The sequence below is a fragment of the Dama dama genome, chromosome X, assembly GCF_033118175.1.
Source record: "Dama dama isolate Ldn47 chromosome X, ASM3311817v1, whole genome shotgun sequence".
Taxonomy (NCBI): domain Eukaryota; kingdom Metazoa; phylum Chordata; class Mammalia; order Artiodactyla; family Cervidae; genus Dama; species Dama dama.
This window is the reverse complement of record NC_083714.1, coordinates 109,363,230-109,651,587: the sequence shown is the minus strand read 5'-3', so window position 1 is coordinate 109,651,587 and position 288,358 is coordinate 109,363,230. Positions and strand designations below refer to the sequence as shown.

Here is a 288,358-nt window from a genome sequence, read left to right as displayed (position 1 = left end):
AGGGAACAACTCCCAAAATACACATACACACACAACTTTAAAGCCATGGAAATCAATATTCTATGAGCCCTTCTAAGAAACCCACTCCTATTTACTCAGGATTTAAAACACTGCCATAGATGGTGTTGCAAAGAGATTTATGGCTTTTAATCTTCTCATATGGCACAACTGCTAAATACAGCACAATATATGTGACAGGAATTAGTCCAGAATTTATTTAAGACTTTATCCCCTCAGTTCATATGTCAAAAGATTGCCATTTCCAATTATTTATTAGGAATGTGATGTTTTTCAAGGTGGAGGCATTACTGTTGTTATCTGCTTTCAATTAGCTGAGAATTTACTATGCTCAGCCAAATGTCCATTCATCAGCAAATTCCAGATTCCTGGCAGTCTGATTAACTTCCCAGGGATCCTCCTTTAGAGTTAAAATAAATGAGACTGTCTATATCCCATACTTTCTTGCTTATGGAAGGAAACAGTAGAATTTGGAACTGAGGAAGGAGGAGGAGAAGAAGAGGAGGAGGAGGAAAGGAGGGGAAAGAAAGGCTTCAGGCAATCAAGAAATATTATAAATAGAGATAAATGCTTACCTTAGACCAAAAGCTACTCTATACTAGAGTTTTTTTCAGCCCTATCAAAGCTAGCAATTCAGTAATACAATGCCTTTAGTCAAGGGTTGAAGGACTTGAACTTGGCACATTATTGCTGGGAGGCAATGAACTCTGGAACCAATGGGGCTTGGCTCTTAAAACTGGAGCACCTGAGCAAAGTTTTCTAAACTCCATTTTAAACACACTTAGCTTCCTTTTCTGGAAAATCATGGCAATAATGACATATTCTTGTTTAGTCTCTAAGTCATGTCTGACTCTTTTGCAACCCCATGGACTGTAGCCCACCAGGCTCCTCTGTCCATAGGATTTCCCAGGCAAGAATACCAGAGTGAATTGCCATTTCCTCCTCCAGGGGATCTTCCTGACCCAGGGATTGAACCCACATCTCCTATGGCTCTGCATTGGTAGGCCGATTCTTTACCACTTAGCCACTAGGGAAGCCTGGCAATAATGACTAACTTGCAGTTTTATCATGAATGTAACAATTATGTCAGCTAAGGTAACCCTGCCCTTGAGTTTCAAACAACAGCCAGCGTGTGCCGAGGATCCCCAATCTCTCCCGGTCTCTCTGGGGACTTGAGGAGGGATTGAGGATAAAGGAGTGGGGATTGTGAATGTGTCCCAACCACGGATGATCACAGGCTCTTCTACCTCCCAAATTAGTCCTTTCCAGATTCCTCACCATATGGTCTACACAGGCCACCCCTGCAACTGCCCAGTGTGTTAGCAACCATCCCCCAATCAAGCCACTCATGCAAGGTCGTGTATGTGTAGCAGATTTTATTAGTGATGGCCTGGGGATAAAGAGGAGGTTTCCCTTGCAGCAATCCCATACTTAATATCAAATATCTGCCACTTTGTATTTACCAACCTCCATCACCATTTTTGTTAACTCCAGTTAACTCCAGTTGTCAAACACCTGTCTTAGACCTCTTCTGGCCTTCTCTCTGTCTCACAGTTGAGCACAAGATCTTCAATTTTTCAGCCTCTCTGGAGTTCTCTGCTGTAGAGCTGGACACGACTGTAGAGCATAATGTGCTCTACAACAAACTTTAGATCACATAAAGATAACCAGAAAGTCTTGCTAAAATACACATTGCTAGATCTCACTTCTGGAATTCTGATTCACCTGAGGAACTGACACAGCCCTGAGATATTTTCCTCCACCAGTCAAATCCATTGGAAAGTGGCTGATGGGTATGCCACAAGACTATAAAAACAAAAACAGAAAAGCATCCTCTCTTCCACCATCAACAGCAAATAAATGTCCGGGGTTAAAGTGTCCTTCCTCTTGGTTAACAAACTTCCCTTTTAAACTATGACCATTCATGGAATGCACCTCATTGAAGAGTGACATCTACGACTCCTTCTTTTGAGTTTGGACAGGCTGATGGCTGTTTGGACCAACGGACTAGGTGAATATAAGACTGGGTAATTTCCCACTGTGGGTCAAAAAGGTGAAGCAGCTTGTGTTTAGTTCTCCTGAACATTCACTCTTTGATGGTCCTCTGGGGACACTCCCTCTTGAAACTGAGCTGCCCTGATCTAATGAGCTTGAGCCACATGGAGAGACCACATGTAGGGGCCTCAGTTAACAAACCCTGCTGAGCCCAGCCTTCAAGGCCTCCAAGCCCAGCCTCCCACTGGGTGAGTCACCTCCAGGTAACTGCAGCCCTAGCCTTCAAGTCATCCCAGGTGAAGCCCCAGATATCAGGGAGCAGAGACAAGCCATTCCCACCATGTCTTGTCCAAACCTCCAGTCTTCCTGTCCAGGGAAGACTCTTTGCTTCACACCTGCTCAGAGCAGCATGAACGGGAGCTGCAGGTTCACATGGACACACATGGTGATGAGTCTTTCTCCTTAAGGACTGTGAGGTCAGAGACACACTGCTTTGTTCATTTCTTAAAACAGCACTTGGCATATGTAGAAGCTCAACTATTTCACCTTCTTTATTTATAAATGGAGCACTCTAAGCAAAGCCTCTCAATCACTGTCTTAATAGGTCCAAATTCTGCTCTTCACTTGGCTCAGAAGAACGAGTATTGTCTGGTGCAAGGTTCAGTGGTCACACAGCTGGACTTTGACATTAGTCTGCTTGAATGTGAAGCCCCAGATCTGCTTCTTTCTGGCTGTGTGACCTTAGCTGAGCTAAATGCCTTTCTGAACCCCATTTTTCTCTGTAAAATGGAGACAATAATTGTACCTACCTTTTAGAGGCATTGGAAAGATTAGATACGTGTATATGTAATATGCTTAGTAAGCCATTTAACATTTAGTAGATATTCAATGGCTGCTAGCTGTTTTTTTTTTAATTAATAGACTTTATGTGCATGAGGAAGCAGTTTTAGGTTTATAAAACTAGTGTGAAAAATAGAGTTCCAATATGTCTCCTCACCCACTCTAACTCTGAATTTCTTCTGTTATTAATATCTTGCTGTAAAGTGGTACATTTGCTAAAGTTGGTAAAGTAATATTGATTCATCAAGTGGGTATTAGTTACTCGGTCGTGTCCAGCTCTTTGCAACCCCATGGACTGTAGCCCACCAGGCTCCTCTGTCCATAGAATACTGGAGTGGGTAGACATTCCCTTCTCCAGGGGATTTTCCCAACCTAGGGACTGAACCAGAGTCTCCTGCATTGCAGGCAGATTTTTTACCATCTGAGCCACCAGGGAAGTCCATTATTTTTAATTCAAGTCTGTAATTTACATTAGGGTTCACTCTTTGTGTTGTATATTACATGAGTTTTGAGAAATGTATAATGATTGCATCCATTCATTGGTTACAGTGAATGTAACCATTTCAGTATCACTCAGAATAATAGTTTTAATTTCCCAACCCTAAAAATCCTCTGTGCTCCTCCTTATTCATCCCAGCCTTCCTCTCCTCCAACCCCTGCTTTCTTTACTGTCTCTGTAGCTTTTGCCTTTCCCAGAATGTCATATAGTTGGAATCATACAGTATATAATTATATTTGCTTCTTTTGCTTAGCCATATGCACTTAAGGTTCCTCCATGTCTTTTTGTGGCTTGATAGCTCTTTTTTTTTTCTTTAAATCTCTAAATAATGTTCCATTGTATGGATGTACCATATTTTATATATCTGCTCACCTACTGTGGGATTTATTGGTTGCTTCCAAGTTTTGGCAATTATAAATAAAGCTGCTATCGAACATTTGTGCTCAGGGCTTTTTGTGTACGTTAAGTTTTCAATTCATTTCAGTAAATACCAAGGAATGTGATTGCTAGGTTATATGTCGAAACTATGTTTAATTTTGTAATTACCAAACTGTATTCCAAAGTGGCGCTACCATTTTGCATTCCCACCCACAATGAATGAGAGTTCCTGCTGCTCCACACTCTTGCTAGGCAGCCAGTTATTTGAACATTATTGTTGTTAGTAGTATTACAAGGCAATTCTTCTAGGAATCAAACTGCAAATTCCCCCTTCTCATAAAAGCAGCTCCAAAAGGATGCTCCTGGCTCAGAACCAGCTGTTGCCAGTGCCCATGGCAATTCTCTCCACTGGGCTGTTTTTATGTGTTGGCCTTAGTTCTAAGGGGTCTTATTGAGTTTGCTACTCAGCATGCATCTGCACATATCATGTGTGGCATTGGGGGCTTGTAAAATCTGTTGCTTTTTACACAGTGACTCTTGGGTGTGCAAGAATCACCATGGAAGCTTGCTAAAAATGAAGATTCTAAGGCTCTGTTTTAGCCAGTCTGGAGTAGGGCCCAGAAACATGCTCTTTTAATAAACTTCCACAGGTAGCTCCAACGCAGGGGTCCCTGGAAGCTGTTTCAGCAGATGGTCTCCTTAAGACAAACATCACTGAAACCTTGACATCACCACTGAAGATTCCTCAAATAACTGGATTGGAGCTTTTCTAATTTTTTAACACAGAGTATACCCAAAATGAAGAACTTACAAGATAAATGTATATTTAAACAATATGTTAGTTTCTATTTCAAATATATGCTTTGTACATTTTTTGCAAACTTCAGAAATCTTCTAAGGTGAAACACCCCTAAATTTAAAGCAATAGGTCCAATAGTTAATCTGAAAAAAGTTATATATAACATATTAAATATATGGACCATAAAGAAGGCTGAGAGCTTTCAAACTGTGGTATTGAAGAAAACTCTTGAGAGTCCCTTGGACTGCACAGGGATCAAACCAGTCCATCCTAAAGGGAATCAACCCTGAATATTCACTGGAAGGACTGAGGCTGAAGCTGAAGCTCCAATACTTTGGCCACCTGATTCAAAGAGCCAACTCATAGGAAAAGATCCTGATGCTGGGAAAGATTGAAGGCAGGACAAGAAGGGAATGACAGGGGATGAGATGGTTGGATGGCATTACCGATTCAATGGACATGAGTTTGAGCAAACTCCAGGAGATAATGAAGGACAGGGAAGTCTGGCGAGCTGCAGTCCATGGGTTTGCAAAGAATCAGACAAGACTGAGCAAGTGAACAACAACAAGAACATTACAGAAAGCCTAAAATATCTGGAAACACAGAGAAAAGAGTGTATTTATAAATATAGATTTATTAGCTAATAAATAAATACACTCTAGAATGTCCAGAAAGTCTAGAAACATTTGCAAATGTAGCTAACATACAGCTTGATAATAAATGTCTCCTGTGTTTCCTGGATGTTCAGACACCTTGTAGAATGTTAAAACATCATTATAGTTACATGATTCTGACATATCAAGCCTCCCTCCCTCCCTTTCCTCCTCTCTTCCCTCTCTTCCTTTCCTCCTCCTTTCCCTCCCTCTTTCTCTCCTTTCCTTCCTTTCTGCCTCCTTTCCTCCATGTCTTTCTCTTTCCTTCTACAATCATTTCCTGAGCTCCTAAAATGCACATAGCACTCTGTTAGACTTGGGTGTAATGAATGTATGGCGGAGTGGGGAAATGCTATCCAAAAAATAAATGGCAGAATCGCTACTCTTAAGGAACATTCTCCTTGGGGTTAAAATGTAAACATATGACACATTTAAATGTTATTATAAGCCAGCATCTCAATTAGGTGAGTTATGCAGAGAGTATGTGCTATAAAATTCTGGGGCAGAAATGTCAGACTGTCCGGGACAATCCAGATCACTTTCAAGGCATTTCATTATGCTGTGGGTAGACTTTCTTAATTATCTCTCCATCTTGGAAACAATCACATAAAAGTCCAACAGCAGGTCATAAATGAGCTCTATGATACAGTGAAAATGTTTTTCTAATTTTATATGGAAGGAGGTTTTGATTCAAGGGAATTATGCTTAATTTTCCACACTGTGGGAGACTTGATCCCAATTCAAGGTTGAGGACAACAGCATGTCCTCCAGTTTCTATTCCAAGGGTCTGATACAGATTTGATGTTGACATAGGTAGCAAAGTAAAATTTTTTTTATTGAAGTAATATCTATTTGCTTTTAATATTGTTTATGCATAATACTGGGGCTTCCCAGGTGGCGCTAGTGGTAAACAACCTTCCTACAAATGCTAGGGACATAGATGTAGGTTTGATCCCTGGGTCGGGAAGATCCCCTGGAGGAGGGCATGGCAACCCACTCCAGAATTATTGCCTGGAGAATCCCATGGACAGACGAGCCTGGTGGGCTACAGTCCATGGGGTCGCAAAGAGTCAGACATGACTGAAGCAACTTAGCATTCATGCATGCATAATATTCATCATATTTACATAATATTACTGTTTTAGGAGGTTGATTTATATTCAGTTTTTAGTATTTTTTTTTCAGGCTATGGAAGCTTTTTAAAAATCTACTTATTTTTAATTTGAGGATACTTACTGTACAATTTGTGCTGGTTTCTGCCATACATCAGCATGAATCAGTCATAGTTGGTTTACAAATATCATGTTAGTTTCAAGGAAGTAAATTTTCACATCGCATTTCTTCTGATTCCTTTCATGCAGGTTACTGCTTTGGGGAGGTGAAGAGGTGAAGGAGATTTCATCTTCAGTCTCCAGAAGGCAGGAGAGAGGAGAATTTCCCTGCTCAAAATTATCATTCATCATTCAGTTATCCTGATTAAGAGAGTCTGCTGAGACAAAGCCTCTGACTTTTTACAGAGATGGTGCAGGATTCCACTCTCCATGAGAATTTGCCCAGAGCAGGATTTCTCAATTTAGGCATGATTATCATTTGGGGCTGGATAAATCTTTGTTGCAGGGGGCTGTTCTGTGTACTGAAGGATGTTTAGCAGCATTCCTGCTTTCTACCCACTAAATATCAGTAGTACCCACCCCCAGTTGTGACAACCCCAAAATGTCTCCAGATATTGAAAAATGTTTTCTGAGGGTCAACAGTTACTCTGGGGAACAAAGTCATATCTGGGCTGCATAATGGAGCCACCTGGGGGGCTTTAGAAAGTACTGGTGCCTGGGACTCTCCCCAAGAATGTCTGATTTGATTTGTCTGAGGGTGGCCTGCACTGCAGAGTTTTTAACACAAGGAATTTGGTGTGGACCAGGGTTAATCTCAGATTCATCTACAAATTCTGACTCTGACAGGGACCTCCTCCCAGATTGGATGTCCAGTGCCATGTTAACCTGGTGGTTACCCAAGCTTGCATCCTCCTGCCTTATTGGCACAATGTTGGCTTTGGTCGGGTTAGAACATTGCCTTTTCCACAACTGTTTGTCATTCAATTATCATGTCTTACTAAGGAAATTCAGAATCAACATCAGACCAATGGGGGGCCATTTGGGGGGGCAAGAGGTCTTTGTGACAGTCCTACAAAACACCCTGAGAAGAAGGCTTCTCTTTCTAACCCATCTTGTGATAGCAAAGGCCACATGCACATGCCTGGGTATGTGCACAGGAGAAAGCACAAGAAGTGAAGCAAAGTGGGAAAGATCACAATTTCTCCTCTTGGATTTTTCTGGACTGGCCCTGGTATGGCAACACACCAAAATAATGAGCATCTGTGCTTCCACATTTTTAACCAAATGTCTCCTGAATGATTTAGAACAGCTATTAAATACAACTTACTGTCCCATATCTTCTGATCTAGGAACTCTACTCCTAGTTCTCCATCCAACAGAAATGTGTACTTATATTGCCAAAAGATAAATGTTAGAATGTTCATAGCAGCACTCTCCATAATAGTCATAACTAGGAATTACCCAGATGTCTATCAATAGCGGGATGGAAAAGTAAATTGTGGTATAGCCACACAAAGGAATACTACACAGCCATGAGAACAAATGAGCAATAACTTCATAGAGTACATTGATGAATTTCACAGGTAAAATGTTGAGCCATAGAAACTAGACCCTAAAGGTGGGATATATAGCTGACTTTATATAAGATCCCTCCCTCAAAGAGACAAAACTTATTGATACTGTTAGATATCAGGATAGGGGTCTCCCTCAGGGTTAGGGATAGTGAGTGAAGAGCATGAGGGGGCTTTTGTGATGTTTCAAGTCACAGTTCCTTTCTGGACCCGGGTATTGGCTAGGTGAGTGTGTTCAGTTTGAGATAATGCATCAATGTGTACATTTATAATTCATGCGCTTTTCTGTTTGTCTTTACCTCAATAAAGTATTTAGAAAAATTACCTTTTCTTTCTCAGCTGCTGCTTCCTCACTCCCAAATGGGGAGATTGGGGTCTCTGACATGACACTGATGAGTCAGGGACTGGGCAAGTCCCAGAAAGCCCAATTTGTCCTTGTCATTGTCCCACCCCCACACTGTGGTCCTCCACTCAGGTGTCATGCATGGGCTGGAAGCAGATAGCATAGAAGTGAGGAGACTCGGTGTCCCATGGCCTGACTGCTGGAACCAAAACAATTCTACTGATGATCAACTCCCAAGACCACAAACAGTGTCCAGCTCCAAATTGGACAGAGAGCTATGCAATTTTTTTTCTTTTAATCTAGATTGTTTATCCCTAAATCAACAATCTTGCAACAATGACAGAGTCAGGCTGTAGCTCCAGGGTGGGATCCACTGGTGTGGCCTTTTGGCATGCACCACCCCAGCACGTCACACTCCAGACTGCACATCAGTTCTGTCCAAGGCCTCTGCCCATCATGGCAGCTAACGTATTTTTCCCACAGATGATACCATTGTATTTGTCCCAACATCTGGGTAATATTCTGGATGGCATGCATAAGTGAATCGGGCATTTATTTTACTAGTGAAGTACACCTGCATCATAAATAGTGTATGCTGACATCCTAAATAGTGATGACTCTGCATTGAGACCTGGGTGAGGACCTGGGTGTAAGCCCAGGAGGTTCCTCCTTAGCAAGAAGGATTCAAGACTTTCCAATTCAATAAATCTGGATGCTATTCAGAGAAGAGAGACATCATTACAGACAGATAATGGTCCAAAATCCCAGCCAGTGATGATTGGGGAAGCAGATGTAAGCCAGGGTGATTTTTATATGTTCTGATAGCCCCTGCCAGGTGGGAGATAAGGTACACAAAAAGTCTGATTGGTAACTACATTTGGGCCACTGAGCAATTTCAGAGGTAGAAGCAATCATATTGCCTATGCTTGTCTGAGGAAAAGGATGGGGTTGACCTGCTAAAGGCAATTGATTTGTCATATAACTTTATGTACTCAGACATTCTCAAACACAGTTATATAATTCACCTAAGATGCTGCCCATTTGGGACAGTTACTGTCCCCCGCCTCAATGTATTCAGTCATTCAGCCAGTCCTGACATTTGAAAAAAATTTTTTTAAGAATATTTATGCATAAAGTGAAGTGTTGGGAATATAATAATGAAAAATGTGACCCCCCTCCCCTCAAGTCATTCATCATCAGGTTGCCTTGGTTATTGCCTGCTACATAAGAAGCCACCCCAAAACTTAGGGCTTCAATATAAGTACAACCAGGGTGACTGTTTTAGTTAGTCCAGGCTGTCCTAACAAATAACATACACTGGGAGGCTTAAACAGCAATTTCTTTCCCACAGTTCTAGAAGCTGAAAGTTCAAGATCAAAGTGCCAGTAGATTTGGTTCCTGATGAGGACCTGCTGGGCTTCCCAGGTGGCGCTATTAGTAAAGGACCAGCCTGCCAATGTAGGAGACTTAAGAGACGTGGGTTCAATCCCTGGATTAAGAAAGATCTCCTGGAGCAGAGCACGACAACCCACTCCAATATTCTTGCCTGGAGAATTCCATGGACAGAGGAGCCTGGTGGGCTAGAGTCCATGGGGTCACAAAGAGTTGGACATGATTGAGCAACTTTCACTTTCTTTGCCATAAAATGATGGGACCAGATGCAGTTATCTTAGTTTTTTGAATGTTGAGTTTTAAGCTCACCCTCATCAAGAGGTTCTTTAGTTCCTCTTCATTTTCTTCCATAAGAATGGTATCATCTGCATACCTGAGGTTGTTGATATTTCTCCCAGAAATCTTGACTCCAGTTTGTGATTCATCCAGCCCAGCATTTCGCATGATGTACTCTGCATGCAAGTTAAATAAGCAGGGTGACAAGATATAGCCTTGTCATACTCCTTCCCCAGTTTTGAACCAGTCAGCTGTTCCATGTAAGGTTCTAACTGTAGCTTCTTGACCTGCATACAGGTTTCTCAGAACACAGGTAGGATGGTCTGATATTCCCATCTCTTTAAGAATTTTTCAGGGTTTATTGTGATCCACACAGTCAAAGGCTTTCACGTAGTCAATGATATAGAAGCAGATATTTTTCTGGAATTCCCTTGCTTTCTCTATGATCCAAGGAATGTTGACAGTTTGATCTCTGGTTCAGTAGATAGACTCGTGGTATATCTTGGAGGCAGAGCTGATAAGAACAGCTACTTAATTGGATGTGGCACAGGAGAGAAATCAAGGCTGATTCCTAGGTTGAGGGCTTGGGCAACTAGCCAATGATGGTGCCTTTTACTAAGAAGGAGAACACGAAATGAGCAGGTTTGGAATACTAAATTTGCTCACCAAATGTTTTGGGAGCATATACTATGTGCCAGTGAAGGAGTTCAGAATATGTCACCATGACATAAGGATTATTTTGAACTGAAGATATTTGAGATTCAACAGCTGCAGGAAGACTTTTTCTAGCCTCCCCCTTATCTTTCTAAAAGCAAAGTCTCCTCAATTAATTCAACTCTCATAAATCTCCTTCCAGGAGTTTCACAACCAGGGACAATTGACTCTTATCACTGAAGAGGAAAAGTAAACACAGGTCAGCATCTGGATAAAAAGTCACTTAAACAGATACTGTCACAAAACTATCATATCTCCCATCTATTCTCTTAAGTGCCCATTTGTTTTTACTAAAAGTCATTTGTTCTCCCAGAAGTGCTCCTCTGCCCTCCTCCCATCCCATAAAGGTGATAATGTAAAAATTCTAACCACATCCTCAAGTCACATTTGTTTGTGAACTCCTGAGCATAGGTATTTAATGAAATCTGTTTTTCCCCTCTTGCTAATCTGTCTTTTGTCAGTTTAATTTGCAGACCTCCAATTACTGAACCCAAGATGATAGAGGAAAAGTTTTTCCTTCTCAACAGCAGGCAATGTATTAGGTACTTTGGACATAAGTCTGAGAGACTCAATCTTTTCTACAAGGGGCTGAGCATTGACAATATTGTGGAGCCATGAAAGTATCGAGAGACATCAAATGTCATCTCTAGGGAGGAGAGAAGGAGTCAAAGAGGGAATGTTGAAAAAACTTAGAAGGAATTCTAAACAGTGAAAGAGTTAGCTAGAAAAAGGAGTAGGGAAAAGTTGATTAAGGTAGCAAGTGCAAACATGCAGCATTGTGGGAAGGCTTAGCCCATAGAGTTAAGAATGTTTAAGGAGAAGGTAAAAGAAGGGAAAGAATGAAAGGAAAACTTCAGAAGTGGAGAGATCAGCCAAGTGAAAGGTATTGTAGGCATGCTGCCACTTTTGTCCTTTAGCATAACAGCTAAGGGAGTCACTGAAGGGATTCCCCAAGCTGTAGAAAAATTTGACTATATTGTACTTTTGTACCTGGGATTTCCTCAGCCTGGAACATTCTCCCTCACCCCCACCTCCTGACAAATCCTACTCATCTTTTAAAGTCTCGTGTGTGTGTGTGTGTGTGTGTGTGTGTGTACATGCTCAGTTGCTCTATTGTGTCTGACTCTTCATGACTCCATAGACTGTAGCCTGCCAGGCTCCTCTGTCCATGAGATTCTCTAGGCAGGAATACTGGAGTGGGTTGCCATTTCCTTCTCCAGGGGATCTTTAAGGTCTTAGTCTTTGGCTATCCCTTCTCTGCTGGATCCCTCTTGAAACCTAGCAGGACCTGTGGGGCTCCTGGGTACAGGAGACTTTTGGTTCAGTCTCCGTGACCTTCCCTGAGTTCCAATGGGACAGGTTCAATTAGGGAAGAGAGGGGATGTGGAGACAAGGGAGGAGCAGTCAAGAAAAAATAGAGCAGCCTTAGGGCATGCTCCTGGTTATGCCTCAAGTGATACACATAACAACATCTTTTTTTTTTTTAGCAAAAATTAATTTAAATGAGGTAAGACATAAAACACTGTCACATAGTAAGCATTCAGTAAGAAATATTATCATTATCATCACACTGTCAATCTTTTGAACAGGAATCTAGTACTCCAGGCTGGCTGAGCAATAAGGTATTTAACTGCTTTCTGTCATTGGATATACCAATTGTCTCCATTTATTTTCTTTTTAAAAAATTTTATCTATTTATTATTTTTATTTTTGGTTGTGTTGGGTCTTCATTACAGAACAGGCTTTCTCCAGTTGCAGTGAGTGGAGGCTACACTTGGTCACAGTGCACAGGCTTCTCATCGCAGTGACTTCTCTCATCGTGGGCACAGGCTCTAGGGTATGCAGGCTCAGTAGCTGTGGTGCGCAGGTTCAGCTGCCACATGGCATGTGGAATTTTCCTGAACCAGGGATCGAGCCTGTGTTCCTTGCATTGTCAGTTCAGATTCTTAACTCCTGGACCACCAGGGAAGTCCTCCATTTATTTTTCTATTACAAATGATGCAACATTGAACATCTTATACACATAATTTTGCTCACAAGTGTAAATACCTAGAAAATAAACTTTTAGAAGTGCAACTGTTGGGTTAAAAGATATGCACCTTTTAAACCTTGACTGAAACTACCAAACTTCCCTCCAAAAAGTTCCAGCAATTGTACTCTCACAAATTGAGTACAGACACTTATTTTTCCATACCCTTAGCTACATTGGATATTATTGATTTTTAAAAATTTGTCATCTGTGTCTCCATTCCTTCCCTGCAAATTGGTCCATCATTACCATTTTTCTAGATTCCACATATATGCATTAGCATATGATATTTGTTTTTCTCTTTCTGACTTACTTCACTCTGTATAACAGGCTCTAGATCCATCCACTTCATTAGAACTGACCCAAATTCGTTCTTTTTTACGGCTGAGTTAAATTCCATTGTACATAGATGCACCACATCTTCTTCATCCATTCATCTGTAGATGGACATCTAGGTGGCTTCCATGTCCTGGCTGTTGTAAATAGTGTTGCAATGAACATTAGGGTACCTGTGTCTTTTAGAATTGTGGCTTTCTCGGGGCCCAGTAGTGTGAAAAATAGATAGCTGGTGAGAAGTTGCTGTATAACACTTCTGTTATACAGAAGCCCAGCCTGCTGCTCTGTGTTGATCTAGCAGGGTGGGATCGGGGAGGGGAGGGAGGCTTACCAGGGAGGGGATATAGGTATAATTATGGCTGATTCATGTTGTTGTACAACAGAAACCAACACAACACTGTAAAGAAATTTTCCTCCAATTAAAAAACAAAAATAACAAAACATGTAACTCCAGGGCTGATTCATGTCAATGTATGACAAAACCCACTACAATATTGTAAAGTAATTAGCCTCCAACTAATAAAAATAAATGAAAAAAAAAGAAATACAAACTAAAGCAAAATATTGGTTTTTTGTTCATGAGGTTGGCAAATAACATCTTTAAGCATTTCTGCAGAACTGAAACACCCAACAAATGGAAGATGTTAACTACTTGATGAAGTATTCTTCATTCCATTCTACTGATCAGTAGATTACCCTAAGACCTGATTAAAGGACTAGGAGCCCTGAATACACCCTGCTCCTTATCAGCAACTCTGCCCTTGAACCATTGCTATAAAATTCCCCACCAAATGCCCCCAGGAAAGAACACACATGTTTAGAGAAAGTCACAAGTGTAGCTTGCCAGATCTTAGTTCCCAGACCAGGGATCAAACCCAGGCCTCCTGCAGTGGAAGTGCGGAGTTCTAAACACTGGACCACCAGGGAAGTCCCAGGGACACACAGTTTTTGAAGAGCATGAGCCTACTGTGGCCCCCTTTGCCAGGCAAAGCAATAGAGTTACTCTATTCTACTTTACTCAAAACTCTGTCTCTGATACTCGATTTGGTACCGGTGTGCAAAGGCCAAGTTTTCAGCATCATTCTCTGCCCTGCAAGCCATAGTTCACTGCATTTCACTGCTGCCCAGCTCCAGGATGCCAAGAGCTGGGCATGGTCTTGGCCTCCTTGCTTCCTGCCAGGCTTTGAGCTCCTTGGCTTGGACTCTTAATTTCAGATTAGAGCCCAAACAAGGGTCCAGAGAATGTAAAATCTACTCAGTAATTGACTGAACTGATTGCCTTTGAAATGTGAGAGATGCCTGAAGCCATAGAGAAGACACATCACCCACATCCCTGGGAAGAAGACCCAGCTATACAGCCAGAAGAAAGGAGGCAGTGAAAAGCCATCAAAGACTAAGAGTGCTTCACATCAGCCTCGACCCAGGAACATGGGAGCCACTTTCCACTGAGTCCAACTACTCTTCAATTTCTGTGCCCTTGAGTCAGCTCTGTTGGGCTCTGGCCAGTGATATAGGCAGTTACCCACATAGACCCACCATACCAAGACCACCAACCTTTTTTTACACATCACAAGACACGGCGTTCATTGAAAGGCTGATATGTTTTGCCAATGCAGACCTGGGCTGGCCCTGAACCAATGGCTGGAGGGAGAAGTTGAAAGTTTCCATGTCTCCTTTTCTGCTGTTATTCCCTCTTACACACATGGGATTTATTTTTTTACAGGTTTAAATCTTACATTGAAAATAAACTTGTGACCAAAATGTTTTACTGAACAATCCATAACGAAGATAAAAGCCGCCTGCATTGGGGGAGGCACCAACAGCCAACTCTAATTGCTCTAGTGTTTGGAATTTCCTGAATGAAAATATTAAGTGCTTTCTGAACAATTTAAAGAACTCATCTGTCCAGGGTTGATTAGAACTGTCCCAAATCAGGCTCATCGTACCTCAATCAAACAAAAAACGGAGGAAAATAAAACTCCCCTGGAAAGACAGAAACAAAAGGAAATAAAATACAACAAAGTCACAACTGTCCCCAGTGGATTTGAATAACATGCAGTTTTCTTGTTCTTGTACAGAATCTAGCATATTCTGTATGCTATACAATCTAGCATGTATGTATATACATATAGAGAGTACATATAAATGTGTGTATATGTATGTATACACACACACGCATATATACATACAGACACATGTATATACACTTATACACAGACACTCATATAATTTCCCTTTTATTCCACTATGGAATCTCAGTCTAAGATCATGACCCTTCCAAAAAAATAGTAACGTAATGAAGAGACCTTTATGGTCATCTCTACTTTTATGGTCATCTTTATGATTGACCTCATAAAGTAATGTGAGTTATATACATACATGTACACATAGGCCAGATTCTCAACTGATGTAATTCTATGGGAATTCACAGAGTTATATTGGTTGAGAATTTGGCTTCAGCTTCACTTATTGTAGTAATTCCCATCAACTAGCCTGAGATGAGGCTCCATGCACATGGCCACAAAGCTTCATAGGCTGAGAATCTGGCTGACGGAGCACAGAATAATGTCCATCTAAACATCGGCTTGAATTTTATCTGGCCTTGATTTCCAGAGCAGCTTGCATGATGGAATGAGCAAATGCCTTTGGCCTCTGGAGCTTTACGAATCAGTGTGACCCAGTATGGAAAGCCCTAGGTTGTCTGTCCATCCTGGAGGGACAGAGTCATTCCCACCTCAGTCTCTCCCTACCTGGGAATTGAATACAACAATTACTTGCTTCTCCCCTCTTCCTCTGAGCATTCTCTGCTATTTATGAAAATATACTTTGTAAATAGGACTCCCAGAAAATAAGCATTAAGAGCTGGAGTCTGGCATTGGTTGCCAGGGAAAATGCATTTATTTGCTAAGTTAGCAAGTGCCAACACCACTAATTGAATCTGTGCCAAAACATGCATTTTTGAAAATGTTGTTCTGTTCCATTCATTATTTATAGAACATCACCTAAGGGCAGTGCATGCTACAAGCCAAAAATCTCATCCTGCATTTTATCAGAAACCCATTGCAGGGAAGGGGAGAAGGGAGACGGTGGGAAACAATAAAATGAGATTTCTGGAAAAAGCTAAAGGAACTTGTCTGGCGTGTTTTGTCTGGACAAGCAATGCCCACAGGGCAACTTGATAATAATCTCCAAATGCAAGGGGACTGGAAAGACCGGCTGCTTTCTCTTGTGACTCAGGGCTGAAGAAGAAATGAACCTCCACTGCAGCATGAAAGAGTTAGATTAGATAGAAAGGAAATGTCTTTAACAGGGAATGCTACCAAGAGAAACTGAGAGCAGAGAAGACCTTCAGATGTGGGAAGTACCCCATGTGTCCCAGATACTCTAAGGGTAAGAAGTCAATTCAATATTTCCTCAACCCTGAGACAATAGATGTCCCTGGAGGTCATTGCCACACTAGGAAATTGTCCTGGTCCTGATGATTTGTCATCACATTAGAGGCAGAGGGTTTGATATGAGAAACCTGCTTTGAAACACCATACTGGAGCAAAATTACTTGACCTCTCTCTGCCTGCATTAAGTATTTGTAAAATAGGGATAATTATTCATTCAACACTATTACTGCACCAAGCATTGTTCTAGGGTAGGGGTCCCCATCCCAAGGGCCATGAACTGGTACCAGTCCATGGCCTGTCAGGAACCAGGCCGCATAGCAGGAGGTGAGTGGCAGGTGAGCAAGCAAGTCTTCATCTGTATTTATAGCTGCTCCTCATCACTCTCATTACTGCCTGAGCTCCACCTCCTGTCAGATCAGTGGTGGCATTAGATTCTCATAGGAGTGAACCCTACTGCAAACTACACATGTGACGGACCTAGGTTGTGCGCTCCTTATGAGAATCATCCCCAAAACTTCCCTGCCCCTGACCATGGGAAAATTGTCTTCCACAATTTTGGTGGAAGTCTTTAGTGTCAAAAAAAAAAAAAAAAAGGCTGGGGACCTCTGTTCTAGGGGATGAGGATACAGCAGTAAATACAATAGATTAAAAAAAAACCTGCCAATTCTAATGGGAGAGTCAGCTTTATTATAATAATAAAGAATAAAAAAGTAAAATATATAGCACACCAGATGGTGATAAATGCTATGGAGTTAAATTAAGGAGGGAAGTGGATAGAGGTAGGAAAGTTTCCACTTTAACTAGGATGGAGGAGGATTGCACCCTGAGATGGCACCTTTCAATGAAATATTTGAAGAAAGTGAAGGAGTAAGCTAAGAAGCTGTGGTGGGTTGAATGGTGGTCCCCAAAAGGTCATGTCCATGTTGTGATCCAAGAACCCATGAATGTGGCTTTGTTTGGAAAAATGGTCTTTGCAGATGTGATTAAGTTAAAGTTCTTGAGATGAGATCATCCTGGATTATCTGGGTGGGCCCTAATGGCAAGCATCCTTATAAGAGAGAAGAGGAGAAGAAAGACACAGAGAAGCCATGCGAAAATGGAGGCAGAGAGTGATGTGGTCACAAGTTAAGAAACACCTGGCACCACCAGAAGCTGGAAGAGTCAAGGAAGGATTCTCTCCTAGAGCCTTCAGAGGGACTATGGCCTCCAGAACTGTGAGAGAATAAATTTCTTTCATTTTAAGCCATCAAACTTGTGTTTTTCATGGCACCCTTTGTTGTTGTTCAGTCACTAAGTCAGGTTCAACTCTTTGCGACCCTATGCACTATAGCACACCAGGCTCCTCTGTCCTTCATTACCTCCCAGAGTTGGCTCAGATTCAAGTCCAGTGAGTCAGTGATGCTATCTAACTCTTGTATCCTCTGCTGCCCCTTTCTCCTTAGGAGCACCCTTAGGAGATTAATAAAGAGGATATCTAAGAAGTGGTTAAGCAAGAGAACAGCAGATGCAAAGGCTATGAGACAGATCTTTTGCTTGTCTGCTTGGGAAAGAGCAAGGAGGTTTGTGTCTTGACTCTGCAGCTGAAGTGGACTCTGAAGGAGTTAACAGCTGAAGGTTCTCTGCCAATACCTTTCCCCACAAAGGGACAGCAAGTCTCTTCTGGAAAAGGCAACTCTGTGTTCAACACAAACAGTGTGTCTGGTGATAATGTCACTGCAAAACCATATGGCTTGGACAAGGTTGATAGGAGTGGAAGAAATAAAATCCTGAATATATTTTTGAGGCATAGAGACAAGTAGATTTATGGTAGATTGAATATGGGATATAAGATAAAGAGTGGGGTCAAGAATGGCTCCGAGCATTTTGGCCTGAGCAACTAGAAGAATGGAATTGCCATCAGCTAAGTCAGGGAAGGCTGTAGATGGAAAAGGTTTTGGGGAAAAGATCAAGAGTTTGCTTTAGGGTACGTTAGATTTAAGATGTTTGTTAAACATCCAAGTGCAGATATCAGATAGATATATGACTGAAGGGGACATTTCTGATCTGGAGATATACATATGGAAGAATTTTTAACTTACAGAAAAATTCCTTCTTCCTGTTTGTACAGTTTTATGAGCTTTGAAAACTGCATAGTCATATAACTACCACCACAGTTAAAATACAGAACTGTTCCATCATCCTAAAAAAATCCCCCAAGTAACCCCTTTGCTCTCAAACTCAACCTTCATCCTCAGCCCTTGGTGACCACTGCTCCATCCCTAAGTGTTACATTTTCCAGAATGTTATATAAATGAAATCAAAAGGTATGTAGCATTTTGAATCTGATTTATTTTGTTCAGCACAATTTATTTGAGATTTATCCATGTCCGGTTTATCAACAGTCCTTTGCTTTTTATTGCTGAGTAGTATTCCACTATATGGATGTACCATTGTTTGCTCACCCATTGACAGCAGGACATCTGGGTTGTCTCCACTTACTAGCAATTATGATAAAGCTAGTATAAATATTCATGGCATTTTTATAAACAAAAGTTTTCAGATTTCTAGAATATACAATGAGGAGTAGGATTTTTGGGTCATCCAGTGAGTATGTGTTTTCTAAAACAGCCTACTGTTTTCCAAAGTGGTTGTACCATTTTATGTTTCCTGAAGGAATATCAGATTTTAAATTATTTTTTAATGTACTTCTTAACAACTCTAATAGATGTATAATAGTATCCCATTGTGGCTTTCATTTGCCTTTCCCTAATGAATAATGAAGTTGAGTGTTTTTTCATGTGCTTATTTTCCATACAAATTTCTTCTTTGGTAAGGTGTCCATTAAAATCTGTGCCCATTTTTTGATTGGGTTATTTGTTTATTTACTGTTTAGTATGGACAGTTCTTTATATAGTCTGTTTACATATTTTTTTGTCATATGTGTGATTTGTAAATATATTTTCCACATCTGTAGTTTGTCTTTTTATTCTTTTAAAAGTGTTTTTGGCATAGCAAAAGTTTTAAATTTTGATGAAGCCCAGTTTATCATTTTTTTCTTTTACAGATCATGATTTTGGTTTCATACTCAAAAACTCATTCCCTAAATCACAGTCACAAGGATATTCTCCTTTATCTTCTTTTAAAAGTCTTACAGATTTATGTTTTTTATTTAGGTCTATGAAACATTTTTATTTTTGTAAGTCTTGAGATATAGTCAAGGCACTTTTTTTTTTTGTATATTGGGTGTCCAATTGTTACAGTACCATTTGTTGAATCTCTACTTTCCTTATTAATTTTAATCTTCTTTAACATCTCCAGATAGGATCATTTCTAATTACCTATTTTTAAGTTCATGTACTTTTTCCTCTATCATCTCCATTCTGTTATTGAAATTATCCAGCAATTTTTTAAAAATATTTAAGATGCCATATTTTTCAACCCTAACATATTTTCAATCCTAACATTTCAATTTGTTTTTTTTTTCTTAATAGTTTCTATTTTCATCTTGAGAGTTTGTATCTTTCCATTCATTTCAAGAATGTTCACCCTTACTTCACGGAACATGTTATGATAGCTGCTTGAAAGTCTTTGCTAATTCAAACATCTGTACCATCATGTTGGCCTCTGTTTATTGTTCTTTCTCTTGAGAATTGGTTAGATTTTTCTGGTTCTTTGTATGTTAAATAATTTTATATCTCTTCCTGGACATGTTTTGAGACTGGGTCCTGTTAAAATCCTCTTGAGAATGGAATGTCAGTAGATTTTATTGCTGTTTTCGAAGGGAATAAACACAGGTTAAGACCGTAAGTTTTGTCCTACTTTCTGTGGGCAGTGGTTCAAATATCATTTTTTATTGCCCCTATATAGGTGACACTTGTGGCTTCCCAGGTGGTGCTAGTGGTAAAGAATCTGCCTGCCAATGCAGGAGACATACAAGACTCGGGGTTCAGTCCCTGGGTAGGGAAGATCCCCTGGAGAAGGGCATGGCAACTCACTCCAGTATTCTTCCCTGGAAAAGCCCTTGGACAGAGGAGCCTGGTGGTCTACAGCCCATGGGGTTGCACAGAGTCGGACATGACTGAAGCGACTTAACATGCATGCAGGTGACACTCAGGACTATGTTTGGGACTTAGGAGTGGTTTGTATCATAGCTCAGTTCTCAGAGATTTTACTCTGCTTCTTTTGAGTCTGTCCTGCTCATGCACAGCTTGGGGGTAAGCTCAGGACTTGTGTTAGTTCATACACAGTATTAGAGGGAGTCCCTTTTCCAATTCTTTGCTCTCTGGGATTTTCTCCACATTCTCTGACTCCCGAGATCCCCTTTTCCAATTCTTTTGGTCAGAAAAATGGACTTTTTGCAGACTTTTAGCCCTCGCTCCCCCTACTACACTGTCCTACAGTTCTGGGTCATTGGAGCCACCTTGAGGGTGAAACAGCAAGAAAAAAATATAATAATGGGGCTTCCTCCAACACTCTTCACACGCAGTGATTCCTTTTTCCAGTTTCACTAGTTAGAGAGACAAAGTTCAAGTGTCTGCACTACCACCAACATCGTCCTCATAGCAGTGCAGATCTGCAACGGGAGCTGCCTCAAAGACAAAGCCAAGAGAGACAAAAAGAAAAAAATTAGGATCCTCTCCCCACCCACCTGTACTCTTGGCTCTCATCCTCTGGCCAGAAAGAGTGGGAATTTTATTGGAGCTTTGGGTGTCCATCCCTGATTTAAAATTCTGTGACTCAGATCTCCAGGCCACCCTCATATCAAGCCTAGAGAAACAAGAGGGGAAAAAAAGGAATCTCAAGCTTACCCTATTTTGGTTGGCCCTAGAAGTTCTGGGAATTTTATGCATGTGTACATGCATGATATTTATGATATTTCAACCATTTAGATTGGATAGCTATGATATGGAAACAGTTATTCAGATTAAATGAGATCACCAAAGCAGTGGGTTTAGATACAAAAGAGAGAAAGGGTGCAAGAACTGAGGCCTGGGGCATTACAACAGTTAGAAGTCAGGTAAATGAGGAAGAAGGAGAAGACCAGAGATAAAAGGTGAACTCAGAGAAGCAAGTGTCCTGGATGCTAATAACAGTGTTTCAAGGAGGAGAAGGTGATCCATTGGGTCAGTTACTGCCAATAAGTAATAGAAAGACTGAGAATTTGCCTTTGGATAATTCCAGTAGTTGTGGGTGGAATTAAGTGAGATGCTAGGTACAACAAAATCAGCACAATCCTTTTCAAAACACGAAGGCCATTTTTCATATAAGTAGAGGAAATAATTTTAAAATTTATATGGAAACACAAAAGACCCCAGATAACTAAAACAATCTTGAGAAAGAAGAATGGAACTGGAGGAGTTATGCAAATCAGTTATATGTTTTGTTTCTATCCTCCATCAGCCTCATCTCTAGATTGGAACCAAGCTTGGGTACGTTGGCCACTACTATGATTTATCACTAGCTGATTACCTGCTCAATTGTTCCCTTAGTGAAATAAAGTGAGAAAAATCAAATTGACCTTCCATTCAGTGGAAGGTATTCCAAACGACAGTTCCCTTCACATGCAGGAGACTTCAGGCAGCTCAGCTGATCACCTGGTATGATCAGCACAGCTGCCTAGCTGGTACAACAGCATTATCCAAGGACACATCCACCTACAATCATTTAGTGCTTCTCTTTGGCCATGTACACACACACATTACTTGGGAGCCCAAGGCAGCCACAATAAATCAAAATCCCTAACATCAGGCGCATGTTTATCCTTCTGTGTTAAGTTATTGTGAGATACTATGATTGTTGGTTACATAAAGGGAGGTTACATTTATTTTCCTGGGTACAGAAAGGCAGGAATGGACATTTAAATCTCATTAACAAAAGTACTAAAAAAGAGTGAAGCCACACTGGTGGTGGAGATGGGAGTGGGGATGGAGGCTTTGAAGTCAGCATCTTATCCAAATATGGCTTGCCCAGAGACTGACTCAGTTCGTAGGAAAACAGTACGAATGTTCAGTCCTCAGACACGGGGAGGTTTACATTTCTGAGTCCATAAAGCCATTTTAAGTCTAAGATTTGGCCTTGGTGTTTCAATTTCAAAGTGACTACACTTATGACTTGAAATCTGTAGGGGCATAAGGTGTGTCTTTTATCTCAATTGCTAAGAAACCTTTATGCAGGTCAGGAAACAAAAGTTAGAACTGGACATGGAACAATAGACTGGTTCCAAATAGGAAAAGGAGTACGTCAAGGCTGTATATTGTCACCCTGCTTATTTAATTTATATGCAGAGTACATCACGAGAAAAGCTGGGCTGGATGAAGTACAAGCTGGAATCAAGATTGCCAGGAGAAATATCAATAATCTCAGATAAGCAGATGACACCACCCTTATGGCAGAAAGCTAAGAACTAAAGAGCCTCTTGATGAAACTGAAAGAGGAGAGTGAAAAAGTTGGCTTAAAACTCAACATTCAGAAAACTAAGATCATGGCATCTGGTCCCATCACTTCATGGCAAATAGATGGGGAAACAGTGGCAGACTTTATTTTGGGGGGCTCCAAAATCACTGCAGGTGGTGACCGCAGCCATGAAATTAAAAGACGCTTACTCCTTGGAAGAAAAGTTATGACCAAACTAGACAGCATATTAAAAAGCAGAGACATTACTTTGCCAACAAATGTCCATCTAGTCAAAGCTATGGTTTTTCCAGTAGTCATGTATGGATGTGAGATTTGGACTATAAAGAAAACTGAGCACCGAAGAACTGGTGCTTTTGAACTGTGGTGTTGGAGAAGACTGTTGAGAGTCCCTTGAACTGCAAGGAGATCCAACCAGTCCATCCTAGAGGAATTCAGTATTGGAAGGACTGATGCTGAAGCTGAAACTCCAATACTTTGGCCACCTGATGAGGAGAGCTGACTCATTGGAAAAGACCCTGATTCTGGGAAAGATTGAAGGCAGGAGGAGAAGGGGATGACAGAGGATGAGATGGTTGGATGGCATCACCAACTCGATGTACATGAGTTTGAGTGAACTCCAGGAGTTGGTGATGGACAGGGAGGCCTGGCGTGCTGCAATCTATGGGGTCACAAAGAGTTGGACACGACTGAGCAACTGAACTGAACTGAATCTGATGCTCCCTCAAGCCTCTCTCAGCAATCTTGTATGACTGTAGGAAGAGGAAAAGAACTGATAATATTGTTTCAACTAATCCTTATTTCCCAGAAAGCTCCCTGGATTTTACTTTGCAGCACTGAGAATTAGAAGGACTCTGAGGCCTTCTTTTATTTCTAAAAGGGAAACTTTGCGGTATGCTCATCATGGGTAACCAGCCTGCAAATATGTTAGCTTTCCTTCTCATCAGCACATAATCTCAGCTGGGAATTCAGACTTTCCAAGAGGGAGGAGCCAAATGTCAGCACAGAGCATTCACCCAGGTTGGCTAAAGATGGGCCTATATAGTTCCTTGATACCTATATCAAAACTCCTCTGGATAAAGCAACATGGGAACACGCTTATAGAGGAAAGCAAATTTTTTAAGTGGCTGGGTTTATTTATTAGAAATTAATATGCCTCTATGGGGACTAGCTTTGTGACAAGTTGTGTCATTTGTAGGACAGGTTGGGGGTCCATGTACCACAGCTATTCATTTTCTCAGGTGTTGTATATTCCCCATGAGATAGTCTTTATCCACCATTAGTCTCATCCCTAATGGCCTATATTAATTTATAACTGAGGGGTATTGCAAAAATGCACCATGTTTCAAAGAAGCAAGGCAAGCCCTTGCAACTCTTAAAGTCATAGTAAATTAAGTTGCAAAGAATGCCAATATTTATCTTCCATCATTTTTATAGTTACTGCTACAATTTTTCTTATGCTACCTTAATTAATATATGTCTTTGGGGGTTTAACTTCTGTTGGGAAAAAAAGCAGATTAAAAAAAAATAGCTTTGTTTTATTTCTGTGAATAAATAATAGGGGCTTTGGGTTGACCAGATGGTAGAAAGAGGTAGGGCACTCTGGCTTGGAAGTTTCATTCTGTTTCTATGTTATACTAGCCAGGTGATTTGGGTGTTACTTCCCCACCTCTGGGCCTTGATTCTGGAAAAAAAGAAGTTGGATTGGTGGTTCTTTGACCAGCCCGTCCTGTTGATAACTAAGCAGTCAAGCCAATGGAGGCCATGTCCATCATGAAACTCACTCAAATAGTTAAAATATGAGTTCATTTTTAATGACTGAATTGAGTAAGCCACTCAGTATCCAGATAGATCGGTCCACAGCTGGTTGTTATGACAACCAGAAACAATGCCACAAAAGCCAAGGACTCAGTGGAGATAAATGGTCATGACCAGTGGCCCCTCTGCTATGGGAGCTTTAAAAGGGCCAAGTTGGCCCTGTGGATTTGTTCTTTCCAGCCCAGGGCCAACACTGGGCCCATTAGTCTTTCTATCTGATATGAGATTTTGTATTTATTCATTCTACAACAGCTTTGTATTTAATCTACAAAGCAACCCTGAAAAATCCCTTGGTGGAGTGAACCATAGCCTGCTCTTTGAGCTAATTATTTTTCATTGTTTATGAAAAATATGCATATGCCTAGTAAATTCTTGTCTATGTACATCTTTTTCTTCATTAATTTTATGCAACATAGCTCAAGCAATAACTCAATCTGTCTGGTTACAAAGGACGTACAATGCCCTTTTAAGGTTTTATAATCACAAAAGATTTCCCCCTGTTTAGTCCCTCTTGAAAAGGCATACTTTTTTCCAGGTCAAGGAGAAATAACACAGCAATCCTTCCAGCCAGGCTCTCCTTCAACAGGCCACACTCCACCAAGCAGGACGTTGGCCGTCACCACTTACAGTAAATCACTAGACAGTGGAGCCATCTTTGCCAGTCAGAAATATTTCCCCACACACTGATTCTGTTTGATTGGTCTTGGGTTTATGCAGTTCCTGGCACAGGGAGGGCCTTTTCCTCCTCTGCCAGGTTTCTTTCAGCCTTGCTACAGCCTTGTTTCAACTCTGGCTTAGAATCCAACCCACAAAACTACCTTTCCAATTGCTCCTTTTGGCCCAAAGAATGTCATCCAGTTTCCAGTGAAGGCTTCAGTCAAAGGCCTTGTTGTTCTGGAAGCTGGTACCCCAGCAGGATGGGCTGTTGCCAACCACGTCTCCCTCACCCACCCCAGCCCTGGGGACTATTGGGGGACTTTGAGTTCCCACAGCTTCATAAGCAGGCACTGAAGGTCTAGGATGCCATCAGACAAGGTTGCAGGGCATAATTATGGGGTTTTGAAACTCATGACTTATAAAGACCCTGGTCAAGCTGACTCGGAAAATAAAAAAGAAAATGTTTTCAAGCAATAACAGATAATAATAATAATATGGATTGTGACTCAAATGAACACAAACTAATTGGGAATTTCAGGGCCACTTATTCAGGAAACCTCCCATTCATCTTCCCAGACTCTATCCCTCCCCGTTGTCCACACACAATGTTCCCTTTTTCAGGAAGTAATTTCTGTTAAAAAGCTTTTATTGCCCAGTTTATGGGAATCTCTTACTTGGATTTACAATACTTCTCAGATTCCATACACAGAAGTCATGGGATCTTGATTTTTGAGGAGGGAGTAGCTGCTGGAACCGAGAAAGACATAATGCTGGAAATGCCATGTGGTCAGTGGTGGCTCAACCTCATATGAATTACATCACCTCTCTCCATCCCTGCCCCTCTCATTGCCATTCCCACTTATTTGATAATGGGATTGGAGACATCAGGCCAAATTATTTATTAAGCACATTTTGAATGCAGAACAAAGTCCAAGGCAAAAAGAATGGGGAGAAGGGAATCAAAACTTATAGTTCAGGCCTTCAGCCTAATAAATGATCTTCATGCTGCTAGTTTCTCCTGCATTCTCTAATCCAGTGGTTCTCAAATTTTAGGGGCATCAGATTTACCTGGGGGGAGATGATTATTAAAGCACAGGTTTTGGGTCCTCACACTCAGATTGTCTGATTCAGCAGGTCTGAGGTGGAGGCAAGAATTTGCATTATTAAAAGTTTCCAGGTGATTCTTATATTCATGGTCCAAGGATTATACTTTGAGGAGCAGTGCTCTAATCCATTCTTCTCCCTGTTTCCAGAATGATCCTCTAGCATAGGAGTCTAATCAAGTACTCACCATTCAGTCACCATGGAGTAAAGTCTCACCTCAACACGACATTGAGGACCTCCCCAACATGGTCCTGGGTTTCCCTGGTGGCTCAGACAGTAAAGAATCTGCCTGTAGTGTGGGAGATTCAGGTTTGATTCCTGGGTTGGGAAGATTCCCCTGGAGAAATGAATGGCAACCCACTCCAGTATTCTTGCCTGGAGAATTCCATGGGTGGAGGAACCTGGCAGGCCTCAGTCCATGGGGTTGCAAAGAGTTGGACACAAATGAGCGACTAACACTCTCACTTTCAACATGGTCTCAGCTGATATGTGCAGTCACAACCTCACACATACCATGTTTTAGCTTTTAGCTTGGGTTCAGAAGCAAACCTAGAGATAAGGATTTGAAGGGTAATGCCAGGAATCAATAGTATAGGAGACATTAATTAAGATGAGAAAAAATGAAACTAATACAGAGTTAGTTAAAAAGAAGATTACTGCTATAGATAACTGGTGCCCAGTCTCACTGGGAGCCTCTGGAGGACAGCATAGAGAACACCTCAGAGTTATCCTGCCCAAGAGCTGAAGAACCTGGGGAATTATCCACCAATTTCTGCCAGTCTTTGGTTAAGAGCTACCTCTAGACCCATTAATTGCCCGTCACTTCCAGTGTGCCCACATTAACTAACCATCACTTCTGGTGTGCCCCTGTACAAGTCTAGCTCGCTGTGGAGGCCAGAGAAAGAACTCAGGCAGAGCCCTAGGCACTTGAAGTAGGAAGCCATCAGGTCAAAGTACATACAAATGTTGAGTTCTGAGGGGTCTTTGATGAGCCACTATCAGCATCTACTCTACAAGTTCTCTTCATATCCAGCTCTTTCACACCTCTCCTGTGCGGAAACATCCACGCCTGCCTTCTCCTGCTCTGGCTCTCTGATAGACAGAGTTTTGGATGGGGCTGAACTGATTTTTTAGGGCTTCGGTGGGAAGCTGGCTACGTGATCCTCGGCTCAGTGCACTCAAGTCTGTGTGACCAGATGACGTTAAAGAGCCCAGGGAAAGTGATGAACAGAAACAGGAGAATCAAGAGGGCCACAAATACTAGGGAAAGTCTCTGCAGGGTGGGGTGGTGGCGTGGGGTGCTGACAAAGCAGCTGAGAATGTGTTTGCAGGCAGTCTTTATTGTTTTTAACTGGAGGAATATTGGTTTACAGTGCTGTGTTGGTTTCTGTCCTACAACAACACAAATCAGCCATAATTATACCTCTATCACCTACTTCTTGAGCCTCCCTCCCCTCCCCCCAAACCCACCCCTCTAGGTCATCACAGAGCACCAGGCTGGGCTCCCTACACAGGCAGTCTTTTGAAGTCATCCTTTGTGACAAATTTTGAGCCCTTTGACTTTAGGTCAGTGGTGGTCACCTGCTGTGCAGTGATTGTGAAATACTATGAAATGCAAGAGGAAGTACTAGAATTACATTATCCTATTGCCCAAATGGTAAGTCTTAGAGAAGAGCTTGCACAGCACTCATGGATGTGATTACTCTGACCTCGTACCCTGGCACTTAGGTGACATGCTGCCCCCACTCAAGTGCTATTAGAACCCCCTCCTTCTCAATCAGTCTTTGCCTCAGGCACTGAGCCTCAGAAATTGTTAATTTCGTGAGAGCTCAACAAGTCGAGAATATTCTCTCCCTTGATTTTCAGACAGACTTCTTGATCTGCTGTCAGGGTTCTAGGAGTGCAGAGTTATGATGGCTTAAAGTGATTTGGGGCCACAAGGGTGTGTAACATTGATATGTGGGGTGGGCAAGAAAGACAAGGATAATAAACAGTCAAAAATTCCCATTTAATATTACTTAGATATTTAATATTTACTATATTTAAAAAAATCTCCTCTAAAAAGAAAAATAAAAAACATAGAAATTTTTTTCCTAAGGAAATCTTCTGACCAAAACAGTCTCAAGCTCATGAAATGTTAGTGAGTAACTGGTTCATATCCTATTTTTTAATCCCTTTATCCTTTTTAATCACAGTTGAAGTGATATATGCATGAACTTTGCAAGGCATAAGAAAACATAATTTACTTGACATGATTTGGGGAGAGAAAAACTGACATATATTAAATATCATTTAACCACATTGTTTAGAAAGAAGAAAATCAGAGACACTAATTGCCCATGATGGCTATTTATACAGTGCACCACTGGAGTGAAGGGATCCTGGCTGCTCTAGAAATAGGCAGTTTAAATATGATCCAGAAGACAAACAGTGGAGCCAATAAAGACACATTATCTGGGAGGTGACATGTTTTCTCTGTTAAAGTTCAGCTATTGAAAGGGTAAAGAAATAAGAACAGGCCACAGTCAAGTCTCAAGTGAGACCACAGAGTGGAAAAACTTTGCCCCCTTTCCTATCTCATCCTTTTACCTGATGTCCTTCTTTCAGATATCCTGAAGATAACCCTGAAGTGTTCCAAACTCAACTGGGTGATGACTTCTGCTTTAGAACAATCCTCTTTCCTCCACATCCACCAAAATGCACCTGTTCTATGTCTTAATCCTCAAAAATTTGCTTTGTGCTTAATTAGCTATCATCTATAATCTAATACACAAAGTTCCCATAAAGAGTCTAGGACTAATGGTGGCATGAGGAGACTCCATCAATTTCTCATGTCAATTTGGGGATCCCATAGGGAGGTCTTCTTTTTCTTAATGCATCCTGTTACTATGAAAACTAAAATTGAAGTGAATAAATACACCCAAATAAAAATGCCTCAGTTTTTTAAGGATTCTCATTCTTCCCGAAGAAGTTGTGGGGATGAATAGGTTCAGTTGTCAAATTATTTTGTTCATGGTGTTGACATTTGAAGATCCCTATTAGAGAAAGGAGAAAGGTCTACATTCACATTCTTCCAACTATATAGGCTTGCTTGAATTTCTTTACATATAAGTCTAAGGAAGTTATCTTAGAATTTTTCAGTTCTAGTAAATTGGAAATAAATTTTTATCTTTCTCTGGTGAAATTTAAGTTCCAGTTTCCAATTTCTCAAATCATTCTTTTAGGCAGTATACCTGGAATGGCACCAATCTCTCTAAGCCTTGAGGTATCTTTCTTTTGACCCACTGACAGGCAATGTGAATGTCATCAGAAAAATAAATGGCCGAAATAGCCACACAAAGGACACTAACTGATTTTTGCCAATGGTATGAAGGCTCACCCCTTAGGTTCTTCAAAAAGGGCCTATGCCCACTCCCAGGTGCCCTTCACACCCAAAACACTATTCCTGCACTTCCAAAGATGTTGCAATTAAGATTACTTTGGAGAAGGGAATGGAAACTATGTCACACTAGTAGTATTAATACCTACAGTATACCAGGCAGTGTACTAAGGTGTGTTCATAGACTATTATTTCGTCTACTAGTCCCAAACACTTGTAAAATTGTCATTATAATTCTCTAGTCCTCGAAGAGAAACCTCAAAAAGAAAAAGTGACTTGCCAAATTAAGTAGCAGAACCAAAACTGGCTCCAAGACCCATGCTATTTTCTCCAAATTCAGTTCAGTTCAGTTCAGTCACTCAATCATGTCCGACCCTTTGCGACCCCATGGACTGCAGAACGCCAGGCTTCCCTGTCCATCACCAACTCCCGGAGCTTGCTCAAACTCATGTACATTGAGCCGGTGATGCCATCCAACCATCTCATCCTCTGTCGTCCTGTTCTTCTCCTGCCTTCAATCTTTCCCAGCATCAGGGTCTTTTCCAGTGAGTCAGTTCTTCACATCAGGTGGCCAGAGTATTGGAGTTTCAGCTTCAGCATCAGTCCTTCCAATGAATATTCAGGACTCATTTCCTGTAGGATTGACTGGTTTGATCTCCTTGCAGTCCAAGGCACTCTCAAGAGTCTTCTCCAACACCACAGTTCAATTAGTCATTCTCAAATGTGTGATTCCCTGGACCAGCAGCACATTCTCAGGCCTTGCTCCAGCTCCACTGGATGAGAACTTAATGTCAAAAGCTCAGCAATTTGTGTCTAAACAAGCCCTCCAAGTGAGGCTGATACTCCTCAACAGTGGCAAAACCCTGTCCTAAAGCGCAAATTCACATGTCTATATCCAGAGATGAGCACAGCATGGCCCCTACTAGGGGCATTTCATTGTGACAAGCCCAGTAAGAAGCTGACTTTTCTGTAACCTCCCTGTTCTTAGATGATCTCTTCTTAGTCTCAATAGCCATCATTGTCCATATAATCTTATCATCCATTTATCACTTAGGTTTCATGACAACTCTTCCACTGGGGCCTGAAATTCTCAGACCTCTGTGGTGATTTCATTTTTCACATCCGTCTTCCACTTAACAGTGCTTGACAACAGTGGCTTGCATATAGCTACAAGTTCCATAAATACTGGTTTCCATGATGAATGGATATATCAGAAGAATGGATACATGTGTATGTATGGCTGAGTCCCTTTGCTGTTCATCTGAAACTACCGCAACATTGTTCATTGACTATACAAAATGTTTTTGGTGTTAAAAAATAATAATTAAAAAAGAACAGAATATGAAATTAGATGTGTTGTATTCTCTCAACCATGATTAATACTATGCATATAAAATCCTGGAAATAAATGCATTAAAGTTTTAATAGTTACTATCCTTGGGGGAAAAAAAGAAGCACTAATAACCACCTTGTATACCTCAATAATATTGGAATATTCTTCGGTCTGGAGAGTACCTACTAAATGAAATGCTGAGAAATGAGAATGTGTCTTCCCTGAGGCCAGTGCTTCTTAAAGTCTAATGTCTCCATAAACCACCTGAGGATCTTGTTAAGATGCAGATTTCATTCAGGAGTCTAACTTCCTACATGCTCCCAAGTGATGTCCATACTGTTGGCCCACAGACCCTGCTTAGAGTAGTGTGGTTACAGTGTCCATGATCATGAAGGGTCTGAAAACTGAGATACAGGAAAAATAGTTGTGGTGGAGACCTCTGTAGTTGGATTTGGATATTTGGGGGTGAAGAGAAGTACACTTACCCTTAGCTGGCCCAAGGGCAGTGAGGGGACACTATACATTTAGAAGATTCCAATTTTAGCTCAATAGAGAGGAACTTCCAAACAATCAGAATTGTCTATGCAGTAAGTGGGTTGCCTGAAAATATCACTGCCTGCCCCACCATCCCCAGCCCTAGAAGTGTTGCATGGCAGATGAAGGAGCACTGGGCAGGGGCATCACAGAAGGAAATCCTGAGTGGGACAAGTTGGACAAGATGGCCCCAGGGCCGCCGGTCCAGCAAGGTTTAAGTATAGTCTTTCCTTCCACAATTGAGAGAAAAGACCACATCTCGTTCTCATTAATAAGGTTGTCAATGTTTCTAATATAGGTCAAACATATATTCTGAAGAAAATATCAATTTATACAAATGCAAAGGAAAAGTGAAAAATAAATTCTTACTACCCAGAAATAACTGCTGTGAACATTATAGACTATTTCCTTCAAACTCTTCTAAGCATATATTTTTATTTTATTTTTTTAATTTTTCATTTATTTCTATTAGTTGGAGGCTAATTACTTTACAATATTGTAGTGGTTTTTGCCATACACTGACATGAATCAGCCATGGATTTACATGTGTTCCCCCCTCCCACCTCCCTCCCCATCCCATCCCTTTGGGTCTTCCCAGTGCATCAGCCCTGAGCACTTGTCTCATGCATCCAACCTGGGCTAGCCATCTGTTTCACACTTGATAATATACATGTTTCAATGCTATTTTCTCAGCTCATCCCACCCTCGCCTACTCCCACAGAGTCCCAAAGTCTGTTCTATACATCTGTGTCTCTTTTTCTGTCCTGCATATAGGGTTATTGTTACCATCTTTTTAAATTCCATTTATATGTGTTAGTATACTGTATTGGTGTTTATCTTTCTGGCTTACTTCACTCTGTATAATGGGCTCCAGTTTCATCCATCTCATTAGAACTGATTCAAATGAATTCTTTTTAATGGCTGAGTAATATTCCATTGTATATATGTACCATAGCTTTCTTATCCATTCATCTGCTGATGGGCATCTAGGTTGCAACAAAGGAAACTATAAGCAAGGTGGAAAGACAGCCTTCAGATTGGGAGAAAATAATAGCAAATGAAGAAACAGACAAAGGATTAATCTCAAAAATATACAAGCAACTCCTGAAGCTCAATTCCAGAAAAATAAATGACCCAATCAAAAAATGGGCCAAAGAACTAAACAGACATTTCTCCAGAGAAGAAATACAGATGGCTAACAAACACATGAAAAGATGCTCAACATCACTCATTATCAGAGAAATGCAAATCAAAACCACAATGAGGTACCATTACACTCCAGTCAGAATGGCTGCTATCCAAAAGTCTACAAGCAATAAATGCTGGAGAGGGTGTGGAGAAAAGGGAACCCTCTTACACTGTTGGTGGGAATGCAAACTAGTACAGCCACTATGGAGAACAGTGTGGAGATTCCTTAAAAAACTAGAAATAGAACTGTCATATGACCCAGCAATCCCACTCCTGGGCGTACACACCAAGGAAACCAGATCTGAAAGAGACACGTGCACCCCAATGTTCATTGCAGCACTGTTTATAATAGCCAGGACATGGAAGCATATATTTTTAAATGGTTGAAAAATTTTTATACAAATTTTGAACTCTGTTTTTTCTCTTAGTACTTTTTTCTCTTAGTATTTATATCTTAAGTAATCTCATGTTATTAAAAATGTTTCATAATGCTTTTTAATGGCTGCATCATATTGTTTTCTTGTATGTACTGAAATGGATTTAATCAACCCCTAATCACAGGCTATTTCTGCTATTTCCATATCCTCACTATTTTACATAATATTACAAAGATTAACTTAGTGCAAAAATCTTGGTCTGCATATCTGATTATTCCCTTAGGATGCCTTACTAGAGCATGAATATTTTAAGGCTCTAAATATTAATACTCTCCAACTGCTTTTTAGAAAAATTGTACCACCAGAAATGAGAGTAAGTATGGATTCCCCATTGTCCTCAGCAACAGGGAAATTGCCACTTTAAAAATTGTATAACATTTGGTTTCATAGAAATATTAATAGAATCTTATTATAGTAGTTCATTTATATTTCTTTGATTCCACTCAAGGTGAAATACAATTTTACTTTTATTAACCATTTTTATTTCTTTTTTGTGACTGAGTTCTCTGCTTATTTTTCATTAGTCCTAGAATATTCCTTACCAAATGTGTATAATATTCTTTTTACAGGAGGTAAATCTGATAAGCCATAATTTCTTGTATCTGTTAAAAAGATTTATTATCTAATGTTACATTTTCGATGTTCCAAAGTTTTAACTGCATTATCAAATCTATTAATCATTTTCTTCTGCCTTCAATTTCTCTTACACTTGGAAAGTCTTCTCCATTCAGAGTATACTTAGTAAATGTTCAACTTTTATGGTTTGAATTTTCACAGTGAACTTTGATCCACTTATAATTAATGTTCAGGTAGGCTTCCCTTGTGGCTCAGCAATACAGAATCAGCCTGCCAATACAAGAGATGCAGGTTCGATCCCTGGGTTGGGAAGATCCCCTGGAGAAGTGAACGGCAACCCACTTCAGTATTCTTGCCTGGGGAATCCCAGGGACAAAGAAGCCTGGTGGGCTATAGTCCATGGGGTCTCAAAGAGTCAGACATGACTGAGCACAGCACAGGAGGGCTAAATAGGTTTCTTTTCCCAAGAGCTATTTTTCTAATCAATGTATTAAATAACGCATGTGTTCACCCACTGAATTTTTTTACATTGAAAACTTCTGCTTGTTAAAGGTACAAAAACACTGTTTTGTCAGTTTATTAATATTTCTAGCTAGAGCATATGACTAAGTATGCAACATTTTTAAAAAATCTTGATTTAAAATTTGCAATCTTAAAGTCTTAAAACACATTTACTTCTCAACTTCTCATTTTGAAAAATGTCAAAATTAAAGATAAATTAAAATAATAATACAATGAACACCCATATACTCTTCATATATATTCACTACTTATATTTTTACCAATTGTTAATATTTCCTTTAACTCTATATGTTCTCTCTCCCCTCCCATCCCCTCCTCCCTCTCTTTTGTTTTGTTTTCCTGAACCACTTGATAGATGCTATCATTTTGACACTTGAACTTCATCCCCAAATCTTCACTATGTATCTCTAAAAACAAGAGCATATTATTACATAAACAAAACACTTAGGAAATAACATTCACACACTACTATTATCGAATAAATTGTCCATATTTAAATTTCCCTATTTCCCCAATTACATTCTTTATAGTTTTATTTTTCCTAATATAGAATTCAATCAAGGATTATGCATTGTATTTAGTTATTGTGGTCCTTTCACCTCATTTTCTTGTCTCTCATGATACTGACAGTTTTTCAAGATTTCAGGCCAGTTGTCTTACAGAATGTCTCACAATCTGGCTGGCCTGAGAGTTTATTCATAAGTAGATCCTAGTTAAATATTTTTGTTAGAAAAACTTCATAGGTGGTATTGTGTCCTTCTCAGAGCATCACATCATGAGACTCTTACTGATTTTTTAAAATCAGCTTAATCAACATATAATATACTGCACTAAAATTAGCTAATTGTAACGATACAATTGAATGGATATTGACAAACATATAGTCATGTAACCACCACTTCAATCATGATTTACAGCACCTGCAACATCCCAAAAGACTCCCCTGTTGCTCTTTGCGATCGGTCTCCTGCCCACACTCCTGGCATCCACTGATCTGCTCTCTGTTACTATAGTTTTGACTTTTCTACAATGTCATGTGAATATATCATACAGAATTCTCTTGTCTGTCTTCTTTCCCTTAACATAATGTTTTGGGATTCATCTATGCTGCTGCATGTATCAATAGTTTGTACCTTTCCACTGGTGAGTAGTACTCAGTTGTATGGGTGGAACATAGTTTGTTTATTCATTTACCAGTTGACTGACATTTGGAGTCTTTTTCCTTTTCCTGTTTTTCTTTCATTCTTTATTTGGATGCACTGCACGGCTTGTGCGGAGAAGGCAATGGCACCCCACTCCAGTGTTCTTGCCTGGAGAATCCCAGGGACGGGGGAGCCTGGTGGGCTGCCGTCTATGGGATCACACGGAGTTGGACACTACTGAAGTGACTTAGCAGCAGCAGCAGCACGGTTTGTGGGATCTTAGTTTCCTGATCAGGGATCGAACCTGTGCCCCTTACAATGGAAGCACAGAATCCTAACAACTGGACCTTCCTGGAGTCTTTTCAGTTTGGGGCTATTATTCATAGCATACAAAACTGCTATGAATATTTGAATACAAGCCTTTGTGTGGACATATATTTTCATTTTTCTGGGGCATATACATAGGCATGGGATCAATGGTTCATGTGGTAAGTACGTTTAACTTTATAAGAGACTCAGCAACTATTTTGCAAAGTGATTAGACCATTTTGCATTTTCACCAACTGCTTTACACCCTAGCCAGCAGTTGGTACTATTAATATTCTTTTTTAAAATATTAGCTATTCTAATGGGTGTGTAATGGTGACACACTGTGGCTTTAATTTGCATTTCCTTAACAGCAAATAATGTTGAACATCTTTTTGTGTGTTTATTTGCCATTTGAATACTTTCTTTGGTGAAGTGTCTCTTCAAGTCTTTGGCCCATTTTCTTAAATTGGGTTGTTTGTTTTCCTAATCTTGAGTTTTGAAAGTTCTTTATATACCTGGATACAAGTCTTTTGCTGGATATGCAATTTACAAATATTTCTTCCTTGTCTGTGGCTTTCCTTTTAATTTTCTTAACTATAGCTTTTGAAGAACAGAAGTTTTACAGTTTGATCAAATTAAATTAATCACTTGTCCTCTGTGTTTCAAATTCACTAATCTTTTTCTTCTGCAGTGTCTGACTTGCTTTTAATCCCATCCAGTTTGTTTTTCACCTCTAGAAATCCCATGCTAGCCTTTGTAATATCTTTCTATCTCCCCATCATGTTCATGTTTTCCTGTCTTCTTGAATATAATAGATATATTTATACTAGCTATCTTAATAATCTTCTTTCCTAGTTCCATCATCACTATTATATCTGGCTTCATTTCTATTGGTTAAATTTCCCCTAGTTATGGATCATATTTTCTTGCCTCCTTGCATGCCTAAGTTTTAATTGGATACTAGACATTTTGAATTTTACTTTGTCAAGTGTTATGCTTTTTAAAATTCCTTTAAGTAGTATTGAACTTTGTTCCGGTGTACCATTAAGTTACTTGGAGTCAGCTGTTATCATTTGGTGTCTTACTTTTAGAGTTCATTAGGACAGATCTAGAACAGTCTTTGGTTCAGAATCAGTCTAGAGTTAATTTAGCCTTACTAATACAGCAATATCTCTGAGGACTCTAACCAAGTCCTCCACCTATAACAAGATCTTTCTACTCTGGACAGAGGAAACACAAATTATTTCTAGCCTTTGAGGATCTTCGGGAATTCTTTGGCCTACTGCTGTCCAGTGATTCTTTCCCCAGACTTGGGTAACTTTTTCTTATCCATTAGAAGATCAGTACTCAGTCAAAGTCAAAGACTAGAGTTGATCCCTCTACAGATGAACAGCTCTCTCTTGCAGCTCCCTCATCTCTAGTACTCTCCTCACACACTCTAGACTCCTTGGTTTTCCTGAGCTTTCAACCCTTGTCTTCTCAACTTAATGGGACCACCAGGCACTCTTTGGATTCCTCCTCCCTCTACTGTGGTACGAAAACTGCCTCAAGATAGTAATGAGGGACAATCATAGTTCTCACCTCTCTCAATTCCTTAGCCTTAGGAATCACAGTCCTGCCCTCTTTATTGACCGATATCTGAAAATCATTGCTTCATCATTGGGTTTTCTAGATTTTTAATTGTTTAAGGTAAAAGGGTAAATTTAGACTTTTAGTCCATCGTCACCAGGGAAACGGTCTTTTTCCTAATGATTAATGTTTCCTTCATAGACACACACACACACACACACACACATGCACACATATGTCTGTTATTAATATTTCATAGATCTGCAATTTATTATGTTACTACCATACTACTTCAATTATTATAACTTTAAAATTTAGGAAGAGCTTCTGCTCATTAACTTTTCCAATGTCTTGAAACTATTTTTATATTCCAAATACATCATAACCATTTTATTAAGTTCTCTCCTTAAACCCCATTGGGACTTTTTATGTTAAGCCTACATCTGACATCTTAACCATATTCAAATTTCCTTTTTCTCCATATGTCCTCATTTTTTTTATTGCTAACTTTCAGTGTGTTTCAAATGGTTACTACATGTTTCAAATTAAGGTTATTCTTCCTGGGTCTTTTAGAGGATTTTATCATTATTATAAAAGTGATTTTTTTCATTGTGTTTTCTAAGTGAGTATTGCTTGTTTACCAGAAAGCTGTTGACTGCTATATATTTACCCTATATCCAATACTTTTATGAATTGTCTCATTAATTCTAAGATGATCTTTAAAGTATTCTCTTGGATTTTCTAGGTAGACTATCTTACCATCTGAAAATAAGAATTATTTTATCATAGGTATTGAAGAAATCTCCTTCTACTCTTACTTTGGTGGGAGTTTTATATCAAGACTAGATGTTGGGTCTTCTCAAATTCTTTTCCTAAATCTATTTAAATGATCATATGATTTTTCCTTTTTAATCTTTTATATTAATGGCATTGATAAACCAACTTTATAATTCTGAGGAAAGAGGAGAGTGAAAAAGTTGGCTTAAAGCTCAACATTCAGAAAACTAAGATCATGGCATCCGGTCCCATCACTTCATGGCAAATAGATGGGGAAACAATGGAAACAGTGGCTGACTTTATTTTTCTGGGCTCCAAAATCACTGCAGATGGTGATTGCAGCCATGAAATTAAAAGACGCTTACTCCTTGGAAGGAAAGATGTGACCAACCTAGACAGCATATTAAAAAGCAGAGACATTACTTTGTCAACAAAGGTCCGTGTAGTCAAGGCTATTGTTTTTCCAGTAGTCATGTATGGATGTGAGAGTTGGACTATAAAGAAAGCTGAGTGCCGAAGAATTGATGCTTTTGAACTGTGGTGTTGGAGAAGACTCTTGAGAGTCCCTTGGACTGCAAGGAGATCCAACCAGTCCATCCTAAAGGAGATCAGTCCTGGGTGTTCATTGGAAGGACTGATGCTGAAGCTGAAACTCCAATACTTTGGCCACCTCATGTGAAGAGTTGACTCATTGGAAAAGACCCTGATGCTGGGAAAGATTGAGGGCAGGAGGAGAAGGGGCTGACAGAGGATAAGATGGTTGGATGGCATCATCGACTCCATGGACATGGGTTTGGGTGGACTTCGGGAGTTGGTGATGGACAGGGAGGCCTGGAGTGCTGAGGTTCATGGGGTCACAAAGAGTCAGACACAACTGAGCTACTGAACTGAACTGAAAACTCTACTTGGTCATGACGTATTGTCATTTTTATAATTACTGGATTTATTTTTCTAAAATTTTGTTAAGAAACTTTGCATTGATATTCATGAAGGATATTGATTTGCAGTTTCTCTTCCTTTGAGTCTCTTTTTCTTTCTTTCTTTTTTTAAATCTGGAGTAATGCTCAACTCTTAGAATGAGTTGGGAAGTATTTCTTTCTCTTCAACTTTCTGGAATAGTTTATGTAGAACCAGTATTATTTCTTCATTAAATATTTGGTACAACTCCCCAGTGATGCCATTTTCCTTTTGCCAGAAGGACTACCTTTGCATTTCATATGAATTGGAGAATCAGTTTGTCAGTTTCTACAAAAATGTTTGCTCTCATTGTGATTAGGATTGCACGGAAACTATACATCAATTTGAAGAGAACTGCTTGTGATGAACACTGTCATCTTTCTTTATATCTGACCAAGTATTTTGTCTCCCTTTACAAAAGTTTTCAATTAAACCTTTTATTTTTATAGTAGTAGATCCAAATGTAATTGGAAGGAACAACACAGAGAAATCCCACATATCTTATACCCAGTTCCACTAATAGTAACATCTTGAAAAACAATAGTGCTGTATCAAAACCAGGATATTGACATTAATAAAATCAAGATACAAAACATTTTCTTCATCACAAGGATTTCTCATGTTGCCTTTTCATAGCCACAATGCATTTCTCTTCCTCTCACCCTCCACACTACCCCTCTAAACACTGAGGACCATTGACCTGTTCTTCATTTCTATTGACACAATTTTTCATTTCAAAAGCATTATGTAAATGGAATAATACACTATGTAACCTTTTGGGGTTGGTTTTTTCAGGCAACATAATTCTCTGTAGACTTATGCAACTTGTTGCATTGAATTGATAGTTCATTTCAATTTTTATTGCTGAGTGGTATTCTACAGCACTGAGACTGTTCAGTTCAGTTCAGTCCCTCAGTCGTGTCTGACTCTTTGCGACCCCGTGAATTGCAACTCGCCAAGCCTCCCTGTCCATCACCAACTCCCAGAGCTTACTCAAACTCATGTCCATCGAGTTGGTGATGCCATCCAGCCATCTCATCCTCTGTCGTCCCCTTCTCCTCCTGCCCCCAATCCCTCCCAGCATCAGGGTCTTTTCCAATGAGTCAGCTCTTCAAATGAGGTGACCAAAGTATTGGAGTTTCAGCTTCAGCATCATTCCTTCCAATGAATACCCAGGACTGATCTCCTTTAGGATGGACTGGTTGGATCTCCTTACAGTCCAAGGGACTCTCAAGAGTCTTCTCCAACACCACAGTTCAAAAGAATCAGTTTTTCAGTGTTCAGCTTTCTTCACAGTCCAACTCTCACATCCATACATGACCACTGGAAAAACAATAGCCTTGACTAGACGGACCTTTGTTGGCAAAGTAATGTCTCTGCTTTTTAATATGCTGTCTAGGTTGGTCATAACTTTCCTTCCAAGGAGTAAGTGTCTTTTAATTTCACAGTTACAAGCAAATCATTGCTAACGATTAACCCATTGAAGTTTAGCTGGGTTGTTTCCACTTTGGGACTATTATGAATAAAGATGCTATAAATATCCATATGGACTTCCCTGGTAGCACAGCTGGTAAAGAATTCACCTGCAATGTGGGAGACCCCAGTTCAATTCCTGAGTCAGGAAAATCCCATGGAGAAGGGACAGGCTACCCACTCCAGTATTCTTGGGCTTCCCTGGTGGCTCAGACAGTAAAGAATCTGCCTGCAAAGTGGGAGACCTGGATTTGATCCCTGGGTCAGGAAGATCCCCTGGAGGGCGGAATGGCAACCCACTCCACTATTCTTGCCTGGAGAATCCCCATGAATAGAGGAGCCTGGTGGGCTACAGTCCATGGGGTCACAAAGAGACTGCCACGACTGAGCAACTAAGCATAGCACAGCACAAACATCCATATATAGGTTTTTGTAGGAACATATGTTTCCATTTCTCTGGATTAAATGCCCATGGGTTAAGTTGCTGGGTCATTTGAAAGATACAGTTTTTAAGAAACTGCCAAGTTGTTTTACAGAGTGGCTGTACCATTTCATATCCCCATCAGCAAAGTGCAAGAGATTCAGCTTCAACACATCCAGTAATTGTTACTATCACTATTTTTTTAGGGACTCTGAGAGATGTGTATTAATATTGCACTGTGACTGGTTTGCCTTTCCTTAATGGATAAATCATATTGAGCATCTTTCTGTGTGCTTAGTTTTCATCTGTATGTTCTTTTTGGTGAAATCTCTGTTCATGTCTTTTGTTTCTTTTGTAATTGAGTGTTTGAGATTTCTTTACATATATCTTTTGTTGGATACATGTTTTGCAAAGATTTTCTTCTTGGTCTGTACCTCATCTTCTCATCCTCTTAACAGGGTCTTTTTCAAAGCAAAAAAAAAGTTTTTCTAAGAACTCATCACTTGTCCCTTATCCTGAATATTTTCTCCTGAGTACTTTTTTTCTGGAACTTTTATGGCTTAACATGTTAGATTTAAGTCCATGATCTATCTTGAGGTGATATTTGTATAAAGTGTGAAGTTTAATTCAAAGTTTTGATTCTCTCTTTTTTTTTTTTGGCTTACAGCTGTTCAGTTATTTCAGCATTATTTGTTGAAAGGCTGTCCTTCCTCTACTGACTTAGTCTTGTTCATTTGTCAGAGATCAGTTTGGTACCATTTGTTTGGGTCTATTATTGGGTTCTGTCCTCCCTTTCATTGATTGATATGTCTATCATTCCACCAATGACAGTCCAGATGACTATAGATATATGATAAATCTTTAAATCAGATAGATTGATTCTTCCTACTTTGTCCTTTTTCAAAATTGCTATAGCTATTCTAGTTCTTTTCTTTTTCCATATAAATTTCAGAATAATATTGCCTATAGCTCCAAAAATTCATGCTGAAAGTTTGATAGAAATTGCATTAAATCTGTATACCAATTTGGGAGAATTCACACCTTTAGTATTTTGAGTCCATTTTAGTATTTTCCAGTCCATGCTCAACTGATATATTTTTATTGAGGTGAAATTCACAGAACACTATTTAAAAGTGTAATTTCAGTGGCATTCAGTACATTCACAATTTTATACAACCATCACCTCTCTCTAGTTCCAAAACATTTCCATTGACCCAAAATGAAACTCTATCCATTAAGCAATTGCTCCCCAATCCTCTTTCCTTCAAGTGCACTCTGCATTCTGTCTCTATAGATCTACCTATTCTGGATATTTCATACAAATGAAATCATATGTGAATTTTTCTATCTTCCTTCTTTCATGTAGCATAATGGTTTTGAGGTTCATCAATGGTGTAGCATACATCAGTACCTCATTTCTTTTAATGGCTAAATATTAATAATACTCCACTGCATGTTAATACCACAATTTGTTTATCCATTCATCTGTTGATAAACATTTGAGTTGTTTTCATTTTTTAGCTATTGTGAATAATGCTACTATGAATAGTGTGTATAAATATTTGTTTGAGTACCTGTTCTGCCTTCATTTTTGAAAGACATATTCAGTTGGCATAGAATTCTACATTATCAGTTTACTATTTCAGTACTTTAAAGATGCTGGTCCACTATGTTCTTCCTTACATTTTTCCTGGTGAAAAAATCTGCTGAAATCCTTATTTTTGTCCCTCCGTGCATAACAGATCATTTTTCTGTGGGTGGTTTTAAGATTTTCACTCTATATCTAGCTGCTGTTTATGATGTTGTTTGGTGTAGTTTTCTTTATATTTCTTGTACTTGGGTTATCTGAGATCTTTACATCTATATGTTACTTATTTTCAAAAAATTCAAAAAATTTTAGGCCATTATTTTCCTTTCTTCTCGCTCCACATTATAATTGCATATTAGAGTGCTTTAAGTTGTCCTGCAACTCACCAATGAACTGTTCATTTTTCCCCCAATCTTTTTACTCTTTGTGTTTCATTTTGGATAATTTCTATTAGTATGTCTTCAAGTTCATGAATCTTTTTTTTTTCTGCAAAGTCTAATCCATCTTTAACCCATTCATTATATTTTTCATCTTACCTCATCCATTGTACCTTTTATCAATAGAAGTTTGAGTTGGGTCTTTTTTAATCTTCCGTGTCTCTCCTTAACTTTTTAATTACATGGAAACAGCTTAATAGTTGTTTGATTCTCCATTTCTGCTAACTATAACATCTGTGTCAATCTGGATCAGTTTCTATTGATTTCTTTTTTTCCTCATTGTGAATTGAACTTTCCTTTTCTGGTATGCCTGGTAATCTTTTATTGGAGGCAAGACCTTGTGAATTTTACCTTTCTTGGGAGCTATTTATATATTTCTATCAACACTCTTACCCTGGAGTAGGAAATGGCACCTCATTCCAGTATTCTTGCCTGGAAAAATCCATGGACAGAGGAGCCTAGTAGGCTATACAGTCCATGGGGCTTCAAAGAGTCAGCTAAGTGACTAAGTACACACATCAATAATCAAGCTTTGTTTTCTGAGACATAGTTAAATTACTTGGAAATTGTTTGACCCTTTTAGGTATTGCTTTTAAAATGTGTTCATTTTAATCTAAAGTTCATTATTCCTCATTACTGGGGAAAGAACCTCCTGAGTACAATTCTCTATGAATGTTGAGACTTTACAGTCAGGTTTTTGAGAAGAGGCACTATTATCAGCTTGTGTGAACACTAAGTACCATTCTCTGCTCCCCAGTCTTGGGTAGTTTCCTCAGACACATGTGTTGCTCAGTACTCAGCTGAGTACTCAAGGAACCATCTGAAGATCTCTGAAGTTCTGTTTCTCTGCAGTCTCTTCTCTCAAGTAATATTCCTTCTGAACTCTAGCAAACTTGGTATTTCTAGACTCTTGGTTCCATCTCTTCTAGTCAGAGAAGATACCACATTCTATTTGGTTTCCCTCTTCTTGTGCCATAGGCCAGAAACTTTTTCAAGGCAATCTGAGGCTATAAAGCCTGCCATTTTGTAACAATATGGATGAACCTTGAAGGCACTATGCTAAATGAAATAAGTCAGAGAAAGCAAATACTGTATAATTTCATTTATATGTGGAATCTAAAAAGGTCAAACCCAGAAAAACAGATAGTGGAGAAATGGTTACCAGGGGCTGGGATGGGGAAATGGTGAGATGTTGGTGAAAGGGTACAAACTTCTAGTTATCAGATGAATAAGTTCTAAGGAATCTAATGTACAGCATGGTAATTACAGTTAAAAACATTGAATTATATATACTTAAAAGCTTCTAAGAGTAGATTTTAAATGTTTTCTCTGCAACCAAGGAATGGTAATTATGTGATATGATGGAGGTGTTACCTAACACTACAATGGTAATCATTCTGCAATATATAAATGTATCAAGTTAATATGCTGTACACATTAAATTGAGCAAAGAACAAAACTGGAGAACTAAAACTATTAATTTCAAGACTTATTATAAGGCTACAGTAATCAACACAGTGTGATATTAATATAAAGATAGACATGTAAATTAATGGAACAGAATAGAAGTCCAGACATAGATCTTCACATGTATCAAAAACCAACTTTCAGCAAAGGAACAAAGGCAATTCAATGGAGAAATGATAATCTTTTCGACAAATGGTACTGTAACAACTGGATATCCATACGCCAAAAAACAAAAACAAAAACAAACTTGGAGCCATATCTCACATCATAACAAAAAATAACTAGAAATGGATTACAAAACTAAGTGAAAAACCTAAAACTATAAAATTTCTAGAAGAAACATATAAGAAAACCCTTGGGACCTTGGTCTAGCAAAGATTCATTAGGTATAACACCAATAGCACAACCCATAAAAAATAAATTGATAAAATAGATTTAATCAGAATTTAAAACTTTTGCCCTCCTAAACACCCTGTCAAGAGAATGAAAAGACCACCACAGTTTGGGAGAAAATATTTAGAAATCACATATCCAATGAAGGACTTGTATCTAGAACATATAAAGTACTCTCAAAATTCAATAGTAAGAAAATAGGCACTCATAACAAGCTACTACTACATATCTACTAGAATGGTTAAAATTAAAAGGATTGGCCATACCAAGTATTTGCAGAAACATGGAGGAACTAGGACTTCCTACAGTGCTGGAAAGGAAAGCAAAATTGTACGATCACTTTGGAAAATAGTTTGTCAGTTACTGAAAAAAGCTAAACATTGTTAAAAAGGAGAAAGCAGGAACAAAATAATGTGCTAAACCCTATGTCAGAAAAACCAAGACTTAATACCTAATTGCAGTCTTGACCCCCCCCCCCCCGCCCCCGGGAATGTTAACATTTAGCCAGTCAACCTGGAATTATCTAGTCAGCCCTGGTGAGGTAATCTCTCCTCACCCCTGGAATAGGCCCCTTCTGTTCTCCTTAGGAGGGTGACCTTCCCTGAAACAATGGACTCTTTGCTAATAATTTATTTTCTCTGCCCCCTTTCCACCTTTAAAAACCTTACCTTTTCTATAGCTCAGCAGAGCTCCTATGTGCTAGATGAGATGCTGCCCCATTCACGAGTCATTTTAATAAAGTCAATTGGGTCTTTAAATATACTCATTTTTGTCAAATTTTTGTTATTTAACAATATATATCAACCACTGGATCCAGCCATTCTACTCTTGGGCTTCCTTAGTGACTCGGTTGGTAAAGAATCCGCCTGCAAGGCGGGAGACCTGGGTTTGATCCTTGCGTTGGGAAGATCTCCTGGAGGAGGGTATGGCAACCCACTCCACTTTTCTTGCCTGGAGAAGCCCCATGGACAGAGGAGCCTGATGGGCTACAGTCCATGGGGTCACAAAGAGTCAGACATGACTCAGCAACTAAGCACACATTCTACTCTTAGGTATTTATGTAAGTGAAATGAAAGCATATATTCACACATAAACCTGTACACCAAGGTTCACAGCAGTTTTATTTGTAATAGGTAGTTAACTGAAATAACCCAAATTTCCATCGACATGTGAATGAACTAAACTTTGGCATATCTGTACAATGGACTCAGCAATAAAATGAAATGAAATACTGGTATATGCAAAAATGTGGATGAATCTCAAAATAATTATGCTGAGTGAAAGAAACCAGACCCCCAAAAAGTACATACTGTATAATCCCATCTATATAAAATTCTAGAGAATGCTAACTTTTCTATAGTGACAAAAAGCAGCTAAATGGTATGGAGGAGGGTGAAGACTAACAGAATATATCACCCCTAAATATTCCTCTTTGGCATAAGAATTATTTTGAGCTGACTATTTTGAGAAATAATCACAGCAGACACAGAAGTTCTAAAAAACAAGCTATCCTTCTGTAGAGACATTTATATCTATAATGGAAATCTCCATTTGTAAGGATGTCTTCCTCTCTGTACCAGTAAGTGAGGATGGCTCAAAATCACAAGAAACTCCTAAAAATGAAGAAGGCATTGATTTCTATCTGCAAAACAAATTTTACCCTTGTTTACCTTGCTTTTCCTGGTAATCTTCCATAAGGGCTCTACTCCCCACAACACACACCTTTATTGTATCTTTAGCTGAAGGTGGTATTTAAAGTAGCAGCTTAGGTCACTGTGTGTGTGTGTGTGTGTGTGTGTGTGTGTGTGTGTGTGTTTGTGTGTGTGTGTGTGTGTGTGTGTGTACGCTTAGGTCACTGTGTGTGTGTGTGTGTGTGTGTGTGTGTGTGTGTGTACGCTTAGGTCACTGTGTGTGTGTGTGTGTGTGTGTGTGTTCTCAGTCGTGTTTGACCTTTTGGGTCCCCATTGCCAGGCTCCTATGTCAACTGGATTTCCCAGGCAAGAATACTGGAGTGGGTTGCCATTTCCTCCTCCAAGGGATCTTCCCGGCTTAGGGATCAAACTATGTCTCTTGTATTGGCAGGTGCATTCTTTACCACTAGCACCACCTGGGATGCACCTAGACCCCTCTATAGAGTTACTAATATTTTCTGGATATTTTCCATGTCTACTTTCTGGGGGTTTTCCTCTGGTTAACCACCCTGTAGAGTTACTAATATTTTCTGGATATCTCCCATGTCTACTTTCTGGGGGTTTTCCTCTGGTTAATCTGTTTTTTATTATATTGGGTCTCATCCAAGAGCTCAGAATGGTGGAGGGAAAATTATTTTTCCTCCCCTACAAGAGGAGGGATTTCAAAGGAGTGTGAGGAAATTTGGAGGGAAGAAGTTCATTTATCTTGATTGGGATGACGTTTCACTGGTATACAGATGTGTGAGTTTATCAAATTGTACACTTTAATATGTACAGTTCATTGTATGACAATAAAAGCTCTTTTTACAAAATCAGTAATACACTAGACACTGTGATTCTCAAGCAATAAGTACCCCTCTAGCCAATCTTACCTGTGCTCACAATGACCCTCAAACATGCCAACTCCAGCCCTGGTCATTCTGCAGCCCTGTTCATCCAGTTACCTTATCAACATCTCCACTTCTCTATTCCACAGGCACTCTTATTTCCTATGCTCAAGGCAGAATTTTTGACTCCCCCTCAAACCTTATTTTTCCCTGGTATATCCCAGCACAATGATTGGCAACTCCACCTACCCAGCTGCCAAAATGACTCAACCCTAATTTTGATTTCAGCTTCTCCCTCATCTTCAAATTCCTGAATATGTCCGGAATCTATTCACTTCTTAACAACCTCAAACCAGCCATCACTGCTCTGGCAACAGCCTCCTAGTCAGCCTTCTCACTGCCAAACTCACTCTCGTAGTTCACACACAGAGAGCAGCCAGAGATTTTTAAATACAGACGTGATCTTTTCATTCTCCAGATTTCAAATCTTTTCAGTAACTTCGTGCTCTTAGGATGAAGTTCCAACTCTTTAATGTGAGTTATACACACATGGTGGTCCCTATTCTCATTTGGCTCCTCTCTGCAATGGTCATATGTCTCGACATTTCCCTTCTTTCTCTCTATTCTGGTCATGGTTGAAACTGGGGCTATCTGCAGCAGTCTGAAATGGCTTGTCAGCTCCGGTTCTGTATTCAGTGAGTGGCTCCACAGCAAGGGAGAAAAAAGGCAGGCAAAAGTAATTTAATCAAGTTCCTATTTCAGTCAGCTGTTCTTGGACAGGCAAAGTAGGAAAAAGGAAACACAAAGATGACTTTGGTGGAACTCTTTCTAAAGGAGAATGTATTTTCTGTTTTTCACCAAGCCATCAGCCCCTCTGGATTTTAATATTATAGTGGGGTCATAACAAGCATTTCCTCTATTGTTGGGTTTACACAGAAGCAAAGCGGTGCTCAGGAAGCTGGGAGATTGATGAATAGCTGGTTTGATGTGTTTGAACCATTCACCACTTTGAGTTAAATGTGCATATTCTGTTCAAAATAGACAATGGGGAGTGGCGGTCCCCTTTTCCCTCTATAACTTGCATAACATCAGGCCTCACTGCTTAAACTAATGAGTATTTAGAAGTAAAGGCTCCTACTGATTCTAGCCAGTCATTAATTCTCCGCTTGCAGAGCCACTGTGGAGTTTTTCATCAGCCACATTTTTCAGCCGTTTCCAGTTGCTTCTGAGCAGCAGTGCTGACCCTTGGCTTCCTGTGCCATGCACCAGACACACAATGGGCTCGAAAGTTCCCTTGGAAGGAATTTTACTGGGGGCCAGGAACAAACGCAAAGAAGATGTACATCCTTGCATTAGACCTCTTAGTTTGGGGGAACTTAATTGAACTTTAAATGAAGATGTTTATTTAAACCAGTATATAACCTGGTAGAAGAATGTGAGTGGGCGTGAATTACAATCTCCTTTAAACTAGTTGCACAGTCAGCGCTACCCTTTGTAATGTTTGCTCCATTATCACTCCAGGTTTATTTGTTAAATAGCTTCATTGATCTTGCCTCAGTAGGTTTTCCATTTTTATACATCACATTCTCTTGGGAATTAAAAAGCACTGTGTTTCCAGATGTTGTCAACTTGAAGAGACTTATTTTTGAAAAAGTCTTAACCTGCTTTCAACTGGAAGCAACACAAATGTGGCCCACACAAATATCAGAGCAGAGACTTATCACTTGAGTACATGTTTAACACCATCATTTGGAAGCTGTTTGTCCAAAAGATCATTTACAGACCAATTCTGCAGGGTATTCAAAATTCAGGAATCTATATTCTTAACCAGAAGCAATATATAGATAATTGGGAACATGACTATTCATTACTCCATGGATTCTGCACTATTCAGCATCATAAATATTTTGTGGAAAAACCTACTATTTCATTAAGCTACTAGTGAAGATGCCAACTGCCAAACTTAGAGCAAAATCATAATATATGGAAGAAGGGGTGGAAAAAATGAGGAACAAGTGGAAAAGGCTATGATGAAGCAATCCTCACTCAAATTAAGATAAATAAACTGAAGTTGGAAAGGCAAGGTTTTTTTTTTTTTTTTAATCTGGATATCATCTTGTTTAATAATTCCCTACTATTTGAAAGAAGGAAGGGCAATGTAAATATCCGAAACTCATGACTGAGGTATCCTTAAAGCCTGGAAGCAATATAACCTCCCCCAAAACCAACTTCAAAATAAGACCAAGAATGGTGTGTTTGACATTACTTGGATCAGAGGCAATGCACACACTAAAGTAGGCAAAATGTTTAAACTACTGTAATACTTAAAAGTTACAGTGCTCTTCATCTTCTTCTGTTGTTTAAAATTTTAATTATTTTAGTAAGCATCAGTCAACCAATAGATGCAGCCACTATGGAAAATAACATGGAGATTCCTCAAAAAACTAAAAATAGAGTTGCCATATGATCCAGCAATCCCACTCCTAGGCATATATCAGGACAAAACTGTAATTCAAAAAGGCCCCATGTTCATAGCAGTGCTATTTACAATAGCCAAGACATGGAAACAACTTAAATGTCCACCAACAGATGAGCGGATAAAGAATATGTGATATATTCAATATATACACAATGGAATACAACTCAGCCATAAAATAGAATAACATAATGTCATTTGCAGCAACATGGATGGACCTACAGCTTACTATACTAAGTGAAATAAGTCAGAAAGAGAAAGACAAATACCATATAAGATCACATATATGTGGAATCTAAAATATGACACAAATGAACTTATCTACAAAGCAGTAATAGAATCACAGACATAGAGAATAGATTTGTGGTTGCCAAGGGGGAGGCATGGTAGGGGAGGGATGGACTGGGAGTTTGGAAGTTAGCAGATGCAAACCATTATATGCAGAATGGATAAACAAGGTCCTACTGTATAGCACAGGAAACTATATTCAATATCCTGTGGTAAACCATAATGGAAAATAATATTAAAAAGAATATATATGTGTATAACTGAATCACTGTGCTATACACCAGAAACTAACACAACATTGTAAATCAACTATACTTCAATAAATAAATCAATTAACCAATAGATATAGCCACAAGGCTCCTCAGTTGGGTCCAAATGGTTTAGATAGGTTAAAAAGGGGGGAAAAGGCAAATAAACACTGAAAATTAGTCATTTGCTGACAACATCCATACTTTACAACAATGACTCAGCAAACCATTTAAACTGCAACAGCTTTTAATCAGTTTCTTATGAAAAGACATGATTCAATTTGGGCTTTCAAATGACTTTATCAATCATTCCCACAGTTCCAGGAATACTAAAAAAAATTAGTTCTTAGTACAAAAGGTTTGCCTATATTAACCTTCAACTCACCCGGACATCAAGAGGCAGCACCAGCTTCTCCATCAAAATGAGAAATATTAGCAGCTAAAAATATAAGTATATGCAAAGGTAGCGAAACTTCATTAAAATATTATTACCCATGAGCAATGACAATAGTTGTGATTTCTCTTCTTCAGAGGAAAGAAAAGAGGCAGCTAATAATCTAAGTGTGAGCAAAGACGGTGAAACTTTTAAAATGTATTACTCTGGAATATTGATGCTATCGAATTGTGGTGCTCGAGAAGACTTTTGTGAGTCCCTTGGACAGCAAGGAGATCAAACCAGTCAATCCTAAAGGAAATCAACCCTGAATATTCATTGGAAGGACTGATGCTGAAGCTCAAATACTTTGGCCACCTGATGCAAAGAGCTGACTCACCAGAAAAGACCATGGGATGCTGGGAAAGATTGAAGGCAAATGGAGAAGAGGGTGGCAAAGGATGAGATGGTTAGATAGCATCACTGACTCAGTGTACATGAAATGAGCAAACTCTGGGAGATAGTGAAGGACAGGGAAGCCTGGTGTACTACAGTCCACGGGGTCGCAGAGTCAGACATGACTTAGTGATGAACACACATACTCTGGAATAATGGCAATAGTTGGGATTTCCCTTTTTCAGAGGGTAAAGACCAAAATTACGGCCATCTTTCCCACACCTCCCAAAGATTTGAGTCACAGAGTTTATTTGTGTTGAAAACCATAGTTATCAACAGCTTGAAACCTAAGCAGACTGCGTCAGCATTTCAGGACCACCTGGGACCAAGGAGGTGGGGACTGGGAGATTTCCAGATGGATTGTAAGACAATTCACTGATATTTACATAACGAGAATAAATGTTTTTCCTAAGATAGCATTTCCCTTCAGTGTCTTGAGACCACCAGCAAAAGAGGGAGGTACAAAAACTCTATTAATAATCTTTGTTTTTATGGCTTTGGCATTTATTAACTAATGGGGGCTGTTTATTGGGTCATAAACTTTACTAATGGGCATATTATCTCTAAATTATAAATCTCCTTCAGTATATGGCTGTTATAAAAAGAATAATTATTTAAAGTGTCTGTATGACTACAATGTAACATGTTTATCCACATGATTCCTATAACGGCCATTTAATTGCTAATTGTGGACTTGTTCTGTGAATAACCAGGGCAGTGACACACACATGTATGTATCAGAACAAGCAGCTGTCATCCTACAAACTCAGGAGCATATCACTGGCTTGCTTCCTTCCCTTTTCTCCTCCCACTTCTCAAATGAACTTTATTACAAGCCTGTACCAGGGCTAAATTATCTACATATTTAAAATCTTGAGGGAAAGACAACTGACTGAAGAGTTGAATAGGTAAGTGACGGATGTGTCAGCCCGAAAAGTTCCAGGAAAGTGTCATCCTTCTAAAAGCTTGCTCTCTGGGGAATGGAAAATCGCAAAGTGACAAAATAGCTTGGCACTGTCAGCTGTCTATTAAAAAAAAAAAAAAAAAAAAAAAACAACCTGGGACAAAAATCAAGAAGTCAAAATTAGACTTTATGGGTAAATGGTTCTAGTATATAAATTGAGTATTCTAGTTTATTGGAAAATCCTATGGGATCTATTTTAACAATGGCACATGGAGAACTATTCCAGGTTTATATATAGAAATGGTTTACTGATGAACTTCAAATTTTAATTATGAAGCAGTCATTGTTGTCAAGCAAAGTGGTATATCTGAGTGTCAAGAAGCCAGCTCATTTCTAGGCAAAACACTGCAAACGTAGAGTGAAAGAATAAGAAGATAGAAGGGGCCCTTGAGATGCTGTCAGTTCCTCTTCCTAGTCTCAGAGCAGTCCCTGGGTCAGTGTCAAAGACCCTTCTCCACAGGCTTCCATCGCCTAAAAATACCAGGCAACTGGGTTTATGATACTCAGCAACCAACACTGAAGAACGGGGTAGATTGAGACAAACTTCTCACAGTGAATTCCCAGAGGTCCGTGATTATGAGGTGTAATCAAATGTACACTACATGACAAAAGCTCTGCTGAGACTCATAATGTACAGTCCTAGAAGAAAAAGAGAACTAGAGAAAAGCAAAAGGGAAACATGTTACAGTCTTAGAATATTAAAACCTCTGGGTGGTTATGTATGTGTACATAATGAACCCAAAAAAAAACCTCTCAGGACCCTCAACATTCACATCCTTAAATATTTCAGACATAATACAGTTTTGGTCATACTATAATTATATACACATGCATCAACCCACTCCAGTATTCTTGCCTGGGAAATCCCATGGACAGAAGAGCCTGGTGGGCTATAGTCTGTGGGGTCGCTAAAGAGTCAGACACAACTTAGTGACTAAACAACAACAACAACAACAACAATATATTCCTAAATTGTGTAAGTTTAAAAAAATAACTGCATATATTTTACTTTGTCAAATTTTTTTTGTGTGTGTGTCTGTATGTTGTAGGGGAGGGGTCTTTTTTCTTCTTGTAGCTTTGTTAATTTCAGAAAAAATTAATACCTTCAGTCTACAGAGGTTTAAGGATTATTTTGAAAAGCTGAGTTGCTAAAAAGTTTAATTATGTAAGTAATAAGTATCTGTCAAAAAGATTTCAAAAAATGTTTAATAGAATCACAACTTATTGTTCTGATATAACTTGATTTTATATTGTCTTATATAGCTGTCAAAAGTCATTTTCTTTTTGTGCTATAATGAATCAAATTACATTGGATAGAAAATTACTGCAAGATTCTTGGTATCAATAAATCACACATATAATAAAAATGCTCACTGTTTCTTTAAATGGCATTTTTAATAGTGCAGGTACATCAGCAATATGAGGTTCTGAAAACCTGAGATGACAAAAGGAGATTAATTTTGGAATATGGATTTTAATTCAACATGAACCTTGTCTCTCTTGTTTTTAATGGAATTATATCTACTGAAATAAACTTGGCAAAAATTAAAGCAGGAAATCAGGAAATCAAAGGAAGTTAACCAAAACTGCAAGGTTACTCCTCCTCTAAGCCAAACACATCCTTTAAAAGGTTTAAATAGTAAATGCCTTTCACAGGAATAGGTGATGGCATCCCAAGCCACTCATCTTCACATCTCTGGGAAAAAAACACAAAGAAGGATATAATTAGAACTACATTTGAAAGTGCAGTTTTATAAATGCAACATCAAATTGTTTGTTCCTTGTCATTTATATAAGCTCTTGGCTAAATTTTCCAAGCAGATATTTCATTGACTTTCAGATCATCAGGACTCTGCAGTAGATTGGATTCTTATACTCGATCCTTTGTCCTTCCCTGTATTAGAATTATATATACTGTGCTCTTTGCCATGTGAATTTGCAGAACCTCCTATGGAATCCTGTTTCCTAAGGAGTCCTTTTTCCCTTTGACATGAATTTGGTCACATGGCTGGCTTTGGCCTATGTCATCCTAGCAGATATACCAGACAGAGGCCCTAATGTGCTAGAATGGTTTGGCTTGGCCTTTGTACCTCTGCCATCACCATGAGAAGAACATGGCCCAAGATGCTGCTGGTCCCAGAACGACACAGGTGGAGAAAGCCCCCACACATGCACGATATATCATGGGCTTCCCAGGTGGCTCAGTGGTAAAGAATCCATTTGCCAATGCAGAAGACCTGGCTTCCATCTGTGGGTGGGGAAGATCCCCTGGAGAAGGAAATGGCAACCAACTCCAGTATTCTTGACAGGAAAATTCCAAGGACAGAAGAGCCTACTGGGCTACAGTGCATGGACTCGCAAAGAGTTGGATATGACTGAGTGTGTGCATGCATGCGCGCACACACACACACATATTATGTAATACATATATGTGTATATATATTTGCTAAACACCTTCACTCTAAAGAGGTTTAAGAATTATTTGGCTAAGATGGCTTGTAACAAAATGCAATTATGTAATAATAAACGTGTCAAGGAGATTTCAAAAATCTTGTATATATAAATCTATATACACATAGGCATACATAAACTTTTATTTATCCTGCAATGGCTAATATTATTATCAATGGCGGGGGGTGGTGAGCCCATAACTATGGCTACCTATATTTCTGTTGTCAAGGTTAATCGCTGTATATGAGAGCTGTTAAATCTTTCCTAGTGCCAAATTAGTATCTGGAGTCACAAGATACCACAGAAATACAGCTAAGGGCTCCATAATTCTATGTGATGTGGAAGCAACCTGAGAAAGTGATATTTCACTTGGGCTTTATGGGATGAAGAATAGTTTGTTGATGTGTTATTTAACTACTAAGTCGTGTCCAGCTCTTTGTGACCCCATGGACTGTAGCCCTTCAGGCTCCTCTGTCCATGGGACTTCCCAGGCAAGAATACTGGAGTGGGTTGCCATTTACATCTCCAGGGGATCTTCCCAACCCAAGGACTGAACTGGCATCTCCTGCATTGCAGGCGGATTCTTTACCATTGAGCCACCAGGGAAGTCTTGAGCAGCAAGCAGTTCAGCAGGGGATTAAAGTGATGAAGGCTGTTCCAGGCATAGAGAATAGTATAAGCAAAGGCCTGGAGATCTAAAAAATCTATTTTCAATAAAGGGTGAGTATCCTGGTTGGTCTGGGGTACACAGTACAAAGCGAGAAGAGAGGCAGTTGGAAGGAAAAGGCGGGGCCAAACTTGAGCCCTTCTGTGCTAGTTTATGCTATGGCTAGGGAAAGTCAACAGTGGATCTCAGTGAAACTGGATTAGAAGTTTATTAGGTAACTCATTGGATGTATGAAGAATGAAAGGAAGGAGGACAATCACTTTGGAGGTTACTGCAATAATCCTAGGGAGAAATGACTATGCCATAACCAGTGCAGCTGAGCCTGGGGTGAATAACTAAATCTGAAAGACTCTTGCCACAGTAGAACATACAATACCTGGAAGCTGATTGATGTGAAGTGGTGATAAAAGAAAGAGGTCAAGTTATAGGTTGAATTGTGTCCCCTCAAAAAAGACATGTTGGAGTCCTAACCCTCTGATATCTCAGAATGTGACCTTATTTGGAAATAAAGTCATCGCAGATGTAATTAGCTCGATGTGGTCATCCTGGAGTAGGTTAGGCCCCCTAATTCAATATGCTCAGTGACCTTATAAACTAATACAGATAAGGATGGTTCTAAGACTTCTAAATTTGGTAACAGCTGACGATGTCTGTATTAGTTTCCTAGGGCTCCCATAACAAATTACCACAAACTGAGAGGCTTAAAGCCACAAAACGCATTCTGTCACTGTGAAGAGACTAGATGTCCAAAATCCAGGTGCTGGCAGGGCTGGTTCTTCCTGGACACTCTAAGGGAGACTGTCCCATGCCCCTCTCCCAGCTTCTGGGAGTTGATGGCTATCCTTTGAGTTCCTTGGCTTGTAGATACATCACTCCATTCTCTGCCTCTATCTTATTCTCCATGTGTCTGTGTGTGTGTCTGTCATCACATAGCCTTCTTATGACAACAATTACTGGATTTAGGGGCCACTCTAATCCAGTATGAGCTCATTTTAACTTTTAGTAGGTGTTTTAATTGTATCTGCAAAGATTCCATTTCCAAATAAGTTCACATTCTGAGGTTCTGGGTAGACATGAATTGAGTGATGTGTGGGGGGGGGGTGGGCAACATTATAAAGAAAATAAAAAAGCACAAAGAAGAGAAGTTTTAAACATTTTTAACTGGGAAATAATGATCATAGGGAGAAATGAAGCTCAGTTTGGGGCATTTTAATTTAAGGTACCCCTAAGACAGTGAGGTAAAGATTCTGGTAAATATCTGGAAACAGGGTTCTGTATAGCACAGACCTAAACTCCAGAAATAACCAAAGAGGTGGAAGTCACTGAAACAAGGGTTATACATAAAACTGTGATAATTAACAATGATGATGCAGAATCAGAATCTGAAGAGCACCAAGAACTGGCATCTCTAACTGAAGCATAAAGTCTTAGTTTAAGAGATGATTGATGATGACGATGATTATAAATTTACTGGTTATTCACTATATGACAGGTATTCTTTTAAGTGTTATACTGAGCTATTTAATTGCTTCAGTTTAAAAAATCAATAAACAGAAACTTCAGTTAAATAGAGTCAGGAGACCAGAAGGGGAAGCCTTCATGCCCTTCATTATAAGCAGAACACAAGAGAAGAGCAACTCCTCTTCTTCCCTGGCAAGGACACAGCCAATGAAAAGACATAGACCCTATGTTTGCTACCACTTTTCCAATTTCCTTTTCCTCTCAAGTGTTCTCCTTCTTTTGCCATGAAGGAACTTGCACATGGCTTACCATAGCGGCAGACCCCCAAATGCACTTCTCTTGCTGTTGTTGTTTAATTGCTAAGTCGTATCTGACTCTTTGGGACCCCATGGCAATTCTCTGCTGATTGCAAATAAACTCATCTTCACTGCAGAAGTAACTGGCAATCTATTTGATTTTAAGTCAACACCTGGATTTAGAAAAGGCACCAGAGATGAAATTGCCAACATCCGATGGATCATCGAAAAAGCAAAAGAGTTCCAGAAAAACATCTACTTCTGCTTTATTGACTACACCAAAGCCTTTGACTGTGTGGATCACAACAAACAGTGGGAAATTCTTAAAGAGATGAGAACACCAGACCACATCACCTGCCTCCTGAGATATCTGTATGCAGGTCAAGAAGCAACAGTTAGAACTGGACATGGAACAACAGATTGGTTCCAAATCGGGAAAGGAGTACGTCAAGGCTGTATCTCGTCACCCTGCTTATTTAACTTATATGCAGAGTACATCATGAGAAATGCTGGTCTGGATGAAGCACAAGCTGGAATCGAGATTGCTGGGAGAAATATCAATAACCTCAGATATGCAGATGACACCACCCTTATGGCAGAAAGCGAAGAAGAACTAAAGAGCCTCTTAATGAAAGTGAGAGGAGAGTGAAAGAGTTGGCTTAAAGCTCAACATTCAGAAAACTAAGATCATGGCATCCAGTCCCATCACTTCATGGCAAATAGATGGGGAAACAGTGGAAACAGTGACAGACTTTATTTTGGGGGGCTTCAAAATCACTGCAGATGGTGACTGCAGCCATGAAATAAAAAGACACTTACTCCTTGGAAGGAAAGTTATGACCAACCTAGACAGCATATTAAAAAGCGGAGACATTACTTTGCCAACAAAAGTCTGTCTAGTCAAAGCTATTGTTTTTTCCAGTAGTCATGTATGGATGTGAGAGTTGGACTATAAAGAAAGCTGAGCGCTGAAGAATTGATGCTTTTGAACTGTGTTGGAAAAGACTCTTGAGAGTCCCTTGGACTGCAAGGAGATCCAACCAGTCTATCCTAAAGGAAATCAGTCCTGAATATCCATTGGAAGGACCGATGCTGAAGCTGAAATGCCAATACTTTGGCCACTTGATGTGAAGAACTGATTCATTTAAAAAGACACTGATGCTGGGAGTGATTGAAGGCGGGAGGAGAAGGGGACGGCAGGATGAGATGGTTGGATGGCATCACTGACTCAATGGACATGAGTCTGAGTAAACTCTGGGAGTTTGTGACGGACAGGGAAGCTTGGCATGCTGCAGTCCATGGTGTTGCAAAGAGTTGGACACAACTGAGTGACTGAACTGAACTGAACTGAACTGAAGAACAGCAGAAAATCCTAAGAGGTAGGTATTATTATGATACTCATCTACAGAAAAGGAAACTGAGGCAAGAGAAGGGTTAAGTAGCTTGTCTAAAGTCAAACTGCCAGTAAGTGAAGGAGTCTGGACCATAACCCCAGTCTGAGGGCTCCAGAGCTCTGCTTATCTGCTGGGCTACCCTCCAAATCCCAGGGAAGGAGCGGGCCTATTCAGAAGCAGCTGGCTCTCATCCTACATGGCTACATTTAGTCCCATCATTTCCAACAAGAATAGTTAAGTAGAAAAAACTGTGATTCTTGAAGGACACTATACTTCTCTTTCACGAATGCCTCCTATGGGATGCTGGAGGTTGAGCCCAGACTACCCAACCAGCTGTGTAAAGAAGGAAATGACTATTCAGATGGATGATGGCTAAACCAACTCTTAGGGTGTATTCTCTGTAATTCATACTACATGGAACTTTAAGAAATGTCTTTCTTATGCCCTAAAGTTGTAAATCACTGTGTGTCTGAATGTGCATATACAAAATGTGTGTGTATTTTATATGTGTGTACGTGTGTGTGTGTGTGTCAGTTCAGTCGCTCAGTCGTGTCTGACTCTTTGTGACCCCATGAACCGCAGCACGCCAGACCTCCCTGTCCATCACCAACTCCCAGAGTCCACCCAAACCCATGTCTATCGAGTTGGTGATGCCATCCAACCATCTCATCCTCTATCGTCCCCTTCTCCTCCTGCCCTCAATCTTTCCCAGCATCAGGGTCTTTTCAAATGAGTCAGCTCTTCCCATCAGGTGGCCAAAGTATTGGAGTTTCAGCTTCAACATCAGTCCCTCCAATAGACACCCAGGGCTGATCTCCTTTAGGATGGACTGGTTGGATCTCCTTGCAGTCCAAGGGACTCTCAAGAGTCTTCTCCAACACCACAGTTCAAAAGCATCAATTCTTCGGCGCTCAGCCTTCTTTATAGTCCAACTCTCACATCCATACATGACTACTGGAAAAACCATAGCCTTGACTAGATGGACCTTTGTTGGCAAAGTAATGTCTCTGCTTTTTAATATGCTGTCTAGGTTGGTCATAATTTTCCTTCCATGTATATACATATATATATATATGTATATATATATATATATATACACACACATGTCTTTTTAATCAGTGAAGGCTAAGATCAAGTCATTCAATTCAACTATTCAACATGTCCTCAAAAATTTCATTATAAGACTTTAAGCAATTTTCACTCTTAAGTAATAGAATAGTTCCTCAGTATCTTGGTTCTAGGATCTCCTGCAGATACTAAAATCTAAGGATGCTCAAGTCCCTTACATAAAATGGTGGAGCATTCACATATAATCTATGCATATTCTCCTGTATATTTTAAATCATCTCTAGGTTACTTAAAATACCTAATACTATGTAAATGTCATGTAAATAGCTGTAAATACAATGTAAACACAATGCAAATAGTTGGTGTGTGGCAGATTCAAGCTTTGCTATTTGGAATTCTCCAGATCTTTTTTTTCCAAATACTGTTGATCCATGGTTGGGCGAATCTGTGGATATGCAGGGCTGACTGTATTTCTTAATTTTACCATGTTATAGAAGAACATTGTACAAATATGTACATTCAAAATCACTATTTCCTGATAGACTTATTTTAAACAAAAGTTTTCAATACAAAAAAGAAATGCATTATGCAACATATAACATTACAATGAAATTATCTTCTCTCATGAAAAGGTCAGTATTAGAAGATCTTCATTCTTTATTCAGCAGCAAAATTTTTGAATTGTTTGGTTTTTGTTTGATTTTTGAGCAAGAAATCATGATTTAAATCCTAACAACAAGAGAAAAAGAAAGAGAAGAACTTATATTGGAATAATGACAACTGAAGAGTTTGGAGATGAGAAATTTAGCAACAAGCCAAACCTGGGTAAATGAAACTCAAGGAAAATGCCCTGAGATTCAAAGTTAAGGACAATTTAAGATGAAAAAATAATGTATGGGAGCAAAATCTGCCACCCCAAAATGTGCCTCTCTGGCATGAGGATTATTTTTAATTGATTAGTTTTAAGAAACAAAAGACTCAGGAAGACCTTTTACCTCCCCCTTAACTGCCTAAAAGAATTTAGATAAAGGGTTTGTTCCAAGAGAGCAGATGTAAGGTAAGGTAGACAGGGAGGAACTGAGCAAAGTCTGCTTGTTCAAATTTCTTTCTGTGTTCCATTGTTTCTGCATGGCCCAGCAAAGATTTCTTCACCAAACATTTGCTCTTTTCATCTTCCTGGGAATTGCTTTCCTTCCCTTTCCTTTTGGAGTCCCAGACCCCTAACCCCTTCTCCTCAGTCCTTCAGTCAAGAATGATATCTATACCTCATTTTACCTGTCCTTGGAATCTCTCACGTTTATATGGATTCCCCATATATAAGCATTTGGCTTTTTTGCTCCTGTTAATCCAACTTAACCTCATTTTAACTATTCAACCAGCCAAAAGAACCTAGAAGTGTGGGAAGAAATGGTTTTCCACCCCCAACAACAATAGTCCATTTCTTTTAATTCTGACCACTTTAAATCCTGTGGCTTACACAATGCTTTCCTGACGGCTCCAGCTCCGCTATGCCCTTTCTCTAAACCAATACCACTTCCCTCAAGTTTATTTCTCCTTGTCACTTTTCACCAGGTTCTAGATGGAAATGACATTTTCTGCCTAAATATCTGAGTTTGTACTGCCTGAGGAACCTAATATTTATACATTGGCAATATGATCTGGTGATTTATAGTAAGAAATGTATATTTGGTTTCATCCCCATTTCTGGCACAGAGCTCTTAAAACTCTTCAGTTCAGTTCATTTCAGTCGCTCAGTCATGTCCAACTCTTTGTGACCCCATGGATTACAGCATGCCGGGCCTCCCTGTCTATCACCAACTCCCGGAGCTTATTCAAACTCATGTCCACCAAGTCAGTGATGCCATCCAACCATCTCATCCTGCCGTCCCCTTCTCCTCCTGCCTTCAATCATTCCCAGCATCAGTGTCTTTTTAAATGAGTCAGTTCTTCACATCAAGTGGCCAAAGTATTGGCATTTCAGCTTCAGCATTGGTCCTTCCAATGAATATTCAGGACTGATTTCCTTTAGGATGGACTGGTTGGATCTCCTTGCAGTCCAAGGGACTCTCAACAGTCTTCTCCAACACAGTTCAAAAGCATCAATTCTTCAGCACTCAGTTTTCTGTATAGTCCAACTCTCACATCCATACATGACTACTGGAAAAACCATAGCTTTGACTAGATGGACTTTTGTTGGCAAAGTAATGTCTCTGCTTTTTTTTTTTTTTTTTAATGTCTCTGCTTTTTAATATGCTGTCTAGGTTGGTCATAACTTTCCTTCCAAGGAGTAAGTGTCTTTTTATTTCATGGCTGCAGTCACCATCTGCAGTGATTTTGAAGCCCCCAAAAATAAAGTCTGTCACTGTTTCCACTGTTTCCCCATCTATTTGCCATGACATGATGGGACTGGATGGCATGATCTTAGTTTTCTGAATGTTGAGTTTTAAGCCAACTTTTGCACTCTCCTCTTTCACCTTCATCAAGAGGGTCTTTAGTTCTTAGCTTTCTGCCATAAGGGTGGTGTCATCTGCATATCTGAGGTTATTGATATTTCTCCCTGCAATCTTGATTGCAGCTTGTGCTTCCTCCAGCCCAGCATTTCTCATTATGTACTCTGCATATAAGTTAAATAAGCAGGGTGACAGTATATAGCCTTGATGTACTCCTTTGCCAATTTGGAACCAGTCTGTTGTTCCATGTTCAGTTCTAACTGTTGCTTCTTGACCTGCATACAGATTTCTCAGGAGGCAGGTGATGTGGTCCAGTATTCCCATCTCTTAAAGAATTTCCCACTGTTGTTATGATCCATACAATTAACGGCTTTGGTGTAGTCAATAAAGCAGAAGTAGATGTTTTTCTGGAACTCTTTTGCTTTCTGATGATCCAACGGATGTTGGCAATTTGATCTCTGGTTCCTCTGTCTTTTCTAAATCCAGCTTGAACATCTGGAAGTTCACGGTTCATGTACTATTGAAGCCTGGCTTGGAGGATTTTGAGCATTACTTTACAAGTGTGTGAGATGACTGCAACTGTGCGGTAGTTTGAACATTCTTTGGCATTGCCTTTCTTTGGGCCTATAATGAAAACTGACCTTTTCCAGTCCTGCAGCCACTGCTGAATTTTCCAAATTTGCTGGTATATTGAGCACAGCACTTTAACAGCATCATCTTTTAGGATTTGAAATAGCTCAACTGGAATTCCATCACCTCCACTAGCTTAAAACTCTTAGAATGTCCTAAGTGATGACAGTGATAGGGTCTCTTTTCTTATGTTAATGTGACATTTTGGAAAAGCACCTTAATGATGGGGGCTGGTTGCCAAAGGAGCCAACCACATGATTGGAGGGTTGGAACTTTCAGTGCCCCACCTCCACTCCCCACCCTATACCTCCAGGGCAGGGGCAAGGGGCTGAAGAGTGACTTCATTCACCAATAGCCAACAATTTAGTCAATCATGCCTTTTTAACGAAACTTCCATAAAACCCCAAAGTTACAGGGTTTGGAGAGTTTCCACGCTGGTGAACATGTGGAGCTGTGGGGAGAGTAGTTGAGCCCAGAGTGGGAATGGAAACTCTGCGCCCTTGCCTTACGCTGTGCTTCACACCTTTCTCCTCCATCTGCCTGTTCCTGACTTATGATGTTTAGTTACTTCAGTCGTGTCCAACTGTTTGAGACCCTGTGGACTGTAGCCCACCAGGCTCCTCTGTCCACGGGATTTCCCAGGCAAGAACACTGGAGGGTGTTGCCATTTACTTCTCCAGGGGATCTTCCCAACCCAGGGATTGAACCCGAGTCTCCTGCATGGCAGGCATATTCTTTACCACTGAGCTACCCGGGAAGCCATTCCTGACTTATATCCTTTCATAATAAACAGGTTATCTAGTAAGTAAGTTTTTTCTGAGTTATGTGAATGGCTCAAGCAAATTACTCAAACCCAAGGAAGAGGACAACAACTCAAGTATGGCTCAGAATGCAGGAGGCCGGGGTTCGATCCCTGGGTTGGGAAGATCCCCTGGAGAAAGAAATGGCAACCCACTCCAGTATTCTTGCCTGGGAAATCCCATGGACAGAGAAGCGTGGTAGGCTATATCCATGGAATCGCAGAGTCAGACACAACTGAGTAACTTCACTTAAGGAGGAGGACATGGGAACCTCCAATCCATAGCCCTTTGGTTAGAAGCACAGGTGACAACTTGGACTTGTGAATGACATCGGAAGGAGAAGAGTTAGTCCTGTGGGACTGAGCCCTTAGCCTGTGGGATCTGATACTATCTCCAGGTAGACAGTATTAGAATTGAGCTGACCTGTAGGACACTCACCTGGTGCTGAGAACTGCTTGGTATGGGGGAAAACACACATTGGAATTGGTACCAGAATTGCAACTAACCCCCAATTTCAGACAGACGTTCACAGTACTAGTTTAAATGGACTAACAGTAATCAAGTTGGGATCCAAAGGATGAAGGAAGCAGGACATAACATTTAAGAAACTCAGGGGAATGGGGCATTAATAAAGTAGAGGGCAAAGGTATCTTCCTCATAATTTTGTCTGTAATTGGGTCCACCTAAAGAAATCACTCTGCATATAAGTTAAATAAGCAGGGTGACAAGATACAGCCTTGATGTACTCCTTTCCCGATTTGGAACCAGTCTGTTGTTCCATGTCTAGTTCTAACTGCTGCTTCTTGACCTGCATATGCAGAGTGCATCATTCGAAGTGCCATGCTAAATGAAGCAGAAGCTGGAATCAAGATTGCCTGGAGAAATATCAGTAACCTCAGATATGCAGATGACATCATCCTATGGCAGAAAAGGAAGAAGAACTAAAGAAGCTCTTGATGAAAGTGAAAGAGGAGAGTGCAAAAGTTGGCTTAAAGCTCAACATTCAGAAAACTAGGATCATGGCATCCAGTCCTATCACTTCACGGCAAATAGATGGGGAAACAGTGGAAACAGTGACAGACTTTATTTTGGGGGGCTCCAAAATCCCTGCAGATGGTGACTGCAGCCACGAAATTAAAAGACGCTTGCTCCTTGGAAGAAAAGCTATGACCAACCTAGACCAGTATATTAAAAAGCAAAAACATTACTTTGCCAACAAAAGTCTGTCTAGTCAAAGCTATGGTTTTTCCAGTAGTCATGTATGGATGTGAGAGCTGGACTATAAAGAAAGCTGAGCACTGAAGAATTGATGCTTTTGAACTGTGGTGTTGGAGAAGACTTTTGAGAGTCCCTTGGACAGCAAGGAGATCCAACCAGTCAGTTGTAAAGGAAATCAGTCTTGAATATTCATTGAAAGGACTAATGCTCAAGCTAAAGCTCCAATACTTTGGCCACATGATGGGAAGAACTGACTCATTGGAAAAGACCCTGATGCTGGGAAAGACTGAAGGCAGGAGGAGATGGTGATGACAGAGGATGAGATGGTTGGATGGCGTCATCAACTCTAGGGACATGAGTTTGAGTAAGCTCTGGGAGTTCGTGATGGACAGGCAAGCCTGGCATACTGCAGTCCATGGGGTCACAAAGAGTTGGACACTACTGAGCAACTGAACTGAACTGAAAGGAATCATGTGGCCAATCTCTTTTAAAGAGGTCTTTGGTAACATGGTAACCCACTCCAGTACTCTTGCTTGGAAAATTCCATGGACGGAGGAGCCTGGTAGGTTATACAGTCCATGGGGTTGCAAAGAGTCAGACATGACTGAGCGACTTCATTTTCTTTCACTTGGTAACATGAGAAATCCCCTCACTACCATTGCCTAATTGTTCTAATAAATCTGCAAATGTTCCAATCGTTACATAATATTTATGACTGGGCAGTGAGTTAAAAATATTCTTTGTCCTCCCTGACCTTCTATTCATCCCACGCTACAAAATTTGAAGAAAACTTCAGATTATATTGTTTCCCAGCACCACACATAAGTTTTAAGTGGAAATAATTGCATGGTGATTTTACAACAGGACAGTTCATCCGCAGCAGTCAATCCCTCCTATTCTGGATGAGGATAAGCCTGCTTGTGTTTCTGTAAACAGCCTGCCTAAAGGTGCAGGATCAGAATCTTAAATACCTGTATGTATCAGATGTTCTGCCATTACCCCTCCTGATCCTCTCCCCCTTTCCACTCTGGTGCACACCAACCTAACCTCCAACCATCAGCGCCTGTGTTCCTCTGCCCGAGAGCTCCCCTTTGGCCTCTGGGGCCCGCTTTGGCTGTCCCTGTGACATGCCACAGGGGCTTCCCAGGTGGCGCTAGTAGTAAAGAACCCTCTTGTCAGCGCAGGAGACACAAGAGATGCGGGTTTGATCCCTGGGTTGGGAAGATCCCCTGGAGGGAGTGTACAGCAACCCACTCCAGTATTCTTGCCTAAAGAATCCCACGGACAGAGGAGCCTGGAGGGCTACAGTCCATGGGGTCACAAAGAGTTGGACAAGATTGCAGTGACTTTGCACGCACACGTGATGTGCCACAAGTGCCTGCAAATTCATTATTTCCCCCCACTTCAGCAGCAGCTGTCAAACGATGACTGAGAGGAGTTGATGGAGGGCATAACTCTGATGTACATATCAGGTTACTGGATCCCTGTGTTTCCCATAGACATTAAGTCCCAGTCATTCCCATTTTTACTGGTTTGATAATATGCCTTATATTTCTGCTCTTCCATTTCTCACTTTCCTGCTCCCTTGCTAGCATTCCCTTCACTTTGTCCAAAAAACTATTTGCACGCAAATCTGTTGTCTCTGAGTCAGCTTCCAGAGGAAGTCAAACAAAGATAGTATGCAATTTTGCATTTATCAAAATTAATAGAATGTATATGAAAGTCCCGGTACAGCTTGGAGCAAAGCAACTTCTTGACAAACTGTGGATGGATCCAGAGTCTCCAGTGTGACTGCCAGATAACTCTAGAGACAGTACCCAAATCTCAAAGCAAAATTCAGTGTAATCTGGAGCATAAACAGTATGTGCCACATAGCATTTTCTGGAAGAAGGAAGAACTACGAGATGCAGAGTGAAATTCAACAGTAATACAAAATCACGACTCTAAAATGGCTGGAAATCATTGTCTGCAAGAGGGCCCCATGACATCTTTCAATCTGGCTGTCACTGGAGCTACTTAAGATGTCAGAGAAGTTGGCAATAAATTACTTGCTCATCAATGGTGAAAAAAAAAGGTAGCTGCCAATCTGTAAAACCACATATCCTTGAAATGGGAAGCAAAGATGGCACTGGATAGAAACCCAGTAAACAGCAGCTGCCCAGTGAGAACAGCAAAGCTGTGTGTGAGCTCATAGGCCCTGGATTTATTTGCTTTGACATTTTTAAAAGGAAATTTAATTGGATTATGTCTCCTTCTAGCTTAAAATTTTCTACTGTAGTACTGGCCACCAGATGCATGCGGGAAAAAGATCAAGAGCCAATTAAATTCCACGCTTCACTGAAACAAGGTTATTTTTATTCGTCCCAAATGTAAGGCTGCTAGAGTCATGTTAGTGATTTCACTCTATTACTCCCCCTTCACTCAATCAAAAAAAGGATTTTTTTTATCTATGAATTTGTAGAAAAATCCAGTGCTGTATGGAACTGAAATTGCTGCTTTCTTGGATTTTCTTTCTTCTACTAGGTTGTCATGACCTCGGAAATAATCAAATTAAGTTGACAGAAATCATAAAAACAATTAAATTTCAGTAAATTAAATTGAAATTAATTTGAGGAAAAAATTTTGCAAATACTTGCTAAGATAATCGAGAGCATTCTAATGACATAAGGAAAATCTCATATATAAAACCAGGAGACCTGTTTATGTTTCTATCCATTTCTGTCTCTACTATAATGCCAATATTTCACAACTGCATTTCTTTGCCCTACACCAAGCTCCAGTAGAGTTGTCAACTGTGTGAGTGTAGCTAAAAGTTGTTACTTTTAAACAAGAAAACCTTTCCTTGAAATTGCATTACAGGGCAAGTAAAATTTTCAAGGAGACATGAATTTTTTTAGTTTTACTGATAAGCTTATTTATACAATTCAAGTAGACATCACCAAACCTTTTAAATGACAGTGGATTCTGGCAGTATTGTTCCCTACTAGGTCATTGCTTTGTGTTACATAATCAGTATGTGTTTACCAGTTATTTCTTAAATCTAATGAGAATGACTGAAAGTGTTAGCTGCTCAATCATGTCCGACTCTTTGTGACCCCATGGACTGTACCCACCAGGCTCTTCTCTTCTGTCCATGGGGAATCTCTCGGCAAGAATACTGGAGTGGGTATCTGTTCCCTTCTCCAGGGGATCTTCTTGACCCAGGGATTGAACCTGGGTCTCCTGCATTGCAGGCGGATTCTTTACCAACTGCAACACCAGGGAAGATCAATGAAAATGGTTAATAATCTTTTATTTCAACTGTAAATTCAACTGGAAATATTAGACATAACTTTGCTAAAAGAGTTGGCACTATCCCTTGACTATATAATCTAGACCTTTAGGAATGCCTTTGAGTCTTAGCTTCCTATCTACAAATTGGTAATGATACTTATTGCCACAATATGGTTGGGAAAATAAAATGCCACAGGGTATTCCACCCTCTAAATACCAAAAGATCTTTAAGAAGTGGGGTGTCCAAAGATAGATACCAAGGTGTACCCTTACTGTTCCCTATTCTACAATACCAAGGCTATATATCATCCTGTCATGACAAGAGAAAACTTCAGAGCCAGTTGCTAATGTTTCTGCAGTGCCAGTGCTCATAAAAAGAAGCCACATCCAATTTTTCTCAGAAATGTCCAAAGGTAAGATGCCAGTCACACAGTGTGAATTATAAAGTTTATATGAGATCCAATTTAGCGTTATTTTTTTTAAATGTGACTTCTGAGATTAACCAGGCAGGCTCTAAACAGTGGGACCTCTTTTGCCAGTTTTACAGCTACCATCTGTGAGCAAGCACAATAGAATGGAATTGGGGTCTCTAGGCCGTGACAGCTCCAGGCAACATGCTGAGACCATAGATAGTCACACAATAGAGTGAGAATTAAATTACCTCCAAAGGCTGAGGTGGGGGCCAGGCAGGGGCCGGCCAAGGCAGCTCCTGAGAATCCAGGCTACAGGCCACAGTCAGCAGCCCTGGTGGGTGACAGTAAGTTTCCACCCATCCACACAGGGAAAGTTCTCACCAAATCAAAGCTGAGTTAGCTACAACCACGGTCCTCTCTGAGAATTCTGCTTTTTTGTAGTTGGTCCCCAATTCTATCAGCTGATGCTATGTGAGGCTCACATATGGATGAGTCCTATTGGAGTCAGAGGGACCAGTCCTGACATCCAGCAGACCAAGCTTCAGGAGCTGTTAGTGTGGACTTGGCCTTAAACATTGGCTGTGACGCTTGCTCACCAGAGCATAAGTCTTTACTCTGGTAACAGACTGTGCTGGCTCTTTCTCCATTTGTCCCCCAAGGCCATTTTCTGCCCTTCACACCAAGCTCTCTGCCCTGGGAGGCTGACCTTTGTAGATTGCACCACTTCTTGAGCGTCCTCGTTTTCTACCTTTCGGGTGGGTCCAGCCAATGAGAAGCAGCGAGAGACAGGGGTATGGATTCCACTTCCTCTCTCTCTGCTCTCCCTACCTGCTGCCACTGCTCCAGCACTTCTACTGGGCTCCAATAAGACCAGTCCCTCCTGCTTCTCCAGACCTAGGGAGGGTAAAGGCTTCCCACTCCAGCTAGGCCCTGAGCACTTCACTGCCCGAATTGGTTCCCTTGACCCTACACACTCCTCTGTCAATAGCTCCTGTATTAAATCCATACCCCGACTCCTTTATGAGAGCTGTGAGTCTCAAGCTAGAATCTCAATGGTATAGGGACTCAGTCTGCTCTTTCCTCTGGCCAGGGCTGAAGGTTTTAGTTCAAGCCTGCTGACGGGCCCCCTCTGGTTGTTCAACAGTCCTAACCCCAGGATTCCCCAGCACTGTGCTCCCTGTTCTGGGGAGCCTCCCCGCTAGAGCTCCCTGATGTGCTGCCCTTCCAATCCCTAGTCTTGTGTAGCAGGCCACTCCCCTAATTAGCTTCTGGTTGGCTAAAGCTCATGGTCCTGTTCCTCTTTTTCTGGTCCCTCGCTGCTCCCATTCACTGCAGTTAATCAAGCTTGGGAAGGTATCCCAAATCCCCACCCCTACCATCCACCCTATCCATTCATGCTGATGCAAACAGAACTGGTGCTGAATCTAGTACTGGGACCTGCTTAGCTTTCATCAGCTTCACAGTCTCTTTTCATTTTCCAGTAAGATCCCCACTCAGGGAAGACACCCTGTTAAGTGGACAATGATCAGCCCAAGAGCATAGTAACCCACCCAGGTTCTGAACGGTGGCTGGTGCCAGTAACTTCTAGAGAGGTGTTTATGATACCTCTGGAACTTCAGCCAGAGCTGACTTGTCCAGCTCATACACTGGGGGAAGCATGCAGCTGCCGCACTGCTGGCCTCCACCAGGGCCACGCTTCCACACAGGAGCTCAGCCTGCCATTCCGTGTTCTCAACAGAACTTTAATCTGTCGCGTCACAATCAAGGCTGGGTCACTTTTACAACCTGGGGGAGCTTGTCCTAAAGTCCTAAAGTCCCACATTAAGTGTTTTGGCTACAGCAGACTCTCTAAGTATTGGCAATCCCCAAAGCTCTGTGTGAGAGGTTTTCTTTGCCTGAGTGGTCCAACTCCTCGAGCATAACTACTTCCTCTTCCATAACCATGGCATCTTCTAGCATGTCAGTTCCCTGCCACGGGTGAAAGCTCAGAGAGTAACAGAGGAGCAGGTGCATAGAGAAGGCTATGCCACAGGCCAGGCCCCCAGTTCATACCAAGAACAATCAAGAGTGGTTGGCTGCCAAGACATGATCCATCTAGAATGCTCTTGAGTAAGGACTTGGTGGTCCAGCCTCTAGAAGACCCTTCAGGGATTGCTTCAGCTACAGAGCTGTCTTAACTGCAAAGAGCCACGCTACCCTTTCTAACTCATTTCTAACTCAATTTCTGACTCATTGGAAAATACCCTGATGCTGGGAAAGATTGAAGGCAGGAGGAGAAGGGGATGACAGAGCATGAGATGGTTGGATGGCATCACTGACTCGATGGACATGAGTTTGAGCAAGCTCTGGGAGTTGGTGATGGACAGGGAAGCCTGGTGTGCTGCAGTCCATGGGGTTGCAAAGAGTCGGACACGACTGAGTGACTGAACTTCACTTACCCTTTCTAAACCAATACACAGGGATAAAGTCCAGGTCATTTTGGCCTAACTAACTCAGGATGGCTCTGAGAAGCCATTCTAGCTCCAGAGTTCCCTATGAACCAGCAAAGGCTGCCTTTGGATCTGCATCAAAGCTCAATTCTCCCTCTGTCCACTCCTATGTCCCCCTCTCCCTCCCACAGGTATTGATACCAAGGACATTTCCAAATAAACATCCTTCACATTAAACTCCATCTGCTTCCTGGAGAAGACAACCTGTGACATAGCTCTGACCCATTGTGTCTCAGGGCATTATTAGATATTAACACTTATGTACACTTGTATGGTTCAGGAGATACTACACTTTTTATGGTTCATTCTGCTGTCTGAACTATGCAATATTATGGTCAACCCAGTCACAGGACATCTTTTCATATAGATTACAGACTCACTGGTAACATTCCCAGGTTATCTAATATCCTCTTTAATGAAATGATAACAAGCTTAGGAGTACCAGAGTGCTTCAGACTCTGCAGTTTTGTTAAATTCTCACTAAAGGTTAAATCGGTCAGGTGCCATTTTATATCTATGTTCTTCCTTTTATTTCTACACTGGCTGAAAAAGAATGGCCCCTTCCAAATGTTTCCTGAAGACTGAACTGTTTCCAGGCTTGGTCCTAGGGGATGATAAGAGACCCTAAGAGTAAAGTTCTTCTCACCATAAATGAGTTAACAACTGGAAGAGTCTACTTACTGCTGAAGCACAGGCCCTTTCTGATGCTACATGCCTGTTCTGTAGCTGTTCTAACTCTTACCTTTAAGGATAGAATCACTGATCTTAGCTTTAGAACTTGACAGCTCAGGGCCCAGCCCCCTGACTTCAGGACCTAAGACATCGCCATTTTACAAACAATAGTAACAGCCACCATGTAAGCCGTTACTGTGGGGTAGGTATTGTGCTAACTGTCTCATGTATACTGACATAAGCACTACTTTTACCTCCATTTTTGAGATGGGAAAACTTGAAAGGCTGACTCACTTAAATGAAGTGACCCAGTTAGTCAATCATAGAGCTAAGGATTTGAGACCAGCTTCCTATGATTCCAGACCTTCTGTTCCACATGATCTCTCTAAAGAACCTGAGGCCCACTGCTCAATAACTATCCCAGCAGACAGAGTAGGTAAAAGATGAAATGGGGGAGGGGTGGCTAAAGAGAAAGGAGATTTTTGGCTTTTCCACACTGTGACTCTCCTTCCAATGTAGGTGGTAATCCTTTTGCAGGTCCTTCAATCAATTTAATGGGTAATGGACTATATTCAAAAGAAAGAAAGAAGGTGGGGAGAAAGAAAGGAAATAGGGAGGAAAGAAGAGAAAGATCATACATTATTGCATGTAGTTAGAATAATATTGTTTCATGAAACGTTTGTTCTATTGTATATGTGCATGCTGGGTTGCTATGGAAAAATGTCTTTCTTACTGTAGGTTGTAGTACCAAAAGGTAATTAAATTTCATTCAAACTCAACAGTCATCAGGAAAATAAAAATTAAAGCATAAGATACCACATACTTTCAGAGGCAAAAATGTAAAAATAATGTGAATGCCTAGTGATAGAGAAATGGATGAATAAATTATTCCATACTCATACTATAGTATTAAAGAATAGCTTAGGTCTACACATATTAAACTAGAGAAATGTCCCATGGTGTACAATTAAGAAAAACACACAGCAGATAAAATGTATGTGGTACAATTATACTTCTGTGCATTAAAATGATGAAACCCCAATGCATAGGCAAACATCTGGGTGATGGATTGGGTGGAATAGAAAAGGAGAGAAGGAGAAAGTGAGGAGAAAAACAAACAAACAAAGGTAGTTGTTAACTAGCAAAAATAAGCATGTGTATCACTCAGGATCACAAAAGAAATAGAGGATATATGCAGACTGTGCAAACTTAGAAAAGCTTAATAAAATGACTATTTACAAAGTTGTGGGAAGTGTTCAGGAAAACCAACAAGGGATCCTCCAGACCCTCAAGGAGCCGTTACCACGACCTGAGGCTCAAGGGGCACGTTAGGGTGGTTGCAGCTACATGGAGAGAAACTCCAGACAGGTGCTGTGGACCTTGGAGGAGGAGGCAGTCAGGGAGGGAGATGACTTTTTTAACTCCTCCCACCCTCCACTCTCCTGCTGGTGCATCCCAATAGCTCCCCCAACTGGAGGCCAGAGGGCTAGGGGACCCACTGATGAAGCTCACAAAGATCAGAGGCCTAGGACTCAGAGTAGGGTAGACGGGGCTGGAGCAAAGTTCCAATTGGACAAATGGATGCTATCCAACACAGAATACTGTAACATTAAATGAAAAGGTAGAACATAAACTCTATCCATCATTGTTCTTTTCACATGTAAAAATTACATATTTGTGTGGCTAAGAAATTAAAAGAGACTTCCCTGGTGGCTCAGATGATAAACAATCTGCCTGCAATGCAGGAAACACGGGTTCGATCCCTGGGTCAGGAAGATCCCCTGGAGGAGGAAATGGCAACCCACTCCAGTTTTCTTGTCTGGAAAATTCTATGGACAGAGGAGCCTGGCAGGCTATAGTCCATGAGGTCACAAAGAATCAGACACAATTGAGCAGTTAGCACTTAAAAGGTTACCAAATGACAGTATTAACCTGTTTTTGTGACAGTATCTTGAACTTTAGTGAATTAAATCCAGTATCTTCAATAATAATTATATTTAAATGATTTTTTCCTTTTTCATTCTTTGTGGTCAAACAGATCTGAGTTAAAATTCTCACTCTACCATACACTGGCTGTTCTTCTAACTTCCTCAACTCTAAAATGGGAATGATATAAGTATCTACCCTCAGAAAGTTGCTCTGAGGATTAAATGAGCAAACAGATTTTGAGGTCTTAGAAGAGAGCTTGACACACAGTAAATGCTTTAAGTGTGTGCTGTTGCTATGGTGATGATGGATCATCAAAGAGTCTCTTAAGGAGTCTGCTTGTCTCCTTGTCCTCTCTCCAATCAGAGCAAGGGCCCTTTAAAGGGTATACCTAATCACGTCACTCTCTTCCTGGACATTTGTTCATGGTCTCCAGACTTTGCAGAATGATATGCAAACCTCACCCATGAGGTTATCTCCAGCCTCATCCCTCTCCTCTCCTCCCCCTTTGTGGCTTTATCCCAGCCACACCAATTCTTCCTGGTTCTGACCAAGACTCATGCTGCCCCTTGCCCTAGAGCCTCTGTTTGGAAGACCACTGGGTATACCATGCCACTCTTCCTATCTAACTCTTGCTATTCATCATCGAAATTTCCAGTATCACCTCCTCTAAGACTTCCTGTCCCCCAACCCTCCTCAAGGTAGCAAAAATGACTGTCTCTAGATCTCAGGACACAGCACCAAAACCGCTGAGAGTGGATACTTAAATGTGATTTGCCTGAGAATTAAATTCATACATTAATGAGTTAAGTAACTATCCCCGAAGTCACTGAGCTAATCAAACGGCAGGGCCAGAATTCAAGCCCAGCTCTGTTTAACTCCAAAGTTCACCAGTGTTTCCCCAGCATCTGGAGGTTCTAAGGCTGCCTGACACTCCAGAAGAGCTGCATGCCTGAGGGAACTCCCCAAGGGCACTAGACCAGTTCAGGCCAGAATGAGCTGGTCAGCAGAGACAGGGAGGAATAAATGCCTCCTTTCTGAGAGTATCGACCACATGACATTTGCTTTATCAAGGGACTTTCCCAAGAAAATCAATTTCTGGAGCATGTTAAAACATAAACAAACCGCCACCCACCCACCCACTCCTTAAAGACAATTGGTCCAAAGAGATCTTAGAGAATTCAGACAATTCCACAATGTTGAGAGCATCATCTGATCACAAGAACTTTGTTTTCCCTAACCAAGCATTTTTCTACTGAATTTCTATTTCGAATTTGGCCCCACTAGGAAATATGCATTTCCATACAACATTGCTTCACCCAAGGCAAACCTGTGTGCACCACCTCAGACACACTCGGGATTCTTGACATATGCACCATTTGAGGTTTGCTCTTGTGGTTTATGATGATATTACCAGAATCCCCTGATAACAGTGTTTATATCTATTTATAACTGTAACCTATTATCCTATTTTCCATATAATTGGGTGTGACTTAGGTTAAAAAACATTCAGCTGCATAAGAAAAATCACGCTCTTATACAGCAGATGTTCGCTTAGCATGGAAAGTGAATTAGCCTTTAACACAAATACTCAGAAATACACAGTGCTCTTTCCAAAAGCACTGATGTTAATATTCTACATTGAAAAATAATTTTAAGATAAAGGACGTTAAAAACGCAAGGGAGGTAGCTATGGCTGGTTTCTAAAACAGGTATTATTGCTAATTTTACCTCTTTAATGTATGATACCACTTCCAATTCAGGCACTGGATTCACTCTCCAGTTCAGGGCATAGAAAAATGACTCGTAATTTATTTGCTTTTCACTGTCTTCAAACCTAAAAATATAATTATATGATTTGAGTCAATCTGTAGAATTCAGGACCAAAATGTCAGCTTAAATCCACCAGGAAAACATAAAGTGCTTCAATACTGATATTTTTCTTATTTCTTATTACTTTATATTTTGGTTCTAACCCTCCAGGGTGTAAACTCTTTGAGAGCAGAGACCTCACACATCTAATTCACCAAAGTATCCCCAGGACCTATGACCAACCTAGATAGCATATTAAAAAGCAGAGACATTACATTGCCAACAAAGGTCCGTCAAGTCAAAGCTATGGTTTTTCCAGTAGTCATGTATGGATGTGAGAGTTGGACCATAAGGAAGGCTGAGTGCTGAACTGATGCTTTCAAATCATGGTGTTGGAGAAGACTCTTGAGAGTCCCTTGGACTGAAAGGAGCTCAAACCAGTTACTCCTAAAGGAAATCAACCCTGAATATTCATTGGAAGGACTGATGCAGAAACTCCAATACTTTGGCCACCTGATGGGAAGGGCTGACTCACTGGAAAAGACCCTGATGCTGGGAAAGATTGAAGGCATGAGAAAAAGGGGGCAACAGAGGATGAGATGGTTGGATGGCATCACCGACTCAATGGACATAAGTTTGAGCAAACTCCGGGAGACGATGAAGGACAGGAAAGCTTGGCATGCTGCAGTCCATTGGGTTGCAAAGAGTCAGACATGACTGAGCAACTTAACAACAACAATAGATCCATATATGTTATCATGAAAATATGTTAATAATATATTGTTGAGTGGAAAGGAGGTTATAAAATAGAATGCAGAGTTATGATTTCACTTTAGGTTTATATTTGTACAAAACAGCATTTAAAAAGTCCAGTAACAATACACAGAAGTATTAAGAATAGCTATCTTTGGCAGAGAGGTTATAATTGTTGCTTTTTCTTTAGACTTTTCTGTATCATTTGAATTCTTTTAAATTTATAATCAGGAAAACTTAAGTCCATTTTCATTTTGAAAACAAAAAACACAAATGATTAACCTGCATCATAAAGCTATAGGTCAAAAATAACTAATCTAGTTGACTACTATTTCCTAATTATAGACATTGTCATAAGTTTATTCTTAACCATAATAGAGTTTTGGCCATTAAGACCTCAAATTTTCAAGGCAATTGCTACAATGTCCCCAACACAAAGTACTTCTTATTGTAATACCTCAATGCTACCTATTCTGAATTTGACCACGTTCTGCCAATTTCTAAGGCTAACTATATACTGGTTATGTAACATGATTTTTGGAAGAAGAACAAAACAAAGATGGTCACTAAGGCATTGTTCCAAGCACCCTGCTCCAGGTTCCTGCCCTTCTCTCAGCATCTCTAACTCAACATGCTCCCCCCTGCCCCCAACCAGCAAGTGAGGTATGCAAGTTACTATTGCAAGGATGAGCAGAGGATAATTAACTATAAGAAAACTCAGTGATGACAGAAGCAGGAAAAAAATAACTCATAATCGGTCAAAAGGCTTTTTTTCCAAGCATTAAGAATAGCTCACATTTATAAACTAATAAAAATTAGCAGCAATAAATGAAATGTTACATGATGAAGTTACATAGACTCATCAACCTAAACAAAGTAGAATAAACTGAGAGATCAGAACAGGGGAAAGGGAATTCAGTCATTTTTTTGTGTACATTTTCTTTGGCCAAGGATTCTGGGAGACAGCTCCAACATGCTGCCCCCTACCACTGTTTAGCCTGTGAATTCTGGCTCACTTGTCATTTGAACTCATTGAAAGGACATGATCTGTTTATGGAATAGTTTATAGCCAAAATGCAGGACCATTATGTCTTTTATTTGCCTGTTTTTGGGGAGATGAATTAAAACTCAATCAATAAAAGATGTTTTGTAAGAAGCTTTCCTTCAGCATGGTACCTCGAAGAAAAGTATTCCCTAATACTCTTGAGTAGGAGCTGAGATCAGAGAATGAGATCATGGAGGGCCTTTGACTTTCATACTAAGGACAGCTAAGAGCCATTGGAGTACATTGTGCAGAACAGTTATGAGATCTCTGCTATATTTTCTGAAGATCACACTAGTTGATATATTGCAGGTACAATGTAGGGGCAAGGCCACAGTGGCAAGCGTGCTTAGCAGTCTTCTGCAGTAATCTGGGCAAGAGCTAATGGCAGCTTTGATGACAGTGGTGGCAGTGGAGAGCAGTGAGGAATGGTAAAGTCTGAATATATTTTGAGCGTAGGATTCCTGAAAGATTTTATAGTGTATAGGAGAGGTGAGGGGGAGAATGGATAGGAATGGATTTAGGAAAACTCCCAGGGTTTTGCTTGAACAACTGGAGTTTGGTTTTGGATGTGTTACATTTTGATGGGAAGTGAGCAGTTGGGTATATGAGTCTGAAGTTCAGGGAATAGGTTTGAGTTAGAGACTGAAATGTGGCAGTCATTAGCATACAGAATGTATTTAAAGCCATCAGCCTGGAAGATTGAATGAGATCACCAATGAAAGAAGTTTATCTGTCTGTTCCTACAATAGAGAATCTAATTGTTGCTAAATTCCCATCACATCATGACAGGAGGCACGTATTGAATCCTAGAGGTTTCAGAAGTATAATATCCCAGTGATTTGGAAACCAGTCAAAAGACTATGAAAGAAATTTAGAATCAGGTCTGACTTCACACCTTATATACAGTCCACTAACCAGTTCTGTAGGCTCTAACACCTAAGCATACCACAAGTCTATTTTTCTCCATCTTTTCTATTCTAATAGGCCACCATCATCTCTGACCTGGGTTACAGGAACAGCATTTGTATCATGGTCTTTCTGTATCTATTCTTACATCCTCCACCAGAATGGTCTTTCTAAAACACAGATTGGATCAGAGAACTTCCTCGCTGACAACTCTCCAGTGACTTTCCAATCCACTTAGAACACAAGCTGAACTCCTTAATAGAGTTTATAAAACCACATATAATCTGGTCCCCCACTGACTTTTCTGATCTCATCTGAAACCTCTCTCCCTCTTCACCATCTTCCAGGTACACTTACTTTCTTCATGCTCTCTGATCATACTAAGACTGTTCCCAGCAATGCAAGGCATTTGCATGTCCTGGACCCTTTGTCTGGAAAGTCTCCATTCAAATGTTACTTCCTCATAAAGGCCTTCCTGCTTCCACTTATTTAACCTAGTCTCCATGCCTAAGTAAGTCTATGTTTGCTCCATATGATGGCACTGGATGGTACAGGAAAACTTCTGGAAGTCACCACTTAAGTCCTATTATCAGACTTCCTTACCAATCTGTCTGATATTTGCTTATGATCACCTGTCAACCCTGGGCCTCTAGCACTTTTCCCTGCCCAACTCATGATAATGTCTGACTCAACACAATCTAACCTTTCATCCATCTCAAAAGATATTTGGGAAGCTATTCTTGACTCAAATATTATTCGGGAAGGATCAAATGGTTTAAAAGAGTACATACACAGCTTAATAATGATGTCTAAAACCTTTTTGAGGAAAAATGTTTGAAAGATTTAATCTTTCTGAAGTCCCAAAGCCAGGCCTCAGGAAAGAGCTGAGCTAACGTGATAAAATGGGCTTCCCTGATAGCTCAGTTGGTAAAGAATCTCCCTGCAGTGCAGGAAACCCCAGTTTGATTCCTGGGTAGGGAAGATCCGCTGGAGAAGGGATAGGCTACCCACTCCAGTATTCTTGTGCTTCCCTGGTGGCTCAGCTGGTAAAGAATCCTCCTGCAATGCAGGAGACCTGGGTTCCATCCCTGGGTTGGGAAGGATGCCCTGGAGAAGGGAACGGTGGCCCAATCCAGTAATCTGGCCTGGAGAATTCCGTAGACTATATAGTCCATGGGGTCTCAAAGAATCGGACTTGACTGAGTGACTTTCCCTTCACTTCACTTCAACATGATAAAACAGCTCAGCTGGTAAAGAGTCTGCCTGCAATGTAGGAGACTCCGGTTTGATTCCTGGGTCAGGAAGATCCCCTGAAGAAGGGATAGGCTACCCACTCTAGTATTCTTGGGATTCCCTGGCAGCCCAGATGGTAAAGAATCCGCCTGCAATGTGGGAGACCTGGATTCGATCTCTGGGTTGGGAAGATCCCCTGAAGGAGGGCATGGCAACCCACTTCAGTATTCTTGCCTGGAGAATCCTCATGGACAGAGGAGCCTGGTGGGCTATAGTCAGACACAACTGAGCGACTAAGCACAATGTGGTAAAATACTCCAAGTTTCTCTTTTCGGTTTTGTCTGTGAGGATTTCATTGGAGGTGGGAATCCCCCAAAAAGAAGCAAGAGAGTAAAAAGAACAAAAAATCTTTCAATGAAAAGGGATAAAATTACACAATGCTTCCTGGGAGAATCCTTTGCTCTTGGGAAGTGGGTAGGATGGCAGTAAATCACAATGGGTCACTCACAAATACTTATCTCCTTTTCCCACCAAAATCTCACCCAATGACAACAGAGAAATAAAAGTAGGTAGTATCCTGCAATGACAAAGATAGCTGATGGAAAAAAGGCAATAGTGGGTAAGAAATTTCAAAATCTTTTGCAAGATGGAAATCGGACTGGGATAACTGACTTGGCACAGCTGAGGAAGGGAAGCTGAACTCCAAATGTCTGTGGCAGAGACAGGGAGGGCACTTAAGAGATTAGGCAATGTGGCCTACAAAACTGCTGAGAGGCTGAGCGATTGTAGACTCCAGGAGCAAATAAAGGCAGGGATAAGGTGCTGTGCTTAGTTGCTCAGTTGTGTCCAACTCCTTGCAACCCCATGGACTGCAGCCCGCCAGGCTCCTCTGTCCATGAGGATTCTCCAGTCAAGAATACTGGAGTGGGTTGCCATGCCGTCCTCCAGGGGATCATTCCAACCCAGGGATCAAACCCAGGTCTCCCGCATTGCAGGTAGATTCTTCACTGACTGAACCACCAGGGAAGCCCAGGGATAAGGTGGTGGTGGTTTAGTCACTAAGCTGTGCCTGACTCTTGTGACCCCATGGAATGTAGCCTGCCAGGCTCCTCTGTCCATGGGATTCTTCAGGCAAGAATACTGGAGTGGGTTGCCATTTCCTTCTCCAGGGGATCTTCCTGACCCAGGAATCAAACCCAGGTCTCCTGCATTGCAGGCAGACTCTTTACTGATTGAGCTATGAGGGAAGCCCCAGGGATAAGGTGGGGTACTGAACACAAGGGCTGTTTGAAAGCCTGAAAACAGCAAGAGCAGCTGAACCCTCAAGAATCTGTCCTTGTACACTGGACTCTTCACTGTAGGGGACTGGGGCTTCTTCTCCAGAGAAATTCAACTAAAGAAGCTCTAGTCTTGGGTAGATGAAGCACAATGGAGGGTGGAGAAGAACATTACCCACTGAACTTGGGTCTCTCAGACCCCTTCCTTCCCCTTTCCTGTTTTCAGAACATCAGTGGCTGTGCTTAATTTCTCCTCCTTTTCCCTAACTCACTTCCCTCCTAACCCTGCAGGAGAAGATAGGATTCTTCTCTCGATGCTCTGAGTGGCCCTGAGAGATCTCTAGATTGTGGCTTCTGGGGATTCCCTAATGAAAATGCAGGCGAGGAGATGACTCATGCAGTGAAACCCACTAATCAAGAAGACCCACCCCCAAAAGCTTCCAACATTAAGGACAGAAGTCAAAGCAGCAACAGGGGAAGAAAGCTATCAGGGGACAAGGAAAATTCAGGTAGCAGAGGAAAAGATGTGACATAAGAGGATATATTACACCCATGAAAAAAGAACAGAAGACTACAAAAAAGGAACCAAAAGTGTGCTCTTGGAATAAAAAATATGATAGTAGTAAAAAGATGCAGTAGAAAGGGTGGAATGTAAAGCTGAGGAAACCCCTTGGTAAGGACATCCTAATGACAAAGAAAAACTTAATCCAGATTCAAGAGAGCCAAAATCTTAATGATAGGAGTTCTCACAAGACAAAAATGAAAAAGGATGGGAGGACATAATTTAAAAATTATTGGAAAATTTCTCTGAGCCAAAGGACAGAGTCTCCAGACTGGAAGGGCCCATAAACTGTTAAGCACAATCTATATATAGGCGTGTGTGTGCACGTGCATGTGCATGCACACACACACACCCAACAAGGCCCCATCATGAATTTCCAGAACATCAGCAATAAAGACACGATTCTAAGAGCATTCAGAAAGAACACCAGTAATGGGAATCAATATTACACTAAATTCTCAAGCATCATAACAGGAAATTAGTACTAGTATCTAAAAATGAGAAATCCAGAAATAGCAGAATGTACATGCTATTTTAAGTTCTGTAGAAACAACTAGAAAGACTGAAATGCTGTTTCTTGAGAATGGGTCTGGGAGGTGGGGAGAGATGTGGCTGGAAACTGCTCTTGTCAGAGTAAGTTTTTTTAGAATGATTTATTTTCTTTACTATAAGCATGTATCTGTTTGGCATAAATGAAAATGTAAGAAGTGTGAAAAGCAGATGAGAGACAGTGCAGAGTGCTTTCCCAGGTGGTCAATTCATGCATCAGACTTGGAAAGGCAGGAGCACCCTCGTTTGGAGCACACTGATAAGGGAGTCACCTCCTGGTCTTTCTCCCAGCTCCAAAACTCAGCACATTCCTTGCCTGCACCACTGAGAGCGTGAGATTTTTCACGCCTCCATTTGCTACTATACCCTATATCTATTATCTGCACTGTCAGATGAGGTTTTCAGAGAGACAAGAATAGGATACAAAGGAGCACTTCAGGTTGGAGGAGAAGGAGACGAGGAGGAGCAGTTTAGAGATGGAAACAGGATCAAATCTTAGGGGAGTGAGGACAAGTAGGTCCATTTCCCCTGAATATTGTCTCTCCAGCAGTCCTCCCTGTCTCCTGACCACTGCAGGTGGCCGAATCCTATCCATCCTTTCAAAATATTTTGGGAAAGCCTATGAGTCATATAGAAGATGGATCTCTCTTACTTCAGGGTCACGCTGTGCTTCTGATAAAAAATGTGAGCATCCTCTTTCTCCACCTGAATCCACTACTTCTCTCCTCACCAAACGACATTTGACTCTTGCTAAGACTCTGATTCACAGTCAAAGGATGAAGATTTGCCACTCTGGAGGAAATTCCTTTGAAAAGGCTGTGAAGGCAACTCCAAAGAAGAGCTTTGTATGGTGACATTGTTGGAATGAGTGCACAGCCTTCCAGGGTGACTGCCCTAAAGGGCAACGCTAATTCTGGCTTTTAAGTGTGCCTAAGCTTGTTAAAAAGTCAGACTGCTTACTTTAAAGTCCTAGCTCACAGTGCTGAAGTGTTTTCCTAAAGCCTCCATAAATTCTTCTTTCCCTTTGATACTCAGGCAAGCCACCATTTCCTTCCCTACACAAACTAAAGGACATGTTTGTGGAAGAAGAGGGAGGGAAAGCCATTTCTCTGGTTCCCCTCTCGATCATAATGTCCTCCAAGTAGGCTTCCTGATGCCTCGCTAGGTGGGAGTTCTCAGAAGTGAGTCTCATGTGTCATTTGACGGGTGCTCTTGTTCCCCACTCCCAAAAATGATGAATGGCTTGCAAACTGCAGCAGCCATCCATCTCCTTGCCATGGGGAATAATACTGATATGCTTTATTTCCCTCATCTGTGGAGGTAATAGGCACAGCAGCAGCTGTATTCTGCGCCAGAGTAACTTGGGTTCCCCTCTGCCGCAAAGACCATCTCATAACTTAGGGGAGCGGGCTGGCGGCATGACCAGGGCTGAAAGGGAGCGAAGGTAGTGAAGTCACATGTTTGACTCACTTGCTTGGGTTTGGTTTCAGTTCATTACCTGACAAACCCCAGCCAGGGTGCACAATGAAACACCTGGTGGGAGTCTTAAAGACCAGACACTTGAGGGAAAAAAAAAAAAAAAAAGTGGAGCTCTGGGCCGCTGTTGCCAGTTGGTCACAATGTAGGAGCTGCCAAGATGGCACTGCCCAGGATGCCAATGAGTTAAGTTCCGTGATCTCAAATCACCAGGCTTCTAAATTCCAATTGTGATCCCAGCACAGATCTCCTTAGGGACCAAATCGCCTTATATTTGAAAAAGTAGAAACCATCTGTGTGTATAGTCAGGGTAGGGGGTGAGAGAGAAGAGAGGGAGAAGAGATGAACTGGGAGAGAAGGGGGTTTCTCTCTCAAAACTTCCCAGGGCACCAAACACTTTGCAACGTGAGCAAGCACATGGTTCCACCCCTGCCCCTCAGCTTCATGGCCAGGTACTGTTGGTGAAATTACTTAAGCCCCAACCATGCCTCTGTGAAGGGAACAGGGGGAGAGGCTGGATATAGCATAATGAGATGATTTGAAAGCCCTGTTAACTTTTTCCATTTTAACTAATACTTCTGGATGAGGCACCAGCTCTCCTGGGAGGCCAGTCCTAAGGCATTCTGTGAAACCCAAAGCCAACTGTAAAAGATTAGCTTGGGGCAGAGCTGCTAGGAAAACAGTCACACTTGACTTCCAAGTCCCACTTCGGAAGGCCACAGTCAGGGGAGGAGGGTGCCTCTTCACTCCCCAGGCCCACCAGGAACAGAGAACGGAATGACCTCAGAATTCTCCCCACCTCTTATGGTTTGAGAACCAGAATTTCTTGCTTATTAGTTCTGAGGGAACCTTAACACCCAAATGAAGGCTCAGTGGGGTTTAGTCCATTTACAAGTATCACTTGGGCAGAAGGCAGTAGGGTTGGACTTCAGAGGAAACTCTGATAGGTATAAAGCCCACATCCCTGCCCAGTGTAATAACATGGGACACATCTCTGGAACTGCAGGGTTGAATGAGATATTGTCCCTACCCCTAGGGCCTGAGATAGAAACAAAGGTTGAGGATATCTTCCGTTCAGTTCAGTTCAGTTCAGTTCAGTTCAGTAGCTCAGTCGTGTCCGACTCTTTGCGACCCCATGAATCGCAGCATGCCAGGCCTCCCCGTCCATCACAAAGTCCCGGAGTTTACTCAAACTCATGTCCATCAAGTCGGTGATGCCATCCAGCCATCTCATCCTCTGTCATCCCCTTCTCCTCCTGACCCCAACCCCTCCCAGCATCAGGGTCTTTTCCAATGAGTCAACTCTTCGCATGAGGTGGCCAAAGTATTGGAGTTTCAGCTTCAGCATCAGTTCTTCCAATGGACACCCAGGACTTATCTCCTTCAGGATGGACTGGCTGGATCTCCTTGCAGTCCAAGTGACTCTCAAGAGTCTTCTCCAACACCACAGTTCAAAAGCATCAATTTTCCGGCGCTCAGCTTTCTTTACAGTCCAGCTCTCACATCCATACATGACCGCTGGAAAAACCATAGCCTTGACTAGATGGACCTTTGTTGGCAAAATAATGTCTCTGCTTTTTAATGTGCTATCTAGGTTGGTCATCACTTCCCTTCCAAGGAGTAAGCATCTTTTAATTTCATGGCTGCAGTCACCATCTGCAGTGATTTTGGAGCCCAAAAAATAAAGTCTGACACTGTTTCCACTGTCTCCCCATCTATTTGCCATGAAGTGATGGGACCAGATGCCATGATCTTAGTTTTCTGAATGTTGAGCTTTAAGCCAACTTTTTCACTCTCCTCTTTCACTTTCATCAAGAGGCTTTTTAGTTCCTCTTCACTTTCTGCCATAAGGATGGTGTCATCTGCATATCTGAGGTTATTGATATTTCTCCCGGCAATCTTGATTCCAGCTTGTGCTTCTTCCAGCCCAGAGTTTCTCATGATGTACTCTGCATATAAGTTAAATAAGCAGGGTGACAATATACAGCCTTGACGTACTCCTTTTCCTATTTGGAACCAGTCTGTTGTCCCATGTCCAGTTCTAACTGTTGCTTCCTGACCTGCATACAGGTTTCTCAAGAGGCAGGTCAGGTGGTCTGGTATTCCCATCTCTTTCAGAATTTTCCACAGTTTATTGTGATCCACACAGTCAAAGGCTTTGGTGTAGTCAATAAAGCAGAAATAGATGTTTTTCTGGAACTCTCTTGCTTTTTCAATGATCCAGCGGATATTGGGAATTTGATCTCTGGTTCTTCTGCCTTTTCTAAAACCAGCTTGAACATCTGAAAGTTCTCGGTTCACGTATTGCTGAAGCCTGGCTCGGAGAATTTTGAGCCTTACTTTACTAGCGTGTGAGATGAGTGCAATTGTGCGGTAGTTTGAGCATTCTTTGGGATTGCCTTTCTTAGGGATTGGAATGAAAACGGACCTTTTCCAGTCCTGTGGCCACTGCTCAGTTTTCCAAGTTTGCTGGCATATTGAATGCGGCACTTTCACAGCATCATCTTTCAGGATGTGAAATAGCTCAACTGGAATTCCATCACATCCACTAGCTTTGTTTGTAGTGATGCTTTCTATGGCCCACTTGACTTCACATTCCAGGATGTCTGGCTCTAGGTGAGTGATCACACCATTGTGATTATCATATCTTAGGGGGTTGTTATTCTAATTCCATCTGGGGCTGAAGTACATTTATTCAGTGAGACAGCCTCCTCAAGAAAAGAGGTATCATGCCTACCATCAACAAAAATGTACCTCTTAATGTGCTCAAGGATTTACAAAATATTCCAGGGCCCTAGGCACTGTTTCAATACAGAGTGTCACTCCTATTATGGGTAATAGCTATCACTACATCAAACATTTACATCTGATGCTCTGTGCATTAGTGAAATGATTGTTTGGTAAGGAAGGTAACCTCATACCGGCTGTATATATGTGTTAGTTGCTCAGGTGCATCAGACTCTTCGCAACCCCATGGACTATAGCCTGCCAGGCTCCTCTGTCCATGGAATTCTCCCTGCAAGAATACTGGAGTGGGTTGCCATTCCCTTCTCCAGGGGATCTTCCTGACCCAGGGATCGAACCTAGGTCTCCTGCATTGCAGGTGGACTCTTGACCATCATACCAGTTTCCACAGCACAAACTGATGGGGGCTGGGGTAAGCAGATGTGAAAAGATTTTGAAGTCCTGATTCCAGCATGAGTTGTGCTAATAAGGAAAAGACCTAACTGAATCAGAAGAAAAATAGAAATGGAGTAGAAGGGAAATTTTAGTACCCAAATGCAGGGTCAGGAGAAATATACAAGTAACAATCCCCGGGTGAAAGAAATCATCTGAATCTTTAGCCATAAAGTTTTTCATCTTCTGAATTCATACAGCGGTGAGGCTCTACACCTGCTCACCAGCTGCCCAGCTCCATCCCAAGGCAGGTAAAACTGCCCCTGGGCAGAGTGTGTGCCGAACCAAGTCAACAAACTCTGGGCCTGTCTCCCATGGGAGACTGTAGACGTCAGAGGGGCTCTGGTTTAGCGTGCCACAGGAGGGCTGTGCAGAAAGAGAGTCTGGTCAAGGCTCTGGAAAGCCCTGTGGAGTCTGTGGGGAACAATAAGAATGCAGAATATAAATGTAAGCTGCAGGCTGATGGGCCCGTTAGGAATTAGGGCCGTCTTTGAAAGGAATCTGCGGAGATGATGCAAAACATCAAGCATGTGACCCAAATCGTGGCAGGGCATATTAGAGGGAGAGGGGAATGGGAATGAGACATTTTCTAATCTGATTAGTCTGAAGTTTCCCCTGAGTGTGGAGAAGGGTCAGTGCACAATTAGAGGCAAAGTTAGACTGAACATGGTCTGCTCAGTGGCTCAGAGGGATGACCTCCTTGGAGCTAAGCTGGGGCTCGGAGGCGGATGTGATCTGAGACTGAGCCGGCTTCACGGCAAGTTGGGGAATCATCTTTCTGCCTTTCATGTCAAATCGTCAAGGCAAAGACAAAACAGTCTGCTGAGAGGATGAGAGGATGATGACTTGGTGGCCTCAGTGCTGGATAAGAAACATCTAGGTCCCCCAGAGGCCAGGCTCCCACATTACTGGACTTTCCAGGACAACTCATCCCGAGGCCATCAAGAGATAATTTAATAAACATCCGCAGCTTCCTGACTAGAAGACAGCTTAATGTGTGAAAGGCATTCAGATCCAACTGTTTAAAAACAAGGCTTCCTCTATGTAGAAGGACACAGGTCTCTTCCAGTTCATTTCTAAGTCAGAGCGTGTGGTCAATGGTGTCTGATGAACACTTCTCTCCTAGTCTCCAATCAGGACTTAGTACCAGGTGCTATGGCACTGGAGAATTTATGTATGTTATCTCAATTCACCCCAAGAACCACGAGGAAGCAGGTATTGTTATCTCATTCTAGAGGTATGGAATCTGAGGTTCAGGCAGGTCAAAAAACTTGCACAAGATTACACAGCTAGCAAGTAGATTCAAAGAATACAGGAGACAAGGTAAGGGGTAAAACTGTCAAGCTGTAACAACCCGCTGTTTATTTTTAGGCAGTGAATCAAATAGGTTAGAAGTAGGTCTCAGTATCTAAGTGGATCAGATGTCTACTCACAAATCTTCATTACAAGGTAAGAGACAAAAAAAAAGAAAAGAAACATAAATAGTGCTCTGAGAATCCTTAGCAGGAGATAACCACACCAGCCAACCAAATCCAAGAGGGCTTCATGGATACAGTGTTATGCAAAACAGGTCTCAAATGAACAAGCTTTCAGCAGGTGAAGAAAACTCAAAGCTAGTTCCTACTGAAGAAACAGCAAGAGAAAAGGCAAAAAAGTGGGAAGGTAGGAGGTATACAAGTGAAAAGCTAAATGGGCCATTTGGCTGGACTACTGGGAATGGGAAGAGGAGCTTTGAGAATGTGGTAACTGTGGAGAAACCAGACTCCTGAGCCTGCACTTCATCTCAGGTCCTTTACACTGGGAGAGCCTATTTATCCCTCATACTGCTGCTAGAAAATAAAAGCAAATAAAGCTGAAAGTCTAGAAGACAACCCCAGGTTATCCAATCCACACACACACAGCCACCTGGATTGGCCTCTTCTTGATTCTGCCCCTGATACTAGGAGCAGAAGGACCCTAGCTCTCCCATGTGGGATTTAGTTTTTGTCTGCTTCCTTTTTTTTTTTTTTTCTGTCTCAGATGACGACTGCCCACTCCAGTCCCTGCTTGAGAATAATGCTCTAATGACAACCCTAAGCCCCATAGTGGAGAAGGCAGAAGAGGAGCTCAAAGCTGAGGAAGTTGGTCATTCTTTAGAGAACAAAGAAATGGTACAGAAGGCTTGTGAGTAGAAGAGTGACACTAGGATATTCTTGCCCTTAGAAGGTACTTAGCTGCTAGATGTAAAGATGGATTTAAAAATTTAGAGGCCGGTGGAAGAAAGGCCAATGTGGGGGCCCTGCAACAGTCAAGAAGAAAAGTAGGTCAGAATAAGAGTGGAGGTAGTGGGAATAGAGGGGAGAGAGAAGATGCAAGCAGTAGAAGTAGGAGGCAGAACAGGCAGCACACTCTAATCTACTGGTTATTTGTAGACAATAATTCAAAACAGTTTGAAGCAGAAGATGTGCATTTTAAAGGTTCAGAGGTTAAGTCACAGCTCTTCTTCTAGACTATGTGACTTTGGGCAAAATCTTATCTCTCTAGACCTCAGCATCCTCATGTAAGATAGAGGATAATAGCTCTGACTTCACCAAGCTGTTCTCACAAAGTCAATGAGGTAATGTATTCAAAGCAATGATAACAATGCCTAGAACACAGCCCCAGATGTCAGCATTGTCAGATAAGTCAGTTAGAGGAGGGGCTGGCGTCATGCCATGGGAAGCATAAAAGATGACCAGAGTCTGGATGGCTAGGAGGGTGGTGCCAGGCAGTCAAAAAGTCAGGTTTGGTACAAGAAGAGAGGTGTTTTAGAAAGCAGTTCACTGTGCTTTCCTTTGGCAACATCCTAACCTCTGCACTTGACATCTAGCACTCTTGCTCTGTGCTAATTACACGAGGTCCTCTAATTGCATGTCTTTAGCCATTAGAAACTACTGCTCTGAAAAACCTGCCCTAAATTTTAGATCTAAGACTCTCACAACCAAAGAGGCGGTTCATTTTCATTTTGTCCCATGAATCTGTGTGCACTTAAGTGCATCTTCATGTTAAAAAGATCAAACGATAATTCATCAGAGGCTCTCTGACATTCATAATCATGACTAACTTTTCCTTCTGTAACAATTAAATGGAGATGTGTCATCAGTGAAACAATACTGAGGTAAAGGATAAATCAAGGGCAGTTAAAGGCAGATGTAAAACCAGGAACTGTCTCCAAAACAAAAATATGCAGGACATGGTCCATGAGGGTGGAGCTCTCACCTACCTGGACAGTAAGGATCCTAGAAGATCTTCATTCAAAGGTAATCTGGAGGACTTGCACAGCCTTTTGATGTCTTTGCTGGGTAACACTTTTTTCCTGCATTAAAACACAGTCAATGAGCTTTTCTGTACTTCATGTCTCTTGAGTAATAATTACATGCTATAGGAAAGAAAACATAGATGTGTCCTAAAAGCATGCACATGGAAATAAATATGAAAGCTGGTACTGGAATCGCGGTAAGGAAAAACAGTCATATTACATTTCACCAGCTTGTTTCCATTTCAGGAGTCACTAGATTCTGTCCTTACAAAGCCTGTTCCATCAAGATTCATATTCTTGGTTGGTGATAGTACAGCCTGTTAAGGCTGCAGCCACGAGTGTTGCTCTAAGTAATCGATCTGCATTCTTGACCGCTAGTCAAAAATGGTTCTGATATTTGAAAACATCTCTTAATTTGACAGGCATCTAGAGCCTCCATCACAAGTATTATATGACCAGAGGGTGTTTTTCTAGTCTTTTCCTTGGACCCAAATCATATAACCTAGAAGCCCCAACTGGGACCTTAACATTCACCTATTTTTTTTTTTTCTCCAGAGCAGCCCAACAGTCATTTTCTCCAGCCTGCTGGGGCACAGAAATGCTTATCTAATGTTCTCACCCCACCAGTGTTCTTCCAGGCATCAGGCAAAATTAGAACTAACAGGAAAGAAAGTGGGCTTCTTTCTTAGCAATAGGTTCTAAAATGGTAAGAGAATGTTTATGTCTAGAACTGGAACTTGTTGGATCTGGAAGAACCTCAGAGTTCTCTCAACACCTAGCCCCTTTCTTCCCAACAGGTAATCCTTTAATGAAAGAGGGTCACACTTCTCACCCTGGAGAGGGGTACCATCAGGCTGGAAGGTAAGGCCAGAGTCACACAAAGCTCAGGTAACACGTCTTCCACGAGGCTCAGAGAAACTTAAAGATTCAAGGAAGAATACCATTTTTATGATAACTCAACAAGGGTGTATTATGGATTAGGAAAAAAAAAATGTTCCCCAGTAAGATAAACTGGGGGCATCCCTGGTAGCACTAGTGGTAAAGAACTCGCCTGTGAATGCAGGAGATGCAGGTTGGATCCCGGAGTTGGGAAGATCCCCTGCAGAAGGAAATAGCAACCCAACTCCAGTATTCTTGCTGGGAGACTCTCACAGACAGAGGAGCCTGGCGGGCTACAGTCCATGGGGGTGGCAAAGAGCTGGACATGACTTAGTGACTATAACAACAACAAATTAAGAAAAACCATGGGTCCTTCTAAGATATTTAGGGTACAGACTTTAGGTTTGGGGATGAAGGAAGTAGTCATGGGGTAAAGAGATGACAGTGGTCTGAAGTAACAAAACCAGTGGGATGAGTCAGACCTAAGATTTTCCAACTCCAGAAAAATATGCTCTCCCACCACTATATCAGATCTGTGGGTAAGATGAACAGCAAAATATACTAAGATGGGGCCCCAGTTGTTTGTAAAAATGACTGATTAAAGTTCAAAGGCAAACATGATAAATGTATTAGAAATACATTATTCGGAGCTTCATTATTTTTGAGAAGAAATAATTTCAAAGAGATTTTATAGAAAGTTTACTTGCAAATCCCCTGTCCAGTATATTATAAAACTCATATTTATAAATCCCACTTATTAATAAAATAGTGTAAAGAGATGCCAACTCAGAATTAAATCTTCTAACACTGATTTACTGTTTCAATTGAAAGCTTCTAGAAACCAATTAGAAAATGCAAAGGGGCAACCCTATTCTTTTGAAGACACAGAACTTACCCCATTCCATCAACAAGCAAAGCTCACCATCCATCACTATGAAATATGTGTACTCAGATAATCTCCAAATATGATTTAAGGTGGCTTTGCTACCTAGTGGAGTATGAGGAGACATGCCAATTTTCTTTTTGCTCTTTTTGATACAATACAAATTCCTTCATTACTCAGCTTTACAGAAACATAAATGATTTCTTAGAATCAATAAAATAAAAGCTTACTTTTCCCGATCTTGGTATACACATGTAGCAATGAGTCTTTCAAAATTCTCAAAAGCATTTTTCTTGAGTTGTTGATGGGCCTGTGCAAGTAGGACATTCCTATCTGGACACGGGTCCTCAGGCACCCGGTAATGACGTGCAATGGTTATAACTTCTTGGTCTGTGAGTTTCCCGACAGTTAGATTCATCATTATTTCTCTGTTTAAAAAAAAAAATGGGGAAACACTCAAGAAATTATATTTAAGATTATTTTACCTTTCTATTAAAAACACACCCAAATTCCATTTTACAAAACTTTACCAATGGCCTAGAGACAGGTTACTATTTTTTTTAATCTAATTTCTCTACTATGAGCAACCAGGAAGGTACTTGTGCTAGAATGGAAAACCATACGAACAGCAGCTTATAAATAAAATGGCACTTTGCCCAGAATCAAACGTCTATCAGATAATAGCCCACAACCAGGAAGTAAATTCTTAAAGTCCTTGAATGGTCAAAAATCCTGGGACTAAATACATGAGTTCATTCAATGCCTATTAATCTTACTTTACACAAAACAGTAACAGACTTGGGGTTCTGATTTCCCAGGGTATGAAACTTATAAATCAGTAAGTTAGAAAGATGGTTTAGAGATGGGGAAAGTGATTAAGCATATTTCTATGGTAAAAAGTAAAAACTGACACATCCTACCCATGAGTGGAGAAAGAAATGGCAACGCACTCCAGTATTCTTGCCTGGGAACTCCCATGGACAGAGGAGCATAGCGGGCTACAGTCCAGGGGGTCACAAGAGTCAGACCTGACTGAGTGACTAAACCACCAAACATCACCTCCTACCCATGAGAGAAAAAAGTAAAAACAGCTGTGTAAAGGTACAGTTGTCTGAGACTTTAGAAGGCAAATGGCATTGATATCATTTGGCAGAGCAGTTCAGTTCAGCTTAGTTCAGTTGCTCAGTATTGTTCGACTCTTTGCAACCCCATGAATTGCAGCAAGCCAGGCCTCCCTGTCCATCACCAACTCCCGGAGTTCACTCAAACTCATGTTCATTGAGTTGGTGATGCCATCCAACCATCTCATCCTGTCATCCCCTTCTCCTCCCTGCCTTCAATCTTTCCCAGCATCAGAGTCTTTTCAAATGAGTCAGTACTTGGTATCAGGTGGCCAAAGTATTGGAGTTTCAGCCTCAACATCAGTCCTTCCAATGAATATTCAGGACTGATTTCCTTTAGGATGGACTGGTTGGATCTCCTTACAGTCCATGGGACTCTCAGGAGTCTTCTCCAACACCACAGTTCAAAAGCATCAATTCTTTGGCACTCAGCTTTCCTTATAGTCCACCTTTCACATCCATACATGACTACTGGAAAAACCATGGCTTTGACTAGATGGACTATTGTTGGCAAAGTAATGTCTCTGCTTTTTAATATGCTGCCTAGGTTGGTCATAACTTTTCTTCCAAGGAGCAAGCGTCTTTTAATTTCATAGCTGCAGTCACCATCTGCAATGACTTTGGAGCCCCAAAAAATAAAGTCTGTCACTGTTTCCACTGTTTCTGCATCTATTTCCCATGAAGTAATGGGACCAGAGAATAGCAAGGAGAGATAAGAAAGCCTTCCCCAGCGACCAATGCAAAGAAATAGAGGAATACAGCAGAATGGGAAAGACTAGAGATCTCTTCAAGAAAATTGGAGATACCAAGAGAACATTTTATGCAAAGATGGGCTCAATAAAGGACAGAAATGGCAGGGACCTAACAGAAGCAGAAGATATTAAGAAGAGGTGGCAAGAATACACAGAAGAACTGTACAAAAAAGATTTCACAACCCAGATAATCACGATGGTGTGATCACTCACCTAGAGCCAGACATCCTGGAATGTGAAGTCAAGTGGGCCTTAGAAATCATCACTATGAACAAAGCTAGTGGGTGTGATGGAATTCCAGTTGAGCTATTTCAAATCCTAAAAGATGATGCTGTGAAAGTGCTGCACTCAATATGCCAGCAAATTTGGGAAACTCAGCAGTGGCCACAGGACTGGAAAAGGTCCGTTTTCATTCTAATCCCTAATTCTTTGGCAATCCCAAAGAATGCTCAAACTACCGCACAATTGCACTCATCTCACACACTAGTAAACTAATGCTTAAAATTCTCCAAGCCAGGCTTCAGCAATCCGTGATCCATGAACCTCCAGATGTTCAAGCTGGATTTAGAAAAGGCAAAGGAACCAGAGATCAAATTGCTAACATCCGCTGGATCATTGAAAAAGCAAAAGAGTTCCAGAAAAACATCTATCTCTGTTTTATTGACTATGCCAAAGACTTTGACTGTGTGGATCACAATAAACTGTGGAGAATTCTTCAAGATATGGGAACACCAGACCCCCTGACCTGCCTCTTGAGAAATCTGTATGCAGGTGAGGAAGCAACAGATAGAACTGGACATGAAACAACAGACTGGTTCCAAAAAGGAAAAGGAATATACATCAAGGCTATATATTGTCACCCTGCTTATTTAACTTATATGCAGAGTACATCATGAGAAATGCTGGGCTGGATGAAGCACAAGCTGGAATCAAGATGGCCGGGAGAAATATCAATAACCTCAGAGATGCAGATGACACCACCCTTATGGCAGAAAGCAAAGAAAAACTAAAGAGCCTCTTGATGAAAGTGAAAGAGGAGAGTGAAAAAGTTGGCTTAAAGCTCAACATTCAGAAAGATCATGGCATCTGGTCCCATCACTTCATGGCAAATAGATGGGGAAACAGTGGAAACAGAGGCTGACTTTATTTTTCTGGGTTCCAAAATCACTGCAGATGGTGATTGCAGCCATGAAATTAAAAGACGCTTACTCCTTGGAAGGAAAGTTTTGACCAACATAGACAGCATATTAAAAAGCAGAGACATTACTTTGCCAACAAAGGTCTGTCTCATCAAGGCTATGGTTTTTCCAGTGGTCATGTATGGATGTGAGAGTTGGACTATAAAGAAAGCTGAGTGCCGAAGAATTGATGCTTTTGAACTGTGGTATTGGAGAAGACTCTTGAGAGTCCCTTGGACTGCAAGGAGATCCAACCAGTCCATCCTAAAAGAGATCAGTCCTGGGTGTTCATTGAAGGACTGATGTTGAAGCTGAAACTCCAAGACTTTGGCCACCTGATGCAAAGAGCTGATTCACTGGAAAAGACCCTGATGCTGGGAAAGATTGAAGGTGGGAGGAGAAGGGGATGACAGAAGATGAGATGGTTGGATGGCATCACCGACTCAATGGACATGGGTTTGAGTGGACTCCGGGAGTTGGTGATGAACAGGGAGTCCTGGCGTGCTGCGGTTCATAGGGTCGCAAAGTGTCAGACACGACTGAGCGACTGAACTAAACTGATGCGACCAGATGCCATGATCTTAGTTTTCTGAATGTTGAGCTTTAAGCCAACTTTTTCACTCTTCTTTTTCACTTTCATCAAGAGCCTCTTTAGTTCTTCTTCGCTTTCTGCCATAAGGGTGGTGTCATCTGCATATCTGAGGTTATTGGTATTTCTCCCAGCAATCTTGATTCCAGCTTGTGCTTCATCCAGCCCTGCATTTCTCATGATGTACTCTGCATGTAAGTTAAATAAGCAGAGTGACAATATACAGCCTTGTCGTACTCCTTTCCCAATTTGGAACCAGTCTGCTGTTCCATGTCCAGTTCTAATTGTGACTTCCTGACCTGCATACAGGTTTCTCAAGAGGGAGGTTGGGGGTCTGGTATTCCCATCTCTTTAAGAATTTCTCACAGTTTGTGGTGATCCACACAGTTAAAGACTTTGGCATAGTCAATAGAACAGAAATATATGTTTTGGTAGAGGAAAAACAAAGCAAATCACAACATATTCATATGAGACCTCAAAGCCTAACAAATTGGCTGACATATTTTCATTACATTCTCTATGGGAGAGTCATAACCATGTACCAGGCATTAGAAGGAATTTCATTGAAATGGTTAAAATGCAGACTGTTATGTCACTTAACCAAATAAGCTTCCACCATCTGGAAAAGCCACTTACTGGAAATATTGGATTGGCCAAAAAGTTCGTTTGGGTTTTCAATAACATCTTCTTGGAAAGCCTGAAAACACTTTTTGGCCAACCCAATAACTCAGTTTCCATGAAGTCCAAATCAATGAGGGAATACAAGATTTTATTTATTCTGCTATAGACTGGTCTCTTGTAATAATGGGTTTTAGTTCTTTTATATATTTCTTGTCATTTTCACTATCATTTAACAAATCTACAGGTTCTTCTGGTCAAGAATTTCCTAAGGTAGACTATAGGAAATCCCACAGCTATGATGTTAACCTACCTAAAGGAACTATATTTCACCTACATCCACTTATTAGGATCTCTGGGTTTTTTTTATTTCGCTTTGCTTGTGTCTTTTTAATGGGAAATGAAGACCAAATTCAACCAAGAGGACCCCACCATTGTAGCAAGTCAGTTTGGGTTAGACCTTCAATCAGTAACATTGGCCAGAGGCTCAGCAATCAGGAATAACACTATAGATGTTTTGGCATGTATCCTTCCAGTCATTTTTCTGTCAATATATATGTACTGGTATCCTTAGTTTCATTGGGATCATACAACATTTATCAACATAGCATGGACATCTTTCATACCCATAAATGCCAATCAACAGCCTACTTTTCACAGTTGCATGGTGTTCCATTTCATTCAGTTGTGACAACTGGTCATTCCATGGCCAGTGTTGTAAATGAGTGAGGGGCTTTCCTTGGAGTGGCTCCACCTCAGTATCTCTTAACAGAATGGGAAAGACTAGGGATCTCTTCAAGAAAATTGGAGAAAGCAAGGGAACATTTCATATAAAGATGGGTACAAAAACGGATAGAAATTGTAAGGCCCTAACAGAAGCAGAAGAAATTAAGCAGAGATGGTAAGAATACATGGAAGAACTGTACAAAAAAGGTCTTAATGACCTGGATAACCATGATGGCATGATCACTCACCTAGAGCCAGACATCCCAGAGTGTGAAGTCAAGTGGGCTTTAGGAAGCATCACTACCGACCAAGCTAGTGGAGGTTATGGAATTGCAGCTGAGCTATTTCAAATCCTAAAAGATGATGCTGTTAAAATGCTACAATCAATATGCCAGGAAATTTGGAAAACTCAGCAGTGGCCACAGGACTGGAAAAGGTCAGATTTTATTCCAATTCCAAAGAATGGCAATGCCAAAGAATGTTCAAACTATCATACAATTGCCCTCACATCACATGCTAGTAAGTCTAGGCTCAAAATCCTTCAAGCTAGGCTTTAGCAGTATGTGAACTAAGAACTTCCAGATGTACAAGCTGGGTTTAGAAAAGACAGATGAACCAGAGATCAAATTGCCAACATTTGCTGGATCACAGAGAAAGCAAGGGAATTCTAGAAAAACATCTACTTCTGCTTCATTGACTACGTTAAAGTCTTTGTGTGGATCACAACAACCTGTGGAAAATTCTTAAAGAGATGGGAATACCGACCACCTTACCTACCTCCTGAGAAACCCGTATGCAGGTCAGGAAGCAACAGTTAGAACTGGACATAGAACAACAGACTGGTTCCAAATAGGGAAGGAATACATCAAGGCTGTATAGTGTCACCCTGCTTATTTAACTTATACAGAGTACATCATGCGAAATGCCTGGCTGGATGACTCACAAACTGGAATCAAGATCTCTGGGAGAAATATCAACAACCTCATATATGCAGATGATACCAGCCTTATGGCAAAAAGCCAAAAGGAACTAAAGAGCCTCTTGATGAGGGTCAAAGAGGACAGTGAAAACGCTGGCTTAAAACTCAACATTCAAAAAAACTAAGATCATGGCATCTGCTCCCACAACTTCATGGTAAATAGAAGGGGAAAAAAAAGGAAGCAGTGACAGATTTTATTTCCTTGGGCTCCAAAATCACTGTGGACAGTGACTGCAGCCATGAAATTAAAAGACACATGCCCCCTTGGAAGGAAAGCTATGGCCAACCTAGACAGCACACTAAAAAGCAGAGACATCACTTTGCTAACACAGGTCCATATAGTCAAAGCTATGGTTTTTCCAGTAGTCATGTACGGATGTGAGAGTTGGACCATAAAGAAGGCTGAGTGCTGAAGAACTGATGCTTTCGAACTGTGATACTGAAGACTCTTGAGAGTCCCTTGGACTGCAAAATTAAGCCAGTCAATCCTAAGGGAAATCAACCCTGAATATTCATTGGAGGGACTGATGCTGAAGCTGAAGCTCCAACAGTTTGGCCATCCAATGAAAAGAGCCGACTCATTTGAAAAGATCCTGATGCTGGGGAAGATTGAGGGCAGGGAGAGAAGGGGTTAACAGGGGATGAGATGGCTGGATGGAACCACTGCCTCAATGCAGATGAGTTTGAGTAAACTCAGGGAGATAGGGAAGGAAAGGCATGTACAGGACTGTAACCTGGTGTGCTACAGTCCATGGGGTCACAAACAGTCAGACACAACTTAGCTACTGAACAACAACAAATACCTATACATAAAATGTCTCCTTTTTGAATTTTTATAATAATCAAATATGACTTTCATTGTAAAAAAAAAAAAACCTATTTGAAATCTTTTTCCTTTCGTGGGTAGAAAATGACACAAAGAAGTGGCATGCTCCCAAGAACGAGGGAAAAGAGCATGTGCAGCAATAACTAGAAACTTTCCACACACCTTTAACTAAAACTAGTCTAGCCTGACCAGGTCATAAAAGTTTATTTTTTGCTTTTCATTGGATAAACTGAAATTACCCTGGCCTCACTGCAGTGAAACTTTATATTTGCTAGGCTTCTGTCTGCCTGGGTTATAAACAGCTTGGTACTCCATTGCTTTTCTTGTCTCCATGTGAGGATTCCAAACAAGCTGCCCTTGACTTAAAACTGTCTTCAGTCATGCAGGACACCAGGGTCCCCTGAGCAGCTGCCCCAGTGGCCCACCTGAGCCAGGTCCTGGCATCAGGGATGCCAACCAGGCAGTGCAAGCCTTGTCATGCTAAGGTTTTGCCCCATTTATCACATGTCCCTCTTTAGAACCCACCCCACCCTGTCAAACATTAATGGATTTCACCAAGAATGAGGAATCGTTTCAAAACTTACACATTCCATTTCTTTTTACTATGGTGAAATACACATAACACAAAATTTACCATCCGTGGCATTGACTACATTCATAATGTCGTGCAACCACCATGTCTATTTCTTTCAAAATATTTTCATCACCACAAAGAGCAACCACTCCAGTTTCTTCCTCCCCTCAACCCCAGTCTCTCTCTGCCTGATCATCACTAATCTGCTTTCTTTCTTTGCAGACTACCAATCTGGATACTTCATATAAATGGAGTCATGCAGTATGGTTTCTTGTGTCTGCTTTTGCTCATTTATCATAGTGTTTTCATGTTCATACATGTTGCAGCAGGTATCAGTACTTTTTATGGCTGAACACTAGTAACGCTGAAGAAGCTGAATGGTTCTATGAAGACCTACAAGACCTTTTAGAACTAACACCCAAAAAAGATGTCCTTCTCATTATAGGAGACTGGAATGCAAAAGTAGAAAGTCAAGAAACACCTGGAGTAAGAGACAAATTTGGCCTTGGAGTATGGAATGAAGCAGGGCAAAGGCTAATAGAGTTTTGCTAAGAGAACGGACTGGTCATAGCAAACACCCTCTTCCAACAACACAAGAGAAGATTCTACACATGGACATCACCAGATAGTTGACACCGAAATCAGATTGATTATATTCTTTGCAGCCAAAGATGGAGAAGCCCTATACAGTCAGCAAAAACAAGACCGGGAGCTGACTGTGGCTCAGATCATGAACTCCTTATTGCCAAATTCAGACTTAAACTGAAGAAAGTAGGGAAAATCACTAGACCATTCAGGTATGACCTAAATCAAATCCCTTATGACTATACAGTGGAAGTGAGAAATAGATTTAAGGGAATAGATCTGATAGAGAGACTGATGAACTATGGACGGAGGTTCATGACATTGTACAGGAGACAGGGATCAAGACCATCCCCATGGAAAAGAAATGCAAATTGGCAAAATGGTTGTCTGAGAGGGCCTTACAAATAACTGTGAAAAGAAGAGAAGCAAAAAGCAAAGGAGAAAAGGAAAGATATTCCCATTTGAATGCAGAGTTCCAAAGAATAGCAAGGAAAGATTAGAAAGCCTTCCTCAGCGATTAGTGCAAAGAAATAGAGGAAAACAACAGAATGGGAAAGACTAGAGATCTCTTCAAGAAAATTAGAGATACCAAGGGAACATTTCATGCAAAGATGGGTTCAATAAAGGACAGAAATGTTACGGACCTAACAGAAGCAGAAGACATTAAGAAGAGGTGGCAAGAATACACAGAACTGTACAAAAAAGATCTTCACGACCCAGATAATCACAATGGTGTGATCACTCACCTAGAGCCAGACATCCTGGAATGTGAAGTCTGGTGGGCCTTAGAAAGCATCACTACAAACAGAGCTAGTGGATGTGATGGAATTCCAGTTGAGCTATTTCACATCCTGAAAGATGATGCTGTGAAAGTGCTGCACTCAATAGGCCAGCAAATTTGGAAAACTCAGCAGTGGCCACAGGACTGGAAAAGGTCCATTTTCATTCTAATTCCTAAGAAAGGCAACCCCAAAGAATGCTCAAACTACCGCACAATTGCACTCATCTCACACACTAATAAAGTAATGCTCAAAATTCTCCAAGTCAGGCTTCAGCAATACGTGAACCATGAACTTCCAGATGTTCAAGCTTGTTTTAGAAAAGGCAGAGGAACCAGAGATCAAATTGCTAACATCCACTGGATCATTGAAAAAGCAAAAGCCTTCAACTGTGTAGATCACAATAAACCGTGGAAAATTCTGAAAGAGATGGGGATACCAGACCACCTGACCTGCCTCTTGAGAAACCTGTATGCAGGTCAGGAAGCAACAGTTAGAACTGGACATGGGACAACAGACTGGTTCCAAATAGGAAAAGGAATACATTAAGGCTGTATATTGTCACCCTGCTTATTTAACTCATATGCAGAGTACATCATGAGAAACTCTGGGCTGGAAGAAGCACAAGCTGGAATCAAGATTGCCGGGAGAAATATCAATAACCTCAGATATGCAGATGACACCACCCTCATGGCAGAAAGTGAAGAGGAACTAAAAAGCCTCTTGATGAAAGTGAAAGAGGAGAGTGAAAAAGTTGGCTTAAAGCTCAACATTCAAAAAACTAAGATCATGGCATCTGGTCCCATCACTTCATGGCAAATAGATGGGGAGACAGTGGAAACAGAGGCTGACTTTATTTTTCTGGGCTCCAAAATCACTGCAGATGGTGACTGCAGCCATGAAATTAAAAGATGCTTACTCCTTGGAAGGGAAGTGATGACCAACCTAGATAGCATATTAAAAAGCAGAGACATTATTTTGCCAACAAAGGTCCATCTAGTCAAGGTTATGGTTTTTCCAGTAGTCATGTATGGATGTGAGAGTTGGACTGTGAATAAAGCTGAGCGCCGAAAAATTGATGCTTTTGAACTGTGGTGCTGGAGAAGACTCTTGAGAGTCCCTTGGACTGCAAGGAGATCCAACAAATCCATCCTAAAAGAGATCAGTCCTGGGTGTTCATTGGAAGGACTGATGCTGAAGCTGAAACTCCAATACTTTGGCCACCTCATGAGAAGAGTTGACTCATTGGAAAAGTCCCTGATGCTGGGAGGGATTGGGGGCAGGAGGAGAAGGGAACGACAGAGGATGAGATGGCTGGATGGCATCACCGACTCGATGGACATGAGTTTGAGTAAACTCTGGGAGTTGGTGATGGACAGGGAGGCCTGGCGTGCTGCGATTCATGGGGTCGCAAAGAGTCGGACACGACTGAGCGACTGAACTGAACTGAACTAGTCCATTGTACGAATGTACCATATTTTGCCTATCTATTCATGTGTCAGTGGATATCTGGGTTGTTTCTCCCTTTTGGTTATTGTAAATAGCACTCCTACAAGTTTTTGTTTGAACATCTGTTTTCAATTCTTTAGGTATTTTTACCTATGAGTAGAATCACGGGGTCATACAGTAATTTTATGTTTAAATTATTGAGGACCCATCAAACTGCTTTCTGCATGCTCCACTTTTGCGCGCCACAGTCATGAAAATGAAGGTCCAACTTCCATCAGATATACCCCTTATTCACTTAAACCTTCAAGTTGTACTAGTCGCTCAATCATGTCTGACTCTTTGTGACCCTATGGACTGCAGCCCACCAGGCTCCTCTGTCCATGGGATTTCCCAGGCAAGAATATTGGAGTGGGTTGCCATTTCCTTCTCTAAAACCTTCAAAGTGAACCTCAAATATCATCTGAGAGCAAAGCCTCATCTTGGTACTTCCTGGCCCATCATTTAAGAAAAATAAAAATGCACTTTAAAAATAAGCTGTAATTGTATTGATCTGGTATTCTGTGATTATTGTTGTTCATCTTAGAGACTCAAGTGGCAATCACCTTTGCCTTTACTCAACATTGCCCTATGCTCCTGGCACTAATATTTTATACAGATTATCACAGTATTTAGTTAATCTTATAAGGGATGCTGCCATGATTTTCTCCCCATTTTTGTAATTAAAGCCATAAGACTAAAAAAAAAAAAAAAAAAGCCAAACTGCTCTAGGGTATTGATGTAACTAGGCAGAATTCTGAAACATGAAATGCTAAACAGTTTTACAAGACATAATTCTATTAAAGTCATCCAGTCATAATGGTGAATCAAAACTTCATTTTAAAACTCTGAATCTAAGGGTATTTTGTTACATATTGAATTGTTAAAGTCTAAGCAATGTCTTTCAAACAAAAAAAATTCAGTGTCAATGTAAACAAGGGCTTAAGAGATGAAATTTTGTCCTAAGGCTTACAAGAAAATCTAGTTGAGTCTAAATTAAACCAAGAAGCAATTTTAATGACAATTATTTAGCACCCTTTATCATCTCCTTCAATTTGATATTCAACAAATAAAATGTGTTTCAGTTTCTCTAATCAGAAGCCTGGCACAGCTGCTCACATCCTACACTGCTTCAGGTATTCTGTTACTTATGGGCCTAAGCTGCCTATACTGAGCAGAAAACCCTGCCTTCCCATGACTTATGTTCCAGCCAGGCACATGATTGGACTAGTGTGCTGCCAGACAGCACAGAGTAATAGAGACTCTACATAGGTAGACATATGTGTCAGTGGAAGAAGAAATGGAAAGATAGATCAAATGGGACCAGTACAAATGTCTGACGAGATTTTGCTACCAGCCTAACTTTAGTTCAAAAGCATTTACAGAGCTCTTCAGTCTCAAGGGGGAACAAAGCCATTACATTTGGCCATGTTGGCTGGGTACTGCCCACCTCCAGGGAGAACCTTTATACACTTATGGTATAAATGGTGTCCCCTGGAGCTGTATGACATGGTGGCCTCACCAGAGAAGCCAAAGAACTCCAGACAAAAGGGTGGGGATGGGAAGGTCACCACAAGTGGGAGGTAGTGTGGTTCAGAGGGAAAAATGTGAGCTTTCAAATTAGACAGACCTGGATTAAAATTTCAGCCCTGTGAATTCGCTAGAAAATGGAAACTCTGGTAAATTGTTAACTTTTCTGAGGCTCTGTTCCTTATCCATGAAACTGGACAAGACCGCTTGTTCCACAGAATTTTATTTTACCACAGGAGCCAGGATGATCCTGTGAAAATATAAGCCAGATCACATTATGCCTCTGTTCAAAACCCTCTGAGGGCTTGCCCTCTCTCCTGAAGTCGAAGCTAAAAGCCTCATGATGGCCTAGCAGGCCTGACATGATATGTCCCCTCCACTGCTCTCTCTCAGACCTCGTCCCCTCTCTGTCTCTGCACCACCAGACCACACTCCTTGTTCTTCCTCAAACAAGGCAGGCACATTCCAACTTCAGGGCCTTTGCACCTGCCATTCCCCCTACTTGGAATGCTCTTCCCCAAGACAGTTCGGTCCTTCACTTCCTGAAGAGCATCTTCAGTTGCTCGGGTGTCATCTTCTCCATAAGGCCTTCTCTGACCATCCTTTTCAAAAGTGTGACCCCTCACCCTAGAAGCCTGGCATTCCCAAAGCCCTTCTCTGCTTTCTTATCCTCAGTAGCATTCATCATATGCCAACCTAGTATATAATTTATTTTCTTATTCTCTATATCATCTTTATCCCCCATCTATAACATAAGTTCCACAAAGGGTCGGGCTATTTGTCTATATTTTGCTCATTGCTGAATCCTCAACACCTTCAACAGCCCCTGGCACCTAGTAAGCACTTTATATTAAATAGTTCTCTGAACAAATGAAAAATGAGGGTTAAGTTAGCAAAGTATGAAAAGTATTTAGCTTTCTATAGCACTATGTTGTTTTAGTTGCTAAGTCATGTCCGACTCTTTTGCAATCTCATGGCTTGTAGCTCTCCAGGCTCCTCTGTCCATGGGATTTTCCAGGCAAGGATACTGAAGTGGGTTGCCATTTCCTTCTCTACTATAGAACTATATGAATGCTCAATAAATGATAGCAATTTTTATTATTCTCATCATCTCACCATGGAGACAGTTTCATGTTGCATTAAATTGGAAGAGTTACTTCCTTTAAGCAAGTTCATCTTGGAAAAATGTGAAATGTCTTTGATGGGTGAAATCTTAGAATTTATTGCAGAATATAATAGGAAGATGGTACACTTGTTTTAAATAGTCAAATTCAGGATTTAAGTCTGAAGTGATAAAGCAATAAGCTCCAGGTATGCCTCCCTTCATATAATTGAATATATTTGAGAAGCTGCACAAATGCTTAATTCTTAGAATTCAAATTACACGTCCCCTTCCACTCTCCGTTACATTTAAAGATGCTCTATCTTCATCTTGGTTATTTTTAATTGACAATGGCACCAAACACCTTAGCTTCAAATTCCTTTAATTTCTGTCAAGTTGTTAACGACAAGCAAGCACACTGAACTCTGAAATAAGTTCTTTGGAAACTAAAGAACCTTTTGACAGTATAATAATTACTGCCAAATTTCTCTGCTTTGTAAACTGATTTTTTGATATATTTTCCTCAAAGAGAAGTACATCTGCATTGAAAATCATTGGCCTTGTTTTCTCATTCCAAATAAATGTAAGCAGCTTTTAGCTTTCCCTCTATTACTGCTCTAATCTTTATTTCACATCAAATTCTATGGCTTTTCCTGTTTTGACATGCAATGGAATGTACATGATAATTTTGATTTATTTAGTTTGAAATCCAGTATGTCTTGGTGCACTCGACTTTGGGGCTATTTAAGTGTAGCCAAACAAAACGAAATCTTCTCACGCAGTTAACAGTAATTGCTATATATTATTAAAAATATTCTTCAAGGAGGTACAATTTTAGAAAAGCTCATCTAGAATTCTGCTACAATTTGGTACAATATGCACTTAAGCAAATGCTTAATTGCATTTCAGGATTTGGGCCTGAAGTGATAAAACTTCTAACTACTGTTAAAAGACACAGTGGGTTTTTTTGTTTTTTAAATCAGGTCAAGATTTTTTGGTAGCAGCAAATGGATGATGGCGGTTCACTTGAGATTTGGGTAGATAAGAATGAATATGCATTTCATTTACAAAACAAAGTGATTTGTTTTCTACCACTTACTTTTCATTAGCACCCATCCTGTGTTCAGGGATTATTTGTCTCCAAGCAAACCTCACTTGAAGCTTCCCTGGTGGCTCAGTCAGTAAAGAATCCGCCCGCAGTGGAGGAGACCTGGGTTTGCTCCCCTGGAGAAGGAAATGGCAACCCACTCCAGTATTCCTGCCTGGGAAACCCCGTGGACAGAGGAGCCTGAAGGGCTACAGTCCACGGGGTCATGAGAGTTGAACACGACTTAGTGACTAAACCACCATCACCACCAAACCTTGTTTGGCCTTTTTTTTTTAAACTCTTTCTCATTGGTTGCCAGATGAGATGCTTTAGAGGCCATGCTAATCCCTGTGACAATTAGGGGGTCTTAATGGAGGGCAGCCTCATATAAGCCCACAGCTATTTACTGGTTACATGATCAGCTGAACACAAGACCAGATCTGTGCCCTCCAGTACTTCACTTCCCAATTCAAGACTTACTCATGTTAAAACATAGCAAACAAAATATAATCAGATTCTTAATTCTTTCTGGGCATGCACTTTAAAATATAAAATTTCTTGGCTTTACTCCATTATAAAAGGAACACATTTCTAAATATAAAGAATTTGAATAACATATAAAAGGAAGAAAGAAAAATCATATATACTCACACCATACGAATATAACCAACTAATCATTCTGGTATATTTCCTCTTTTCTATGCATGGGTATCTGTCTTTTTTTCTTAACAGTTGTGAACATATTTTATAGTCTGCTTTTTTTCCCTTTAACTAATACACTTATTATCACATATTTTTCTGAAACCAAAATGCTAATCCATTCTTCTATTATTGGGTATTTCATGGGCTTTTCTCAAAATTTTACATAAATTGTCATAATGTACATATTTATGCAGAAACATTTGTCTGTATTTAAAATTATTTGTTAGTATCCCAGAAGTAAAATTAGGTGGACAAAAGAAAAACACATTTAAAGGATCTTGATACATGGTGTTAAATTACTTTTACCATTCCACCAGCCACAAGAGAGGGGCCATAGCAATAGATATTACCCTTTTTAAAGGTGTTTCCTAATTCATCAGGTAAAAATGAAGTCTTATTTTAATCAACAATGATTTAAATACTAATAAACTTGAATATGTCTTATTTGCTTATGAATTATATTTCTTCTCTAGCATTCTGTCAGTACACGTCCCTTACCTATGTATTCATTCATTCATGCAACACACACTCCGTAAGTCCTTACTCCATGTCAGGCCACATCAACAGATAGAAAATAAGAGAAGAATGGACTAGATTTGACTCCCAACCCTCAAGGCCTGCACCCTAGAGTAAATCACAGACCAAAAGCAAAGCCAAATCAACAAGTAGAAAAGGGGCTCTAATAAAGATATGTCCAGTTCAGAAAAAGTACCCCTCATCCAGTCTGGCATGTATATACCTCAAGGGGGAAATCTAGGAAGGCTCCATAGCAGAGGTGGCAACAGAGCCACCTTTCTACAGATGAAAGACAATTTGCTAGTCAGAAAAGTAGGGTGGGGAGGGTAATGAGGTTGGGAGGAATGGGAGAAAAAATATCCTCAAGATATTGGGTTGGCCAAAAAGTTAGTTTGGATTTTTCCATACAATTTTATAGAAGAATCTGAATGAAATTTTTGGCCAACCCAATTCAAGGACAGTAAGAGGATGATACATTTTAGGAGCTGTACAAAGTACTAAGAATAGGAGCTATCATTTATCACACGTTTAGTGTACGCCAGACATTGATCTAACTGCTTCACAGGTGTGAACTCACTTAACTCCATAACAGCCCTTTAAGTAGGAACATTGGTTATCCCCATTTGACAGATGAAGAACTAAAGTCCAGAGAGCTGGAGCAAACTGCTGAAGGGCACATAGCTAGTATGTGGTAGAGCCAAGATTTGAACCCAGGATTTGAACCCAGGGTGGTCAGGATTCTTAGGATGACTGGAACACTGGGAAATGGAACAAGAGATAAATGAGAGAAATGGCAGGTGGGGCCCAATCATGAAAGGTACACATGGGATGTCTGGGTTTCCTTCCACAGGTGAAGGGAATCTCTTGAAGCGTTTGTAAGCAAAAGAACACTATGAATAGAGTTGCATGTCAGAGCACTCAGGAAGCGAGGGCCGCTGGCCAGAGGAAACAGGGCAAGCGGATGAGCTGAGAAGCATCAACTAGGATTGGGTGTGCTTGGCTGAGGATGGGGCCTAGATCTCTCTTTTTGTTCAACGTCTGAGAAACAGGGACATCCTATCCCCTTGGACAGCAGATGGGACACCTTTGCTACTAAGGTGAGAAAGGAGGAATGCAGAGTTCTAGATGCAATGATGTGGGGAAGGTTTGTATCTCAGGACCTCTACACTCTCTGTAAACCTGGAGATGAAGTTTTCTTTGGTGAGTGGGAGGGAAACAGTGAGGTTAGGAACTTAAGAGTGAGAAAGTTTGAACCATCCACTGTGGAGAATGGAAAAAGGCATAACTATGCCTTGATCCATCCTTTACTGCTTCTTCATCTGTAATTGCCCAATGATTCATCAACTGTCCAGTTTGTCATCTGTGCCTTGATTTCTTGGTCCCAATTGATCCTTTCTCTTTGGCTTATAGATATGTTCACATCTCCTGCATCTTTAAAACAAACGGCAAAACCTAGTCATTAATCTTCTAGCCAGCTAAGCCATCCCAGTGGCACCCACCAGTCAGGCAGAACCAGGCTCCCACAGTAGCCTCAGAACAGCAAGGAGCCACAGCAGTGGTGTTGGGTAGTGATCTGACCACCCTCTCTGGACAAGTCACCCTCCTGGGGTTCCTGGACAACTAAAGGGGAAGTGAAAGGGAAGAGGCCTCAAAAAGACTATATTGATCATCCCTGATAATATGTCCCATGGGAGTTCAAGGAATTAAATGGGAAAATAAAAGAGAGGTGATCATATGCCAATCTCAAGAAGATGGAACGTGTCTTAATGGCTCCAGGGGCAATCAGGGAGTTCACATTTATGGTCGAGACTTCTCCCAGGACTCCCCACCACCGTACACATCTTCTTGTTTTATATTTTCAGTTTTTTATGTATTATTGCCATTACCTTTTATTGCTACTTGTCTTTTGCCATAAAGACTATACTAGGTTTGCTCTTAGGTTCTGCAATTTTTTTCCTAAAAAGGAACACTATGTCCTATGCTTGACTTTGTTTCTTAGTGATAGATTTTAAAATAAAATGATATATCAAATTCAAAAAATATAAAAAGTTATATAATCAATCTCCTCACCACCTCAAGCTCCAATCCCACTCCTCAGAATTCTTTCTTCACTCAGCTTTATTTGACATATAAATGAGAAAATTATATATATTTAAAGTGTACAATGTGATGATTTGATATACATAAGTACACTGTGAGATTATTATTAGATTCTGCAAGTCTATTCGGAATTTAATCTTGGTTAAGTTGAAGTTGCCTTAAAATATTTTAAATTTATAACTACCTGATTTTCAAAGATAAGCTTGAAATATGATTTTACTCTCAAGATGAAATATGAGGAATTTAGCCCTCAGTTTTTTTCCCAGCTCTATTTGGCTATTTTTATCTGTGGTATAAACCATGTCATCTTCCATTTTAATTTTTCTAACAATATTCACTTCTTGAAATAATGCTTTATCCTTGAATTTAGCTGAGTAACCGTGTGTGTGTGTGTGTGTGTGTGTGTGTGTGTGTGTATGAAACCTGTTTAGTGTTCAATGCTGTTCCAATCTTTCAAGATAAGATGTCCTCCTTGAGTTCTTAATTCTTATTTTCTGTTCATGTTTTGGAGCTGTTTATTAAAGTAATATAGTACTTTGAGTAAAGTATTAAAGAAACTATATTATAGTCTGTTTTCTTGAAGATTTGAAAACATTTCTATTGTCTCTATGTACAAAAAACAACTTATCTCCAATTTGTTTACTCTCAAAGCACTGAAGACTTGATCCATTTTCTCCTTGTGTTACCTAAAGCCATTTAGGTCATTGGTTCTGCTGCTGCTGGGTGGTATTTTCAAGCTTTATTTTGTGTATGTTTTGCTTTGATACTCCTTATAAGATTGTTTCTTCATATATGACCTTTAACTTTTTACCAAGGTATCCCTTTGTCATATATTTTGTGATCCCTTTTTCATATATTTTGTTTGGAACAGAGTGAAATCTCTCCATTTCCAGACATATTTTTTTCACTTAGAAAAGGATTTTCCTTTAAAAACTGTCATTGATTATTACTGTACTTCCAGTTGTTCAGTTCCCTTTCTACTTCTGTTACTGCTCTCTTTCACCATTTAATCTTCCTGTTTTGCTCTGTTGGAGGGTTGTTTCTAAAGATAGTTCTCTGAGTCTTCTGCAGCGTCCAGTCTCCTTTTAGTGCCTCCTGTTTAATGTTTAATTCAGAAAATATGTGTTTTGTCCATTTTAATACAACTCTTTCCCTATTTTGGTCTGTGTGCTTCTCAAAATGGTCTGCTCTTGCTAAGACCATCAAACATCTGGTTGTGACCATAACTAGGTTCTAGAACCAAATAAACAGAAACCAGTTTCTTATATAATAAATCACTTTTAGAATCTGCATGGATTCTCCTATACTGCACCATTTAGATTCTCTGTGTACAACCTTACAAAAAGGTTTCTAGAGCAGTTTGGTGGGGGGCTGTCTTTAACCAAATTCCACAGGCTCTGTCACAGATGGGGCATATGTGTCTCTGTGATGGGGGGAGGAATTCAGGAAAGGAGGGATCTAGTCATGTCCATCCTCAACAAATGTGCCTAAGTCAACATGAAAGAGGGAGGAAGACAAGCTTTTGATTTGGAGACCAAGAAGCCAAAGTTAGGGTGGGGAACTGGTAAAGAAAGAAAGACTAAGTAGCAGAGAAAAGGCTAGGAGCTTGTCTCAATATCCCAGCGGCTGATAGAGGTGTTTCCAGAGCTGTGCAGTTCACCATATGTACAACCCTTACAGTGGCCCTTCCCTAGGACAACCTAATGACATTGAAGCCCCAGGAAAGACTCTTTGGCTTATGCTCAACTGACAGATTGTCATTAAGGCAACTGGGTCTCCTATACCAGGAAAGAGATCAGAAGAGGAAGAAATATCTAAGTCCATTGATGAATACAGTGATTTACTTTCTTATCAGAATCTGAAGTAGGAAAATTTCTTACATCTCATTGTTGGGGCCTATTTCTTTAAAATTTGTTCTGTCTTCTATGACGAGTTCTGAGCTTGGGAGAGTGCAGCATTGAAATGAGAATTAAATCCCTGATCTGAATCAGAAGTCATAGACACAACCTAGGCAGTCGACTGGACTATTTTGACAGTGGATGGAACTATTAAACTTTGCAGTATCAGAAAGAAATCATTTTCCGCCCAGATAATATTAATGAGAACTTGTTTCTGGTTCCTTGTTTTAAACACCCTGTGCTCAAATTATGTAATGAATCTTAACGTGTAACCACAGAACATCAGGTCTAAAAATACCAGTTTTAAAAGTAATATAAGAAATCCATACATCTCACTCTCTCCTCCCCTCTTTCCATGTCCACAAGTCTATTCTCTATGTCTGTTTCTCCACTGCTGCCCTGTAAGAAATCCTTATGCTGACAGCCTCATCTATAAAGCATAAAGGACTCTAAATAAAAAACAAGTATGTTCGTCTATTAAGAGTTTGACATTTTTATAAAAAAATAAAGAAAAATGAGCAGGAATCATTTAAGATAAAACAAAATAGGGAAGCTAGTTGTCAGTCATAAACCTAACTTCCCTGCCACTTCCGAAGCCACGTTCTCCACTATGGGCAGGAGGAAGCGTCTCCAGCAGGTGCCAGAACATAGTCCCTGTGAATACACACAGTGGTCCCTCCCAGGGTCAAGTTCCCCCAGAGATAATGTGCAGCAACACTGACAAGCCAGGGTCACAGTGACTTCACGCTAAGTGTCCTGCAGGCCAAAGTAACCCACATGGTGGCAGCAGGTACAACCAGAACACGGAAGGGCCTCGCAGCCACAGAAAACTCTAAATCGAAGAGGTACACACACCCTAATGTTCATAGCAGCACTATTTACAATACACAAGACATGTTGTTTGCTGTTCAGTCACTAAGTCATGTGCAACTCTTTGCGATCCCATGGAATGCAGCATGCCAGGCCTCCCTATCGCTCACCATTTTCCAAGTTTGCCCAAGTGAATTTGGATATGGAAGCAATCTAAATGCCCATTGACAGATGAATGGATAAAGAACATGTGGTCTGTGTGTGTGTGCATACATATATATGTGCGCGCGCACACACACACACACACACACACACACACACACACCAGAATATTACTCAGTCATAAAAAAGAATGAAACACGGCAACTTGCAGCAACATGGATGGACCTAGACATTATCATACTAAGTGAAGTAAGCCAGACAGAGAAAGACAAATATTATATGATATCATTTATATGTGGAATCTAAGAAAAAACAAATGAACTTATTTACAAAACAGAAAAAGACGCACAGACATTGAAAACAAAGTATGCTTACCAAAGGGGAAAGGGGAGAGGAGGCATAAATTAAGGAGCTTGGGATTAAAATTAACACACTAGCATATAAAAATAGATAACAAACAAGGACCTACTATATATATAGCACAGGGAATTATACTCAATATTTTGTAATAACCTATACACATAAATTTAAATACATATGCACACACATATATATTAATATATATGTATACACACACACACACACACACACACACACACACACACACACATATATATGTATACATAGGGTTTCCCTGGGTCAGGAAGATTATCTGGAGAAGGAAATGGCATGACTGAGCACATAGCACATTGGCACATATAAATATATATAAATCACTGAATCACTGTGATATACACCTGAAATTAACACAAGACTGTAAGCCAACTATACCTCAACTTAAAAAAAGAATAGGGAAGGGCCCCCATGCCTCAAAGGGGTAATGAGCTGTTCCCACAGTCATTTCAAACTCCTCTGTGGGATACTGTTATCACTACCCTCAATTCTCGATTTCTCCCTGTACCTGTACCCCTTCCCATGTGCCTCTGTTATTCCACCTTCCAAAAGGGAACAATTTCTTTCCTGCTCCTTGACGACCCCAGGATGTGCTCTGGCCAGTACGATAATGTGGAAGTCGAGGTGTGCCAGTTCTGAGTAGAAGCCTGAAGAGGTCTTCCATGTTTCTTATTTCCTGATGGTACTTCTGCCATCACCCTAAAAATTACATGCTCAAGTGTGCCCACTGCTTCCTGGAGGGGAATGAGAAACATGGAACAGAGCTGCCCCAGACAGGCCCATGGTGTATGATACTTTTTATATATTGCTGAATTCCATTGCTAATATTTTGTTGAGGATTTTTCCATCTATATTCATTAGAAATGTTGGCATGTAACTTTTTTGGTAGTGTCTTTGTCTGGTTTTGGTATCAGGGTAATAGTGGCCTCATAAAATGAACTTAGGAGTGTTCCATCTTCTTTAGTTTTTTGTAATAGTTTGAAAAGGATAGGTATCAGCTCTTGAAGAAAGTAGGGAAAACCACTAGGTCATTCAGGTGTGATCTAAATCAAATACCTTATGATTATACAGTGGAAGTGACAAATAGATTCAAGGGATTAGATCTGATAGACAGAGTACCTGAAGAACTATGGATGGAGGTTCGTAACATTGTACAGGAGGCAGTGATCAAAACCAACCCCAAGAAAAAGAAATGCAAAAAGGCAAAATGGTTATCTGAGGAGGCCTTACAAATAGCTGAGAAAAGAAGAGAAGCTAGAAGAAATGGACAAATTTTCTAGAAACATACAACATTCATTCCAAGACTGAATCAGGAACAAATGGATAATCTGAACAGGCCAAACACTAGTAGTGAAATTGAATTTTTAATAATAAAAACTTCCAGGAAATAAAAGTTCAGGACCTGAGAGCTTCACAAGGGAACTGTACCAAACATATTTGTTGTTGTTTAGTCTCTCAGTTGTGTCCAACTCTTTGCGACCCCATGGACTGCAGCATGCCAGACTTCCCTGTCTGACACCATCTCCTGGAGCTTGCTCAAACTTATGTCCGTTGAGTCAGTGATGCCATCCAACCATTTCATCCTCTGTCATCCCCTTCTCCTTTTGCCTTCAATCTTTCCAGCATCAGGGTCTTTTCTAGTGAGTCAGCTCTTCACATCAGGTGGCCAAAGTATTGGAGCTTCAGCTTCAGCATCAGTCTTTCCAATGAATATTCAGGGTTGATTTCCTTTAGGATGGACTGGTTGGATCTCCTTGCAGTCCAAGGGACTCTCAAGAGTCTTTTCCAACACCACAGTTCAAAAGCATCAATTCTTCAGTGCTCAGCCTTCTTTATGGTCCAACTCTCACATCAATGCGCTTTCTGGTTTTTTTCTGGTTGTTTTTGTAGTTCTTCCCTATTCTATTCTTTCTTTTCTTCCTTTATGACTTGATTATTTTCTTTAGTGGTATGCTTATATTCCTTTCTTCCTTGTTTTTGTATATCTACTGTAGGTTTTAGATTTGTGGTTACCATGGGGTTCATATACGCTAATGTATATATCTATTTGTGTGTGTGTATAAATATATATACACCACATCTTCTTTATCTACTTACCTCTTGATGGACACTTAGGTTGTTTCCATATCTTGGCAATTGTAAATAATGCTGCTATGAATACTGGGGTGCATGTGACTTGTAAAATTAGTGTTTTGCTTTGTTTTTCAGATATATATCAGGAGTGGAACTGCTGGGTCATATGGTAGTCCTATTTTTAGTTTTTTGAGGAACATCCGTACTGTTCTCCACAGCAGCTACACCAATTTCCATTCCCCCCAGCAATGTATGAGGGTTCCCTTTTCCCCCACACCCTCAGCAACATTTGTTATTTGTGTTCTTTTTGACTATACTTTCTACTTCCTAGTTAAAATTCCCATTGTGTTCATCTATTTTTCCGCTAACCCATTTAGCAGTCTTATTACTAATTCTCTGAATTTTTTATCTGGTAAATTATTTATTTCTGTTTCAGGAGTTGTTTTTGTTTTTTTTTTTTCAGAGGTTTTCTCTTGTTTCCAATTGAGACAAATTCCTGTCTTCTCATTTAGCTTCTCTTTCTCTGTCTCAATGAAATTAGGTGAAACAGTTACCTATGGTGGTCTTGAAGAGGCATCTTTATGTAGGAGCATCCTTATACAGTCTCTATGTGTCCAGTGGCTTTGGTGAGAGAGCTGGATTTGACATGAACACAGTTCGTGTCTTTCTTCAGGGTGTGCTGACAGGTATCACCTTAGTAGGATATAGGACTGGAGAAGGAGGGGCTAGAACCGAGGAAGGTGTGAGGGGGTATTCCCCTCTGCTCAGTGGCCATCAGTGGTAGAGTCAGGTCCCTAATTATTGGAGCAGAAGCCCTGAGGGTCAGGGCTCAGTTCCCTTTCAGTATGTGCTGTTCCGCCTCCCAGCACCACCACCCTTACCCAAGAGGGGAGCAGTGCTGGAGCAAGAATGGCTGGGCTAGGTATTTGGTTAGGGTCAGGGCATAGGCTGTGGCAGTCTGGCTACTGCCAGAGATCCAGACTACCTAACCCTAACCACCTGTGTGGTCACCAGAAGTGGCTATTCCCTCCTTGCTCAGACTCTGCTTAGGATTTGAGCCACCTCAGCATCTCTTAGCCAGACTTTTTCCTCAGTCATAGCAGCTTTCACTCCAGCATGGAGCTGCAATGCAAGGCAAGCCATGCTGAAATGTTCTCTCAGATCAGGCTGGGGGGGTATGCCGAGGCAGTCACAGGAAAGCAATCAGCCACTTGTGTGGTTTCAATCACCCATTCTACCCTGTGCTTCAGGAGCCAGCAAGCATTAATGCACTCCTCATGGGTAGAATCCATGCCTCCCACAGCCTTCCTATTAGCCCCACTGGCCCTCTACCTAGCCAAGAGGGCTTATCTTCTCTTCATCAGGCGCCAGGGCTGAGGCGCCCAATATGTGGCTCAAATTGCTCCTTTCCTAAGGAAGGTTTCCACCCATGTAATCTCCCTTTTCCTCTGAGTCCCTTTCCAGGAACTCAGGCCCCAACCTGATTGTTTCTGTTCCCTTCCTACTCAATTCTGTGCAGATCTTTCTTAAAGCCATGATTGTACAGGAGTCTTTCTGATAGTTTTCAGTTTTCAGGAAGAACTGTTCCACATGTACACGTATTTTTTGTTTGTGCAGGGAAGTGAGTTCCACATCCTCCTACTCTGCCATCTTGGTTCAGTCTCCAAACTTAAGTATTAACTATTATTAAAATGATTAGTAGGTGGTAGAATGAACTGTCCTTCAAGAAACGTCAAAATCAGTTAAGAATTCCCTTTCTATAGAATCCTAACTACTATGTGAATGAAAGTTGAATCCAAACAAAGAAATCCAAACAAAAAAAAAACCCCTTTGTTCATGCATGTATTCATTCACTTATTCTTCAACACACATGCATGAGGGAATAAAAAGATGTGCTGAGAGTGACACCAGCCATAAATACAATGAGATCAAAAAGGCAGGGATCACTGTGAGCTGGGGTGGTCAGGAACATCTTAAGAAATGTAAACTGGAATATCTTCACAAATAAGAGAAAGCTCAACAGTAAAGGAGAGATCCCTTCCAAAATGGTATGAAAAAAGAATGACATAAATTGGGTGGCCCAGAAACAGCAATGCCTAGTCCTATGGTAGCTGATCAAGGTTAAGAGATGAGGATGGCATCTTCCAAGGGCAGCTTATTCATCTCTGAACCTTTGTCACCCACCATGGGACCTGACACAGAGTAGGTACCTAGCATATATTTATTGAATGAATGATAAATGAACATGGTTAAATACCACACTGAGAGGCACACCCGCCATATCCAGTACTTTGGGTTGCAAAATTTACTCGAATGAAAAACAGCCAGGTAGGGCTTGCCCTAGAGTAGCTCAAGTGTCATTGCCCTCCTGCTCTGTAGTATTCTCTCATTTTATAGCATAATTCTCCCTCTTAGGAACTAAAAATTAGCATATAGCTACTGTTCTCATTTTTTCAAACAAAATTGGGACTCTAATTAAAGAAGACAGCCTGGGTGGCACTAACTTGGTCATTTGTTAGCAACTAATGGCCACACAGTTGCCTTGCTTTTATTCATAGAAACTTCATTTAGAATAGAAACCATAAGAACATTGTATTTTGGATGAAATAGTAGTTTCACTGTTAATGACTTACCCACTCCCACAAGAATATAATCATGGAAAAAGAAATAAAAGAAACACAGTATAAATATATACGTATATATAAAACCTCAGAAAAAGAGTTGGTCCTTTTTCCACTCTTTAGAAACATAAGAAATAGTCTATCTGCTTTGGCACAGCATTATATGGTTTATTTATTCTAAAATGCCAAGAATTTTTTCTAGCATCCCATAAAACTCAAGGCTATAAGAATGGACATGCTTCAAAAATAGAAAGAGAAAAGCCTGAGAGTTATTAAGATTTTTAAATAGTGGAGCTGATTTTAAGTAGGTCTACATGAGTGAAGCAAAACCCACTTCAGCTTAGGTATTAATAATGATGTCATATCCCCAATAATGTTTCTAGTCTGTATTTTCTCCAGTGTAATTTTAGAGAGTCCATATAGCATGGTAAAGAGATTATGTGTGGCAAAATGGTAGACGAGATAGCAATTAAAACTCAAACTTCTGACTGAGCTTGTGAAAAAAAGGAGAGGAAATGTCCTAGGTACCAAAGCAAAGAGGTATCTGGCACAGCCAGAGAGGAAGGTGTGCAAGTTAAGAGGGTGGCACCTGGGGAAAGTGGGAATCAAACACTATTAACAAGTAAGAGCATGGATTTTAATGCTCACTCAGGCACAAGAAACAAGGTCTCTCTGGCTAAAGGGAGTAGCAATTTGAAACTCCTACATATGAAACCTATGCATAAAGCTAGAACTGTAAAAGGCTGCAATTGAAGTGAAAGGAGGATTGACAAACTCTAACCATTGTCTTAGACAGCAATGGACCTTTCCTCTGAGTCTCTGCATGCAAAGGGGGAGGACAAAGGAACATAGATAGATAGATTGATTACATGATAGAACTTAAAGCCAATATTCTGCCTAATAAAAATCTGTAGTACAGATTTATTTTACCCACTAACTATAGAAAGTTTCAAGTCAATAAATTACATCAAAATTAAGATTGAGTTCAGTTTATAAGCCAGCCTGGAGAGGTAAAATCAATACTCTGAAAGTTCTACTTCTGGATGATAAAATTAGTGGTGAAAGCTTGAGGAAAAGCAAGATTTGCATAGTCTCAAAGTATCTCTCTCAAGATATTTATTCACTTCAAAAGGAAGGATAGTAACTTTACAATGGAGAAATCTGACAAACACCATCTTAATAGAGAATAAGGTCAATATCACTATAATGACATATTGATATCAAGAGTGCCTTGATGTGATGCACTAAGAACGTTGATTTATTTTTGTAGAATTCTTACCCAAAATGCATAAATTTAGTCCAACCATGAGAAAGGATCAGAAAAATACAATTTGAGGGACATTCTACAAAATAAGGGATTCAAAAAATGTACTCAAAAATAAAGACTGAAGAACTGTTATAGATCACAGAAGACTAAGAAGAAACAACAACTAATTTCATGTAAGATAGATCCTGGGGAAAAAAAGACATGTTTGTTGTATTGTCCCAATGTTAGTTCCCCAGTTTTGATAATAGCACTATGACAAGATGCTAACACTCGGAGAAACTGGGTGAGGTGTTTCACCCTCATCTGGGTGAGGTGAGAGACAGGACAGCTCTTCATACTATTTTGGAACTGGTCTAGAAGTCTACAATTAGTTCAAAATAAAAGGGTTTGAAACAGGGAGGAGCCAAGATGGCGGAGGAATAGGACAGGGAGACCACTTTCTCCCCTACAAATTCATCGAAAGAACAACTGAACGCAGAGCAAACTTCACAAAACAACTTCTGATCACTAGCTGAGGACATCAGGCACCCAGAAAAGCAGCCCATTGTCTTCGAAAGGAGTGCTGTATAGTTGGAGAAGTCTTGAGACTACTGGAAGAATAAAACTGAAATCCAGAGGCAGGAGACTTAAGCCCAAAACCTGAGAACACCAGAAAACTCCTGACTACACGGAACATTAAGTAATAAGAGACCATCCAAAAGCCTCCATACCTACACTGAAACCAACCACCACCCAAGAGCCAGTAAGTTTCAGAGCAAGACATACCACGCAAATTCTCCAGCAACGCAGGAACATAGCCCTGAGCATCAACATACAGGCTGCCCAAAGTCACACCTAACACATAGACCCATCTCAAAACTCATTACTGGGCACTCCATTGCACTCCAGAGAGAAGAAATCCAGTTCCACGCACCAGAACACCAACGCAAGCTTCCCTAACCAGGAAACCTTGACAAGCCAATCGTCCAACCCCACCCACTGCGTGAAACCTCCACAATAAAAAGGAACCACAGACCTCCAGAATATAGAAAGCCCACTCCAGACACAGCGATCTAAACAAGATGAAAAGGCAGAGAAATACCCAACAGGTAAAGGAACATGAAAAAGGCCCACCAAGTCAAACAAAAGAGGAGGAGATAGGGAATCTACCTGAAAAAGAATTTAGAATAATGATGATAAAAATGATCCAAAATCTTGAAAAGGGTTTGAAACAAAACAGAACAAAAACTACTCTGAAAGGCCAAGTTAATTACCAAAGGAACACTGTGGTAAGGGAGGAAAGTTCAGCTTAAGATGAGCAAAAGGAAACAATCTACCATGAGTGAGAGTCAGCAGATGCAAAAGAAAGACTAGTACTCCCATAAATTTGGAATAACAGAACAAAAATCAGCAATGGACTATGAAATCACTGTGTTAAAAGTACAAAACAGATTAAAAAATAGAGAAACCATAAGAAAGGAACAAGATACCATGGGAAAGAATAGAAATATTTAAAACACACATGAGTACATGCACACATACACAGACATATACACAACTAAACAGCACTTAAGAACTGAAAGGTAAAGTCACTGAATCAATGAACATGATGATAGATGGAAGGAAAATTTCAAGAATGCAGCACAGAATAAAAAAATCAACAAAAAGGGTGAATAAGAGGCTAAAATACATGGAAAAGAGAAAGAAGTTTGATAAGTAGTTAAGAGGAAAACAGAAAACAGCTTGAGAGTTTGAGGGGAAAAAAGCAGAGAATGGACAAGAGATGACACTTGAAGAGAATAATGGCTGAGAATAATTCTTAAATTGAAGAATTACAAATAGTCCCAAGATACAGTGTAATGAAACCAGAGAACACCAAAAACAAAGAGAAAGGCAATCAGAGAGGGAAAAGGCATATGACTACAAAGGAACAATTACATTAATAGGAGACTTACCAACAACCACAATGGAGGGCAGAAGACAACAGAATAATATCTTCAAAAGGTCAAAGGGAAATAACTATAAAACTAGAATTATTTACCTAGTTAAACTTCAAAAGTAAGAGAAAAAATAGATACATTTCAGAAACTAAGTTTATTCGTCCCTAGAGTTACTAAGCAAGTCTCAATAAATATCAAAGAATTGGTATCATGCAAACCATATTCTCCAAGTAAATGTAACAAAAAGAGCAAAATGAACTATAAAGCTAACATCACACACATTTGGAAATTTAAAAGCAAACAAATAATTTGCTGATATTAGGAAATATTTGCCCATGAAGGACAATAAACACTAAACTAAAAACACTAAAGCCAAAGTAGTACTTATGAGGCAAGTACATAGCCTCAAGTGCATTTCTCAGAAAACAAAGACTATCAGTGAAATAAATGTCCAAAGTGAAGCAAATGTCCAATTCAAGAAATTAGAAAATAAAAAAAAAAAAACTAGAAAGGAGGACATAATAAAAATAAGAGTAGGAATTTATAAAATAGAAGCTAAAAGTAAAAAAAGAAGATTAACAAATTGAAATCTGGTTCTTTTTCAAATTAATCAAATAACTAGTAAAATTGATTAAAAAAAACAGAAAACCATTATACAGAGTGAAGTAAGCCAGAAAGATAAAGAACATTACAGCATACTAACACATATATATGGAATTTAGAAAGATGGTAACGATAACCCTATATGCAAAACAGAAAAAGAGACACAGAAATACAGAACAGACTTTTGAAGTCTGTGGGAGAAGGTGAGGGTGGGATGTTTCAAAAGAACAGCATGTATACTATCTATGGTGAAACAGATCACCAGCCCAGGTGGGATGCATGAGACAAGTGCTCGGGCCTGGTGCACTGGGAAGACCCAGAGGAATCGGGTGGAGAGGGAGGTGGGAGGGGGGATCGGGATGGGGAATACGTGTAACTTTATGGCTGATTCATATCAATGTATGACAAAACCCACTGAAATGTTGTGAAGTAATTAGCCTCCAACTAATAAAAAAATTTTAAAAAAACAAAAACAACAACAACAAAAAAAAACAGAAAAGGCACAAACTAATAGGGTTTAAAGGTTTCAAAATAATAGGTTTTAAAAAAAATAGGTTTAAAAATATAAAAAATTAGACAAAATGGAAAACTTTCTAGAAAATATATATATTTTTCAAAATCAACTCAAGAAAAAACAGAAATCTAGAATAACATGTACTCCTTAGATGAAGTAAATCATTAGTTTAAAATCCACTCACAGGAAAAAAATGGAATGGCTACATGGTTTTACATGCAACTTCTACAAAACCTTTAGAGAACTAATAATGTCTAACTTTTACAGAGAATGAATGCTCTGAAACTTATTTTATGAGACTATTATAAAATACTGATGTCTCAACAGGACAAAGACAGTATGAGAAAGAAAAAGCATAGGCCTATTTCCTGTGAACAAAGATGTGAAAATTGTAAATAAAATTTCTGCATCTACCAAAAGCCTATGACCTTAATGGTGAAATATTAGAAATATTTCTTTCAAAATCAGGAAAATATAAGGATATGTGCTTTTACTACTCACACATAGTACATTGCAGCTCTTAGCCAACATAAAGAAATAGAAAGAAATCATATAGATTAGAAGGGAAGAAGCAAGGATGTCATAATTAACAGATATGATGTGGTCCAAAATAAAATCCAAAAGACTCTACATACTCTGAGAACTCAAAAAAGAAAATGAGATCTGCATACAAAAAGTAAAATACTAAAATCAACAGCATTCACATACACCAGTAATAACCAACTAGAAAATGTAGTTTTAAAATTAAAAGGCAGTATTTGCAATGACAACAAATATTATAAAACAAGATATATCATATTCACAGATGGGAGATTTCCATTTCATAGTGACAGCAATTCTACCACTAATTAATCTATAAATTCAATACAATTTCAATCAAAATCCAGTCAGGCTTTTTAAAGAACTAGAAAGTGGCCATAAAATTGATAAGGAAAATTAAAGCCTAAGAATAGTCAGAAGAAGTAAAAGTAGAACCTTGCTGTATATATCACAACTTATCATGATTATATAATAACAAATTTAAACAGACAAGTCAACAAATTTAACAAAAGAGAGAGCTTAGAAACAGATTTATATGGATATTGGACCATGAAATATGTCAGATGTTTCAATACAAACCTCTGGGGGAAAAAAGGATAGACTTAATGCATGGTGCTGGAACAATTGGGAATTCATGTGGTAGTCATAATTTCTTAAAGAGGATGTAAAATTCACAAACCATAAAGGAAAAAAGTCCATAAACTCATCTATAATTAAAATTTTAAACTTCCACATGTCAAAAGACACAATACAGGAAGTGAAAAGAGAAGCCAGACACAGAATACATCTGCGATCCACATAACCAACAGAGGACTCGCATACAAAATGTAGCAAGAATAAAAACTTTAAGAAAGACTTAAATTTCAACAGAAAAAGGAGCAGTATGCAAAAGACGAAAATATAAATTGATGGCTCCACTTTCTAAGAAAAATTTAACAATCTTTAGTGAAGTTGAAGATACAGCCTATAGCCTAGCAATTCTACTTCTAGGTTCCTATTCTAGAGAAATTAGCACGTATCAATAGACATGTATAAGGATGTTCTCTTGCAGCTGTTAGTAACAACAAAATAGCTATTCACAAGTACAGGAGACTGAAGAATGATCCCCAAAGATATCAGGTTCTAGTCTCTGGTACCTGTGGAGGTGGCTTTATTTGGAAAAAGCGTCTTTGCCAGTGTGATTAATTTAAGATCTTGAAATAGATTAACAGATTATCCTGGATTATCCAGATGGGCCCAAACTACCATCACATGTATCCTCACAAGAGACAGCAAGAGATCACAATCTCTATCTCTCTCTCTCTCGCACACACACATACACACACACACACACACACACACATGAGGAGAAAGCAATATGAAATTAAAGGCAGAGACTGGAGTAATACCACAAGCCTAGGACTGCCAGCACAGAAACTGAAGAAGCAATAATAAGATTTTCCCAGAGGAAGCATCATCCTGCCAGCTCCTTGATTTCCCAGAGATACTCTGGGACTTCTGGCCCCTAGAACTGTGAGAGAATAAATTTCTGATGTTTTAAGTCACCTAGTTTGTTTTTTATTACAAAAACAATAAGTTTTGTTTTTTTGTTTTTTATTTCTGTAGCCACAGAAAACTAACATAATAAGAAAGTGGTAAACTGCAATTTATTCATAAAATGACATATTATAAGACAATGGGGATAGTTCACATGGTAAAGAATCTACCTGCAGTGCAGGAGACCCAGGTTCGATCCCTGGGTTGGGAAGATCCCCTGGAGAAGGAAATGGCAACCCACTCCAGTATTCTTGCCTGGAGAATCCCATGGACAGAGGAGCCTGGTGAGCTACAGCCCATGGAGTCGCAAAGAGTCAGACACAACTGAGTGACTCACATACACATAAAACAATGAGAATAAATGAACTAGGGCTACATGTTTCAACATGGAAATGTCCAACATGGAAACAACTCATGTTAAATAACCCATGTCCAACATGGAAATAACTCAAAATCATATGTGGACTGAAAACGGCAAGTCACAAAAGGATATAAAGAGTGTTTACCACTATGTACATTTTTAAATGTACAAACAATATTATAAATTGTTTATGGATACATATATATGTGGAAAATATTTAGCATGGGGATTACATACCCACCTTGAAACTGGTAAGGGAAAGAGATGTTGAGGGAGCAGGCATTAGTTCTACAATCACGTCTTAATTTTTAAAAAGACATAAAAAGAAAATGTAGAAAAATGTTCTTTTGTTAGTTCTGGGTAGTAGGTATATAGTGCCTTTCAGCACATTTTGGTATATTTAAAATTTTAATAATGACACTTCCATTTTAGTTTTGAAATAGAACATTTGGAATCAAACAGACTTTGGTCTGAACCCCAGTTCTGCCCTGTGATCTTGAGCTGATAATGACTCTGCCTTGCAGGGTTATTTTAAGAATGAGATGAGTTTTATATAATTGTCTAACACAATCTCAAAGACTAAGAACAAAGTGTCCCAGGTGGGAAAAGACTGAGGCCTATGAGAAAGCCTAGTTCTGATGCCCAAAAGAATTATGTACAGCATTGTTTCCAAAACTGCTTAGTCAAGAACACCACTTCATTAAAAAATTTTTGAGTAGTCACCCTCAATATATTTACCACATAGTAATAATATGCTTAAGCTATTGTACTTTTATATATAATAAAACATATGCAAAATAATTTAAGGGATTAAATGAAGATAAATGTAAATCATGGGAAAATAAATATGAATAATAGAAAAGACCATTACAATGGAAAATAATAGATAGACCATCAATCCAGCCTCTTCCTTTTACAAGTAAGGAAATGAAATCCCAACAGGTAAAGTGACCAGGTCACCATTACAGGCAGACAACTCATTCTATGAGGCTTCATGAAAATAGAGGCAAAAACTCAAAACAAAATTTTAACAGATTAAATTACATGTGGAGTACATCATGTGAAATGCTGGGCTAGATAAAGAACAAGCTGGAATCTAGATTGGTGGGATAAATATCATAACCTGAGATATTCAGATAACACCACTCTAAGGGCAGAAAGCAAAGAGGAACTAAAGAGCCTCTTAATGAGGGTGAAAGAGGAGAGTGAAAAAGCTGGCTTCAAACTCAACATTCAAAAACTAAGGTCATGGACATCCAGTTCAAGATGGAGGAGTAAGATTCTCCTTCTCATCTGCTCATCTCTTCCTGTGAAAGCACCAAAATCACAGCCAGTTGTTGAACAACCATCAACAGGAGGACGCTGGAACCTACCAAAAATAGGTACCCCATGTCCAAAGACAAAGAAGAACCTGCAGCGAGATGGTAGGACGGTACAATCATGAAAAAATCAAATCCCATATCTGTGGGGTGGGTTACCCACAAACTGAAGAATAATACCAAAGAACTTCTCCCACTGTTGTGAAGGTTCAGAACCCCACATCAGACTTCCCAGCCTGGGGACCCGACAAAAGGACTGGGAATCCCTAGAGAATCTGACCTTGAAGGACAGTGGAGTTTGATTACAAGACTTCCACAAGATTGGGGGAAAGGGAGACTCCAGTCTTGGAGGGCACAAACAAAACCTTGTGCATACCAAGACTCAGAGGAAAGGAGCAGTGACTCTATAGGAAACTGAACCAAAACTACCTGCTAGTGTTAGAGGGTCTCCTGTGGAGGTGAGTCAGCAGAGACTCACCCCAGGGGTGGGGGGACTGGCAGCAGCTGTCTTGGACAGTCCCTTTTGGTGTTAACTCTCTTGGAGGTCGCTATTAACCCAACCATAGAGCCCGCAGACCTGAGGGCTGGGTCTCCTCAGACCAAAAAACTACCATGAAGGGAGCACACCCCCATCCATCATCAGATAATTGAATTAAAGCTTTACTGAGCAAGGCCCTGCCCACCAGAGCAAAAGCCAGATTTTCCCACCACCAGTCCCTCCCTATCCATCGGGTCACAAAGAGTGGGGCATGACCGAAGACTAATATTGTAATCTAGTCCTTCCCATCAGGAAGCTGACACAAGCCTCTTAGCCTCCTTCATCAGAAGGCGGACAGAAGAAGCAAGAAAAACCACAATCACACAGGGACTAAAACAAAACCACATTAGAGAAAGTTAATCAGCATGAAAAAGCAGACAGTTACATCCCAGATGAAGGGACAAGATAAAATCCCAGAAAAACAACTAAATGAATTGGAGACAGGAAATCTTCCAGAAAAAGAAATCAGAATAATGATAGCGAATATGACTCAGGATCTCAGAAAAAGTGTGTAGGCAAAGATTGAGAAGATGTAAGAAATGTTTACCAAAGACCTACAAGAACTAAAGAACAAACAAACAGAGAAGAATAATATGCTACAAGGAATCCACAGTAGAATAACTGAGGCAGAAGCATGGATAAATAACCTGGAGGACAGAATGGTGGAAATTACAGCTGCAGAACAGAATATGGAAAAAAGAATGAAAAGAAATGAAGACAGCCTAAGAGATCTCTGGGATAACATTAAACGCACCAACATTCGCATTATAGGGATCCCAGAAAGAGAAGAGAGCGAGAAAGGACTTGAGAAAATATTTGAAAAGATAATAGCTGAAAACTTCCCTAACATGGGAAAGGAAATAAGCAACCAAGTCCAGGAAGTACAGAGAGTCCCAGGCAGGATAAACTCAAGGAGGAACACACAGAGACACACAGTAATCAAACTGACAAAAATTAAAGACAGAGATAAGATATTAAAAGCAACAAGGAAAAAATGACAAATAACATACAAGGGAACTCCCATCAGGCTATCAGCTGATTTCTCAACAGAAACTCTACAAGCCAGAAGGGAATGGCATGATGTATTTAAAGTGATAGAAGGAAATAACCTACAACCAAGAATACTCTACCCAGCAAGACTCTCCTTCAGATTTGATGGAGAAATCAAAAGCTTTCCAGACAAGCAAAAGTTAAGAGAATTCAGCGCCACCAAACCAGCTTTACAACAAATGCTAAAGGAACTTCTCTAGGCAGGAAACAAGTGAAGGAAAAGACCTACAGAAAACAAACCCAAAACAATGAAGAAAATGGTAATAGGATCATAAGGGCTTCCCTCATAGCTCAGTTGGTAAAGAATCCACAAGACCCCAGTTCGATTCCTGGGTCGGGAAGATCCACTGAAGAAAGAATAGGCTACCCACTCCAGTGTTCTTGGGCTTCCCTTGTGGCTCAGCTGGTAAAGAATCCTCCTGTAATATGAGAGACGTGGGTTCAATCCCTGGGTTGGGAAGATCCCCTGGAGAAGGGAAAGGCTACCCACTCAGTATTCTGGCCTGGATAATTCCATGGCCTGGAGAAGTCTACGGGGTCACAAAGAGTCGGACACAACTGAGTGACTTTCACTTTCTAATAAGATCACACACATCAATAACTACCTTAAATGCAAATGGATTAAATGCACCAACCAAAAGACATAGACTGGCTAAGCAGATGAAAACATGTGTATGTACACACTTCTACTTACCACTTCACTCTGCTTGACACCCCAAATTGTATGCAATTATTTTATATTGTTAGGTTAATTATTTTCCCATTATGGCTTGCAATAGTAATTATCTTTTACTTTTTGTCTGGCTATTGATTGTGAAAACAAACATCTTTTACTATTGTGATTATATAACTATTACTCAGTAAATACCACTGTATCATGATTGGTCAACAGAAAAATTATAGAATTCTATATCACAAAAACAACTATTTAATAGAAGAACCTGTAATCACTTTTAAAAATTCATATGCATGTCAGAATTATCTTGGAATTTTTTGAAAAATACAAATGCCCAGGAATGCTTTTTTCTGTCAGAGTTCCAGATATGTTTCTAACGAGCGGTCATGTTTAAAAACAATTGGACTACAGAGGATGTTTTATCTAGATTGTTTCACTTTTTCTATTTCATATTCAGTGCTCCCATTTCATTTAGTTTATGCTTTCCAATTTCTCCATCTCTTTTTTTTATGCTCTTTCTCAAGCCTTTATCAAAAGCATAGTAGAAAAGCTTTTGTATACACACATATATATATATGTTTAATATACATATGTTAGAAAAAGTATGAATTTTTTCCTAGCTAAAAAATTTATGACACTTTGATTGTACTTGTTTGACTTAGTATGAATAGAATGCTAGACTACTAATTTTAAAAAATAGATATGCAACAACAACAAAGATTTACTCTATAGCACAGGAAACTACAGTCAATATACTGCAATAATCTATAATGGAAAATAATTTCAAAAATAATATATGTGTATATCTAAAACTGAATCACACACATGCAAAAGAATTTTACTTTTTGAAATTTAGTAATTTTTTTGCCAGTTTTTCTAAAGGTCCTATGGACATCTAATAACAACATACATGATACAAAGTTTTAAATATAGGATATGTGTAGGATGTTAATCATATATGTGTAGGATATGATTAATATAAATTAAATATAAATCTATTATATCTAAATTATTAATGGCATCATTCAAGATGCTCCTGTTCTTATTTTTCTGCACTCCATAAAACATTCTGAGAAATGTTAATATATCTCACTATGATTGCATATTTATATTTCTTCTGATTTTTGCTTTATGTACCTTTGTTTCTTTGTTGTTAAGGTGTCTAATGGTTTACAGTATCTATCTTCTTTGTGAATTGTACCTTTTATCATTAAAAACATTCATCTTTGTTTCATTTAAAATAAATTAATTAAAAAAAACTAAAATCATGGCATTTGGTCCCATCACTTCATGGCAAATAGATGGAGAAACAATGGAAACAGAGATAGACTTTATTTTCCTGGGTTCCAAAATCACTGTGGACAGAGACTGCAACCATGAAATTAAAAGGCGCTTGTTCCTTGGAAGAAAAACTATGGCAAACCTACACAGCATATTAAAAAGCAGAGACACCACCTTGCCAACAAAGGTCTGTATAGTCAAAGCTATGGTTTTCCCAGTAGTCATGTATGGATGTGAGAGCTGGACCATAAAGAAGGCTGAGCGCCAAAGAACTGATGCTTTCAAACTGTGGTGTTGGAGAAGACTTGAGAGTCCCTTGGACAGTAAGGAGATCAAGCCAGTCAATCCTAAAGGAAATTAATCCTGAACATCCATTGGAAGGTATGATGCTGAAGCTCCAATACTTCAGCCACCTGATGCAAAGAGCTGATTCCCTGGAAAAGACCCTCATGCTGGGAAAGACTGAGTGCAGGAAGAGAAGGGGGCAACAGAGGATAAGATGGTTGGATGGCATCATCGACTCAATGGACGTGAGCTTGAGCAAACTCTGGGAGATAGTGAAGGACAGGGAAGACTTGCACGCTGCAGTCCATGCAGTCACAAAGAGTCAGACATGACTGAGCGAGTCAACAACAAAAGAAAAGGGAAAACAACGTCGTGGCCAAATAAAGTTTATCCCAGAATACAAGTCTTCACATTTGAAAATCAATCAACGTAAGTCATTATATTAACAAAATCTGATTATTTCAATAAATGACTTGACAAAATCTAACACCCAACAACAAAGGAACAACAAAGGAACTTTCACAAGCTGATTTACCAAAAACTCTTAAGTGACATTACAGTTAATGTTAAAAGAGTAAATGCCTACCCCTTAATTTTAGGAACAAGAGAATGATGTTCTTTTTCATCTCTTCTATTCAATACATTGATAGTACTAGAACTTCTAGCCAGTGCAAAAAAACAAAAAAAAAAGAAAGAAATCAAATGAATGCAACATGGAAATAAAGAAGTAAAACTGCCTTTATTTACAGATGACATGACTGCCAAAAAACCCAACAGAATAAAAAAGAAAGCTACTAGGACAAATAGGTGAGTTCAGCAATGTATCAGGATATAAGATCAATACACAAAATAACAATATTTATATATACTAGCAATATACAATTGGAAATTAAAATGAAAAACAATACAATTTCCAAATATGAAATATTCATGGATAAATCTGACAAGAGATGTGGAAGAAGACCTGTACACTGAACACTATTATAAAGTATGTCTGAAATAAATTAAATCACAAATAAATGAAGCAATACACTATGTTCATGAGTCAGAAGACTCAATGTCGTCCACAAATTTATCTAAAGATTTAATGCAACTGCAGTCAAAATCCCAACAGGGTTTGTTGTATAAATTGACAGGCTACAAATTCAATGCATGAACCAGGGCACCGAAAGCTGGTGCTCTGGGACAATCCAGAGGGATAGGGATGCACAGGGGAGGGAGGTGGGAGGGGGGTTCAGGATGGTGGGACACATGTACACCCATGGCTGATTCATGTTAAGGTATGGCAAAAAACACAATATTGTAAAGTAATTAGCCTCCAATTAAAATTAATTAATTAATTAAGAAATAAAAAATAAAATTAAAAAATTGACAGGCTGATTAAAGTTCCAAAGGAAATACAATGACCTAATAGAGCCAAAATAACTTTGAAAGAGAACACTGGAGAATGAACACTTGGAGAATGAACACTACCTGACTTCAACATTTATTATAAAGATACAGTAATCAAGAAAGTGTGGTATCAGTGACAAGGTAGACAGATTGGCAGAACATAATAGGAAAAGGCCCATCATATATGGACACTGATTTACAAAAATAATTCAAAGGCAATCTGGTGGAGAAATGATAGTTTTTTTCTCAACAAATGGTGCTGAAAAAATGCATATCTACATATAAACAACATGTACACCCATGGCTAATTCATGTCAATGCATGACAAAACCACCACAATATTGTAAAGTAATTAGCCTCCAATTAAAATAAATTAATTTTAAAAATAAAATAAAATCTAAACCTTAGATCTAGAAAAAAAAAGAAAAACAAATAAAACTTCAATCCTTATTTCATACCACAAACAAAAAATTAACTTAAAGTGCATCACAGATCTCATTTAAAACTGTAATGCATCTAGAAGAAAACATAGAAAATGTTTGTGATTTGGGATTAATCAAAAATTTCTTAGATGTAATACCAGAATCATGATCCACAAAAGCAAAAACTGATAAATAGGACTTAATCAGAATTTAAAACTTTTTCTCTTCAAAAAACAGTTTTTTAAAGAAATAAATCACAAGCCACAGACAAACATATTTGGAAATCATATATCTGATAAAGGACTTGTATCCAGAATAAATAAAGAACTCACAAAATAGGAACAAGAAAACAAGAAACTCAAAAAATGTTTGGGAAAAAGACCTGAAATCTCCTCTGGCTTCACCAAAAAAGATTTATGGGTGGCAAAGAAGTTCACGAAAACATGTTTAACATCATTAATCATTAGGAAAATTCAAGTAAAAACTACAAAGAAATACTACTACTCCTCTGTTAGGATGGCTAAAATTAAACATACAGACCATACCACGTGTGGGAAGCATGTAGAAGAACTGGAACTCTCAAAGACTCTTGGTAAAAATAAAAATGATACAATCACTTTAAAAAACAACTTGAGAAATAAAAAAGCTGAAGGAACTGAAAAATCAACAACTGTTCTTAGATCCATTTGAGAAGGGAGGTCACTGGGCAAACCACTGTCCCTCAAATTGAAAAGACAAATAGACACACAGATACGGAGTATCATGACTTAGCAGAAACCCACAAGCAGAAACCAGCAGAAACCTCTGTGGGAACCAGTAGCAGGATAGGAAAATCTGGACTTGGATGAATTTGATGTAAGTGATGAATTTCTGGAGACTCTATGTGGACAAATCTAAGAGATAAAAATTCCAGGGGAAGCCAGTCATCAAGGGAGCCCTACATTTCTGTGAGTTTTATCTACAAGAGCTTAATCAGGTTCTCATAGTGAATATCAAAGAAAAGTCCTCTCTGACTTCTGTTCTTAACAAGGGAAACTATTTTACCAGAGTCTAACCTACTGGGATTTATCAGAGACTAACCAACCTGGGGGAAGGGAAATACTCAACTCCAGCCCCATGGAGCTTTCTACATAAGGGCAGGTAAATATCCATATCTAGCCCCCCTGCCCCTCCCCACCTCCCCAGCCATCCTATCACACCTAGAAGAGTGGGAGAGGAAATTAAAATGTACTTAAGAAATTCACAGCTGAGGGACACGGGCACACTAAAAAGACTGAGGCCTAATCATAGCAACGGAGAACACTTCTCCCTCCACACCTTACCATCACATCACCAAAGGCTTACTTACCAGAGTTTCTTTTATCTAGTATATCACAGTCTGGCTTTCAGCAAAAAATTAAAAGGCATACTAAAAGGCAAAAAACAGACGTTGGAGAGACAGAGCAAACATCAGAACTAGATTCAGATATGGCAGGATATTGTAATTATCAGCCTGTGAATTTAAAATGAGTAACATGGTAAAGTCTCTAATTCAAAAATTAGACAACATGTAAGAATAGATGGGTAACAGAGAGATGGAAATTCTAAGAAATAATCAAGAAGAAATGGTAGAGCTCAAAAACACTAACAGAAATTAGTGCAATAAAAGACGTAAAAAACAACAACAAAAAGTTTTGTAGTTTCTCAGAAAGTTAAACATATGCCTTCCATATGATCCAGACATTTCCTTTCTAGGCATTTACTCAAGAGAAAGCATTTTCTCTAATTTGTGGGGGGGAGGTGGTGGTGAGGAGGCAGCTGTGGTAGGATTGATCTATATCTTTATTGTGATGATTGTGGTGGCACAACTCTCGGAATTTATCACCATCATAGAACCCTGGGCACCAAAAAAGAGTGAATCTCAGTGTATGCAAATTTAAAAATAAATTAGTGTTTAAAAATTAAATGTGTTCCTGGAAAATGAGACCACATCTTCTTCTTTGGATGGAAAACATACCTAACTTCACAAAACCACCCACCCCCACCTCACCTTGCTCAGTTCAGGTAGAAGGAAATTTTACTACTATTCTTCCAGATGGAAGGTACACATACAAAGGATAATTCTGATACTTTTTTTCCCCTACCCAGCATATTTTGCATTCTAACTGATGTGGAGATCTTTTCACAAGAGTAACTTCTAAGACATGGCACAGGATTTCTCCACTTCTGCAATTAAAGGACTGGGAAGTCATGACTCTGAGGCACTAAAAGATATCAGACTGTCTCTCAAAAAAATCAAACATCAAATACTTAATTTGAGGGCCGCATATTATCAAAATGTGTTGCTGCATGCTGCTTCAGTCAATATGGCTGTTTAACAAATTGCCCTAAAAATCAACAGCTTAAAACAACTATTTTGTTATGCTCATGGATTCTGTGGATCAGGAATTCAGACAGGGCACAAAAGAATGTCTGGAGTTTCAAGTTGGAAGATTCTGTAACTGAGGGCTTGAATTATGTGAAGGTCTGTCTGTTTAGTTGCTAAGTCATGTCTGACTCTTTTGCAACCCCATGGACTATAGCCCACCAGGCTCTTCTGTCCATGGGATTTCCCAGGCAAGAATACTGGTGTGGGTTTCCATTTCCTTCTCCAGGGGATCTTCTTGATCCAGGGATTGAACCTGTGTCTCCTGCACTGCAGTCATAATCTTGACACCACTGAGCCACCAGGGAAGCCCTGTGTGAAGGTATCTATGCTCATAAATCAAGTGCATAGCAAGAGCCATCAGCTGAGATTTCAGTTTGGGCTGTCACGTGAATTACCATCTACACATGGTTTCCCCATGTAGCTTGGACTACATAGCATGGCAGCTTCAAGGTGGTAGAATTCCTTACATGGTAATACAGGGCTGCAAAAGCAAGTGTCAGACAATTTAGACAATTGCATTGTCTAAATCAGACAATTTAGAAGTTGCATCATTTTTTCTGACCTGGCCTCAGACGTTACACAGCATCACTTCTGTTGCATTCTATTGGTTAGAAGTGAATCACTAAGCCACTCAACATTCAAGGGGAAATGACACGGAGCCCATCTATCAATGAAAGAACTTTCAAGTTCACATTGTAGATGAACATTTTGGATGGGACACTGTTGTAGCCATCTTTGGAAAATACAATTTGTCACACGTGTAATAGGTTCCTTCGGTTAACAAGACCAATGGTACCTGGCATTCCTCAGTTAATTGGGATATTAATGTAGCAAGGATACATCAATCCTCAAGAAGTGGAAATGTACTATGTAAGGAAATTATCAGAAGTATAAAAGATTAGCACTTCAGTTTCTTTTTCAAAGGAGAATTTGTCATTTTAATAGTCAAAACTAAGTCACGCACAGTGGGCGAAGGTGAGTGTGGGACGAATTGATAAAGTAGCATTAATATATATACACTATCAGATTAAAACAGATAGCTAGTGGGAAGTTGCTATATAACACAGGATGCTCAATCTGGCACTCTGTGATGACCTAGAAGGGTGGGATGCAGGGGGTGGGGGGTGGTCGGAGGAAATTCAAAAGGGAGGAGATATATGCATATAAATAAGACTGATCCACATTGTTGTAGGCAAAAACCAATATAACATTGTAAAGCAATTTTCCACCAACAAAAAATTTTTTTAAAAACTAAGTCACAGAAGAAGAAGAAAATGAAAGGGTAAGATAGTCACCAATTTAATAAGAATTTGAAAACATTTTAAACATTTCAAAATTATATTTTAAAGCTCTGGAATTTTTTACTTTAACATAAGATAATCCTGGTATATAATAGAAAATTTTCAAATAAGCATTTTAAGAATTTAAGTATAATAAACCTTCATGCTTATCCAACAGCATATATAAAATATAATTTGAAATGACTCACAGACTCAAAAGTAAAAGTAAAAGCTATTAGAGAAATATAATAGCACAGCACACCTCAATAATAATAGAACAAGCGATCAATAAAATTTGGCAAAGGATCTGAAAAGAGACTTCACAAAATATACAAAGAGTCAGTGTTGTTCAGATGCCAAGTCGTGTCCAACTCTGTGACCCCATGGACTGCAGCACAGCCAGGCCTCCCTGTCCCTCACCATCTCTCACAGTCTGTACCTCTCAAAGAGCCAATAAACACATGAAAAAAAGTGTTCAACATCAAGGGTTATCAGAAAAATGCAAATTAAACTACAATGGGACACTACTACATATCTACCAGATGGTTTACATTAAAAAGCCTAATAATACCAAATTGTTAAGGCTGTGAAGCAATTAGACCCTCTGTACATTGTTAGGGGAAATGTAAACTGGTATAACCTCTTTGGTAATAAGTCTGGCAGCTTCTTTAAAAACTAAACACATACCTATGTCCCAGCAATTTCATTCATAGTTACATAACCAAGAGAAAAAAAAAATTATGTTCACAAAAATATTTGCCTAAGAATGTCGAGAGCAGGTTTATTCATATTAGCCCAATATTGGAAATAGCCCAGATGTTCATCAGCAGGGGAGAGAATAAACAAATTGTAGTATTCACTACTGAGCAGTACAAATCAGGAATGAATTACCGATACACTCAACAATATGGATAAATCTCAAAATCATACTTAAGAGAATCCACAAAAGAATACATGCTGTGTAATTCCATTTATATGAAATTCTAGAACAGAAAAAATATATTTACTGTGAAAAAAATCAGAAAAGTGATTGCTCCTTGGATGGAGGTGTGGGCAGGGATTGACTAGGATCAGGATGGTAATGTTGTATGTTTTAACAGGGATTTGGGTTGCACAGGTGTATTTGTCGAAATTAAGCAAATGTATACTTTAGGTTTATCCATTTTATTAACAATAAATTTTACATCAAAAGGGAAAAAATGTAAAGAAATGGTAAACATGCTGATATATTTAGTAGGAAATAACTGATGTCTGTGAAATTTTCTTTGAAATGCATCAAAGTTAAGATGGATTAATGGATGCATAGAGAGGTGTGTGAATGAAGAGATGCAAGATAAAGCAAATACAGTAAAATATTAGTGATACAGTGTAAGTGGGGAAAATAAAGGGGTAAGACTTTGTTGTTAATTTGATAAGAATTTGAAAGTTATAAAAACTATTCCATCCCAAATTTACTTTCAAAGCTCTGGGATTTTAAAGCATAAATAAAAAATATTATAGCCCATAATGCAAGAATTTTAAGTAAACACATTAAAATTAAATCAATAATCAGAGTAGAGCATCAAGTGGAACAACTCATATCCTGCTTTATGATTCTGAGACTCTTGACTTTTGCTCAAAACATTCTGCCAGCATTTGCCATTAGCTCTTTCTGAAAACTGAAGCAAGAAACAGAAAATGCTCATTGTTCTTTGCCCAGGCTTTTTGGTTCTATTTGCTTGAGCTTTATTTGTTTTTATCTTTTTAATTTTTTTTTTACAATTGCTCATTGTTTAAGAAATATATCAAAGAATGAGGCAGGCTGGTGTGCAGCCTGCTAAGATTTCTTCAAAGGATACACAATCCTTGAAATATTTATATAAATATACATGTACATGTAACCTTTAGATTTTTGGCATAAATAGGATCATATTATACAGACTTCTGAATTTTGCTTTATCTACAAAACAGCATGACATATATATGGTAGCCATTAGTGCTGTTTATCTAGCATCTGGTTTCCCTCTTTCTTCTGAATATATGGGTGGAGCCATGTGACTCAAACTAGCCAATGGACTGAGAGTGTAAATGATGTTTTTCTTCCCAGCTGAGATTTATTGGTCTTGACCCTCCAAAGTTCTCTTCTCTCTCTGGTACATTCCAGGTAGTGGCTGTTCTGTCAACTTCAGTCCTGAGTGACTATTATGAACAAAGCTCCGTCTGACAACAATGGATACACACAGAGTGACCCTTATTGATTTAATTCCTTGAGATCTGGGGGTTAGTTACTGCAGCATTACTTAACCAATCCTGACTAACGCACTGAAGATTTTTTCAAGTACACATATTTGGCATATCTCATCCTTTCTAAAGGCTAAATAGTGTTAGTCACTTAGTCGTGTCTGATTCTTTGTGACCCCATGGGCTGTAGCCCGCCAGGCTTCTCTGTCCATGGAATTCTCCAGGCAAGAATACTGGAGTGGGTTGCCATTTCCTTCTCCAGGGGATCTTCCCCACTCAGACACTGAACCCAGTTCTCTCGCCTTACAGGCAGAATCTTTACTGACTGAGCCACTAGGTAAGACCTAATGGCTAAATAGTACAGTCTTAAACCAAAGCAAAAGAATTTATCCAACTATTCCCCTACAGTTGGACATTTGATTTTTTCCAAATTTTTGCTATTACAAATTTTGCTGCAATAAATATTGTTTGAGTGCACACACAAATATCTATAACAACCTACTTGTCAAAATTTTTCTGAGTAAAAAGTTTCTAAAAATGCAACTACTAGGTAACAGAGTCTCAGCATTAGATATTGCCGATTACCCTCCAAAATGCTGAACCTATTTAAGCTCCTATCAATAGAAAATGAAAGTACCTGTTATCCCACATGCTTATCTGGAGCCAGTTATATTATTCTTTTTTAATGTCACTAATACAATATGTGGAAACTCTATTTCATTATTGTTTCAGCTTGCGCGATTATTTGGTTTCTTTTCATAGGTTTAAAGGCTATTTGTATTGCTTCTGAGAACTGTTTATTCCTGTCCTTAAGCCATTTTTGTCTGCTGATTTTACAGGCGTTTTCATAAATCCTTAATGTCAATCCCCTGGTTCTTACATTGGTTGTAACTATTTTCTCTCAGTCTATCTCTTATCTTTTCAGTTTGTTGACAGCACTTTTTTGCTATAGAGAAATAGAAAATTTTCCTGTAGTGAATACAGTCAATTTTTCCTTTTATGTTTTTTGGCAACTGTGCCCTACCTACCACAAAATTAAAATGTATTAAATGTTTCCTAATCAACTGTCACTAGAACCTTTACTATTAATCTATTCTTTGTCCACTGATTTGAGAATTTCTCTGTACCTTACAATAAAATCCACAATAATGAATCTTCTATGGGCTTTATACTCTATTTCACTGATAGTTTAATCCACTAACAGTTAAGTGTTTTCAAATATCTATCAATTATATAAATTCTAGTATCTGGACTTTAACATTCTTCCTTTTCAATATTTTTTTCAATCCCTGATTTTTCTTGAGGAACCTCAAAAATCAATGAGCCAATTTCTCTCCCTCAACCCTGCAAAACAAAACCAAATCTAAGAACAGAACTGTAATTCTGATTAGAATCGATTCAAATCTAGATTAATTTGGACAGATTAGAATTTTTTCAACCAGGCAGAAGTTTTATTTCCTCCTGATCCCATCATTCGAGGCTTAACTCATCCCAGGAGTGATAAAAAGCCCCCACCACAAGCAATAATCAGGAGCACCCATGTGAAGGGGTCCTGACATACAACCCTAGCTTTCTGCTCAGGCCAGGAGGAAAATGTCACCACACACAAAGGTTGCTTCCCACTTTTGCTGAAGGCAGCTTTTTGGCTTGCCAGGCACTTTGCAAATGAAACTCACTTGTCAGTCCTCCCTCAATTTCAGGTATATTTCCAGCTCTCAACCCCCCAGCCTCACAACTGGAAGGGTTATCATTTCTCCTCCCTAAGACTGGGCAAAGAGTACCTAGGGTTTCTCTCATCAACCCTCCATCCAGGACTCAACTGAGTTCACTACGAAATGTCAGTGGCTCTCCTGAGGGAGAGGCTGGGAGAGGGACTGGAGGGTCCAACCACTTCAGCCAGGTGCCTTATATTTAGGGACAGAAGCACAGGAAGAGAAGGGGACCTTTGGAGAGCCAAACCCGCCTTCCTCATTAGCATCTCTACAATAAATGGACACGGTTTGGTCTGTCTTCTACCAGCGGGAACAATACATAGAAGAGCACTCTTTTTGTGAAGGAAAGAAGATCCTGGGGCTCAGAGTGGGGTCAGAGGCCAGAAGACACCACACAGCTGACAGATCCATGTCTCTCTGGATCTTCTCACTAGTTTAAAGGATGAAGGTGGGTTGCCTCTCTTTGGAGTCAGGCCAAGGCCTGCACACCCCACTATCCAGTCCCTGTGCCCAGGTGGGCCCCTACCTCCTTGAGCAGGAATTGATTCTGGGTGTTGGTGCGCAGGGCGATGGTCAGATGGAGGACAGACAGGAGCACCCCGCTGAGTATCACAGCCCGCATGCGCACGGGCAGGAGTGTATAGATGGTAGTGAAGGACGCAGTCCACCAGATGCCCTTGCAGGCGATGCGTGGCTGGAGCAGCAGCAGGCCCACCACCGGGACGGCCAGCGTGATGGCGATGAGCGCTTAGAAGGCCAGGCCCATGTGGTCCTGATGGGAGGCAGCGCGGTTGCAGAGCATGGTCAAGACGAGGATCACACCCATGGTGGCCACTAGGATAGCTAGGTAGGGCAGCTGCAGCGGAAGCCGCGCCGCGCACAAGAGCACCAACACAGCCATGAGCATCATGAAGCTGTTCCGGTTCAGACGGAAGAAGTAGCGCCGGTCCAGCCGCTCCAGCTTGTCCCAGGGGAACTTCTGTGAGCGGAATATCTGCAGCAGTGCCAGGCGGCAGGCGGCCACTGAGCACCGCACCAGGCCCTGCGCCCAAGCCTGCGGTGCTGCCGCCATCCCCGGACCCCTAGTCTTCCTTGCCACGCTGCTCCTCCGGGCCTAGCTCCACCGAGCCCGGGCGCACTTCTGTTCCGCCCGTGGCTGCGGCCGCCGCTGCCTGCAGGGGGCGCCCGGGTGCTGCCGCTGCTGGCCAATCTGGAACAGAAGCCGAAGCCCCCAGTCAAACAGACCCCCGCCCCCCACTCCTGTCTCGGTGGAGCTGCGAGCCGAACCCCAAGGGTAGAATTTTTAAATTAGTGTCTTCCAATTCAGAGAGATAATAAAGTTTTCAAACTGTATTCATTTTGAAAGTGAAGTTGCTCAGTCGTGTTCGACTCTTTGCGGCCCCATGGACTGTTGCCTACCAGGTTCCACCGTCCATGGGATTTTCCAGGCAAGAATACTGGAGTGGGTTGCCATTTCCTTCTCCAGGAGATCTTCCCGACCCAGGGACTGAACCCAGTTCTCCCGCATTGTAGGCAGACGCTTTACTGTCTGAGCCACCAGGGAAATCAAACGAATTTTAATTATTTTTGGCATAATTATTTTTGGCACAATGACATATACATATTAAGTAGAGAATAAGTATTAATGTATGTGAAGTGAGTGAAAGTCACTCAGTTGTGTCCGAGTCTGCAACCCCATGGCCTATACAGTCCATGGAATTCTCCAGGCCAGAATATGGAGTGGGTAGCGTTTCCCTTCTCCAGTGGGTCTTCCTGACCCAGGAATCGAACCAGGATCTCCTGCATTACAGGTGGATTCTTTACCAACTGAGCTATCAGGAAATGTATACAACTGTATTCATTTTAGTCTTACACATTTCTCGTCCAATTTTATTGCACCCAGGTATTTCATAATATTTGTTGGTATAGCAAATAGTATCCCCCATTGCATAAAATCTCGTTTATTATTAGTATAAAGTAAAATTATTGCTTTCTATGTAGTTTTCCTGTATTGAGCTACTTTTCCTGAATATTATGAATAGTTCTAACCATTTTTAAATTGAGTCTTTTAGACCTTTAGATATATAATCACATTTGGGTTCTTATTTAAAAATCAGTCTTCAGTTCCACTTTGAGCTATTTACACAATCATCCCTAATTACCTATTTCCACTATACCTAGGGCACAAAGGGACCTTAAAATTATCCAGTCCAAGGATTACCTAGTTAAGTACCTTCTGGGATATGAAAATAAGATAAATGGGAGAAGGCATAAGACAACAGGGCTTCCCAGGTGGTGCGGTGGTAAAGAGTCTGCCTGTCAATTCAGGAGATGGTCGGTTTAATCCCTGGGTTGGGAGGATCCCGGGGAGGAGGAAACGGCAACCCAGTCTAGTATTCTTGCCTGGGAAATCCCATGGGCAGAGGAGCCTGGTGGGCTACCCACCCTTGGTGGGTCCATGGGGTCGCAAAGAGTTGGACACGACTGAGCACACACATCACACACATTAGACAAGAAGGAATTATAGGGATTGAGGGGAAAATGCAAAGAACAGGCAGAGTCTGAGAGGGACAGCTGCCATTTACCCTACTGATTATTGACATGAGGAAATGTAGGCCCACTTTCTATTTTTCAAGAGGAGACAGAAATATAGGTTTTTATCTTTAAGCTCTTAATTAAAAAAAAAAAACACAAGCCAAAAAAAAATACAACTGCCAGCTATCAAAATCTATGAACTTGAAAGTAATCCAATGCCTTCAAGGCAATTTAAACTCAGAAAGGTGTGTCAGAGATTGCAAAAATAGTGGGATATAGGGAAGAAGTTTCTATTTTGTTTAGCTACTTGGGTGGATCAGAATGGTATTTGCAAAGTGCTAAAACCAGGCAAGTGTTTTGTTTGTTCATAAACAAGGAGCTCATTCCTAATTACTGACATTTTATGCCCCATGTTTGGCTCATCTTGGCTTGAGTTTGCCATCATGGTAAATGAAAAGGGTACCTTTTAAATCCCCCATTTCTATTTGGGGAAATTACCACATTCTATTCTCCGTCAATCCAACATGGAAGTCAGAGGTTAATTTCCCAGCCTTCCTTGCAATTAGAAACATGCCAATGACCCAGGATCTGCCAATCAGGGAAGCTTACATGAATGAGACTTTGACTTGGAAGAGTAACAGCTAAGTATGGGCCACATTTGGAGTCACAGGGGTCCAACTTTCAGGGGTAGCATCGGACACAAGGTTGCCAAAAGTACTGGTAGTGATGGCTGTGATAAAATTGAGTTGAGTTGATAAAATTGGCAGCAGTGCAAATGTAGCAATGAGTGTGGGTGGTGCAGTAGGAACAGGGGCCATTTTCCCATCAGACAAGTTCTACAACCCACTTCTGGGCACTGTTCCTAGAACTGAGCCTCGAGCTTATTTCTCCAGCCCTTCCAAAGATACTGTGAACCACCCAGGATCCTTTTAGTTAATTCCTTTCCTGCTTAACTAGCCAGGGAGGATTCTGCTTTTTTAAAAACTAAGCCTGCCTTCACCAATACAAACAATATCATCAGGCAGTGAAAGAAACAAAATAAAGATCTCAGTCTTTTTGAATCCCAGGCCAGCGTTTTTTCCTATGACATCACATCGTTTATGTTTAATGCTTTTAGGAAGGTTCAAAATGTTGTTTTCAAAATGTATGCTGAGGCTGGCATCTCAAATATATGGTATGGGTGCTGTCAAAGAGTCTATTTGGTTCAACATAAGAGTACAGGTTTCAAAACTTGTGGAATTTGCCTTTTCCTTCTGTTCATATAGATTCATAGACCAGTGGCTTCCTTAAAAGATGTTAGACTTACAATAAAAACACCAATAACAATGTACACAGTGCTGTTAAAAAAAGGATCAAAACCACATAAAAGGAGAGATAATTGTATGAGATAAATCAGGATGAGATCATCACAATGCTCTAAGCACTAAATTTACAATCTTCTTCCTTGAAGTTAAAGGACAGTAATGGAGTGGATTAATGTTTCCCAACCTTGGTCCACCAACAATCTTTATTTTCCACCTTCATGGTCTCCAAGTTTTTTAAGGGCTTCTTCCAACCTCATTTATTAAACAATGTTTTCAATGACTCTATCAAGAGTAAATAAACAACTTACGGAAATACTGCAAATAGGACATAGATTGCTACTATTTTCAGTGACTATTTTGAACTATCCCAACTCTTGAGATAAAGAGTTTTCATTTTCTAGTGTTCGCTACAATGCACTTTCTAGTGCACTACAGTGTGCTACAGTAAGAATTTTACATACGTTATCAGCTTTATTCATCACAACAGCTCTGTGTAGTAGGTATTATAACTATCCCCATTTTGTAGGTGAAAATGTTCTTCAACAACTTACACAAGGACATCAGGATGAAAAATGGCAGAGCTGAGATTTGAATGCATGTGTCTGACTCTTGAGACCCCATGGACTGTAGCCTGCCAGCCTCCTCCATCCATGGGATTTTCCAGGAAAGAATACTGGAGTGGGTTTCCATTACCTTCTCCAGGGGATCTTTCCAACCCAGGGATTGAACCCTGGTCTTCTGCTTGGCAGGCTGATGATTCTTTACCACTGAGCCAGTAGGGTGAAGAAGCTGCCTGCCAAGCAGGAGACGTGAGTTCGATTCCTGGGTTAGGAAGATCCCCTGGAGAAGATAATGGCAACCCATTCAAGTATTATTTTCTGGGAAATACCATGGACAGAGGAGTCTGGCGGGCTACAGTCTATGGGGTTGCAAAAGAATCAGACACGATTTAGCCACTAAACAAGTCAAAAATTGGATCTATTTACTACATTATATCACCTCTTTCAGGAAGAATTTTACATTTACAAGAACAAAAATTTCCTTGAGGCTCTAAATCTTAGAAGGAATTTATCACATGGAAACTCACAGGAAATCTCTTGATCCTGCAATTGACAACAGGAGTCTGAGAAAGAATGGTTTAATAATTCATTACATTCACTGCGGCCTGAGACACTGGGTGCTGGAAGTATTTGGGAAAGACACCAGGGTGAACTGGCCATGTGTCCTGCCCTCTAAGGCTGGAGCCCAGGTGGGGAAAAGAAGTGAGCACTGAGCTCGCAGAAATCCAAAATACATGCAGGCTACATGGGGCAGGTGTCATCTCCGAAGGGGAGATCAAGGCTCGGGGAGGTGGTTGGAGGGAGGGACTGGCCACGTCTTCCCTGGCACAGGGCCCTCCTTGCTGCTGTTGCCTGGGGTTCAGAGTCCAGGGCCCACATCAAGAAGCCTCACTCTGCCCATATTTCCAATTGCACAAAACACTAGCCCTGCTAAGCCTCGTCCCTGTCTGGCTCGCTGCTAAAATCTGCCCATCAGGAATCAAGGCTCTGAGAACAGCTCTCTGCACTCCTTCAATAACAACTGACAGTGCTCACAGGCCCATCTGGCAGACCATGAAAAAAGGGTCCCAGAGAAATAGTTCCAGCCTAGAGGCAGAGGAGAAAAGAAATGCTCCCTCCCCAAACTGCCTTCTGTTTCCACCTGTCCCTGCATTCTTCAGGTCCATTTTGAGACAAATATCTCAGGAAGGCCCGGTTAATCCACTAACAGGTTAATCCACTAATCCATTATTAACCATGGCACCTTATGCAGAGATAGGATGGTTTCCTTGAGAATAAAGGAAATGCCCGAGGCTTGGACCATTGTCCAGAGCATCAAGTCTGGGCTCTGAGGCCCAAGTACATACTGAGAGGGCCAGGTATGTAAGCCGGGGAGAGAAGCAGGGCCACAGACATGAAGCCCAGAGGCCTACACTGCAATCCTGCCTCTGCCAGTTCAACACAGATATGAAAAGGGAACATTTTACAAGTGTATTTATAAACCTACATTTTCCACATCCTCCCCAACATTTATTCTTTATATAGAGTTTTTGATGAGGGCCATTTGGATTGGTGTCAGGTGATACCTCATTGTAGTTTTGATTTGCATTTCTCTAATAATCAGCAATGTTGGCCATCTTTTCACGTGTTTACTGGCCATCTGTATGTTTTCTTTGGAGAAATATCTGTTAAGGTCTTCCACCCACTTTTTGATTGGGTTATTTGTTTTTCTGATATTGAGCTTTATGAGCTGCTCATATATTTTAGAGATTAATCCTTTGTCAAGTTGCTTCATTTATAATTATCTTCTCCCATTCTGAGGGCTGTCTTTTCATCTTGTTTATAGTCTCCTTGAGGATGTGGAGAAAAGGGAACCCTATCGCACTGTTGGTGGGAATGTAAATTGATACAGCCACTATGGAGAACAGTATGTAGATTTCTTTAAAAACTAGGAATAAAACTACCATATGACCTAGCAATGCCACAACTTGGCATATACCCAGAGAAAACCACAATTCAAAAAGACACACATTTCTCAGTGTTCACTGCAGCACTATTTACAATAGCCAGGACATGGAAGCAACCTAGATGTCCATCAACAGATGAAGGATAAAGAAGCTGTGGTACATATATACAGTGGAATATTATTTAGCCATAAAAAGGAATGAATTTGAGTCAGTTGTAATGAGGTGGATGAACCTGGAGCCTGTTATACAGAGTAAAGTAAGTCAGAAAGAGAAAGACAAATATCATGTATTAACGCATACATATGGAATCTAGAAAAGCAGTACTGATGAACCTATTTACAGGGAAGAAATGGAGACACAGAAGTAGAGAACAAATTTGTGGGCACAGCAGGAAAAGGAGAGGAATTGAGAGAGGAGTACTGACATATATACACTACCATGTGTAAAAGAGATAGCTAGTGGGAAGTTGCTCTGTGACACAGGGAGCCCAGCCTGGTGCTCTGTGATGACCTAGAGGGGTGGGATGGGACCAGGGAGGGAGGCGCAAGAGGGAGGGGATACATATATAATAATGACTGATTCAAACTGTTGCATAGCAGAAACCAATACAACATTGTAAAGCAATTCTCTTCCAATTAAAAATTTAAAAAAATAAAACCTACATTTGAAGAGTTTCAGAATGTCACCATCTGAAAGAGACCTTAGAGATCATTATATGGACAAAAGAGTGAGATGCAAGTAGGTGAAGCAAGTTGACTAAGTCACTTGAATTGTGAGGGTTGGGACTAGCTCTCCCTGACACCCCTACAGTCAGAGACAGAGTTCCCTTTCCCAGCGCAAGGTAATCAATTATTTACTTGTTTGCTGCAAGCTTTAGACAGAATGTTCCTTGAGAAATAGGACCTTTCATTAAATTATTCAACAAACATCTATTGTACTTGGCAGGAACCAATTGTGGAGGCAGGGAAGTAAACAACTCAAGAGGGGCTACCAGTGGATGATACAGGAAAAGCATTTAACATGATAAGTACTCGATAAGTGGTGACTTCTACAAAAGAATAATTCTTCCAGTGAGATAAGGGAAGAGATGTTGGCAAGGGTCAGCTCATGACCAAACTCATAGGAAACACTAACAGGTTGAGGATTTGCCCTAGAGCCAAGGAACGATATGATAAGACTTTAGGGAGGTCATTCTGGCAAAACTTTGGAGGGTGAGCATTAAGAAAAGATCAGTTTTGCAGTTTTCAAGAGATTAGTGAAAAGATGAAAAGCCAAACTGCAACAGTGAAGCTGGGGATGGAGAGAGGGTGTTTAAAAAATATGATTTCAAGAGGGTGGGAGAGGTCAAGGTAGGGGAGAGGGCAAAGACAAGGCAGACCCTGGCTCAGGTCCTGGGGACAAGTCTGGTGGCCTTTACCAAGATAGGGTCCCCAACTGCAACTGTATGGGGGAAGAAAATGAGGTCAGTTTAGGGAAAGTTATTTTGGAAGGCCTAATGGGGATCCAAAGGGGAGATGTCCTGAAAGCCTTCATATGGAAATATGAAGATCTATAATTCAGGAAAAAGGTCTGAGCCTGAGGAGCTAAATGGAGAACTCAACCTTCAGCTAACAGGCAAAGCAGGGCAGACTGGATAAAATAGAGCTACTCAACAAGGCATGGTGCAAAGTGATGAGCCTAAAGCAAAAAACAAGAAAGAGAAGTTCCTTGCCCTCAAAGAGGTTATGTTCTGGTGAGAAGAGCCAGAGTATATCCATATACATACACATGGAAATAAAAGAAAAATATTTGCTAGTTAAAGCTCCAAGCACAGAATTAAATTAGGAGGTGGTGTGATAGCAACTATGTAGTGTCTTTTCCTTTGCCCAGAAAGAGCGTGAGGAGCAACGAAGAGGGCTGACTTCCAAACTAGAACACTCCTCCCCCAAAATAATACTAGACTCTCACTCTTCCATTCAGGAACTATGATATGTAGTTAGCCCAGTGCAAGGTGCTGGTTTTAGGACAGTGAACAGGGGTGTCGAGGACCCTGCCCCTCAAGAAAGCTCATATTCTAGGAGGAGAAGACACACTTCAGGACACACACACCAATAACAGTTATCTAAATAAAGTAACTACGAGGTGTGCCAGGGGTAGTGAAAAATATTGGGCTGGCCAACAAACTTTTTGGTCAACCCAATATAAACATGGGGCTAAGAAAAAAATCCACTTTAGGTAGAATAGTCAAAAAGAAAGCCCCTCTGAGGAAGCAGCATTTATAATGAGTCCCAGGGTTTGCCATGAAAAGGATGGCGTATGGACATTCCCAGCCCCAGCAGAGAGAACTGCATGTGCAGAGGCATGGAGAACAGAAAGAGCTTAATGTGTTTGAGAAAGTGAGTGACAGTCAGCAGGGCCAAAGGACAGGGTGGGAAGAAAATAAGTGACAACACTGGAAATACAGAGTGGCATCGCTCAAGGCCCTGCTGGCTGCAATAAAACATTTGGATCTTATTGTAAGGACAAGCACAAGCCACTGAAGGGTTTTTCAAGCCAGGTACAGCCTGATCTGATTTCCATCTTAAGGAATTTTTTGGCCAGGAGACGCCCTAAATATTCGCAGTTGTTCTTTCCAAGCATCCGGTGCCTTGAGGTCACCCTCCAATCACACGGCATGGCTGTCCTTTATTCCACCCACAATTAGGGTCAGGCCTCCATCCACGGAACAACTTACCCTCCCTGGATCTCCTGCCTGGCCTACATGCTTCTCCCAAAGCCCCATAAACTCACTAAAGTGTTTCCAAGAGACACTGCTAGAGTAAGAGGAGAATGGATGCTTTTGTAAAGAACACAAAATACTAAAACGAAACCACTCCCTCATTTCTGATGGAAATTTGTTTTCCCCTCCACTGCTATCCATTAATCCTCGGCCTGAGCAATTGTCTGTGCTCTTCACCCCATCCTTCATTTATTTGCCAAAAGGCCAGGAACATGTGTACCGCCATGAACAATAACAAAGAACTATAAATTCTTATTGATCCCAGAAGCTTGGGAATTCTAAACAATAAAAATATGTCCTCTGATTGCTGCACTCAAAAGAACATTTTGGAGATACAAAAGAGCTTTGTTGAAAGAACAAATGAGCTCCAGGGATACTGTGGGCCTCATGGAGGGCTTGGGTCACCAGGTATTGATACAACAGGCAACTTCAGACACAGAGTCAGAAAGACCTCCCTGCCACGCTCCCCCGGGCTCACATCTTCATTTCTTAGCCGCATCTTGACTGCATCAAGCCGAGTTTCCTATATAGCTTTTAGCCACTATTGTTTTTAGGAGCCAGAATTCTCCGCCTAAAGAGAAAGTCCCCTTTGTCCTCCATCCATGATTTAATTTACATTCTCCTAAACGCTCCATTCACTTTGTTTTCAGGCTAAGAAATCTCACAATTGTACCAGGCCCTGAATTTGAATTTCCTTGTGTTTCTGCTGTTTGGAAATTTGCCTAGGTCAGTCACTGGACAGTCCTAGAAATTCAGCTTAACCTTAGAGAAAAATCTCTATTGTTCATGATTTCGTACAGTACTTCTAACTTCTGTCCTATATTTGCCCTTCAATTTCTACATTTTCATGTCTTTCTAAGTACTTAACGTGTATGTGAGCATACATACACACAGATGAATACACAGCTCCTTTTCTCTGATAATCAGTGAAGTCTCCACCATCGTTTCCAACTGGATCATTCTTCTTCATTCCTCACACTTTGCAGGGTGGGGGTGCTCTTAGCTGCACTGCTTTCAGTCTTTCTCATTCAGATGCAGCCTTCCTGACACTCCCCTGATCCTTCAATGCCCTGCATGATTCACAAGACACTGTGTCCAACTGACTTAAACTGCTTTTGTCTCTCTGTTCTCCCCTAGGAATTTCTTTTATATGCAAATACATAAAATTTACCAGAAATGGGCAAAACTTGATCACGAAGTAATACGAACGTAAAGAAATACCAATTCTTAATTTTTAAAAACAGTACCTAGTAAATTAATGAAGAAACGCTAGGGAGGAAAACATCCTTTTTGTTCTTTGGACAATGAGATGACTGCTAGCAGCCTGTGGCTTACCTGAATGTATTAAAATCCACCATCGTTGTGTGCATACAATCAGCAGCTATAAACACCTGCTTGAGCTCTCTGGATTTGGGTTCTTCTTCTTTTAACTTTTGTAGGGCAAGTTCAATGTTGCTCAGGGGAAACTAGGAGGAGGAAAAGACAGATATTTAAGATAGGGAGCCTAATCGTTCTGGTGGCCAGCAAAGAGACTTCATGCTATGAACCTGGACTTAGCTGGCTATGTCTTTCCACAGAAACCAACACAAAGAAGACATGACCAGATTTGTATTTCTTCAGCTAAGGCTCTGGGACAATAAGTGACATTAGCACAGGCCCAGATTTGAGAGAAATGAGCTTACAGGACAGCAGGTCACAGGATTCAGAAAAGCACCACTACTTCCACCTCAGCCTCCCCGCTTTGACCCTTGGATTCTGGCCCACCATGTTGGGAGAGCCTAATGGAGAGAATGGGGATTCAAAGTTGCATAAGTGCATCCCATTTTCTCCAGATCTTTAGAGTGGGACTCTTGGAACCATTAGCCACCAGACAATACGCTGGGCAGAGAGAGGATGGGTGCCAAAGGTCTACAGGCACTGCGGTCCCCTACATTCACCCTCCAGGAGACCCCCAGTTCCTGTCTCCTATACTGTGATTTGGTTTTTGACTCTGTAAGAATACTTCTTATTTGACTGAGTAAAGTACAAGGCTATAAGTAATTATATTGACATTATAAGTAATTATATTATAGCAAAGAGCTAGAAAAGGAGAAGACTCATTATGGAAATAAAAACATTGATGGTAACTTAACATAAAGTTCCCCCTCTGCCACCAGGGGGTTTTGGGGGTGGGGTGGGGGAGTGGGTCAGTGGCATTCCCTCCCTTTTTTGCATTTCCTTTCATCTATTTCCATGATAGGATCTGTTAGCTCTTACAAAAAGACCCCTCAAACTGATACTAATCTTTCTCTGCTTAGAATGTCCTTATTAAAGGTAGCTTTAAGAAAATGCAGTTTTTACTTGGGATGCTGATACCAGATAATGTCCTACCTTGCTTTTCTCTTTTGGAAAGGAGAAAAGCCCTTAATGTCTCATATATATATATATATATATATATATATATGTATATATATATATATATACACATATATATATACACACACATACATACATATTCATGCTATATATATTTTATATTAAAGTACAGGCTTGCACTGTGTTTGAAAATGGAGCCCTAACTACGATAGCTATTGTAAACTGTGCACTGACTGCATCTCCTATGGGCCACATAGAGATAAGCACTTAAAACAGATTACCGCATCTAATCTTCACAGCAATTCTCTGAAATAGGCACCATTGGTACTCCCATTTTAAAGATGAGGAAAGGGAAGACACATGTCTAAGGCCCCTCGCTTTTAAGGAGTCAAGTTTCCTTGCCAAGCCTGCTGGTCTCCAGAAATTTAACTGCCCTATTACTGAGCCCCTCACCTGAATTCAGTACTTTTGAAGAGCTACCCATCCCTGGTGTTGTGCTAGCTCAAGTTCCTCACGCTGCAAATGGAGAGGTGGTGTGGCAGCCCCGGAAGGTGCTACCCTGGCCTGCCCTCAAGAGAGACCATGCAGAGAGGAGTTCTGTTAGCGGACAGCCCCCTGCTGCTGCACCTTCAGGTCACTGGAGCGCTGCAGCTTTCAGAGATTCCCCCAGAGGCCACAGTCTCCCCAGACTCTTCCCATCCAGTGACTGAGCAGGAAGGAGGCACCAGAGCTGGGCCATTCCTGCCTGACATGGGATTTCTCTGATGCGCAGTATGTGCTCTGGGGCTCCCCGTGAGCCTGGCCGACTTTCTCAGAGCTGCAATGTGTCTGAGGTTCTTCTCACCCCCATCCTCCTCCCTTCCCTCTCCTTTCTCAGAGGTCAGACCTACATCTCAGTCTCCCCACCTACTCCTGCTCCCTCCTTTATCCTTCATACACATTTCCCCCAATACATCTCTTGCACATATCATTCCGTCTTGGGATCTGCTTCTCAGAGGACCCAAACTGATCCAGGTAACGTGTTGTACACAGAGGCTGACCTTAGCAACATCTCCCTGAGCATTTGACATGAAATGAAATGGAGTTGGCACTGTATCTATGTAATTGGCACAGAAGTATTATTATTTACAGGCAGACTTTGAAAATAGTTTCCAGATAGATTCCTCAATCTATCTAGTTTAGATAGATTGGTTCTGAAATATACATGCTGGCACATAGAACTCATCCACACTTAAAATCAAGGTTTTGTCAACATGTTTTCAGTGAACAGCACTGTCATAATAGTACTTTCAGTAATAGTACCCATGTGCCATGTCATTTCAAATGGAAAACCTTGTGGAGCTCACTGTTGCCAATTTGTCCTTGGAGTCTCATTGAGGCCTCAGGTGGCTCCTGTTATGGGAAGTTGCAACCCCAGCAACTGTCGGGTTCCCTTGGGGTTTCTGTTTGTTCTGGTCTTGGCCTTCTCTGCAGGCCTGTGCCAATTAACTGAGACAGCACACAGTGTGTGGCACCAGGTTTTCTTCCATTCGGATCGTTGCTGAATTTCTTTCTGAAAACATTTTCAGCATCAGCAGAAAACCCAGGAAACTTGATTCAACCCTGGGCCTGCCTCCTGCCTGTGCCTGGCATCCGTGATGCTGGGCAGCAGCAAACCCAGCACATAAACAGAGGAGACCGGGCCCTGGCCTCTGTGATGGGACCTGCGGCCAAATCATGCAGATCCATTATTCATGCCCACATGTGTGAATGCACAATGTAAAATTGGTTGCAAGACGAAGAAGAAAAGGCCTGGAGTAAGGAAAACACAGACTGCAGAGTGCTGAGAGGTGAAGTCAAGAATTATACCAAATGAGTTCACCTTATCTGAATTCCTTTCCATGTAATTCAAGGTATACTCATCAGCATTGACCAAAAGAAAGAGGTAGCCATTCACATTCACTTTGGCTCCAACATACAGCTCCTCAGCCTTGATATAGTCCGAGAATTCACTTTTAAAGACTTCTTGTCCAGGCTTCTTAACACGAACTCTTCTTAAGAACATCCCTCCAGTATACCCTGTAGAAAAAAGAGAAAAAAGTTAACGAGTAGGTTTTTGTTCCTCAAAGAATCAGATAATCTGCCTTTAGAGATACTTCATGCTCAAACATGTGAACTTGTGAACTCATTCTACGTATAGTCAGTCTTTAAGGGAAGAAGAATGAAGCAGTGGGTGAAGAAATGAGACTTCTAGGTGAGTGTGTAAAGAAGAAAAATGGCATGGCATTCCAGCCTTTTCTTTCCTCCATCCTCTCCCTTCCCAATCCAAACACTTAAATAAACACTGGGCGAGGACTTGGTCTATGTCCAGAAGCATCCTGGAAACTGAGATAACAGGAACATCTTCTGAGCCTGCCTGAACTGTATCAGGTAGAAAATTTCTCACCTGAGTTTATTTCCACCTATTTGTCCCAGATGATGTCTTATACATATCTTCTGACATACAGATGAAATGTAAAGATGCCCCGTTTCTGGAAAGGTGTTATTTAATTGAAGATAACTATAGGAGTTCCCTTAACTCTTTGTTTCTACAGGCAAAATATTTAAATGATGCGCCATTCTTTTTTTTTTTTTTTTTACTTCTCAGAATTCTCATCGTTTCCTCTGCTCTCTTCTGGGCATTGTTTGGGTTTTGGCAAGCAGTGAGCAGAGTTAAACGTGGGACTCCACTATCTCCTAACTGATACTGAACTGAAATCTCCAACCCTGTGGATACATCCTGGAACCAGGTGAGCTCTGGAGAGCAGCTTCCTCATGCTTTTACCATATTCAGAAACCAGAGGTGGCAGAAAGACATAGGCTTTGTAGTCAAAGAGAGCTGGAGTCCATCCTGGCTCTGTCGCTTGCTTGCTGGATGATCTTTAGGAGTCCTTTAATCTCTCTGAGCCCCTCCAAATTCTCGCTGGTAAATGGGAATAATATTTGTGGGGGGCTATGAAAATGTACTTCTCAGATTGCTGGCTATGGGGAACATAGTTGACAGAAGGCTCCAACTGCTATGTTCTGAAATCTATCCCCAGATTTGTGCCGAGGTCATGCTTCCCACAGGCTGCTGCCAATGCATGACTGAGCAAGGTAGGCAGACTAAGGCAGGCAAGATGGGAGCTCCTCGCACTGGTGACTCTGGCTTCAGAACGCCCAGTCAGACTGGCCAAAATTTTCTTAAGACTTTCACTGTGGTCTAAGACCTTCCCCTTTTCCTCTTTCCTCTGTCCTTCACAGGAGTCACACACACATACTGCAGTCTGACAGCGCTCCTGGCCTCTTCTGCCGCCTGCCATGCTTTTCCTCACCCGCCATCCCCCTAATAAATCTCTTGTACATTTAACCTCATCTTGGGCTTTGCCTCTTGGAGGACCTAGATTAACACAAAACTTAACTTCATAAAGGTCTTGTAAGGACAACAGGAGGTACTCAGCCAGGGCTGCTGTTATTACCAGCAAGCTTCTAGTTGACTGCTATCACCCTGTTTTATGAATGCTGCAATTTGTTTAGCCATATCATCCCTATTCTAGGTGTACAGAAGTGATTTTTTGACCTTCAGGAGCATGACTTTATAATCATCCCTATTTGACTTCATATTTTAAGATCTGGTCCATTATTCAAATCTGTCTAAGTGGAGCCTGACTTACTTATACAAATTATTCATGATTCATTGGTGTACTGAGCAGCTCCTACCAGCTCATAAGGACTAATCGTTTAATGTCCAAGGATTTGGAAAGCCAGTTGTTAAACTGTTGGTTGCTTGAAATTGGCCATGGTTTGGGTACTTACATCATGCAAATTGACAAACGGTAGAAAATAGAGCTTTTAAAATTTTTTCAGAGAGCCGGTTAACCAGTACACCACTGACTATTCTTCCCAAACGTGTATCTTCAGCACTGATAAAAATTTTAAACATGCTGGGACAAAGTACAGAACCCTACAGTTCCATAATTTGGTAAGTCAAAATCAATAGCTTTCCTCAGCAATGGCCACCCTATCAGTGCACTGCAGCAAGGCCATCCCATGGGCCTTGGTGCTGGAACCTTGGCACCAGCCTCAACAGCCAGAGGGAAATAGACTCTGAAGATTAAATTTGTTAATCAGGGATTCTTGTCTTATTTTGTAAGTGATATTATCACAAATACAGATTTTATTCTTGTCTTGCTAGCTGTACACAGAATTGGTGGCAGCCAGACCATGATTTTGAAGCCACTGGATTCCACAGAGGTACCTCAGAGACCACAGAGGAAGTGGGGACAGTGTCAAAAAGGAGGTGTCCTGGGTCCCCCAGTCCTGAGCCAACCAAAACTATTCCTCTTTTACCATTTTATATGTCTGGGTTCCCATTTAAGAGGTCTTTGTAAAATGAACTTTTAGTGGTTAAAAAAAAAAAAAAGAGAGCCACTCTTTTAGATCATCTAGGCTATAAAAATGAGATTATATTCCATAACTTTCAACATGAAGAGACAGTTCACTGTTCTGAGGAAATCGCTGTGGGTAGTATGTCTCTTACCTGAATTCCTCTCTATGGGTTCAAACACTGAAATTGTGTCATCACTGAGAAAATATGAAATAACAAACATCCTTTCCACATCAGCACATTTGTGTGTGATTAGTTTTGCAAAAAACCGGAGTGTATTGCTTATGTTGCCATAGCTAAATGGAAGAAAAATGAAGGTTATAGCATTATATAAGTAATCTTTTGCATATTACATATATAAAAAATCCTGCAAAATATATGCCATTTTTAAAAATATATGCCATTTTTATTGACATACAATATTAATTTCAGGTGTATGACACAACGATCTGATATTTGTATATATTGCAAGATGACTAACACATTTAAGTCTGGTTAACATTCATCACCACACTTAGCTACAAAAATTTTTTTCTTGTGATGATAGCTTTTAAGATCTATTCTCTCAACAACTTTGAAATATGTACTATAGTATTATTAACTACAGTCACCATGCTATATATCACATCCCTATGACTTATTTATTTTATAACTGGAAGTGTGTACTCTTGACTCCTTTCACCCACCTCCCATCCAAGTGCACTATGGTTTTAAGACAGTGGCATAAACTCTCAGAGGTTGAAAAAGTTCAACCATTTTCTTGTTAGGGCTCTAAATCTATATGCAGAGACATGTTCCCAGCTTATTAAAATATCTCTTACTCGGACAAGTTCTCTTTCAAAGAGTTCTAAACATTCTTTTTATCACAATACACCCAGCACTCAGAAAAAAATTAGCATTTTCTCTGCTTCTGATCATACCACCTAGACTGTTCAATCTGGCTTTCTGGGCCATTAATAGTCTGGGTTCAAACACACACACACACACACACACACACCTATTTGTCCAGGTTAACACACTGGGAAAACATCCAGGGTAACACACTGGGAAAACGTACCCAAAACAAATGTCATAAACACATTGCTCAAACCATCTGCATTAAATGGCTGCTCTCTACTCATAAGATTGGACAATAATCACAGCAACCATGTTAGCTAGAAGCACTGCGCCTGGGCCTTGCTGTCCCAGGAGGCAAGAGGCTGTGCTTTGCCAGTACCTGAAGCAACCTCCCCATTTCACTGCCCACTTTCTCAAGCCCATTCCTTATTTTTCTTCCAACCCCACATCATCTCCTTGCTAAGTCACTCTCCCAGTTCCCCAGCAGCTCCCTAACTCCCTTCAAGGGAAAATTTCCCTTTTCCCTTGCAAATGCTATATTAAATATGACAGACCTTTCATAACACTTATCACCCATATCATAAGTTGTCATTACAAGTCTGTTTTCTGAGGGCAAGGACTGCATCTTATTAATTGTTGTCTAATACAGCATTTTTTTTTTGCATTCTAAGTACTTAATAAATGTTTGCAGAAAGTTGTTGTAAGATCCATGTAGATTGGAATTTTCACTTAGCATGCATAGAATAGTCTTGAAGACTGATGATGAGATCAAATTATAGAACCTAAAGTTCCCCAAATTGACTGCCTGGTTATGGAATAGATTAATTTATGGTCTGTCAGCAGAAGTATGTCTGTGGATATTAGCTAGTGAAAGGTGGTGCTGTGCTATGCTTAGTTATTCAGTTGTCTCCAACTCTTCGCAACCCCACGGACTGTAGCCCTCCAGCTTCCTCTGTCCATGGAATTTTTCAGACAAGAATACTGGAGTGGGTTGCCATTTTCTCCTCCAGGGGATCTTCCCAACCCAGGGATCAAACTCGTATCTCCTGTATCTCCTGCATTGCAGGCAGATTCTTTACCTGCTGAGCCATTGGGGAAGCCTAAAGGTGAACTTCATGACAAACACTAAACTCTTTGGGAAGGCTCTGATAATCTAAATCAATACCCCAAGGAGGAACAGAGTAAAATAAACCATGTACTTCACCCCTTCCCTGTCACAAGAGAGGTCCTCACTTTCAGTCTCCAATGCCGAAAGTCACTCTTTCCTTGCAGTCACAGTGATTTATAAAGAAACACACCCCACCCACCCCCCTCAAAAAAACCTATTTCTGATTTGCAGAGGCAGAAGGTGTTTTTCTCTGTCCAAGGAGGCAGGGTTGAAAAAGCATGGCTCCATGATTCCCAGCTTGAGGCCTCAAGTGAGATGGAAAGTAGCAATTTGGAGGCTAGCCCCAGGCAAAACAGCCAGATCTCCATAGCTGTTTTCTTAGGCCCTAGTTTCCCAGGCTTCAGATAGACCTCTTAGAGCACAGGGAAGGGACAGCTATACCTTCTCAACCACCTTCTTTGGTACATAATTGGATTTAAAAGTAACAAATAGATTTGGTAACCCCCCTCTCATGAAAGACCCATACTTTTACAGATGCCTGAAATACCCTTGAAACAACTGAATGAGGTCTAAAGTCAGGCCAAATGAACACAATTGCAAATTTACCTTCTTAGAACTTACATAAATTTACAAGTGTGGATGTTAAGTATGGATTTTTCATGTTTAATATGCCTTTTTAAATGTAATTCTAGTGTTTTAGATAGCTTATCAACCAGGAATACAACCTACTCAAGCAAAATCTTTATCTACAAAATCTTATTTAACCCTAACTCTAACCCTAACCCTAACCCTAACCCTACAATCTGTAGGCGTGCTGCAGTCCATGGGGTCGCAAAGAGTCAGATATGACTGAGTGACTGAACTGAACTGAACTGAACACTACAGTCTACTCAAGTAAGACCATTCACAAATGTTGTCATGTGTGAAAGTCACACGGGGAGCTTGTTAAACATACAGAATCCAGAGTCCCACTCCTAGAGATATGGATTCAGTAGTTCACTTGCAGCTCCAGTAAACCTACTGGTTTTTGTAGCTCCAAAAACCTACATTTTTAATAAGCTCCCCAAGAGATTCTGATGAAATCGTCCCCAGAGCATGCTTTGAAAAACACTTGCAGGTTATCTTCAGATATTTCTTTGACTAATAAGCTACTTATCAAAGTTCTCTACTCTTTTTGTCACAATACACCCATCACTCAGAAAAAATTTAACATTTTCCCTGCTTCTGATCATACCACCTAGACTGCTCAATCTGGCTTTCTGGGCCATTAATGGTCTGGTTCAGATACACACACACACACACACACACACACACACACACACACCTATTCGTCATGACTGCCTATAACACACTCTCTACTCAAATCACAGTCACTTTACTTAGTACCCCACACTGAGCTTGTTTCTACGTCCAGCCCTTCACTTTGTGTCATCCCCTCCCCCAGGGTACACTCTCATCCCTTTTTATGCCTGTCCAGAATCCTGCCCATCCATTTGGGCCTCGATCAGTAGAGGTCTCCGTGACCATGGCTGCCTACCCAGGTGATTACCTACTCATGCCTCCTGTACCAAATATTATCTGTGACACCCAATTTAGCATTGTATAGACTTGTATCTTTGACTGTTTTTTTTTTTTAAATGTGTTGGTTCCCACTGTCTCAAAACATGATAAATTCCTAAGTCCAGCAGCCATGTCTTAACCTTTTCTCCACCCAGCCCAGAGTTACCTATAATCATTGTCTTGAATTCTTCTCCCATTCTCTTAAATCCACTTCCATTAGGTTTGTTCTACCTAAACAACCCTTGTCAAACTCAACAGTGATCTCCACAATGCCAATTCTAATGGTCCATTTTTGTGTCTAACTTGACCAATCAGCAGCAGTTGGTATAAATGATCCTTCCTTCTTCCATGACACTCTTGCTTCACTTGGCTTCCAGGATCATATATTCTCTTGCTTTTGCTCCTACCTCCTTGCTTGCTTCTTTTCAGTATCCTTCAATAGTTCCTCTTCTTTTCCTCAATCTCTTAATTTGGGTGTCCCAAGGATAACAAGGAATAACTTAGTCATCCACTTCTCTGTGTATATTCACTCCTTCAGTGATCCCTTCTAGTCTCATGTTTTAAATACTATCTACATGCTGATGATTTCCAAAGTTCTGTCTCTAGCTCAGACCTCTCTCCCAAACCCCAGACTCATATATCCAACTGCCACTTCAACATCTCTACTTGATATCTGACACCTCAAACTTAACTTGTTCCAAACTGAACTTCTGCTCTTGACACAAACCTACTCTAACTACGGTCTTTCTCATCTCAGCAGATAGCAACTCCATCTTTCCAGTTGGAGAAATCTGGGGAGTCATTTTTTATCTCCTGTTGTATCCAATCTGCCAGGAAATCCTACTGGTTCAACCTTCAAAAATATTTCCAGAATCTGCTATTTCTCATCATTTTCACGGCACTCACTCTGATGGAGCCATCATAACTTATCTCTGGGGACTACTACAGTCATGTTTTAACTGGTCTTTACTTCCACCATTGCCCTTCTACTGTCTATGCTCAACACTGCGTCTGGAGTCATTCTTTTTTTTTTCCATTTATTTTTATTAGTCGGAGGTTAATTACTTTACAGTATTGTAGTGGTTTTTGCCATACATTGACATGAATCAGCCATGGATTTACATGTGTTCCCTATCCCGATCCCCCCTCCCGTCTCCCTCTCCATCACATCCCTCTGGGTCTTCCCAGTGCACCAGCCCTGAGCACCTGTCTCATGCATCCAACCTGGGCTGGTGGTCTGTTTCACCCTTGATAGCATACTTGTTTCAATGCTATTCTCTCAGAACATCCCACCCCCACTTTCTCCCACAGAGTCCAAAAGTATGTTCTGTACATCTGTGTCTCTTTTTCTGTTTTGCATATAGGGTTATCGTTACCATCTTTTAAAATTCCATATATATGCATTAGTATACTGTATTGGTCTTTATCTTTCTGGCTTACTTCACTCTGTATAATGGGCTCCAGTTTCATCTATCTCATTAGAACTGATTCAAATGAATTCTTAATAGCTGAGTAATATTCCATGGTGTATATGTACCACAGCTTCCTTATCCATTCGTCTGCTGATGGGCATCTAGGTTGCTTCCATGTCCTGGCTGTTATAAACAGTGCTGCGATGAACATTGGGGTGCACGTGTCTCTTTTAGATCTGGTTTCCTCGGTGTATATGCCCAGGAGTGGGATTGCTGGGTCATATGGCAGTTCTATTTCCAGTTTTTTAAGGAATCTCCACACTGTTCTCCATAGTGGCTGTACTAGTTTGCAATCCCACCAACAGTGTAAGAGGGTTCCCTTTTCTTCACACCCTCTCCAGCATTTATTGCTTGTAGACTTTTGGATAGCAGCCATCCTGACTGGCGTGTAATGGTACCTCATTGTAGTTTTGATTTGCATTTCTCTGATAATGAGTGATGTTGAGCATCTTTTCATATGTTTGTTAGCCATCTGTATGTCTTCATTGGAGAAATGTCTGTTTAGTTCTTTGGCCCATTTTTTGATTGGGTCATTTATTTTTCTGGAATTGAGCTTCAGGAGCTGCTTGTATATTTTTTAGATTAATCCTTTATCTGTTGCTTTGTTTGCTATTATTTTCTCCCATTCTGAAGGCTGTCTTTTCACCTTGTGTATAGTTTCCTTTGTTGTGCAATGGAGTCATTCTTTTAATACATAAATCAGATCAAGTCACTTCTCTGCTCAAATCTCCCAATGAGTCCCCTTATTACCTGAAGTCAAAGGAATCCTTACAACAGTCTGCAAGGCCCTATGTGATCTGATCACCCATTACTTCTCTTAATCTGTCTACCCTGCCTGTTCCTCATCTTTTCTATCCTTGTCAGCCTCCTGCCTATTCTTTGCACATTCCAAGCCTGCTCCTTGCTCAGCATCTTTACACTGACTGTTCCTTCTGCTTAGTACATGTTTTGTCTCCTCAGTAAGGTCTATCCAAACCACACTGTTTAAAATTGAAACCAGCATTTACTGTTTGTAGATTTTTAATGGCCATCCTGACTGGGGTGAGGTGATATCTCACTTTAATTTTCATTTGCATTTCTCTAATAATGAGTGATGTTGAGCATCTTTTCATGTGTTTGTTGGCCATCTGTACATCTTCTTTGGAGAAATGTCTGCTTAAGTCTTCCTCCCACTTTTTGATTGGGTTGTTTGTTTTTCTGGTAGATGTCCACTGGCAGATGAATGGGTTAAGAAGTTGTGGTACATATATATTAATACAATGGAATATTACTCATCCATAAAAAGGAACACATTTGAATCCGTTCTCATGAGGTGAATAAACCTAGAGCCTGTTATACAGAGTAAAGTCAGAAAGAGAAAAATTTTGTATATTAATGCATATATACAGAATCTAGAAAAATGGTACTGATGAACCTATTTTCAGAGCAGGAATAGACACACAGACACAGAGAACAGACTTTGGACATAGCGGAAGGAGAGGGTGGGACAAATTCAGAGAGTAGCACTTACATATATACACACTACTGTGTGTAAAACAGATAGCCAGTGGGAAGCTTCTGTATAACACAGGTTGTCACAAAACACCTGGTGCTTTGTGACAACCTGGAGGGGTTGGGGGGGGCGTTCTGGAGGAAGAGGACATGTGTACTTGGGGCTGATTCACTTTGTTGTATGGCAAAAGCCAACACAATATCGTAAAGCAATTAACCTCCAATTTAAACTATTTTAAAAATTGAAACCTGGGGTGCTCCTCAGCCCCACATTCCAAGTTCCCATTTATTCTCTTCATAGCTACCTTCTTAATTTTTTTGTGGCACTTTAATACCTTCCATACACTAGAGAATGTCCTTATGTATTATCTTTATTGTTTATTATCTATGTCCCCTAGCTAAAATGTAAATTCTATGAGGGTAGGGTTCTGTGTCTCTTTTGATCCCAAGCCCCAATATCAGCGTCGGGAACACTGAGGGTAAATGACTGGCTCACCCAGGGCTACATACACAATAAGAAGCCTCCAACTAATAAAAATAAATGAAAAAAAAAATAAAGTGCATGTATATATAAATTTTAAAAAAAACCTTAAAGATAGCTATAGCTATAGTCTTATGGTTAGAAGAGACATGAAGGCTTATTATTACTGACGGGAAAAACTTTTTTAAAGAAGAAAATAAATGACTGACAGAGACAACAGATGGACAATATCTGAAACAAGTCAGAGATTAAGATTAAATTGTGAATCTTTAGATGCTACATGATTATGAATAGCAAAAGTCTGGGATAGCAGCCTTTCTGGTAGGAAGCCATCCATCTCTTCTACCCATCCCTAAGAACTAAAAGGGTGAATGCTCATTCTATTTACCCACTTATTTATCATTCCTCTTCTCTTACGGACAAAATATTTATTGAATCCCAAGTACACAGCCAGCACTGTTCTAACTCTAAGAGAAGCAATAAAGCCAGTCCCTGCCCTCAAGGAGTTCTGGGTCTATATATAAACAAATAACTGCCACACACCATGATATGTACAGATTATGGGGCAAGAAAGGTGAACTCCAGGAGTTGATTTCCCTGGGTTCAAATCCTACCTCAACTAAAAATCAGCTGTGTGAGATTGGGTAAATTGAATAGACTCTCTGAGCCTCAGTTTCTTCATGTGAAGAATGGGTACAATATTATTATCTACTTTAATCAGGTTGTTTCAAGAATTAAATGAGATCAAGTATTGTAGTTAGCACATCATAACCACAAACTACTTTTTACTAGTAATATTATTATTATTAGAAGTATGATCAGCAGAGTATTGTGAGCACACAGAGGACAAAATAACTAATTCAGCCAGGTGCAATGAGAGAGAGATTTTTCTGGTTCTCCCAAGTCAGACTGGACAATCTACCGAGCAGGCACCACAGTGATTTTTTACCCAGACAATAAAGGTCTTCATTTCCATCAAAAAAAAACCTCATATGCTTTGATCTGAAGCTCTCTCTCTCCAGTGACTCACCGTAGATGACCATTAACCTCATACAACAATGAACACAAGTACAATTTTAATAGCAATATATATCGTCAATATGTCATGTCTGTTGCACGTCTCAATTCACAGTTTATTTATTTGCATTAAGAAACTTTTCTTTGTATGCTTTGTGAGATCATCTTCCTCAGGTTCTCACGGTTTGAAAACCTTGGGTTATTCAAACTCATGTGTAAGTCTCCAGCTGAATGTGCCAGTTTCTATGGAAACAAGGTCACTGTGTGGGAGGAGCTTGAGAGAAGAAGCGTATTCCTGGCACAGAATGAGCAATGGACAGAAAGAAAAGAAATTAGAGCTATTCATGCCTAGACCACCGTTCTCCAGTCACAACAGCATGACAAGAACATTGAATGCTATCTATAGTCAGTGCTCTGTGGGCAAGTTGATGCAGTGCTGACAGAAAGGGAGACTAAGGCAACTACCCACAAGGAACACTGTTCCCACTGGATTCCAGAAGCAACACCCTGGATCGTGTTTCATCCTGTTTACTTAAAAGAAAAATTCTCTCTCCTTTTACAATAGGGACATTCTTCCTGCCCACCTCCTTCGGGTGGTTGCCCTTAAAAACAGCAGTTAGTGAAAAGTATGCATCACAGCTATGGTTTTTCCAGTAGTCATACCATATGGTACATATGGGACCATAAAGAAGGCTGAGCAATGAAGAACTGATGCTTTCAAATTGTGGTGCTGGAGAAGACTCTTGAGAGTCCCTTGGACTTCAAGGAGATCAAACCAGTCAATCTTAAAGGAAATCAAACCTGAACATTCATTGGAAAGACTAATGCTGAAGCTGAAACTCCAACACTTTGGTCACCTGATGCAAAGAGCTGACTCATTGGAAAAGACCCTGATGCTGGGAAAGATTGAGGGCAAGAGAAGGGGACAACAGAGGATGAGATGGTTAGACAGCATCACCAACTCAATGGACATGAATCTGAACAAACTCCAGGAGACAGTGAAAAGCAGGGGAGCCTGGCATGCTGCAGTCCATGGGATCACAAAGAGTCAGACATGACTTAGCAAGTGAACAACAACAATCCATCAAAAGTCCTGCCCTGGAACTTCACCATAAACACTGCTATCTATAAGGGAGGATGGAGTATGAGTAGGTGTCCCTCTTATGTGATCCGAAATTAGTGGTTCTCAAACCCTGGTGCCCATCACCAGAAACCCCTGGATGTCTTGTTAAAACACAGAGCCAGGCCCCAACCCCAGAGACTGGGCCTCAGTAGGTCTGGGGTGAGACACAGACCACCAAAGTGTGGGGACCACACTTTGAGCAGTATCAACTCTGAAACTTAAAAACAAAACTCCCAAGTCCTTACAAATAAAAGATTACTTCTTAAAAGACAAAGGACATCATGTCAAGGCAAAGGCAGCCTTTCAGACATTCTACACAATTCTTAACACATTAATATCATGTTTACCATGATACCAAAACTGTTCTCTCCACCTCAAAATATTCTACAATGGCATCTCATGCCATTGAATTTGATCAAATTCAGGGTGATGTCTTGTTGTTTTCCTTCTCCTGCTCTTACTCCATGTTCTCTTTATCTTTTTCTCCATAGGTCCTCCTGATCCATTATTCCGCTCACGTAGGACTTCAGTGTTTAGTCTGCTTCCTATTCAAGCCTCTGCAACATTTTCCCTCCCTTCGTCCTCTCCCTACCACTTCTTTCTCCAGGGCTCCATTTCCTACAGAAGCAAAAAATAGCCATGAGCAGTACCACATCTATACACATGACTCAGGGGCAGATTTTTCCTCACATATATTAGGAACACTTCTGAAAGTCCTTCTTTTGAAATCCTATTCTACCACATGAGCAATCTGTGGTTACTGAACTCAACCAAGCCTCTTAAATTAAAATCAATTAACATTCTACAAAACAGTTATAAATCACAGAAGCCACTACAGCCTATGGGCCAAATACAGCCAGTCACCTGTTTCTATATGGCCTGTGAGCCATTTTACGTTTTTAAATCGTTGAAAACACTCAAAAGAATAATACTTCGTGATATGTAAAAACTATATGATATTCAAATGTCAGTGTCCATAAACAGTTTTATTGGAATGTAGTCACACATTTGTTTATGGATTGTCTATGGCTGTTTTCATGCTACAATGACAGAGCTAAGCAGTTGTGACAGAGGCTGTATGGTCTGCAAAGCAGAAAATATTTGTATCTGACCTTTTAAGAAAAAGTCTGATGACCCCTACTCTACACCATTTCCTAGGGATCATCTTGAGGAGATACATACATATGGAAAAGCATATATATATACACACACACACACATATACATGGAAAGGCAATATAGATTGGGGATAATATGGCTTTAGGGGCTTCCAGATGACACATTAAAATAACCACTCAATGTGAAGATGTAGGGAACAGAGAACCCTTGTGCACTGTTGATGGGAATGTAAATTGGTGCAGCCACTGTGGAAAACAGCAGCATGGAGGCACCTCAAAAAATTAAAAACAGAACTACCATATGACCCAGCAATTCTACTTTTGGATATATATACAAAGGAAACAAAATCCCTGTCCCCAAAAGATATCTGTACCCCCATGTTCAATGCAGTATTATTTGCAATAGCTAACACAGGGAAACAATACAAGTGTCCACTAACAGGTGTATGGATAAAGTATAAAATAAACACACACACACACATATATATCACACATACATGGGGCTTCCCAGGGGCACAGTGGCAAAGAATCTGCCTGCCAATACAGGAGATATAAGAGATGCGAGTTCGATCCCTGGGTCGGGAAAATCCCCTGGAGTTGGAAATGGCAACCCACTCGAGTTGTTGCCTGGGAAATCCCATGGACAGAGGAGATTGGAGTGCTACAGTGCATGGGGTCGCAAAGAGTCAGGCACAACTGAGGACACAGTGCATCTGTGTGCGCGCACATGCGCACACACACACACATTATTGGAATATTATGGAATAATATGGAATATTATTCAATCATCAAAAAGAAGGAAATCCTGCCATTTGCAATAGCATGGATGGACCTTGAGGGCATTATGTTAAGTAAAATAAGTCCAGAGAAAGACAAATACTACATGATCTCACTTATATGTAGAATCTAAAAAAAAAAAAAACTCATAGAAACAGGGATCAGACTGGTGACTGCCAGAGGCAGGGGGGTGGGAGTGGATGGGATAATTGGGTGAAGGTGATCAAAAGGAACTAACTTTCTGCTATAAGATAAATAAGTTCTGGGGACATAACATACAGCAGGATGACAACAGTAAACAATAACGTATATTTGAAAGTTTCTAAAAGAGTAGAGCTTAAAAATTCTCATCACAAGAAAAAAAATTCGAACTGTGAGGTGATGGGTGTGAACTAATCTTATTGTGGTGATCATTTTTCAATACATACATATATCCAATCATTATGTTGCATATCTTAAACTTACACAATGTTTTATGTCAATTATTTCTCAAAAAACCTGGGGAAAAAAGTAAATAAAATAGCCACTGATGTAAGAATCTGTTAATACTTACATATTAATCATCTTCATTAAAGTTATAACAACATGTCCCTGGACTTGAAATCAGATAAATTAAGTGTCATCTGTTTTGTCATGAGGACAATATTACAAACCCCAAATACATTTGGGAAAGATCAGATTAAAATAACAGTTCCCTCAAGCACCTGTCAAATTCCATGAACTTCTTGAAGTTCCTCTGATGAGGTGTGGGCATAAGGCCTATGCAGGAGCGAAGAGAATCCTCTTCAGAACCAAAGCCGGTGTAAGGTGGAAATTTCCTTTCTATTGTTGGAGGAGGTGGGGCCTTGCACGGAATCGAGGTAAAGTTCTCTATAACAAAACAAAGGCAGATGAAACATCAATATTTTTTTTTGCCCTGATTATGGCTGTTTTGAAAGGTTTGTTATGTTTTCAAGATGAACATGGAGATCTTTGTAGACTATTTTAAACTCTTTCAAACAAAACACAGCAAAATCCTGGGAGGGTAGGTTTCAATCATGTTTACAAAAACCACAGAACTCACTCAATAATCGCCATTGGTTCAAAAGAAAGAAAAAAAAGAGAGAGAGGCTGAGTGTGTCGAATAAGTAAACATTTATCTTTTGTCATCACATCCCCATTTCAGAATATTTTTTGTTCTTCCTTGATTTTTCCAATGATATGAAAATTCAAGCTTGAAACTTTATGCCACCCGTTCCATATTTTAACCTGTAATGTAGCCCACTCCTATCTTTAGTCAACACTCACTAATTAAATTCCTTTCCAAACAGGACTGACTCCTGGCTGTTTTGCCTTTACCTTCCCCATCTGATGTCTTCTCCTCCTGAGCCCACATTTTAAGCCCTCTCCCTTTCCTCTAACTCAGCTCCAGGCCATGATACTTCACTACCTAGACCAAAAACAAAAACAACGTTTCTTCTCACCAACAATCCCTCCAGGTTGCCTCTATTACTGCCCAAGAAAAGACTGCAATCATACTGACACGTGATACTGCAAAAATAAATAAATAAAACCCAAATCAAACTAACACAACTTTTAAAACCACCACTGCCAAAGGGAGTGGTAAGTGGTAAATACGGTTGACCTTCTTAATTCATTTATCATCTGTGAGGAAGGAGAGATGGAGAGACAGGTGGAGACATATTTGTAATAGCCTGGGAGCTGTTAGGTACTCATTTGTGAGGCTGTTCCACCTCTGAGAAGCAAGTGTGCCCTCTGAAGTAGATGACACATTGACTCAGCAGATCCCAGTCACCAGTGTTTGTCACACCACAAATGGCAAAGATGATGTCTGGATCTTTCTTAAAGCAAAAGACAGCAAAGCAACCAAACAACCAATGGAATCTCATTTCTACTTCTTCCCCAAAGCTGACCATCCCATAGGTATTTCCATTAGAGCCTGAAAGGAATCTCGCATAAGCAAAGATTTCCTTTTCCACTGCCAAAGTTCTAACAAAAGGAAGAGAACAGATTTAGTACATACCTCTCTAATTGAAAATGCGCACCAATGTGTCATCCAAGGCAGCCTACCTCTTAACATGGAGGGATAGTTTTTTTTTTTTTTTTTGTACTGATTGATCAAAAGGCCAAGGGGCTGTTTCTAACTCTGATTTGAAAACATTTTCAACTTTCACATTTCCTTAGACTTCCTAACAGCCTTTGTGTGAAACCTCCTCAAGCATAATCCCCAAAAGAGTATTGTTCCACCCTGACAGAAACTGCTCACAGAAGACATACTAGCAAAGAGAATGCCATCAGATATTTCTCACTGACTTAGTGAAAGGAGGCGGCCAGACTGTGGGTATGGAAGTGACTGGTGAACCTCTCCTATTGCTATTTTTGTGGCAATTAAAGAGAAGCCTTGGTAATAAAGAGGCAAGTTTAAATATTGGAATTCGTCAGAATTACAGCAGACCCTATCATTCCTAATTGTAACATGAAACACACCACTAACTGGTACCTTCATTTTTAGGAAAAGGACCATAGGGGATGGCAGGAAGAACTGTACGTGATTATTAGAAAATTCAGGCATGATTGGTTTCTTCCAACAGGGGACATATGCCTCCAACTCTATATAATAATCTAAACAGCCTAACCAAAAGAGGACACACATTGAATCTCAAATTAAGAATGCATTCTACACCTCCCCCCCAAATTACAGGTTTTATAACACAATGTTGTTTTCTCAACTACATAATTTTTGCAACAGATTTAAGTAACAAAAGAATCAATTTAGAGCTTTCCTCTGCACCCACAGTGCCATCTAGTGTATAAATGCCGAGAACTGTTCCACTCCACCATGTCTGACTTTTTCAACAATACAGTCTTTCTGGATACTGTGACTCAAGATTCCATTTTTTATGGGTTAATTGTGTATATTCACAAAGGTTTGGAATTGTGCCTGGATAAGTTTCTGTCTTTGGTTTTCCATTGTTCCACCATCCTGCATGTTTCAGGTGTTAAAAAATATTTAATGAAAAAGTATACATTATTTTACAAAGCATCTTCCCAAATATCTTTTTAAAAAATTTTTATATTGGAAAATAATTGCTTTACAATATTGTGCAGGTTTCTGCCATACATCAGCATGAATCAGCCACAGGTCCCAAATATCTTCTTAAACTGACATTCTAATAGATCCTAAAACATAACTGCCTTTCAAATAGTCCGATGCTTCTAATTCCAAGAGACTTGTAAAAATATATGTATTGACTGTCCATTCACAACTGACTAGATTCCAACAAATTTAAACAGAGGGGACAGACTCTTTTTTAAACAATGTATCTTAATGCTCCTTCACAGTGGTTTACTATTCATCATCTCATTTGGAAATGATTCTGAGAAAAGCCTTCAATTACCTCGACATTCATCTCTGATTTGCTAGTAACCCACATTTGGACCCAGGTTTTGGGAGGCCTGAAGTTTATTATTTGGGAGAACCTCTTCTCTGTAAGATGAAAAATGTCAAATAATTAAGATAAAATTAGGCCCAGGGCCTTAGAATGGGGCCCCTGCAAACAAAAGAACCCTAAAGTTTAAGGTTCATTATTTTGGAGGTTGAATCCACCTCTGCTTGAACCCCATATGCAGGTCAAATGATTTCAGTGGGATGGTCACTTTGGGGTCAAATAATCACATAATTTTCTAGCTCTAGCTAGAAAACCCTTAGAAATCATCTAATTCTCAACCCTCTTCACTGCATAGAAGAGGTTTAAAAAATAAAAAAGCAAAATTGTTAGGTCCATCAAAGTCACGTGGTGAGATTAGAAGCAAATTCTACCTCTGCTGCTGCATCTTGGGATGGCTCGTTTGTTCAAATGATCATTAGACTCTCATCTTAGATGCTCTGCTGTTTCTAACACCAAGAGTTCAGAGATGGCTATAAAGGACTCCACAAAATTAAATATGCTTTAAGTTTTTTTGCTTATCCTTAATGGCTTCCCTGGTGGCTTAGATGATAAAGAATCTGCCTGCAATGCAGGAGACCCAAGTTTGATCCCTGGGTCAGGAAGATCCCATGGAAAAGGGAATGGCTACCCACTCCAGTGTTCCTGCCTGGAGAATCCCATGGACAGAGGAGTCTGGCAGGCTACAGTCTATGGGGTTGCAAGAGTCAGACACGACTGAGCAACTAAGCATGCGTGCAAACACACACACACACACACACACACACACACACACACACACACACACTAGTTTGGTTGTCCCAACCACTAAGAATCGATTGTAACAAAGTCCTCTTATGGAGAAAAAAATAATAACCCAAGGCAGGAATTCTAGGTTAGAACAGTTTACATTCAAATCCATGTCCCTTCAGTGAAAGAAACACCTGCTAGAGCCCCTGGAGCCTCTTCCAACCTTCATGCTACAGGAAAGTCCGACAGGCCTCCATCTGCCAGTCCGTGTTCATGCACATGAAGTAAGGAGGGAGTGACATGCTCCTGCCCGGCAGGCTAGCCAGGGCCAGCAGGATGGCCAAGCTGCCTAGTGGGGGAGTCACACTGGACTGTTTCGTGGAGGAAGTTGCCTTCTCTTTAGAATCCTGAAACGCACAAAAGAATCTCATCTTTTTAGGAGTCCAGATGGGGTTTAACACAGGGGTTTTACATATATATTTCTTGGGATTCTGTCAAGCCCTCTGTTTCTACATAATAGAAAAGCTTTCTCATGTGCCTTTCTTGGGACTGTGGCCAACTTCACCTCTTAGTCCAACTGCCATCTTTTCTCCCCCCAAATATGTTGGGGGTGGCAATAGGTGAGGCACCCAGGCTGTATACTGCATTAGAAATCTCCCCCAGGCTTCCTCTTAGGGAGGTCCCTAGCTGTGTCATTGGCAGTTGTCAGCTTTTTCCTGTGGCGCTGCAGAGTGGTGACACCAGGTTTCTACTGACCATAATTATTGGCAAGGAAGGAAATGTGACCACAATTATTGCCAGGACTCTGTCCTAGTTTGGGCTTCAAGAATACCAAAATATAATGTATAAAATGTGGTTAGTCTTATGAATTTTTAGAGCCAGATGAGTTATTAAAAAAATTTAAATGTCCAAAGAAACTGCATCTAAGTAACATTAAGTCTATTAATCTAATGTTAGAAAAAGTCAGGAAAAGCAAATGCAAAGATCATCAGAGAATACTAATTCACTCCCCTCCTCCCTGAATCATGGATATAATTTCTAGTCATTAGTTACATTAAGTATACTTTTGTTACTCAAGAAATGTTGTGTAATAATGGTGTCTATTAAATGGGATATTTTAACATATCTTATGAGAAATATAAAAAGTCAGCATGACTATAAAATGCATCATAACTTTGCATTTGCATAATTTTCTCTTTAAAGACATAATGCTCATGTTATATGAGCTTTAAAGGTACAAATGACTTTTTTAAATATAATACAGTAAATCTCTAGAGAGAGCAAAAGAAGTGAGCAGGAAGAAATTAGGCACTAGGGCTCAACTGAGACTGACCACAAGGCATTTGAAGTCGATGCATCTGCTGAGGATGGCTAGATCCGGAGCACAATGGTAGATTTCCTCTGCCTCTGAAAGTTCCCTGTAAATCCATCAAGAGACTAACAATGTACTGGGTCTCTCCAGCACTGTGTTCATTTCCCCAAATACAAACTTTATATTCTCAAAATCAAGCTAACAAACATCAACTGAATGTTGGACTTAATATTTAAGGAATCATATGACCTCACCACATCCTTTGTATTAAGGTAACCTTTCAGTGGGCTTCCCAGGTGGAACAGAGGTAAAAAATCCACCTGCCATGCAGGAGACACAAGAGACACGGGTTTGATCCCTGGGTCAGGAAGATCCCCTGGAATGGAAATGGCAACCCCCTCTGGTATTCTCGCCTTGGAAATCCCATGGACAGAGGAGCCTGGCAGGCTACAGTCCATGGATTCCAATTCTACAAAGAATCGGACATGACTGAGCAGGCACGCATACAATCTTTCAGTAGGACACAGGTAAATGTCTTTAGTGACTCACTCTTTTTTATCAATTTTTCAACTCTACACTGAAGACTTGTCAACTCTGAAAGGTACTTACATTTATTAAAAATCAAATTATCCTTCCCAACTATCTAAGGCTCACTAGCAGCTTCTCTATGGCAGCCACTACCTGCACATTCCTGGCTCCTTCTTGTCCTCAGTAGCCAAAACAAATATGCCCAACTGTGTTCACCAACAGGACTAATTTTAGAAAATAATGTAAGAAGAGGCCACCAATTTGGCCCCATTTTGACTAATCTGGCATGCAGATGCAGTGGAACAAATTCCCTTAGTGAACCAAAGAGAGAAATTGAAAGTCTTTTATATTCCAACCCCTTTGTGTGCTGTGTATCTTCTTACATAATATAATGATTCCCATGAGGCCAGGAATACTACACAGAGGGGATATCAAGACACGTAAGGTGGGCCTCGTGTCATCCTAGAGATAAAGCACCCTGTCTTTTAGAAAAAGCTGTGGTTGTTTCTGGCTTCCATCTCATGGCTCAGGGAAGTGAGCTCATATGAATACTGCAAGGTTCAGAGAGGAGTAAGCAACCCCCAACCGAGCTCCAACCCCAATCTGGGAGGTTGGCAACTCCTATCACCCCCAGTTAGCCAAGCACCAGCAGGTACCTGAACCCTGGGGTAGAGGGCCCAGGAAGGGGGCAGGGCTGGCCTGCAGGTTTAACAAACGGAGGGGCTTGTTTTTCAGGTTTCATCTCAGATCCTCCCCCTGTGACAGTTATAACACCATGTGACATGCGGTAGATCTCTGTTCCCCTTCCAGCCTAGAAACTCCTTACACATCTCTGCAGCTCCTGTGTCCACTGCAATGACCTACATCTAGTAGGTGCTTAATAAGTCACTGGCTTCCATTATGGACTGAACTACCCTGATCTGAATGGAATGGAGAGCTAAGAAGAGAGAAGCTGGCAGCCTGGCTGCACCTCACCAGGAAAGGTAGAGCAGATGGGCACAATTTGCTAGAGAACTAAAATCAGTATAGCCTCTGTGGTAAGCAAGGATTCAGCGGAAAGAAAAGTCTTTGCATTTCCATTTCAACTGCTTGATCATAGCAGTGAGGCAAAGGGCTACATGGGAAAACAGCAGCCTTTGGCATCAGGCAGACGAGTTTAAGTTTTTGGCTCACTCTTTACTTGCTGCATGCCTGACCTTTGTCCAGGAAACCCCTTGTAAGCCACAGTCTCTTCACCTCTAGAATGAGGATGATGTTAGGGGAATAAATAAGACAACAAATGCCTGGTAGTTAGCAAATGCTTGATAAATGGTAGCAGCTATTAGAAGCTTAGAATTTGAAACTTAAAAGTCAGCTCAATCTTAACTTGGGAACAAAGACTCCAAGTTTAAATATTATTTTCTAATTGACAGATGTATCACTTACCAATTCCATATTTAGTCCTATAATAAGTTTTCGTGAAATCATCACAGTCACAAAGGAGCACTTTCCTTCCCCACACGTTGATGGTGGTTCCTATGGACAGGTCAGTATCTTTGTAAAACTCTTGGTCTAATTTTCCTAGCTAATAAAAACAAAGGAACATGACGCTGGCACCACAGACCCACCAAAGACATTGGCATCCCCCCTCTCAAAGGAAAAAGGAAATTTTAAAAAATCCACTACATCACTTATAACCAAATTTTTAAGATCAAATCAAAAGACAACCACTCAAAATCAACATTTGAAAACACTCTTTTAGCAAGGTAGTGCTACCAAATGGCAATGCAATGTATATATTTATATATACACTTACGCATGTTTGTTACTGACAAATGCAACAGTGCAACACATACATTTATATAGTCATGAGTGTCATTCACAACTAGTCTCTCAGAAGAATACGCAACTCAGCCCGCATTCCAGGTTTCAGAGAAGCCATACTGGCAACAGTAATAAAATATGACTTACGTTGTATTTATCCAACAGGTAGCCATACACTCGGTTCTCTGAGTAGCCACCGTACACATTGAGAACTGTCTGGTCTGTTAAGTGGCCTGGTTGAAAGACTCCAGGGGGGCCATACTAGAAGATATAAATCAAATCAAGATGTGGTGGGTGGACTCTCAAGGCAAACATGCTCCTGGTTAGGGGCTCAAGTGGCAAGTGATAACATCTGGTTCTCCTCTATCATCCCGAGGAAGACAGGACACAGACTCCAGCCACCTTTCCCCCATGCTTCCCCACCCCTTTCAGGTTGGTCTACACTCCCCTCATCCTTCAAGGACCTGATGAAGCCCCATCTTTTCCTTCTGACCTCTTCCATCCTGCTGGCCAATCCCCAATCCAAACTTCTATAGCACCTAACACAGGGTTAAACCACTTGTCTCTGTTCTCTAACTGCTTTATCAACAGTCGTCTTTTCACCAAACAAGATGCCCTGATGGAGAAACCCTGCCTTGCTTTCTTGACAGGCTCAGCACCCTGCCTGACGCTGAGCAAGGAGGCATTTTTCTGGCTGAGAGAGGCAGTGTGGTGAGGTAGTATGAACGGTGAAGTGTGGTCAGCCTCTCACAGAAACTGTGGCCAGGAGCAAGCCAGGGAGGACACTCTTCAGTTTCACCCGTGCTGGAGGTGGTCAGGCAGGAAATAGCTGAACTTATGGAAATTGATACTAATTGGTTTATCTCAGCTGAGAAATCAGAATCATCCCTGATACATGTAACATAAACTGTAAGTTAAAACGTGCAAATTTATGAGGTGTGGGGTGTAAGTAAGGCACGTTACAGAGGGAAAAACAACACATTTTTGGATGCAACTCTCTCATTGCCACTTCTTAGCTATAGGACATGAGGCCAGACATTTATCTTCTCAGAACTTCAGTAGCAACAGTATCTACCCCTTGCTTTCTCAAAGGATGTGGCATCAAGGGAATACCCACTGCTCTTGGATCTCTCCCCCACAAGAATGGAAGCACCATGCAGCAGGAATTAACCATTTTCTATCTCATGGTAACCCCAGAGCCGGCACACAGCTGACACTTACTAAAGATTTGTTGAATGAATAAATAAATGAAACAATTGATGTCAAGGAACACTGCAAATGTCAGGTATGTCATTATTATTTTATATTTAGCCTATTTTTCAAGGCCATTCTAAAGACAGGCTTCCCTGGCTCCTCCCGGCCACCTGCTATGCATATGCCTGGAGTTTGCTCTGGGACAAACCCAGTCCCAGCTCCAAGAAGCTACATAGCAGGACTTCTGGTGGGAGACTCTTGAGAATCTGGAAGAGTGTCTTGTGATAAGCAAATAACCAGTGGTTGTATGCATCAGAAATGAGTGTTACAGTGATCTTTTCAGTAGCACTAAGGAGTAAGTTTAAAAATACATTATCCAAATAAATAAAGAAGTAAAACATAACATAGAGCTGTGAATAAGCCGTGTTGCTTTCATGTGCCTTATAGGCGTTCATAGGTCTTTACGCGCATCTGTGCTGAGTTGCTTCAGTCGTGTCCGACTCTTTGCGACCCTATGGACTCTAGCCCCCCAGGCTCTTCTGTCCATGGGGATTCTCCAGGCAAGAATACTGGAGTGGGTTGCCATGTCCTCCTCCAGGGGATCTTCACGACCCAGGGATCGAACCCAGGTCTCCTATCATCTCTGGTATTGGCAGGCGGGTTCTTTACCATTAGTACCACCTGAGAAGCTCTTATAGATCCTTAGATAGTGATTTTTACTATATTATCTCATTCAGTCTTTACAGTTACCTCAGGAGGGAAGCCTAGTTAAAAGCATTTTAGAGATAGGGAAATATGCTCAGAGAGGTTAATGACTGGCCTAAGGTCACACAGCCATTAAGTGGCAGATCTACAATTCTAACCCAGGTCTTCTGTCTATGTGCTGTTTCCACTGCACCCAGGTTACATTAGCTCTCAAATGGCCATGAATATGTGTAGAAATCATTTGGACAACTCTCTTTTAACAGTAAAAATGCTAAAGCTATTACTGTTGCTAGCCAGTGGCTAGTTGGTGACTAATTCTGCAAGTGGCTACTCGCAGAAGAGTCACTCCTCTGTGTGTGTGTGTGTGTGTGTGTGTGTGTGTGTGTGTCCACAGCCCAGACCAATACAATGAGATCTACCCAGTAGGCTACAGAGGCCAGAGGCTATTGCTCTTCCCAAGGCCATGAGCAATTCTTTTACTTGAGAGTCATTTACCTTCATAAGACTCATGGAAAACTCAATGACAGGTAGTTCTCTTGCATTTTACTTTTTCCCTTTATGTGCCTTAAGCCCTGAATCTTCCAATTCCAATTTGTCATATCCTCTGTATTACTTTCATAGATGTATATTAATAGAGGGCACAAAGTGCAAGTTTTCTAAACACCAGCACTAATACAAAGTGCTTTGTCACCAACAGTCATAACACGCGACATTCCAGACAGTGACTAGAGTCTTCAGCCCAAAAGCAAACTCGGAAAGCAGTCCCGTGTCCACTGCTCACCTTAGGTAGCTTTCTCCTCTGGAGAAACAGTGACATAGCATCTCTTCCTGAGTTACGTGGCAAGACTTCTTTGATCTCGACAGTATCATCAGACAGAAAGTAATGCAGGATGAGTTCTCTACGATCCCCAAACAATGAGCATGAGTCGTCCCACACGCAGAAGAAACGCAAGACCTTCCTATCATACTCGAGGAACTGTTTCAGAGTGTCGAAGGACTGATAGGGACGTAAGGGCCCCATGTAGTCTAGCTTCTGTCAGGGGAGAAAAGGTTAATGATAGTGGAAGTCTTTCCATAATCACTTCTGGGATGCAAGCAGTCAAAGAACACAGAGGTATCTTTTCCATAGACTATTCTGTGATATTTTTTAAAAATTTCAACTAACAACATATATGATATGCATATATAACTAGTTTCAACTTTGGAAATACAATCAAGTATTAGGAAGCTTTTCATTAAACATTATTTTAACACACTAAAGTATATTTCTATAATGTTTTTGAAAACTGACTCTTCTCAGAGACTTAAAATTCTTGTTTAATAGCAGACAAAACTAATATATGGTGACAGAAATCAGAATAGTTATTGCCTCTGGGTAGATGACTGATTGGAAAGGGGGGCAAGGGAACTCTCTGGGGTTATGGACATATTCTCTATCTTGATTTTTGTACTGGTTATTAAACTGTATATACATTTTTCAAAATTGTCAACAGGTATGCTTAAGATTTGCACACCAAGTCTATGTTAATTATTTCTCAGCCAAAAAGTTATTTTCACTGAAAATTCATATCTGTTTATGCTTCTTACTCATCCACAGATTTTTGTGAAAGTAAAAAGAGAAGAAATATCTTCACGGTTTTATTTTGCTCAAAAGGTTTAGGTAGCAAAGATCTGAAAGGTCACGGAAATAGGAACAGAGCAAAGGGAGAACTTCTCAATCTGCACAGGACTACTGTGCAGGCTCTGGCTCCCAACCCAGGAAGCACTAGCTGGGCAGTCTTCTTGGCCCAATTCTTCTCTATCTGCACAGTCTCAGTCCTATCGTGGAGCAAAACCACCCCCACCTCCCATTCTATCTAATGGAGCCTAATAGGGTGGTTATATAAGGAAGGGCTCACTAGCAAGTGAGATGTAGTCCCACTCTGGGTCATGTAATCTTATTTGTAAATTCTCAAAATTTTGTGTCTGTCTAGGGCAGTCTAGGGGCAGACTCATTCCAAGACACAGGAGACACGATGGCCCTCCAGAAGCTCTTCGGTCTTATCCTTGATATTTAAATGAAATTATGAGATCTCTACTTTCATTATCTTTAATATTTAAATGAAATTGTAAGATCTCTATTTTAACTGATAGAGAAAACTTTCTTTGGCATGATAAGGCCTCTAAGAAATCCATTATTGATTACATACCATGGGAGATCTTTTCAGTTCAAGTTAAATTGTTTAATTTTAACTTTACATTTCAAGGCAGCAAACACTGGAGAAGTAAATGCATTAAAGTCAATATAAAAGCCTCTTAAAAAACTCCTAATTTTCCACAGACTTCTATATTTACTGAAGAGCTTTCTCCCTGAGGGAATAAATCTTAAAATGATTCTCTCAATCTGAAAGGAAATTATTTAAACATTTCTTGGCTGTTCTTGGTATTTATTCTTGATTCCTGGAACAGAAGATTTTTTTCCCTTATAAACCCCTATGAAATCATACTATGTTCCTATGTATTTCATATTATGCATCATCACTCACAATCACTATCATATCCCAGCTGTTAGTGAATGAGTGTGGCCAGATGCAAAGGGTGATAAATCATATAGATCCATTTCTTTTGGTTTCTCTCTGCTGGTTCTAAAGACTTTTGTATTTATCCAGACTCTTACTTCCAGGGCATTTGGAAAAAAAACAGAAACGAATCCAAACCATAAATCTCCTTGCATGCCAATACACACAAGAATATTGCCACAAGGATTTCACCTTAGATATTCCAGGATCAACAATCTATATTTCTCAGGAGGGGTATATGTCTACAATATTAAAGGATAATTCTGGTGGGGCTAGGAGGCAGGAATAGATGAATGATCCTACATGCAGCTTTTAACAAGAGACCAAAGCAGAATCAAAGGAGATTTTTATTCTAAATTTTATGTTATCTTTCTGCAAAGAAATTAATTATAAGTTTTAGAAACAATAAAAATGAGACCAAACTAATCTATAGGAATAGAAATGAGAATACTGCTTATCCCTGGGTGGGGGGAAGGACAGATTGGAAAAAGGCATGCAGGAACTTTCTAGGAGGATGGAAATGTTCTAGACTGTAATTTTGGGTGTGGATTACATGGGTGTATGTGTTTGTTAAGACCCATCAAACTGTATATTTAATTTCTGTGTATTTTACTGTGCATGATCATATGTCAATAAAAAGAGAAACAAATGAGAATAATTAAAATCAGGATAAGAAGCAAGAGATTTGAGTTCAAGTCCTAGCAAGAAGACTGGTGAGGTAGGTGACCTTCCACATAACACCTGCCCTTTTGGGTATTCAGATTTTTCTATAAAACATAAAATCTGGGTCAAGGGCTCATTAAAAAATAAAAAAACTCTGGAAAGACTACAATAATACTACTAACACTGATTCTTTCCTCCCTACACTGGCTGGGATCAGGCTTTGCCAATAAGCATCCTGTTATCATGGGAGCACATCAAAATCATGGCCCTCCTCATTCCTGAACCTCTCTGCATCTGACGTCACCTTAAAGGAAGCTGGGAGTCTCAAGAAAGAAAAAGGTGTACCCAAAGCTTGGTTCAGTGTTTCAGGAGCAAAGATTTTCCCCAGAGTTAGGCAACTAAAATGGGAAAAGAAAAGCCAGGTAAGAGTGGGCCCAACTGTTTCAGTGTCAATGACTACAAAGCCAATCCTAGGCTCTTAGAAACCATCCCATATGGGCAGCTCATGAAGACTCCCCCTGCCTGGAAGGGCCACTCTCTGTAAAGAGAAGTGGGGCTGAGGGCAGAGAGTGAGTCTTTCCTGCACTGAAGCCAACCCCCAGCCTCTGTCCAGCCCAAAGGAAAAGAGGACAACTCCAGTGACCATGGCCCCCCAAGTCCTTTCACCTATCAGAAGTACTGATACCATTCACTGATTCTGAACCGATTCTCATGTTGAAGACTAGAGCTCATGGATAAGTCAACTTACCTCTCTCCGTGTTTTCATGTAAGGATCTTCTGGACATTGTCTTGGGGGATTTAATTTGACTCCTATTTTCTTCAAGAAGCTTCTTGTGAATGCATCACAGTCATAAATCTTGAATGTTCGACCATAAAAGACAATGTCGGTGTTGACATTAAAATGATACACAGTATAAAACCGATCGTCATCAGGAGGTGGGAGAGAAATCCGATGACGTCGGATAAAAAGTCCTACAGTGTGAAATAAAACACAATTGTTTCATCATGTGGCTCACCAGCAAGAGATCAGAGCACATCTTTATAACAACCCTGAATGTTTTCTCACCATGGTGAAGTGGGCAAAGGACTGGCTCTTGGAGAAGTAGCATCAGAATGTTCAAACTCTAGGGGTTCCAGAGGGAGCTGGGGCTCCTGAGATTCAGAGTAATTTGACCAGCCTTGTATGTTGTTAGAGTTGCCTAAGTGGTACTAGGGCTTATTCTATTATAAAGTAATCCCAGGTGGCACTAGTAATAAAGAACCTGCCTGCCAATGCAGGAAGCTTAAGAGACGCAGGTTTGATCCCTGAGTCGGGACGATCCCCTGGAGGAGGGCATGGCAATCCACTCCAATATTCTTGCCTGGGGAATCCCATGGACAGAGAACCTGGCCACATACAGTTCATAGGGTTGCACAGACTCGGACACAACTGAAGCAACTTAGTGTGTGCACACAAAGACTACGGCAGGAGGGAAGGAGAAGGGAGTATAAACAGGGTGACCCAATGTGCCAGACACCGCCATCATGTTTTTCCCCAAAACAAGCATGCTCACTTTTTCACTCACAAGCACTCAATGTGAGCTAAACAAGGAACTAAGACCCCGAAGCAGCGTACTCACAAAAATGCACTCTTGACTGAAAAAAGAAAACTACTAAGCTTCACTGTGGTAGATGCCAACACCTTGATTTACAGCTTCCATAAGCACGGATGACTTTTTGTGCTTTGAAGCTTCTTGGAATCTTGTTCCTTCTACCAACCTCTTCTCCCTCCTCCTTTCTCTACAGCCTCTATCCACCTCCACCCAACCACTCCCACAAAGTGAGAGTTAGCACAGGCTTCATAGTACCTCCTACTTTCAACCCTATGATGCCCATTCACTTTTTTTCTTGAGAGTATGGACCCAGGGTCCCCGAGTATACCCAAATGGTAACTAGCCACTGGAGGTAAAAAAAAAAGGCTCCCTAACTAGATGAATGTATCAACTATACCACACCATAACCAGCCAACTTACCCTAACACTGCTGAAACCTGTTGGCAAGAATTATTTAGGGATTGAGATTTTATCCTGCTTGCTAGCTGACAAGTTAGCCTGCCACAGTTTCAAGGATGTTGGTAGATAACATGAGATGCTTTGGTGACAGACAAAGGGCAGTTTATTACTCACAATAATAACAGTACCCAGAACATCAATATTTTGGTACCAGTTTTCTGAGCCCAGGTTCCCAAAGAGTGACACAACAAGGGCCAGGTAACTTCTGCACACACAGTGTGTTACACTATAGGACAGGAACCCTGAGCTCAGGGAAACTGAATCTTTTGTAATGGACAATAAGCATCCCTGCCTTTTGTCTCAGAGGGAGGGATTATCTTTATTAATGCATGCATGCTCAATGACTCAGTCATGTTCAATTCTTTGTGACTGCATGGACTGTAGAATAATGGAACAGAGAACCCACCAGGTTTCTCTGTCCATGGGATTCTCCAGGCAAGAATACTGGAATAGGCTGCCATTTCCTTCTCTAGGGGATTCTACCACCCCAAGGAGCAAACCCGGGTCCCCTGTGTCTCCTGCATTGCAGGCAGATTCTTTACCATCTGAGCTACTGGAGAAGCCCCCTACCTTTACTAGACTGTACAGTAAACATGTCTGCCCTTTGTTCTGGAGGGAGACATCATCTCTGTTTTCCAAGGCCGTGAGTAAACTTGCCTTTTGCTCCAGAAGGAGAGACTACCTTTGTCTTCCAAAGCTGTGTGCTATATCAACATCCTTGAAAAGATAATCCAGAACAAAGAGCAGTCAGGGTCTCTGCTTGCAAGATTCACAGAAATGCAAGATAACCATGGAGAAATGTCTCTCAACATCTGTAAGCTGACTTAAGCCTGGGAATCTACTCTAGGAGCAAAGACAAAAGAAGAAAAGGCAAGCACAGCAAGCTGAGGGTCTAACGGTTCGAGAAAAATTGGCTTGTGTAACCTGCACCATAATGGAGGCATTTTATTATAAAGATGTCAAGCAATCTTCTTCATATTTTCTGTAGCACTGAGAATAGTGCCTTTTCCCAAAGTCTAGAAATACTTAGAAATTATTCATTCCTTATTCATTAAAGAACATTTAATGAATGTCTTTATGTGCCAGGAACTGTGTTGAGCTCTGTTCCATTATTCTACTAATCATCTTTTCATTCTGTTGAGGGGAAATTAACTAAAATCATTTTCATCTTCTTTTCTTTGTAGCAATTTTTAATTACTTGCTACATTAAATTAAAATAATAAAACTGTAAAATTAGAACTGGCCTGGAATATTTTTAAATGTACTACATAAAAGATGATATAATTTTACTGCAAAAAATTACACTTCAATTAGTCCTTAATTCATGTGACTGAAAACAGTATGCAAATTATTTAATCATTCAAGATTAGACATTTAGAACAAATTGCATACTTGAACACCCTTATAAAAGCATGGGCATTCCAGGTACTTTCATGAACCATTATATATCTCTTTAAAAATACTTATATTTTTATACTTATATAGCTGACAGCTTTTAAAATATATAAGATTTATTCAACAGCCAAGAGTTTCTTCAGGAATTCCATCTATCCTGCATGTGTATTTCATTATAGAAATTCAAATAAGCAAATTAGTGCAATTTCTCTTTAGTAAGACTTCAAATAGGAATCCTATATTTTTCTTTTTTTTCATTTATTTTTATTAGTTGGAGGCTAATTACTTTACAATACTGTAGTGGTTTTTGCCATACATTGACATGAATCAGCCATGGATTTACATGTATTCCCCATCCCGATCCCCCCTCCCACCTCCCTTTCCACCTGATCCCTCTGGGTCTTCCCAGTGCACCAGGCCCGAGCACTTGTCTCATGCATCCAACCTGGGCTGGTGATCTGTTTCACTATAGATAATATACATGTTTCGATGCTGTTCTCTCTAAACATCCCACCCTCACCTTATCCCACAGAGTTCAAAAGTCTGTTCTGTACATCTGTGCCTCTTTTTCTGTTTTGCATATAGGGTTATCATTACCATCTTTCTAAATTCCATATATATGTGTTAGTATACTGTATTGGTCTTTATCTTTCTGGCTTACTTCACTCTGTATAATGGGCTCCAGTTTCATCCATCTCATTAGAACTGATTCAAATGAATTCTTTTTAATGGCTGAGTAATATTCCATGGTGTATATGTACCACAGCTTCCTTATCCATTCATCTGCTGATGGGCATCTAGGTTGCTTCCATGACCTGGCTATTATAAACAGTGCTGCGATGAACATTGGGGTGCACGTGTCTCTTTCAGATCTAGTTTCCTCGGTGTGTATGCCCAGGAGTGGGATTGCTGGGTCATATGGCAGTTCTATTTCCAGTTTTTTAAGGAATCTCCACACTGTTCTCCATAGTGGCTGTACTAGTTTGCATTCCCACCAACAGTGTAAGAGGGTTCCCTTTTCTCCACACCCTCTCCAGCATTTATTGCTTGTAGACTTTTGGATAGCAGCCATCCTGACTGGCGTGTAATGGTACCTCGTGTGGTTTTGATTTGCATTTCTCTGATAATGAGTGATGTTGAGCATCTTTTCATGTGTTTGTTAGCTATCTGTATGTCTTCTTTGGAGAAATGTCTGTTTAGTTCTTTGGCCCATTTTTTGATTGGGTCATTTATTTTTCTGGAATTGAGCTGCAGGAGTTGCTTGTATATTTTTAAGATTAATCCTTTATCTGTTGCTTCATTTGCTATTATTTTCTCCCAGTCTGAAGGCTGTCTTTTCACCTTGCTTATAGTTTAAAATAGGAATCTTATATTTTTCAAAGTGGGAAGAACTGGCCCACCCACTAAACTTTTAAATAATAATCATTATAATCATCATCATAGCCCTAGGATATGCTTTCATATATTCTTCTCATTTAATCTTCAATAATTGAATAATGCAGATAATGCATGAAACACAAATATTCAGTTTATGGATGAGGAAACTCAGGATGGTTAAGTGACATGCCCAGGGTTATGCACTCACAAATGGCAGAAAAGTATCTTGAACCTGGGTTTTTCAAGCCCAAAGTAAGCACCATTGCTCCACAGTCAGCACTGAATTGTATTTCACTGTACTACAGCCAAAAGTTACCTAAGTGGAGGAGAGGCGGGAATGTCTTAGGCAAAACAGGCTAGAAATGTGGAGAAGAGCAGCCAGCCACCGTGAAAGAGAAGAAGGAGCCACTCTTCCAAAAGAACAGCCTCTCTCTTCTCTAAGAGTTTGTTTCTGGAGAGGGCCCACTTGTCAGTGGCAACAATTCCCCCCTCCAGAGTCAATACCACCGCATCAGCTGTCCCTCCTTGCAGAGCCTGTGTATCTGCAACCTCCACACGCTTTCTTATATTAGGTCCCTCACTCTTCTCCCTAGATGGTTCTTACAAGAAGCCAGGGGAGTTCCTTGTGATAACAAGAGAGAATCCGGATCATTCATGGGTTGAAAAGAGAAGGCAGATCTAACACTAAACAAGAACATTCTAATAACAAGAAATCCAAGGTCACAATTCCATGTTAATCGAAAACTAACATGGGCCATTTGAAAGGTAGTTACACATGAGAGCTTTCACAAATATTAGTGGGATCTCTCAACTGTGTCCTTTGGGGACTGAAATTTCTATTTATTGGTATTTGTATGGTTATAGTCTTTCATGATAAATGGCAGAAACCACAAGTAGGTGGTTCTTCTGAATATCAAAGAAATATGCAGGATGCCATGTCTTCGGCACATGCTAAAGAGCACCTGAGATCATCAAGGTGTATAACATGACAAATGGAAAGTGAAAAGTGTTAGTCACTCAGTTGTGTCTGACTCTTTGGGACCCCATGGAAAAACAACAACAAAAGTACTGTATCTGCCCTTGAAATTTTCAGATGTTTATTTTCTTAATTGGCCCATAAAGACAATTTGAGCAGATATCCAGGCATCAGGTGTCTGCTTTTCAGCTCTTCTTTATCTTCATATTTTACATCTCTTTCTTTTTAAAGGTCCTGCTCTCTGATTATATTCTACAAGCTTTAACTTTCTAAAATTTCCCTGTAGTTTAGATCAAAATGACGATATATTCATTTATGTTGAATGTGTTTTCATTTCGTTCAGTTGGGAATTGCTTTAGATCTTTGCTCATACTACTAAATTTAGTTTTTAGGAATTCACCTTCAAGAATTAAGACTCCAATCTCTTACCTCTAACTTAAGTGTGTTTAGTTCATTTTAGTAACACTGCAGACTTAAGGCACATCCAAGTCTAGAGGCAGGTATTTCTTATGTTAATGAATATACAGGTGGAATTGCCACTTGTCACGTCTGGCTCAGCTGGTAAAGAATCTGCCCACAATGTGGGAGATCTGGGTTCAATCCCTAGGTTGGGAAGATCCCCTAGAGAAGGGAAAGGCTACCCACTCCAGTATTCTGCCCTGGAGAATTCCATGGACAAGATAATCCATGGGATGGCAAAGAGTCAGACACAATTGAGCGACTTTCACTTTCACTTTTCATGTCTACTAAAGTTTATATCCTAAAAATACTAAGACCACTCATTGTGATCAGAAATGACAGAGTATCTTTTCCTCTTTTGTTCACTCCTTCACTAAAAGTAGCATTCTATTTTTAATTTTATAAAACATCATCTTTATGGAGTTTGATTTCATGGGAATAACTTTTTAAATATAGTTGGCCTGATACTTAGTCTTACAGCAAAAGAATAAAAATTTTTGAATTCTGTATCTCTGATCATAATCCTATGCATCTCCCCCTAGCCACTGAATAAGCCCCAAACGATGGCATGTTGGGTGTTCTGTCCTCTTGCGTTACCACCTTCTTGCCTAGTTTTCCTCACACATTCTATATCTGCTCCCAAATACCTCCCAACTCCTCTCTTCACCAGGGCTTCCCTGGTGGCTCAGATGGTAAAGAATTTGCCTGCAATGCAGGGGACATGGGTTCGATCCCTAGGTCAGGAATATCCCCTAAAGAAGGCAATGGCTACCCACTCCAGTATTCTTGCCTGGAGAACTCCATGTAGCTGGAAGGCTACAGTCTATGGGATCACAAAGAGTTGGCCACACTGAGTGACTAACACTGTCCTCACCACTCTCCTACCTCTTCACCTCATGCTGTTCCTACTGACTAACATGCCTTCCTCTTCTATCTTCATCTGGAGAAACTTTTGAGGTACTACTCAAATGCCTTATCCTCTAATGGATACTGGTGTTTCCACCTCTGACTCCTCAAAGTACCTCATATAATTCATGATGCCTGCATTGTGCTATCATTGTCTATCACTTTTCCTTTCCTTTTTCACTCCCTCCTTTTCTTTCTTCCTTCCTTCATCAAACTTACTGAACAACCATCATGTACCAAGCACCTATCTTCACAGACCAATGACTTACCTCCACTCCTAAATTTTACTCAGCTCCATTTAGTGACAATTCCCTCCCCAAGGTCTACCCCCTGGGGCTGCCAGATTTAGCAAATTGAAAAAAATGAGATGCCTGGTTAAACTTGAATTTCAGATAAATAATGAATAATTTTTAGTATAGGTATGTCCCACACAGTAATGGGGGGGAAGGGGCATAGTTATACTAAGAACTTCAAATTTAACCAGGTATCCTGTATTTTATTTGGCAACCTAACTATCACCCCACCATTCTACTTTATGGGATGTATATTTAGATACAGCATGTGCCCAGTATAAATAAATGCCTTCTATTTTGTGATTACATTTGCCTGACTCAAGTAGATCATGTTAAAGTATAAAATGTAAATATATATAGTATACATTATAGTACATCTATACTCTATATATAGATATATATGTATGAAATACTACCCCATTGAGGAACCAATACAAATCACTAGTGGAGATCAATATTCTTAACCAAGGATGCACTGAGAATCAAGTAGAAGTTATTCCTTGACCCCAGGCCTATCAAATCAGAAATTCTGGGGGTGGATCAGGAGATTCTGATGATGGCACTCCAGTGAGAACTGGTACAGACCCTACCAGAAACTCAGGGCATATTTCTAATGGTTATCCTTTCCTTACACTAGATTAGTTTAGACTTGGCAGCATCTGACAAATAATTGTCCTGTTAGACAATCAGAGGTAAAACTATTGGGATTAACCTCTGACATTCTTGGTTTGGTGTCACATTGTTTCAACTGTACTCCAGCATAACAGCAACAAATTCTGCAAATATAATGTATCTACCCAAAAGAGAATGATGCCCTGGCAAGGAATGAAAGCAAGTCTTGATGTGCCTCAGTGACTTGACTTTTCACACACATCGCTTTGCCAACAAGGATTTGTGAATAGGTTGTTCTGATGAGGAGCTTCACAAAATTGAATGCCTACTTTGTCACCGTGCTCAGGGATGCCTCTTTTATTTCTCGCTTATTTCAAACTCCCTTCTCCTTAAAAAAATTACATGATAAGAGAGGCAGCTAGGAAAACTTCCCCAAAATGGGGAAGGAAATAGCCACCCAAGTCCAAGAAACCCAGAGAGTCCCAAACAGGATAAACCCAAGGCGAAACACCCCAAGACACATATTAGTCAAATTAACAAAGATCAAACACAAAGAACAAATATTAAAAGCAGCAAGGGAGAAACAACAAATAACACATAAGGGGATTCCCATAAGGATAACAGCTGATCTTTCAATAGAAACTGTTCAGACCAGAAGGGAATGGCAAGACATACTTAAAGTTATGAAAGAGAATAACCTACAACCCAGATTACTGTACCCAGCAAGGATTTCATTCAGATACGAAGGAGAATTTAAAAGCTTTACAGACAAGCAAAAGCTGAGAGAATTCAGCACCACCAAACCAGCTCTTCAACAAATGCTAAAGCATCTTCTCTAGACAGGAAATGCAGAAAGGTTGTATGAACGTGAACCCAAAACAACAAAGTAAATGGCAACGGGACCATTCTTATCAATAATTACCTTAAATGTAAATGGGTTGAATGCCCCAACCAAAAGACAAAGACTGGCTGAATGGATACAAAAGAGAGACCCCTATATATGCTGTCTACAAGAGACCCACCTCAAAGCAAGGGACACATACAGACTGAAATTGAAAGGCTGGAAAAAAATATTCCATGCAAACGGAGACCAAAAGAAAGCAGGAGTCACAATACTTATATCAGATAAAATAGACTTCAAAACAAAGGCTGTGAAAAGAGACAAAGAAGGACACTACATAATGATCAAAGGATCAATCCAAGAAGAAGATATAACAATTATAAATATATATGCACCCAACATAGGAGCACCGCAATATGTACGGCAAATGCTAACAAGAATGAAGGGGGAAATTAACAATAACACAATAACAGTGGGAGACTTTAATACCCCACTCACACCTATGGACAGATCAACTAAACAGAAAATTAACAAGGAAACACAAACTTTAAATGACACAATGGTCCAGCTAGATCTAATTGATATCTATAGGGCATTTCACCCCAAAACAATCAATTTCACCTTTTTCTCAAGTGCACACGGAACCTTCTCCAGAATAGATCACATCCTGGGCCATCAATCTAGCCTTGGTAAATTCTAAAAATTGAAACCATTCCAGTCATCTTTCTGACTACAATGCAGTAAGATTAGATCTCAACTACAGGAAAAAAAAAACTATTAAAATTTCCAACATATGGAGGAAAAAAAACATGCTTCTGAATAACAAACAAATCATAGAAGAAATCAAAATATGCATAGAAACAAATGAAAATGAAAACACAACTACCCAAAACCTATGGGACACTGTAAAAGCAGTGCTAAGGGGAAGGTTCATAGCAATACAGGCTTACCTCAAGAAACAAGAAAAAAGTCAAATAAATAACCTAACTCTACAACTAAGGAAACTAGAGAAGGAAGAAATGAAGAACCCCAGGGTTAGTAGAAGGAAAGAAATCTTAAAAATTAGGGCAGAAATAAATGCAAAAGAAACAAAAGAGACCATAGCAAAAATCGTCAAAGCTAAAAGTTGGTTTTTTGAAAAGGCGAATAAAATTGACAAACCGTTAGCCAGACTCATCAAGAAACAAAGGGAGAAGGACCAAATTAACAAAATTAGAAATGAAAATGGAGAGATCACAACAGACAACACTGAAATACAAAGGATCATAAGAGACTACTACCAGCAGCTCTATGCCAATAAAATGGACAACTTGGATGAAATGGACAAATTCTTAGAAAAGTATAACTTTCCAAAACTGAACCAGGAAGAAATAGAAGATCTTAACAGACCCATCACAAGCAAGGAAATCGAAGCTGTAATCAGAAATCTTCCAGCAAACAAAAGCCCAGGACCAGATGGCTTCACAGCTGAATTCTACCAAAAATTTAGAGAAGAGCTAACACCTATCTTACTCAAACTCTTCCAGAAAATTGCAGAAGAAGGCAAACTTCCAAACTCATTCTATGAGGCCACCATCACCCTAATACCAAAACCAGACAAGGATGCCACAAAAAAAGAAAACTACAGGCCAATATCACTGATGAACATAGATGCAAAAATCCTTAACAAAACTCTAGCAAACAGAATCCAACAACATATTAAAAAGATCATACATCATGACCAAGTGGGCTTTATCCCAGGAATGCAAGGATTCTTTAATATCTGCAAATCAATGTAATACACCACATTAACAAATTGAAAGATAAAAACCATATGATTATCTCAATAGATGCAGAAAAAGCCTTTGACAAAATTCAACATCCATTTATGATAAAAACTCTCCAGAAAGCAGGCATAGAAGGAACATACCTCAACATAATAAAAGCTATATATGACAAACCCACAGCAAACATTATCCTCGATGGTGAAAAATTGAAAGCATTTCCCTTAAAGTCAGGAAAAAGACAAGGGTGCCCACTCTCACCACTACTATTCAACACAGTTTTGGAAGTGTTGGCCACAGCAATCAGAGCAGAAAAAGAAATAAAAGGAATCCAGATAGGAAAAGAAGAAGTAAAACTCTCCCTGTTTGCAGATGACATGATCTTCTACATAGAAAACCCTAAAGACTCTACCAGAAAATTACTACAGCTAATCAGTGAATACAGTAATGTTGCAGGATATAAAATTAACACACAGAAATCCCTTGCATTCCTATACGCTAACAATGAGAAAACAGAAAGAGAAATTAAGGAAACAATACCATTCACCATTGCAACAAAAAGAATAAAACAGTTAGGAGTATATCTACCTAAAGAAACAAAAGGCCTATATATAGAAAACTATAAAACACTGATGAAAGAAATCAAAGAGGACACAAACAGATGGAGAAACATACCGTGTTCGTGGATTGGAAGACTCAATATTGTCAAAATGGCTATACGAGCCAAAGTAATCTATAAATTCAATGCAATCCCTATCAAGCTACCAATGGTATTTTTCACAGAACTAGAACAAATAATTTCACAATTTGTATGGAAATACAAAAAACCTCGAATAGCCAAAGCAATCTTGAGAAAGAAGAATGGAACTGGAGGAATCAACCTGCCTGACTTCAGACTCTACTACAAAGCCACAGTCATCAAGACAGTATGGTACTGGCACAAAGACAGAAATATAGATCAGTGGAACAGAATAGAAAGCCCAGAGATAAATCCACGAACCTATGGACACCTTATCTTTGACAAAAGAGGCAAGGATATACAATGGAAAAAAGACAACCTCTTTAACAAGTGGTGCTGGGAAAACTGGTCAACCACTTGTAAAAGAATGAAACTAGAACACCTTCTATCACCATACACAAAAATAAACTCAAAATGGATTAAAGATCTAAATGTAAGACCAGAAACTATAAAACTCCTAGAGGAGAACATAGGCAAAACACTCTCCGACATGAATCACAGCCGGATCCTCTATGATCCACCTCCCAGAATATTGGAAATAAAAGCAAAAATACACAAATGGGACCTAATTAAACTTAAAAGCTTTTGCACTACAAAGGAAACTATAAGCAAGGTGAAAAGACAGCCCTCAGATTGGGAGAAAATAATAGCAAATGAAGCAACAGACAAAGGATTAATCGCAAAACTATACAAGCAGCTCCTGCAGCTCAATTCCAGAAAAATAAATGACCCAATCAAAAAATGGGCCAAAGGACTAAACATACATTTCTCCAAAGAAGACATACAGATGGCTAACAAACACATGAAAAGATGCTCAACATCACTCATTATCAGAGAAATGCAAATCAAAACCACACGAGGTACCATTACATGCCAGTCAGGATGGCTGCTATCCAAAAGTCTACAAGCAATAAATGCTGGAGAGGGTGTGAAGAAAAGGGAACCCTCTCACATTGTTGGTGGGAATGCAAACTAGTACAGCCACTGTGGAGAACAGTGTGGAGATTCCTTAAAAAACTGGAAATAGAACTGCCATATGACCCAGCAATCCCACTCCTGGGCATACACACCAAGGAAACCAGATCTGAAAGAAACACGTGTACCCCAATGTTCATCGCAGCACTGTTTATAATAGCCAGGACATGGAAGCAACCTAGATGCCCATCAGCAGATGAATGGATAAGGAAGCTGTGGTACATATACACCATGGAATATTACTCAGCCATTAAAAAGAATTCATTTGAATCAGTTCTAATGAGATGGATGAAACTGGAGCCCATTATACAGAGTGAAGTAAGCCAGAAAGATAAAGACAAATACAGTATACTAATGCATATATATGGAATTTAGAAAGATGGTAACAATAACCCAATATGCAAAACAGAAAAAGAGACACAGATGTACAGAACAGACGTTGGGACTCTGTGGGAGAACGTGAGGGTGGGATGTTCAGAGAGAATAGCATTGAAACAAGTATACTATCAAGGGTGAAACAGACCACCAGCCCAGGTGGGATGCATGAGACAAGTGCTCGGGGCTGGTGCACTGGGAAGACCCAGAGGGATCGGGTGGAGAGGGAGGCGGGAGGGGGGGATCGGGATGGGGAATACATGTAAATCCATGGCTGATTCATGTCAATGTATGGCAAAAACCACTACAATATTGTAAAGTAATTAGCCTCCAACTAATAAAAATAAATTTTAAAAAAAAGAGGCAGCTAGAAAGGGAGGCTATAATTCATCCAGGTGCACTCACTTCTGAATGGTCAGCTCTACTAAAAAAACTGGTGCATCTAACCTCCCAGTTCATTCAGAAAATATCAAAACCCTATGGAAGTAACAGGAGCACTGTCAGTGCCCAGCACCTAAATGTGACCCTTAACCTCTTCCAAGGCTCCACATGTGCAAAAAATCAGTCCCAGGCCACTCAAAGGGCAGATGAAAGAAACACTGCCTACCCATCCCACTGAGCTTGAGCCCCTGGCTCAGTATACTCATCCCCAGCCTCATTGTTTAATTTAGGAAAGCTTGAAGAAGACATACAATGAATTTGCAAAGTATCCTCTGTCCTAACAGACCTTCCTTAACAAGAATCATCATATTAAATATTTCAAGAGAGACTGCTCTGTCTCTGAATGAATCTTGATGACAGAGCAGTTATTTCTGTTTGTTTTCCACAGGACTTGTGATAGCCCACTAGGTATCTCCACTTTGCTGACAAATTCAACCTCGTTACTTATCGTGATTACTATGTATTCTGTTCATACCACTTGATATGTCTCACTTAGGGAAATGTCCTGATCAGTGTGAGCCAATCAGAAATTCTGAAAGAGACTTTAAAGTTGTCTTTTTCTAAGGTTCCCCCACCCCGTGTCTTTATGAACAACATTCCCTCCTATTACATAAAAATTATTTTCAAATCAATCATTATAACTACCTTCAATTTGCCTTTCGAATCTGCCTATGTGAGATTTAAAATCAAGAGGCTGGGAGAATCAAAAAGTCTTAATAAAAGCCTTTCCAAGATCCTCATAGAGGTTACATTTCATTTTCCTTCTTGAAGTTTAATAAAACTAAGATTCACTGGACATGGGGCCAGTGAGCTACAGATAATATGAACTTTTGCCTTAAGGTAATAATAAAAACATAATGCAAGTCACAAATGCAGGTTCAGGATGTCCTATGACCTCCAGTCCATCACTTGTGTAAATCTTATGTCATGTGAGGAGGTAATAAAAAAATAAGCAAAGCTTAGTTAGGGAATATCAGAGTAAAGCATTTAAGTGAATATTTACAAGAAAATACTTTTTTGCTAAAACAATAACATCACTCACCTAAACAAATGAACTTAGGCAAAACAGATGTTCATGGAAATTAAAAGCTGTAAGTTTTCTTAATATTTTGAAATAATTATTTAAATGTTTTCTCATACATTATTGTCAATATTTAAGAACTGCATTATATATGTTTTAAATAACCATAAATAGACCTATAAATATATGGTACTGTTTATATATGGAATCTTAAAATAATAATACAAATGAACTTATTTACAAAGCAGATGTAGAGTCACAGATGTAGAAAATCTTACAGTTACTAGATGGGGGAGAGAGAGAGAAATTGGGAGATTGGGATTGATATATACATATTACTATACATAAAATAGATAACTAATAAGAACCTACTGTACAGCACAGGGAACTCTACTCAATATTCTGTAATGACCTGTATGGGAAAAAAATCCTTAAAAAAGAGTGGATATGTGTATATGTGTAACTGATTTGCTTTGCTGTATACCTGAAACTAATGTAACATTGTAAATCAATTATACTTCGATACAATTTTTTTAAGTATAAAGATCTCTTAAAAAAAAAAGATCTCTTGTCCCTTTACAAAATAAAATGTCACACTTCAACCTTAAAAGTTTGTGAAAATCTTTTCTTAAATATTAAAGCACTTCCATGTTTTCTAAAAGATTCATCATTAAGCCATAAATTCTCCAAATAAATGACACAACAGAAAGAGAGAGAGGATCATTGCCTACCCCAGGCAGGGTAGTCCTCTGACTCACTTGTACCTTGTCCTAAGTGTGTGAACCTCTCTGCCGGAAAATTATTTCTCTTACTTACCAGAAGAGAAAATTAGTCCTCCTCTGACCCCCTACATCCTGTCCATGAGGATACAGAAAACTAGATCACCCCTCCCCCACAGGACAGCCCTTTAGATTCCTTAGGACATTCATCAGGCATATGTGAGTCTTCTGTTTATGGGTAAACATCCATTTTCACTATTATCTCTTACACATGACAAATCTTCAGTCCTTTCATTATCACCATTGCTCTCCCTTGAAGGCACCCAGAACTTGGCATCATCCCCAAGTCAAGGACTTCTACACACAGAAGAAATCAGTCACCTCCCTTGACCTCTGCCATGATTCTACTAATGCAACCAACAGTTAGCTTCTCTTCACATCACAGAGCTAACTCTTGTCTGGCTGAAGTGGAGTATGGATAAAGATGACTGGCATATGTGGGGCAAAGGAGCAATAGCCTTCTCTTGAAGCATTATGAAAGCCTGTACTTAACAGGGATGAAGATGAGGAGACAGTGGTTGAAGCAAATGGCAGTGAATTCAAGAAAGGACAGAGAACCTCAATCTGGAAGTGGCAGTGGAGACCAGTCTTCTCTGTTCCCCTTAGGGTGTTATGAAGGAAGTAATGTGGTCATAGCAAAAAGACAAAAAAAGAGTTTGAAGAAAAGAGTAAAAGACAGAGGAGTGTTTGCTCATACTAGAGCAACACGTGAAAGGATACAATGATGACAACAGACAAGTGAGTGACATGGCCAGTGTTGAGGTATGAGGCATAGAAGCTGGTAAGTTACCATTAATAACTACAAGGTAACAGCACGTTTATATTCACCATTGTCAACAAGTTAGATATCCAAGCAGTAGCATAGGGTCTTTAAAAAAGCTAGAGAAAGTAGTACATAAAGGCAGTAGTTAGAAGTGAAAGAACCATAACTCTGCTTTAAACAGATACCTTGAGGCAGTCCACTATTTTTCAACACTGGTTCATTTACTTCAATTGTGTCATCTTCAAGGTAGAAGTAGATTTTATAGCGTCTTATTCTATAGTTTTCTTGACTTTTATCAGGCACTTCATCTTCTAAATAGGCATCAAATGATAATACCTGTTGGAATCATAATTAGAAACTAAGAAATGAAAAAAAATTCAGCAAACTTAAAAACAAAGCCACTGCCTCTATACTTTTTTTAATGTAAAGAAAACAGTTGAGGAAATTTTTGCAGAAAGACATTCTACACATTAGCTATGAGAATGGATATACAATCTAGATTTGTTGCTGTTTCATTACCATTTGGTTAGAATGAGGAAATGATATTCAAACAATAAATCCATCATTCAACTCTACCATAAATTGAACTAGAATCTGTCTTTGGAACTTCACAGTGTGATTCTGTATGTATGTGTATCTTTCCCACAAGATGAGTATAAGTTTTGTCATTTTTTTTTCATTAAAAATAACAGAAAGCTATCTTGGTTCCCCTGGTAGCTCAGATGGTAAAGAATTCATCTGCAATGCAGGAGACCCAGTTTGATCCCTGGGTTGGAAAGATCCCCTGGAGAAGGAAATGGCAACCCTCTCCAGTATTCCTGCCTGTAGAATTCCATGGACAGAGGAGACTGACGGACTACAGTCCATGAGGTCACAAGAGTCAGACACAACTGAGCAACTTCACACACACACATCTTGCTTCTAAGGATAAAATTATCCTGATTTCTGGTCCTGCTGATGACTTGCCTTGAGGCAATTCAAACAGGCAGAGCTGAAATTCTTCCAGTGCACTGGAGACCCTACCCTATACTTGTCTTCAGGAATCTCAAAAAGCCTAGCTCAATGCCAGACCATTTCAAGCATGGCCTGGGGCACAGCCTCCTTCAGAGTTCCATTTTAATACTTCCTTTGCTCTCATTTTTTGTCCAATTTTTATAATTAAAGTAGTAAAAGTTAATTATGCATATGCTGTAACACCAAGTTAACTCAACACAGACAATATATGTGAGTGAGTCTGTTAGGCACAATCTAACTTCTAGGGATGGTCAGTGACTCTAATTAGGAATAGATGCTCCAGGACTGTTTAGCAAATTTCCATCAGAAGCCCACACTTCAGAAGTAGCTGAAAAAATGCCTCAGTAATTTATCTCTGATCAACAGAAAAGGCTTTGCTAACTACCATAAAGAATATTAGAAATGAGTTTTAGTTAGTGAAATAATCATATTTAAAATGAATGGATCAGTTGCAAATACTGATCAGGCACTGTCTTTACCAGGTAAGATTTTAGGAATCTAGTGAGCCCAGACATCTATACCTTTCAAAATGGTACCTTTGGCTTCATTATAAAATGGTCCTATATTCAGTTGCTTTCTTAGGGAATTTATCTGTCCTGATTTCAGTTAGAAAGGTAGCCAAATCCACTACTAAAAGGTTGTCATATTTGTCTTGAGTACATTTCCAGGTGTTGTTGGGTGGGTACAGGGTTTCCTTCTGGGATGATGGAAATGTCTTGGAATTAAATAGAGGTGATGGTTGTACAACACTGTGAATATATTAGATGCCACTGAACTGCATGCTTTAAAATGGCCAATGATTAATTTTATGTCATATAAATTTTACCTCAATTTTTAGAAAAAGATGTGAGATGCTGAATTATATTGAACACTAAAATAGTAAATGTTATATGAGTTATATCTCAATTTTTAAAGGTATGGGGAGGAAGATGTTGCTGGAACACCTAAAGGACAAAAGAGCCGGGGCTCCCTCAAGCTTTCAGTAGAGATAGTGAGAAAGAGCAAGATATGCCTGCTACCCTAGAATGTGCCACTTTAGCACATGGATTATTTTGAACTAAAGATAAGCAGAGCCCAGCAGACACAGGAAGAACATTTTACTTCCCCTTTAACTGCATAAAGCTTCCCAGGTGGCTCAGTGGTAAGGAATACAACTGCCAAAGCAGGAGATGCGGGTTCAATCCCTGGGTCAGGAAGATCCTCTGGAGAAGGAAATGGCAACCCTCTCCAGTATTCTTGCCTGGAAAATGCCATGGACAGAGGAGCCTGGTGGGCTACAGTCCATGTGGTCACAAAGAGTCAGACACGACTTAGTGACTAACAACAACAACTAACTGTATAAAAGAATTTAGATATGAAACCTGCACCAGGAAGAGAGTTATTACCAGAGAAAATGCTATCAGAAAGCTTTATCAGCATGGCATGGCAAACATTTGTATGGTAAAACACTAGCTCTTCTCATTTTCCTGTGGATGATTTTCCTTCTCTTTGAAGCCCCAAACCCCTGCCCCAGTCTCCTTAGCTCAGAATGGTATATAAGCAACAAGAACCCGACTGCTGACATGTCTCATGTTTTTATGGGGCTCCCATATGTACAAAATTTCTTCTTCTTCCATTAATTTTTCATATATCAATTTAATTATTAGTCCAATGTGGTGTTGGAGAAGACTCTTGAGAGTCCCCTGAACAGCAAGGAGATCAAATCAGTCAATCCTAAAGGAAATCAGCCCTGAATATTCATTGGAAGGACTGATGCTGAAGCTGAACCTCCAATACTTTGGCTACCTGATACAAAGAGCTGACTCATTGGAAAAGACCCTGATGCTGGGGAAGACTGAAGGCAGGAGAAGGGGACGACAGAGGATGAGATCATTGGATGGCATCATTGATTCAATGGACATGAGTTTGAGCAAACTCTGGGAGATAGTGAAGGACAGGGAAGCCTGGCATGCTGCAGTCCATAGGGTCGCAAAGAGTCGGACAAGACGAGCAACAGTCAGTGAAAGAATCCAGAAGGGAAGAAAGGAAAAGTTATCTACTCCCATAGTAGTATTCACTTTGAAACTTTCTTTTCTTTGTAAAGTGTACAGGAAAATGTAGGTAGTGTAGGAAAGTGTAGAGAGCATATTCATATCCTACCTACTTCTATGTATTGAATATTACTGGTATAAATTTTTGCATGACCAAACTGCCAGACATCAGCTGACAACACTGTCATATATATTATCATTATTTATCAAACAAATGATGCATTGAAAGAGAATAAAGATGCTCAACAGAAACAAAGAGAAAGAAAGATACTATTTTAGGTTGGACTTAAATATTTCTATAAGAGGGATAAACTGACAGTTCATGTTTTGGCCCCTTGAGAATACAGGACTGACGAACTCCAGCATGAAATGTAGAGAGCAAATCAGAGAAGTAGAGATGGAAAGATAGAAAAGGAAGAGCGAGAGAAAATGGTAAAATACTATAGCAAAATATATGCCAAATAGATTAAAAGTGATTTCACACAGGTGAAAGAACTAATTGCAATGGAATTTGATGTACCAGAGCATCCAGAGAGAAAGCTCTAAAATAAAAACTGTAAGAAATGAAAATTTATAGAAACATAATTATGATGCAAAGTTTTATCATAAGTTATGATGTCAAGCAGAGACTAGATAAATAATGTCCTAGAGGATGTAACTGGCTATAATTTTCTTGAAAACCAAATGTAAATGTCATTTGGCAGGGTGTGTGACCTTCCATTCCCCACAGGCCTTCACGAGCCCTGTACTATATAAGGTTATGTGCCTGATCCCCGAGGCATTCAGATTTTTGATGCTAGTCAAGAGGATATAAAATTTGAAATCAATTAGCTTTAAATAACAGATACATGATATTTCCTCCTTATAAAGGAAAAAATTTTAATGTTAATATTTCTGAAATCAGAGTCTTCCTAAATTAAAGCTAAAAGAAACTTAAAGCAGTCAGGAATGCATTTTAATAAGGATTTAATAAGGAACCTAGATGCAACTTGAAGTAAGGCATAAATTTAACCTGTGGGAAAGTAATTCTATTTTAATGTCAATTTCATTCTTTGCTTTGCATTGCATATCCCAAATAGCTGGATGTTAACATCAATTTGGATTCCTAATTTTCACTTACAATGTTTTCTAAATATTACTGTCTGATGTAGCATTGACACAAAAATAATTGTGTGTAGAAGATTGTCCATCGTGCACTAGGCAATGCAATCATAAGGTAAAACAATACTCTAATCTCTCAGAATAAATTACAGAATTTTAAAAGATGGTGAAGTTAGTATGAACAATGCATGAGTTATAAAGGCTATTACTCAGGAACCAAACATCTAATTGTCTAAAACTTACAGATGAATTTTTAGAGAATGATGTTAGGAAAGAAAGAAACACTGATAATGTTCAGACTTAAATGGAGAGTACTAAAGAAGGTGTATAACAATAAGGATCAATGCATGCTATTAGAGGTTAGTTAGTAGACAAGAATTTGTGTACATTTAATGCAGTGTTGTTTATTCTTCCTGAAAAAGCTGTTATTAAATCAATAGTTTCTCTTGTGATTATGGAATCATAGAATTAGGGAAATAAATTGTAATGATTTCATATTGTGTATATTAGATGGCTCCTTTATACAGGACAACAGTATATTTAAAGAAGTTTATCATATGTGAAGGTGAATGGAATAAATCATCCTAAAATATGCCTCTTTGGAATAAGAATTATCCTGAGCTTATTATTTTAAAAAAAACAGCAAGTACAAGGAGAAGCTCTGAAAGCTGAGTAAAAGTCATTCTTGTAAGGGACATTTGGGGCTTTCCAGATGGTTCACTGGGTAAAGAATTCGCCTGTAATGCAGGAGACACAGGAGATGCGGATTGAGATAAGGGTTGGATCCCTGGGTCAGAAAGATCCCTTGGAGAAGGCAATGGCAACTCACTCCAGTATTCCTGCCTGAAAAATCCCATGGAGAAAGAAGCCTGGTGGGTTATGTTCCAAAGGATCACAAAATGTTGGACACCGCTATGAAGAGGAACTAAAAAGCCTCTTGGTGAAAGTGAAAGAGGAGAGTGAAAAAGTTGGACTAAAGCTCAACATTCAGAAAACTAAGATCATGGCATCTGGTCCCATCACTTCATAGGAAATAGATGGGGAAACAGTGGAAACAGCGTCAGACTTTATTTTTTTGGGCTCCAAAATCACTGCAGATAGTGATTGCAGCCATGAAATTAAAAGACGCTTACTCCTTGGAAGGAAAGTTATGACCAACCTAGATAGCATACTAAAAAGCAGAAACATTACTTTGCCAACAAAGGTCCATCTAGTCAAGGCTATGGTTTTTCCGTGGTCATGTATGGATGTGAGAGTTGGACTGTGAAGAAAGCTGAGCACCAAAAAATTGATGCTTTTGAACTGTGGTGTTGGAGAAGACTCTTGAGAGTCCCTTGGACTGCAAGGAGATCCAACCAGTCCATTCTAAAGGTCCTGGGTGTTCATTGGAAGGACTGATGCTGAAGCTGAAACTCCAATACTTTGGCCACCTCATGTGAAGAGTTGACTCATTGGAAAAGACCCTGATGCTGGGAGGGACTGGGGGCAGGAGGAGAAGGGGATGACAGAGGATGAGATGGCTGGATGGCATCACTGATTCCATGGACGTGAGTTTGAGTAAACTCCGGGAGTTGGTGATGGACAGGGAGGCCTGGCATGCTGTGATTCATGGGGTCGCAAAGAGTCGGACACGACTGAGCGACTGAACTGAACTGAACTGACTGAACTCAGGTAAATGTACTAACTCAGAGATTCTCAGCCTTCTCAGATTCTCATTAGGAACTGAAAAAAACAAACACCATACTCAAGCCTAAATAAATTAAATTGAAATCTTGAAGGCAATTAAAAAGGTCATTAGTATTTTTTAAAACTCTACAAGTATTTTTGAAATGCAGTCACTATGAGCAATGAATTGAATAAAAATATTTGAAAATTTGTCATTAGGAAAATAAAGCAAAAAAGGATAAAAGCACAAATAGATATATTTAAAAGGAAAAAACAACTGTAATAATTAAATCCAAAAGAGTTTTTTTAATAAATAGGTAAGATTCTAGTGTGTGGATGTGTGTGGGGAGGTAGGAATTTCCTCTACCCTTCTAGGTTCTTCTGACCGATCTAAAGAATTAAATTGAAATGCAAAAAATTAACAGGAAAAAAATTTTTATTATGTATATATAGGGGCTTCATAAGAATATAAAGCCTAAGGACATCAGGCAATTGAAGCTTCTATGCCATCTAAAAGAAAGAAAGAAGTAGGGGTTTAGGGGACTTCCCCTGTGGCTCAGTTGTAAAAGAATCCACCTGCAATGCAGGAGATGCAAGTTCAATCCCTGGATTGGGAAGATTCCCCCAGAGAAAGGCATGGCAACCCACTCCAGTATTCTTGCCTGGAGAATTGCATGGACAGAGAAGCCTGGTGGGCTATAGTCCATATCGCTGCAAAGAGTCAGACATGACTGAAGCACTTAGATTGCATGCATGCAAAGGGGTTTAGGACTTCAAAGAGGAAGAAGGTAATTCACAAGAAGATGAAAAAAGCAAATGTTCTGTAAATAAACATTTGCTGGGCCATACAGAAACAGTGGGACACAGAGAGGAGTTTTAACCAGCACTTTGCTAGATTTTTCCCTGTCTCCCTTCAAGGAATAGGTCCTCTAAGTTCTTTTACTCAGTTGGGGGAAGGTCAAAGGTTCTTTCTGAGTCTTTTGGGCCTTGACTGCTTTCAGCTCAAAATAAACTTCATGCCAAAGCTGGAAAATTTTGCTCCCCTGCACTAGAAAAGATAATTAAGAATGTAATAACATACAGTCAGAAAAGAAATAGTATATTACAGAGGGATGTAATAAATTATAAGATAGACATTATCTTATTATAATAAGTCATTCAAGCTTTTATGAAAATAAATTTTAAAGCCACAATAAGTGGTTTTCTGTAAGAATTGTGAAGTATCAAAACACAACAGCCAAGTGAGAAATTTAAAAATTGCAAAAAAATTGCTCTAACAAAGGCTCCAACCAGGATGATTTACTAATGGATTCTTTCAAGCTTTCAAAGAAAAGAAAATCACCACTTTATATAACTCCCCTAGGATAACAAAAACGCTGGAAAGCCACAAAGGTGAATTTCAATGCCTAACAGACAAGCCATTAAAAATAGTTAACTCTAGAGCAACAGTTCTCACCCTGGCCTCACATTAGAATCACCAGTAGAGCTTTATAAACTCCTGATGTTTGGGCCACATCCACATCTATACACACCCACACACAATGAAATCAGGATCCCTCAGACTGGGCCCAGGTATAAGGGATTTTAAAGCTCCCCAAATGATTACAGTGTGCAAGCCAAGGTTGAAAGCTACTGCTCCAGAGCAATTTCACTACTTAATGATTTATAGAGCAAAGGTCCTAACTAAAATACAAGCAAACAAAATTCAGGAGTCCATAACAGTTATAAGCCAACTACACAAAAAAGCAGCATTTTCCTCACAGATGCAAAGATGTTTCCAAATAAAGAAGTACGAGCAAATATATAATGATCTCACACTGTTTCCTACCACATTTTAAAATTTGAGCAATTCCTTAACAGGATTAAAATGCATCTGTTTTAAAACAATGGCCTAAACTTTCAGCACTATATTTAATTAAACTATGTGTCTACCACAATCAGGAACAGAAACAAAAATGTCCCTACCAACATCATGATTTAATATTTTTTCAGGCATTCTAGACAAGGTAAGAAGTACAAGTACTAGCAAGAAAGACACAAAGTTGTCATTGTAAGGAGACATCATAATGGCACAGGCAAATGCTGAAAAACTACGGATAAATAAAAGATTTTAATATAACCACAACTGAACCAAAAACATTCTTATATACTAGCAATAATCACCTGAAAATACAGTGGAAGGACAAAATAGGTTCACAATAAATAAAAAATAAAAAATTACAAATAGTTTTAATGAAAACTCTGTGACCTAGGTAAAACTCTAAAAATATTTACTAAAATATACAGACTGTGACAAAAAATTGGACAGGTGAAGTATATTCTGGATAAACAGACTGAAATAACATATTTCAAGTGGATATTTCATTGGTGTTTTGCAAGGACTTGAAAAAATGATTCTAATTTCATCTGATAAAAATAAACAGATCAGCCTATTAAGGATAATTATGAAAATTAAATGTCATGTAAAAGACATAACTCTCCCAGATATTATACCTTACTATTATGCCTCGATTATTAAATGTGTAAAACCAGAGTAAGAAGAGACATACTAATGTGTAGAAAAGATAGCCTGGAAATAGGCTTTATTGAAAAGCTGAAGTTGAAAGTGAACTCGCTTAGTCCTATCTGACTCTCTGCAACCCCATGGACTGTAGCCTACCAGGCTCCTTCATCCACGGAATTTTCCAGACAAGAGTACTGGAGTGGATTGCCATTTCCTTCTCCAGGGGATCTTCCCAATCCAGGGATCGACCCCTGGTCTCCCACATTGCAGGCAGACGCTTTACCATCTGAGCCACCAGGGAAATCTCTTACATATAGGAATTTAGCACATGATGGAAGAGGAGTCATATTATTAAGTTTAAAAAGTACTAATGTAGAAAAGTATCAATGTATATCTCCACCTAAAATAAATTACAACCCAAAGTAAATACCAGACAGATTATAAGATTAAATATAACAAACCAGTTCCTTTTACCCTCCAAAAAAAAGTGTGTATGTGTCAAAGCCCTTAAAAAGAGATGACCATTCCAGAGTTATGAAAAAAAGAGAAAATTATGACAGAAAAAATATTAAAATTTAACTACAAAAATAAGTTACTTCAATGGGCTAAAATACTAATTAAAAACAAGCAACATACAAATTAAAAATTGTAGGAAATATGACAAAAGTTTATTTCATTAAAAATTTCTAATTAATTTTTAAAAGATCCTCAAAAGAAATAAAAACAATTTAAAATGTACCAAGGTCAATTTTAAAAAAGGAAAACATTCACTCAAAAATTATCAGATAAGAACAAATTATCTGTGAGGCACTAGTTTTGTTTCTTTCTATTAAATGAGCCTGGTAGGATTATTCATTACCTACGAGATTTTAAATTATTAAAGTTGTTCTGAGGTAATGTGACGCTATGAGGAGCCATTTTAAAATTTCTACACTTTGTCTAACTCCATTTTTGGGCATGCAGCCCGAAGAAAAAAACCAAAATATGGAGAAACATATGGCGCAAGAATATTATTTGCAGCATCTTTTTTAATTATAGAAAAAAATTAGAGTGGGGAAATTACAGATCTAACAAGAAGGGAAGGATTTGGTGAATTATGGCACATCTACGTATTCCATGGAATATTCTGAAGGCACTAGTATAATGTTTTTTAAAACGATGTAGCAGCAAGAGAAATGCTTAAGCTACAAAAAAACACTGAGTGGGGAAAAAAAAGGACTGAAATGATAATACGCTACAATTATAACTATGTTTTCAAAGCCATGTATCTTTAAACTATGTTTTTAAAAACCATAATTACATTTTTTACTTTTAAAAAAAATTGGGGGTTAGAAAAGGAACAAAAAGCCAGCAATGGCTCCAAAGGCAGCCTGGCTGGGACGCAGCATGTGGGAGGAGGGGCAGCTGTTGGGCGGAGGGAACAGACCTGAGAGCAGAAAGGTGGGGCCCAGCTTGGGGGGAGTGCTTCCGGTGGCCAGGGCTGGTGGGCTGGTGGGTGCCCTTCCTCCACCCTTCTCCAGCACTGGGTTCGGCCCCTCCCCCAGCCCCCCCAGTCACCCCCCATCCCCCTCCGCTCTCCTGCACTCCGTAGGTCAAATGGACTTCTAGGCCACCAGCACAGCTCAGGGGCATCTCTGTGGGGGTCCCTAAAGCACCTTGTAGTCTTTTGGAGGGCTCTGATATCTCTCGAGGGCCTCATATTCCAAACCAAATGGAACCGCTTTCTAGTCAACGGAAGTGGTTTGACGCCCGGAAGTGCTTTGACGCCCGGAAGTAGATCTGTAGGAAAAAAAAAAAGTGGTCCGTGATCCGTGAGGCTGGCTGTGGGTTCGGACGCCATACCCGGCTTTCGGTGAACCTTGGATGTTTGTGACTTCCAAATACCTTTGAGATCACGAACGCAGTGGAAGAACCTTGACATCTCTAGAACACTGAGAACTGCGACAGGCGAGTGAAAGAAAGGAGAGCAGAGCGGTCCCGAAGCCGCGGAAGCGGCGCAAGGTCAGCGCTAAGGTAGGGTCCCGTAGCAAACGTGGATCCTCTGGCGTCCCAGTGACGTGGCCCCCTACAGCCGGCCAGCTTAGAACTCTGTATTACATCCCGGGGAGTCTAGCAGCCCCGAGGACCTACAAGTCCAAAAGGACGTTCTTGTGGCCTTCAAGCTGAGGTTTCCTGGGGCTCCTCCTACCGGGGAATTCTTCCTCCTACCCCTCCCATTCCTCACGCTCTGGTGTGGGTAGAAAAGTCTCCGAAGACTACTGATTCGGAGTACCTGAGGTTCTTCTCATCCTTGGAATCGCCTTAGCGCCATCTGCGTTGTGTTCTGCTAGCTTTCTAGAAGAAATGGCTTCTCGAAAGGATGCTAAGGTTAATCCCAAAAGCAGTTCCTGTGACTCTGCAAATGCAGAATGTGCAGCCAGAGCTGACGGTCAAAATACTAAGACTAAGGAAGCAAGCGGCAGACGGAGAAAGCAGGGCAGTCAGCAAGACCAAAGCTTATCAATGGTCTACGTGAAGGCGATTCAGGGCATCCCAGGACCATCAGTGCCAGGAGAGGCTGCCGCTAGTACAAAAGGGAGTGCAGCAGAGCAGCCCAGCCCTGGAGAAAGGCGAGCCAGCTGCATCCCCTTCTCTGGTCCTCACGGAAAAATGTCAGCCTCAGAGGTCGGAGTGGAGAATATAGAGATTAGAGGCTTCTATAACAGAAGAAGGATGATACAGCCTGAGCAGAAGCCACTTGGTGACCCAAAGTCATTCTTTTCTGAAAAAGGCTCTTCTGCCCTAAAATTTCCAGACAGCCATGACCATTCTTCAGAAGTCGCAAAACATCAAGACTGCGGTGTGGTAATCGAGCACCTTTCTTCAGGAAGTGACTGGTCTGATGTGGATGAGCTTCCTGCAGTCAAATTGCCTCAGGAAGAGCTAGACTCACTCAGTCTGGCAGAAACTTCAAAGCCTCCATCCTTCATAACTGAGCAGGATACCTACTGGCCTAATTTGTACAGTGGCCCTTGGCATGACTCCGCCAGCTACTGGCCCAGCAGTTCCAAGCCTCCTTGCTATTCTTCCATGGGCCGCAGCAGCAGCAACAGCAGCACATCCCTGGCTGGAAAGAGCAGCCAGAGGTGCTGGAGTGATTATTCCTCCAGTTTGCAAGTGCCCTCCTCAGACTGGTCCAGAGAGTTGAAGGCATCAGAAGGTCAGTCCCTAAGTTCTCGTTCATTTCTTTTCTCTAGAGGTTCAGAAACCAAGGTGAAGGAGGGGAGATGGCATCTCCAAGAGGAGACCCCACCACATCATCGTGGAGGATATGCATCTTGTTCCCTGCCAAAGAGCCAGTGGGAACAAAGCCTACAGGAGGGTTTCATTGATACCCATTGTCACCTGGAAATGCTGTTTTCCAAGCTGTCTTTCAAAGGGACCTTCAGCAAGTTCAGACAAGTTTATAGCCGCTCCTTCCCTAAGGAATTTCAAGGCTGCATCTCTGATTTCTCTGATCCTCGCACACTAAAGAATGGTCTATGGGAGGAGGTGTTGAAAGAGGATATGATTTGGGGGGCCTTTGGCTGTCACCCCCATTTTGCAAGTTGCTACAGTGATATTCAAGAAAGAAACATTGTGCAAGCCTTACGGCACCCCAAGGCTATAGCATACGGAGAAATTGGCTTGGATTATTCCTATAAGTGTGGCACACCTATCCCAGAGCAGCACAAGATATTTGAGAAGCAGCTACAGCTGGCCGTGTCTCTAAAGAAGCCCATAGTGCTCCACTGCCGAGAAGCTGACAAAGATCTGCTGGGCATCATGAAAAAACTTGTGCCCCCTGACTACAAGATCCATAGGCATTGCTTCATTGGTAGTTACCAAGTCATCGAGCCTTTTCTGAACTACTTCCCCAACATGTTCGTGGGCTTCACAGCAGTCCTGACTTACCCTTCTGCCTGGGAGGCCCGGGATGCTGCGAAAAAGATCCCGCTGGAGAGAATCATCGTGGAAACTGATTCTCCCTACTTCCTCCCTCGGGGGTTTTCTAAAAGGTTTTGCCGGTTTTCCCATCCAGGTCTGGCCCTGCATACGATTGAAGAGATTGCCAAAATCAAAGGTCAGCCAATCTCTCACACCTTGGTTACCATACGAGAGAACACTAGGCGCCTCTACAATATTTAAGCAGAGAGGGCACAGTCAGGAATCTTCCAGAAAAGGGAGACCAGCATCCTGACAACATAAACATAGACTTGGTTTGAACTCTGCCTGTGTCCCAGGTCAAGGAGGTGTTCGGCAAGCCCATTGGAACAGAAGAAACCAGAAGAGGATGTTCTCCTCAAAACTTCTTCATAAGACTTCTGCTTCTGACTGGTAGGGTGGGGTGCAATAGGATGGGAGGAGGGCTAAGGGGAACTATTCTTAATGTTATTAGGGGTTTCCTCCCAGCCCAATTGTGCCAGGAAGAAGAAAGAAGAAAGAGTTCCATAGGGTTCAAGTTTGCTAATCCAAATCCTTGTTCTCTGCAGCCTGTGTTTTTGAGCAATTGGTGACTAGAGTCACCCTCCTGTCTTAAAAAAAGGTGGGGGGGGGCAGGGAATGTTGAATTTTAGAAATGAGCTAGGTGACTTGTTCTGTTTATTGCCAAAATATATTTGTTATTATAGGAGTTCTATAATCCATATGGGTGGTTGTTAAATTCTTAAATTTGTGACTGTTCAACTTGCAATTTCTTTCTGAAGATAAACTAACAGTATCATTTCATCTAAGAGGAAATCAGTTTAGATAAAAATGAGTTAATAGTCATAATAAGGGTGGGGGGACTGTTGGGTAGCTTAGAATGACAGAAGCCAAACTGGTGGAATCTTAAAACCACTGAGATGGGTTTTGACTCTGAACTGAACTTCCCCACAACACTTGTATAACTGCAAAGCTCTTCAGATAACCAGCATTTAATAGCAATTCTTCATTCAAATTGCTCTGATTCTTTACAAGGGCAAATGTATACCACTTAGAAAAATCATTCTCCAGAAGGGTAGAAACAGAGAAGAGCTTCAGCTGCCCACTTGGCAAACAGCAGTCCTCCTTGAGAAATTAAAATGAACCCACATTTTAGGGAAAACATTTGAATTAGGAAATTTAATTTTGCCAGCCAAAGCACATACTTAAGTCTAGGAGTCCCATTACTGGATGAGAAATTCCATTTTTAAAATGGAAAATCACTTTTGAAAACTAAATCAATGGAAAGAGGCCTAGCATACGCCAGACTTCTCTAGTTGCCTTTGTGCCTGTTTATGAGGATCCAGAAAAATCAGCTGGCTCTTCACCATCTGGTTCTCAGTTCAGAAGTCTCCTCCACAGAGAAGCCTTCCCTGATTACCAATCTGTAAATGTTCACCTCACCTAAGAGGAAAAAAATCCTTGGTTTACTATTTTTATTTCATCCTAGCACTTAGCCCTGTTTGAGATTGTATTATTAATATAATGTGTTCATTGGTTATCTTCCCCACTAGGTTGTAAGTTTACATGCTTGTGATTTTCCTTCACACTGTACATACACCTGATGTTAGAAAAGTGCCTGGAATAGAGCAGGCACTCAGCAAAGATTTCTTGGAATAATGTGAATGAATAACTGATTTTATTAACAACTGGCAGTAAATGATAATATCTGAGCAAGGGGGCAGATACTAGTAAGAGCATAGAGAATTAAGCCATCCTAGTCTAGCACTCCTGTTTAATTTACAAGGCAAGGTAAGGTTGAAAGGCCACGTATACTCTGCCAGTAGATGTCATCGATAATAAAAGGAATACATAAAAAAGATCAAGCCCTACCAGGGACTTGACAGTTCATATTTCCTATGAATAATACTGATTTAGCATAGATTTCTTCTTTGCTGGGAATCTAGTCATTTGAGAAAAAGAAAGCTGTAGCTGAAGTGCTTCGCTTTCCTTAGAACAAAAGAAGTTGATGCAGTGTTAAAGGTGCGATTTAATTATATTTTCGCAATTCAGAAAACATTAAAAAATTAAGCCAGTGTTTTGAGTTAGGAAGGTTTTTTTTCCATTTAATGTATGCTTTAGATAGACATTGTTCACAGTGTGTCCCTCAACCCACTGGAGCCCTGAGCTTTTGATAAGCAATTTTAGGATAGAAGGTTCCATGGACACACATTTTTGGTAAACAATGAGTTGTACAAAGTTTCTCAGATTTCTTTTTATCTCACATGTTCTGTGATATGCCAACATAAGCCACAAATACCCAAGAAGGTGTTTCTTAAAGTTGTGCTGTGCTTAGTTTAGTTGCCATTTGTGTCTTTGTGACCCCATGGACTGTAGCCCGCCAGGCTCTTCTGACCATGGGGATTCTCCAGGCAAGAATACTGGAATGGGTAGCCTATCCCAAAATGGCAAACCACTGCAGTATTCTTGCCTGGAAAATCCCATGGACAGAGGAGCCTGGTGGGCTACAGTCCATGGGATTGCAAATAGTCAGACACGACTGAGCACGCATGCATGCACAACAGCACAATTCAGTGAGCTCAAGTTCTTTAGAAACACAAGCTTGGGAAACACTGCCTTAGTCACACTCTTGCTGTTGTAATGCCCTTATCACACTTTGTACAAATCTCTACTCATGACATTCTAACATCCTCTTTCATTTACCTTTCTCACAACATAAGATCTGTGGAGCACAACAGTGTCATCAGTCTGACCCTAGCAAAGTGACATTACCAAATGGGCACTTTAAAAACAAGTGTAAATGAATGTTTGCATTTGTAAGCACAAAATCAATAAGACAAACAGGATATACACATATTAAAATTAAAGTTCTGTTCCCCAAAAAGAGATCTCCTTTTTACATGGAAAAAATACTTTTCTTAACCTGCTCATCTCCCTCTACATTTTTTATGACAAATGCATAGACTATACTCTGCGGTGTTTCTAACATGTGAGAGCCTTGCCATTATTTCTTTAGGAATGGAAGTGAGCAATAGTCTTTTCTGAGTGTAGTATATCCAGAGTGGCAGAAGTCAAAAATCACAATCTTCCTTTTACTTATTTCATGAAAGCAGTAAAGAACACTTTATCTGTTAATGTTACTAGTTAAAAACTTAAAAAAACAAGAAAAAAATATGAAAAACAAGAAAAAAAAACACAAAAACCCCCACAAAACAAAAACAAACATCATGATCCGGATGTGCAAAATTTGAGCAGTTTGTAAGTCGTTTTCTACTAAAGTCATAGATAGATCACTGAACTGCAGAGACTGATTATTTAGCATTCATGTTTGTATGGCACTTGGTTTGTCTGCTGTCCTGTTCTGGAAGTTCAGAGAGCCATGAAGGCAGCCAGGGATCTAGAATTTCAATTTGTCATAAGTGGTCACTGGGCCATCAGTCAGTCCAGAGTCACCACGTCTCTCATGCCCATTAATGGGCTGGGCTCCCTGAACCTTAGCAGTCCTTCCACACTGCACATCAATATTTCACTTCACTTAAATTTTAGAAAGGCAGTTATTTCTACCTTTAAAGCTCAAAAGAAACAAATTGCCCACTTTGTCTTGGGAGATGGGAGGATTCTGTTTCTTCAGCTGGTCTTTATTCGTGTCTGACATCAAAATGAGTACCTGCTTATTGTGGAATTTTTGAGACTACTAAAGAGCACAAACAGGGGGAAAAAAGTTCAAAATCCTACTACTAAGAAACAGTTTAACAACTGAAGTAGCTCTAGAGGTTTCCCCTAGCATTTCCATAGCCAATTCCAGCATTGTACTCCTTGAGTCAGCTTTACGAATTAGTATTTACTGTAAAATTCAGTTCAAATCATAATTAGCATAAGCAGTGCATTTACTTCCTGTGAATTTGTGATTTAAATGCATCATTTTGTGTATTGTGACTTGCTTTCCTGAGCAACAAACTAGAAGTGTGTTAATTCTGTTGTATGTTTTTAAGACTCAACTCTTTGATCTCTTGTTCAAATCTTTTCTGCTTACTGATTTATAAAATGCTGCTTTTAACTTTGTTTCTTTCCTTCAGTTCTTGTGTATCTGTTTTTTTGGTGCTTTTTTCTAATGCCTTAAGTTTAATTTGGGGGGAAAGACAAAGTATTCAATACCACAGATTTGCTTAAATTATAACTCTGCTATATTGATAGGATTTTTTATTTTAATGATGTTTATTTTCCCACTAAAAATTAATACATATGCATTACACAAATATGAAGATAGGAACAGAATGAAGTATAGGATATTTCCACTACCCAAAACCCACTGTTTTATTAATGTCTTTTCTTAACATAATTGTGATTCTATGTCAAATTACATATACTTTTAAAAAATTTGTATTTTCCTTATTTTGTCAAATTATATATATATTTTTTAAGTGCATATGTTTTCATGCCCGTACTCACTGAAAATTTATATGCCATAAAATCCCACCACCAATCTATATACAATGTTCATGTGTATGTTTATTAAGTAGAGTTAAGGAATATTTACAGATCTGAGAGATTTCAATTCTATTCATTGTTTTTAATTTGTAAAGAATTGTCAGTTCGTGTTAATTCCAAAAATTAACATCTATTGGAACAATGCTCTTGAATGGACAAAAATAATGTATTTTTTTCTTTTTATATCCCTATTTTGCATTTGTCATTTTACTGTTTATTGTGCTTTTATCTTCCAATAAACATTTAAAATGTTTACAATCTGTTTTCAACTTTATTTATATTTTGTAGTTTACCTATAAGTTTGTTTCCATTGCTTACCACTGACCCTTTTATTTTATGACTTCCCCCAAGGTTGAACTGTTTAATTTGCTTTATGATTGGCTGGAGTTCAAGCAACTTTCTCAGGAAAAGATTGTGGATGGCATGTTTATGAGAAATCATATATCTGAGAAAATCTGTCTGCTGCTTTCATTAATAATACCTTGGCTGAGTCTAGAACTTGTGGGTCACATACATTTTCCTCCAAAAGTTAGAGACACTGCTTTACTGTCTCCTGGCATTTAATTTGCATAGCATTCTGATGTCAACTTCTCTTTCTTAGGAGGGTTAAACTTTTTCTTTCAGGATGTTAGGTAATTTCTTTGCTTTGCCCTTGAAATTAATATTTAAAAAATGCCAGACTATATCTGCTTATTGGTCTCTCTTTTATTATTTTCTCTGATACACACTAAGCATTCAGTCTATAGATTTGTAACTTTTTATAGTTGAGAAAGTTGGTTTTGTTTTATTTTCTTGTAGCATGCTTAATTGATTTGATTGCTTTTAATCTAATGTTTAATTCTTTAGGAGCAACTGTCTATATTATAGGAGCTCCACCTTTTGTCCAACCTTTCATTACCTCTCTCATTGCTCTCATATCTGACCTTTTCCTCTGCATTCTGGGAGAATTTCTCAAGTTTGCCTCTTCCATCTCATTTTCTCCAGTTTCTTTTCTTTTTTTTTCTTTTTTTTTTTTTTTTACTATATATAGTGCTTTTTAGTTTCCTCACATTTCTTCCTTCTCTAGTGAACTCCCTTTGCCTTTTCACCTACAGGCTCATTCAGTAATATTTTAAATGTATTCTCTTGTTCTCTTTTCTCCTTCTAGCCTTCACTTCAGTTTATTTAACCACTTTGTTTCATATACTTCTTTGCACTTAATAGGAAGCACAAAGCAAATTATCAAAAATATTCATTTTCTTACAGAAAACATCTTTTTAAAATAAATATTTCTCTTCCTCTGCCCCTTAAATACTATGTTCTCCTCCATTTATGTTACAGAGCGTTTTCAGAAACCTTCTGTTGGGTTTCTTTGTTCATTCTTGAATAAAGAGCAGTGTATCCAGACTGATGTTTTTCTAAAACTAGTGTGGGCAGGTCTTCTTTCCTTCCTTCACTGCCAATTCCAATGTTCTGATTCCTCCTGTCAATGGGAAGCTGGTTGATAGAAATTCATACACAGCCTGTTAAAAGAAGCAGGGGCCAGGGAGAGTCCCTGCAGGAAAAACTTCAGGTTTTTCCCATGCAAACATTTTATAAATTGATCCGACTTCCACTCTGGGAACACAGTGTGTATAGCGAGTCCTTCATGTTCATTGCCTGCCACATAGAGAAATGCCCTAATGCAGGGACTGCTTTTTCCCGCTGTGTGACTATTACTGAGTGGGCCTCCTAGTAACACTCTTAATCCAACAATAGCTATGAGAGTAAGCCCAGTGCAAGTCCCTACAGATTGTCAGAACCCCTCAACTCCATTCTTGTCACTTCCTTAGAAAGTGAAATTTCACATTGGTTTTGGTATAATTCTTCAATATGACTTCACCTGCACTGTATCCAGTGGAAATTCTTCACCATTTGCAGCATGAAGATTGAACTTCTCTCTGGCCTCCAACACTATTACGGACTCTCCACTGCTCCTCAGCCTTTTGGCTAAGATGAAGCGTGGTTTCTCCATATTTAAAAATTTTGCAATCATTTTATGTGGGATTATGAAGATGGAAATGTTCTTCTAAATATCAATGCCCAAGTTACAACCTCACTCCAAATTCTCATTTTTTTCTCACTTGTTTTTTGGTAAATTTATGTTCCTATGGATACTGTGTTCAAATAGGCATATTTTATTTTAGGAAATTCAAGTCATACAGATCTGAATCTCATTTAGCTGAACATAAGAGATGGTCAATAGAGGTAAATAAATGACAAAAATACAAACTAGAGAAAGATAATTTCTAGAAATTTTTATATTATAAAAATGTCATCATAAATCAACTTATGCTCCAATTTTTGTGACTAAAAAAAAATAGGGTGGGTTTAAGATGAAATGCACCTACGTGGACAGGATAAGCCTTCATCAAACTTATTTTTACTTGTCTGCTTCTTCTTGAGACCTGATTTTATGGTGCATAAAGGGGGGAAAGGGGGAGAACAAGATGGTGGAGGAGTAGGTAGAGGTGGAGTACATCTCTCTCCTCAGATACATCAGAAATACACCTTCAGACACAGAAGTGCATGCAGAATACAAGCTGAGAGCGGACAAGAGTACCTGACCAGTGGAAAAGAATATATGCAAAACTTAGTAGGATGAAAGAACTGGGGAAAAAGAGGAGTGTTAGTATGAAGGGACCTGCCCTTAGCGGATGGGGGAACTGAAGCAGGGGTCCAATCCCCAAATTGGGGCAATTGTCTGAGTCAGAGGAGAAACATTTAAGGCTGGGAGTGAAACAGCTGATTTGTGGCAGCCTAAATGGAATGAGAATCAGACAGTTCTTGCACAGCCATACATACCCAGGACAGGAACACAGGTCTGCTGGAAGGGGCAGTGGCTGGGAGCTGGAGTTCAGGGATTGTAGAACAATCCCAGGGCAAGGGCTGCTGTTGACTGTGGAGAGATGGATCGAGGGGATGTGAGGGAGGAGATCATGGTGGGAAATGCCTGTGGAGGAAAGCCAGGCACCCATGGAAGCAAGGCCATACTGCTAAGTCATGTATAGTGGGGGGAGCTATCACCATAGCCTCTCTCCACCCCCCACTCGCCACCCCACCCCGCCGCAGGCCAGCATCTGCAGCGGAACAATAGAGAGGCTGCCCCATAAAATGCCTGATGCAGTGAATTGCAGAGAAAGACCCCACCCAGGGTGGCCCTTTAAGTGCCTGATGTGCTGATCTACAGAGTAGGACCCTAGCCAGGGGGGCCCCTCTATGTGCCTGAATGAGCAGAGCTACGGAGAAAGACTGGCCAAAGAGGCCTTCTTATCAACAGCTACAAGAGACTGGAAAAAAGACTCATAGGGCCATAACTCCAGAGGCAGTCCGTGTCCCTGCACACTTGGTGCCGCCAGGGTCCCCACAAGCTAAGAAGCTGTACCAACTTAACGCTCAACTCTCACTGGGCCAGAGCTACCACAGGCAAAAAGCCTTGCATCTATGCCTGTAGGGTCACTTCGGTCAGGTCCAACTCTGTATAACCCTGCAGACTGGCCTGCCAGGCTCCTCTGTCAGAGAAGGGGTTCTCCAGACAAGAATACTGGAGCGTATTGGCCAATACTGTTTGCCATACCCTTCTAGAGCACTATATTTCCTGCTGCCCTAGCCGCCAACACCTCCTGAGTACCTGGTTCCACCAGCACCCCTGCAACCCAAGCAGCTGCACCACCTCCACACCTGGCCCTCACAGAGGCAAACCCAAGTCTTCCAGGGCAGCCCCAGGAGCAAACCCCAGTGGACAACCCATATCCAGAGGTGGAAATTGAAACCCAGGGGCAGTGTGGCTGAGGAAGAAGACCCAAAATCTTCCCACCAGCTGTACAAGCTGCAGATTAAATTCACACAATCAACTAAGCAGACTCTGTGTCTATGGAATATATAAAAGGCCATTGAGAGCTCCCACAAAAGAAAACGCACTAGCTCTGATAACTGTGGACATTGGAGGCAAGAACACACAGAAGTAGGACCAGACTAGAATCTTAGCTGCCTCCACAGCAGGTCCAGAGATCAGCAGAGTGTTGGAGGGCATCCTAGAAAGTTAAGATGGACTGTGATTCCCTGCGAAGGAAAGGACTCTGACAGCAGTGACTCAAGAAAAACATTTATTATTTTTATTTTTTGACTTGTTCTGCAGATTCTTTCAAATTTTTTATTCTTTGCTTCCCCCTCTGTTGTAGTTGTAGATTTTATTGGCATGAAGAAATCCAATTAAGTTTTTGAGCTTTTTTTTTTTTTCTCAGTCACATTTTTTATTGTCATAAACCTCTGCCTCTGTGTTGGGCTTTTGCACTTCTGTGGAGTTTACCTCATTTTTTCTTTTCTCTTTTTTAATTTTAGTTTTTAATGTTTAAACCTATTATTATTTTTCCTATGTTTGCTTTATTATTTTCCCTATGTTTCCTTTGTTTGCTTTTCCTACTGTTCTTTTCCCCTTGCAGTTAATCCTTAATGTATATAAATCTACATTATCTACCTCTATTTAACTTGCATGTCTGTTTGCTCTTTCTTTTCTTTCTCTCCTTTCCTCTCAACATATTTGTTAGTTTTATTTTCATTATTTATTCCCTATTTGGCACCTTGCTTTAGTTTTGTTTTCCAGTGTGTGATTTAATTAGTTTTGTTCTGGTAGATATAATTTTTGCTTACCTTTGTTCACTGGGTCAATCTATTGTACTTTATATTTGTTGGACTGTTTTGATTTTGCCTAGGGGTGTATATGTATATGTGTATATTCAGTGACACTTTCTATTACTGTTATCAACCTCTGTCTCTACATTGGGCTTCTGCAGTTCTGTGGAATTTTCTTTTTTTTCCTTTTTTCTTTCTTTTTCCATTTTTTTTCTTTTCCCTTTTTTATAATTTTAATTTTTTTAAACCTATTATATTTTTTCTACATTTATTCCTTTGTTTACCTTTCCTACTGTTCTTTTCCCCTTAGAGTTAATCTTTAATGTATAAATCTTCATCAACCTCTACTTAACTTTGCATATCTAGTCTTTCTTTCTTTTCCATCTTTCCTTTCCTCTCAACATATTTATTAGATTTGTTTTCATCGCTTTATTCTCCACTTGGCACCTTGCTTTAGTTTTGTTTTCCAGTTTGTGCTTAAGTCAGTTTTATTCTTAACTGGTAAATATAATTTTTTATTTCCTTCATTCAGTGGGCCAATCTACTGTACTTTATTTTTATTGGACTGTTTTCACTTTGCTCATGGGTGTATATATATGTGTGTACATTCCATTATTTTAATTATTGTTTGCCTGATTTTGTAACTGCCATTTCTCTGGGACTCATCTTTGGTTTCTCATTTTTGGATATTTGTTTTAATCTCACTTAATGCCATAACAAACTGCTTGTGGAATCTTCATTCCTGACCAGAGATCAAGCCTTGAGCCTTGGGAGTGGGAGCACTGACTCCAAGACCCTAGACTACCAGAGAACTAACACTAGGGAGTATCAAATAGTGAGAACTCACACAAAGGAAATGACTTGAATACAAGACCAGGCATCACCCAACCACCAGTAGTACCCTGTGCAGGACACCTCATCTAAACAATAAACAAAACAGAAATACAAACCCAATCATCAGCAGACAGGATTACTACCTCAGTCAGCCTTGCCCATCAGAGTAAAAACAAACATACAAACAAAAACTCAGCACAAATCTCACCCTATACAAAGCTCACACAAACCACTGGACCAACCTGAAGAGAGCAGAAACTAAAAGAAAGAATTCAACCTTCTTCAAGGAAAGAATTCAACTTTCCTTCAAGCCTGGGAAAAGGAGACCTCAAACACAATAACTAAACAAATAATGAAAAGGCAGAGAAATATTACACAAATGAAGGAACAAACTAGAAACACAGAAGTCCAAACAAATGAAGAGGAAATAGGCAAATTACCTGAAAAAGAATTCAGAATGATACTAAAGATGATCAAAAACCTTGAAAACAAAATGTAAGAATCAATTAACAAAGACCTGGAAGAATTAAAGAATAAACACACAGAGACAAACAACACAATTACTGAAAGTAAAAATACTCTAGAAGGAATCAATAGCAGAATATCTGAAGCAGAAGAAAGAATCAGTGAGCTGGAAGATAAAATGGTGGGAATAACTTCTGAAGAGCAGAATAAAGAAAAAAGAGTGAAAAGAGCTGAGGACAGTCTCAGAGACCTCTGAGACCATATCAAATGCACGAACATTTGAATTATAGGGGTCCTAGAAGAAGAAGAGAAAAAGAAAGTGTATGAGAAAATTTTTGAAGAGATTATAGTTGAAAATTTCCCCAACATGGAAAAGGAAATAGTCAATCAAGTCCAAGAGGCACAAAGAGTCCCATACAGGATAAAATCAAAGAGAAACACACCAAGACACATACTAATCAAACTAACAAAGACTAAACAAAAAGAAAGAATATTAAAAGCAGCAACGGAGTAGCAACAAGTAACATACAAAGGAAACCCCATACGCTTAACAGCTGATCTTTCAGCAGAAACTCTGCAGGCCAGAAGGGAATGTCAGGATATATTTAAAGTACTGAATGGAAAAATCTACAATCAAGATTACTGTACCCAGCAAGGATCTCATTCAAAATTGATGGAGAAATAAAAAGATTTTCAGACAAACAAAAGTTAAGAGAATTCAGTACCACCAAACCAGCTTTACAACAAATGTTAAAGGGACTTATATAGTCAAGAAATACAACCAAAGAAAAAAAGACATACAAAATCAAACCCAAACAATTAGAAAATGGCAATAGTAACATATGTATCAATAATTACTTTAAATGTAAATGGATTAAATGCTCCAACCAAAAGACACAGACTGGCTGAATGGATATAAAAAAAAGACCCATATATATGCTGTCTACAAGAAACCCACTTCAGACCTCAAGAAACATACAGACTGAAAGTGAGAGGATGGAAAAATATATTCCATGCAAATAGGAAGCAAAAGAAAGATGAAGTAGCAATCCTCTTCCCAGACAAAATAGACCTTAAAATAAAGATTACAAGAGATAAGGATGGACACTACAAAATAATCAAGGCATCATTCCAAGAGGAAGACGTAACAATCATAAATATCTATGTACCCAACATAGGAGCACCTCAATACGTAAGACAAACACTAACAGACATAAAAGGAGAAATCAACAGTCACACAGTAATAGTAGGAGATTTTAACACCCCACTCACACCAATGGACAGATCATCAAAACAGAAAATTAATAAGGAAACACAAATTTTAAATGATACATTAGATGAGATGGATCTCATTGATATCTTCAGGACATTCCATCCAAAAGCAGATGGAATATACCTTCTTCTCAAGTGCACATGGGACATTCTCCAGGATAGACTACATCTTGGGTCACAAATCAAACCTCAGCAAATATATGAAAATTGAAATTATATCAAGCATCTTCTCCAAGCACAATGCTATGAGACTAGCTATCAATTACAAGAAAAAAAGTGCAAGAAAAACAAACACATGAAGACTAAACAACATGTTTCTAAATAACCAACAGGTTACTGAAGAAATCAAAAGGGAAATAAAAAAAAATTCTAGAAACAAATGACAATGAAAACAAAACAACTCATAACCTATGGGATGCAGCAAAAGCAGTTCTAAAAGGGAAGTTTATAGCAATACAATCCTACCTTAAAGAGACAAGAAAAATATCGAACAGGCAACCTAACTTTACACCTAAAACAACTAGAAAAAGAAGACCAAAAGTCCCCCAAAATTAGTAGAAGGAAAGAAATCATAAAGATCTGAGCAGAAATAAATGAAAAAAGAAATGAAAGAAACAGTAGTGAGGGAGGAGCCAAGATGGCGGAGGAGTAGGACGGGGAGACCACTTTCTCTCCTACAAATTCATCAAAAGAATAACTGAATGCAGAGCAAACTTCACAAAACAACTTCTGATCGCTAGCTGAGGTCATCAGGCACCCAGAAAAGCAGCCCATTGTCTTCGAAAGGAGGTAGGACAAAATATAAAAGATAAAAAGTGAGACAAAAGAGCTAAGGACGGAGATCCGTCCCGGGAAGGGAGTCTTAGGCGGCATTGCTTGGGGTAGGGTCCGGGCCTGAGTGCCCTGAGGACAATCGGAGGGAGCTTCTGTGAGTTGCCAACTTGAACTGTGGGAGACCAAAAGAGAGAGAGAAAATTAACCGGCCCGAACACACTGCCGGCCGTTTGCAGAACAGAGACTGAGAAAGTCCAGAGAAGAGCTCGCAGGCTGCGGACCGGCCCAGCCCCGCCGGAGGCAGGAGGCAGGGGGGGAGGGGAAGGTCACGGCGAGACACAGGGCGCAGGCACCCGACCGGCGCGGGCGGGGACTGGGGCTGGGGACGCGGAGGGCAGAAGGCGCACGCACCCGACTGGCGCCAGCGGAAACTGAAACTGGGTCCGTGGAAGGGAGGGGGCGCGCCACACCTGGGGAGAGTGCGCCCACCAAGCCCCTGGCTGCCTGGACCGCTCTGACGGGGAAGGCAAAGAGAGCAGGCGCAGCTTTTCGTTCCGCGCTTTTGTGGAACACTCGAGGGCTGGAGCCTCGCGCAGCGCGGGGCGCGCTCAATATAGAGCAGCCGGGAGCCTGAGCAGCGGAGACGGAGAAAGCAGCGTCAGCCCCTCCCGGCAGCGCCAGCCCGTCCCTGCGGCGCAAGCCCCTCCCCGCAGCGCCAGCCCCTCCCAACAGCGCCAGCCCCTGCCCGCAGAGCCAGCCCCTCCCAACAGCGCCAGCCCCTCCCCGCAGCACCAGCCCCTCCCCGCAACGCCAGCCCCTCCCCGCAACGCCAGCCCCTCGCCGCAGCACAAGCCCCCTCCCCACAGCGCCAGCCCCTCGCCCCCCCGCAGCGCCAGCCCGTCCCCGCAGCGCCAGCCCCTCCCCGCAGCGCCAGCCCCTCCCTGCAGCGCCAGCCCCTCCCCACAGAGGGAGGGAACTAGCTACCTGAATAAGAGTCCACCTCCACCCGCCTGGGTCAGGGCGGAAATGAGGCTCTGAAGAGACCAGCAAACAGAAGCCAAATAAACAAAGGGAACCGCTTCAGAAGGGACGGGTGCAACAGATTATAATCCCTGTAGAAAACACCGACTACACCGGAAGGGGCCTGTAGATATCGAGAAGTGTAAGCTGGAACGAGATGCTATCTGAAACTGAGCCAAACCCACACTGACCGCAACAACTCCAGAGAAACTCCTAGATATATTTTTACTTTTTTTTCTTTTTTTTTCTTTTTTTTTTTCTCTTTTATTTTCCTTTAAAATTCCCTATTACTCCCCCATTACTCCTTAACTTTCATTTCCATAGATTTCTATGATTTTTTTAATTAGGGGAAAAAAAATTTTTTTTTCTTTTCTTTTTTTTCCTTTCCTTTTTCTCTTCTATTTTCTATTTTTCGTTTTCTCTTATTTCTTTTAAAGTCCTCTAGTACTCCTCTACTACTCCCTTAATTTTCATTTTCAATACACTATAACCTTACAAAAAAAAGAAGAGAAGCCCTATTTTTAAACCGAAGATTATTCTCTCCCAATCTTGACTCTCTGTTTTCTACCTCAGAACACCTCTATTTCCTCCTTTCCCCTTCTCTTCCCAATCCAATTCTATGAATCTTTGTAGGTGACTGGGCTACGGAGAACACTCTGGGAACAGACAGCTGCGTAGATCTGTCTCTCTCCTCTTGAGTCCCCCTTTTTCTCCTCCTGCTCATCTCTATCTCCCTCCTCCCTCTCCTCTTCTTCATGTAACTCTGTGAACCTCTCTGGGTGTCCCTAACGAGGGAGAATCTTGTCGCCATTAACCTAGAAGATTTCTTATCAGTGCTGTATAGTTGGAGAAGTCCTGAGACTACAGGAAGAATAAAACTGAAATCCAGAGGCAGGAGACTTAAGCCCAAAACCTGAGAACACCAGAAAACTCCTGACTACATGGAACTTTAAGTAATAAGTGACCGTCCAAAAACCGCCATACCTACACTGAAACCAACCACCACCCAAGAGCCAATAAGTTTTAGAGCAAGACATACCACGCAAATTCTCCAGCAACGCAGGAACATAGCCCTGAATGTCAACATACAGGCTGCCCAAGGTCACACCTAACACATAGACCCATCTCAAAACTCATTACTGGGCACTCCATTGCTCTCCAAAGAGAAGAAATCAAGTCCCACGCACCACAACACTGACACAAGCTTCCCTAACCAGGAAACCTTGACAAGCCAATCGTCTAACCCCACCCACTGAGGAAATCCTCCACAATAAAAAGGAACCACAGACCTCCAGAATACAGAAAGCCCACTCCAGACACAGCAATCTAAACAAGATGAAAAGGCAAAGAAATACCCAACAGGTAAAGGAACATGAAAAATGCCCACCAAGTCAAACAAAAGAGCAGGAGATAGGGAATCTACCTGAAAAAGAATTTAGAATAATGCTAATAAAAATGATCCAAAATCTTGAAAACAAAATGGAGTTACAGATAAATAGCCTGGAAACAAAGATTGAAAAGATTCAAGAACTGTTTAATAAAGACCTAGAAGAAATAAAAAAGAGTCAATTAAAAATGAATAATGCAATGAATGAGATCAAAAACACTTTGGAGGGAACCAAGAGTAGAATAACGGAGGCAGAAGATAGGATAAGTGAGGTAGAAGATAAAATGGTGGAAATAAATGAAGCAGAGAGGAAAAAAGAAAAAAGGATCAAAAGAACTGAGGACAACCTCAGGGACCTCTGGGACAATGGGAAACGCCCCAACATTCGAATCATAGGAGTCCCAGAAGAAGAAGACAAAAAGAAAGGCCATGAGAAAATACTCGAGGAGATAATAGCTGAAAACTTCCCGAAAATGGGGAAGGAAATAGCCACCCAAGTCCAAGAAACCCAGAGAGTCCCAAACAGGATAAACCCAAGGCGAAACACCCCAAGACACATATTAATCATATTAACAAAGATCAAACACAAAGAACAAATATTAAAAGCAGCAAGGGAGAAACAACAAATAACACACAAAGGGATTCCCATAAGGATAACAGCTGATCTATCAATAGAAACCCTCCAGGCCAGAAGGGAATGGCAGGACGTACTGAAAGTAATGAAAGAGAATAACCTACAACCTAGATTACTGTATCCAGCAAGGATCTCATTCAGATATGAAGGAGAATTCAAAAGCTTTACAGATAAGCAAAAGCTGAGAGAATTCAGCACCACCAAACCAGCTCTTCAACAAATGCTAAAGGATCTTCTCTAGACAGGAAATGCAGAAAGGCTGTATAAACGTGAACCCAAAACAACAAAGTAAATGGCAACGGGACCACACCTATCAATAATTACCCTAAATGTAAATGGGTTGAATGCCCCAACCAAAAGACAAAGATTGGCTGAATGGATACAAAAACAAGACCCCTATATATGCTGTCTACAAGAGACCCACCTCAAAACAAGAGACACATACAGACTAAAAGGGAAGGGCTGGAAAAAAATATTTCATGCAAATGGAGACCAAAAGAAAGCAGGAGTCACAATACTCATATCAGATAAAATAGACTTTCAAATAAAGGATGTTAAAAGAGACAAAGAAAGACACTACATAATGATCAAAGGATCAATCCAAAAATAAGATATAACAATTATAAATACATATGCACCCAACATAGGAGCACCGCAATATGTACGGCAAACACTAACGAGTATGAAAGAGGAAATTAATAGTAACACAATAATAGTGGGAGACTTTAATACCCCACTCACAACTATGGATAGATCAACTAAACAGAAAACTAACAAGGAAACACAAACCTTAAATGACACAATGGACCAGCTAGACCTAATTGATATCTATAGGACATTTCACCCCAAAACAATCAACTTCACCTTTTTCTCAAGTGCACACGGAACCTTCTCCAGAATAGATCACATCCTGGGCCATAAATTTGGTCTTGGAAAATTCAAAAAAATTGAAATCATTCCAGTCATCTTTTCTGACCACAGTGCAGTAAGATTAGATCTCAATTACAGGAAAAAATTGTTAAAAATTCAAACAAATGGAGGCTAAATAACACGCTTCTGAATAACCAACAAATCATAGAAGAAATCAAAAAAGAAATCAAAATATGTATAGAAATGAATGAAAATGAAAACACAACAACCCAAAACCTATGGGACACTGTAAAAGCAGTGCTAAGGGGAAGGTTCATAACATTACAGGCTTACATCAAGAAACAAGAAAAAAACCAAATAAATAACCTAACTCTACACCTAAAGCAATTAGAGAAGGAAGAAATGAAGGACCCCAGGGTTAGCAGAAGGAAAGAAATCTTAAAAATCAGGGCAGAAATAAATGCAAAAGAAACTAAAGAGACCATAGCAAAAATCAACAAAGCTAAAAGCTGGTTTTTTTAAAAAATAAACAAAATTGACAAACCAGTAGCAAGACTCATTAAGAAACAAAGAGGGAAGAACCAAATTAACAAAATTAGAAATGAAAATGGAGAGATCACAACAGACAACACTGAAATACAAAGGATCATAAGAGACTACTACCAGCAGCTCTATGCCAATATAATGGACAACTTGGATGAAATGGACAAATTCTTAGAAAAGTATAACTTTCCAAAACTGAACCAGGAAGAAACAGAAGATCTTAACAGACCCATCACAAGCAAGGAAATCGAAACTGTCATCAAAAATCTTCCAGCAAACAAAAGCCCAGGACCAGATGGCTTCACAGCTGAATTCTACCAAAAATTTAGAGAAGAGCTAACACCTATCTTACTCAAACTCTTCCAGAAAATTGCAGGTGAAGGTAAGCTTCCAAACTCATTCTATGAGGCCACCATCACCCTAATTCCAAAACCAGACAAAGATGCCACAAAAAAAGAAAACTACAGGCCAGTATCACTGATGAACATAGATGCAAAAATCCTTAACAAAACCCTAGCAAACAGAATCCAACAACATATTAAAAAAATCATACACCATGACCAAGTGGGCTTTATCCCAGGAATGCAAGGATTCTTTAATATCTGCAAATCAATCAATGTAATACACCACATTAACAAATTGAAAGATAAAAACCATATGATTATCTCAATAGATGCAGAGAAAGCCTTTGACAAAATTCAACAATCATTTATGATTAAAACTCTCCAGAAAGCAGGCATAGAAGGAACATACCTCAACATAATAAAAGCTATATATGACAAACCCACAGCAAGCATCACCCTCAATGGTGAAAAATTGAAAGCATTTCCCCTGAAATCAGGAACAAGACAAGGGTGCCCACTCTCACCACTACTATTCAACATAGTGTTGGAAGTTTTGGCCACAGCAATCAGAGCAGAAAAAGAAGTAAAAGGAATCCAGATAGGAAAAGAAGAAGTAAAACTCTCACTGTTTGCAGATGACATGATCCTCTACATAGAAAACCCTAAAGACTCTACCAGAAAATTACTAGAGCTAATCAATGAATATAGTAAAGTTGCAGGATATAAAATTAACACACAGAAATCCCTTGCATTCCTATATACTAACAATGAAAAAACAGAAAGAGAAATTAAGGAAACAATACCATTCACCATTGCAACAAAAAGAATAAAATACTTAGGAGCATATCTACCTAAAGAAACAAAAAACCTATACATTGAAAACTATAAAACACTGATGAAAGAAATCAAAGGGGACACAAACAGATGGAGAAACATACCGTGTTCATGGATTGGAAGATTCAATATTGTCAAAATGGCTATTCTACCCAAAGCAGGCAATGCAGAAATACAAAGGATTAGAAGAAGCTATTTTGAAAACTCTATGGCAATAAAATGGATAACCTGGAAGAAATGTACAGATTCTTAGAAAATTTCAATCTTCCAAGACTGAACCAGGAAGAAATAGAAATTATGAATAACCCAAACATTGAAATGGAAGCTATGATAAAAAATCTCCCAAAAAAACAAAAGCCCAGGACCACATAGCTTCACAGGAGCTATCCAACATTCAGAGAAGAGCTAATGCCTACCTTTCCAAAACTCTTTTGAAAAATTGCAGAGGAAGGAACACTTCCAAATTCATTCTACGAGGCCACCATCACCCTAATAACCAAAACCAGGCAAAGACAACACACAAAAAAAGAAAACTACAGGCCAATATCACTGATGAACATACATGCAAAAATCCTCAACAAAATTTTAGCAAACAGAATTCAGCAACACATCAAAAAGCTCATATTCCATGATCAATTTGGGTTTATTCCAGGATGCAAAGATTCTTCAATATACAGAAATCAGTCAGTGTGATACACCATATTAACAAATTGAAAGATAAAAACCATATGATCATGTCAATAGATGCAGAAAAAGCCCTTGACAAAATTAAGCACCCATTTATAATTAAAACTCTTCAGAAAAATGGGCATAGAAGGAACCTAACTCAACATAGTAAAGGCCATATGTGATAAGCCTACAGCAAACATTATTCTCAATGGTGAAAAAATGACAGCATTCCCCCTAAGGTCAGGAACAAGACAAGGGTGTCCACTTTCGCCACTATTATTCAACATAGCTCTGGAAATCTTAGCTACAGCAATCAGAGAAGAGAAAGAAATAAAATGAATCCAGATTGGAAAAGAAGTAAAGCTCACACTGTTTGCAGATGACATGATACTGTACATAGAAAACCCTAAAGATAGTATCAGAAAATTACTAGAGCTAATCAGTGAATTCAGTAAAGTTGCAGGATACAAAATGAATACATGGAAACCACTTGCATGTCTATATACTAACAATGAAAACTCAAAAAGAGAAATTAAGGAATCAATCCCATTCACCACTGTAACAAAAAGAATTAAATATCTAGGAATAAACCTACCTAAGGAGACAAAAGAACTGTACACAGAAAATTATAAGACACTATTGCCCAATTGCACTCATCTTACATGCTAGTCAAGTAATGCTCAAAATTCTCCAAGCCAGGCTTCAGCAATACATGAACTGTGAACTTCCAGATGTTCAAGCTGGTTGTAGGAAAGGCAGAGGAACCAGAGATCAAATTGCCAACATCCGTTGGATCATCGAAAAAGCAACAGAGTTCCAGAAAAACATCTATTTCTGCTTTATTGACTATGCCAAAGCCTTTGACTGTGTGGATCACAATAAACTGTGGAAAATTCTGAAAGAGATGGGAATACCAGACCACCTGACCTGCCTCTTGAGAAACCTATATGCAGGTCAGGAAGCAAGTTAGAACTGGACATGGAACAACAGACTGGTTCCAAATAGGAAAAGGAGTACATCAAGGCTGTATATTGTCACCCTGCTTATTTAACTTACATGCAGAGTACATCATGAGAAACGCTGGCCTGGAAGAAGCACAAGCTGGAAGCAAGATTGCTGGGAGAAATATCAATAACCTCAGATAAGCAGATGACACCACCCTTATGGCAGAAAGTAAGCTAAAAAGCCTAAAGTTCCTAAAGGAACTAAAAAGCCTCTTGATGAAATTGAAAGAGGAGAGTGAAAAAGTTGGCTTAAAGCTCAACATTCAGAAAACTAAGATCATGGCATCTGGTCCCATCACTTCATGGCAAATAGAAGGGGAAACAGTGGCAACAGTGTCAGACTTTGTTTTTTTGGGCTCCAAAATCACTGCAGATGGTGACTGCAGCCATGAAATTAAAAGACGCTTACTCCTTGGAAGGAAAGTTATGACCAACCTAGACAGCATATTAAAAAGCAGAGACATTACTTTGCCGACAAAGGTCCATCTAGTCAAGGCTATTGTTTTTCCAGTGGTCATGTATGGATGTGAGAGTTGGACTGTGAAGAAAGCTGAGCGCCAAAGAATTGATGCTTTTGAACTGTGGTGTTGGAGAAGTCTCTTGAGAGTCCCTTGGACTGCAAGGAGGTCCAACCAGTCCATCCTGAAGGAGATCAGTCCTGGGTGTTCATTAGAAGGACTGATGCTGAAGCTGAAACTCCAATACTTTGGCCACCTCATGTGAAGAGTTGACTCACTGGAAAAGACCCTGATGCTGGGAGGGATTGGGGGCAGGAGGAGAAGGGGATGACAGATGATGAGATGGCTGGATGGCATCACTGATTCCATGAACGTGAGTTTGAATAAACTCCAGGATTTGGTGATGGACAGAAAGGCCTGGCGTGCTGCAATTCATGGGGTCACAAAGAGTCGGACACGACTGAGCGACTGAACTGAACTGAACTGAATGAAAGAAATCAAAGATGACATAAACGGATGGAGATCTATTCCATCTTCCTATGTAGGAAGAATCAGTACCATAAAAATGACTATACTACCAAACACAATCTAAAGATTCAATGCAATCCCTATCAAATTACCAATGGCATTTTTCACAGAACTAGAACAAAAAATTTCACAATTCATATGGAAACACAAAAGACCCTGAATAGCCAAAGCAGTCTTGACAAAGGTGAATGGAGCTGGAGGAATCAACCTTCCTGACTTCAGATTATACTATAAAGCTTCAGTCATCAAGACAGTATGGTATTGGCACAAAAACTGAAATATAGACCAATGGAACAAGATAGAAAGCCCACAAATAAACCTCTATAGGTACCTTATTTTTGACAAGAATACACAATGCAAGAGGCAAGAATATACAATGGGGCAAAGACAGCCTCTTCAATAAACGTGGCTGGGAAAACTGGACAGCTACATGTAAAAGAATGAAATTAGAACACTTCCTAACACCATACACAAAGATAACTCAAAATGGATTAAAGTGCTAAATATAAGACCAGAAACTACAAAGTTCTTAGAGGAAAACATAGCAGAACACTCGATGACATAAACCAAAGCAAGATCCTCTATGACCCACCTCGGAGAGTAATAGAAATAAAAACAAAAGTAAACACGTGGGACCTGATTAAACTTAAAAGCTTTTGCAGAGCAAAGGAAACTATAAGCAAGGTGAAAAGACAACCCTCAGAATGGGAGAAAATAATAGCAAATTAAACAACTGACAAAGGATTAGTTTTCAAAATATACAAGCAGCTCATACAACTCAATGCCAGAAAAACAAACAACCCAATCAAAAAGTGGGAAAAAGACCTAAACAGACATTTCTCCAAAGAAGATATACAGATGGCTAACAAACACATAAAGGGTGCTCAACATCACTCATTATTAGAGAAATACAAATCAAAACTACAATGAGCTGTCATATCACCTCACACTGGTCACAGTGGCCCTCATCAAAACATTTACAAACAATAAATGCTGGAAAGGGTGTGAAGAAAAGGGAACACTCTTGCACTATTGGTGGGAATGTAAATTGATACAGCCACTATGGAGGACGGTATGGAGATTCCTTAAAAAACTAGGAATGAAACTGCCATATGACCCAGCAATCCCACTCCTAGGCATATACCCTGAGGAAACCAAAACTGAAAGAGACACATGTATCCCACTGTTCACTGCAGCACTATTTACGATAGCTAGAACATGGAAGGAACCTAGATGTACATCGACAGATGAATGGATAAGGAAGTTGTGGTATATATTCACAATGGAATATTACTCAGCCATAAAAAGGAATGCATTTGAGTCAGTTCTAATGAAGTGGATGAACCTGAAACCTATTACACAGAGTGAAGTGAGTCAGAAAGAGAAAGATAAATACCATATTCTAACGCGTATACACGGAATCTAGAAAAGTGGTACTGAAGAATTTATTTACAGGGCAACAATGGAGATACAGACATAGAGAACAGACTTATGGACATAGGGAGAGTAGGGGAGGGGTGGGATGTGTGGAGGGAGGAACATGGAGACTTATGTTTCCATGTGTGGAATAGGTGGCAGACCAGAATTTTCTCTGTGGCTTGGGAAACTCAAACGGGCTCTGTATCAACCTAGAGTGGTGGGATAGGGAAAGAGATGGGAGGGAGTTTCAAAAGGGAGGGGATATATGTATACCTATGGCTGACTCATGTTGAAGTTTGACAAAAAACAGCAAAAGTTTGTAAAGCAATTATCCTTCAATAAAAAATGAATTAATTTTTTAAAAATTTTCAAAAAAAGGTGGGGGGGGGGAGATGTGACTAAAATGCTAGAATATTGCTCTTGTACCTTTATTACTAATTAACCAAATAACTGGTGCAAACAACTCAAATTCTTTGTTTGCTGGTTAAACTTTGAGCAAAAATTAGAAAATCAACACTTGCTCACCACAGGACAATGCAGTACTATTTAAAGGATTAAGAAAATTATGTATAGATAACAGTGCTTTGGAGAGAAAATGAATGTATAAAAATACTGAATAATATATAAATCAGTATAGGATGCAAAGCTATAAGCTTAAAAACACTGTCAAAACCACATTTAAAATTGTCATTTCACATCCTTATGGAATCTATTGAGCAAGGCAATTTAAAAACACTTGACATTACTGGGGAGCGGTCCTAAGATGGTGGAGGAATAGGACAGGGAGATCACTTTCTCCCCCACAAATTCATCAAAAGATCAATTGAACACTGAGAAAATTCCACAAAACAGCTTCTGAATGCTGGCAGAGGACACCAGGCGCCCAGAAAAGCAGCATATTCTCTTTGAAAGAAGGTCACCTCTATCGCCTCCCTCCCCCTTCTCTTCTCTACCTAACTCTGTGAATCTCTTTACATGTTCTGTGCTGTGGAGAACACTTAGGGAACTGATAACTGGCTAGATCTGCCTCTTTCCTTTTGACTGCCCCTGTTCTCCTCCTGGCCACCTCTATCTCCTCCCCCCCTCTTCTCTTCTCTGTGTAACTCTGTGAACCTCTCTGAGTGTTCCAGACTGTGGAGAATCTTTTCACCATTAACCTAGATGTTTTATCATTGGTGCTGTATGGATGGAGAAGTCTTGAGGGTACTGTAAGAATACAACTGAAAGCCAGAGGCAGGAGGCCTAAATCCAAAACTTGAGAATATCAGAAAACTCCTGACTTCAGGGAATATTAATCGACAAGAGCTCATCCAAAAGCCTCCATACCTACATTGAAATCAAGCTCCACCCAAGAGCCAACAAGTTTCAGAGCAAGACATATCAAGCTAATTCTCCAACAATACAGGAACATAACTCAATAAACAGGAACCACAAACTTCTAATGTATATACAGAAAGGCCACCCCAAACACAGCAATCTAAACAAGATGAAAAGGCAGAGAAATATTCAGCAGGTAAAGGAAACATGATAAATGCCCAGCAAACCAAACAAAAGAGAAGGACATAGAGAGTCTACCTGAAAAAAAATCAGAATAATGATTGTAAAAATGATCCAAATAATTGAAAACAAAATAGAGGTACAGATAGACTAGAAACAGGGATTGAGAAGATGCAAGACATGTTTACCAAGGACCTAGAAGAAATAAAAAAGAGTCAATCAATACTGAATAATGCAATAACTCAGTTCAAAAGCACTCTGGAGGGAACCAACAGTAGAATAACCGAAGCAGAAGACAGAATAAGTGAGGTGGAAGACAGAATGGTGGAAATAAATAAAGCAAAGAGGAAAAAAGAAAAAATAATTAAAAGAAATGAGGACAACCTCAGAGACCTCTGGGACAATGTTAAACACCCCAACATGTGAATAATAGGAATCCCAGAAGAAGAAGACAAAAAGAAAGGCCATGAGAAAATACTTGAGGAGATAATAGTTGAAAACTTTTCTAAAATGGGGAAGGAAATAGCCACCCAAGTCCAAGAAACCCAGAGAGTCCCAAACAGGACAAACCAAGGAAAAACATCACAAGACACATATTAATCAAATTAATGAAGATCAAACACAAAGAACAAATATTAAAAGCAGCAAGGGAAAAACAACAAATAACACACAAGGGGATCCCCATAAGGATAACAGCTGATCTTTCAATAGAAACTCTTCAGACCAGAAGGGAATGGCAGGACATACTTAAAGTGACGACAGAGAAAAACCTACAACCCAGATTACTATTACCAGCAAGGATCTCATTCAAATACGAAGGAGAAATCAAAAGCTTTACAGACAAGCAAAAGTTGAGAGAATTCAGCACCACCAAACCAGCTCTTCAACAAATGCTAAAGCATCTTCTCTAGACAGGAAACACAGAAAAGGTTTATAAATTCAAACCCAAGACAACAAAGTAAATGGCAAGAGAATCATGCTTATCAATAATGACCTTAAATGTAAATGGGTTGAATGCCCCAACCAAAAGACAAAGACTGGCTGAATGGATACAAAAACAAGACCCTATATATGCTGTCTACAAGAGACCCGCCTCAAACCAAGGGACACATACAGGCTGAAAGTGAAGGTCTGGGAAAAGATATTTCACCCAAATGGAGACCAAAAGAAAGCAGGAGAAGCAACATTCATATCAGATGAAAGACTTTGAAATAAAGGCTGTGGAAACAGACAAAGAAGGACACTACATAATGATCAAAGGATCAATCCAAGAAAAAGATATAGTAATTATAAATATATAGGCACCCAACATAGGAGCACCACAATATGTAAGGCAAAGGCTAACAAGTATGAAAGGGGAAATTAACAGCAACACAATAATACTGGGAGACTTTAATACCCCACTCACACCTATGGATAGATCAACCAAACAGAAAATTAGCAAGGAAACACAAACTTGAAATGATACAACAGACCAGTTAGACCTAATTGATATCTATAGGACATTTCACCCCAAAACAATGAATTTCACCTTTTCTCAAGTGCACACAGAACATTCTCCAGGATAGATCACATCCTAGTCCATAAATCTAGCCTTGGTAAATTCAACAAAATTGAAATCATTTCAAGCCTCTTTTCTGATCACAATGCCGTAAGATTAGATGTCAAATACAGGAAAGAAACTATTAAAAATACAAATACATGGAGGCTAAATCAAAATATGCATAGAAACAAATGAAAATGAAAACATGGCAACTCAAAACCTATGGGATTCAGTAAAAGCAGCGCTAAGGGGAAGGTTCATAGCAATACAAGCTTACCTCAAGAAACAAGAGTAAAATCAAATAACCTAACTCTACACCTAAAGCAACTAGAAAAAGAAGAAATGAAGAACCCCAGGGTTAGTAGAAGGAAAGAAATCATAAAAATTAGGGCAGAAATAAATGCAAAAGAAACAAAAGAGACCATAGCAAAAAGGCTGGTTCTTTAGGAAGATAAATAAAATAGACAAACCGTTAGCCAGACTCATCAAGAAAAAAGGGAGAAGAATCAAATCAACAAAATTAGAAATGAAAGTGGAGAAATCACAACAGACAACACTGAAATACAAAGAATCATAAGAGACTACTATCAGCAACTATATGCCAGTAAAATGGACAACTTGGAAGAAATGGACAAATTCTTAGAAAAGTATAACTTTCCAAAACTGAACCAGGAAGAAATAGAAAATCTTAACAGACCCATCACAAGCACGGAAATCGAAACTGTAATCGGAACTCTTCCAACAAACAAAAGCCCAGGACCAGATGGCTTCACAGGTGAATTCTACCAACAATTTAGAGAATAGCAACACCTATCCTACTCAAACTCTTCCAGAAAATTGCAGAGGAAAGTAAACTTCCAAACTCAATCTATGAGGTCACCATCACCCTAATTCCAAAACCAGACAAAGATGCCACACAAAAAGAAAACTACAGGCAAATATCACTGATAAACATAGATGCAAAAATCCTTAAGAAATTCTATCAAACAGAATCCAACAACATATTTAAAAGATCATACCTCATGACCAAGTGGGCTTTATCCCAGGGATGCAAGGATTCTTCAATATTCACAAATCAATCAATGTGATACATCACATTAACAAATTGAAAGATAAAAACCATATGATTATCTCAACAGATACAGAGAAAGCCTTTGACAAAATTCAACATCCATTTATGATTAAAAAAAAAAACTCCAGAAAGCAGGCATAGAAGGAACATACCTCAACACAATAAAAGCCATATATGATAAACCCACAGCAAATATTATCCTCAATGGTGAAAAATGGAAAGCGTTTTTCCTAAAGCCAGGAATAAGACAAGGGTTCCCACACTCACCACTACTATTCAACATAGTTTTGGAAGTTCTAGCCACAGCAATCAGAGAAGAAAAAGAAATAAAAAGAATCCAGATAGGAAAAGAAGAAGTAAAACTCTCCCTGTTTGCAGATGACATGATCCTCTACATAGAAAACCCTAAAAACTCCACCAGAAAATTACTAGAGCTAATCAATGAATATAGTGAAGTTGCAGGATATAAAATTAACACACAGAAATCCCTTGCATTCCTATACACTAACAATGAGAAAACAGAAAGAGAAATTAAAGAAATAATTCCATTCCCCATTGTGACGAAAATAATAACATACCTAGGAATACATCTACCTAAAGAAACAAGAGACCTATATATAGAAAACTATAAAACACTGCTGAAAGAAATCAAAGAGGACACAAGTAGATGGAGAAATACACCATATTCATGGATTGGAAGAATTAATAAAGTGAAAATGAATATACTACCCAAAGCAATAGATTCAATGCAATCCCTCTCAAACTACCAACAGTATTTTTCAGAGAACTAGAACAAATAATTTCACAATTTGTATGGAAATAAAAAAACACTCAAATAGCCAAAGCAATCTTCACAAAGAAGAATGAAACTGGAGGAATCAACCTGCCTGACTTCAGACTCTACTACAAAGCCACAGTCATCAAGACAGTATGGTACTGGCACAAAGACAGAAATATAGATCAATGGAACAAAATAGAAAGCCCAGAGATAAATCCTCACACCTATGGACACCTTATCTTTGACAAAGGAGACAAGAATACACAATGGAGAAAAGACAATCTCTTTAACAAATGGTGCTGGGAAAACTGGTCAACCACTTGTAAAAGAATGAAACTAGAACACTTTCTAACACCATACACAAAAATAAACTCAAAATGGATTAAAGATCTAAATGTAAGACCAGAAACTATAAAACTTCTAGAGGAAAACATAGGCAAAACACTCTGACATAAATAACAGCAGGATCCTCTATGACCCACCTCCCAGAGTAATGGAAATAAAAGCAAAACTAAACAAATTGGACCTAATGAAACTTAAAAGCTTTTGCACAATGAAGAAAACTATAAGCAAGGTGAAAAGACAGCCTTCAGAATGGGAAAAAGTAGTAGCAAACGAAGCAACTGACAAAGAATTTATCTCAAAAATATACAAGCAGCTCCTGCAGCTCAATTCCAGAAAAACAAATGACCCAATCAAAAAATGGGCCAAAGAACTGAACAGACATTTCTCCAAAGAAGACATACAGATGACTAACAAATACATGCAAAGATGCTCAACATCACTCATTATCAGAGAAATGCAAATCAGAACCACAATGAAGTACCATCTCACACCGGTCAGAATGGCTGCTATCAAAAAGTCTATAAACAATAAATGCTGGAGAGGGTACAGAGAAAAGTAAACCCTCTAACACTGTTGGTTGCAGTGTATGGAATGCAAACTAGTACAGCCAGTATGGAAAACAGGGTGGAGATTCCTTAAAAAACTGGAAATAGAACTGCCATACGACCCAGCAATCCTACTGCTGGGCATACACACCAAGGTAACCAGAACTGAAAGAGACACATGTACCCCAGTGTTCATTGCAGCACTGTTTACAATAGCCAGGACATGGAAGCAACCTAGATGTCCATCGGTAGATGAATGGATAAGAAAGCCGTGGTACATATACACAATGGAATATTACTCAGCTATTAAAAAGAATGCATTTGAATCAGTTCTAATGAGGTGGGTGAAACTGGAGCCCATGATACAGAGTGAAGTAAGTCAGAAAGTAAAACACCAACACAGTATATTAATGCGTATATATGGAATTTAGAAAGATGGCAATGATGACTCTATATGCGAGACAGCAAAAGAGACACAGATGTAAAGAACAGACTTTTGGACTCTGTGAGAGAAGGTGAGGGTGGGGTGATTTGAGAGAATAGCACTGAAACATGTATATTATCATATATGAAACAGATCGCCAGTCCAGGTTTGACGCATGAGACAGGGTGCTCAGGGCCGGTGCACTGGGATGACCCTGAGTGATGGGATGGTGAGGGAGGTGGGAGGGGGGTTCAGGATGAGGAACTTGTATACACGCATGGCTGATTCATGTCAATGTATGGCAAAAACCACTACAATACTGTAAAGTAATTAGCCTCCAATTAAAATAAATTAATTAATTTTTTAAAAAACACTTGATATTACTAAGAGAAGGGGTTCAGACCCACTGCTTAAAAATCAGTCTTCCTGAAAAAATAATTAGGTTGAGAAGAATCAGGTCACCCTATCCAACAGAAATCGCATTGCCAATCACGGGGTTTCATAAAATGAATAGAGAAAAATGAATATTCATATATTTAATCGTAAAGATACATAACAGCACCCATGATATAAAAGACAAAGGAAAAATATTTGGAAAAATATATAATTTACCAAATATTATATAATATATATATTCAGAGGTAATAATAATGAGAACTGTGGCAAAAACACTCTTTCATGCCATCCTTGAGATATTGCTTGATTCTACCCAAATGAGTCAGAAGACAGATGCTTAGATAAGCTGTCTTTTATGTTCTCTAGTTGAAAGAATTGATTGTATAATTCTAATAATTACTCAATAAGCTGGACTCCTCTGTACATTGGATTATCCTATTGGTTTCAAAGTATGTTATTTACTTCCCACAAGTTCATCAACAGGTGAGATCACAAAATGGATATTTGATATGGAAAGGTTCCTGTATCAAAAGCAAAGTAACACAGACCAACCCAGTTACAGTGTACCTGCTAAGTTCAAAGCTCTATGTGGAGGGTACAACATTCAGTAAAACAATCTCTCCAGCTACAAAGATTACACAGTCAAGTAAGGGAGATTAGACTGTATGCAAATAATTGCAAAACAGGGAATGGTACCTCCAAACAATTATAAGGCACTAGAGATAAAATGAAAAGCCATTAGGAAAAACAAAATATTAACAATATTCTTACAAAGCCATTCAGCATAGATAACCGAGCACTGATGTATCAGGCACTGTGCTAGGCTCTGAGAATTGAAAGATAAATTGAAATAGCCAACATTGATTAGTTATTAATACACTGGGTCAGGCAATGTGTTAAATGCTTTTATACTCTATCTCATTTACTCCTTACAACACAGTTATAAAATAGGTATCATTGTTATCCTTGTTTTACAGAAGTCAAGGTTGAGGAAGGTAAACAATTTACCCAAGGTCTTTCTCAAGGTAAAAGAATAATAGGACAACTGGGGTTAGAACTCCCACTGCCTAGCATCAGAGGCCACAGATTAACCATTATCTCCTGAACTGTCACAAGATTCCCACGATATTTCAGCTCAGTGAAGGACACAGAGAAGAGTAACAGGATTATTGTAACAGGGGTTTGAAAATGCTCCAGTAGGAGGGGGAAGTGCTGAACCACCTGAGAGCATAAAGAAGAAAGCATCACAGTGGAGGTGACACGTGAAATGTGTCTTCAAGGCTGAGCAATGAAAGAAATGCATTCATGGGCAAGCGGGTGAGGGCATTTTCTGTGGAGGGAACAGCAGGTACAAAGTTATAAGAGCATGGTAGTATATAGTATGTGTGGCCCTCTGAAGGTGATCTAATTTATGCTGCATATTGCCTCTTCTCAAAAAAAAATGCCTTTCCTCTTTTTTGAGTCTTATCAATCTCACATTTCCTCACCATCAGCCTCTAAGACATCTCCCTCTCTCCCTCCTCACCCCAACTCTCTCCATCCCTTCTCCCTTTACATCCCCCAAAGCCTGAGAATCTGAAAAATTTGAAGAATCCTTAAAGGATGGAGGAGGGGGGAAAAGTGGAATGAGCAAAGACAAATTTTTGTTCAGCAGGCAGGACATGGGGATAAGGAGAAAGCTGGGAACACATGTTAATAATATTGTCCACATTACGTATCAGTAAGAATCAAAGCTTCAATTAATAAAGCTGACTATAAAAGTTAACTAGACCAGAACTGAAAATACTTTCATTTTTGAAATTCAAACATAAATGTAAAAACAAATGTAGGTTGATAATTATCAGAAAAACACAAACCAAAACCAGTGGAACATCATCAAAATGTCTCACTGTCAGAATGGCTATCATCAAAAAGTCTACAAATAATAAATGTGGCAAGGATGTAAAGAAAGGAGAACCCTTGTACACTGCTGGTTGGTATGTAAATTGGTGCAGCCACTATGGAAAACAGCATGGAGGTTCACCAAAAAACTAAAAAATAGAACTATCGCATGATCCAGAAATTCCACTCCTAAGTATATATCTGAAAAAATGAAAGCACTAATTTGAAAAGATATATACACTCCAATGTTCACAGTATCATTATTTAAAATATCCAAAATATAGAAGCAATCCAAGTGTTTATCAACAGATGAATGAATGGATAAAGAAGATGTGATATACACACGCACACAGTGGAGTACTACTCAGCCATACAAAAGAATGTAATTTGGCCATTTGCAATAATGTGGATAGAGCTAGAGGATAATTAGGCTTAGTGAAATAAGTCAGAGGAAGACAAATATTACATGTTATCACTTCTATGTGAAATCTAAAAAATAAATTAATATTACAGACAGACTCAAAGATAGAAGCATTTTTCACCAGTGGGGAGAGGCAGGGCAAGATAGGGATAGGGAATTAAGAGATACAAACACTTACATATAAAATAAATAAGCAACAAGGATATGTTATACAGCACAGGAAAATATAGCTATTATTTATTTTATAATAATCTGAAATGGCATATAATTTATAAAAGCATTAAATCACTGTTATATACCTGAAATTAATATAATATTGTAAATCAACTACATTTCAATAAAAAGTTTAAAAATTAAAAAAAAGTACCCTGAAATACTAGATGAAAAAATCAACAAGTAGAACCAGAGACAGAATAAAATACACTCAAAGACAGATTTCATATTTTAGGCTAAAAAGGAGGGAAACAACAGGGTGGACTACAAAGGAAGTAAAAATTTTGATTAAACATAAAAGGACTACATGAAGTTTCTAGAGCCTAGGTGATAATGATGTAAAATCTTTGAGTTTAGAATAATCGGAATGTAAATACAACTGTAGTAGTCTATTACTGACTGCTATTAGTTCAGAATAGTGAAAAATAAAACAATAATAAATGCAGTTATCAAACCTTTCTCCTAAAAGACCACTAAGTGAATTTGCTCAAATAGAAGACAAGACAAACTCTCTTATTTAAACAATAGGAAAAAATTTAAACCACCTTAATACCCACAGCATAATGGAACACTGGGGAACAAATGGAAAGAGCAATGCATCAATAGCTTAATGGCTACATTTTTAGAACTCGCTGGTCTCAATGGCAGCACCTCCAGACTGGTTCCTCTGAAATATGGCAGAATTGTGCCAAAGAAAAATGTAAGAATCCTGCAGCACAGGAGATAACTGGGATACTCCCAGCTTCACTTCCCCTGGGAACACTGCCCTCTCTAACCCACGTAAGAAAATAAGCCAAGTCTTAAGCAAAACAGGAGTGTTAATTCTTCAGGACTAGGTAGGATGAGCCAGGCACTTGATGGGCATTGTCCGTATGATGCTCACAGTAACTCTAAGACAGGTTTGTTATTCTTACTTGACAGATGAAGGAATTAAGACCGAGAGGTTAAAAGCACAGTCCAGGACTTCCCTGGTAGTCCAGTGTTTAAGACTCCATGCTTCCATTTGGAGGAAGGGTTTGATGCCTGGTCAGAGAAGTTCCACATGCCACACAGTATGGCCAAAAAAAAAAAAAAACATAGCCCAGATGAAATAGGTAATAAATGGCAAGTCCAAGTTTTAAATCAAACTGTCTGACTGAAACCATTGCAGTCTCTACTACACCTCCTTCCATTACGGGGCACTGCGGGAGGATCACGTTCCTTAGGGATACCCCAACTAATGTACAGAGTTCATTTCCAACAACACTCCCACCACAACATCTCAACATCACAACATTTGGGTCTAATGTACCCTGGGTCCAATCCTAGAGGTAAAGGAAAAGACCCCGACAATAATCATGATAATGATGATGAATAATTCTACTTCCCTAAAAAGAGAAGTCAGCAATTACAAGAGCTGGGACAGAGAAAGACAGAGAAAGGGAAGGAAGTTAAATAGGGCACACATGATGGAAGATGAAGAAAATCACATGAAAGTAAAGAGAAGGAGGGTTGAAGAGATATACAAAGTCCAATAAAAGAGAAAAATAGAGAAAGAAGTCAAAAGAATGGAAGGGGAAGGATTAAGGAGGTTGAGAGATGGGATATAAGAAAAGGAAATGGGACAAAATTGAAAAAAACAATGAAGATAAGCATTTCTACCCCACCTTCAATAATGTGGAATTCATGCCCTCCCTGCCACCTCCCCATTTCTGATGCCCTAGAATGAACAGCCGTGTGCTCTCAATTATTTATACCTCTGATAAAAGGTTTATGATAATGACATGTGTCCCTGAAGGATCCTCCTTATTAAAAGAACTATTACCACACTAAACAGCACAATGAATTTCATAGTCAGAATAGGTATTTAAATAGAGGAGCATAATTAAAATAAGCAGAAGGATAGGAATGATTCTAACATGTTTAAATTTAGAAATTGGCAATGCTAAATGTTTTTAAAACCTCTGAAGGAAGTTAGGAGAGTAACTTATTTGGAAAAAAAAAAAAGACCAGTATGTTTAAAAATAAAGGGATATCAATCCAGAGAATGAAAAAAATGATTACACAAATACCCAGAAATCTGCCATGGTGAATTATCACATGTGAATTGGCTGCATTTTGTTTATATACATACAGAGTATCAAAGCTGTGCCTCAAATCTTAAATTACAAACAGACTCCAGAGAAGACACACTGTAAGATTCCACTAATATGAAGGTGAAGAACAGGCAAAACTAATCTACAGTGATGGAAGTCAGAGCAATGGAGGAGGGCTGAATGGAAGGCAGCATAAGGGAACTTTCTGTGGTGGGAGAGATGTTGTAAATGCTGTCCAGAATGGTGGCTACCTATGTGTACTGGTAGAACTCATGGGACTGTATGCTGAAAATGGGTACATTTTATCCTAAATAAATTGTATCTCAATAAAGTTGATTAAAATAAAGAATCAAACAATAAAACCCTAAAGGAGTAGAGTTTTCTGTGTCCTGATTGTGATGGTGGTTACATGAATCTCTGTCTGTTATAAAATTTTGCAGAACTATAAACTAATGGGTAAATATGAGTGCATGTAAAAACTGGTGACATTCAATTAAGGTCTGCAGTCTACGGCCATACCACCCTGAACGTGCCCGATCTCGTCAATTAAGGTCTGCAAGTTTAGTACTATATCAATGTCAATATCCTGCTTTTGATAATGTATTGCATTTGTCTAAGATAAGAGTGGGGAAAGCTGGGAAAAGGGTCTTGTGCCATTTTTGTGATTTCTTATAAGGTAAAAATAATTTCAAAAATATTTTTTTAAGAGAACGTGGATTATATAGTTTGTATTTGTACCATTATCCACCATCAGAGTTACAAAAGGGTGGGCTTACTATAGGGCAGAATCCTGCAAGGACAAAATTCAGGAAGGTAAATAATTGTTTAAATGTTTCCAAAAACCTGCAGCTGGTCTGAATTCAGAGGGGGAAAGTACATAAATAAACATTACTCTATAGATGAAAAATTCAGAACAAATATAAATGAGCTTTAAAATATAAGTCAACAAGTCAAATAGTAACTATTAGTTCCAAATTTGTGAGCTACAGTGTTACACATGACAAAGGTTTTTGTGTTCAAAAAAAAAAATTCAGTGTGTACAGAGAACAACCATGCGAAGAGGCAGCAAGAGGGAGGGTCTGCAAGCCAAGGAGCAAGGCCTTAAGAGAAATCAACCCTGATGGCACAGTAATCTTGAACTTCTAACCTCCAGAAGTGTTAGAAAATTAATTTCTGTGGCTTAAGGCACTCAGTCTATGGTATGTTGCTATGGCAGTCCAGAAGATTAATATATTAAACTACAATTTATATTTCATAAAATTTACCTCTTGTAAGTATACACTTCAATGACTTTTCATAAATCTATAGAGTTGTGTAATCATCACCACAACCTAGTTTAGAATATTTCCATCACCCCCTAAAATTCCCTCTCCTACTGCCAGCCCCAGGTAACTATTGATCTGCTTTCTCTGATGTAGTTGCCTTTTTTAGGATTTCAGATAGATGGAATCATACAAAATGAAGGCTTCTGTGTTAAGTTTTTGAGGCTTATCCACATTGTATTAATATTACACATCAGTAGTTTCTTCCTCTTGATGAATGGTTTCCATTCCATTGTATGGCTGTACCACATTTTGTTCACCCATTCATCAGCTGATGGACATTTGGGTTGTTCCCTGTTTTGGGCTACATATGTTTCAATTTCTCTTAGAAATATTTGTAGGAGTAGAATTAACTGAGTCATGTGGTAAGCACATATTTAACTATTTAAGAAACTGCCAACCAGTCTTCCAAAATGGCAATACCATTTTACATTCCTTTCTGTAATATATAAAAGTTTCAGCTTCTTAACAGCCTTGCCAACACTTGATATGTCAGTCTTTTTAAGTTATGGCCATTATAATGGGTGTGTAGTAGTATCTACTCAGGTTTAAGCTCAAAAAGACAATTTTAACTTTGACCTAATAAGAATAAGCCACAGGCCTACTACTGCTAAAAAGTTTAACCCTGAGGGGAGGGTCTTAAAATTTTTCTAGTAACTAAACTCTAGTTTTTAGCAAAGAGGGGAGGAAAAACTCTTCTTCAACAAAACACTCATTTATGAACCTCATTCTTTTTATTCCATAACCGTTTATTCCAAATTTGCAGATTTTTTTTATAAAGTGCCTTTTGAATTTCAAAAGATTAGAGAAACCCATAATATATGATGAAACTGGAAATTTTATCAGTTTAACAAATTTAATGAAGGTAATTTTGTGTTTTAATGATAAATACAGAACATACAGTCAGGAATTTGGGATATGAAGTGCTTGATTTCAGGCAAGCCTTTTGATTTCTTCTTTAAAACTAAATAGCTGAATAGTATGTAACTGTGACTTAAAACATGGATTTAAATGGCAATTATTGTGATTACATTATGTTATAATTATATATATTGATGTCTTTTATGAAATGATTCCCATAGGTTTCAGATAACCTGAAAATTACATAAACCTATGGAAAATTTTTCATTTGACATTTTGGGCATGGTTTGAAGGTATAATATCTGACACATAATATTTTTAATTGTATTTAATTTATATATACTCATTATATTTTGTAAGATTCCTGATTTGGCTTTAGGCAAAACTTTGAGTGTCTAGTAGTTTATTGTTCTTTGCCCATTATATGAAATTCTAACTTACTTGATGGCTCCTTGATCACCCTGCAGGAAAATTAAACATTTTGGCTGGTATTGGATAAGAAAGAGAAAAGCAGCCCCTGATATCCAGGAGCCAACCTGACACTATTAGCTGGCTTTGGTGCTGCTACAAGCTCGTCTGCTAAACATGAAAACTTCCAGAGAATACCATTCTCAGACAAGGCCACTCTATGACCACAACAGATCAAGATGGAAAAAAGAGAGAGATCAGTCCATAGCTACATCTGAACACAGACAGAACATGAATGTTGTCCAAGCCACAGAACGCCAAATATCCCCCTGTCCTAGGAGTGAGGGTTGCTTCTCTCCCAATTACAGATGTAGCCTTATTTCTAGTCTCCTGTCTCCATAAATGAGATTACTTAAGATACAAAATATTTTTTAAAAAATGGGCAAAAGAACTGAATAGACACTTTTCCAAAGAAATACAGAGGGCCAAAAGGCACATGAAAAGACACTCAACATCACTTAATCATTAGGGAAATGCAAAACCACAATAAGATATCAACTCATACCTATCAGAATGACTATGATCACAAAGACAACAAATAACAAGTGTTGGTGAAGATGTGGAGAAAAGTGAACCCTCGTATGCTGTTGGTGGGAATGTAAACTAGTACAGCCACCATGGAAAACAGTATGGAGGGTTTTCAAAAAACTATAAACAAAACTACCATAGGACCCCTGGTGGCTCAGACCATAAAGCCTCTGCCTACAATGCAGGAGACCCAGGTTTGGTTCCCTGGGTCAGTTCTTGCCTGGAAAATCCCATGGACAGAGGAGCCTGGTAGGCTACAGTCCAGGGGTCACAAAGAGTCGGACATGACTGAGCGACTTCACTTTCAATTTCACTTTTTCACCATAGGACCCAGCAATTCTACTCCTGGACATACATCTGAAAGACAAATGAAAAACACTAATTCGAAAAGATGCATGCACCTCAATGTTCACAGGGGCATTATTTACAATTGCCAAGCTATGAAAACAACCCAAGTGTCCATCAACAGATGACTGAATAAAAAAGTGGGGTGTGTGTGTGTGTATACTAACCTACTTGATCGCTCCTTGATCTCCCTGCAGGAGAATGTGTGTACACACACACATACACACACACACACACACACGACTACTACTAAGCTATAAAAAAGAATGAAATTTTGTCATTTGCAGCAACATGAATAGCCTTGTAGGGTACTATGACAAGTGATATAAATCAAATAGTGTAGGTGATATCAATATCACTTATATGTGAAAATCTAAAAAATACAATAAATTAGTGAATATACAAAAAGAAGCAGACTCAGATACAGAGAACAAACCAGTGAAGGGAGGAAAGAGGGATGGACAATAAAATAAGCTATAAGGATATATTGTACAACACAGGGAATATATCCAATATTTTATAATAACTATAAATGGGGTATAACCTTTAAAATTGTGAATCACTATATTATACACCTGTAACCTATATACTGTACAACAACTATATTTCAATTTAAAAGATACACAATCATAGCAGTAACCCCACTTTCTGACAGCACCCAATCTAGAGCAAGGCCTCACTTCTTTAAATTCTCTCCAAAATTACCTAACATGAGTCCAAATCTTATAGTAAGTCTTTTCTAACACTTGCTTACTTGAACGTCCACAGTTACTCAGAGTGTATGTTTTCCCTCACTGCAATGAGTAACAAACCAACTTGTTCCATGAAAAACACACATGAAGGCGACCCAAGAAATCAGGTTATATTTTAAATTGTTATTTTTATATTGTTCAAAGCATAAAGAGCCACACAGTACTACATAAATAATCAGCTCACCATAAACCCCTTATCAACAAATCCAAAGTTATTAAAATTCCAATTCTATGGTCAGTAGTTTTGATTATAATCATTATGTTCACAGTAGATGGAAAAAATGAAATAATATTTTAAATGCATGCATACCCCATAGGATCAACCTTTATCCTGCCACTTACTATAATAGAGTTATTTGCAAAGTAGCAAACAAATTAGGCTAACTAGGAGCTATTGACAAATGAAGAGAAATGAAAGCATAATTGTAGTCTATGTAAAAGATGCTTAACATCCAGATAAAAGTCATTAAAAAACATTCAGTCATTTGAGTATTTCTAACTAGTCTGACTTTTTATAAAAGCAGCTAACAATAGCAATGGCAGCATATTATAAACTACTAAATGCCAAACTTCAATCAACAATAAAGCAGTAGGTACCTGATGTAATTAGAAAGAGCCCCAGGCCAGGAGACCCAGGGTCTGGGCTTAGTTTTAGGAACAGTTTGCCTTTAGTCACAGACTACATGCCACAGACTAAGACTCAAATCTTACGCACAGACTGCTAAAGGTAAGGGGATATTAAGCAACCAGCTAGCCAAGTACCGCCTCACAGTCAAGGAAACTGAGGCTCAGAGAGGGAAGGTGACAAAGCCATAATCACAGATATTAGTTAGTTCCAGTGCCTCCAACATGCAGCCTCAGAACACTATCTCTGCCCCACTTCTTGCAAATGGTTCCTCATTTAAAGAATGAGAACAGTCATCCATGTTTGCTGCTTCCTGGGATGTTGACTGGAACTAACTTGTTGAGTGAATATACGCTTGCTTATATTTAAACGAATTCAACAAAATAACTAGTCTTTGGGCAGTGGGTGCAGTATCAGGCAAAATTGTGTTTGGCTGCTTGCATAAATCCTCCCACTGGCAAGGGTTTTAAAAGCACATTGGTGGTGGTTTAGTCGCTAGGTCACGTCCTACTCTTACAACCCCATGGACTCCTGCCAGGCTCCTCTGTCCATGGGACACTCCAGAAAAGAATTCTGGAGAGTGTTGCCATTTCTTTCTCTGGGGGATCTTCCTGACCCAGGAATCGAACCTGGGTCTCCTGCATTGCAATGAGAACCAATTCTCAGTTGGTTCTTTACCAACTGAGCTACAAGGGAAGCTTAAAAACATGTTAGGGCTGTGTTTCTCAATGGGCATGGTATTTGCATTTTAGGTAGAATATTCTCCCCAGTTTGGGGGTTGCCCTCCCAAAATTGCAGGATGTAAAATACAAGGCTGGGTCCCAGCTACCCAAACAGCAGCAGCACTTCTGTGTCAGGTCTGGCCCTAGGGCGAGGCAATTGAAAACATCAAAACTAATGCCAAAAATCCAGGATGAACAAAATACCACCATGTTAAATAAAGACGGAATCAGTACTACTGATTTTCCCTTTTGCCTCAGGCTCCAATACGGCTCAGCATGACACAGTTACTGATCCTGTCTTTATTTAACATGCTATTTTGTTCATCCTGAATTTTTCCATTAATTTTAAAGATACTTCATGGGAACTTGAGTAGACTTTGTATCCTACTGTTGTGTGAAAATTGTATAAATCTTAATTATGTTGAATTGGTTCATAGTGCTTTTCAGGTCTGCTATATCCTTCTACTTCTCTGTATAGTCAATCTATTGGCTTTTGAGAGTTTGATATTGAAACTCCAACTAAAAATGTTAATTCATCTACTTTAAAAAATAATTGCAATATATAGTAGAAGTATATGTAAACTTTTTCTGTATTTTCCCAAGTTTCTTGTAAATGTGTTGTCATATCTCCATAATTTAAAAAATAAAAAATATATAAGCAAAAAAATTTAAAATTATTTCATTAAAATATTACCTGGCTGATTACTGAGTTTAGGGGCACCCCTTAAATTCTATACTCAAGACAAGTGCCTCACTTGCTTTATCATAGTCCAGTTCTCTTCCCGGTCATTGGGACAACTCAAAACACCTCCAGACATTTCCAAAGGTCTCCCTAGGTTGAGAACCTCTAAAATAGGGGTTGATTTTTCTCATTTAATAAGATGTCCAGAGAGACACAGCCCAGGCCTGAAACGATAGTCACTTGATGCCATCAGGGCCCTAGATTCCCTTTATCTCTGCTGCATTCACAAAAGGGCTGCTGTGCCCCGAGGAATTACGTCCTACTTCCAGACAGGAAACACGGCAGGAAAAACAGATCAGCTGAGCCTGACACCTTTATTTAGAAAAATCACTTTCCCAAGAGCCCCACCCTCTGGCCACCTGATGCAAAGAGCCGACTCATTGGAAAAGACTCTGATGCTGGGAAAGACTGAAGGCAGGAGGAAGAGGGGATGACAGAGGATGAGATGGTTGGATGGCATCACTGGCTCGATGAACATGCATTTGAGCAAGCTCCAGGAGTTGGTGATGGACAGTGAAGCCTGATGTGCTGCAGTCAATGGGGTTGCAAAGAGTCAGACAGGACTGAGCGACTGAACAACCACGAGCTTTAACTCACGAATCATTAGCTAGAAGTGAGCCAAGTGGCCAGCCTTAGCTGTAGGGAGCCTGGGAACACAAATGCGTGTAAGTGGGCACATCTCCAGTCTGAATAAAACTGGCCTTCTCTCCAGGGGAGAGAATAAAGGGGAGAGTGAAGAAAAGATAAAAGAGCTAGAACTGTCTACCATGAGGATCACAAATGCTGGCTGTTTTGAGTGACTGCAAATAGCATCTTCTCTGCTTATAATCTGAGGGTCTGCCTGAGCAGAATGTTTTCATGATCACTTTCAGAATTATGGACAAAAACTGGAATATTATCTCAGGTTGCACTCCATAGAGCCAGAGTCTGAAACAGGGGTTTAGGTGTGTTTGATTTATTATTAAGGGCTTACTCTTGGGAGAAACTTGTAAGGGAGAGGAACAGCCAAGGGAAGGGAAATGATCCAAGGGAGGATGCATTCTCATATGAAGTTTTGCCAAGGCTTAATGGACAAGGAGGGCTTCCCTCATGGCTCAGACAGTAAAGAATCTGTCTGCAATGCAGGAGAGCTGGGTCGATCCCTGGGTTGGGAAGATTCCCCTGCAGGAAGGCATGGCAACCCACTCCAGTATTCTTGTCTGGAGAATTCCATATATAGAGGGGCCTGGTGGGCTACAGTCTATGGGGTCGCAAAGAGTTGGACAAAGCTAAGCAACTAACTCTTTACTTTTGTAATGCACAAGGGGCCATGAGCCTAAATCAAGCATGACACAGAATTGTCCCATGTTAAAGAAGCTCACCCTTTCACCGTTGACAAATCAGTCAGCCATTTGCTACCCCATCCTATGCTGAACTAAGTGGCCATGGTAACCTCCCAGGTGAACTCTCTGGGTGATGCAATGTCCACTGGCCAAGAACAACACTCCATGGAGGGTTACAGGAAGGAGTTGTTAGCCAAAGCACTTGCTGCACTAGCTGTGGGGGTGGGGTGCCCGCTGGGGGTGGGGAGGATCAAGAGCACTTACTACAGATATTAATTTTGATGCACTTTCCAAAAATCTGCCTTTATTTCTACTTTGTATTGTTTGAAAATGTAGCCCTGGATATATTGCTATGATTTAAAGCAGTTGGAAAAACTGATTCGAGTTGAAAGTGTCTCATTTTCAAGAAAAATGATTAACAGGTGTTGACTTGTTTTGTTAAGCCACAAATGCCAAAAGCGCTTTATAATTTGCTCTGGGTATTAACCAGGATCCAATTTGTAGTTCACAATCTCATCAGAGCACGTAAATATTTCATAGTCTTAGTGTCTCATTTAAAGCTCAATGAATATTTAATTGAAGTTGACCAACAAAATAACTGAATTATGTTGCATTTAGTTAGGCCTGAAATGAGCAAGCTCTTCATTTTCTCAAGTAGTTTGAAGCTAAAATTATTTCAACTTCATGAAATATTCTACACAATTTTATAAGTAATTAAAAGACTGTAAAACAGACTCAAAAGCACATATTAAATATTGAGAAAAACATGAAATAAAATGAATTTTCAACTTTAATGCAAGAGAATAGTCTAATATATTGTGGCCTACATTATTTATTAGTTGGTGAATTAAACTATTCTCAATACACTCTTTTTGACATAAGAAGTAAAAATAGAATCTTTTCTTTGATGCTTTCAAATTAAATATTCTAGAATGATGATGTGCACACACCTATAAGATTGATATTAACAGGGAACCATGCATGAGCCACTCAAGTCAGCCCAGAAAGTGTTTCTTAATCCTAGGTCCAGCATTAAGCCAGGTATATACTAAAAATAATCCAAAAAAGAGAAATATTGAGGACTTCACTGGTGGTCGGGTCCAGAGGTTAAGAATCTGCCTGCCAATGCCAGGGACAAGGGTTCAATCCCTGGTCAGGAAACTAAGATCCCACATGCTACAGAGCAACGAAACCCATGTGCTACAACTTCTGAGCTCACGCACCACCTCTAGAAAGTCTTGCCAAGATCCCACATGATGCAATGGAGATCCCATACAGCCAAATAAATAAATTTTAAAAAGAGAGAGAGCGAAATATTGGTCCACATTCAAATTAGAGAAGGTTTCCTAAGAAAGAAGCTTTCCCATGGTCTGTTAAATCTCCATAAGTGTCAGAACTGGACTTCAAAAGAAGTGTGTGCCCTGACCCTAACTTGGATGACATGGGATATGTCACTTCTGCCAAATCTGAAGACATTTTAATTGGAATCAAAGCATTGCCAACCAATCCCCATGTTAAGGCTGCTAAAAACTACCTGGTAAGTTTAGCATACTAATGTTTGAATTCTTTAGTCCTGAGTTAGTTTTTATTTATAGGACCCAAATAATTGAATAACAAATTCTCGGAAAACAGACCATGGGGCCATAGTGACACAGGGCTGTGCGATAAAACAGAGCTTATCCACACAGCTGCCTTGTGGGAAACAACTGGCCACTTTGGGTTTTCTCCCTTTGCTCTTAGTCCCTCTTTAGATATTTAAATGGACTGCCTACTTCAATTGTAAATACACCAGTATATGTGCATGTGTCATGTACACAAACACACAACACAAAAACTTCAGACTGTTGTCTAATAATGGCACCTCTTTCCTTCACTTCTACAATTCTGGCCCTGTCACCCTTGGTCCTCAAGGATGGGGAACTATAATTAATATGGAGAAAAGACAAGAAGGCATTTTCCTGCTGCATTCAATGGCACATTCAGAATCACACAAAATGTTTTAGTTAATAGCAATCGCTAAACAAAAGTGACAGCCTGACTAGACCCTTACTGCCTATAGAAGGACACTATCCTGTCCAGGACAGGAGATGAGAGAATGGTTGATAAGCATCCACCATGAAAGGTGATGAACATTAGGCATCCTGTGACCAATGTGCCTAGTCAGAAACAGAATCAGGGATAACTTTTCCTTGTTTAGAGTACTTTTATGTCATTTCAGATGAACATTTACATTGAGGACTCATTTTCTCAAATCTACTTAATATTTAGGTACATGTAACATTTTAAGACTGCAAGTCTCCCAATGTCACGTGATTTACCTGTTTATCAAAAGCCACCCAAGACGGCATGTCAATTCCCATTCCTTTAGGAAATACACTGTATTTTGGCTTTATCTTCTGTCCGAGAAGCAGTTCTCCACCTATTCCTGGTTTATCTTCACTCACCAGCATCCTAACATTGTTGCAAAAGCCCCAGTGTTGAGATTTGTGGAATTTCTCTTTTCCCATCTGTGAACACAAGAGACAACCCAAAATGGCCAAAATTATTCTTTCTGCCTTTTCATATTTGTTTTAAAAGGTAAACACATTTCCCATCATTTATTTTTCCCATTACAAAATGCAAATTAGAGTGGCAAATAATTATGATCAATCTTCACCATAAACTTGTGCCTCATTTTAAATTCAATTCATTTTAACAAATTCAAAACCTTGAAAAGCAATAAGAACAAACCCAACGCTCCATGCTATTTAAAACATTTCAAAATAACTATTACTGCAAGTGAACATTTAGGACATTAACTTGCTAATTGGTCTATTCTACTTATTTGCCAAGAATGCAAACAGGGGAAAAAAAAACTTCTCTACTTCAGAGTAAAAAATGTAACAGTTTTCCCACAGAAATCTAAATATTATCTTCATCAAAATGGAGAATAAAATCTTTTCTTCATTAAAGTAAGTGTCACAGGAAATTTGTCAGAGCTGACATTCTCCTCCTAATTGTAGAACCTTGCCCTCCCTCTTCCCCACTTCCCCTTCCATCTTTTCTGAGGATCTGAGCAGAGAGAGCAAAGCCCAGATAATGCTTCCAAGGGCTGGCAAAGATGTGGGCCAACACCAATGTGCATGCACTACTAGTAGAAAAGTAAAGCAGAAAAATCCATCTGAGGAAACATATGGCAATACCTAGCAAAGTGAAAGCAAGGCAATGGCACCCACTCCAGTACTCTTGCCTGGAAAATCCCATGGACGGAGGAGCCTGGTAGGCTGCAGTCCATGGGGTCGCTAAGAGTCGGACACGACTGAGCGACTTCACTTTCACTTTTTACTTTCATGCATTGGAGAAGGAAATGGCAACCCACTCCAGTATTCCTGCCTGGAGAATCCCAGGGACAGAGGAGCCTAGTGGGCTGCCGTCTATCGGGTTGCACAGAGTCGGACACGGCTGAAGTGACTTAGCAGCAGCAGCAGCAAAGTGAAAGGTGTATGCTTGCCCAGACACCTAGCATGTCCACTTCTAAGTATCTTCTGCCCCTTACATGGGGAGCTATAAATCAGATTATTTGTCACAGCAGTGTTAGTAAGAGTGAAAAATAGGAAACCATCTAAATGTCTATCAGTAGCAGAAAAGATACCTCAATTGTGTTCTCTTTATAAAATGGAATATAAATACAGAGGTCTAAAATTATATGCATCAATATGGACAACTTTCAAAGAATGTCAAGCAAAAAAAAGGTAGTAGGACACAAAATTTGATCACCTCACCTTATATAAAGTCTGAAAATATTCAAAAACACAGGGTTATTTATGGATAATATAAGCATACAAATGATAAACAGCAAATTCAAATTAATATAATATCCATAATATATTATATGTGATATAATAAATATCACATGATATTTATGTGATATATTAATATATTTGTTGTATCATATATCATATTATGAACATCCATGTACACCACAGCCCTGTAGAAAAAATAAAACATTTCAGATACAATTAAAGCTCTCTCTCATCCCAAGTTCTTGGTTTTAATACCTGTAAGTCTGCTTCTGTTTTGTAAATGAGCTCATTTGTATGTTTTTTTAAAAAGTAGATTCCACATATGAGTGGTGATATACGATTATTTGTGGATGAAGACACTACTATATATATGACAGATAACCAACAGGGACGTACTGTATAACACAGGGAACTCTACTCAATATTCTGCAGTAACCTATATGAGAAAAAAATATAAAAAAGAATGAACATATGTATCATATATGTACTATTGAATCACTTTGCTATATGTGTGTGTGTGTGTGTCTGCTCAGTCATATCCAACTCTTTGTGACCCAATGGACTGTAGCCTGCCAGGCTCCTTTGTCCATGGAATTTCCCAGGCAAGAATACTGGAGCGGATTGTCATTTTCTCCTCCAGGGGATCTTCCCAACCCAGGGATCAAACCCGCATCTCTTGCATCTCCTACATTGGCAGGCGGATTCTTTACCACTGAGCCACCTAGGAAGCCCACCATATATGTAAAATTGAATCACTCTGCTGTGTACCTGAAAGTAATACAATCTTATAAATCAATTATGCTCCAATAAAAATAAAATATTTTTTTCATTTATTTTTATTAGTTGGAGGCTAATTACTTCACAACATTTAAAAAATAAATATAAGTCCTCTCTCAGAGTTCATGCTCCTTGTCTCCCTCTCCAGAGGTAACAAGTATCCTGAATTTGCTGCTTGAACTTGAATACTTTGCCAGGATTATGTAGATCCAGGGCAACAGCCTCTTGCAAAGCATGATGCATTGGCAGGAAGTCTGAAAGGAAGTTCAAAAATACTTTGTTTCAAGGCAACCTATGAAATAGGATAAAATATTTACAAATAATATACATGAAAAGGAATTAATATCCAAAATATATAAAGAACTCATACAACTCAATAACAAAAAATCTGATTAAAAAATGGACAGAGGATGTGAACACATATTTTTCCAAAGAAGATATTCAACTGGCCAACAGGTACATAAGAAGATGTGCAACATCACTAATCATCAAGGAAATGCAAATCAAATCCATAATGAGATACCACCTCACACCTGTTAGGATGGCTATTTTGTCAAAAAGGTAAGAAATAACAAGTGTTGGCAAGGATGTGGAGAGAAGGGAACCCTTGTGCACTGGTGTTGAGAATATATATTGGTGTAGCCACTATGGAAAGCAGTATGGAAGTTCCTTTAAAAATTAAAAATAGAACTACCACATGACTCAGCAATTCTATCTGGGTATTTATTTAAAGAAAATAAAAATACTAACTTGAAAGATATGTACACCCCATGTCCATCTGCAGCATTATTTACAATAGCCAAAACAGAAACAACCTAAAGTGGCTACTGACAGATGAATTAATATTATTATATTATTCAGCCATAAAAAAGAATGAAAACTGCCACTTTCAGCAACATGGATGAACCCTAAGGGCATAACACTAAGTGAAATGTCAGACAGAGAAAAACAAGTATCATATGATCGCACCTATACATGGAATCTTAAAAAGAATAAAAGATAAACAAGCTCATAGATACAGAGAACCAACTGGTGGTTGCCAGAGGTGGAGGGTGGGGGTGGGCAAAATGGGTGAAGGTGATCAAAATGTACAAACATTCAATTATAAAATAAATAAGTCATGGGGATGTAATACACAGCATGGTGACTATAGTTAATACTATACTATTGGTATATATTTGAGAGTGTCAAATAGAGTAAATCTGGAAAATTCTCATCACCAGAAAACAAAAAACTTGTAACTATTGTGTGATAGCAGATGCTAACCAGACTTACTGTGATCATTTTGCAAAATATACAAAGATAGAATCATTACATTTTACACCTGCAACTAATATAATGTTATATAAAGAAGGCTGAGCACCGAAGAATTGATGCTTTTGAACTGTGGTGTTGGAGAAAACTCTTGAGAGTCTCTTGGACAGCAAGGAGATCAAACCAGTCAATCCTAAAGGAAATCAACCTTGAATACTCATTGGAAGGACTGATGCTGAAGCTCCAATATTTTGGCCACCTGATGCAAAGAGCCGACTCATTGGAAAAGACACTAATGCTGGGAAAGACTGAGGGCAGGAAGAGAAAGGGGTGGCAGACGATGAAATGGTTGGATGGCATCATCGACTCAATGGAAATAAGTTTGAGCAAACTCTGGGAGATAGTGAAGGACAAGGAGGTCTGGCGTGCTGCAGTCCATGGGGTCACAAAGAGTCGGACATAACTTAGCCACTGAACAACAACAACAAATCAATTAATATTAATAAAAACTAAATACCCAAAAATTAAAAGGAAAATACAAGACCTCGTTTTTTCTTATAGTGAAGGCAGCCTGGAAGAACAGGGAAGGGCCTGAGTAGTCTTGCTCAGGAGAGTCGGGGCCACACAGATAACCCCAGGAAGATAAACAACCCAGGTAGAAGGCTGCTGGAGGAAAGCTAGAGGCAGTGGTTAGGATAGTGACCGGCAGCCTGGCTCTGTCCCATAGAGAATCCATTGCCACAACCTCCACCACCACCCCACTCCCCTCTAACACACACTCATACACAACACTCAGTTTACCATAAGTCAGTCCCAAATCACCATAGCAAAGCAAAAGCTGGGCTGGTTAAAATGAATGGTGGAATAACATTGAATTTTATAATAATGTTCCCTCTTTCAAAGCAAGTGTTTTGGGTAATCACAAACTCATCTCAGGTCAAACCAACAAATGTTTGTTAAACATTTACTCTATTACTAACTTTGTGCCAGATATGCATGCATGCATGCAAAGTCGCTTAGTCATGTCCAACTCTTTGCAACCCCATGGACTGTAGCCCACCAGGCTCCTCTGTCCATGGGATTCTCCAGGCAAGAATACTGGAGTGGGTTGCTGTGCCCTCCTCCAGGGAATCTTCCCGACCCAGGGATCAAACCCAGTCTTCTGTGGCTCCTGCAGTGGCAGGCAGGTTCTTTACCACTAGCGCCACATGGGAAGCCTTGTGCCAGATATACTATTTAAAATAAGCATAAAACTCAGCTGTGCCTTGAAGAGGAAACCCACCATCTGGCTGAGGAGTCAAGATTTAGATAACTAAAACAACTAGGAAGCAGTAGACTTCCATTTTTGACCACTTACCATGAGCTAGACCATTTGCATACATGCTCAGTCATCTCCAATTCTGTGACCCCGTGGACTATAGCCTGCCAGGCTCCTCTGTCCATGGGATTTTCCAGGCAAGAATACTGGAGTAGGTTGCCATTTCCTCCTCCAGGGGATATTCCTGACCCAGGGATCAAACCCACATCTCTTGGGTCTCCAGGAGGATTCTTTATCACTCTGCCACCTGGGAATCTTTATATGCATTACCTAATTTTGCCATCGAAAACTATGTGATAGGCATTACTACAGTCATTTTACAGAGGCAGAGACAAGTTGACTAGCACACCCATGGTTATATGGTAAATAGTGGAGCCTTCATCTGAATCTAAGCTCATTGACCCTAATAATCTCTGGTAAGTCTATCTACCCTGAGACATAAACTGATGGGCTGCAGTAATAGTGTTGAGGTCCTTCAGGTAGTTGGATACTGTCTTGAGCCTGGAGAAATGGGATGAATTGGTCAGGAGAAGAGGGAAACAGGAACCCTAATGCTCTGCTAATGGGACAGTTAACTATCATTCTGGAAAGCAATGTGGTACTACTTGGCAAAACTAGGGATGTGTATTACCTATGATTCAAGAATCTTACTCCTGGATATGTATCTCAGAGAAATTCTCACAGTAGCCTATAAGTGAAGATATATGAGAATATGTAATGGTACAGTAGGTCATCTACATACAAACAAGTTCCATTCAAAGAGCACATTCATAAGTCCAATTTGTAAGTCCAACAAAGTAAATCTGTAAGTCTAAGCTACAATTTCATTCATGCCTGGTGTTGATAGAACACACATTCACATCTTTGAAAGTCCACAACTTGAAGGTTTGTATGTATGGGACATACTGTATTTTGGGAAAGTTAGAGACAACCTCGATAAATATGTTGATGAAATGGATAAGAAAATATGGCTTCATGGATAAGTACACTATGGTGGATCTTCATTTCATTTCACTTCTTTGAAGCAATAAACCAGACATACGTAGGCTGTCATAATAAATGGCCGTAGATGTCGTGGCTGAAACAACAGAAACTAATTTCTCACAGTTCTGGAGCCTGGGAAGACTAACACAAGAGTGCTGGCCAATTCAGTTGCCCAGTGAGGGTTCTATTCTCACCTTGAAGACTGCCAATGTCTCCCTGTGTCCTCACAGGGCAGTGTGAGAGACAGCAAACCCTCTGGTATCTCTTCTCATAAGATGGGGGCCCCATCTGCATGATATCATCTAAACCTAATGACCTCATCTCTAAACACCATCACACTGGGGGGGTTAGGGTTCAACATATGGATTTGGGAAGGACACATAGGATTGGACGGAGAAGGAAATGGCAACCCACTCCAGTGTTCTTGCCTGGAGAATCCCGTGGACAGAGGAGCCTGGTGGGCTGCCGTCTATGGGGTCACACAGAGTCAGACATGACTAGCAACTTAGCAGCAGCACACCACTCGATGTACATATAGCAACATAGACTCTTAAAACATACTGCTGGGTGAAAAAATGGTATCTGTAGCATACTATATCACTCACACACTTTTTAAAAACAATGCTACATACTTTACAAGAACACACAGAGATTCAAGAATGTGCATCAGGACTTCCCTGGTGGTCAGTGGATAAGAATCCACCTGCCATTGCAGGGGATACAGGTTCAATCCCTGATCCGGGAAGATCCCACATGCCATGAAGCAACTAAGCCTATATGCCACAAGCACTGAGCCTGTGCTCTAGAGCCCACAAGCCGCAACTACTAAGCCTGTGTGCCACAACTACTAAAGGCCACATACCCTAGAGCCCACACTCGAGCTGCAATTACTGAAGCCTGGGCGCCTAGAGCCTATGCTCTGCAACAAGAGAAGCCATGGCATTGAGAAGCCTGTGCACCACAATGAAGAGTAGCCCCTGACTGCCACAACTAGAGAAAGCCAGCACACAGCAACAAGGACCCAGCACAGCCAAAAATTAAATTAAATTTTTTAAAAAATGTGCATCAGAGACATCTGTATGGAAGCCTATATAAAGTCGAAAGGGAAAGAGATTTAGGGATTGGGAATGATAAGGAATAAAAATACATAAAACAAGAGAGAGACTTTGCACAAATCAATGATGGCATTGTGTCATAAATGGAGGAATATAATTAAGTCACCTCTTTCCACCCGACATTAAAAAAAAGGATAGATTCGAATGAGAAGTGACAAGTAGGCAGGTGAGGTTAGCTGCTAGTGCAGCTGAGCAGGTATAAGTGAAAGAGAAAGGCCTGAAGAGGCTAAAGACAATGGGAATGGGAAGGAAAGGACATCATATGGGACAGGACCTTCAAACTATCATTGAGGAAGGGCAAGTTTGATTGTTTCTTTTCCCAAATCATTTCAGACTGATACTTTTATGGAATACAATAAAATTAATTATAAAAATTTGAAATTAAAAACAAATACATAAAAACTTACAAGCTCACTGATCACACCCTCAGATATCGCGGCAAGGTCAATTTGCTGCAGAAGTTTCTAAAGACTCTCAGTGTCACAGATACACACCACTCTTGGAGAAGCACTGCTACAGTAGACATCAGGTAAAGAAACCAACATGTGTGATTGGGTGTGTTAAGAAAGAAAGAGTGATGGGAGGTGACTTGCAAGTTTCATGCCAGCCTCACTTCCACTTGGGAAGGGGTAGGAGGGAGAGCAGAAATATAAAAGATAAAAAGTGAGACAAAAGAGCTAAGGACGGAGATCCGTCCCGGGAAGGGAATCTTAATACAGTACGTTTCCAGAGACCGGGAAACCCTCGCACTGGCGGGCCTGGGGGAAGTGTTTGAATCTCGGAGGGCAACCTGACTGGGAGGGAAACAATAAATAAAACCCACAGATTACGAGCCTAAAAGCAACTCCCAGCAGAAAAGTACCCCAGACACCCGCATCCGCCACCACCAAGTGGGGGCGGAACGGAGAGGAGCGGGCTGCATTGCTTGGGGTAGGGTCCGGGCCTGAGTGCCCTGAGGACAATCGGAGGGAGCTTTTGTGAGTTGCCAACTTGAACTGTGGGAGAGCAAAAGAGAGAGATAAAATTAACCAGCCCGAACACACTGCCGGCCGTTCGCAGAACAAAAGGGACCGAGAAAGTCCAGAGAAGAACTCACAGGCTGCAGACCGGCCCAGCACCGCCGGAGGCAGGAGGCAGCGGGGAGGGGAAGGGGGCAGGCTCGGCCCCAAGGACCACATCCCCTGCCGCACTGCAAACAGGCCTCCAGTTTCTAATCAAAGACCTCCTGAGATTCTGGATGGTCGACTTCCGCCGGGAGGGTCGCGGCGAGACACAGGGCGCAGGCACCAGACCGGCGCGGGCGGGGACTGGGGCTGGGAACGCGGAGGGCAGAAGGCGCACGCACCCAACTGGCACCGGCGGAAACTGAGACTACGACCGCGGAAGGGAGTGGGCACGCCGCACCCGGGGAGAGTGCGCCCGTCAAGCCCCTGGCTGCCTGGACCGCTCTGATGGGGAAGGCACAAAGAGCAGGCGCAGCTTTTCGTTCCGCGCTTTTGTGGAACACCCGAGGGCTGGAACCCCGTGCAGCGCGGGGCGCGCTCCATATAGAGCAGCTGGGAGCCTGAGCAGCGCAGAGGGAGAAAGCATCAGCAGTCCCTCCCCGCAGCGCCAGCCCGTCCCCACAGCGCCGGCCCCTTCCCGCAGCGCCGGCCCCTCCCCGCAGCGCCGGCCCCTCCCTGCAGCGCCAGCCCCTCCCCGCAGCGCGACGGAACTAGCTACCTGAAAAAGAGTCCACCTCCGCCCGCCTGTGTCAGGGCGGAAATGAGGCTCTGAAGAGACCGGCAAACAGAAGCCAAATAAACAAAGGGAACCGCTTCAGAAGGGACAAGTGCAACAGATTAAAATCCCTGTAGAAAACACCGACTACACCGGAAGGGGCCTGTAGATAACGAGGATCTATCTGAAACTGAGCCGAACCCACACTGACCACAACAGCTCCAGAGAAATTCCTAGATATATTTTTACTTTTTTATTTTTTTAAGTAAGAAAAAACAATTCTTTTTCTTTTTTTCTTTTTTCTCTTCTTTTTTCCTTTAAAATTCCCTATTACTCCCCCATTACTTCTTAACTTTCATTTTCATAGATTCTTACAATTTTTTTAATTAGGGACAATTTTTTTTTCTTCCTTTTCTTTTTCTTCTTTTTTTTCCTTTTTCTCTTCTATTTTCTATTTTTCTTTTTCTCTTATTTCTTTTAAAGTCCCCTAGTACTCCTCTACTACTCCTTAATTTTCATTTTAAATACACTATAACCTTACAAAAAAAAAAAAGAAGAGAAGCCCTATTTTTAACCTGAACTTCATATATATTTCTAAAATTTTTTCTGTGTGTTTTGGTTTTTGTTTTTAACATAGTATTTTTAAGTGTCTAACCTCTACTCTAGATTTTTAATTTTTGTTTTTCAGTATATGATATAAATTGTGAACATTCAAGAATCCAATATTCAGTTCCCATTTTTATTCAGGAGTGTGTTGATTATTCTCTCCCAATCTTGACTCTCTGTTTTCTACCTCAGAACACCTCTATTTCCTCCTTTCCCCTTCTCTTCCCAAGCCAATTCTGTGAATCTTTGTGGGTGTCTGGGCTACGGAGAACACTCTGGGAACAGACAACTGCGTACATCTGTCTCTCTCCTCTTGAGTCCCCCTTTTTCTCCTCCTGCTCATCTCTATCTCCCTCCTCCCTCTCCTCTTCTTCATGTAACTCTGTGAACCTCTCTGGGTGTCCCTAACGGGGGAGAATCTTTTCGCCATTAACCTAGACGTTTTCTTATCAGTGCTGTATAGTTGGAGAAGTCCTGAGACTACAGGAAGAATAAAACTGAAATCCAGAGGCAGGAGACTTAAGCCCAAAACCTGAGAACACCAGAAAACTCCTGACTACATGGAACTTTAAGTAATAAGTGACCGTCCAAAAGCCTCCATACCTACACTGAAACCAACCACCACCCAAGAGCCAATAAGTTTTAGAGCAAGACATACCACGCAAATTCTCCAGCAACGCAGGAACATAGCCCTGAATGTCAACATACAGGCTGCCCAAGGTCACACCTAACACATAGACCCATCTCAAAACTCATTAGTGGGCACTCTATTGCTCTCCAAAGAGAAGAAATCAAGTCCCACGCACCAGAACACTGACGCAAGCTTCTCTAACCAGGAAACCTTGACAAGCCAATCAACTAACCCCACCCACTGGTAAATGCTCCACAATAAAAAGGAACCACAGACCTCCAGAATACAGAAAGCCAACTCCAGACACAGCAATCTAAACAAGATGAAAAGGCAGAGAAATACCCAGCAGCTAAAGGAACATGAAAAATGCCCACCAAGTCAAACAAAAGAGGAGGAGATAGGGAATCAACCTGAAAAAGAATTTAGAATAATGCTACTAAAAATGATCCAAAATCTTGAAAACAAAATGGAGTTACAGATAAATAGCCTGGAAACAAAGATTGAAAAGATACAAGAAATGTTTAATAAAGACCTAGAAGAAATAAAAGAGTCAATTAAAAATGAATAATGCAATGAATGAGATCAAAAACACTTTGGAGGGAACCAAGAGTAGAATAACGGAGGCAGAAGATAGGATAAGTGAGGTAGAAGATAAAATGGTGGAAATAAATGAAGCAGAGAGGAAAAAAGAAAAAAGGATCAAAAGAAGTGAGGACAAACTCAGGGACCTCTGGGACAATGGGAAACGCCCCAACATTCGAATCATAGGAGTCCCAGAAAAAGAAGACAAAAAGAAAGGCCATGAGAAAATACTCGAGGAGATAATAGCTGAAAACTTCCCTAAAATGGGGAAGGAAATAGCCACCCAAGTCCAAGAAACCCAGAGAGTCCCAAACAGGATAAACCCAAGGCGAAACACCCCAAGACACATATTGATCAAATTAACAAAGATCAAACACAAAGAACAAATATTAAAAGCAGCAAGGGAGAAACAACAAATAACACACAAAGGGATTCCCATAAGGATAACAGCTGATCTATCAATAGAAACCCTCCAGGCCAGAAGGGAATGGCAGGACATACTGAAAGTAATGAAAGAGAATAACCTACAACCTAGATTACTGTACCCAGCAAGGATCTCATTCAGATATGAAGGAGAATTCAAAAGCTTTACAGACAAGCAAAAGCTGAGAGAATTCAGCACCACCAAACCAGCTCTTCAGCAAATGCTAAAGCATCTTCTCTAGACAAGAAATGCAGAAAGGTTGTATAAACGTGAACCCAAAACAACAAAGTAAATGGCAAAGGGACCACACGTATCAATAATTACCTTAAATGGAAATGGGTTGAATGCCCCAAACAAAAGACAAAGATTGGCTGAATGGATACAAAAACAAGACCCCTATATATGCTGTCTACAAGAGACCCACCTCAAAACAAGAGACACATACAGACTAAAAGGGAAGGGCTGGAAAAAAATATTTCACGCAAATGGAGACCAAAAGAAAGCAGGAGTCGCAATACTTATATCAGATAAAATAGACTTTCAAATAAAGGATGTGAAAAGAGACAAAGAAAGACACTACATAATGATCAAAGGATCAATCCAAGAAGAAGATATAACAATTATAAATATATATGCACCCAACATAGGAGCACTGCAATATGTACGGCAAACGCTAACAAGTATGAAAGAGGAAATTAATAGTAACACAATAATAGTGGGAGACTTTAATACCCCACTCACAACTATGGATAGATCAACTAAACAGAAAATTGACAAGGAAACACAAACCTTAAATGACACAATGGACCAGCTAGACCTAATTGATATCTATAGGACACTTCACCCCAAAACAATCAACTTCACCTTTTTCTCAAGTGCACACGGAACCTTCTCCAGAATAGATCACATCCTGGGCCATAAATCTGGTCTTGGAAAATTAAAAAAATTGAAACCCTTCCAGTTATCTTTCTGACCACAATGCAGTAAGATTAGATCTCAATTACAGGAAAAAAATTGTTAAATATTCAAACACATGGAGGCTAAATATCACGCTTCTGAATAACCAACAAATCATAGAAGAAATCAAAAAAGAAATCAGAATATGTATAGAAATGAATGAAAACGAAAACACAACAACCCAAAACCTATGGGACACTGTAAAAGCAGTGCTAAGGGGAAGGTTCATAGCATTACAGGCTTACATCAAGAAACAAGAAAAAAGCCAAATAAATAACCTAACTCTACACCTAAAGCAACCAGAGAAGGAAGAAATGAAGAACCCCAGGGTTAGCAGAAGGAAAGAAATCTTAAAAATCAGGGCAGAAATAAATGCAAAAGAAACTAAAGAGACCATAGCAAAAATCAACAAAGCTAAAAGCTGGTTTTTTGAAAAAACAAAATTGACAAACCATTAGCAAGACTCATTAAGAAACAAAGAGAGAAGAACCAAATTAACAAAATTAGAAATGAAAATGGAGAGATCACAACAGACAACACTGAAATACAAAGGATCATAAGAGACTACTACCAGCAGCTCTATGTCAATAAAATGGACAACTTGGATGAAATGGAAAAATTCTTAGAAAAGCATAACTTTCCAAAACTGAACCAGGAAGAAATAGAAGATCTTAACAGACCCATCACAAGCAAGGAAATCGAAACTGTAATCAAAAATCTTCCAGCAAACAAAAGCCCAGGACCAGATGGCTTCACAGCTGAATTCTACCAAAAATTTAGAGAAGACCTAACACCTATCTTACTCAAACTCTTCCAGAAAATTGCAGAGGAAGGTAAACTTCCAAACTCATTCTATGAGGCCACCATCACCCTAATTCCAAAACCAGACAAAGATGCCACAAAAAAAGAAAACTACAGGCCAACATCACTGACGAACACAGATGCAAAAATCCTTAACAAAATTCTAGCAAACAGAATCCAACAACATATTAAAAAAATCATACACCATGACCAACTGGGCTTTATCCCAGGAATGCAAGGATTCTTTAATATCCGCAAATCAATCAATGTAATACACCACATTAACAAATTGAAAGATAAAAACCATATGATTATCTCAATAGATGCAGAGAAAGCCTTTGACAAAATTCAACACTCATTTATGATTAAAACTCTCCAGAAAGCAGGAATAGAAGGAACATACCTCAACATAATAAAAGCTATATATGACAAACCCACAGCAAGCATCACCCTCAATGGTGAAAATTTGAAAGCATTTCCCTTAAAGTCAGGAACAAGACAAGGGTGCCCACTCTCACCACTACTATTCAACATAGTGTTGGAAGTTTTGGCCACAGCAATCAGAGCAGAAAAAGAAGTAAAAGGAATCCAGATAGGAAAAGAAGAAGCGAAACTCTCACTGTTTGCAGATGACATGATCCTCTACATAGAAAACCCTAAAGACTCTACCAGAAAATTACTAGAGCTAATCAATGAATATAGTAAAGTTGCAGGATATAAAATTAACACACAGAAATCCCTTGCATTCCTATATACTAACAATGAAAAAACAGAAAGAGAAATTAAGGAAACAATACCATTCACCATTGCAACAAAAAGAATAAAATACTTAGGAGCATATCTACCTAAAGAAACAAAAGGCCTATATATAGAAAACTATAAAACACTGATGAAAGAAATCAAAGAGGACACAAACAGATGGAGAAACATACCGTGTTCATGGATTGGAAGATTCAATATTGTCAAAATGGCTATTCTACCCAAAGCAGTCTATAGATTCAATGCAATCCCTATCAAGCTACCAACGGTTTTTTCACAGAACTAGACCAAAGAATTTCACAATTTGTATAGAAATACAAAAAACCTCGAATAGCCAAAGTAATCTTGAGAAAGAAGAATGGAACTGGAGGAATCAACCTGCCTGACTTCAGACTCTACTACAAAGCCACAGTCATCAAGACAGTATGGTACTGGCACAAAGACAGAAATATAGATCAATGGAACAGAATAGAAAGTCAAGAGATAAATCCACGAACCTATGGACACCTTATCTTTGACAAAGGAGGCAAGGATATACAATGGAAAAAAGACAACCTCTTTAACAAGTGGTGCTGGGAAAACTGGTCAACCACTTGTAAAAGAATGAAACTAGAACACTTTCTAACACCATACACAAAAATAAACTCAAAATGGATTAAAGATCTAAATGTAAGACCAGAAACTATAAAATTCCTAGAGGAGAACATAGGCAAAACACTCTCCGACATAAATCACAGCAAGATCCTCTATGACCCACCTCCCAGAATATTGGAAATAAAAGCAAAACTAAACAAATGGGACCTAATGAAACTTAAAAGCTTTGCACTACAAAGGAAACTATAAGTAAGGTGAAAAGACAGCCCTCAGATTGGGAGAAAATAATAGCAAATGAAGAAACAGACAAAGGATTAATCTCAAAAATATACAAGCAACTCCTGCAGCTCAATTCCAGAAAAATAAATGACCCAATCAAAAAATGGGCCAAAGAACTAAACAGACATTTCTCCAAAGAAGACATACAGATGGCTAACAAACACATGAAAAGATGCTCAACATCACTCATTATCAGAGAAATGCAAATCAAAACCACAATGAGGTACCATTACACGCCAGTCAGGATGGCTGCTATCCAAAAGTCTACAAGCAATAAATGCTGGAGAGGGTGTGGAGAAAAGGGAACCCTCTTACACTGTTGGTGGGAATGCAAACTAGTACAGCCGCTATGGAAAACAGTGTGGAGATTTCTTAAAAAACTGGAAATAGAACTGCCATATGACCCAGCAATCCCACTCCTGGGCATACACACTGAGGAAACCAGATCTGAAAGAGACACGTGCACCCCAATGTTCATCGCAGCACTGTTTATAATAGCCAGGACATGGAAGCAACCTAGATGCCCATCAGCAGACGAATGGATAAGGAAGCTGTGGTACATATACACCATGGAATAGTACTCAGCCGTTAAAAAGAATTCATTTGAACCAGTTCTAATGAGATGGATGAAACTGGAGCCCATCATACAGAGTGAAGTAAGCCAGAAAGATAAAGAACATTACAGCATACTAACACATATATATGGAATTTAGAAAGATGGTAACGATAACCCTATATGCAAAACAGAAAAAGAGACACACAAGTACAGAACAGACTTTTGAACTCTGTGGGAGAAGGTGAGGGTGGGATGTTTTGAAAGAACAGCATGTATATTATCTATGGTGAAACAGATCACCAGCCCAGGTGGGACGCATGAGACAAGTGCTCGGGCCTGGTGCACTGGGAAGACCCAGAGGAATCAGGTGGAGAGGGAGGTGGGAGGGGAGGTTGGAATGGGGAATACGTGTAAATCTATGGCTGATTCATATCAATGTATGATGAAATATTTTTGCTTCAATTCATGTTTAAAAAAAAAAAAGAAAAGAAAAAAACCCACAATGAGGTACCATTACACGCCAGTCAGGATGGCTGCTATCCAAAAGTCTACAAGCAATAAATGCTGGAGAGGGTGTGGAGAAAAGGGAACCCTCTTACACTGTTGGTGGGAATGCAAACTAGTACAGCCACTATGGAAAACAGTGTGGAGATTTCTTAAAAAACTAGAAATAGAACTGCCATATGACCCAGCAATCCCACTTCTGGGCATACACACTGAGGAAACCAGATCTGAAAGAGACACGCGCACCCCAATGTTCATCGCAGCACTGTTTATAATAGCCAGGTCATGGAAGCAACCTAGATGCCCCTCAGCAGATGAATGGATAAGGAAGCTGTGGTACATATACACCATGGAATATTACTCAGCCATTAAAAAGAATTCATTTGAATCAGTTCTAATGAGATGGATGAAACTGGAGCCCATTATACAGAGTGAAGTAAGCCAGGAAGATAAAGAACATTACAGCATACTAACACATATATATGGAATTTAGAAAGATGGTAACGATAACCCTATATGCAAAACAGAAAAAGAGACACAGAAGTACAGAACAGACTTTTGAACTCTGTGGGAGAAGGTGAGGGTGGGATGTTTTGAATGAACAGCATGTATATCATCTATGGTGAAACAGATCACCAGCCCAGGTGGGATGCATGAGACAAGTGCTTGGGCCTGGTGCACTGGGAAGACCCAGAGGAATCGAGTGGAGAGGGAGGTGGGAGGGGGGATCCGGATGGGGAATACGTGTAACTCTATGGCTGATTCATATCAATGTATGACAAAACCCACTGAAATGTTGTGAAGTAATTAGCTTCCAACTAATAAAAAAATAATTTAATTAATTAAAGAAAAAAAAAACATAAAGCTAACCCAAACTGAGAAGCAGGTTACAGTCACCAGTATCGGGAGTTGTTTATGCATGTATAATCTCTTTCAGAGCTCCAGCACATCAGAGTCTCTTTGTTTCTACCTAGACTGCATCCAAAGCCCAGATGCTTGACAACCTTGCTATGACCAAGGCAAGAAGAATAAGGTGTTTGGTAAGAACCTGACAGGTCATTAGGGCCACCGTTAGTTAGAAGCGCATCTTTGCACATGTAAATACCATTCTTATTGCCAAAAGCTGACATGTGTAGCAGTCCTCTAAGTACTTTAGAAGTGATAGATTATTTTAATTATCAGAAAAAATCTCTGAGTATGCTTTATCATTATCCCCATTTTATAGATGGGGATACTCAGGAACAGAGTTGAAGTAATTTGCCCAATGCCAGTCAACTAATATAAATAGCGAATCCAGGATGAAAATTCAATACCTGAGCCCACAAACATTAGGCCTTGCATTGTGTGTGCCCTCTTAGAGAAAAGGAATAGATCTCCCCTTGCTTAAGTCATCAGGGTTGAATTACCACTTTCGCTTTTGACAAATGTAATAACAAAAACAACCACCATGATGTGGGAGGGAGGGAACAGATCAGATAATTGGACCTAGACTCAATCTCTTAAAAGCAGAATAGGTATTAAAGAGTACTGCAGATACCCTTTTACAGCCACCAGAAGTTACTAAAAATTCAGGGCCTGAAGAGAGTCAGTTAATATTTAATATTTTAATATATGTCAACAAAACTTATTTTTCTAACTACTTTTTGAGGTTGGTGGAAAATCTGATACCAAATTACCTAAAACTATCATACTTCTTACATTTATTTATTTAATTGGAGGATAATTACTTTACAATATTAGGATGGTTTTTGCCATACATCAACATGAATTGGCCATAGGATACATGTGTCCCCCTCTATCCTGAACCCTCCTCCCACCTCTCTCCTCACCCTATCCCTCCAGGTTGTCACAGAGCACTGGCTTTGGGTGCCCTGCATCATACATCAAACACACTGCTTATCTATTTTACATATGGTAATGTATATGGAAAACTATCATTCTTAGGTGGACTTCCCAGGAGGCTCAGTGATAAAGAATCTACCCATCAATGCAGGAGATGCAAGAGAAGTGGGTTTAATCTCTGGGTCAGGAAAATCCCCTGGAGGAGGAAATGGCAACCCACTCCAGTATTCTTGCCTGAAAAGTCCCAAGGACAGACGAGCCTGGCAGGGTACACAGCCATGGGGTAATACACACACACACACACACACACACACACATCATTTATAGGTAGCGCACACACACACACACACACACACACATCATTTATAGGTAGCCCTGCCTGACTAGATTTGGGACTAGTTTGTTTCTGTTCCATGAATAGATTTTTTTTACCTCTCTCTTCAGAGCATATTTATTTTAGAAATTCATTTTCTCTTTTCTTCTTTTCTGTACTTTTATAAAGAAAAGTAAGTAATTGAGCAAATCCTATGAACCTCCCAGAGAAAATAATAACAAAATTGCCTTGGGTAGAGCTCAGGACCAGAGGAGCATGAAAGCTATCATTACTTATTAATAAAGCTAAATCACTCAAAAAGAAACCCCAAATGTGAAAATTTTAAAAAGTCATGTCAAAGAAAACGTCAAACAATTTTAAACTAATTTTCTTCTCTTTCTAAACCTAACTTGGAAAAATGTTGTGCTCATGATTCTCAGCCATCAACTCAATCTAACAATAAGGGTGGTTTTATATATTTAATAATGTATTTAAATCAGTAAAGTAAAAAATAAACTTAAATCAGTAAGATCTAGAAAGTTGTGCAGCCCTTCCTCAGAAAACACTGCTTTGTCCCCTCTAAATAAATTCAGAGCACCAATCAATAGAAAGAATTCTAAAGACTTCCACCAAAGTCAGTTAACATCACTGGCTCATTGTAGCTGATTAGTACATGTGTGCATGCTAAGTTGCTTCAGTCATGTCCAACTCTTTGCCACCCTATGCACTATAGCCCACCAGACTCCTCTGTCCATGGGATTCTCCAGGCAAGAACACTGGAGTGGGTTGTCATGCTATGCTCCAGGGGATCTTCCCAATCCAGGGATCAAACCCACATCTTTTAAGTCTCCTGCATTGGCAGGCAGGTTCTTTACCACTAGTGCTACCTGGGAAGTCCCTAGCGGATTAGTACATCCATTCCCAAATTCTTTCTCCCTTGCTGGACTCCATATAAAAGCTAGATAAAGCTAAACACTCCACTTGCTTCCTCAGCCTCCTTTTCAGAGTTCTGTTCTGGGATTCTGGAAAAGGCTTTTGTCCTCTTAAGCCAAGGAACAAATGCAAGTGATATTGCCTCTAGCTCACTTTTTCTTGCCTTGAGATGTATACATAATGTCTGGAGCTGTAGCAGCCATCTTGGGATCATGGCAGGAAGGTGGGTAGGGCTGCAGAGATCCTGGCTCAAAGTAGAGCCTTTAAATGTGTGTCAGCAGCCACCTACCTCCAGACTCCCTGCTTGGTGAAAAAAATAAACCCCTGCTTGTTTAAGCCTCTATTGGTCAGGTATTCCATTACTTGCAACATAAAGTATTACAAATTAATGCATTTAGTCTTTAAAAGCTTGTTTTAATGCCCCTTTTAAACAGAATAAGATTATTAACTGATCTTATGTAAAGCATATGGGTTTCCCAGATGGCTCAGTAGTAAAGAATCTGCCTGCCAACGCAGGAGACGTGGGTTGGATCCCTGGGTCAGGAAGATCCCCTGGAGGAGGAAATGGCAACCCACTCCAGTATTCCTGCCTGGAGAATCCTGTGGACCGAGGAGACTGGCAGGATAAAGTCCATGAGGTTGCAGAGTTCGACACAAATGAGTGACTAACACACACACACACACACACACAATTACTACAGGAATAAAAACAGTGTGACATTGGCAGAAGGATAGACATAGATCAAAGGAACAGAATAGAGAACAGAATGAAACCCACACAAATATGCTCAAATGATTTTTTTTTTACAAAGTTGTAAAAGCAATTAAATGGTGGAAGGCTAGCCTTTTCAACAAATGAATCTCGACCTAAATTTCACACTTTGTACAAAAATTAGTTCAAAACAGGTCACAGACTTGCACAGAAAGTGTTAAACTACAAAAATTTTAGGAAAAAGTATAGGAAAAATACTTCAGAATCCAGGGCTGAGCAGAGAGCTCTTAGGCTTACTATCGAAGCATGGTCCATAAAGGGAAAAAATTTGATAAATCAGAGTTCATTAAAATCTGAAAAATTTTTTTGCTCTGCAAAAGACAGTTAATAGGACAAAAAGACAAGCTACAGATTGGGAGAAAAAAATGTGCAAACCGCATCTTAGAGAAAGGGATAGTATCTAGAATGTATAAAGAATTCTCAAAACTCAACAGTTAAACAAAACAATCCAATTAGAAACAGGCAAAAGACATAAAAAAGACATTTCACCAAGGTAGATATACAGATGGCAAATAAGCACATGAAAAGATGTTCAACTCATTAGCCATCAGAGAAATGACAACTCAACCTAGAATGAGATATCTCTACACACCTATCAAGATAACTGAAATGAAAAACAGTGACAACAATAAGTGCTAACTAGGATGCAGAGAAACGAGATCACTCATACACTGTTACTGGACTGTAAAATGGTCCATTTGCTCTCAAAAACAGCTTGGTAGGTTTTTTTAAATAAAACTAAACAGGCAATTATCCTAAGATCCAGCAATTGCACCCTCAGGCATCTATCCCAGAAAATGAAAACACATGTCCACACAAAAACCTGTACATGAATATTTGTAACAGCTTTATTCATAACAACCAAAAGCTGGAAATAGGCAAGAACTTCTTCAACAGGTAAACTGTTAAAGAAACTGTGGTACACACACAGAGTACTACTCAGCAATGGAAATGAACAATTGATACATGCAACTACCTGGATAAAGCTCCAGAGAATTATGCCGAGTGAGAAAAAAAAATAATCCCAAGGGGTACATACTTTATGATTTCATTTATGTAATATTTCAAAGTAATAAAATTTTAGAAATGGAGAACAGGGGTTAGGGGAGCTGTGGGGAACAGCAGGACCAGGAGTTGGGGTAAGGGGTGCAGGGAAGCTGATGAGAAGGAAGGAAGTATGGTTATAAAAGAGCAATAGGAGAGATCCATGTGATAATAGGAGGGATCCTTGTGATAATGAAACTGTTCTGCACCTTCACTGTCAAGATGGCCACAGTAACCGACACATGTGATGAACTGTAGTGATAAAATGCACACATGCAAATGAGTACAAGTATTAATAAAACTGGGAAAATCTGAATAAGATCGACAGATTATATTAATGTTAATATCCTGGTTGTGCTACTATAGTAGTTTTGCAATATATTACCAATGGGAAAGTGGGTAAAGTATACACAGGATCTCTCTGTATTGTTTCTGATAGCTGCATATAAATCTACAATCATCTCCATAAAAATTTCCATTAACAATAAAAGGCAAGAGAGGGTTTACTTTCCTCAGTAACAAGGCGAATTTCTACCCAGGCGCCTTTTTATAAGGTATTAAGTATGAACATGAATACAGATGAGCAATGAATGACTGATGTCTCACAGAAATGAGATGAAACACAGTCCTATAAATGACAAAACAAACATCTCTGTTTCAAATACCAAAGGCAAGTGAAGAAGAGAAGGTGGTCTAAATTAACCATTCAGCCATGTGAACTGACCTGATAGCCCCCAAAACTCCGGCAGTTCGTGACCATTCCCTTCTTTGGAATGCCAAACACGTAGTCAGGAAAGCAAAGAATTTGTTTGGTCTTCAACTGGCCAAACTTGTCACTTTGTCATAGTGGAGTTCCCGGGTCAAATTTGGGCATTCCAGGGCTTTGGTTAATGAGAGAGTGAAAATGTCTGCCTCTCCTTTCTTTTTTGCTTTGGGGAATCCCCCCTACAAAGTTGACTCTGCCCTTCCTACAATGGTAGGAACAGGAAAACCTCCTCAGGAAATGAACCAAGAAATCCCTTTACATTTGCACTCCTGCGTACCTGGAATCTGGTTCTTGGGAGACTGGTCTCCTACAAGGCACTGCCTGATGAATGTTCAGAGAAAAAATCTGCTGCCTCCAGAGAAAAACCAAACTGGATGCCAACAAGGAAAAAGGAGCATCCCACTGCATGGCAGAGAGGCTTTGGGTCACAACCTGCATGATGACATCTACATGATATCCTGACTGCTTTGAATAAGCCATGCATCCTGAGAGGCTTATTGCTTATTTATGTCACAAAAGCAAATGACTTTCTTCCTCCTTTATATTCATTCTTGCTAAAATAAGAAGCATTTGTCACATGGCATCAGTGGAAGACACTGGCAAGAAGCATTCCAGAGATGATTCTCCCAAAACTGCGTCTGTCTCCACTACCTTTTAGGCATGGCTGCTACAGGTAGACAGAGGCAACTGACAGGCACCTATTGAGGGCCTGCCCTGGGTGAGGAAGACCAACCCAAAGGGCCTCAATAATGGGTTTCTCAGTTGGCTGAGGGATGTAACAATCACACATTAAGAATGCAAAGCACATCCCAGCCAGTAAGGCAGCAAATGAGTAGTTTGGACAATATGAGTGTTCACAGTTATGGAGCCAGAGAGACAGCTTCTGCTGAGATGATCAGGGAAGGTTTTAATGAGGAGGGATAAGAGCAGAGTTTTGAGGGAAGGCTAGCATCTGGATGGGAAGGAGGAAAGGTACAAGAATGCTGTTGGGGAAGGGGGCAAGTAAACCAATAGTTGAGTGGAAAAGTCCAAAATAAATTCAAAGAATAGATAGTAAGCTCACTGGTTTAACTAGAGGGTTAGGTTTGTTTTCCATCATGAAAAAGAACATTGTTAAGAAAAGATGGTTTTGTTTGAATTTTTACAATAATATTAATAATACACTCATGCTGTTGTTTAGTTACTAAGTCATGTCTGACTCTTTCTGGACCCCCTGGGACCGCAGCCTGCCAGGCTTCTCTGTCCATGGGATTTCCCAGGCAAGAATACTGGAGTGGGTTGCCATTTCCTGCTCCAGGGGATCTTCCCAACCCAGGGATCAAACCTGGCCGGGTCTCCTGCATTGGCAGGTGGATTCTTTACCACTGAGCCACCTGGGAAGCCCCAATATACTCGTGTTACCTGTATAATTTAAAAACAAAAAAGTTTAAAGAACGGGATACTAAGGCTGAGAAGAGCATTTAGACTCACAGGTACTGAGTCTGTGGCTGGCATGGCAAACAAAATTTGCTGGCTCCCAACAGTCACTGTTTGTTCCCTTTTCTCTTTCCCAGCTCCAAAATAGATGGTGAAAAATCAAGCTCCCAATGTTCCTCGTAGCAAAGGATAGCCAAGTGACTGAAGTTTAGACAATAAGATGTAAGGTAGCAACCTACTGGCAGCCTGGAAACACATTGTTTTCTGATATAAGAGCCTTACCCCATCCTTCCTTTCTGTTTGTCTTGAACATGGTTATAGGAAGTTGTGATGTCTGGAACTGAGGCAACCATATTGCAACCATGAAGTTACAAGCCTAAGAAAGAAAACCCAACATTCTGAAGATGGCAAACTGGAGAGATAAAAAGAATCTGAGCCCTTTATGACATTCATCATCCACTGTCTAAAGCTAAAACTGCTACATCTCTAGAGTTCTTACCATATGAGATAATTTAGATTAAGTCACTATAAAGTTCAGGACAGAATACAAAAATAACTAAAATCACATGTTTGATACCTGAATAGGCAAAGAGACTTTGCTTTCTGAAATGCAAATTAACATTTAGGAATAGCAATAAGAGTTTTACATCATTTCCAAAGTATGAACAGCAGTCGCAAGAAGTAGCCCAATCTGGAGCTCCCTAGTGATCCAGTGGTTAGGATTAGCTGTTTTCACTGCCATGCCCCAGGTTCAATCCCTGGTCAGGGAACAGAGATCCCACAATCCATGCAGCATGGCCAAAAAAAAAAAAAAAAAACTGCTCTCAAAAGAAGTGGCTCAGTCTGAAATGTGATTTCAAGGACATTTCAAAAGTTAACAGAAACGAGTAACTGAAAACTAAATCAAAACAATCCTGTTATCTGGCACAGTAAACACCTATCATTTGACTGTCCAGCAATATACCCCCACCAACTCCTTTCTTTGGCTGTTCTTATTTTTTAACAGTTTCATTGAGGTATAATCTATATGTCATATAGTAGTTCTATTTTTAGCGTTTTTGAGGAACCTCCATATACTGTTTTCCATAGTGGCTGAACCAATTTACATTCCCCACCAGCAGTGTACAAGGGTTTCCTTTACTCTACATCCTTGCCAACATTTGTCTTTTGTGGTCTTTTTGATGATAGCCATTCCGGCAGATGTGAGGTGATATCTCATTGTGGTTTTGATGTGCATTTCCCTGATGATTAGCAATGTTGAGTATATTTTTCAAGTGCCTATTGGCCATCTGTATGTCTTCTTTGGAAAAATGTCTACTGAGGTGCTTCTGCCCATCTTTAAATCAGGCTATTTGGTTATATATATACATTGAGTTATATGAGCTGTTTATCTTTTTGGACATTAATTCCTTATCTGGGTATATATCCAAAGAAGAAGTAAACACTAATTCAAAGAGATTACCTGCACCCTAATGTTCAGTGGCTCAGATGGTAAAGAATCTGTCTGCAGTGCAGGAGACCCAGGTTCGATCCCTGGGTCAGGAAAATACCCTGGAAAAGGGAATAGCTACCCACTCCAGTATTCTTGCCTGGAAAATTCCATGGACAGAGGAGCCTGGCTACTGCAGTCCAGGGGGTCACAAATAGTCAGACACAATTGAGCAACTAACATTTTCACTTTTCACTTTTTCAATGTTCATAGCAGAATTATTTACAATAGCTAAGCTATGGAAGCAAAATAAGTGTCTATTGTAAAGTTCACCCATGTAAAATGTACAATTCAATGGAGTTCACTATAATTACAAAATTGTGCAATCTTCATCATAATCTGAGAGTAATTTCATCATCCAAAAAAAAAAAACAAAAACAAAAACCTATACCCATTAGCAATCACTCTCCACTTCCTCCCTTCATCCACACATACATCTAGGCAACTACTCATCTTTCTGTTACTATAGATTTGCCTATTCTATACATTTCACATAAATGGGATCATATAATATGTAGTCTTTTACATATCATATGTGGTACAATACTTTTGAGGTTCATCTATGTTGTGGCATGTATCAGTATTTCATTCCTTTTTATGGCTAAATAATATTCTATTGTATCAATGTACCACATTTTTTTTTTCATTTATTTTTATTACCACATTTTATTTACCCATTTACCAGTTAATAAATATTGGGGTTGTTTCTACTTTTTGTCTACTATGAATAATGCTATTATGAACACTCATGCACACATTTTTTTGTGAATAAATTCTTTCTTTTCTCTTGGGTATATACCTAGGAGTGCTGTGTCATATAGTAACTCCATGTTTAAACTTCTGTGCAACTGCAGACTTTTCCATATAAGAGGGTTTCAATTACTACATATCCTCATCAACACTTGGTATTATCTTTTTTTTGTTGTTGTTATAGCTATCCTTGTGGGTATGAAGCAATATCTCATTGTGGTTTTAATTTACACTTCTCTAATGACTAATGATGCTGGGTCTCCTGAATCGTGGGCAGATTCCTTACTGTCTGAGGCACCAGGGAAGCCTCTTATTTATGGTAGGATAAAGCAGATAATTGGGCTTCCCAGGGAGCTCAGTGGTAAAGAATCTGCCTGCAATGCAGGAGATGTGGGAGATGTGGGTTCGATCCCTGGGTCAGGAAGATCCCCTGAAGTAGGAAATGGCAATCCACTCCAGTATTCTTGCCTGGAAAATTCCATGGACAGAGGAGCCTGGTGGGCTACAGTCCATGGGGTCACAAAGAGTCAGAAACAACCAAGCAGACACACATCCATGTACAAAAGCAAGTAATTATGCTATTGCCTTTATGAATCAAGATTTTCAATGTAAGTAAAGAATCAAAGAAGTTAAAATTTCTGTAATCCTTAATTAGCATTTCAAATATCAGTGTGGATTCATGTGGTATTTTATCTTTAAAAATGTATACATATTTTCTAGCCTTGTTTTAAGAGAATGAAAATTCAAGCCACAGACTGGAAGAAAATATTTGTAAACCCCATATCCAACAATCAATTTGTATCTGGAATATAAAGAACTCTCAAAACTCAACAGTAAAGAAACAACCCAATTAAAGGAGCTGTGGATTTGTTGATTTTGGCCATGTAATTCACCTACTCTGTGTGATTTTCTTTTCTCACATAGGATCTCAACTCTCATTAAACCCAAATAAAAGACACGAAAGATATTTCACCAAAGAGGATATACGGATGGCAAATAAGGACATGAAAAGACGTTCAACATCATTCTTAAGCCACTGAGGAAATAAAAGTTTAAATCAAGAACTACACACCTATGAGATTGGCTAGAATCCAAAACACTACCAGTGCTAAATGCTTTCAAGAATTTGGAATAATGGGAACTTTCATTCATTGCTGGTGGGAATCCAAAATGGTACAGCCATTTTGGAAGATGGTTCAGCAATTTTTTATAAAATTAAACACATACATATGACCAGTTCCAAATTTATGTGAAAATCAAGTATCCTGCCATTCATACAAAAGTAGTGAGCATTTTGCTGCAGTTTTTAACTTCTCACAAATATAAGCAAAGCTTTCCTTGCTTAACAAGGATCAAGAGAAAGGTGAGAAACCTCACCTCAGTTGAAAATGAAATGTGTATGTACTTATCTCAAATTTGACTCAGAATTGCATGTCTATATGACAAAATAATACACCCTGAAGATCTAATTTTCATTCTTTTGGTTTTTTAAAAAACTATTTTCTTATGTATATATAGGTCTACAAGGAGATCAAGATTATAATGATTGTATAACTGTTTATATTTGAGCCTGATCATATCAGCCATTAAAAAAACACAATTTTTAGGTCTCACATAAAATTATGTCTCAGGCTATATTTTTATTCATATTGCTTTGTCAGTATGATTTTAGGAGTTTTGCTTATTTAACACTGTCTATATTTTCATGTTATAAACAGCATTAAGTAAAGCAAACTTACAACCTTTATTTTTTTTTCCTTTAGAATTATTTTATTAAATCATAAATGTACAACAGCTTCTTAACTCTACACACGCACTTAAATTTTTTTAAAGGAAAAATGTTATGTCTTATTACACCATGATCCTGGCTAATAGCTTTTCAAAACTTTGAGAAAAATCTTAAAAAAGGTTTCACATGTCACCTGAAACTTACAAATTTAACATTATCAAAGAAGGAATGCTTCTACACTCTTAAGACCACTAGAAATACAACCTTTATTTAAATTAAACCAACTAAGCCTACTTTTTTGAAAAAGTAAATCCCACCTTGGATTAAAATAGTTATTTACCAGAAATGTATCATGCTGCCTTATGAATTTTTTTAAAGTATGAAAAGAAAAGAAAGGTAAGCTAAGCTTAACTACATGTTTGTTTCTCAAGAAAACCTGGCTAAAAGTCCCTTTTTTAGTTTTAAATGAGGGAGAAAACTATTCTTGCTCATACCACATTTCATACCTTACTAGCAACCCTCTACAGTAGAAACCGTGAGAGGATTTTTAGGTCTACTTGGGTAAGGAAAAAAGGGGAGAAAATCAAGTAGGAAATTTTACAGTAAGAAAAAAAAAAAGCCCTGATGTTTCCCCTAGGGCACTCCCATTAGAGTTGAGATCCTATGTGAGAAAAGAAAATCACACAGAGTAGGTGAATTACATGGCCAAAATCAACAAATCCACAGAAAACCATTATTCTTTACTCAAAAGAGACAATTATTATTGGATCACTATATCTACAACTCATGGATCTTGCTAACATACCATGGGCTATAGAAATCATTTTTACACAGGAGTTCCCCCAAGACCTGAAAATCATTTCAAAGGTTCCCTTGGGGTAAAAGACTGTGAGGGGATGAAAATGTCTTGGAACTAGTTAGATAGAGATGACAGTCACAAAACACTGTGGATGTACTAAATGCCACTGGATTGTACATTTTGAAATGGTTAATGGCTCATTTTATATTACGTGAGTTTCACCTTAATCAAAAACAAACAAACAAAAGAAAAACACTAAGAAAGACTGACTAGGATCAGTTGAGACTTCCTCAATGGTGAGAGACTAGATTTGGCCTTGAAGGATGTTGAAGATGAGAATTTAAGTCAGAGGCAAGAAATTGGTGAAGATGGCTCTAATGAGAGTGGTTTTCAAATGCTGACTGCAACCACAATAACAAATTTTAGTGCAAGCTAGTTCACCTATACACATGTGACACAAAGGTTCATAAAATAATACTCTTCCCAAGCATAATAAACTGATTTTTAAAAATTCTATTCCACGCTATTTTTTTTTTCTTTTTCTTTTTCCTCTAAATCCTGGTCATGATTCATTACACTGATCTCACAAAATGAGTGACAAACTTTAACGGCCTGGGGTGTCAGGTTAAGAGGTTTGGACCTGATACAGGTTATTTTAAGGCCATGGAATTGACCACTAAGAACATAGTCAGGAATCTGTAGGCAGAATTTTAGACTGGAAAACCCTCTGCCTTGTGAATAAAGTGATTGTTTTATGATTTTGCCACTGAGATAAATTTAAATTGACTTAGCTAACACCACATGATGAAATCAATATGTGTACTATATATTACTCATGGTTTTTCTCTCTCAGCTGTTTATCATTTAAATTGCTGGTCAATTTCCCAGAGAATGATTTTTACTATGTTAATATGGAGGCTTATATTAGTCTAGATAAGAATATTCAAGGTATTTCTATAAGAGAGACAAATTCTAAATTTATTTTACTGTTGTAAATTCAAATAATTCTTTTTTCTTATTAAGGAAACAGTTGCTTCATTATAAATTAGAGGATGAACTGTTTATAACATTTATAGAGGATGGACTATTTACAACAAACTCTCCTAAGATGGTGGCGAGGTATCTTCATGAAAAACAGAAAGTGTGCTCCTCATTATTCATTAGAGGCATTCAGGATCAGCTACACAACCATCTGTCTAAAATACAGAAGGGATTTTCAGCTCGGGCTGGAACTGCCCCTTTTAACTTTCATAGCCTATCATTTTTGACAATATGCCTGAGATTCTCTTAGCTTAATACAAATCCAGCATGTAAATTCTTGGGGGGAAAAAAGGATATTTTGTGTCTGAAATTGTGATCTTTCCTCTAGGTCTGCAATTAATTCACATTAAAATAATGTGAAGATCATCAGTGATACACATGCCTATATCTTAGAAAGCATAATACTTCTTGTCCTTCAGAGTGGAGAGGAGAGATCACCTGGCTGTGGACAGAAATCAATCTATTGCTCATGACTGACTACCAGCAGCTAATTAAAATGGGGAGTAAGTTCCTTTTTCAATTTCTAAGAAAAAGCAGTAAAAGTTAGTGAGCTTGTGTTATAATTTTAAACCCAAACAGCCAATAATTATGCTATCTCCAGGAGGCCAAGGTTTTTCTCTCAATAATTTAATTCTGTAAGCAAGAGCTCTGTAACAGGCAGGAAGGAGGCAGGGATCAAAAGGCCAGATTTGGCTTTAGGACTTTGTGACCAATCTGTGCCAGACAGCATCCAACCTTTTAACTAAGTGCAAGTTTTTAAAAATATTAATTTTTTGGCAACACATAGCACATTTAGTCCCAAGGCTAGTGTAACAATTTTTTAATGGAGCCACCTGCTTTGGGCACATAAAGGATACTCAATAAATAAATACTGATTTGTGGAAGGACAGCCTAGGATATCCAGTAAGTATACTATCACTCCCTAGTTCACACACACACACACACAATCCTATTGGTCTAAAGCATAAAGTAAATAAATACTTTTTAAAAATACATTCACAAGTCTAAAAGCAGACCCACACATATTTTGGATACGTGATTTACGACAAATGTAGCTCTACAGAGAACTGGAAAAAAGTTGGCCATTTCCAAAAATGTGTTAAAGACAACAGGACCCAAATGGAGTTGCTTACACTAAGCCCTATATCACCAAACTGAAATTTAATGTTGTTACAGTTTCAGCTCTCCCAGAAATAGAATCTTAAACCTGTCAACCATGAATCTCCTGATCAGCATTAGTTAGGTAATCTGCCTGATAAACCCCTGCCATTTCCTATAAGGAAAGCAACCTTACAATAACTAATCTGATTTTTTGCCTAGTAAAACTTCCCAAAATCTCTTGCCTTGTATAGCTCTTTAGAGCTCCTTTCCATCTGCCTGATTCATAAATCACTGAATAAAGTCAATAAGCTCTTTAAAATTTACTCATAATTTTGTTCTTTAACAAACAGTTCTGGGTTAACTGAATAGCTACATGGGGAAAAATATAACCTGACCCCTACCTCTTTTCACACACACACCTACAAATGTATTCCAGTTAGATTATAGATCTAAACGTGAAAGGTAAAAACAATGAAATTTCCAGAAGATAACACAGGCAAATATCATCATGAACTTGGTGTAAGAAGCTATTTCTTAAATAGGAAACAAAAAGTACTAATTTAATTGAGGACAAATTCTTCATCAAAAACACCATTAAGAGAGTAAAAAGGCCAAACACAGACTGAAAGATATTTACAACACATACATCTGACAAAGGAGTCATATCCAAAATCTATACAGAACTCCTACAGATGACTAAGAAAAAGACAGGCAGCCCAATAGAAATTAGACAAAAGACAAATAGGTACCACACAAAAGAAACTATCCAAATGACCAAAAAATGTGTGAAATGTGCTCAATTTCACTAGGAATTGGAGAACCACAGATTAAAATTACAGAGCTGGCACTACACCCACTGATCAAAATAACTAAAATTTAGGGCTTCCCTGATGGGTAAGAATCCACCTTACCCATCCAGCGATTCCACCCCTGGTCCAGGAAGATCCCACATACTGCCTGGCAACTAAGCCCATGCTCCAGAGCCTGGGAGCTGCAACTACTGAAGCCCACGCATGTTAGGGCCCGTGCTCCGTAACAAGAGAAGCCACTGCAATGAGAAGCCTGTGCACTACAACTGAAGAATAGATACCATTCACTGCAACTACAGAAAAGCCCATGTACAACAAAAAAAAATGAAGACCCCAGCACAGCCAATAAATAAATAAAATTACCTTAAGAACAAATAAATAATAATAAAATTCAAAAGACTAACCGAATTGAGTGTTAGAATATGGTTCAGTCCAGTAGCTCAACTGTGTCCGACTCTTTGCGAGCCCATGGACTGCAGCACACCAGGCTTCCCTGTCCACCACCAACTCCCAGAGCTTGCTCAAACTCATGTCCATTGAGTCAGTGATGCCATCCAACCATCTCATCCTCTGTCGGTCATCCCCTTCTCCTCCCGCCTTCAATCCTTCCCAGCATCAGGGTCTTTTCCAATGAGTCAGCTCTTTGCATCAGGTGGCCAAAGTATTGGAGCTCTGGCTTCAGCATCAGTCCTTCCAATGAATATTCAGGCCTGATTTCCTTTAGGATTGACTGGTTTGATCTCTTTGCAGTCCAAGGGACTCTTAAGAGTCTTCTTGAGCACCACAGTTCAAAAGCATCAATTCTTCGCTGCCCAGCTTTCTTTACGGTTCAACTCTCACATCCAAACATGACTACTGGAGAAACCATAGCTTTGACTAGACAGACCTTTGTTGGCAAAGGAATGCCTCTGCTTTTTAATATGCTATCTAGGTTGGTCATAGCTTTTCTTCCAAGGAGCAAGCGTCTTTTAATTTCATGGCTACAGTCACCATCTGCAGTGATTTTGGAGCCCAAGAAAATAAATCTGTCAGGGGGAGGTGGGAGGGGGGATCGGGATGGGGAATATGTGTAAATCTATGGCTGATTCATGTCAATGTATGACAAAAAAAAAAATAATAATAATAAAATTTAAAAAAAAAGAAAAGAAAATAAATCTGTCACTTTCCATTGTTTCCCTGTCTATTTGCCATGAAATGATGGGACTGGATGCCATGATCTTTGTGTTTTGAATGTTGAGTTGTAAGCCAGCTTTTTAACTCTCTTCTTTCACTTTCAATCAAGAGGCTTTTTCATTCTTCTTTGCTTTGTGCCATAACGGTGGTGTCATCGGCATAGCTGAGGTTATTGATATTTCTCCCAGCAATCTTGATTCTGGCTTGTGCTTCGTCCAGCCCAGCATTTCACATGATGTACTCTGCATATAAGTTAAATAAGCAGGGTGACAATACACAGCCTTGACTCCTTTCCCAATTTGGAACCAGTTTGTTGTTCTGAGAGGGTAACAGGCAGGAAGGCCAGGGGTCTCCAAATGGAGGAAATAGGCTGCAAGTGCCAGACATTTTTCTCTCTCTTAAGTGGCAGGAGGAAACAAACTAGAGATATTTTTTTCCTTCTCTATACAAATTTAAAAGGAGGTTTCTCTTAAAATGCTGTGTTGCCATGACACCTGGTTTCACCTGAAGCTAACTATTCTCAAACCTTGAGTTAACCAATACATTTTTTTTCTTATGGAAATGTTTGTCTTAAGCTATGTTAATGTACCCCAGACTCTGTCTTCAAGTTGGTTCCGCCAAATGGCTCAAACAACTTGACAGACCAGTATGTTATACTCAGATATTGTTCCCCTAATCTATGTAAACAAAACTATTTGTTTGGTAATCTGCCTCTCTACAAGATTCAAGTCAATTGTTTTACGGCCTGGGATGAATTATCTGGTGCCATTCTGAGTTTTAAGACATTCCTTTCATTAGCAGACTGCCAGTGACTATATAACATCCAGCTGAAGACTGGCAAGGGGGTACTTTCTGCCCCCTTCTGATGCCTATGTCAGAAGCTTTCTCTATCTCCTTTATACTTTAATAAAACTTTATTACACAAAAGCTCTGAGCAATCCAGCCTCGTCTCTGGCCCTGGATTGAATTCGTCTCCTCCGGAGGCCAAGAATCCTGGCATCTTATCGTTCAGCAACAACCTTTCAGTTCCATGTCCGGTTCTAATTGTTGCTTCTTGACCTACATACAGGCTTCTCAGGAGGCAGGTCAGGTGGTCTGGTATTCCCATCTCTTAAAGAATTTTCCACACTTTGTTGTGATCCAACAGGAAAATAAAATGCTGGTGGGAATTTAAATTGATATAAGCACTAAGACCAGTCTATCCTAAAGGAAATCAATCCTGAATATTCACTGGAAGGGCTGATGCTGAAGCTGAAACTCCAATACTTCAGCCACCTGATGCGAAGAACTGACTCATTTGAAAAGACCCTGATGGTGGGAAAGATTGAAGGCAGGAGAAGGGGATGACAGAGGATGAGATGGTTGGATGGCATCACCAACTCAATGGACATGAGTTTCAGTAGGCTCCAGGAGTTGGCGATGGACATGGAAGCCTGGCGTGCTGCAGTCCATGGGGTCACAAAGAGTTGGACACGACTGAGTGACTGAACTGAACTGAAGCACTATGACAGCATCTATCAAAGCTGAACCTAAGAATGCCATGTGAGAAATTTTAAAATTATATTAAAAAAAGAACTTGACTTTAAAAAAAAAGAATACCATTTGATCTGGCAATTCTACTCAGAGACATGAACAACAGTCACAGCAAACTATTTTTAATAACCCCAAACAAACCTAATCTCTGTCAAGAGTAAACTGTATATAAATGATGTCATATCCATACAGTATCTTCCTGCATACATACAGGGCTTCCTGTATACATACAGTATCTTCCTGTATATATACAGGGCTTCCCTGGTGGCTCAGATGGTTAAGAATCTTGCAGCAATGCAGGAGATCTGGGTTCAATTCCTGGGTTAGGAAGATCCCCTGGAAAAGGGAATGGCTACCCACTCCAGTATTCTTGCCTGGGAAATCCCAGAGACAGAGGAGCCTGGCCGGCCACAGTCCTTGGGGTTGCAAAGAACTGGACATGACTGAGGGACTAACACTTTCTTCAACACCCATACAGTAGAATATTCTAGAGCAGTGAAACATACTATCTCTACAGACAGACACATGAACAAATCTCACAAACATAATGCTGAGCTTAAAAAAAAAGCCAGCCACAAAAGAATAAAAACCAGACATTTCCATTGACACAAATTTCAAAAGCAAGCCAAACCGAACTACAGTGATAGCAGCCAGGGAGTAGTTGCCTTCGGAGAAGAGAGAAGGTGTAATGACCAGAAAATGGCAGCCCACTCCAGTATTCTTGCCTGGAAAATCCCATGGACTGAGGAGCCTGGTAGGCTACAGTCCATGGGGTCGCAAAGAGTCGGACATGACTGAGCGACTTCACTTTCACCTTTCAATGACCAGAAAGCGTCATAGGTAGGGTTGCCATGTAAAATACAAGCTGCTCAGTTAAATATGAATTTCAGATAAACAACAGAGAATCTTTTAATATAAGTAGATCCCATGCACTATTTGGGACATGTATTTTTACTTGCTAAATCTGGCATCCCTAGTCAAGGTTGATGCTTTGGGAGTCCTGGTAATATTTTCCTTCCTGATATCCATTCTATCAGCATTCATTGTGCATTTTTCTGTACACATATTATACTTCACAATAAAAAAAAACTTTAAAAAAAGCAAAAGTACACTCAGTACAGCCTTGCAGATTTTAAAATATCTCATCCAACCACTGTTCTTCCTACTCTTAATCACTGTATGTGAGAGCTGAGGATCTGAAGTGTTGCTAGGTCCAAAGCTGTGGGCTCTACATTCAATTTTGATTAGAATTACTTTTACACAGCATGTTTCTTTATTTCTGGAATCTTTTTTCATGCCCTGCCTTTCAGGGGTTTTACTTAATTTGTGACTGGTTTAATCTTACCAAGGGCTTCCCAGGTGGCTCAGTGGTAAAGAATCCACCTGCCAATGCAGGAGACACAAGAGATACAGGTTCGACCCCTGGGTCAGAAAGATCCCCTGAAGTAGGAAATGGCAACCCACTCCAGTATTCTTCCCTGGGAAATCCTAGGGACAGAGGAGCCTGGTGGGCTACAGTCCATGGGGTCACAAAGAGTTGGACACAACTAAAAAAAAATAATCTTACTGAAGGGCAACGTTAGGATGGAAGGCCAGCCTCTACCCATCAACCAAGAAAGCACAAACCAGTGGTCAAGAAAGAAGCTGAACTGACCAGCCAACCTGCAGGGGTCAGAGTGCACTGGCCTGAAGCTCAAAGAAAACTGGTACCTTAGGGCCAACAACTTGGATACAGACACTGCTCAGCATCCATAAAGTCGAATGCTTCAATCTGCAGCCTGTTTTCTAAACTTATCAGAGGTTTACACAAATACCTTGAGTGGTTCCATCAATTTCCCTTCTTACAGATACATATGGAAAACCCCAGTAAAGAGTAGGAACCAGTGTAAACAAAAACCTGAATTATTTTTCTGTTGTGGATTAAAGAAGATGCTATTTACTGGCAAAAGTTCTTGCGTGCTCACGGTTTTTAATGTTGTGTTGTTTGGTACTTTCATCCTGTTTTGAAATGAACCATTCCCAATCCTAAATGAAGAAAGAACTACAAGTTTGGATCCTGCTCTCTATAACGTTTAGGATCAAACTTCATAGACCAGTGGAACCCTTACCCACCCCCAACCAGCCTTGAGAGTGCCAGGTTTCCTCACTTTAATAACAAACTCTTTCACAAAGGGTATTAAGGAGAGTGATTAGGTTCCTGGGCTGTGGAGACCGGTTGCCTGGAGGAAACCCAGCTTCACCACTGAGACTATGTAGTTCTGGCCAATGAGTGACTGACTCATCTCTCTGTGCCTCAGTTTCTGCAACTGTAAAATAGGAATTAAAAATAGCTGATACAAAGGGCTGTTGGGAGCATCTAACACCGTGTAAGGTGATTAAAGCACAGCCCCTGGCACACCTTCAATGTTCATCAATGACTATCATCAACCCTACCACCGGCTACCTTCAAGGGTCTTAGCATCTATAACGACCCTACTTCTGTATCTAATGTAGGGAAAGCATCTAGATGCAGCTGGACAGAGGGGGAAGGGAAGGTAGAGAGAAGGGGAGGTAGTCCAACAGCCTACAAAGTTTGACCCAAGCTGCACCCAATCCACAGAAGGTGAAGCAGCGTTAGGAGGCCAGGGAAGTGGCCACACCTGGACCCCAAACTTTGGCTGGGACCTCTGACCTCGGGTGCCCTCTCTACTCACATTACGGTTGAAGCTGTTGCCGGGCAGCAGCGGGAGGGCCATGACTTCGAGCGTCCGAGGGTCAAGGGTCCGAGAAAAGGGGCCAGCAGGCAGCGGCCACCTTTCTGCCGCTTTGTTTGACCCACCCCCCACAGTCCACGTTACCTAGAGACGGAGGCGGTGTCACGGAAGGAGGAGGGGCTTCCGCGGGCCGGGGCTCGGGGCGGGACCGGGGCGGGGCTAGGCGGAAGCTCCGCGAGCGCGCGCGCGCGTGCGCACCTCCCCCCGCCCACCCCACCCACTCAGCCGGGTACCGGTCTCCCCCGAGGCTTTTCTCTCCACACGCTTTGTGCACATACAAAGACTGTCAACCGCACCATTCCCCGCCCCCGCCGCTTGCTGTTTTAACCCTTTGATAAGGGCTCAAAGCCCTTCCTGCACTGAAGCTCCTGTTTCTTGCACATTTCTCTGTTTCTCGCCATTTGGTTATTCAATTTAGTTCATACAGAAGAGTGCAGAAAATAAAATGACACCCGTGTGCTCACAGAAATGTAACACCAGTGCAGGTTACATTTACATCAGCTTTTACTTTGTAATTAAAACGTTCCAGATGAATCCCAAGCCACACAAACCCCAAGCGTCTCCCACCCCCCTCCCACCACTACCACCGAGAAAATCCATTCAGCGGTAACCACCATCCTCAATCCTTCCTCTGTACTTTTTTCCGTTTGAACGAAACATTTTGTAAGATGCTTATTCCTGGTGCAGTCATGGTGGCCAGGGGCGGGGTCAGGTGGCACAAAAAAAGTGGCCTCTGTCACTCCATCAGGCACCCAAGATACCCAAGCCAGCGGCTCCTCTCCCCACACCTACAGCTACTCCCTCCCTGAGTCCTACGCTACTGTTTGGACACTCCAGGTAACTCAGCCACCACATCCTCTGTCTCAGTCGAGACCCTATTATTTCTTGTCTGGTTTTCTTTTAAAACAAAAACAAACAAAACAACTAATCTTGCCTCCAGAGCCATCCTCTTATGTAATTCATGGCGCACCTGTTACTCTTCAGCTTCAATATTCTTCTAGCTGTCACGAGGCAGGCCAATTCCTTAGCCTGGTCAGAGCCTATGTCAGTAGGTGCCCACGAACCCCCTCCATCCCTTTCTTTGCCCCGTTCCTCTACTCCAGCTCCGAGGAATCACTGACAGTTTCTGCCCTTTGGGATTTTGCAAATTTCACTATCTGCTGGAAACACCCTTCCTCGCCATCTCTCACCTGGGTAACCCCTTCTTGTCTTTCAGGGCTTGGTTCAGGGCGGGAGAGAGGTGTGGAAGGCTTTGCCATTTCCGGGAAGCATTCCTCCACCTTCTCCACTCGCCGGTTGTTATTTGCCCATTCTAATGGTGGCTCTTGTGGTACTGCATTGTAATCACGTCTTTGCTTGACCCTCTTCAAATGCCCACCAATTCTCCCAGGGCAGGAACTCTCTCTCTCTTTTCTTATTCCTTAAAAATATACATTATGGATTTTCTGTCTTTATAAATTTCACCCTATGAATTTCTGCTACCTGCTTTTTTCACCTAAGATTTTGTTTTTGAGATTTCTACATGTTAACACATGTAGCTCTGTTTCATTCATTTTAAACGAATTGTATGATTATACCACAAATCACTGATCCATCTGTTGATGTCATCTGTTGATGCCTATGAGGTTGTTTTCCAGTTTTTCACTGGTTATCAATGCTGGAGAGAGCAACCCTCTCCTGTTTCTTTGGAGATTATCTAGGCTACATACCTAAAGGTGGAATTGTTCACACATTCACCTATACTAGATCTCCAGAATCTTTAAACCAATTAAGAAAGTCCCCTTTCACCTACATCCTTTCAACGAAAGTTATTACCAAATTGTGTAATTTTGAACAATCATTTGAATAAATATGAAATGGTATGCCATTGTTATTTTAATTTGTTTCTCCCTAATTCCTACTGCAGTTAGTCATCTTTTCATAGGCTTCTTATCTTCTTCTGTGACTTGTCCATTCATATCCTTTGCTGATTTTTCTATTTGATCATTTGTAATTTTAAAAATATCTTCTGGATACTAATCTTAGGCATAGCAAATATTTTTCTCATCATTTGCGGTTTGGTTTCTCCATGTATAGATTTCTTTATTGCACATGAATATGTCATTTTACTCTAGTCAAATAGATCATTCTTTCTCATTATGGTTTGTGCTTTGTACATAAATTCAAAAATTCCTATAGAACAAAATTATTCTCCTACATCTTCTTACAAATATTTTAAATGTATCTTTTTCTTACTTTTTTAATTTGAAATAATTCAAAACCAATAGAAAAGTTGGAAGAACAGTACAAACAACTCCTGTTTACCCTTCACCCAAATTTCCCCAATTGTTTTATATTTTACCATGTATTTTATCATTCCCTCTGTATACACAAGTTTTCCATTTTAGAGTAAATACCAGATATCATACCCTTTTATCCCTAAATACTACACTTTATATTTCCTAATAACAAAGACATGCTCTTATATAACTATAGTACAATAATTAAAATCATAAAGTTGGTATTAATTAATAAAATATTATTTCTCACTATAAATATTTAATATAAATTTTGTCAATTTCCCCCAAAATGTTCTTCTTAGCAAAAATTAAAAAAAAAAAGTAGTTTAAAAAATCCGGTCCAGATCTCATCTAACATCACAAATTACTAGCTTTTGTTTATGGCATTTTAGCAGGAACACCACAAGAGAAATTCTGTGTCCTTCTCAGTCATCAAAGGAGCAGGTGCATAATGTGTATTTTAACCATCAATGGTGAAGTTAACTTCAGTCACTTGGTTAAGGTACTGCATACCAAGTTTCTCCACTGTAGTGTCTTTTTTTTTTTTTTTTTGCTTTTAATTAGTAAGAATTATGTCAGGAGATCATTTGGAACTATGTAAATACCAAGTTCCTCATTAAATTACTAGTGTCAATTGATGATTTTGCCCACATCATTTATTACTATTGTGATGACCAAAGGATGTAACTCCACCATTCCTTCTACATATTTTAGTTGGCGTTCTAGTACAAGCAATAACTTTTTTCCTAATTTTTATTCATTCATTTATATCAGAATGTTCTATAGACTCTTGTTTTATTCAGTGTATTATAATCTGTTACTATTATTTATTTTGATGTAAAAAATGTCCTACATTTAGTCAGTGAAACTCCCTCTAAGCTGACTCTTCTGTCCTTTTGTCCATTCTTCAAGCGCTTCCTTGTACTCTGCCACTACAAGATATTCGAGATATCTGTAGATATAGGCAAATATGCTTCACTGGTGGATCAGATGGTAGAGAATCCACCAGCAATGCAAGAGACCTAGGTTCAATCCCTGGGTTGGGAAGATCCCCTGGAGGAGGGCATGGCACCCACTCCAGTATTCTTGCCTGGAGAATCCCCAAAGACAGAGGAGCCTGGTGGGCTACAGATAGGCATAGATAGCTTTATCTCTTTTAATTTCTGTCTTTGGATAGATAGATAGATAGATATTAAAACCCATGAGTTTATACTGATATGTCCAGTTTCGGTCAACACAATAGAGTACACGTTCGAGTTCCCCTTTCCACATTTTTAACGCCCTTCTCAAACTGTAAGAAGTCTGATTCCAGTTACCTTCAAAATAGTTACTTATTTGCTCAATGCTAAAAGACCGCCCAAAACGGTTTCAGAATAGCTAATTTGTATCATTGTGAAAACAAGCCTACTAACTAAAGTTCGATACAGGCGTTCAGGTTTTTTTCCTTTAGTCAACGTATTTAGTCAAAAAATACTGTGTACCAAAATAACTTGGGTGTGTTTCCCCACTTTAGTTCTCCCCTCCCTGTTTAATTATGTTACTTCTGTTACTCATTTGAAAAACAGTCAGCTTCATTCATTTTGACTACACCAAAGCCTTTGGCTGGGTGAA

The 288,358-nt window shown here is 39.9% G+C and overlaps 2 protein-coding genes across 2 annotated transcripts; one reads left to right on the top strand and one right to left on the bottom strand.

Moving 5' to 3' along the window:
• Positions 1 to 53,520: 53,520 nt before the first annotated feature.
• Positions 53,521 to 284,519, bottom strand: EFHC2 (EF-hand domain containing 2). The gene is made up of 15 exons (XM_061135839.1): positions 284,409 to 284,519; positions 248,882 to 249,070; positions 193,424 to 193,574; positions 178,221 to 178,444; positions 175,033 to 175,284; positions 172,500 to 172,613; positions 171,975 to 172,113; positions 165,239 to 165,404; positions 153,705 to 153,847; positions 151,029 to 151,225; positions 148,148 to 148,278; positions 91,412 to 91,609; positions 89,384 to 89,476; positions 75,084 to 75,189; positions 53,521 to 53,840 (listed from the first exon to the last, which is right to left on the bottom strand). Exons 1-15 carry the CDS (start codon positions 284,448 to 284,450, stop codon positions 53,739 to 53,741), a joined length of 2,247 nt encoding a protein of 748 aa, XP_060991822.1. The 5' UTR covers positions 284,451 to 284,519; the 3' UTR covers positions 53,521 to 53,738.
• On the top strand, positions 203,895 to 205,718 carry LOC133052120 (putative deoxyribonuclease TATDN2). Its single transcript, XM_061136894.1, has one exon. The coding sequence runs from the start codon at positions 203,895 to 203,897 to the stop codon at positions 205,716 to 205,718; it is 1,824 nt and encodes a 607-aa protein (XP_060992877.1).
• Positions 284,520 to 288,358: the final 3,839 nt, after the last annotated feature.

Coding starts and splice junctions, on each gene's coding strand:
- EFHC2 (XM_061135839.1), bottom strand. CDS start 284,450: ATGGCCCTCCCGCTGCTGCCCGGCAACAGCTTCAACCGTAAT. Junction 172,614..175,032: donor AGAGGAGAAAGCTACCTAAG/GTGAGCAGTGGA, acceptor TATATCTTCTAG/TATGGCCCCCCTGGAGTCTT. Junction 172,114..172,499: donor ACCTGTTGGATAAATACAAC/GTAAGTCATATT, acceptor TGTTTTTATTAG/CTAGGAAAATTAGACCAAGA.
- LOC133052120 (XM_061136894.1), top strand. CDS start 203,895: ATGGCTTCTCGAAAGGATGCTAAGGTTAATCCCAAAAGCAGTTCCTGT.